This window comes from Canis aureus, chromosome 29 (assembly GCF_053574225.1).
Source record: "Canis aureus isolate CA01 chromosome 29, VMU_Caureus_v.1.0, whole genome shotgun sequence".
In the NCBI taxonomy this organism is placed as follows: domain Eukaryota; kingdom Metazoa; phylum Chordata; class Mammalia; order Carnivora; family Canidae; genus Canis; species Canis aureus.
This window is the reverse complement of record NC_135639.1, coordinates 35444020-35683715: the sequence shown is the minus strand read 5'-3', so window position 1 is coordinate 35683715 and position 239696 is coordinate 35444020. Positions and strand designations below refer to the sequence as shown.

The 239696-nt window shown below is 40.3% G+C and overlaps 1 protein-coding gene, 1 long non-coding RNA gene and 1 pseudogene across 7 annotated transcripts; 2 read left to right on the top strand and 1 right to left on the bottom strand.

Annotated features, from left to right (window-relative positions):
• The first annotated feature begins 18498 nt into the window (after positions 1 to 18498).
• LOC144301412 (uncharacterized) lies at positions 18499 to 72789 on the top strand. Its single transcript, XR_013368236.1, has 6 exons — positions 18499 to 18619; positions 26137 to 26254; positions 29625 to 30566; positions 54963 to 55143; positions 67456 to 67543; positions 72100 to 72789. It is a non-coding gene; the product is annotated as an uncharacterized LOC144301412 (long non-coding RNA).
• LOC144301410 (ADP-ribose pyrophosphatase, mitochondrial pseudogene) lies at positions 68685 to 72533 on the bottom strand (annotated as a pseudogene). The gene is made up of 4 exons (XR_013368234.1): positions 72398 to 72533; positions 72232 to 72306; positions 71452 to 71481; positions 68685 to 71082 (listed from the first exon to the last, which is right to left on the bottom strand). The product of XR_013368234.1 is annotated as an ADP-ribose pyrophosphatase, mitochondrial pseudogene (transcript).
• Positions 72790 to 78381: 5592 nt separating the features above from the next.
• PCGF5 (polycomb group ring finger 5) lies at positions 78382 to 199703 on the top strand. 5 transcript variants are annotated; one of them, XR_013368235.1, is made up of 12 exons: positions 129579 to 129784; positions 130377 to 130638; positions 131856 to 132149; positions 150256 to 150352; positions 159196 to 159251; positions 159365 to 159424; positions 162022 to 162170; positions 177130 to 177228; positions 179857 to 179946; positions 180086 to 180155; positions 187996 to 188055; positions 193984 to 199703. XR_013368235.1 is itself a non-coding variant. In XM_077878423.1 (11 exons), exons 3-11 carry the CDS (start codon positions 132038 to 132040, stop codon positions 194029 to 194031), a joined length of 771 nt encoding a protein of 256 aa, XP_077734549.1. In that variant the 5' UTR covers positions 129582 to 129784; positions 130377 to 130638; positions 131856 to 132037; the 3' UTR covers positions 194032 to 199703. The 5 variants fall into 5 exon arrangements, 4 of the variants coding, with proteins under 4 accessions (XP_077734551.1, XP_077734552.1, XP_077734549.1 ...); XM_077878423.1 differs by lacking the exon at positions 180086 to 180155 and having other exon boundaries at positions 129582 to 129784; XM_077878425.1 differs by lacking the exons at positions 129579 to 129784; positions 130377 to 130638; positions 180086 to 180155 and adding an exon at positions 78382 to 78498.
• Positions 199704 to 239696: the final 39993 nt, after the last annotated feature.

Sequence of the window (239696 nt, the reverse complement as noted above, 5' to 3'; positions counted from 1 at the left end):
ACACATTCCTGACCTCAGAGAGCCTACACTCTAGCAAGGAATGAGATGTGATTAAACAAGCAATGGTTAGGGGGTTTTTGTAAGTACAGTTTTTAATTTTTTAATTAATTTATTTATTTGAGAGAGAAAGAGAGAGCACAAGCAGGGGGAGGGGCAGAGAGAGAAGGAGAGAGAATCTCTTCCATGCTGAGAGCAGAGCCCAACATGGGGCTCAATCTCAGGACCCCAAGATCATGACCTGATTTGGATGCTCAATTGACTGAACCACCTAGGCTCCCCAGTACTGTTTTAAATATAGGGCAAAGATAAGAGGTATGCTGCAGAGTCTTCCAATCAAAGAAGACCTACTGAGGAAGTGACACTTAAACTGAGGATGGAAGGAGGCAGATGACAAGAGGGGGGAAGGGTATTTTAGCAAGGATTAAGAGTATGTTGGAAACCTGGTAAAGGCAACAAAGAATACTCAATAAATTAAAGGAAGTTCAGCATGACAGGAGAATAGTGCTGGAGGGGAGACATGGTGAGAGATAGTGACAGAGGAGGGACCGGGTCTGGATCTTGGAAGCCAGAGTAAGAACTCTGAACTGCATTTAAGAGTAAAAGAGACCCCTACAATAGCACTATCCAATGAACTTTTGGGGGATGGAGGATATGGTCTATATCTGCCTTGTTCAGCATGGTAGCCACCAGCCTCATGTGGCTATTGAGCGCATAAAATGTGGCTTATTCAACAAAGGCACTGAATTTTCTGCTTTAGTGAACTTAAATAAGATACTCATATTGGAGAGCTCAGCCCTACAGTGTTATAGTCACAGGACCCTTACGTTTATGCCCGTTTGTTGACATATGTATATACCCACACAACATAAATGGTTTTGTGCTTGCACATGCTTATACACCCTCATACCTCAAGAATATGCCTACAGATATAACCTATTTTTATAGAAGGATATGAACAATGAAAATTGAACTGGAAAAGGGCAGTATAGGGAAATTTGACACAGGAAGAATGGGTGCAAAAAGGATACGGGTGGCTTGTAACACAAAGTGATACTTTTAAACCAAAAACAGGAAGAAAAAAAAGAGAAGACAATCCACAGGAAAAAAAGAAAAGAATGGTTCAGGAAAGCTTTGTTTCCTTCGATCTTTTCATATTTCAGTAAAAGACTTTCACATATGACACCTATCCTTCGAAGGCACACTGGAATTGTAACGATCACCTTGATGACTGGGAAGAACTCCAAAAGACATAGACAGAAAGGGGGAAGGAAGCCCTCTATAATCAGGATGGCCTAATTGTCTGACTGACATTCAACCACTAAGAATATTTTAGGCTTTTTGGTTTGCACAACTATTTATTTCAAAGTTATTAAAATCGTATGAGATGGAATAGACTTAGACCTAGCTATCATAATTATTAGTCTCCTTTTAAATCTTTTAAGATTTACCATCTCATGAACTAGCACAATGACTTTTTCCTTGTTGGAAAGGTAACTATATTCTACACACATGAACTAAACAATGACTCCTCCATCCAGTAAACAGTATAATTGTTACCAGCTAGGAATATTATGATTGGCTTTCCAATGCTCATTTTACCCAGTAAGTCCCTTGATGGATACTCTTTACCCATCCTGGCTTAGCAGATCCCTTAATATGCTGCACTCTTGATTGCCTCAGAGTCTTGGCATATGCTGCTCCCTCTACATGAAACACTCTTCCCAACCTCTTGCCAAGTTAGCCCATGACCGTCCTTCAGGTCTCAATTTATACATCACTTCCTGAGGAGTGTAGTCTCCAACCCACTCCACCTAATCCAGATTAGATCAGTCCTTCCTGTTTTACATTTCCATACCTCCTGTTCTTCTTTTTCATAGCACTTTTCAGAGTTATAATATTTTAATAACTTGCATAATTATCACTTAACTTTATCTTGTCCTCTGGATTGTTGACTCCATGAGGTCAGATATTGCAATCTTCCTTGTGAATCATTTATCGTGTCTACAGGACTTAGTACAAGTCCTGGCAAATAGTAGGTGCTCAATTAATATTAATTAAATGCTCCATAAGTGAATGAATGTATTTAATTTTGTTTTCCCTTTAGGTTTGTTCATCTAATCCCTTCCTTCCATCTTGCTATATCATAAACTACGCTAGAGTTCTATACAACGGAAAACAACTCAAAAGAAACCCTAAGCCCTGTCCATAGTTGATTAACCCTGGTATTCCTTATACAGTTCCCCCTTAAGAACTGATAGAGCATCTGATGGTAAATCATTAAGTCACAGCAGCTATAAGCATGTTCAGGCCCAGCATGAACTTGGTCTGACATCCAACCAGTCTCCTGGCTGTCACAGAAATGCCTCCATCCATTTCAGAAATGTGCTTACTATAGAAATACGATGCTCAGTTTGTTATATTTATGAGATACTGAATTTCCAGGATGCCTTCAATCAATAGAAAATAGACATTATATTCTTACCTGAAGGCAATAGCGATGTGACTGGCTATGAATCTGGGAGTGAGGGAAATAAGATGGCTCTCAGAAAATTATTTTAATAGAGATGTGCTAACTTATCTTAGGGAGAATGACTTTCAGAACAATGAGGCTTGATTGTAATGAGAATTACAGAAAATTTTAAAATATTCGTTGGTCAGAAGGGGATTAATCAGTGATGGAGATGTAGAAAGGAAGCAGTACCAGTGAAGAACATCACAGACAACAGATCATGAGGAGCTATGGTCACCTTGGCAGAACCTTTTCTCCCTTGAGAGGCTTGAGCAGGATATCGGTGTCTATCATGATTTAATATCCTTTTCATCTAACTCCTTGTCTTGACTCTGCTCACCAAACTATCTTTGATTATAATTTGGTTTCTTATGTCTGTCTACCAGAGGCAGTATGTTAATCTTGCCGATATGCCCATCTCTTCGGGACTAACAGTTCTGTTTCTCATCAGAAAGACATGCATTGGCACCTGGGTCTTGGGAACTTGGCTAACCTCAGTCCTCTCCTAAGAGGTATACCTTTCCCCCCATCCCCAGGTGCTGTCTAGAATCAGGTGACAAGGTGTGTCCAGTTGAAGCCAGCCCTAGACCGGAGCACCCACCACAAAGGCTGCCCTGGCAAGTTCCCCGAGGTGTCACCTGCCCTCCCCCTCTCCTGGCAAAATCCCAACCTGCTGTACACTGTTTCTGTCCAAATTTAAAGTAGAGACCCGGCAAAGTAACTTGTTTGTTGAAAGCAGCCACACCCTCCTAGAGATCCTTTTGGAGATTCCCATTAAGAGACATAAAATTCAAGTCATATCATGGGGATGAACACTCCTGCCTTAGGAAAGATAGGGGCAGCTGGTAGAAAGGCCAAGAGATGGAGAGGAGAAGGAGAAGAAGGAACTAATGTCCTCATCATAGCAACTGAAGAGACAAAACATACTGTGTCCGAGGGGTGACTGGAAACCCAGTAAAATATAACCTAGTTAAAGAAATATCAATAAAAGAACCAAAAATCACAAAAGTAACTACATTGTCCAAGATAAACACATGGATGAGGAAAACAGAAGTGCCAGAGAACCAAATTCACTTCTACCATAGCAGGGGGTCAATGGATAATACAAAGAGAAGCATGTTATTTAGAGATCAAGGGGTAACTCACAGAAAACGTAGCTTAAAAAGTTCTAAGTGGTTATTTTTGGAAATCTGACTTGAGTAAAACGGGTTGTGGCAAAGGAGGTTATTTTTTTATAAGTCTATTATTATTATTATTATTATTATTATTATTATTATTATTTGATTTTGATCATGTGCAATTTGACTCATTCATTCATTCATTCATTCAGTAAATATTTATTAAGTGCCAACCATGTGCAAGGCAGAATCGAGGCCCTGGAGATATTAGCACTGAACATCATACACAAAAATCCTGCCCTCAAATCATACCAAATATATGGTATGTCACATGATGTTTGTGCAGTTGAAAAAAATTAAAGTCTTTTTTTAAAATAAAGGTCTTTTATATCAAATGAGAGATCTGAATGCACACTTGAAATGAGTTGAGGGAGGGAGCAATGTGGATTCCTGAAGGAAGACTGTTCCAGGCAAAGGGGACAGCCAGTGCAAAGGTCCTGAGGTGGGAGTGCCTAATGAGTTGGAGGAAGAGCAAAAGGCCAATTCAGGTATGGAGGGAATGAGAAAACACAATCAGAAAAGGTAGCAGTGTTGGGATAGGGGGTGGGGGACATCCCGGTATAAGGCTTTGTAGCTATACTCAGATTTTGACTTTTACTCTGAGTAGGGTGGGAAGCCCACTGAAGATATTCTAGCAGAAGAGAAACAACATCTAACAAGTTTTTAAAAACCTGACATTTTTAATAGTAGCATTTTTTGAGATTGTCAGGGGGAAGGACCATAAGAAGAGAAAACAGTCGATAAAAATTGTTTAAGTCACAAAGAAAGATAGTAGAAAAAATAGAATTCTAATTTATCATTAAATAAAAGGATATGTTTTCTTGTTTTAACATGTAAATATCTGTAGGTTAAATATCTTTCCTTACACAATGGAAGAATTTCCTGTTTCCCCTTGGAGGTTCTTTTAATATGCTTGTTCTCAATGAGAGTCCATCTGTCAGCCAACGCTGCTGGGTTTCCAGAATTTGAAGACCAGGGCAGCTCCCTCAGCCATCCTTGTCTCCCCACTTCTCCTCCTTTAATGTATTTCTGTCTCTGTCGTTCACATATCAGTGGTTCCCGGACCTGGCTGATCATTAGAATCACATGGAAGAGCTTTTCACAAATATAGACATCTAGGGCCCTCCTCCCCTCAAACCAAAATATTCTGAATATTTTGGCTTGAGATGGGATCTAAGCAATGATGGCAGGAGGGCAGCGCACTCTTGATCCCTCAAGGGCAGGGTGGCGGAGCAGTACACCCAGGTGTAGGCAGTAAGTGGATGCATTGTCTTTTAGAGAATTTAAAGAATGGTAATAGAACCAACTAAAAGTCTGCATTTCGTTGTCACCATGTGCTAAGAGTTCTAAACATTGTCGGAGATCAAATATTTCTCCAAAATCTAGTTTCTTTGTCTGATTGGTTGGTTTTGGTTTGGAGGTTTTCTTGTTTTTGTTTTTGTTTTGTTTTGTTTTGTTTTGTTTTTGGTCTAAGTTCTAAGCACTTGGTCTTTGAATAATATATACTCTAGCCACAAATTGTACATTTTTATTACTAATCTTTATTGAACATCATATTCTGCATGGAATTAATTTACAGAACTCGCAGTTATTCAGCCAATCTACAGCGGTCTCACCTACACATGTTCATTTCCAGGGAAAGTTTTTTAAAGATTTCACTTATTTATTTGAGAGAGAAAGAGAGAGAGCACGTGCACAAGTGAGGTGGGGAGGCTGAGGCAGAGGGAGAAGCAGGCTCCTCGCTGAGCAGAGAAGCCCACTCGGGACTCAATCCCAGGACCCTGGGATCATGACCTGAGCCAAAGGCAGATCCTTAACTGACTGAGCCATCCAGGCATTCCCCAGGGATAGGGACTTCAACTTTTTAACAGTTGAAGTCAGAGGCTTGCTTGGGCTTCAATTTGTGTCTTTTACACCTGTAGTGGTACATTTTCCTGCATTCCAAATAAATCAGAGTAACTGATGGTAATAGTCTTAGTCAAGATGAAGAAACAGAACTTGTGTTACCTCAAATTTGCCATTCTATGTAACCACCTGGAATTTTTGTGTTCCAAATTTAAGATGGTGAAATAGTGTAAATTATGAAGTACAACATATATTTTAGAATGGGTAAATTCCGTAATTGAACAGTCATATAATATTTTTTCTTTTTTTTTTTTGAGTAGGCTCCATGCCCAGTGTGGGGCTTAAACTCAGACCTTAAGATCATGCTCTACCAACTGGCCAGCTAGGAACTCCTTGTGTAATATTTTTTTAAGATTTTATTTATTTATTCATGAGAGACAGAGAGAGAGAGAGAGAGAGAGAGAGGCAGAGGGAGAAGCAGGATCCATGCAGGGAGCCCGATGTGGGACTCAATCCCAGGCACCCCAGGATCATGCCCTGGGCCGAAGGCAGGCGCTAAACTGCTGAGCCACCCAGGGATTCCATCCTTGTGTAATATTTTTAAATTGAAAATTCTTCTTTTAGGGGCACCTGGGTGGCTCAGTGTTTGGGCATCTATCTACCTTTGGCTCAGGTCATAATACTGGGGTACTGGGGTCCTGGGATCAATTCCCACATCAGGCTCCCTGTGGGAGCCTGCCTATGTCTCCCTCTGCTTCTGTCTCTGCCTCTCTCTTCAATAATAAATTTGTGTGAATTTATTATTACTCATGAATAAATAAATAAAATCTTAAAAAATTTTCTTTTAAATTGTTAACTATAAAATAAAAATGAGTGAAGAAAATATTATATAATACATACACCATTGTTTTATTATATATATATTACATACAATGTATATCATATAGGTATTATATATAACATGACTTCTATATCTTATACAATTATTTACTGCTGGCTATTGCATAATTACTATTAAAATAGTTTGTCACAATTTGGAGAAAGTTGTTAGTCTGCTCCAGCAGTCAAGGTCCTTCACTGGATCTAGAGGTCTATGCTTTAAACATTCTCCAGGTAATTTTTTACATGCAGCCAGACACAGGGTCAGTCTCTGTAGCATATTCACCACTTGCTCTAATTCTATTTCTTTTTCTTCCTTCCCTCCACCAGCTCTACTCCTGCTTTCCACATTAGGTCTATCAAGGTTCCTGAGGAAGTGAAGGGGGTGCTAATTAAAACCTTTGTCACCTTTAGGCAGTGATGTGTTGGCAAATACTTAATAACCAACCCTTGGAGGGATTTATAGCATTTATGGATTTCTATAGTGCAAAACACTTCCAACCCCAACATAATGTCAACCTGCTTGAGAAGTTCCTGCAAATGTAACAGTGAGCTCTTACAAGCTTGTACAAGTCAGCTGCAGCACACTGCTCCTCCCAAGGGCTCCTGAGACATTCTTCTAGAAGAATAATGGAATCCCATGGAAGAGTTCACTCATTTTTAGAAAATATTTATTTACTTATTTGAGGGAGAGAGAGTGAGTGCGAGGGGCAGAAGGAGAGAGAGAATATCAAGCAGACTCCTGTCTGAGCCTGGAGCCCAGTGTGGGGCTCAGTCTCATGACCCATGAGATCATGACCTGAGCCAAGATCATGAGTCTGGTGCCTTAACCAACTGAGCCACTTAGGCACCCCTAGTTCACTCATTTTTTTAGAAACTAAAGTTCCGTTTTCTGGATCATTCCTTAAGTTTATAAATTCATTGTTAAAATTTAGACTACTCTTAACATTCACTTTCCCACCATGGGTCAGGAATAACAAACTTTCATGTTCTTTATCCACTTTATGAAACACACACCAGCCTCATATTCAGAAGTGTTTTTGGATGATAATGTGTCTTTATAGCAAAGTATGTGCAAATACACAACTACAAACTCTTCCTTATCCCCTTAAGTTTGTTGGTAGAATGTACCTGAGAGAAATCATGCTGCTTTCTCTGCCTCCAGCCCACCTGTTCCTCCATATAACTCATCTTAAGTTTTCCTTCATTCTTTCCTGTCAAAAGGAGGTGCTAAGGGCAGCCCCAGTGGCTCAGCGGTTTAGCGCCGCCTTCAGCCCACGGTGTGATCCTGGAGACCCGGGATCTAGTCCCACGTCGGGCTCCCTGCATGAAGCCTGCTTCTCCCTCTGCCTGTGTCTCTGCCTCTCTCTGTGTGCCTCTCATGAATAAATAAATAAAAATATTTAAAAAAAAAAAAAAAAGGAGGTGCTAAGAGATAAGGCAGCTTCCTGTCCTAACTTTGAACTGTGAGTCATGGCCAAACAGACCTGGGTGTAAGTTCTACTTCTTACCACTTACACCGGGTAAGACCATTTACGGTTTCTGAGCCTCAGCAATAGTCACTACCTCATACGGTTGGTGTGAGATTTAAGTGAGATAATACTAGCTGAGTGTGTTGCCTGGGCTGGCAAATAGCCTCAGCAAGTTCTGTTATTATTATAATTACCTTGGTAAGTACAAATGTGATCATTCTCCTAGACTTTCCAGTTACCATGGAAATGAATAGCTGAGGTGCTGATGTTCACTTAGATACATATTCAACTGGACCAAAAACAGTTGAAGGACCCTTCACATTGCTCAGTCCTTGCATTTATAATCACTCACAGAGCATTGCTTAGAAGCAATTCTAGTATGTAATTTCTTTGTATTCTTTTGTATAAACAAACTCTCAATACTTAATTCCTTTCTACTACTTAACTGTTCACTTGTTGTGCTTTGTTTTCTTAACTATTTTGTGAAAATGTAAGAGTCGTGTCTTATTATTCATCAGTGAGCTCCTTCAAAGCACTTAGCAGAGTGCCTGGTATGAAGTGGATGTTCGGTAAATATCTGATTGACTACATTGTTTATAGAAAAGGTTCGCATTGTGTTTTTGTTTGTTTGGTGTGGTGCTGGAGATCTATAATATTTTCTTATTCCTAATTCCCAGAGATTAAGGACTGTGGACAAAGCAAAGCACCTCTTTCCCCTTAACAAGAGAAGTGTACATTATTTTTATTAGTATAAAGTATATATGTATATAAATATATTCAGTTATAAAAATGATGTAAGGAATATAGCTTTATCTTCAGAATGATAATGCATTAAAGATCTTCAGATCCTTTGCATTTCTCTGTACATCTGTTAGAAACTCAGTAAGGTACTTTGGGAGCTGATCCAGGCTATGTCCATGACTGGGGTGCCCAGGTGTTCAACACCTGCTTGCCTCAAGACAGATCTTGGCATTCTGTCCTTATAGTGGACCCAGGGGCAGAAAGTCTCAAGAAGTTTGGGGACCTAGATACCACCTCTGTGGCTATTACTAAACATAAGAGACAACACTTTCTGACTTGTAGTTGTTGGAAGCGAAGGATAAGGAGAGTCATGGATGGAACCGAGTGTTTGGCTTAAACCATGGGAAGGATGCTGTTTACCGAGTTGGAAAACTATGGCAAAGAAACAGGTTTCAGAGGGAAGAAAATATCCTGTTTTGGAATCATCAAATTTGGGATACTTATAAGTCACCTATGTGCAGATTGAAGGAGGAAATTAGACCTAAAAGACTAGAGTCCTAGAGAGTAGTCTGGGCTGATTACATATGTCAGGGGCCCTCATGAACACACAGATGGCCTTTGAAAACAGGAGTGGGTGAATTTACCTGGAAGGAAAAATGAGAAACTCTGATTTATAAAAGGCAGAGAAGAGTGAAAGCCTGAAAAGAAGCAGACATGAACTGACAGAGAAGGAGGAGGAAGACCAAGAAAAAGTAGAATCACAGAAGCCAAAGAAGGAACATTTGAAGATGTGTCAGGTTGGCCCCCTCAGCAAGCAGACTCTGGGACAAAAATCAGCATCAGAGGAATCTCTCTGGGTTTAACACCCATGGAAAAGAAGGGAAGGAGACAAGAGTGAGTAGAAAGAGAAGTTGAACTACGATGCAGGACCAAAGGCACCTTGGCTCCTCCCACAAATTTCTCTGGAGCTAGCATGACTGTTCAGAGTCTAGCTGAGGTAGCCATGCCTTTATTCTCCTTGACATCAGTTGTATTGGATGGGAGCCACTTAAGAAGTGTGATCTTGGTCCAGGGGCTCTTTGCAGCTGAGGGCCTCCCTTAACTGGCTAGAGGCTCTGTCGTATCACTCCTGGCAGCTGGGGCAACAAGTCCTTCTCTGAAGGTGGCTCTGGGTCATACATCACAGCATCCACCTAGATAGCAAGTCATCAGCAATGCCGAAGATTCAAGTAACTCAAGGGTGTGGAGATGTACGTTGCACTTGATGATGTTAGTTTGGTGACATCATGGGTTAGACTTTGATTTTCTAAGTGTTGGAGAATTACTGAAAGTGGAATGATTCAGGAAGATATGTACACAACTCTTGTATTTGAAGGGGTGCTCAGCAATGAGGTAGAGGCTAGGAAATAGAATGTGGGATAAGTGAAGGATTTTTGTGTTGTTGTTTGTTATACTATAGAAGAGCTTCTTCCCTACCACCCAGTGGCTTTCCCATCCTTGGGTTCCATGAGACCTTCCCATATCCTTAAAAAAAATTACCCTTTAAATGCTTAGGCTATGTGAAGGTGATTTTTTACCACTTGCAACCAAAATATCTCTATCAGACAGGATTTTATCAGAGAGGTACTACCATGAGTGCTATAGGGTAAGGGATTTATTATAGTATTTAGACTTTATATAATGGTAAGATGTGTTGGAGAATTTTATATAAGGCTATTGCCTCTCTGATGTTGGGTCAGAGCTGTCAGCAGAGCTGGCAAGGAGGAAGGAAGAAAGGGAGGGAGGGCATAAGGGAAGGAGAGAGAAAAGAACAACAGGAAATGAGGAGAGCAAGGACAATCTAGAACCCCTGAAATGTAACCCATGAGGACAAACTACCTCAGCTTTGATAACCTGAGTGACTATGAGAAAAGCCAATACCCTTTGTCATGGAGCTGCACACACACATGGCCTGAACCTCAGAGAAGCTAAAGGAGAAAATCCAGCAGTAAGTGGAGGAGCTAGAAGCCTGGATGCTGCCCCATACCGACAAGGGGAGCAGAAGTCCAGTGGCAACATGAAGGAGCTGCCAATGTACCCAGTGTAGAAATGGCTAAAGTTTCATTTGTCTTCAAAATCTCATCCAAATTTCTCTTGTGGCCAACTCTAATCTCAAATCATATGGAGAAGTAATTTGACTTCTCTAAATATACACAATAAAAAGACACAACAGAGCCTCAGATAACTCAAGGGTTATGATTTCCTTACAGAATTACTGTAAAGGTTTGGAGATACTACATATGTGTAAATCTCACAGAATGACAGGTGTCTAACTGGTCCTCAATAATGAGAAGGGAATGATAATGTTGTTAATGATACTAAAAAGATAACTTGTTAAAATGTTAATTTATGGATTCTTTTCTTCATATTTTTCCTTATATTTTAAGCAGATAGTCCTAATTGTCCCTAAAATATATCTTCTTAGTACTAGGATGGCCCCTCAATACTATTTTTCTTTTGCAGCCACAGGTAGTCTTAGGAATTCATTCAATAAGTGGATTGAGAACTTCTAGATCATCTCCTAAAAGACAAGTTATAGGTCCTGGGCTTCCTCTTTTTCCCTTTTCAGTGGGCTTGGTCACACACCTGGAGTTCAGCTAGCTCTGGTCATGCAGATAAGGACAACATCCTGGGAAACCAGTGGAAGGAGTAGATAAAAGGAGCCTAGAGCCCTACAAGACTACACGAGGAGATAAGCCCGTGGAAGAGATAAGCTGCCTTGACTTCTCACCTCCATGCTGCCATTCAAGTCACCATCATACCTTTGTGTCTTTTATCATAATAACTGAGTCCATACCCTAACTAAAACACATTTTCTAGCATTTGAAGACCTAAAGCGAAATTGCTTGAAGTCTCTACCACTTTTAAGTAGCTAAACTCATTGAATAGATGTTTCCAGGAGATGAAGAAAGACTGAGGGGCTTGAGAACAAGGTGAAAGAATGCTCTTTTCCAGAAAAGAAAACTGGGGTCTTCAGGATCCATGAACAGTGGGAAGCCTCAGCCCACTCTCTGGTAGAGTCCCAGGAAGTAGCAAGTATGAGGGGGAATGACTGCATGCTGCCCCAGGGAGACTGGACCCTGGTTCACTGGCTCTGGATCTCATCATAGAATATCATGATTGGGGCAACAGAGTTGCAGATGTCAAGAACCATTTGGACTGGGACAAAGAAGGTCTTAGCAGTAACCAGTCAATTAGCAAAGGGGTCATGCTAATGCTCTGCCATCAGAAGACCCGAGGACACATTACCCAATGGCAATCCAGGTGGAACCTAAGGAAAAACTAAGATGTATTTCCCATTAACTTGACAGGATGAGGACTCTGAGATAGATACAATATTATTTTAAAAGAAAATACAGAAATGTGGATGTTTGTGGATATGGATTCAATTTGATACATCATAATTTTTTTTCATAATTTTTTATTGTTATCCAAGAGTCACACCAGATTTTGTGTTTATCCCAGAGTAACCCCTGCCTTGCTTCAGGGACTAGCTAAGGTTGATTTTCAGAGTGACAAAGACTCGGGGAGGCAGGGCAGGAGACACTGTCATGGTCTCAGGGACTGTGGCTCTAGAGCTAAGTAGTCTTTTCCTTAGTTCTTATGCCTCTGAAGTCTACCAGGTTACCCTTCTCTTGGTTACCCAAGTGCTGAGCTTGATGCAAACAAATAGAGAAAGAGTGGTTACTCAGAGTGTCCTCCATCTCAAGCTCCTCCTTGGAGCAGTAAGGTCCAGGGTATCAGCATTACCAGACATGTAGGGGTGGTCAGGGCCTTCCTTAGAATTACAGAAGTGCCATAGCCAGTAAAGACTCTAGAGACCCTACAGCATGCCTTTCCCATTATCCAGATGAGCAACCAGGGCCTACAGGGAAGCCACTTGCCCACATGTACACAGCTAATTAGAGGCAGAGATAAGACAGAGACCAAGGCTCTTGATTCTCAGAGTAGTCCTTAGTTTTTACACATAGAAAGAACCTAAGGAGAATTTTTCCATTGATATTATTGGGGCAATAGAAAGGAGAATTAAATACACATATTCCCTTTCCATAATCCTGCCAAGGAGCTGTACACTTTCAGTATTCATTTCAACCCTTGAAGTCTTAAGCCCGTAAGCTCTTATGTTGACATCATCAGGAGCAGAACTCCACAAGAATGTAGGAAGGGATGTGGAAGCTAAAAGATGCTGAAGGATGGACTTCCAGAGAACTCACAGGGAAGCAGACTTCCAGGATATCTCTCTCTCTCTCTCTCTCTCTCTCTCTCTCTCTCTCTCTCTCTCCCTTTTGTAGGCATACAAACCATCCCCAGCTAAGGAAGGCGCAAGAAGGACTAGAAGTGCCAAGCACCAGACCAGCCTGGAGGGAAGAGATCCCTCTCAAGGTAAAATACTGAAATTTCCTAGTGGTCATTGCCACCTGAAAACCACTGAGATGCTTTGCAAGTTACAAAGGGCTAACAAATTGTGGAGAGTCTCACCAAAAGGGCCTGAGATTTTATAGCCCCAAGGCAGGTGTAACAAACAGCTGGAGAAGACAAATAAAGCTGCTTCTTGGCAGCCAGGTGCACTGGTCCCAAGAAGCAGGGTGGCCAGCCCAGCTGTCTGTTCTTAAACCTCTCCCTCTCTCCCTTTCTGCCTTTCTCCCTTCTTCTCTTTCTGTCTTCCTTCCTTTCCCATTACCATTCAATAACTAATCCAAAAACATGTATTTGCATTCCTTCTATGTTCCAGGAACCCTGCTTAGATGCTATGGTTACAAAGACAACCTTTAGTCTCTGCCCTAGAGGACATTGGACATTTTTATAGATTATTCATTCATTTATTCATTCACTCAACACACATTTATGAGCTGCTGGGTTAGGAAAAATACAGCCCCCTGGGCCTGGAGCTTACACTGTTATATGCCCTACACAATTAGCAACTCTTTCCTACCAAGCATGTAGAGAAAATACATAGTTCTTCTAAAGATTGATTCTAGAATCATCTACCTTTCCCTTTCTTTATCCCTTTCTCAATTCTTTTATGTGTGTGTCCACTAATTTTTCTTCCCAAAAAGGGAAATAGCTTGTGCCTGAAATTCTAAACTCCCTGATTTCAGAAAAGGCCTGGGAGAGTATAAATAAGCATATGAATATTTAGCAAAAATGACTGCTATGTGAAGCTCGAAGCACTGTTGTCATAATGCAGAGCCTGCTTTAATCGCAGCCACAGGGAAAGCATTTGTTGCTGTCTTATCACACAGGAATGATTTTCCCATTGGCAATGGCAGCCTGCCAGCTGGCTGTGGAGCCAGTGCCTTCTTGGTCCTTTGGGTCACAATATCAGTTGGCATGCTCCACCACCGCCAGGCGCTGACATTTCTATTTTTGCAGGAGGTGCCAGGTCAGGAAGCAAAACTGCAGAATCACAGACTAATTCTTATTTACATTGAACATGAATCTCATTTTGGCTCAGAAGTGTATGAATTTCCAGCCGTTATAGCTGAATACATCAGAGATGGCTTGGAGCTTTGCTGATTGAAGTCGGCTGATAGTCTTTGGATCTTATCATTCCCTTTAAATTCCCAAGGTGGGTGGTAGAGTGTCTCTATAAATCTACAGTAACTTGCCATTTCTAAATAAAGCAGCAGCTCTGCTGAGACACCACTTTCATCCAAGCCCAGCTCAGAATGAGTACAACAAAGCAATGGCTTGTGTAGAGAAATTGAGTCTTCTGAAAGAGGGGTTTGGAACCATCCTCAGTTGTCTTCCCCAAAGAATGCTGCCAAAGGCTCCTTCACACCTTTACCTGAGACAATTCATAGCCATGTAAACTCCATGAGAACTGTGTCTTGGAAATATTTTAGCATTAAATTGGAACTCCTGACTCTAGCCAAGACAGAGTAACAGAGATAAGATTTATTTTCCCACATAAAACAAAAACTGGACAAAAATATATAAAGTAAGTCTTTAAGACACTGAACATCAGACAGTAAAGGATTCCTGAGAGCCAGGAAACAAACAAGGTAAGTACTATGATTGTGTCAGCTTATTCATTTGAGAGATTTCACAGGTTGAAATTCAGGAGTAAGGAAAACACAGGTAAAGTGCAATAGACTCCCTGAGTTGAAGGATGGGGCTGAGAATCTGCGAAACCAGGGCGGCAAGGGTTTGCATGATAGAATCCTGGGAAAGAGAAAGAAGCTTGCAGAGAGTACTCTGAAAATCTGAAGAGAGTATCCTCTGAGTATTCAGCTGACTAATAATCAGTGCATGCATGTGAAGAAACTACATGAGGCTAAGGAAAGAAACACCCCAACAATCACGTACACATACGCATAATACCTGTTCCCACAAGCCAGATTGGAAAACTTATGATTCATGAAGCACTGGGTAAAGTACACAAAAGATTCTTAATTCTGTAGTGGCTAAAAAATTAGCCCTTGACTGAGCATTGCTCCAGTCTTGCACAATAAGTCTTAAAAGCAAGCCAAAAAGATGGAAATACATCTAATTGAATCCCAGGGACCAATTATTTCTTAACTGGATCCTAGGAAGAAAAAAAAAAGTTTAGGAGTATTTATAGGGATACAAAAATATCCAGCACCCAACAAAATAAGTTTCAGAGTGTCTGGTATCCAATAAAAAAAATAACCAACCATGAAAAGAAGCAGAAAAATATAACTCGTAATGAGGAGAATAAACAATCAATTAAAATCAACCTAGAGCTCACACAGGTGTTAGAATGAGTATACAAGGACATCAAAACAGCTATTATAACTACATTCCATATGTTTGAAGTTAACTAGAGACATAGAAGATTTTTTTAAAAGGACTCCAATTTCTAGAGATGAAAAGTGCAACGTGAGAGATAAAAAAATACTTTGGATGTGATTAATGGCAGATCAGACATTGCAAAAGAAAAGATTAGTGAATTTGAAGATGAAACATAGAAACTATTCAGAATGAAGCACAGGGCAAAAAAAAAAAGATAATTTTAAAAATGAACAGAGCATCAATGAACTATAGACCAATTCAAATAGGATGATATAAGTGTAACTGAAGTCCGGAGAGGGACAGAAAAAAATTTGAAGAAATGATAACCAAAATCTTCCAAATTTGATAAAAATCATAAGCCCACAAATCTAAGAAGGTCAACAAGAAATTTTCTCTTCCTTCCTTTCTTTCTTTCTTTCTTTCTTTCTTTCTTTCTTTCTTTCTTTCTTTCTTTCTTTCTTTCTTTCTTTTTATAGAAAATTTTTTTAATAATAAATTTATTTTTTATTGGTGTTCAATTTGCCAACATACAGAATAACACCCAGTGCTCATCCCGTGAAGTGCCCCCCTCAGTGCCTGCCACCCAGTCACCCCCATCCCCCGCTCTCCTCCCCTTCCACCACCTCTAGTTCGTTTCCCAGAGTTAGGAGTCTTCCATGTTCTGTCTCCCTCTTTTAAAGTACATCACGGATCACTGTAATCAAATTGCTCAGAATCAGTGGTGCAGAGACAATCTGTAGAACAAAGAGAAGAATAACATCAGGTTTCTCTTCAGAAACAATGTGCATGAGAAGACAAGGAAGTGACAGATTTAACATATCAAAAAAATATCTTTTTTTTATATATATTTTTTAATTTTTATTTATTTATGATAGTCACAGAGAGAGGAGGAGAGGCAGAGACACAGGCAGAGGGAGAAGCAGGCTCCATGCACCGGGAGCCCGACGTGGGAATCGATCCTGGGTCTCCAGGATCGCGCCCTAGGCCAAAGGCAGGCGCCAAACCGCTGTGCCACCCAGGGATCCCTATCTTTTAAATTAGAATTCTATACCCAGAAAACATATCTTTCATAAACAAACGTAAAATGAAACCTTTTCCAGAAATAGAAAAGCTGAAAGAAAAAGCACACCCACGCTACAAGAAAACTTGGGAAAAATTATACCAGAGGGAAATATCCATGTACAAAAAAGAGAGCTTCAGGAATGGGTAACCACATGGGTCAACAAATAAGGTTTTTTTTTTTATTATTTAAATCTCTTTTAATGGATAATTAAACAAAAAGCATAACAATATAGTATGGGGTTTATAATGTGTGTGTGTACACATGTAAAATGTATGACAATTGTATCATAAAATCTAGGAAAGGGGAAATGAAAGTATATTGTCGTAAGGTTCTTATAGAGGAGTGAGTTATGGAAACCAATACAGACTGAGCTCCTACAGAATGTGCTAAACTACATGAACTCATAGAACCATCACCACGATCTTGTGAGAGGGGCTCAAGACACCATTTCCATACATGTGTATGTATGTGTGTTCACATGTGTGTGTATATCTATCATTTAAACTAAGATGCGATTCACATGTTTAATAAAAAATTAAAATAATAAAGCAAGTTGGAAGACTTACACTACCAAACAATAAGACACATTAAGGTAAAGTAATCAAAAGAGTATGGCACTAACACAAAGATAAATAAACCAAAGAAAACACAATCACACAATATAAGATTCTATTTGAGCTCTGAAAACAGAAAGCATACTGCCATTGTTCTTCCTACCACATATAATATAAAGCAATATGAAGGACCTAATTTCTAATATATCAGTCCTATCAACAATTGTAAATGGGTTAAAATCATCCATTAAAAGGTAAGAATATATTCGATTTTGCAACATACTGCAAATATTCAAAGGGATTATTCAATATTTGCAATATATTCAGAGCTATGGAGATAAGCAGTGGTGATGATGGCACACTCCACCCTCCTGACCTATGTACTTCCCAGAGGCACCTCCTAACACCATCGTATCATAGGATTTCAACCTATGAAATGGGGCAGGTGGGGAGATACAAACATTCAGACCAGAGTACAATTTTTTTTTTAAGTAGGCTCCACACCCCATGTGGAGCCCAATGTGGGGCTTGGACTCATGACCCTGAGATCAAGAACTGAGCTGAGATCAAGAGTCAGACACTTAACCAACTGAGCCACCCAGGTACAAATTTAAGGACAAATCTAGAGTTGAGCAGCAAATTCAAGCCAACTCCCTACAACCCTCATAGGCTACCCAAGGACACCATTTGGCTTGAGCCTAGGTCTATTTAACACCCCAACCTGGGTTCTTATTACTCCATCCCCTCTCCCAGCCACTGGGTCCACTGGATGTATCACAAATACCTGCTACATGTCCTAATGTTACTCCTTGGTGGACATCACCACTTGATCATATTACTTTTTATGTTGAGCCCATACAGCTTAACTCTGCTTTAAGAGAGAGTGCAGAGATTTCAAAAGGTAGCAATATTCACAGTGCCAGCCAAAGGTGGATCTAGGTCTGGTTTCACCTGGGGTGGTATTGACCGTGAAGCCAGGGGTCTTCATTTACCCCTCTCCTGAATGTTCCATTTGTACTCACAATGCCAGTGCTCTCTGAGTGACACCCTTCTAAGTTCACTGCTTTTTCAGTGATGATGGAAAATAGCCAGTGACATGTTTTCATTTTATTTTTTTCCATCCCAGAAAAGCCCCTAAACTCTCCTGTCTATAGAACCCCTACCCACACACTAGGTTTCACTGCTTATAGGTATTTGTCCTGACCCAAGGTCAGCCTGGATTTATATTTGAAGTTTCCTAAAATGTAGAGAAGAGGAAGAGGAAGGAAAAGGATATTATTGTTGTTGAATGCCTATCCATGGAGAACAGCAGAAGGACCCTTTTTGGCTTTGCCAGAATTAGCATCACTAGATAAAATGGGAGATTTATATCTTGCCGGTTGCCAGGAGAGCATGCCAGCTAATTTTAGCCCACTGTGTAAATATAACCAGCACTGGTATGCAGTGGCCTTTAACATGCACAAGGGTCAGTGATGTCCTGCAGCAGCCAGAGACCAGCCTGCAAAGCTCCAGCACCAACTGAACTTCCTGGGCCCAAGGACCCTGCTCCTCCTGGTGTGTGTATGGCGTGGGGGGGAGAACAGGTACTGATTTTCCCCTCAGAAACAAGCTCAGAGATCCTGACCCCCACACCAAGCATGGCCCCCTATACCTCTCCAGGCAGAAAATGGCCCAGCAAAGGTTGTTTTTAATAAGGTGGTGTCTTTAACAAGTTAATAGTTAAATGAGTTAATACATGTAGAACCTTTAAGAGTTCCTGGAAGATGATTAGGGCTTAGTAAGTGTTAACTCTTCTTTCATTGTTGCTGGATGAATTGAAATCACAGCTTCACATTTACTAGTTGGATGACCTGAGGCAGGATCACCTAGCCTTGACTTTCTCATCTGCAAAGGGGCACAAGGAAAAGCCCTACCTGATAGGGTTGCTGTTGGGATTAAATGAGTTGAAACACAGCAAGATCATGGCTTCTGCATGGTGCCCAAGTGTATCTGGGGTGTGGTGGCCTCTGTTGTCATTTCTGCAAGATCTCAAGAATCTTTCCATCAGCAGTCACGCTGACAAACCTCTCAGCTTAGATGTTTCCAGAAGCAGTTTCAGGGTAGTTAAAGAAATGTAAGAGGGCTGTATTATGTGTTCATTGAGGCTACTTTTTTTCTGTATGGCTCCTGAAATTAAGACAATGACAAAGACAAAAAGAGTTCTAAAATATGTAAAAATGCATAAAACAATCCTAGGACCAGGTTCAGGGTTCAAGGAAAAACATTTCTAGGTTGTTTTTTGTTTTTGCTTTTTTTTGGTTTTGTTTGTTTTGTTTTTTTTGTTTGTTTGTTTTTTGTTTTTTTTGTTTGTTTTTTTGGTTTTTTTTTGCTTTTCTTTTCTTCTTCTTTATCTTGTTTCTGGGTGGGTTTGGTTTGGTTTGGTTTTGTCTAGAAGTCAAAAGAATGAGGACGGAGTTATTGGCGGAGGGGACCAGCCAGGCGCTGTCCTGCTCCAGGGGTAGGGCTGGCACATGGTGAGTGAGTGAGGGAAGTGAGAACAGCAGGTTACTCGCCTGTGGATCCTGTGAACCCAAACCTGAAGAACGCGCTGACAGGGCTCATATAAATGGATGGATGACCACCCGAGTTTTCCTCATTTGTTTAGGTGTACATCACATTTCTTTTTAGCAACCAGCTAATCCTGCTAGCTATGTTTCTGCTCTGCCTAATATTAGTTTGCATTTCCTGAGCCAGCCAAGCAATTGGTATCAGATAGTGACTGGGGAGGAAGTTGGCTCAGAGTTTTAAAACTGGCAACAGAACAACTGCCGAGCAAATCATCCTGTATTTAAATGTAGAATACTGCCAGGTTGTTTCCTTTTTATGGAGAAGCATTTCTTTTAGGTAAACCGCGTCTTGTATTAAAAAAATTATATTCCCAGGAGCATACCCTCATTTGTAGTTTCTTCTGGGGGCAAAGATCTCATTGTACTGATAGAATTCCTATGTATGGTTTTTGGCAAACTCCTTTCACTGCGCCTCCCTCCTTCCCTCCCAGGGACTCCCAGGCGTGCTGCGGTCACACTGTGCTCCTGTGTAATAACGGGCTCTGGCAAACAGGCACACAGTTCTCCTCTCTACCTGGAACTCCAGTATCAAGGGACTTAGCTTTATGACTCTGATGGAAATAAGCACAGAAATCAGACAGACTGTTTAAAATCCTACTCTATGATTAGCAAGCTGTGTGACCTGAGGCAAGTTACTTCATCTCTCCGAACCTCTAAGTAGGAACATGGTCCTTGCTTTACATGCCAGCTTTTAGCTTAATAGATGTTAAGCCTCACAACACCTCTGTGAGGTGGGTATTATTATTAGTCATACTTTACAGATGAGCATACCAAAGCCAGTAAGTAATTCAAAAGTCAGGCCTGGTTGCTTACTAAAAGCTTCCATAATGCTGTCTGTGAACACAACCCAGGGCATGATGGATTGCCATCCCTGAGAGGACACAGATGCATGGAAATTTGGTTCCACACTCCAAACACATGGCACCAGTACTCACCACTAGTGGGAGGGAGAAGGGGGGAGAAGAGGGTTGCCTCCCTGCATCTGTCCTCTGACCTATCTCCCTCCCTAACCCCTACTCTGTGTTGATGACAGTTTTTCTGAACTGTAGGTGATTTAGCTGACTAATGTATTCCTTGTAAAGTAGCAAATTTTTCATTTTATTTCTTCTGTGAGCAAGCCTTGCTGCTCACCCCCCACCCCCGGACTTGCACACACAGACACACGGACACATGCACTACTTCTCCCCACTCAGCTCCACCTCCCCGCACGCACACTCAGCCATGGCCATGGGGTGGATGAGAGAGCTTTCTTTGCAGTGATGCTAAATGGAGGTTTCTGAGGGCCCAGAGCCTGACACCTTGGGTTAGGCCCATCTGCAGTAGGAAGTTAAAAGCCCAACACAAGAAGAAGCAGAGATCAGCGGAAATGAAAGATGCACAGGAGGCAATCCAGGTCAAGTCAACTGATGGCCCCTCCTATGTAAAAGGCCGCCAAGTCCCTGCGCCTGAGATCTCTGGTGTCTCCACACCATGCTCTCCTGAAGATTGCTTGTTTACTCCTTTTTCAGTTCTCTGAGCTTCCCATTGTCCCTCTCTACCAGCTACCTGTGCCAGTCTGGGAAAGCAAATTTGGGTTGAGTATTTGCACCCAAAGGATTCTATTTTCGTATACTCAAGTCTTAACATCAGAAAGTTGGGGGAAAAGGGAATCCTAGATGTAAATACGCTTTTCATTTCTCTAAGGACGACTCTACACTCATTCATTTGATGAACTTTTATCAAATGCCAGCTACATGCCAGGCATGGTGCTGAGTGAGAGCTGGCAATCCAAGGATGACAACATGGTTCCTGCCCTTATAGAACTTTTGGGCTAGAAGCATGAAAATGCATTCAATGTCACTAGTGCTTTGACAAGGGTCGCAGGAAATTCTAGGTGCAGGAAGGGAAAAAAAAACAATTCTTCTGGGAATGTTTAGGAAAGGCTTCAGAGACATGGTAACCTTTCTCTGGGGTTTGAAAAACAGTTGGTTTAGGCTTTTTCTATTCAAGTGTGGTCCAGGGACCAGCAGCATCAGCATCTAGAAATACAGAATCTGTGGCCATGCTCCAGACCTAATGAATCAGTGTCCAATTTTTTTTAAAGATTTTATTCATTTATTCATGATAGACATAGAGAGAGAGAGAGAGAGAGAGGCAGAGACATAGGCAGAGGGAGAAGCAGGCTCCATGCCGGGAGCCCAACGCGGGACTCGATCCCAGGACTCCAGGATCGTGCCCTGGGCCAAAGGCAGGCACCAAACCGCTAAGCCACCAGGGATCCCTCAGTGTCCAAATTTTAACACAATCCCCAAGTGACTGATGCCACAAGAAAGTCTGAGCAGTGCTGATAAAGGTAATGGATAGGTAGCAGAAGAGTAATTTCAGGCAGAGGGACCAGTTTGAACAGAGGCTGCCAGATATGGAAGAGCTTAATGTGTTCACAGGACTGTAAGCAACAGTAGAGAGTATGAGGGATGATATGGCATGAATGAAGGCAGGTCCAGACCACAGAGGGCCTTGCGGTCCACACACAGAGGGCTGGACTTTACCCTATCATCTGTGGGGAGTCAATAAAGTATGTAAAGTAAGAGTGTGACATCATTTTACTACACACTTAAAAATGAAGTAAGAGGGGGCACCTGAGTGGCTCAGTTGGTTAAGCATCTGCCTTCAGCTCACGTCATGATCTTGGGGTCCTTGGGGTCCACGTCGGGCTCCCTGCTCAGTGGCGAGTCTGTCTCTCCCTCTTCCTCTCCCTCTGTGATGTCTCTTACTCTCCCTTTCTCTCCCAAGTAAATAAGTAAAATATTTTTTAAAAAATAGAGTAAGAGACCTTGCTGGCACACGGGTAATAGATGAAGTTTGGACATGATCCCAAAAGGAGGGGAGCCACTGAGAGATTTCAGGAAAGAGAATAACATGACTTGATTGATTTGATGCAATGCAATCTATTTGAAGTCTGAGAGCTAAATGCCTGACAGGTGGAAGATAGATTGGAGAGAGGGTGACACCAAAGGCAGGGTGGCCAACTGGCATGCTCTTATCCTGGTAAGATATGATGATCTAAACTCGAGGTAGCAGTAAGGATAGAGAGGAAGAGATGGCTGTGACAGAGGAAAGGAGGTGGAATCTGCAGAACTTACTCAGTGGCTGGAAACTGCCTGCTGGAGTTGGGTGGCTCGAGGATTCCTGGCTTATATGACAGGAGAGAGATGGTGGGAGTCAGCACCAGAACAATGCTAAGTTTTGTCGCGGTCTGTTGAGTTGGGGCCCTGTGTGGGACATATACATGAAGAGAAACAGCACAACCCATTAAATTAAGCACAAAATACCTACCTTCATGTATGAGGTCTCTCTTGAAATTCCTCAATTAGAATCATCTTTACTTACTTAGAAAGCATTTAATTAATTCCATAAATAATTAGCTCTGCATAAAATTCAGTGGCTGTGAACTCAGACTCTACAGTGTAAAGCCAGTCTTCCTTCCACCTGTTACCTGTGCATACTGCCCACACAGCATGGGAAGTCATCAAAGGGTCAGCTGAACTCAGGATGTGATTCTGGGACAGACAAGAGGACTTCTTTCTGTGCTTCTTCAATACTCCCAGATCCCTGAAGTCTTAAGTACAATTTAATTTAGCAAATAATAATTGAGCATCTCCCATTAGCCAAGCACTGTGAGGCACTAGAGATACAACAATAAGCAAGAGACAATTTTCACACCCTCACTGGGCTTACTTCTAGCACAGGACACAACAGTTAAACTGAAAATAAATGTGTCATATGCAGAAATCTGCTCTGTTCTCCCTTCAAGAAAGGACTTGCTGCCCAGCTATTGGGAGTATGGTTAGCTGACAGCCTCCAGCACTTCGCACTTTCAGGTCCTCCTCAGCCTTCAAGCTAAGGTCACATTATTCTCAGGGTGGCTCCCAGACAATGGCTGAGTGAAGCAGTGGTAGCTGAGAGTGTGCACTTCCTGGGGTGACCCCAGCTAGAGTTGCCAGATTTAGCAAAGAAGAGCACAGGATACCCAGTTAAATTCGTATTTCAGATAAATAGTGGATTTTTTTTTAGATAAGAATTCCCCAAATATTGATGGGATATACTAAAAAAAAAAAAAAATTCTTCACTGATCAGAGATATAAATTTAACTGAACATCTGGTTACCTACTCCCCAGCCAAGGACAGAGCAAGACCATCGTGCAAAGTTCTTCCCATTTTCATTTAAACTCAGACTGCATTCATAGGTGTCTTTGCTCCAAAACTCTTGCTGGGCTAGTGGAGCTTTACCCTGGTCTGATGTCTTTCTCTACACAATCATGATTTTTCTTTTGACAGGTATTACTACCCAATAAGTATTTTGCATTTCTAGCCTATTTCAGCATTTACTTCCCAGAGAACTTACCTTGCAACAGTTGGTACGAAGAATGATCTGAGAAAGCCAGTGGTAAGATAAAGGTTTAGGGACTGAATCACTCCCACCCAGCTGATTATGAGGACCCCTCTATTCCCAGTGGTTGGTGGTTTGAAGGTAGCCTCTGGCATGAGATGGCAGTCCAGCTATTAAAAGTTTCACCCATGATGAGCTGGGAGGGCATGTAGACAGAGGAGAGCACCCTGATTCACGCATTTGAAATGCACTTCAAGGCTTGTAAGTATAAAGATAATGGAATTGAATGGTTATCACTAAGTTGCGTTGATACCCAATATGAGGATAGTGAAAAGTTGAGAATAGTTAGCAACTGAAACTAAGTAAGAAGGGAGTTCCTGCAAAGGAGCCCTTTTACTTGGGTGAGCAGGAATGCTGAAAGCGAAGTCCAAGATTTAATAGCTACTGAACTTCAAAGGCCATTCAATGCTCAATCAAGGCAGGGCTGTTATCCCAAAGTCGGGCCCTGGTTGGCAAAACCTGAGATCATGACATGACACATGGGATGTTCCCTAGACTCCTCTGAACCTTCAGGGGTGACTCGTTTCAATTAGTCAAGAGCTAGCACATTGCTTGTGCAGGAAAATGATACAGAGAGCTTTCCCCCAAAAGGCAACAGGTGGCTTCCCTCTTCCTCTCCTGGACATTGGGCCTACCATCAGGGTTAAGTCACAGCTCAACCCAGCCAGGGATAGGCTAGGCCTGTTAAGGGAAGAAAGCAATCGTAACCCCAAAGACACTGGAACATGAGATTAGGTGCTTGATCAGGGAGGCTGGAACATAAGTCTGAATGAAGGAGAGTATTTAGAATTGGGTCACTCTCTTGAGATACAAGAAACACTCCAAGAAGCAATACAAACTTGCTCTGGGGGTGGATTCTAGATGCCTGAAGAAAGTGATGGCCCATGCTGAAAGGCTGGAATGCCTGAGTGCCATGGCAGACATAGGGGAAGAAATTAAAAGGCTCAGGGAAGTGGACTTGCAGGAATGAGTGTATTATGTGAGGTCAGAAGGCCAATCAGAAGACACACCATTTACCAGGGGCCCTGAGAATGTGTTGGCAAGAAGGACGTGACCAGCATCACTAAGTGGTTCAGTGGTGGCACTCCTCTGGGGCTGACAATAGGAGAGTGTCACTGAACTTGGCTCACTGATAGCAGTGGGGATGTTGGGCGCCTCCAAAGTAATTAAGGCCAGGTGGTGGTAGTTAACCACCAGAAGCCAGGTGGTTGTAATTATCATCACAACTGACAAGAACAGAGTGGCAGCCTAGAGGGCCTAACCTATAGAGAGAGCATCGTGGAGATTGTGACTGGAACTCAGCATTCCAAGGAACAAAATAGATAGGCAACCAACAGAGTGCCTGTTAAATATACATAACCAAAAGGAGGAAAAATGAATAAGCAGAAGGCTGAGGGCCATTTCACCAATACAAAGTTACGATAACCTTGCCAAGTTGCCATACCTGAGCCAGTTTTCAGGTTTAAAGCCTGTTGGCTCACAAGTGGCTAACCCTCTAGGAAGAAGGACTCTACAATACTAAGGCAAGTATGCACTGTAACGATACCTAAGTTCTTCCCCCAAAGTCTTATTGCCATTTACTTGATTGACTATGCATTGGAGAAAGAGAAATAGGCCTTCCAAAAACTGTTAGACTCAGGATCCGAATTGTCATTGATGCCTAAAGACTGAAACACCATCACAGGCCCCTCCCTGTTTGCAATGGGAAAACATGAATATAAGGCAATAAAGGGACTTCTAACCAAAATATGGCTTAGAGTGAGTCCACTGGTCCATGGATCCACATAGTGGTCACTTTCCCTGTTCCCAGATGTATCATTAGGATTATTATACTTGACAGTTGATGTAATTCCTATGTCAGGTCCTTGGTCTCTGGGTAAGCATTATCATGAAGGAGAAGGTAAAGAGGAAGTCTCAGGAGAAGGTAAAGAGGAAGTCTCAGAAATTTCTAGTTATGATAAGTAAATAAAAATGGTATCATACCCTGAAGGGTATAGTGGAGATTAAAGATCTCAGGATGCAGCAGGGATGGTGGTCTGTATCACATCTCCATTTAATTCCCCAGTCTGGCCCCTACAGAAGCCGAATGAATTCTAGACAATGACTATAGACTACTACAAGTGCAACCAATGGGAGCCCTGATTGTATCTGCTATACCAGATGTAGTACCATTGCTGGAGCAGGTAAGTATGGCCCCAGGTATGTGGTATGTAACCACTGACTTGGAAAATGCATGCTTTTCATTCTGAGTTTAAAAAGGCCATTAGAAACAGTTCACATTCAAATGGAATGGACAACACTATACACTTACAGTTTTGCTCCACTCTCCTCCTTTCATAATAATACAGCCCAAAGGGATCTAGACCATCTGGATTATATGCAGAATATCACATTGATATTGATATATCAATATCCCATTGACCCATTAAACTGATGATATGTGGGCAGCCTGGGTGGCTCAGCGGTTTAGCACCGCCTTCAGCCCAGGGCCTGATCCTGGAGACCCTGGATCAAGTCCCACGTCAGGCTCTCTGCATGGAGCCTGCTTCTCCCTCTGCCTGTGTCTCTGCTTCTCTCTCTCTCTCTCTCTCTCTGTGTGTGTGTGTGTCTCATGAATAAATAAATAAAATCTTTAAAAAAAAATAAACTGATGACATGTTAAGGAAGAGGTGACCACCACATTGGAAGTCTTGGTAAGACAGAAGTGCTTCAGAGTGACAGATAAATCCTGGTCGTTTTAGGAACTTGACACTTCAGTGAAGCTTTTAGGGATCCTGGTTTCAGACTGTGGTAGACATTCTCTCCAAAGCAAAAGATAAATTTCTGTGTCTTGCATCCCTACTAAAAACAAGAAAGCACAATGCCTGGGAGATTTCTTCAGCGTCTGGGGGCAACATACTCCACACCTAGAAATACTGCTCCAGCCCATAGAATGGGCCATCATTGAGTAGAGCCTGGAACGGAGAAGGGCTCTGCAGCAGGTCCAGGCTACCTTTGGGTCCAAGCACAGGTTAGTTGCACAAACAAGTTTAAACAGGTATCCCAGAACTCATGCCACCCATTATAGTTGAGTAGATGCTCCTACCTCAGCTTATAACTATGGCTATGTAGGTGATCCCATAAGACCAGCTGAAGGAGGAAGGAAAAGCTTGACCTTTGTGGATGAGTTGGCTCAGTATGCAGGTACAAACGTGGATACAAACCAAAAATGGATAGCAACGGAACTACAACCTCACTCAGCAGTAGCCTTGAATGACAATGGAAAGAGAGCTGCAAGCAGGGCACCTGGTCATCTGCTCTTGAAAGAGAATGGACCTGAGGTTAGAAGACATATAGACTCATGGGCAGTGCTGGGTAGGCTACCTAGACTAGGAAAGATGGCCGCTGGAGGCAAGGAGAATTCAAGATGGATCTTGAAAGAAGGGACAATGAGTACCAGGTGTAGCCTGAGAACGAGTTGCGGCAATGACTTCCCTCTTTTAAGTTTCCTCTTGGGAAGAGAGGCCCACCAGAACCTTGCAAAGGTGCCCCTTGCAGGGCATAAGAGCATAAGAGGTGGGTCGTGGCAGATTTGCACATGTGCCGTTCAGACGTCCCCTTCAAGAGAGGACTCATTGTGTGGCTGTGAGGACTATGGTTAGTGGGCTGCTCTCAGCTGTTAGCTCCTTTAGAGTCTACCTCAGCTTTCCAGTCAAGGCCAATCTTTTCTCAAGGCAGCCCCTAGCTGAGAACTGAGCAAATGCTGTAGCCATTTCCATGCAACATAGAACTCCTCTACTGGGTATTCTTCACCCCAGAGATCCCTGATGGCTGGCAGGGACTTTGTGAGATCTGTATCATGATCTGAAAGCCCTTCCTATCGAAACCTGCTTGCTCTCTGCAGTCCATGTATGTCCCCCCAAAAATATATGTTCCTATTCTGATTCCTGGAGTCTGTGAAAATTATTTGGAAAAAAAAGAGTCTTTGCTAATGTGAATAAATTAAGGAATTTTAAGACAAAGAGGAAGCCATTCTGGATGATCCAGATGGACCTGTGAGGGAGCAAAATTCACCACCCCAAAATGTATTTCTTTGGCATGTGAATTATTTTAGGCTGGGTATTTTTAAGAAAGAGCAGGCTCAAAAGGAACTTTTGACCTTCCCCCTAACTGCCTGAAAGAAGGTAGATAGAGGACCTGCTCTAGAAAGGGAGCTGTCACCATAGACAACTGCATATGAACTAGGTGTGGTAGATAGGGAGGGATTTGGCAAAGCAGTGTTTGTTAAAATTCCTTCCTATGTCCTATTGTTGCTGTATGGCCCAGCAAACATTTGTTTACCAAACATTTCCTCTTTTTCATCTTGCTGTGAATGTCTTCCTTTCCTTTGAAGTCCCAGGCCCTACCCCCTTCTCCTTAGCTCTGGATGGCATATATGCCTTAAATGCCTGACTGCCTTTGGGGCTTATCGTCTCACGTACATAATTAAATTAAAATTTTTCCTGTTCATTGTCTCACACCAATTTTTTACTCCAGCCAAATGAAACTCGAAGGGTATAGAAAAATTCATCTTCCCCAATAGACCCTAAATGTAATCACAGGTATCCTTATAAGAGTGAGACTCCGAGGAGAGAGACCAAGGCCATGTGAACCTGAAGGCAGAGATTGGATTAAGGCAGCTGCAAGCCAAGGATGTCTAGGGGGTTCCTAGAAGCTAGAAGATGACAGAAACAGATTCTCCCCTAGAGCCTTCAGAGGAATACCACCCTGCTGACACCTTATTTGTGAATTTCTGGCCTCTCAAACTGTGAGAGAATAAATTTCTGTTGTTTTAAGCCACCAAGTTTGTGGTATTTGCTATGGTAGCCACAGGAAATTCAAACACTCCCCTTTTCTGTCCATGGGTGTCCCTCCCCCAGCCTTTTCCATGCCTAACTACAGTGCTGCATCTGCTTCCTGGAGAACTCAACCTGCAACAGCATGATATGATACAATTAAACTATAGGATTAGTGCACAGGGAGAGTACTTAGCCTAGTCCTGGGCAGTGGGAAGGGATGTGAAGAGCAAGGGCTTTAGGGAGGATGTGACATCTCAAGTGGCTTGCAGGATGGGTAGAAGGCAGCCAAATAAAGATACGCTAGAGAGAGTATAACATACTCAAAGTGTTAAAAAAAATATTCAGTTTGAGGGAAAGGCCTAGTTGTGTGAGGTAAGGGCAGTGAGGCAAGCAGAGGCCAGACCTAACTGGTTGAGAGTGCTTTTAGGTCTTTGTACTTAATTCTAAAAGGATTTTAAAAGACAGTGCCATGGTCAGCATTTCATTAATAAAGATTAATTCCTTTGGCTTAAAAGAATTGCCAGAATACAACTATTCCTGAGAAAGACACCACAACAAAACCTTCTCATGTATTGATGCCTTTGTGTGAACAGTTGTACCAATCCTATCCTAAGCTCGTTTCCACTGGGGTCATTCTGATGGCCTCAGGCAGCCCTCTCTTCAAAGTCTGATAAGAACAGCCTTTTTCTTTTTTCTTTTTTTCTTTTTACGATCTTTCCTCAATCTTGATATAAAGTGCTTTGCAAACGGAGTTTCAAGTCCCACCTTCCATCCAACCACACGGATGACGTTAGTCCCTTGTAAATAAATATGCTAGAGCTTTGGCCACGACCTGCAGGACAAGAAAGATTTTCTGCCCAGATAGAAGTCAGAAGTGATGCAGAAAACGGCACAACCATCTGCAGTCTTGGAATCCTCCCCAGGGACTGCCAGCCCTGGGACTGACGGCCCAGGACGGTTATCTCACAAGAACAGCTGTGGGATGTGACCAGCCCCCTTGGGGGAGAGACAGCACCCACTCCTGGAAGGCCCAGCCTACACAGGAAATTGTTATCTTACCTCCCTTGGGGAACAAAAAGGAAGCTTTGTTTGATGCAGACATCAAAAACGAGTGGCCTTAGGGCCACATCTGTGTATATCCTCTGGTCCTCCATGCTGCCGCTACTGGTTTGTAATCGAACGAACATTCAAATATCAGATGAGTTCAGGTAACAGCCCAGACTTCTGGGCTCTCTGGTCAAAAAGGATCCAGGCTCCAATTCACCTTCATCCCTGTAGCAGCCAGAATCCAGATGGGTGGTCAGCGGTCACCACCTCCGCAAGGGACAAGCCTGCTTCTGTCTACATTATGCCACATCCTCCAGATTTTCTCCTCAACCAGAAGCCAGGGGTTTGGTTCTTCTAACACGAGTAGAAGAAATATTTACCTATAGCCATAGTCCCACCAAGAACAGGAAAATGAATGCTACATGGGGAGAGCCAGAACTTCCAGACAAGTGGGAAAGACTATACAGTATTTTTCCTCTGACGCCAGCCAGTCTCGGCCATTTAATTTATATGTCCTGGTTTAAATGGGTTTTTTTTAAATTGAAGTTTAGTTGGCATACAATATTATATTAGTTTCAGGTGTACCACATCGTGATTCCACAATTCTGTACATCGCTCAAAGCTCACCGTGGTAAGTGTTCTTCCTATACTGTGGACTCTATGCCCTTTGCTGTACTTTTCATCCCTGTGACTTCCTTATTTCCTAACTGCAAGTTTGCGTCTCGTAATCCGCTTCACCTGTTGGCCCCGCACCCCCGCACGACTCCCAGTTTGTTCTCCGCAATCCCGTTTGGTTGGTTAGATTGGTTTTGGGGCCTCGGCCCTCCGCTCGCGTCCAGACCCTGCTCGGCCGCCGCCTCTCCTCTGGGCTCGGAGCTGAGCCTCCAGGCCTTGCTTCCCTCCGGGGCTGAGCTGCTCTGCAGAGCGTGATCGCGCCACGGATACCGCCAGGAAGACAGTTCTGGGGAACCTGGGGACCCCCAAGCTTCTGGGAAGAAGCCACAGGCAGAAATGCTGGGGGAACTAAGGGAGAACTTGGCCGAAAGGCTCTGGCTGAAAAGGAGATTGCTTTGTTTCAGTTCTAGCGGGTCCTCCGCCTGCCCCGACACGCCCGGGACGCCCGGGACGCCCAGCCTCGCGCCAGACGGACGCGGGACTCCTCTGTCCTGTTGCTGGCCACTGGGAGTGACCGTCCATCCTGGGAGGAGCTCCACTCTGACGACTCCCGGGGGTCACCGTGTGGCTCCTCTCGCCTCTCGCAGCAGCCAGCCGGCCGCACGGCCTGGGGGGGCGGGAGCTGATTCGGGGCAGAGCGGCCTGCGGCCCCAGTGGGGGCGGGCGGGGTGTGGCGGGGAGCGCATCTCCCCAGCGAGGAGGACTATTCTATCATTGACGTGGTTCGGAATTGCCAGCACGATTTGGTATTTGCTAATTGGGTGGGCAGCAATGCTTTTTATGCGGCTTAAATCCTCTACAGAGAGGCCACCCTCTTACTGCCTGGATCCGGGCGCTCGCCCCGCTGCAGTCCCCGCGCCCCCGCCCCCTTTGCCTTGAAGCCGCGAGGCCAGCCTGGAGCCCCGGAGCACACCCCACACCCCCGGAGCACACCCCCACACCTCCGTGACTTCTGTCCTCGCTCACTGAATCCTCCCAACAGCCCTGACGGCCCTTGCAATCATGCTCATTTTGTGGATGTGGAACTGAGGCTTAGGGCGGGGAGGCGACTCTCCCAAAGTCACAATAAGGAAGTAGTGAATAGTGAAAGGGAATAGAGGGAAGGGAGAAGAAATGAGTGGGAAATACCAGAAAGGGAGACAGAACATGAAGACTCCTAACTCTGGGAAACGAACTAGGGGTGGTGGAAGGGGAGGAGGGCGGGGGGTGGGGGTGACTGGGTGGCGGGCACTTGGGGGGGCACTTGACGGGATGAGCACTGGGTGTTATTCTGTATGTTGGTAAATTGAACACCAATAAAAATAAATTTATTATAAAAAAATAAAAAATAAACAAAAAAAAATAAAAAAAGGAAGTAGTGAAGGACAGATGAACCGGGTTCACAGGCCCTGGGTTCCTCGTGCTGTACGCGCCTGCCGCGCCGCGCTGGTCTCCGGCCGGGCTCCTGACCTCGCTTGCTCCTGGCCGGGTGGCCACAGTTTTCTGTTTCAGCCTTGGCTCATCCATCGGCAGAATAGTGGGGCACCTCTTCCCCGACTCAGACCTCTATTTTCCTTCTCAACAAGTCAAGAATTCTGCCTCTTTCCATTCAGCCACTAGATTTCCCCAGGAAGATCCTCCACCTAATCCAACCTGGCTAGGAGGAGGCCCTGATATCTTGAGGGGGTTAGCCCCTCCTGGAGGACTAGGACTTGAGCAACATGGAAATGCACAAGCGTGTATGCGGGTGTGAGTGTGCGGTATACATGTGGAGGTCTGGGGCTGTGAGTGGCACGGAAATGCATCCTACGGAGACAGAGGATGTAGGTAGAGAGGCAGGGAGAGACCTAGGAGTAACAGACCTGACTGGCTGCCCTTGCCCACTTTATGAACATTTCTTCCACATAGATTCCTGCCTGGAAGACCATTCCCTGAGTTAGTCTCTGCTTTTCCTGCCTGATGCTATTCAGGAATAGTTCCTTTGTTTTGCTGCTTGAATATTGTTGTGCTCCATCCTGCAATGCATTGTCCCCCATTAGCAGGATACAGAGGCACTCCTCCTCCATTCTTCACTTGGTCCTCTCTCCCTTGTCCCATACCCACGACCTTGGGACAACAGGCCTGGGCACCTGCGACTCGGTGCGGGGAGGATGGCTCCTTGGGCACCAGGAGTACCAGTGTTCTAATGTGAAAGAATGACCTGGGATAAAGGTATAATTTAAATGAACGATGCCATTTAAGTACTACAAAATGATTTTAGAAATGGATTTTAATTTCATAAGTAATGCATATTCATTGAAGAAGAATTAGAAAATCTATTTATGCAAAAAGATAAAATCTCACCACACATACAGGGAACCGTTGATAATCTCTGATCGCATATTCTCCAAGGCTTTTCTCATTAATATGATTATGTATGTTACATATGTGGTTTTATAACAAGCATAGCACATACATAGTTTTGGGGCACCTGGGTGGCTCTGTTGGTTAAGTGCCTGCCTTTGGCTTAATTCGTGATCCCAGGTGCCTGGGATCAAGTCCCATGTTAGGCTCCCGGCTCAGCAGGGACTCTGTTTCTCCTTCTCACTCTCCCTCTGTGTTCTCTCTCTCTGTCTCAAATAAATAAAATCTTTTTTTTTTTAAAAAAAAGAAGTACATAGTTTTATAACCTGCTTTTCTAAGGAACTGTTTATTATGACTTTAGTATAGTTCAATCATTTTCCAGAAATACAGGTTTCCCTATTATACTCTTTAAGCTTTTGTAATCTATTGCATCATTTACCAAACAAGTAACCATCAGGAGCAACAATTAATTTTTTAAATTTATGTTTCTGTCCTAAGAGTGGCCTATTACATGCTGGGTGCTATAAATGCACCATTTTATGTAATCCCTACATTAAATTGATTTCATCACTCTCATATAGCTAAGGACGCCTGGGTGTAGAGAGGTTAATTTACCCTCTCAAGATCACACAGCTGGAAACTGGGAGGTTCCACTCTCGTCTCTGACATCAAAATCAAGCTCTCTCCAAATTACCAACCTATCAGTGAACCACGACTTGACTTAGTCCCAGTAGAAGAACATGTAGCAATACCGGTCCTATGATGTAGCTGGAAAAGCAAGTACCCACCATTCCCATGGGGCCCATCCCCAGCATCTGATGTGAATGTCTGTGATGGAGGCCCACGTGGAGGGCCAACTTCAGTCTTTGCTGATAAGCCTTCTCTGTAGTATACTGGGGAAACTGAGGCAGATGAGCAGGCTTATTAAGAGGCAGAATCAGCTTTGCCCTGTTGTTATAGAAAAAAGTAGGGAGATGCTGTCATTGATTGGGGCTCCACTGACTAAAGTTGACTAGCAACTACAGCAGCCCTAAGAGAGGCTCCAGGGAGTCCTCGGTGAGCACCCTCTAGCTCTATTAATTCCAACTTCTCCTTTGGAAACGGATCCCTTCTATTTCTTGTAAAACTTCACAAGAAAACAGGTGAATTTCCCAGTGGTTGCCCCGGGATGTGGTCTGACCACATTCTGAAAGAGCAGGACAGTTCCTCCATATTAAGAATCCTTTCTCTTCAATGAATGAAACCCAAGAATGTATGAGCCCACTTGCAGGTTTTGGTGTTTCTGTCATAAAGGTTAGAAGATTAGCACTCCATAACATTACCATCTCCTTGCAGGGGGAGTCATGACTTGCTAGAATGACAGTCATTCGTTTCCTTCAATGCTACAGTCAACTCTAAACTATTTTAACATCTTTGAAGAGAATTAATTAGCTCTTCTGTTGATACTTCTAAAGCACTTTAATGTAGGTCTGGTTTTAACTCAGCCTTTAAAAGAATTTCCATGGCAGCCATTTAACAGATAACAGGCTTTTCAGGAAATGCCCAATGCTTTGTAGCATTTGAAAGGAATCATGTTTGATGGACAGTTATGCAATTAAGAAATATAATTACTCATTGATAAAATGTACTGTTGGTGAAAAATCCTTTTAAAAAAATGAAAGGTAGTCTTATAATTGATTTTTTTTTCTTAGTCAGAAATCATGCCGGGGCCAGTTTTTTTAATTATAAGGAAACTTTAAAGTATAGGGCAGTACTGAGTGCCAGGAAAATCACAAATTATTTAAAATCTCCTGAGTGAAACTCATGATTTCTCCTGATGGCAAATTCCTATGTCCAGCAGACATTTTCATTCCAAATCTTCTAGTTTATCCTTAAATCAGATGTATTAAAAGCCACTCGGTATCTTCTGTACACCAGGGTAATTTGGCGATCATTAATTTTAAATCTTCAAATCCAATTCCATATGACAGGTAGTATAGTAAAGCAGCAAAATACTCTCTACTTTCCAGTTGATAAAATTAAAGTTTGGGAAGAATTGACTGATCTGGGTAAAACTCACACAACTGTAAGAGCCAGAACTAGAATCTGAACCCGGGTCTTCAGCCTACACTCAAGCTGCTCTTGCTGTGCTAATGGGCAGCTGTGAGAATGTAACCCGCTGCAGTCATACACACACCTGCCTCTTCTCTTATCCTTGTCTCTACAATGAGAGAATTGCTCATTTCAGGCCTCATTTCAGGAAACTGGGCCTGCAGTATGTATTACTCAATAATGATATTAAAAGCAAGATTACTGAGGCACCACTGTGCCTTATTTGATCGGAATGAATAATATATGGATGTCTGTATTTTTAAAGCTTCCCAAGCCATCTACCAGTAGGAAAGAAGAGTTGAAAAACACACTTAAAATCTATGAAGCCAATTCCATTGGCCTCTCCTCACAGATCTCATTTTCTGCAAACCATCTTCACTTTGCCTTTGCTGCCTTGGGACTCATCCCTCATAATTAACATGGAGTAGCCCCGTAAGACATCACCAACTCCAGGATAGGACTGTGGCCTGTTTCCTTCCTGCCAAATCTCTTCAATGTCTTCTCACTCATTCAATATTTAGGTAAAAAAAAAAATCTAATGACTTTTTCTAAGGCTAAGAGAGGTCTGTAGGTATAGCTATGGAGGCAAAACACATCAGTGTAACTGAAAGAATGTGAGACATCAACAGGCCTTTCCTTAAATCCTTGTGACTTGATTTTGGCTAAGCAATTCCCTCTCTCAGAATGTATAAAATAGGGCTAATCATAGATACCTCTTGGAGCTGTTGGGAGACCATGAATGGGCATCAGGTAAAAATTGGACCTTCTTTCCACCCTGCCCAGTCAGTGTCACACTCAGAGGAAACAGAAATCATCTCCAAAATACCTTGAAAAGCAATGTATATTCTAATAGAGGTCTCTTTAAAGATGACAAACAGGCCAACAAAGGGCACTGCATGTCTGACTCAGCCATGGACTTGAAACCAGACTGTCTGCATGTAAATCCTGGCTCCCTCATTTCCTGATTGTGTGTCTTTGGACAAGGTTTTTTTTAGTTCATGTCTATGCCTCAGTCTGTTCGTCTGTGAAATGAAGGTAATAATACTATTTACCTCACAGGACTAGAAACTTATGAGAAGTAGAACCACTGAGATAAAACAAGTCTTTTCGAGGCTAATTGTCTTGCTTCTTAGAAACCTATCTCCAGGCACCTGTCTATGGCTCAGGTCATGATCCCAGGGTCCTGGGATCAAGCCCTACATCGGGTTCCCTGCTCAATGGGGAAGAGTCTGCTTCTCCCTCTGCCTTTGCAGCTCCCTCTGTTTGTGCTATCTCTCTGCATGTCAAATAAATAAGTAAATAAAATACTAAAAAAAAAAAAAAAAGAAAGGAAAGGAAAGAAAAGAAAATAGAAACCTATCTTGATTGTAGGTAGGCTAGACAGCTTATGGAATTGAGATGCAGGGCCTGTGTCTGTCTCCTTCCTCCTTCCTCCCAACCTGATCACTGCCCTTGCCTCTGTCCTAACATCCAATTTCAGTGGTCTTGAAATTTGAGGGCTTATCCTCTCATATGGCCAGGGTCTAGGGTCTCAGGATTAAATGCATTACTAGATGTAAGGAACAGTGCCTGATGGGGCATCTAGGGGGCTCAGTTTACTTAAGCAACTGACTCTTGGTTTTGGCTCAAGTCACAGTCTCAGGGGCATGAGATTGAGCCCTGTATCAGGCTCTGTGCTCAGCGTGGAGTCTGCTTGTCCCTCTCCCCTCCTCCCCCTCTGTCATCTCCTTGCTCATACTTGCATTCTCTCTCTCTCTCTCTCTCTCTCACACACACACACACACACACACACACACACATATAAAATTTTTTTTAAAAAGAAAAAAAAAAAAACAGTGCCTGGGACATAGTCTAGAAAGTGCCATGGTAATTATCCTTAAAACTCTTGACCCAAGTAAGTCTCCAAAATCCCACATCAGGTGACAGCTGCCCCAGTCCTTCATCTCTTTCCTTCCCTAAACCTCCTGCCATCTCATCTGCCTCTCAAACATCACATTCCCTGATCCCCATTGGCTCAAGCTTCTTCACAGGTAATGTGGTGTACCCCTTCCTCTACTTCCTTCATTTCTTCAACCAGCATCCCCAACCTGTATTTCATAGACATCGTCAAGGGCCTGGGGAGGCAGAAGGTTGTAAGATATTTTTGTCTCACACACACACAATATTATATATTTATGATGCCTGACACCAAGTGGGCACTCCATAAGTATGAGCTTCCTTCTCACTTTAATATCAATTACAGAACAGCAAGGGCAAAACGACTCATTTCAGATGTTTCCGGGAAGTCTGATACCACCAATTTCTTCACATTCTCAGTGTTAATATACCTACCTGATGATTTTGGTTCTGAAAACCAGAAACACAAACCTGTACAGGCTCAGGGCACCTGTCATCAGAGGAGTCAGAGTTGTGCTGTTGAGAGTGGCAGCCCCTAACTGCAAGAGCCCATTTCAATTTAAATAATTAAAATCAAATAAAGTTAAAAATTCAGTTCCTCAGGCACATTAGCCATATTTCAAATGCCCACTGCCAGATATGACTAGTGGCTACTGCATTGGAACCTTTCTGACACAGCCGCAGGTTCTGCTGGATGGCATTGATCTCTAGAGGGACAAGCAGAACATAACCTGGGTCCTCAGAGAACTTCATTTCAGGCTTCTAAACCTTTAGCCCTCAGCAGAGAAAAAGCTGAGCCCTCAAAGGTCAAGACCATTGCGACTGGATATCAGGGTAGAGGCGAGGGCCAGTGCTCAGGACAGTGGAAAGGAGAAAGAAGACAGGCTTGCATCCAAGTTCTACAAGCTCTTAGTCTGCTTAAGGTCAAGATAGATTTCCAAGAAACAAGGCAATGTGCCTGGAAAAGATCCCTTCTCCTCAACCAGCCTACCTCTTGAGACTGAACTTGGGACAGGAACTCTGAAATTATTTCTTGCCTTTTAAAGTAAAGCAGAAACAGGGAGCAATTACATTTCAAAGAGGAAAATGTCTGAAATAAGTTATCAGCAAGGTTAATGCAAAAATAAGTTTTCTGTCCTGAATTATCCCGATTATTGCTTTGATTCTCATGCAGAAGAAGTCTGAGAATTTGTTGCCCACACTGGCTTGTGCTTTCTTCCTGCTGTGTAGTGAGAATCACTGGAGATGGGAATGGCAGTCGGCAAGGAAGCTGTGCTGGCAAAGGTGGGTCTGGCAGGTGGCGGAGGATGCTAAAGGGGATCTTGGTTATCAAGAGGTTTGCAAGGTTCTTTAGAAGTTTGCAAGGCTGCTGAGACTGATTCTCAAAGGCATTCTGCCTTTCTGGGGCCCCCTGCCTCTGGGCCTTTCTTTACCACTGTCTCTGGAAGGTTTCCATATACAGACCTGACCAAATGGAATTTCTAACTTTTTTCCAAGGTATTTTTAAAATATTTTATTTATTTATTTGAGAGAGAGTGAGAGGAGAGAGCATGAGCTGGGGGAAAGGCAGAGGGAGGAGAGGGAGAGGCAAACTACCTGCTAAGCAGGGAGTCCGATGCAGGGCTCAATCCCAGGACCCTGAGATCATGACCTGAGCCGAAGGCAGATGCTTAACCACCTGAGCCACCCAGGTGCCCTTCACAAGATGTTTTTAATCCAAGACTTCTACTCAGGGAGGATCAGAGCCCATACTCAATGGGTACTGGTGAAGCATCAGGGTACCTCTAGGTCGGGATAGCACCTGTCCAAAGCAGTCATGTGTCTGAGGAAGGATGAGGAGGGGATTTACTGCCCACGACCTCTGAGCAGAGCTGTGAGTGTACAGAGCAAGACAGCAGCCTCATTGCCAGCAGCTTAGGGAGACTTCTGAAGTCCCCGCCTCAGTTTCCCTCCTTTTTCTGACACTTTTCCTACTGCCCCACAGCACCAACACACAGAGACACATCCTGACACTTATATAATATGCAAGGCCTTCTTTGGAAAAAAGGATTGAAAAACTGTGAAACACAAATTAGGAAGAAGAGCAAAAAATTATTTAGACTTCAAATTCCTAGAATTGTAGAAGTTCAAGGCCCTTCCTCTGGGATCTCTTCAGGCAATTTACCAGAAATGCTTACATAGAAATGCTTTCTAATGGCAGTCTGGCTTTTCCTCTCTACCTAGAACATTCTATAATGCCTGCAATAATCGGCACTCACAGGAGCCAGACAGGTGAGGGTTTGTGAAGTTCAAGCTTGATTAGCCTCACAGTAAATCCCCTCTGAGTATAGTTCAGAGGATTGTGGATGGTGCTGTAGGTGAGCCCAAGTATTGTAGTGCTCCGTTTTTTCTTTTACAAATGAGCAAATGACCCCAGAAAAGTAAAGTAGTTTCCCCACTCGCCTATCGCTTTCAACATTAGGAATAAGAACCAAGTCTCCTGCTCTCTAGGCTGTGTTCTGGCCCCAAAACCACTTTGTTTGATAAGAGGTGGCATCGTGAAATGCGCAGAGCCTGATCTTAGAGTCAGAAGATTTGAGTTACAAATCCCCGACCTACATCTCCCTAGCAGGGACACCCTGGGCAAATCACAGCTTCTCTCTGAACCTTCGTTTCTTTGTCTCTTGGGCCCATTGTTTGCAATAAGTGAAATGATATATTGCATGTCTATAAAACGTGCTTGTGCTTAATAAACATTGATTGCCTTATCATTGCTAGTGCCCTTTCTTGGACTATGCCTTTCTACTGGAGGGTGTGTGTTTACAGCAAGAGAATGTGAACTTAAATGATATACTGAAATGTCTTAAATTGTTTTTTGCACATCTAAATGGAAAGGAACCACATACAGCGTTATATCATTTTTGCAATTCAAACAACCCAGGTGTTGGGTTCCCCAGTAAAAACTGGCTATAAAATTGGCTCTAACCATCTAGGAAAATAAAGTACAGTAGTAATTTACAATTAATACTTTCTCCATTCTGCTCCTGCTATCTTCATGGCTAGTTTAATGTGCTTAAAAATATGAATTCCAACCAATATTTAAAATACGGGGTATTGATTCTATTTCCTATTTTACCTCATGACAAAAGAGATTTCATGCTGTCATATACACATTCAAGCAGAAAGCCATTTTGCTTTTTCCATTTGTTTTCATTACTTTTTTTCTATATTTGTTCTTTGACACTGTTTGTATTGAAGCCAGGGTTTGCCTTCTTTTCACTTTATCTCTCCATGGCAACAGATAGATTGCAATGCCACACACAAAAATGCAGAATTACAACCTCCCTGCCAGATCAAGCAGAAAGAACTGTATACAGTGTAACCAGTAATGGAAACTCGGGATAGTTAATGAATAAGCCAAATCTTTCTTTTTCAGATAGAATATAAATCACAATTCCTTTTTATATCTTCTCTCTTCTCCCTAGGAAAGATCCCTAGTAGGCCCTCAATAAATATGTGTAGAATGAATGACTGATTGGCTATCCCTAATTCTTTTTTCCAAGCATTCACCAGTCACCTGACTAATGATGTATTTGAAAAATCACAACTGTAACTATTATAATTTATTGAATGCTTCAAATCTACTGCGCTGTAGAGAATACTTTACATACATGAGTTCGTTACAGCATCTTCAAAGCTCCATGAAGTGGTCATTATCACCTCTGGTTTGCAGATGAAGAACCAGAGGCTCAGAGAGGTTAAATGCCACTTTCACAGCTAGAAAGTGGAGGAACTGAGATTGGCTCCTTTTAAGTCTATCCAATGCTAGAGCTCGGGTGCTTAGCCTCTCTCCTGGAGTGTGCACCCAGAATTTTGCTGGGAGATCAATGTCATTTCAACAGATCTATTTCTTCCATGAGCTACTGCTCCCACTACTATTTTAGAGGGGGTATACTTACTCATCTCTAATGTGTTCCTTGTGCTTTCTCAGAGATTTCTGACGGTGGCTGTATATTACAATTCCAATTTCCTTCAGTGTCTGGGATTTGTTCGATACAAACACCTGAACTCATCTGAAAATAGATACATGCCCTCATTCTTTATAATATTTGCCACAGTCCTTTTCCATATTCTTTGCCTAAGATCATTCTCTTTGATGATTCATCCTGCAGAGGAGCCATACCTGCTCTTCTTCAGGATTTACTCCAAAGTCCTGTTGGTTTTTTTTCTCTGCCACCTCATTCAGACCTGCTCTCTCTTTTCCAGTTCTGCAGCCTCTATCAGGTCAAGACATATGCACAACACCCCTAAATCACTGCAGCAGTCTCCTGCACATTCTCCTTTACCATCTCTATCCCACACAATTCTCCAGCTAAAGCATTTGGGGTTCTTCTGTTTAGGAATTGACTGCAGCTTTATGCCTCTTCAGGACAGGTTCAAATCCCTTTGCTGTTCTTGAACCAGCCCATTTTCTCATTCTTCCAAAGATCAGACCCAGCAAATCTGTAGGTCTCTACCATGGGGTTTACTGATTTCTGTCTCTAAATTTCCTCTGCACCTCTCTTCCGACTGCAATTTCCTCTCTGCTCCTTTCTGTCCAAACTTATCCTTTCCTTCCATGATTAGAGACCTAGCTTCTCTCTACGTCTACCAGTAACTAGCTTGGGATTGTGGACAAGCCTCTTATAGTTCTTTTCAGGCAGTTAACCAGAAATGCTTACTTAGAAATGCTCCCCAAAAGATTGGCTGTCCTGGGCTTCATGGTGCCCTCCTCAATTAAGGCTTCCCTTTGGCTCAGTGTCCAGGAAGTTTTATGTCTTAGAGCAAGGCACTCAAGTAAAATTGTAGGCGAACAAGGACCATGTCATCCTTTTGCAAGGTGGAAAAATGAGCCACTTCTCAGGCAGGTCAAATTTAATTTAAAAAAAGATCAAGTTTAAATATAATAATGCAGAAGTTATGGATCTGAAAATAGATTCTCTTCAAATATCTATATGTAAGCACCCCTTGAAAAATCTTCCCATTCCCCTAGAAATACAAGTGCTCCAGATTGAAGATCACTTCGACTAGAGCATACTTGAGGTTTTCCTAATGATGAAGTTCCTTATGATTTGCATCTAAGCTTCTCTCTGGGCATCCTGTGAAGTGTAGATTCTGGAACCAAATGATCGGTGTTCAGATCTTTATACTCTATCACTTACTACCTGTGTGAGTAACATTACTCATCCATTCTTTGGCTAAATAGAAATAATAGTAGTATCTCTCTCACAGAGACGTTGTGAAGAACAAATGAGTTAGTGCAAGGAAAGCACTTAGAACAGTGTCTGGCATGTATATTAAATATTTAATAAATATTAACTACTGCTATACTTAGAGAGATGCCATAGCAAGAATTTGAGAAGTCGGTCTTATCTGTATGGTTAAGGAGGAGGTATCTGCACACAGGTGGTAATGTAAATTGCATGCAATGATGCTTCTAAGGAAATTCTTTTGTTCAACAAATGCCTATTGATCACCCACTAATTCTGGGCTACTGGTCCCTTGCCCTGCCAGAGCTAACAGCTTGGAAGGGAAAGTTAAGTCAATGCATGCTATCATGCAGTTAAGGGGCAAAATTATTGGTCGCCCATGCTTGCTACAGGAAGTCAGAAAAGAAGAGAGAAGTTGGGGTAGAGCCCTAAGGAACTGACTATGCTCTCAATGAGGATTTGATCTGAACAAATGTGGAGGAGGCTGAGCATTTTACCCATGCCCAGAGCATCACCGGAAGGAGAAGAGTTAGCACAGGAGGCTAGGTTGGTGAGAGAGAGAGTAAAGGCTCTCAGTCAGCCAACACTGAATCTTAATGAGAAAGAGATAATAATCCCAAGCCAACAAGATGGCAATTGATAGCAATGAATGCAAAGTCCTGTGTTCATGCCCCCAAATGTCAGCTGCACAAGTCGAGGAGTAAAGTAATCCTAAACTGATGGTAGTTCATGTGAAAAAAATCAAAAAGAGGGAAATTAGAGGAGATGAGGGAAATGACTGATTGAAAGCTTAATACGGGTAGGAATTGTTCAGCCTGGGCTGAAATTCCTACCCCAGCCTAGGAGGCTAGGAGGCTATGACAAGATCAGGGAGATTATTGTTCAATGTGAGGTTTTCTGTTGCCCTTGAAGTGATTTTTGAAGAGACTATTAGGAGGTTGACATTAGTTTTAAAATAATACAATACAACCATGAGAGACTCTTAACTCTGGGAAACGAACAAAGAGCTGCAGGAGGGGAGATGGGTGGGGGATGCAGTTAACTGGGTGACAGGCATTAAGGAGGGCACGTGATGTGAAGAGCTCTGGGTGTTATACACAACTTGATGGATTATTGAACACTACATCTGAAACTAATGATGTACTATATATTGGCTAATTGAATTTAAATAAAAATAATAACACAATACTTTAAGATATGTATTTTAAAAATCTAGTTTGTAAGCTTTTAAGCTAACTTACAACACCTGCCATTCAATTCTAGTAAATACTATCATTTTTAAAAGGACTTTGAATAATACTTGACCCTAATTATAAACTTAAAGATCTTGAAACATTTAAGCTGTTTATAAATTTAATATACTCTGTGATGTTTTAAAAAAATCTCTTTAGTGTCTCACTTAATGGAAGACAAAACCTCCCAAGTACTTAAGTAATTATTATAAAAATAAATTGTATTTATAAATATGACTCAAATTCTCTTAAATATATTGGTAATATATATACACTTAGTAAGATTTGTGCTTAAAATCATAGTCTACATCACATCCTCAGTTGCACATTTTAAATTGAAGTAATAAGGTTGCCCCTCAAAACAATGCTAAATATTTCAAATGTAAATACTAAATATATGTCAATTTTTATGTAAAAATATTAATATCTTGGGTTTTAATTTCTTAAAACATGTTACAAAATTTTAAATCTTTCCAAAGTTGGAATGGATTTAACCCTTAAAGTTAACTATTGTACTATACTGCACAATTTGGAGGGTGACCTTCTAATGTAGTATGGGGAATGGCCTTTTCTGCATGAGATGACAAAATGACCAGAGATTTCAGTGAGGTGTTATCTACATTTTCTTCTTTGGAAAGCTTGATGGAATGCTTTGAAACCAATTAACAATTAATTTTTATGGAGATACTCTATAACTTCAAATGGTCCATGGGGTAGAAGAAAGGGAAGAAGAGAGAACAGGAAACCTACTTTCTTGGATTCAAGTTTTATACATTACCTAGTTTTTATTCTTGTCATGGATCTTGCAATTCCTACCCAAACTGACCATTGGACTGGATTTTGCATTTCTTTAGTTCTCAAGGGAAGTGTTTTGTTTTGTTTTGTTTTCCTTTAACTCTAAAAGCTCTTGTACTTGATGGAACAGTCCAATTTTTTTCACGTATTTGTGACTGATTTAGGATCACAAACAACTCTTGCAATCGGTAATAAGATACACAATAAGATTCTGAATATCTCTCCAGGTTTTGCCTTAATTTTTATCCCAAGCTACAAGGCCAGGCTGATAGCCCAAATCTGCCAAAATTGGTGCAGGGCAGACTGTGTCAGATGTCCTCTGTCCAATGCTGCTCCAGGTGATTTTAAAAATCATGACAGCACAATGAACGCCTACCAAGGGCAGCCATCTGGACTGCAAGGTACTGGAAACCAACATTCACAAAGAAGGAAAGGGTAGAAGGGAGACATGATGACTATCTGCAAAGGTGTGAACAACTATCCCATGGAAGAAGTAGTAGACTTCCTTTATTTGACTCCTGACTTCACTGGATAGATGTAACAGAGTAGCAAAGTCAGTTCAGCATAAGGAAGAATTTTCTAACAATGGAGTTTCTTCCAAGGGAAGAGATTACCTTGGGAGATAGTTACCCCCACTTACTGAAAGTATCCAAGTGAACCCGGGTATCCATCTGTCAAAGATGTACTAGAAGAGATTCTAATGATAGTCAAGAGGTTGACTTAAATGATTCATAAACTCTCTTCCACCTTTCAGAATCTCTGATCACAAAAAAACAGAGTTCACAAAGCTTGATAGCTCATAAAAGGCATCTAAATAGTGTCAAAAACGTATTGATGTCATTATATTGCCCCACTTATGGCCGCATGGGCACGTCAAACCTCCTGATGCTGAAAGCCTTCCATTTTCCTGGGACGGAAAGCCTTTTGAGTTTTACAGAGATTAGAAATGAGATGGTGGTGGAGAGAGGAGGGATGGGCGGGGGGGGGGGGGGGGGAGTTGCTGCAACAGCTGGAAGAAATTAGAGCCACAATAGAAATCAAAACAGTACCTCTCTGCAGTTTGGGAGGGGAAAATGGTGGAAAAGAGCTTTACCTCAAGTTAAAGCCCTTGAAGACATAGCACATACGTATACATATATGCTTGAGTGTTTGAATGCATGTGTGCGTAGAACAGGCAAAAGGAATTTGACCTGAGGATAAGTTAACTAGTTGCAGTTAATCAGGTATAGGACTAAATAAAGCATTTAGCCACTTCATTATTAATCATTATATTTTCCTAATAATATTAGCTAACATTTCTTGAATACCTGCTCAGTGACAGGGGCTATACCAGACATTTCCCGTGTTCTTTTCTGTTCTATATGAGGTACAGGATCGGCATGATAAAGTGATCGGAGAAGACAGGAAAGCCCAAAGAGCATTGCAGGGAGATGTCCATTGACCACTCTTCAGATCACACATTCAAACTTTCAGATTCACTGGCCAGATACCTGGCTTTGAAACTCAGCTCTGCCATTTTACCAAGTATGAGAAACTTAACTTTGTAAAAACTTCAACTTTCCTAGATGTGAATTGAGGATAAATGGCATACCCACTATTTCATAGTGTTAAGGACAAGGCAATAGGTCCAAAATGGAGTCACTTACGTAAGCCCCATGTCACCAAGTCAAGATTTAACTCCATTACAGTTTCAGCCCTCCCAGAAATGGAATCTTAAACCAGTCAGTCAGGAATTACCTAATTAGTACAGGTTAAGTCTACCTGCCTGAGAGACCCCTGGTATCCCATGAAGGAAAGTAACCTTACAATAACCAACCTCCTTTTTTGCCTAGTATAAAGATCTTGTTCCTGCTCCCTCATGCCTATAAAAGTCTTTCATTTTGCACAGCAATTCAGAGCTCCTTTCTATCTGCTAGATTGGATGCTGCCAGATTCAAATTGATTTTTGCTCAAATAAACTCTTAAAAATTTTAAATATGGCTCAGTTTATCTTTTAACAATATGAAGAGTTGTCAAAATTAAATGAGGAAATGCATGTCAAGTGATTTCTATAGTACTTGGCACACAATAAGTATTCAAGAAATGGAAACTATTCTTCTCTCACTGGGGTGGGGCACATTTTTTCTCTAATGGGCCACACAGCAAATATTTTAGGTTTTGGGGCCATATGGTTTCTGTCACAACTATTGACTGCCCAGTGGCTTTATTTATGGATGCTGAAATTTGAATGGAATAAAACTTTCACATATCATACAATATTCCTCTTCTTTTATCTTTTCAACTTAAAAGATTACAAAAAACATTTTTTGCCCATGGCCTGTGGGCCATAGTTTATGATACCCACTCCAGCAATCAGAAAGCTCCTGCCTCTATTCCACTGTAGCCACGAGCAAGGCTGCTCAGGTCTCAGACCATGTCACCAGAAGAATACTCTTCCCTCTTGAACATATAATTTCTTCTCGTTGGCTACAAAATGAAAAATATCCTGAGGAAGTGCCCCCACTGTGCTAAATATTGCAAAGGAAGCAGGCTGTCCTTTGGTGCCTCCATCTCCAGCAGAGAGGCAAAGAGTAAACTCATGGAAAGCTGAGGGCCTCTGCCTCCTTACTCTCCCAACATAGCCATCAAACCCTGTCTGCCTCCCAACTAGGGTGTCTTCATATTCCATTTCTTCCTACTGCCACAGATTCCCTTCCCAATCTAGATTCCATGTCAACTACTTAAAACTGACCTTTCATGTAACTGGGACTCCATGAATGTTTTTATTAAGTATACACAGATCAATATGAGGAAACACACAATGTGATGAAGCCCCCTTTGTGGGCTTTCATGACTACCTTTTTTCCAAAACTATGTTAATCTAAGACCTCTCAAATTAATATTTCTGTCCTACTGTTGCAATTTGAAAAGGGATATGCCAGGAAGGCTTTTTACAAGGCATGGAGATGCGCACACACCTTTCCTGGAGAGTAACTTGGCAACATCTATCAAGATATTTAATGTTGCCAATGCTTTTGACTAGGTAATTGACCTTCTAGGAATGTGCCCTGAGGAAATAATAATAGTCATACACAAAAATTGATGAACAAGATATTCATTAACAGCCTGTGTCCCTCAGACCAAATTCTTGGGAAAGACTAATTACTTGCCATAGTTGGACCTCTGGTTCCCCACTCCCCCACCCCTATGCTCTGCCCTCCTGAAGGTGTCTACCTCTGGTCTAATCAGCTATGATGAAAAGGTTTGAGAGGAGAGCAGGATCATTTGATAATCAGGGCTATCCCTTCCAGGGATTGTGGATGGGAAGACAACACTTGTCATATAATATTTAAAAGACAGGAAAATAGTCACAATGTAATGGCAAGTGAAAAGAACAGAATATAAACTGTACATATGATAGATCTTAATTTTTAAAATATAAAATTATTTGAAAAGAAATAGATACTTACAAAAATGAATTATTTAGGAACCAAGCTATATATGTACATATAATCAAAACCTATTCGTGAAGAAACTCTTCAAGCTCTTTCTCTACTCCACAAATATTTGATAGGTGCACCCTATGCCATGCTACACCCATCAATTCTACAGCCTGATTCATTGGTGCATATCTCCAACAGTTCAGGTGACAGTCAGGATTTCTTCCTTTATTTCCCAAAGGCCATGAAGAAAAGTGGTAGCAATGTAATTTTAGACACAGGCCTACAAGTAGAAATTGCAAGTATAACAAATACTATAATTCCTTCAATTATTTCCTAATTAACCTGTAGATATGTAACACAAACACACATATACACTTTAGCACATGGACATTAAAAAAAAAAAAAAAAACACCAGAAGGACGTACACCAAAATGCAAATGGTCATTTATCTTTCAGTGATAGGATTACCACTGTGGTTTGTTTCCTTCTTTACATCTTTCTGTATTTTGTAGATTTTCTGCAATAAAAGTGTCTTTCTTTTATAGCAATAAACGGTAAACATTTTTTTTTTAAGATTCAAAGGAATTATTGAAGGGTAGCAGAATATGTCACACCAAAATGTGACGGAAGGAGTTCAGGACCCACCATCCCAAAATATGCCGCTCTGGCACATTGACTATTTTGAGCTATAGGCACTTGAAAGACAGCAATGGTGGGGAGAGACTTTCTCTGAACTCCCCTTATCTGCCTGAAGACCATTCTCCAAAAGCAATTCCATTGTCATAGGTCCCCACCTCTAGTTTCATCAACCAAGGAAGACTGACTCTTATCACAGGAGAGAAGACTAGAAGTAGATACCACCCAGACAAACTTTATCCCAAACTATCATACTGTTCTATTCTTCTAAGGACCTATTCATCTCTCCTAAGTATCAGTTGCTCTCTCCTAAGAAGCCTACATGGCCCTTCCCCTTTCCCTATTAGAGGGTATTTAAATCTAAATTCTAAGCCACTTCAGGGAGTAAATTATTCTTGTCTAAAAATCTTCCATGTATACATAAGGTAAACATGTTGACAAACTTCTCTGCCTCTTGTTAATCTCTCTTTTATTATAGGAGCCTCAGCTAAGAACTCAGAAGGGTAGAAGGAAAATGATTTTTCTTCCACTATGGTGGATTTTTCCTCCACCATGGTGGAGGAAAATGTTTCTTTTATAAAGAAACAAATAATGACCATGCCAGATACCATTCCTGAGCACATCCTTCTCTCCCCAACCCCAGTCTTCTCTCTGTTCTTCTGTGTGGGAGGTAGAGCCTCACTGCAGGAGGTAGATAAAGCCATGTTGATTAGCCTAGAAATGGTCTCTGTGCTGATATCTTCCATATGCTTCTACAGATCCACCTCTTCTTTCCTCTGCTCTGTGCTCTGATAGACTAATCTGTATGGGTCTAATCACCAGGCTCCTTTGTCCTCTGGAATCAGTTGGATTTGGCAAACCTCAAGGCAGGGCATTTGCCGGCAGGGAAAATGAGGATCCTCAGCGGGGTCTGCCAAAAGCCACAGCTCCCCAGCAGCTACCAGGCTACCTACCCTCTCTGTTACTCCTCTTTCTGTATGTCCTGGTGATTGGTTTATCCCCTTTTCTCTTCAGGCTTGGTAGTGACAAGTCTCCCAACTGTTAATGCCCCAGAGCCCTGCACCCTTTCTATCACATTCCCTACAAGGTTAAAACCAATCTTTTGTCATCACATTGAAAAACAAACCAAGTGTTCAACTAAAATCCTGGTGGGAACTTTTGATCAGGATTTGACACACTTGCTATTCCACAGTCTGAAGATCTGCCTTGACTTGGACCCTTTCAGAGCATTTCACTCAGGAAAGCACCTGTCTACAATTTTATTCATTTTCTTTCTTTTTTTTTTTTCTAAGATCTTATTTATTTGAGAGAGAACAAGCAAGCATGAGCTGGGGAAGGAGCCAAATGGAGAGGTAGAAGCCAACTCCCCACTGAGCAGGGAACCCAACATGGAGCTCCATCCCGGAACTCCAATATCATGACCTGAACCTCAGGCAAAATGCTTAATCAATTGAGCCACCCAAGTGCCCCTTTATTCAGTTTCTCCTTTGTGTTTGGCACTAGGAGCATTAAACTGTCTCCTCCGAACCTTCCCAGTTGAACTTCAGGGGTACCTTAGACCGATCTGACATTCTTTTCCTCAATCTGTAGAAGTTCGTCAACTCTTTATGAACCTAAAATATTTTAGAGAGCAATATGGGGATTGCCATCTTGGTGGAGAACATAACATAGGCACTGTGGAGTATGTAGATTATGTAGAGTATTAAAAGGGAATTTTCTAGCTAGTTATAATAATACGTGCATAGTGAGAAAGTTAAATAGTAAAATTTAGAAACAGCTCAAGAAGGTCCTCAAGGCAGGAATTATGCCCTCATTGCTAGGGCTGTCTCTACACAGAACGTGGCACGTAGTGATAGTTACACAAATGTTACATAAAAGCACAAGGAAGCCTCCCAAAGTGCCCCCACAGTCAACCCATGATGGTTCCACCACCTTCCTGGGTCTCCCTTGCCAACTTCAGCCCCATCCCATCACTTCCTCTCACCTGCTTTGGCTTCTTGTTTTCTCACCTGTCTTAATATGTTTGGCTGACTATCATAGATACCATAGCCTTGGTAGCTTAAAAAGTACACTTGTTATTTTTTTGCGTTCTGGAGGCTGAGCAGTCCGAGATCAAGGCACCAGCAGATTCAGTGTCTGGTGAGAGCCTGCTTTCTAGTTCGTAGGTGTCCACCTCTTCACTATGTTCTCACATGGCAGAACAAAGCTCTGTCAAGGGATCTTGATCTGGGATATATTTTATAAGGGCATTCATCCCTCGTGAGGACTACACTCGCATGACCTACTTACCTTCCCAAAGCCACATGTCCAAATAGTATCACATTGGGGATTAGGTGTCCAAATATGAGTTTGTGGAAGTCACAATCATTCAATCTATAGCACCACACATGCCACTTTGCATAAACCACACAATTTAAATCTTCCAGTTTTCCCTAAACCACAGAAAAGAGTATCACCTCAGGCAGCTTCTTAAGTACAGCACTGCAAACACCCTAGAGGCCAGGAACACCAAGGCAAACAATGGCAACAAACAAAGACTCCATAAATTACCCTGCCACACCAATGGGGGAAAAAGGTCCTTCTATCCTGTTGGACTGAGATCCCACTGGTGGGCGCCCTGAGGGGGTGGGGTAAGGGGCAGCTCTTGAGTATAGGCCAGTGAGATCTAGCTCAGGGCTAGGACTAGATTCACCCAAGACTGGAGGATTTGGACCATTGGTACCCCTCTCTTAGCTTTGGATTGTGTGTTTCCTTGGGGCACTTTTGATATTATTATCTTCTATTTCCATTCAGGTGTTGATTCTCATTCCCCTTGTTGCAGTTAGATTCCCTGCCACACCACCAGTGGTGCTCTAGTTCTTACAAGAGCAGGGACCTGGACATACACATCTTTCTATGACCCACGGAACTCTACAGGTGCTTGATAAATACCCATCCAATTAAATCATGACTTTAAACTTTTAAACAAGCCCTCTCCTTATTTTTCCCAAAGTAAGATGCTAATTAATTCGTCTTTCTTCTCTGATAGGTTATCCCAACCCTGAATATTTAGTTACTAATCTCCAAGTAATCTTCCTTATGTGCAAAGAAAGGTATTTCGGCTACCAAAGAGTCATGTTTTTAGAGGAGCAGATATTTCACTTTTTATGAAGTACTTTGTATATAATTTCCAATACTAGGCAGATGAAACAGAGCATTTTCTCTGCCATCTAAAGTGAGACGATGTATTCAGAGATTAGCTTTTAAGAATGTGGTTCTCAAATGTGGTACACAAACACTGGTGTCCCTGAGACCCTCTCAGAGGTTCAGCAAAGTAAAAAGTAATTCCATAAGACCGAGAAATTGTTTGCCTTTGTTACTGCTGTGCTGGATTAGCACTGATGGTGCAGAGGTGGCTGTAGTCTCCTTAGCTCTAGTGCTCGTTGTATTCTTCACTACCACACACTGGCAGTTAAAAAAAAAAATAGTGAAAAAGGGTAATTTCACTTAAGAATGTCCTGTATGACATGGTAAAAATTATTAACTTTATTAAGTTTTGACCCTTGGGAACATATGTTTTTAATATCCTGTGGGACAAAATGAAAACTACGTAAATAACTTCTGCCTTATAAATATGAAGGTTGTCTTGAGGAAAAACACTCATGCAATTGAATTATGAGCTATGCTCACTTTCTTCATGGAACATGTTACTTAAAAGAATGCCTCACAGAAAACAGCCATAGTTTTTGACAGATATTTTCTCTGAAATGAAGGAAGTGAGCCCATCTTCAAAGAAATAAAACTGACAGTATTTGTTGCCAAAGGTAAAGTTTGGGTTGTTTTTTTTTTAAATTACAATTTCAGGAAATTTGTATCACTCACTGTGAACTGTACAGCTTCTCTCAATGCCTAGAGACTTTGATGAGTTCCATGGTGATATTAACAATAGCATTATTTTATATTGTAGAACAAAATATCAACATTTGGAAGATCTACAGGATTCAGCCAATCAATAATTTCTGAATGAATAATTCACTATGTTATACAAATTATGCATGAGTTTAAATTTAAAAAAATCAAAGTGCAAGCTAAATCAGTGGATTTTAGTATAACAGAGCATGAAAAGATAATATGGTTTCAGATTCCACAATGCAACTAACCTCTAAGAAACCACCACTGGGTGAGTTTTAGTGTAGTATCAAAGAAGAATATCCACAATTACCTTAAAAAGGCTATGAAAATATATTCATTTTCCAACTAGTTATTTGTGTGAGGCCAGAATTTCTTCATCTACTTCAATTAAGACAGTATTACAAGAGCTTGAATGCAAAAGCAAATAATCATCCACTCTTTTCTCCTAAATCATACATTAAAGAGATTTGCAAAAATACAAACATAAATCCATTCTCCTTTTTTAAGAAAATATATATAATTGTATATTTATTTTTTAATTGAAGTTTGATTTGCCAACATATAGTATAACACCAAATGCTCATCCCATCAAGTGCCCTCCTCAGTGCTCATCACCCAGTTACTCTATCTCCCTGCCTGCCTCCCCTTCCACTTAATTCCATTCTCCTCACTAATTGTTTAATTTGGAAAATATAGTTAAAACTGTTTTATTTATATTGACATGCAATGGGCTTATTGTAATTTTAAAATGAACTAAATAAATAGCTTTTTGGAACTCTCAATAATTTTTAATTTTTTGGTCTTGGGACCCAAAGGTTTGAGAACTCAACCTATAGGTGTTCTTCTTTGATCATAACTTACTAGCATAACTAACACGGAGTTATATCTTTAAAATATAAACTGGGTTATTTTTTTTATCCATGTGTTTTATCTGACCCTTGCTTACACTGAGGCTCCTGGTTGGTGTTTATGGTGTCATTTCTGAAGCTCACATGGCATGACTGAAGAACATCCTGCATTTCCCTCTTCAGAGGAACGTAGTGCTATTTGAAAATTGGAAAGTTTTGCCTTTCCAGCTCATTCTAAAGATGTTGAGTAGGAGTACCCTTCTAGCTTTGTATGTTTTCTGTGTCAAAGACAACTATCTGCTCTTGACTAAATGCTGCCCTCAGTTTCACAAGATTGCAACAATAGGACTGCCCGTGGAGTGGGGCTGATAATAGCCAACATCAACCATATCCATATGTTTCCTTCTCTCTAGATGTATGTAAGCCCTGGAGGATTCTGGGGGCATTTTTCAGGCATGATTTCTCTTTATAGAACAATTTCCCCAAATAGTTTATGCTTGATTCAGTATTCCTTGATCTTGTAGCTTGAGTGAATTGTTCTGTAGAGTCCTAGCCATTCAGAGAGGGTTCATATTAAAATGGCATTCTCTAGTCTACATGATCCTTGAATTGCTGCCTAATTTCTGATAGGAATTTGAGCTGACAGAAGTCACGTGCTTTCCTGTTTCTGTCATTTGTGGAATGTTTCCCTTCTCCCATGAAACCCTTTTACCACCAGTGATTTCATTTATTGCTCTAGTGAACAGCATATGATTTTTCCTCCATCTAATTTGCAAAATTGGCGACATGCATTTCTCAAGAAGGTATTTTTAGAGTCTTTGTATTATTTTTTTTAATGAACTACAGGTATTTATTTCAATGTAACAATTTGGTTTTATTGCCCTTTTAAAATTAAGCATCTTGATGGATTTTTGTTTCTTACTTTTCCTCTCCCTCTAGATTCTGAATTCAATCGTGTTGTCACTGTTATGTCCAAAGTTCACCCACAGCTACTTTCTGTAGCTATTCCTGACCAGCACTCAGGACAAAATATAATACATTTCTTTCCTTGTGGATTTAAAGGCTAACTTTTTAAAGAAATCATTTGTATTGTCTAAGACTCTTTATTTCTATATCTGTCCCCAGTTCAAAAAGAACTGCTACAATTTGTATAAATCCTTCTTGGGGGTAAGTCTCTGGCTATTGTCATTTGGCCTAATTTTGTAGCTTCCCTACTTATTACAAAATCTCAACTCTAGCTCATCATTCAATTCAATAAACATGGTTCAAGCACACAATAAAGTAAGTGCTTTGGGCATACAAATATGAAAGACAATATAAGATACTAGACACACTGTGGTTTCTAAACTCCCCAGAATCCAGTCTAATGGGGAGACAGAGGCTGATAGGAGTAACTCCAATCAGTACCAACAAAGTGCTTTGGGAGGGCAGCCTGAACTCCAACTACCATAGGGGCATTAATGATGGCAACTATGCCTTAAGGTTTTTCATCACCCTCATTGTGTAGCCCCTGTATCCCTGAGCTACACCAATCTTGGCATCTATGAGGCTTAGGTAATAAGTGAAAGGGCATTTGTACCCACTCACCTCAAGAGGTCATATCTGACACCCTGTACTTCCCAGTGTATGCCTTTCTGGTGGGCTCTTCAACTGTGATCATTCTGCACTGCTTCTTCTAACATGTGCCTGAAATCTCACTCCGCCCCAACGCTGTGGCCATGCCTTCCAGTGCCTTTGGTGCTGGATGCTATTGCCCTTATCACCATTACTGAAGAAGTTCTAGAAGCTGGGACAATATTTTTACCCAGTCTTTGAGGTCTCAGAATGGTTGATTATAGTTATATTTAAGCTCTTATGAGGGCCTCTTTTGCTTAGTCCCCTCAGGAGAGGGATTTCATGAAAACTCTGCAAAGTGGGGATGGAGGTGGGAGACAAGACTTCAGAGTGACACCATCCGTGTACTCATACATATATTTTTTTTCTCTTCACAGTAAATGCTTCACTTTCCTGGAGGAATACTGATCATAGAGGTTGAGAAGCTCTTTATTTCCTCTCTGTTGATCCAGGTATCCTAAAATCTGATTGTCACCTTCAAAGGCCCTTCACCATTTATCCCAGGAATAGAGTCCCCCATGGAAATGGGGGTCTTGATGGACTGCCAGCATTTCTGAGGTAAGTATTCAGATTAGTCCCTTCCACTCCCATCAACCCTCAATTCTCTTGCTAGTGCTTTTCTACCAAGACTTTTTAATTATCAAAGTAATACATATTCTTTTTCAAAAATTAAAATTGTATACAAAATATATATAAAGTAAAAAAGATCCCTATTGTACCTTCTCACTAATCTTACCTCTCAGAGATAATTATCATTTCAAGTTGGTGTCTTTTCTTTTTTCTTTTTTTTTTTTTGTCTTTTCTGTTTTCATGCACACATACTCTTTATTGTTCACATATAGATTTTTAACAGAATAGTATTATACTATGCATATTATTTTAAAACTGAATTTTTTTACCAATAATAATATATCACTATCTTACCACATCAATTCATATAATTCTATTCTTTCATGGTATTCCGTAATATGAATATATCATAATTTATATCCATGTTTCCATTGTTTTGTTTTTTCAAATTCCACAACTAACACCTTGTATGACCAATTATGTATATACACATTTTTTACAAATAATGCCAAAATAACATGATTTTAAAATTCTTACCAATCATGCTGCTCCTCACAGAGATGCTTCACCCTCTTCTATATGATATGTCAACCCTGTCCTTCATCAAGAATTTTTTTGTAGCATGGTGATTCTCTGTCCCTTTGTTTGCCAAAATCTTGACTACTTGCCCAACTCTTAGCATAATGCCTAGCATATAATAAGTACCCTATGGGGATCCCTGGGTGGTTCAGCGGTTTGGCGCCTGCCTTTGGCCCAGAGTGCGATCCTGAAGTCCCGGGATCGAGTCCCACGTCAGGCTCCCGGCATGGAGCCTGCTTCTCCTCCTCCTGTGTCTCTGCCTCTCTATGTCTATCATTAATAAATAAATAAATCTTAAAAAAAAATAAGTACCCTATAAGCACTGGGGAGGAAGGAAGGAAGGAAAAAGGGAAAAAAGGACAAATGCTAAGCACTATAGAACATTTATTGTTTATTAGCTGATACCTGTATATCTTTAATATGACTTTTCTGGCACTCTCCATGGCAGTAGCTGCTTGCAGAGGTCTTAGTTTCATTTATTTGCCAGGCTATAGGTGATGGAAAGTGATTGTAAGAAATTTTTGGTCCTTGTCCTTGAAAGTCCTAAAACCATTTCAGAATTTGGGAAGATTCAAGATGTGGTAGATTATTTGTTAAAAGGACCACCACAGGGGATCCCTGGGTGGCTCAGAGGTTTAGCGCCTGCCTTTGCCCCAGGGCGCAATCCTGGAGTCCCGGGATCAAGTCCCGCGTTGGTCTCCCAGCACGGAGCCTGCTTCTCCCTCCTCCTGTGTCTCTGCCTCTCTCTCTCTCTCTCTCTGTCTATCATAAATAAATAAATAAATCTTTAAAAAAAAAAAAAAAAGGACCACCATAATTCTCATCCTTTGTGTTATCCTCTCAGGTGTCTTTAGACTTGGCCATGTAACTTGTTTGGGCCAATGCAACAATAGTAAATGTGACACAGAGACTTGGAAAGTATTGGCATATTTGGGCTTATTTTTTCTTGTGCCTCTTGGGAACCCTGAAACTACCATGTGAAAAACTTACAATTTGAGCCAGCCTTTTAGAGGGTTCAAGACCATACGAAGCCAGGACAAACCTTCTCGACCAAGGCTTCCTAAATCAACCATTCTGCCAAGCACTAGACATGTCTGTTGCTATCTCAGATCATTCAGGCCCAGCCAAGCTGCCACTTGATTGACCTGATCAAAAAAAGTCACCCATAGCTGACATAGAATCATATAAAATAATAAATGTTTGTGTTTTAAGCAACTAAGTTTTGAAGTGGTTTTTGTTTTTTTTTTTATTTGATGCAGCAAAAGCTAATTGATACACAAGAATTTACCAGAAAATGACAGTACAAGAAACAATCATTTGGGTAATATTACACCTTACCAAAATGCAAAACCCTACATAAAACATTAGCAAATTATGTACCATTTGTAAACAGGGTATCATGAACAACTTGAATTATCTCAAGAATATATGGGATTTGCCACTTAAATCATCCCATCAACAGAATAAAGGGAAAATGTTTCTAATTGTCTTAATAGATGCAGAGAAAATGCTCAATGAAATTCAACGATCATTTCTTTTTAAAAATATTTTATTTATTTATTCATGAGAGACACAGAGAGAAAGGCAGAGACACAGACAGAGGGAGAAGCAGGCTCCCCGTGGGGACCCTGATGAGGGACTCGATCCGAGGACCTTGGGATCATGCTCTGAGCCAAAGGCAGATGCTTAACCGCTGAGCCACCCAGGCATCCTTCAAAAGTAATTTCTTTTTTTTTTTTTAGATTTTATTTATTTATTCATGAGAGAGAGAGAGAGAGAGAGAGAGGCAGAGACACAGGCAGAGAGAGAAGCAGGTTCCGTGCAGGGAGCCCGACGTGGGACTCGATCCCAGGTCTCAAGGATCACACCCTGGGCTAAAGGCGGTGTTAAACCGCTGAGCCACCCGGGCTGCCCCCAAAAGTAATTTCTTTTTTTTTTTTTTTTCCAAAAGTAATTTCTAATAAAACTTTTTGCAATTCCTCAATTTCTCTTTCTTCAGCCTTCTTGTTAATACATAGAAATGCAACTAACTTCTGTGCATTGATTTTATATCCTGCAATTTTGCTGAATTCGTGTATGAGTTCTAGCCATTTTGGGGTGGATCTTTTGGGTTTTCTACATAGAGTAACATGTCGCCTGTGAAGAATGAAAGTTTGACTTCTTTGCTGATTTGGACACTGTATATTTCTTTTTTGTTGTCTGATTGCTGAGGCTAGGACTTCTAGTACTATACTGAACAACAGTGGTGAGAGTGGATATCCCTGTTGTGTTCTCAACCCTAGAGGAAAAGTTCTCAGTTTTTCCCCACTGAGGATGACACTCATTGTGGGTTTTCTGTATATGGCGTTTATGATATTGAAGTATGTTCCTTTTATCCCTATATTGCAGAGAGTTTTTATCACGAAAGGATGCTGCATTTTGTCAAATGCTTTTTCTGCATCTATTGAGAGGATTGTATGATGCTGAACTCTAGGAAACAAACTGAGGGTTGCTGGAGGGGAGATGGTTGAGGGGAAGGGATAACTGGGTGATGGACATTAAGGAGGACATTTGATGTGATGAGCACTGGATGTTATATGCAACTGGTGGATCACTAAATTCTACCTCTGAACCTAATGAAAAAAACTTACTAGCAAATAGGAACACAAAGAAACTTTAACTTTATAATGATTATCTTCTTAAAAACACATCTAAGGGGCACTTGGGTGGCTTAATTTTAAGTGTCCAACTCTTGATTTTGGCTCAGGTTATGATCTCAGGGTCGTGAAACTGAGCCCTGTGTCAGGCTCCACACTAAGCATGGAGTCTGTTTAAGATTATCTCTCCTTCTCCCTCTGTGCTCTACCTCCTCTCTCACACCCACTCTTTCTCTCCCTCAAAAAAAAAACAAAAAACAAAAAACTAATATCATAGTTAATGATAAAATGTAGAATTTTCCTTTTAAAATGAGGAACAAGATTAGGATTGTCTGCTATCACTGCTTCTATTCAATAGCACTCTGGAAGTCCTAGTCAGTGCAATAAAATAAGACGCAAGAAAATTAGAAAGAAATCAAATTTTCATTCACAAAAAATATGATTCTGTAATAGAGAAAATCCAAGAGAATCTAAATATATTACAAGTTTAAGAGATTTAAGCATACTGGCAGGATACAAAACAATATACAGAAATCAATAGGACTTTCCTGCAGAACAGTGGTAACCAATTGGAAAATGAAATTTCAAAAATAAAAACAAAAAAAAAAATGGTCAAAGCCCAATCTACCTCTATCTGCTTACTCATCTTGGTTGTATTTCCATGTGATATGGATGACTAGCCACAGATTTCTTTTTTTTTTTAAAGATTTATTTATTTATTTATGATAGACAGAGAGAGAGAGAGAGAGAGAAAGAGAGGCAGAGACACAGGAGGAGAGAGAGAAGCCTAGCCACAGATTTCTAAGTTGCATGAAGGCTCAGGTTATTGCGTTTCTTCTGACCAATTGGCTATGGATTGAAGATTCCAACAATCCTCTCTTGGGGTTCAGTTCATTGCCCAAGCGACCCACAGAACGCAGGAAAAACACTTATGTTTACCAGTTTATTAAAGGATATGATAAAGGATACAGATGAACAGCCAGATGAAGAGATACATAGGAGAAATCTGGGAATGAATTGAGCACAGGAGCTTCTGTCTCCATGGAGTTAAGGCACATCACCCTCCTGGTGCATATATATTCACCCACCTGGAAGCTCCACAAACCCCATACTATTGGGATCTTATGGAGGCTTCCTCTCTCGTAGGCACAATCAATTATTAACTCCATTTCCAGCCCATCTCTCCTGTCTGGAAGATGAGGGGGTGGAACTGATAATTCCAAGCTTCTAATCATGGTTCTGTCTTTCTGGTGAACAGCTCCCATCCAGGACCCCACTCAGAGTCACTTCATTAGAATAAAAGATGCTCCTAGTGCTCTTTTCACTTAAGAAATTACACAGGTTTTAGGAGTTCTGTGCGAAAAACTGGGCAGAGGTCAATATATATATTCTATTATTATATACCATGATTAACCAAGGAATAAGCTACTGGCTTCAGGGCTAAAAAAGAAAGTGAAAGAATTTTCAATGAGTTTGTTTTGGTAGGTTACTAACCAGATCAGGCTAAGCTAATGAAACAATGCCTCTCCATGCTAAAAATTATACAGTGATATTTTAGAATCTAAGACAAAGTTAAAATCACCAAGAGTTTACAGAACTTATAAGATTCCCCCTACACCATGCCAACACAATCTAACAGCATCCCAAAGTGAGAAGCCATAAAAGAATTTTCATTAAATTGCAAGTAACTGCAATGTCTTTTTTCCCAAAAGTAATCTGAAAAATTCAAAAGGCCCTGTTGCTCTGGAAATGAAATAATAATGAAATAATACTCATCTGATAAAACAACTACTTCTGGTGAGAAATATAAGTTATGAATTTGCATTACATTCAATACTTGACAATTTTTCTAAAATATCCTAAACAACCACACAGATTTTTCTATTTCAAATTAATATTCATTACCTTCAAAACACAGAGGAGGGGTATAGTGGCATAGATGATTTGATAAGTAAATAATATAATTTACCAAAGTGTTCTGTCATGGTCCACGATTTACCTATCCACAAGTAAATGCAAATTCCTTCAGCATGCCTATGTAATTTGTCACATCCAATTGAAATTGTAGACTCCTGCATGGCTTCTGTCTTATTTTTCCTCCATGCCAGACAAGTTTTGATGATTCTGCCTTTATGATACTTTTCTAATTCTTCTACCTGGTTGATCCTAGGTCTAACATAAGGGGAATAGAAATAGAAAACATATCAACCTATAGAGTTCTCAGATTGATTAGCCAAGCAGTAATGAAAAAGAGAGAGTAACACATAAAGTATTTACAATGAATGTGCCAATAAATAAGTTGCCTCATTTAATCCTTAAAATAACTTGGAGAGGTTATTGGAGAGGTAGGTATTATTATCCCCATTTGCTTATGAGCAAACTGAGGCTCAGAGAGTTTGAATATACTGAACAAGTTCATTCAGCTACTGAACTGCAGGATTCAGATTTAATTCAGATTTAATTTGTCTGAGTGAACACACCCCAGTGGCTTGGGTAGTGAGTCTATGATAAATGAATCATTTGGACACACATAATTAGAAAGTGAATTTTCCTGGCTTTAACTAATAAGAAATGTAAGAAAACTAACTTCCATGAATGTGTAATTCTACTTTCAGAGTTTATTATATATATGATTTTATACCTCCAATTTTGGTTAAGCTGAACTAATAAACCATAGATAAAATAAATTTTGCCTGACCCCCTCCCAAAGTAATAAAACTCACCACTTTATGGATAAACATATTCTCTTAATTTAGCTTCAATGTATATTAGTAGTTTAAGTCGAGATTTTATATTATTTCAAAAATATATCTAATTTAAGATATCTCATTTTGGATCAAATTATCTGATACACAATGCAATGGATTACCCATAAAGCCATAATTGCTAAATAATGTTTCTTTCATTAAATTTTTTTTTAGTCTCAAATGCTTAGCTATATTAAAACTTACTTTATTCTATTCAAGTGATATTGTATTCTATGTTAGATTTAATAATGCTAATCTTATTTATTTTTAGATCATGAGATTTAAAATATGTCATTATAACAAGTTAACAATTCAGTTGTGTATAAAGAGAAATAGAATAGATGAAGTTAGAGAAATAGGCAGAGGTCAGTTCATATAGGGTCTTTTAGGTCAGACAAAGAGTTTGGACTTTATTTACATTCAGTAGGAAGCTATTAACAGATTTTAGGCAAGAGAATAACATGATATAATTTATATTTTAAGAAAAGCACTATGACTATTGTATGAGGAGTATATCTTAAAAAGGGGCAGAGTGGAATCCAGAAGGCCAGTTGAGACATGTGGTCAAACCGTGTTTGAGGGAAAGACACTGATAACTGAATGGTGGGGAAATAGTGGGAATAGACACCAGGGTCATGGTATCTTATTGGTGGATTGGGTTGGGAGTGGGCTGGATAGAGAGTAAAGAGCCAAGGGTATCTCCCAGGTTTGAAGACTGAGCTGTGGATGGCAGCATTATCTGAAATGGAGGATAAGAGAGAAGTAGGGTGTGTTCCCTTGTTGCAAGGTTTCCATGTGTGTTTGTTTGAGGATGATGTCTCTTCAGAACTTCACCCTACTTTACTGTTCACATACCTTTTGTAATTTTCCAATTGTGGCAGATAGACTCCACAGTAGTCCCCTTGATCCCAACTTCGTTGTGGCCATGCTTTGTATCACTCCTTCCCCTTGAGTATTGATGGGACCTGTGACTTGCTTCTCACCAATGGAATACAGCAAATGCAACAGAATGTACATAAAAACATATGTGTGACAACATTATGTAATACTGTTGCCATTTTTCTAGGAAACTCTCCTTGTTAGCTTTAGAGAAGCAAGCTATCATGCTGTGGGCTGGCCAAGAGGGGAGCTAAGTGGCAAGCTACTGAGGGCAGCACCTGGTTAATGGCCAGCAACATACCGAGTCCCTTAGTGCAACAATCTGGAGCAAATAGAATACTTCCAACAACTACATGAGCTTGGAAGCAGGTCCTTTCCTAGTCAGGCCCCAGATGAGGCAGCAGCCCCAGTTGATACCTTGATTGTGGTCTTTTGATACCCTAAAACAGCTAAGCAGTGCTCAGATTCCTGGTCCACAGAAACCATGACATAATAAAATGTGTGTTGTCTTAAGCCCTATATTTGAGGTAATACTGTTAAGTAGAAATAGATAACTAATAAATCAATCTTCTTCAACTATTTTTTGAAAGAAATTATAATCATAACAGGATTCAGGTTTCTCCCATAGAAAAATCCTTATTACTGTTTTGGAAAAGTTGCTTTTGATAAATGTATAATATTTATAAATGTGTAAGTCCATATATTCTCTCCAATAGCATACATAAAAGGGTTGCACATATCTGTCAATTTAACACTTATAGAATTCATAAGCTACGAGGAAATTTGGAGAAGTGAAGCAACTTACCCAAGTTCCTACAGCTAGTTAGTGACAAATCTGGGAGCAAAACTTGCCACATTGAAATGTGATTTTTAGCATTCACAGATCATGCAACCAGGAGGAAAGTCTTGACAATCTTCCATTTTTTAAAGTGTATACTATCAAAATCTTTCAAGAATTCTCCAAAGACAAAAATTTTCTCACCTAGAAAGTATACTGCCATATGTAAATTTAGCCTTAAAAAAAAAAACTCAGAGCTGAAGAAAATGGCTTTTATTTGTATTTGACTCCCTATTTCACTCTAGAGTATTTCATGATAAATGCTGTTTAGCTTTTATATTTTTATCCAGGATCCTATTAATACATATGAGCCATAGTAGGTGCTAAAAAATAAAGACAGCCCAGACTCTGCTCTAGCAAAGCTGCTGGTTTGAAGTGGCATAGATAGATCTGTCTTGGCCTCCTAAAAGATTGTCTTAGAGTGTTTTATTTGATCCCAACAAGAAAGCATTAATGATGATGCATGCACAGTCCCTGGCACAGAGCAAATGTACCTGTTGTTATTAGACAGAAAAGAAATGGGAGGTGCAATGGGACAGTGTGCTCCAAACCTTTAGCAGATGATGAAGCAAATCTCCCCACCCTATTACTTTGTAATTCCCCATAATTTTACTTTCAATAGTTTGTCATCTTATTTGATAACAACCCTGATAGAGAGAAAAGAGAAATGCATGCTGAGAGCAACTGGAATGATTCATCAGAGTGAACAATTGCCCAACCATTGCCATGTGTAGAAAGGGGCTGAAAGTTGCACCAGTATAAACAAATACTTTTGGACTTCTGCCAGAGGACCAGGACATGGCAATGGGTAAACCGCCAGGTTGAGCTGACAAAACCTGGCCTCTCTTCTTTTGGTATCTATTTATTGAGCACCTACTGTCCATCAGACACTGTGCTAGATACTGGGAATATAAAAAAATGAATAAAGCACAATGTTGGGCTTCAATAAAAATAAATTGTAATATAGTTCTGCAATAGAACAATATATACAAGGCCACACAGAGGAACAAATGATTAACTCTAGCATGGGAGTCAGAGAAAGCATTTCAGAGAAGGTACTGGGTTTCCATACAGGGTGGCAAAAATGTCCTAAAAGTGATTGCATGGTGATGCTTGAACAACCTCACGAATATAGTAAGAACCATTGAATTGTATACTTTAAATGGGTGAACTATATGGTGAATTACATCTCAATAAAACTGATAGGTGGAAAAAACCATGCCAGATATAAGATCATTGAGTGCTCAAATAGCCTCAATTTTTCACATGTCTCTATGTCCATGCCCTCTGACATGTGACTTTCTACTTCCTCTCATTAAAGAGGTAGATTCATTTCCCCACACATCAAATCTGGGTTGACCATATGACTTGCCTTTCCTTTTTTAAAAAAAAAAATATTTAATTTATTAATTAATGAGAGACAGGGGCGGAGGAGTGCAGAGACACAGGCAGAGGGAGAAGCAGGCTCCATGCAGGGAGCCTGACATGGGACTTGATCCCGGGTCTCCAGGATCAGGCCCTGGGCTGAAGGTGGCGCTAAACTGCTGAGCCACCCAGGCTGCCCTGACTTGCCTTTCCTAAGAGAATGTAGGGAAATGGTTCAGGGTCAGTTGTGAGCCTGAGACTCAAGAACCCTTCCATCTTTCCATTTGACCTTTGCTCCTCTGCCATTGCCATAAAAACATACCTGGATTAGCCTGATAGAAGATGAGAGACACCTGGTGAACAGAAGAGTCTCTTTAATCATCCTATTTGAGGTCATCCTAGATTAGCCAAAAGCCAGCCAATTCCCAGACATGAATCCCAGTCATGACTAGAAAAAAAACTCCCTATCAAATCCAGCCCTGTCAACCTTCAAACTCATAAAATATGTGGGTTTCTTTGTTTTGTTTTAAGCTACAATATTTCAGGATTGTTTGCCAAATTTTCTTGGTAGAAAGAGGTAACTGATAGAGTGGTAAACATTCAAGTGTCATCTCATGAACTTCAAGAAAGAGGATAAGGAATATAGTGAATGAAATTCAGAGCTTCTTGGACATCTTCTCTTACAGAGAAGGAGAGGGAGGATTAGAATACATACATTCAATTGTATGTGTATGTGTGTGTGTGCATGTATGTGCACAAAAATATAAAAATGCTGGTTAAAAGTAGTACAAAGTGGTTGGAAATTCCACAGTGACACTTTAAAATATACCATGTACTGGGATACCTGGCTGGCTCAGTCAGGATAGCATGCAACTTTTGATCTCAGGGTCATGAGTCCAAGCCCCATGTTGAACGTGGAGCCTACTTTTTAAAAAAGTATGAGTAAAAAAGTATTTTATGAATAAAATATAGCATATACTATTTAGTATCTAGTAGTGATTACATTGCAAAATACATTTTAGTTTTTTCAGTATAAAAATTCAGCCAAACAATATCACATCTGTGGTATTTGAGCCAAAAATGTATAACCTTGACCTATTCCTAGAAAAAAATGTTAGAATAACCCAAATTGTGGGACATTCTATTCTAGTGAAACAACTGGCCAGCACCTTGAAAAGTGTCAAAGCCCTGAGAGACCAAAAAAAAAAGGAATTTTCCCAGATTTGGAGGGAATAAAGGAGACACGGCAATTAAATGAAATATGGAATCCTTGGATCTTAGAACAGAAAAAGGACATTAGTGGGATGATTAGCAAATTTTGAACAAGACCTGTAGATTAGTTGATAATAAAAAATATTAAATCAAATGTTAACTTTCAGGTTTCAATAATTGTATTATGTAAATAAGTTCTCAACATTTGTAGAAGCTTGGTGAAGGATTATACAAGAACTCTGTGTACTATCTTAGCAATATTTTTGTAAGTCTAAAATTATTTCAAGATAAACTGTTTTTTAAATCAGAAAGTTAGACCAAGGATAATGTGATCACATTTACACACAATTTTTTTTTTTTAAAGACAAGAGTATATAGAAAACTGTTAGCAACAAATGATTTGTGGACATGCCAGACACTATTCTAGATACTGGTGGTATAGCAGTCAATAAGACAAAAAAAAATCCCTAGACTCACTTGGAAGTAGACAGATACATACAAGATAATTTCAGCTGGTACTATACTATGTAGAAAATAAAACAAGGTGAGAGGGTGAATACAGGTTGGGTAGGCTACTTTATTTATTTTTATTTTTTATTTATTTATTTTTTTTGGGGGGTAGGCTACTTTAGATTAGGTGCCCAGGATAACTCTCTCTGAGGAAGTATTACTTGAATGAGACCTGACTAACCTAAGGGGCTCACTTTGTGAAGATATATGGAAGGGACATTCCAGGCTGGGAAAAGCAAAGCAAAGGCTCTGAGGCAAAGCAAATAGGAAGTTTGACAGGAAGAGAATGGCTAGACAAGCCCAGGGTGGAATGTGACTGGGTCAGATGGTCAGACTGGACTGTATCCAGCACAGGCACGCCTGGGTAAGGAGTTTGTGCTTTAGTTCATGTACAAAAAGAATTTACTGGATGGTTTTAAGAGAGATGGAACATGGTATGACTTACATTCTTTAAAATGCCATTTCAGGGACGCCTGGGCGGCTCAGTGGTTGAGTGTCTGCCTTTGTCTCAGGGTGTGATCCCAGAGTCCTAGGATCGAATCCCATATTGGGCTTCCTGCATGGAGCCTGCTTCTCCCTCTGCCTATGTCTCTGCCTCTCTCTCTTTCCCTCTGTGTCTCTCATGAATAAATAAAATCTTTAAAAAACATAAAATAAAATGCCATTTCATTTTTTTGTGTGGAAATTGACCTGCGAGAGGACAAGAGTAGAAGGAGGAAGGCCTGTCTGTGAGTACTGTGATTATGATAGGTCTAGAGAAGGAGGGATGGTGGTTTGACAGGGTGGTCAGTGAAGGTGGAAAGCAGGGAATGATTTGGGATATATATTTTGTTGGAGGTGGAGCAAAATTTTGCAGATGGATTGGCTGTGGGAAGTGAAGGAAAGCAAGGAATCTGGGATAATTCTTTGTTTTCTTGTCGAATTATATAGATTTTGGTGCCAGTTAACAGGGGAGATTAAACAGTTTTCTTGGGAGAAAAAAAATCAAGAGTATTGGGGAAAAAATCAAGAATTCTGTTCTAGCTATATTAAATTTGAGACATCGGACCGTCATTATTTCAGAGGTTTTGGCAATAATTAGTGTGTGCGTATGTGTGTGTGTGAGAGAGAGAGTATAAGTGTATTTTCTTTTAGGAGCTTACATTTTGAAAAAAAAAAATGAAGTAGGTTGAGAGACATTCAAAATATGCTTGGCCAACCAGGTCCCTCAATTATTCAAATAGACAGGAAGCATATCTCACCTGGAAAAGTTACTGGAATGAGATTAACGTATAGGACAAATGGCTCCATCCTAAAAGCAAGCAGTTAGAGAATTCACAAAGAAAGGCAATGTATTAAATTTGTTCCTATCATGAACCATGCGGGGCATCCATGTGTGAGCCTTCTATAATCACCATCACCCGTGTAAATACAGTATCTTTCACGAGAAAAACAATAGAGAACATGCACATGTCCTTCAGGTCAAGAAAAAGGAACTCTTACCAAATGTGCATGTGGGAGGAGCCATAATAGTAATTTATTTTCTTTTTTAAAGGAACACTGCACAGGGGAAGCTGGGGACCACAGGAGTGTAGCTACACGAGGGACTACAGTACAGCGGTCAAGGAGGCAAGGTCAAGGAGGTAAGGCACAGCACCTCCCAGGCTATGCTCCAGTCCCACCAACATTTACTGGTTGTACAAATTGGTTCAAGTTCTGTAACCTTCCCCTGCCTCAGTGATGTTATCTGTAAATCTGGGTTAAAGGCACATAGTAGACCCTGTAATGCCCACACCCTCCCCTTTCCCAGACTCCCCTAGGAGTGTTACCAGAGGATGGCCTTTGGCTGTCAGACCTCTTTGGGGATTGCCTTGGTTGAGGAAATTGTCTCTCCCAAGTTCATACCTCCTTCCAGGGCAGCCCACATCCAGTGACTAGTCAACAAGAGGTTTAAGGGCCTGAACTCCCACTTCAGAACAGCTGGAAGGGTCTTCCAGCTCCAGAGCTCCATGCGGAGTTGGCTGATGCCTTTGGTGGGCTTTGATTTCAATGCCTCACTCTACCCAATCTGGCTTCCTTCTCCTCCCTCCCGCAGGAATTGTCCCAAGATCTGTCCCTAAGAAACACCCTGCAGTGCTGATCTCTCCCCCTTAGACACTGCTCCCCAGGGAGCCCAATCTGTGACATAAGAGAACCCTCCTCAGAGAGTGACCCCTATGAATAAATAAGTCATGGGGCACCTGGGTGGCTCAGTGATTGAGTGTCTTCTGTTGGCTCGGGTTGTGATCCCAGAGTCCTGGGACTGAGTCTTGCATCAGGCTCCCCACAGGGGGCCTACTTCTCCCTCTGCCTATGTCTCTGCCTCTCTCTGTGTGTCTTTCATGAATAAATAAAATCTTTTAAAAAATAAAGGAATAAATAAATCACTGTACAGAAAACACTTCAAAGAGTGTGTGTATTTAGTAAGTGGATAGAACCATTACCTATTGTTACTGAGGTGTTTTCTTACGAAGTTATCAATGCCTGCAATGGTCTTCTCCCCCTTAGCCATAGAAGGCTCATTGCAATGGCTTGAGTTTATTTCCCATACATTGTATTATATATCAATAAAGTTAACTGGCTTGTCTTGGGTGACAAGAAAGTAAAGAAATGTATTTCTGGCCTATTTTATGCTACTAGAATCCCTTATTCTTGATTGTCAGGAGAGCATCTCTGTGTTTGCAATTTGATTATAAAAACCTTCTCTGTTTATATACATATTTTTTAATTGAGTAAAGACAGATATGAACTGTATTTTATTTTATTTTTTTTGAACTGTATTTTAATTAGGCTGGGATTACATATATGTCCTGACAAAGACTTCTTCATGACAGGAATTCACATTTATCGAGTCTTCTTAGATGAGAGGAAACACATATCCTCAGCTTAGTCCATCCTGTTCAGGAATAGTTCTGATAACCAGAGGCATGGATATTAAGCTCATTTTGTTACTGCATTTTAATTTTCTGGCTCATTCATAAGTACTTGATCCTTAAGAATAAAATAGAGGTGAAACTTTTCCCTTAAAACTAAAGATCCTAAAAACAAGAATAACCAAAGAGCTTTCATTCTAGACAGCAATGAATACAAGGCCACATAAAGTTCAATTTGAAAAACAAACGTGACCCCAAAAAATCAAGTTATACTTTAGATTAGACCACACTCTAACACATCAGTAGAAAAAAAAACCGAGCCTCAAATATAAGCCAGCTGAAAAGTAAAGGCTATGGCTGGTAAGAAGTTATCTTTGTATCACCTACAATTCTTCAAAGAGCATTAGTTGTATAATGCAGCTAAAAGCCACGTATACAACATATACAACAGCCGACTATATTCCTCTCCCAACTAGAAAACCAAAAAGTTTGTGATCCTGATCTCCTATATTTGTCTAATATTATTCCCTGACACAAAGTCTTCATACTAGGAACAGTTTTGTAAATAATCACCAAAAGAAGTTCCCTCCCTGTCCTGTTCAGTGGGAATTCTGGACTATTTGTTTTGTATCCACCCATGTCCACTTGAAGGCCTTAGGCTTTCATGAGACTCCAAGTCACTATTCATGGCAGTTGGAGTCTATGCCCTCCCCCCAGTGGGCACCTCGTTTCTCAGCCACAAGTTGAATAAATTGGGAATGGCTGGCATAAAGCTTGAGTTGATCACTGATGTCCACCCATTTCACTTTCTTGGCATCATCACCAGTTTCCAGAGGAAGATGATCCATGATCTCACCTGTGTCATTGTGATAGTTCACAGCCCTGTCTCCATCCATGCATTATCTGTGTTTTGGGGATCATCCATGTAGCCTTTATAGACGACAAAGCGTTCCCGACTGAATAGTTTGTGCAGCTGTTTCTCCAACTCCTGTGTTTCTGCTCTGGGTTTCTATAAGGAGTTCATGGCTTCCTCACCAAATTCTCTCTTCACTGTGGTACTAATTTTCTCTCCTGGCTCCACCATTCCACCTGCGATGGCCAATTCTCCACAGTCTTTCCTTTTTATGGCCACAAATTGTAAGACGTTTCTCTCAGAAACAGGACGGATCACTCTACTTCCGTTATCCTTTATCTACCTGGTGAGGATGGGATCTGCAGCATGATTGGGACCCCACCGCCCAAAAAGCCCTCTGCCCACCAGCCCTGTCCAACCTGCAGGGTTTCTAGGTCTGCCATTTTCAACCTCATACAAACCATTCTAGCTCCTTCTTTCAACATGCCCATCCTCCTCATTGAATTTGGGAGAGAAGTTCTTTTCTCCCACCAGAGGGTCTGCCCACATGGGCCCAACCAAGACACAACTGGCAGTGTACTCCACAGGCTTGTACTCTGGCCACTCAAGCAGCCAGCGTACTTTCTTGTTGGGACCCGGCTTCACTCCACTTTAGAGCCAGGGTATGGAGATGCAGTGCCATTTGAATGGGACTTGATGAAGCTTGGAGGAAACCCACATGAGGAAGACAGGCTCCAACCAGCCGAGATGTTGGGGCAGCTGCTGGGCCAGGGGGCAACAGAGGCCCCAGTCTTGGAAAGAGACATCGTTACTAACCCTTTTGCCAGGTGGTGTCCAGCCATCTGCTATTGGGCGGCCGGCAGAGATGTTGGTGGCACTCAGGAGTGCCTGATGCTCATGAAGCCAACCATGCAGCAGAGCCATGGGGTAGGAGTTGGGGAGGTAGGCACCCCACCCTTTGCCCCTCCAGGCCAAGTGTGCCTTTTCATTTTACACTGAAAGATTTTGACATCTAGAAGGGCTTCCAAATGCAGAGTGCTGGGGTTGAGACCATTGTCCAAACACCTCCAACAAAATTAGCACACAACCACCGAGGTACTAGCCACTATGGGTAGATTTAGTTCCTTAGGTCCAGAGCCACAGTCTGTTTGGGAAAGGGCAAAATGAATGGCAGGGGGGACAGGTGGGACACAAAGTGCAGTGCCTTGTTTGGGATGATCAAAAGCCTGGTGAGTGTGACCTCCAAGGAGAAAGAGAACTCACTTGTTGCACAGAGCATGGTCCTTGTAGGAAATCCATGATGCAGGAGGTGTGGGAGATGATTCATATCTTGGGTCCACCATCTACTAGCTGAATGGCTTGGGTAAGTTGCTTAATCTTTCTCTTCAAAGGAGTATCTGCTACAGCATGCCAGGTGCTGTGTCAAGCACAGAAGATTCGATTGAGATCTGGACCCGTGGCCTCTGCTCTTAAAGGATTTCAGTCGGGAAGGCAGCACATACATTAAAAAGTAGGACTAACACTGGAAGAGCAGAGCCCTGGAATCCTTAAGAGTTGAACATAATCTGGTTCAATTCTTGCTTCCCCTCCTTCACTGGGACTATCTTGGGCAAAGTGACTTAAGCTCACTTCAGTTTCCTCATGTGTAAAATGCAAGTAATAATATCTATCTCATAGGGCTGTGCTGACAATTAAGTGGGATGTTACATGTTACATGTAAAGCTGTTAGCACAATATCTGGCCCACTGTACACACTCAGCAATGCTACTTGTTATTACTTACTTACCATTATCTTTTTGCCGCTGCACCTTGAAAACTGTGTAGAAAAGAACAGGACAGTTGAAATAATTATGAGAATTGAGAGACTCAGATATGAGGTCAGAGTTAACCTATGATTTCTCTGTGTAGAAAAATTCAGGCTGAAAAATAACAGTATCTAGATCCTAAAGTGATAGAGAGAAGGGGCACTGGCTAAGTCATGTCTAAGAAAACAAATCCTAGGGAAGGGTATCTTAACATTTGAAATAAATAGTTTTAGAACAAATGGAGTACTATATACTATAATTGAAACCCAAAGGATAGTTAACATTTTCTAAAGGTTGTTCCATGTTAAAGCAGTCCCCTAAATTATTTTGATGGTCAAACATGTTTGGGAAATTCTACATATTTCACCAATTTCCCTTAGAAACCAAGGATTTACATTACTGTTTTAAAGATGCTGTGAGTTCCAGTAAAAAACAAACTGATCAACCCTAAACTATTTAATTCTGTTTTATTTAGTATTTTTCAGATTACCTGACCAGAGAATGCTTTGTTTATGCAATAGTTGGCATTATTTTAGGAACACACCTCCTCAAGTTTAGAAAAGTTTCAAAATGTGTGTGTGTGTCCTGGGGGATAGATCTCTAACCATTTGAAGTTATTACCCTCACAGTGAAAGGCAACCACTGAAAACTCACCCATCACCCTCATAAAGAACCCTAAGTTCAATGAGCTACATTTCCAGAAGGCTTGAAACCCAGAAATAGCCAGAACTATAAAGAACAAAAAGTGGAAAAGAACTGACAGCCTGGAAACGTGAGACCTGGTCGTCGTCGTCGTCGTCGTCATCATCATCATCATCGAGAATTTGCCAAGTGCACTGTACAAAGAACCACCAGAAAAGAAAGATGATTATTAAGGGACACAGTCCCAGGTCTTTAAGTCATGTTTTTTTTTTTTTTAAGTCATACATTTTTTTTCAACTGTGGAATTATTCTTCTTCTGGGCCCCCTGGAAATGCAGTGGGAAAACCACTGATATGAAAAGGTAAACATGTTGGAAGAAGACACTTGTAAATTCCTTCTTATTTCCAGGCATCATAATGTAACTCACAAGAAACAAATGAAGCAGGAGTCTTGGGCTTGGTTCTAGCTTTCCCCCACCATAGGCTGACAGTCGGCTTCTCAGGGTCTTGGTTTCTCACTATAAAAGGAATTGTTTGGCCTCTGTTATCTGCTAAAGTCCTTCCAGCTTTAACATTTTATGATTCTAGGATCTTTGAAAATTTCATTATTGGAAGGCCAAGGTTGATTTTTGCTATGAATCAAAAAAACAAAAACAAAAACCAGCCAAAAAACAACCAGATATTCCAATATAAATGACCAGATGCCCAGGGGACAACAGACACTTGAGGAAAGAAAGCAAGGGAGCAGGGAAGGCCTGGTATGTCAAGTACAGTACAGAAATACAGTGAGCCGAAGAAGACTTCATGGCATACCTACCTGAAAAGGGACATTAAAACCAGTAATGAGGGATGCCTCGGTGGCTCAGCGGTTGAGTGTCTGCCTTTCGCTCAGGTCATGATCCCCGGGGTCCAGGTTGGAGTCCCACATCGGGCTCCCTGCAGGGAGCCTGCTTCTCCCTCTGCCTGTGTCTCGGGCTCACTCTCTGTGTCTCTCATCAATAAATAAATAAATCTTTAAAAAAAAAAAAACAGTAACGAGAGGTTTTGTTTGCTTTTTACCATCATCAAAGAGAAGACATTTAAATCAGACCATTTGATGATCATGGTGCAAAAGGTGCCCTAAGGGAAGAAATGAAGTATTATAGCTGAGACCAAAAGAATTATTTGTGGGGAAGCCACTGGGGAGATTCTCCTTTCTAAATTGTCGTCCAAGACAGAAAAACAAACAGAGCTAGACACAGAGAATATTCTGGGCCATCTAGGAGAAAACCCTGAAGGAACTGTATGTACAATCAGAGAACAAATCTTTGGTCTGTCACTATGAACTATTCTTGGGCCAGAGCTTGCTGGCATGATCCCATTTTATCAAGAACATCATGGAGGGCAGAACGGGCATGGAGAGGACCAGGCTGATTTCAGGACCCCAGCAGTGCAATAACCCCTAACTATCCTTCCAGCCTCTCTTTGGGAAGCAGAAACAAGTGGTACCCAGAAAATTGGATTACCATGAGCTATCCATCTCTTCCTAAAGTGATGCTAAAGTTCAAGTTCCGAAAGAAATCTGGAAGGAAAGCAGAGAAGAGCTTTTCCCTTCTCTTTAAGATGATGATACTGATAAATGACCATAAGAAAATAACTACCATTTACTAAACACTTTCTGTGTACCAGTCTGTGGCACACTGGTCATTGGTCTGGCTTTGAAATAAAAGAGAAAAATGGGACAGTGACTAACTTTTTTTTTTTTAAGATTATAGAGAACTGTGCCTTTTAAGAAATGGTTTAGGTAGTATAACTAATCCAACCATATATAAAATAGGGGCCATTTACAATTTCACCTAAGGAATCTGAAGTAAAATATCTAACAATGAAAGTCAAGTAGCCTTTATTTATAGGAGAGGTGAGTTGCAGTTCATGTGGTGTGATCGAAGGTGTTAGGGAAGTCCAGCTGCTCAAAATATGTCTTCCTGACCCTCTTAAAATACTGCCTGGATTTACACCATCAAAATAATCCCTTTTCAATGTGGTTTGTATTGTAAAATGCACATTTACTTCACATTCAGCTGTTGTCATGCTTCCTAGTGAATAGTGGAGCAGGCTGACAACTAGCTAAGGACATCAAGTGAGGAGACAAAGATTTGAAGGAGGAAGGGGAGGGATCCTGTCGGTAAGGGTGGCATTGCTCTAGTCAGTTCCACAGCATGTGGGCGCCTGATAGGTCCCAGATCCTGAGCTAGATCCAAGAGATTAGAAGGTAAGTAAATATGGTTCATTGCCTCAAGAAGCTTATAGTCCAGAGAGAGAAACTACACAAAGATTATGGGGCTGGGAGAGTTCTGGAAAGGGGAGCCAGAGACTCAGAGAGGAAAGGTAGAGGGACAAAGATTTTCTCCCATCACAATGTATTGAAGGACTGGACACTCGTTAAAGGCAGGCTTTTTCTTGGTCCATCGAAATTGAAGCTGGTAGGTTTCATACTCTGGAGGCTGCAGGATGACAAATCATTTAAACCCCTTTAACTCAACGACTTTTTTTTTTTTTTTTTGTCCTTTGAAATTGAAATTCAGAAAATTTGACTCTATCAGAACTTGTAAACTATACTGCTAATTGTGAAGTGGATGCCCCTTGCTAATTTTTCCTGCCCCCCCCCTTCTGCCAGAACTCCACAGTGTGCAGTACTGATTGATTGTACGGTGGGGTTGCTGAGGCTGGTGTCCGAGCAGGCCGCAAGGAGTGCAGAGGAAAGGCAGCCGGGAGGTGAACAGAGAATTTATTTAAACAGCAGACCAGAGGAGAACCATGTTTGCAGACAGCATTCGACGAGCACCCTAAGACATAGTTTCTAGGAATGGACAGAACTCCCATTACCTCTTAAAAGGTTTGGACAAGTTCTTACTCTGGTATCTGCTAGCCGAATAGCCATGGGAAATCCTAATGATAGTCACCTCTATTTATTGAAGACAGACTACATGCCAGGCACCATGCTGTGCGTTTTACCCGGAAAAACATTTAATTCTCACCACAACCCACTGGGGTGGATTCTGTCATTTTCCTTCATTACAGATGAGGAATCTTAAACACAGATAAGTTCAAGGTCATATAACCTAACATTTGTCAAAGCAGGCATTTGAACACATGTGGTCATATTCTAATGTCCACATTTAGCTACTGTCACACTCCAGTAACCTATGCCTGTTAGGCCTCAGGTCATTCACTTCAAAATGGACATGACTTGCCTTCTTTCTGACTTTAAAACCTTATGACTCTAATTATATGAATTATACCCATACTTATTATTCTTCAGGTTAATCTGTGTTTCTGAGTAGTCTATCTTAGAGAATTGAAATCTAAAGGCAAACATCTGAAATCCGGTCTTAGATCCTAGCTGTACCTTTTGGGTTCAGTCAAATTGGACCATATTACTGACTGTTTCACCAAGAAGGCCCTTCCTCAATCTCCATTTATCGAATTCTACCCATCCTTCACAAGCCAGCTGAAATGCCGAGTTAGAATTCAGATCTATTAGACTGTTGGAGGTGGAGATTTGGGAGAAATAGTTGAGCTAGTTGCAAGGAAAAGATGTAGAATAGGAAAAAGAAAGGGTGGAGAGAGACACTTAGGGAAGTGGAAAGTTAAGAGCAGAGATGTTGGTGACCTGCACCAGCAAAGCCTTCCCTCTTATGGGCAATAGTGAAGCCACCAAAGTTATATTTGCTGGTGCCCAGCTAGTAGACGAGGTGAAGGTGAAATGACATACCATATGTGAAATATCTAGCACAGTGTCTGGAGGGGGAGTGCACGATAGTTCCGAATTCCATGGCCTCCCATAGGAACCTGCTCATCTCCATGCTGAAGACAGTTGCCATACTTCCCAGGAAGAAGTAGGACAAGGAGAGGTAAGCAGAGACTCCACGGAGAAAAGAGAAGTCAGGAGGGAGTATATTAGAACACAAAGAGAAAATATGAGAGCTAGAGAATAAGAGAGAAAAAGGAAATATAAGGGAATGTTGGTAGAGAAGTGGACAAAAAGAGAAATGGAAGCAAAAGCATGAAAAGAGAACAGAAGGAAGAAGAGAGTTCTGGGGCCGGAAGAAAGTTTGTTCTGCCCTTGCAGAATCCTGTGCAGAGGAAGAGTGCCAGAGGTTAGGAGGTGTCAGCGGCTTGCCACTGTGCTCCCTGATCTACCTCATTTCCCTACTCTGATCTGTCCTGTAGGGGCTCTGACCCCTGCCTGCTCTGTCATCTTGTCCACTGGCTTCTGCTTTCTACCACTGGGTGGCCCTGGAGGGTGGGAGGAAAAAACTAGGGGATTTCTTCACTTTGGGAGGCACCTCCAGCAGTAGTTATAACTTCCTTCATGGTTCTAGCTCCCAATGGGCAAGACCTTCATGGTTCTGGCAGCCTCTTGCCTTTGTCCCTCCAGCCCTAGGGGAGGAGATGCATCTAGCAGTTTAATCTCAGGATTGCCTCACCTTCCCTTGGTTGCACTTCCAGTTCTTTCAACACCTTTGTAACTAATTCGCTGCATTAAATCATCACTATTGAGTTGCCTGGGAAAGAAAACTTTCATTTGGATTTACCCTGAGTTCAAAGGCAGCTTTCCCAAAGGGACTAGAAGCAGTGGATCTAAAACCATCCCAAGAGTCAGGAAGGGTTTAGGTTTACTTCCCCACTGTTTGATTGGAGAGTGACTAATCCATTCTGTCAGAGTTGAGGGACTCTTAGCCTAGGAATTATCTGTAAAATGACTAGGTTCATGGCCATTAAAGTCTATTCTTTCATGATATTCTTCCATTAATCACCTTGGATCTTGGCTTAAGGAACATCTCAGTTTTATTCCCCCAAGGGTTATCAAGTGCCCATTATGAGTATGGATCGCACACATAGCTAGGTGTGGCGGGGGGGAAAACACAGAGGCACGGGGGAAATGGAGGGCATTCTTAGTTTTTAGAAGTATTTGCTTTTTGCAAGATGAGGTTTACAGACTATCAGGAGACCTCTTGATAGAGTCTCTCTTGAGTTTTTCCAGTAGCAGCAGAGCTGCAGACACTCCATGACAATTTTATTCTTACAGTGTTCATCTCTCCCATCCCCAGGGCCCTGTTAAAACCGGGATCCTGTTCTTAAGGAATCCACAGACTAGTGGGGGCACAGAGGAGGCACATGACTGACCCTGAAGCCAGAGGGATGCCAACCATAGGGGGTGGATTCTGCACAGGGTTTGGGGAGACTGCACAGAGACAGGAGGAGATGCTAGACAAGCTGAGCCTAGGAGGGTCTGACAAGCTGAGGGACCTAGTGGGTTTTCTGGGGTTTTGGCAGAGAACAGAGCTGGCTCAAAATCAGTCTCAAAAGAACAGAAGCATCTACGCTATAGTCTGTAGGCAAGGGTTTTGGGGATGAGGGTTGGGCAGTGGAGGGAGGGGACGGGGCTGACAGGCGGAGGCCTAGCTGTGGAAGGCTCTGACACTAAGGAATTGGGGCTCGAGGCCATGGGGAGTCATCCGGGATCTCGGGCATCATGGGGCAAGGTCACTCCTGGGATGGCAACTTTGAACGCTGCGTGAGGACAGAAAACAATCGGAGAAGCTGGAAGCCGGGAAGAGACCGAGCTCCCAGGCATAGCTCACAGAGGAAGGTTGGGCTCGGCCGTCGCCGAAGGGGCACGTCTGAGCTCCGGCTTTCTATGCAGTCAAGGGCAAGGTACCTCCGTCTGTTGGGGTGGGGGTGGGGGTGGGCGTGGGGGTGGGGAGGGACGTGCCCCTTCTACGGCTGAACGGTACGAAGTCTGCAGCCTCAGAAGTTTCGAATTTCTCCTTGCCAAGGTCGGGCCCCTACAGGTGGGCGACCGCGAGCTCTGGGCCCACGCGCGGCTCCACGGCCGGCCCCGGCGGCCGCCGCGGCTCGTCCCCTCCAGGCCCGGGCGCCGCCGCGAGCCGGGCCGAGCCGGGCCGGGCCGGGCCGGGCGCTCCCGGGCCGCGCGGCGGCTGCTCGAGGAGGCCCGGCGGGCGGCGGCGGCGAGAGGCTGTGCCCCAGTTTGCGTCCAATCAGGGAGTGCGGGCTGTGCCCCGAGCCGGGCAGCAATGCGTAAACAAACCCACGGCAACTCCTCCGCCCCCTCGGCGCGCTCGCCCCGCGCCCGCCGCCGCCGCCGCTGCCGCCGCGCCCGCCGCGCCCGCCGCCGCCGCCGCCGCTCGGCTCTCCGCGCGCCCGCCCCCGCCCCCCGCCCCCCGCCGGGCCGCCCCGGCCCCCCGCCCGCGCCGCTCGCGGCCCCGCTGCCCCGCCCCGCCCCCGCCGGCGCGGCTTCCCTCACCTACCGCCCCACGCGCGCGCGCTCGCGCACCACGCGCCCCGCGCGGCCCGCCCGGATCGTGGCCTCCCGAGAGCAAGGTAAGGGCGACGCGCGGGGCGCGGGCGGCTTCCCCGGGCGGCTTCCCCGCGCGGCTTCCCCGCTCGGCGCGGCGCGGCGCGGCCCGGGGAAGTTTCTGGCGTCGCCGCTTTCCGCTGGGCCGGGGGTGGGGGCGGGGGCGGGGGCTCGCCCGGCGGGCGGGGGGGCCGCGCGGGGCCCGGGGGTCGCCCGTGGCCGGGGCTGGCGTCGGCGCGAGCAGGCGGGCTGCGCGGGGGGCGGGGGGCGGGCGGCGGGCGGCGCGCGGAGAGGGGCCGGCGGCGCGCGGGGAGGGCCCCGAGGAACTTTCTCCTCCCCGAGGGGCTCCTTCCAGCCCCGGCCGCGGCCCCGCCTCGGGAGCAGCCGGCGCCCGGGCTGGAGGGAGACCGTGAGATGGGTTTGAAGGAGCTGACGCAGTTTGTGACGCTCGCGGCTTCCTGACGGGGACCGGCAGGAGCAGCGCCTCCTGCGAGCAGGGACGAGCCGGGGCGGCGCTGGCCCTTCCCCCGCCCCGGAGCCGCGCGCCCGGGCGCCTAGTTCGGGGGCGGCGGGCTCGGGGCCGGGAGACGGGCCCGCAGCGCGCGTTGCTTCCGCCTGGATGAGCTCGGGTTATTATATAAGATGTCACGGAGAGGGAAGGGGCGAGCGGGAGGCGCGTCGGCGAGGGCGCGTCGGCCCCGGGCGGGTGCGGGCGGAGGCGGGAGGCTGGGCGGGCGGGACCCACCTGTGCGCCCTCCGCGCCCCCTGCGGCCGCCTGCGGGGGGGCCGGGGGGGGCCCGGGCGGGGGACGTGTCCGCCTCGCTCCTCCCGGCCCCGGAACACTCGGGCGGGCCGCGGCCGCGACGTGCCGTTTCCTCTCCGCCGCCCGGCCTGGCTTCAGGCATCCGTACTTCGAAACATTTGTTTAATATTAAGGAAGCTGCGTGTGCGGCCGCCCTCGTACGCCCGGAACGCGTGGCCCTGAGCCCCAGGGCGGTGAATGAATCATCGCCCGCGGACCGGGCGCCGATGATGCATGCGGGGTACACTCGCGCGCGTACTCGCCGTGTGCCTCCGACCCGGGACAGCGGCCCTTCTGCAGCGATGACGCCTGGAGGGGCCGGGGAGAGTCCGTGCAAAGGAGCGGCCGCTCGTTTTCTCCCCCTTGCACAATTTTGGGGAACTTTAGGGTGTCAGGTTCCCCCACATTTCCCGAAGCTTGTCTCTCGTTTTGGGAAGGATTGCACGATTCCACCTGGCTGCATTAATGAGTCGGTGGAAGAGCGCTGATTCGCTGCGAGGCCGGGTCCTGTCTCATTGAGAATTTGGATAGTGTCAACTGAGGTATGGGGTTCTGAAGGAGTCAGAAGTAGTTGCCTTTAAGTAGTTGCCTGCGCTCAAGTACCGCTAAAGTAATTAGCAAGAACTTTAAAAGTTAGTACATCTTAAAAGAAAAACAAGTGGTTCCTAAGTAGGAGTCCTAGTTAAAGATTTAGAGGTGTGTGTGTGTGTGTGTGTGTGTGTGTGTGTGTGTGTTAAGCCAAATCCAGAAAGGAACTTAGTTTGCCGTTGATACAGAACTTTTAACCACTGTCACCACCCTTAAAGACCAACTTGACTCATTCCCACCTCTCACTACATTCGTGGGATTAAGAATAAAATTTTCTTATCTTGCAGGACTCAAGTCGAACGGCACCTACTCAGCAAAGTTCCTCTTGATCACCTTAAATAGCTTTTCATCCTTCACCCCAGGAACCACACCCAATTGTATTTTATTTCCCCCATAGCACTTGATCACTATCTGAAATGTTTTTACTTTTGTCTTTAAGCCCTGTCTGTTTGGACTAGAATGTAGCCTCCACTGTGGCAGGGATTTTTGCCTGTTTTGCTCACTGCTGTAACTCTACCACCTAGAACAGTACCTGGAATATATTAGGCACTCAGTATTTGTTGACTAGTGAATGAATAAATTCTTTTTCCCGATTTCTTGGTAGGTCTGTCTTTGACAGTTGAAAGTCAGTGCCTTTTGTGAGCAAGGCACTAGAATGGTGCAGTTTTTTCTTCCAGTTTTAATTGATTCATTTCCTCCTCTGTGCTGTTTAACTGACAGCACAAGCTGGGTTTGAGTATCACATCCTAAGATGCTGAGTGTGAAGAAAGATAAGGCTTATAGAACCTTGTCAAAAGAAAATGTATTACTGTATAAGACTGTGGGTGATTAAAAATACCACCTGTGCTAATTGAAAAAGAAATGCAAGATATTGAAATGGAATCAACAAAGTCAAGTTCCCACAGTGTATTTTCACTCATCTTTGAAATACTGATAGTTCTCTATTCCTCCTTCCCCACTGTTTTCACCAACCTCAACTTTGGCTGAGGCTTGGGAAAGTCTTTAGTAAGTAGCACTTAATATGAAGTATTAATTTAGCTAAGTGAATACAAGAGGCCTTACCTCTGCTTTGTTCTTATGAATGTCAGTAACTCCACAAAAGAGTGGATAGAAAGAATTACTTAAAATCATATTTTAAACATCTTAAATGTACTGTAAAGAATTAAAGCTATAATCAGTCAGTGATATAATGGAAGATTTCAAATATAGTGATGAATGCTACCTCCTTAGAGGATAAACTTTAGTATCCTTTTTATTATTATAAATAATAAACTTTGGAAAGTTACTAGTCAGCTTTACTCTTGTAGCAATGTTTTTACAACTCAGTACTTCCAAAGTTAAAGAATGGGCATCCAGCAGTGCCCTTTCCCTACAGTAGTTGCAGTCATTTTCAAAAGCATAATCTGATTTCAAGAGTAAGCTCAGCCATCATGGAAAGTTAAAGCTAAAAGGGACCTTGAAACTACTTAACACAATTCATTCCTTTGTACCAGTCTCCTCCTTTGAGGAGACTGAGACACAGTGCGATGATGACTCGTCAAGGCTGCAGACAGAGCATGCTGAGATTAGGACTAAGCATTTTGATTCTTGTTGGAAGTCCCTAAATTAGCCAGAGCTCCCATAAGTGGGGGAGATGTGATTCCTGTCAGCCCACTGCCTGCCTCCTGCATGTGAACTCTTAGGTTAAAACTTTGTCTTACTCAACTTTGTGCCCTCCCATGTACCTTGGACATCTAGGAGCTCAACAAATACTTGCTGACGGTGGTTGGGCAAATGTGTTTTAAGTTGAGGAATATACTTAAGAATTGAAAAAGAAAAAAAAAAAAAGAATTGAAAAAGCAGAAAAACGTATCTCATTTCTAGATTAAAGAAGTTTTTGACAAGTGTCAGAATGTTGGCCTTAATCAACCTTAGAACGTTCTTAGGAATGAACCTTAGAACGTTCTTAGGAATGAAGCTACTGTTTCATTTTCACCACTTCAGTTTCAAACAAAATGGTTGTGAACCATACAACTGTGTGTGCTCACTTAGTTCAGATAAGTATTCACTGGAAAAACAGTAGGAGACAGGAGTCAAAACATCTGGTAGGTCTTGCCTCTGCCACAGTGTCCAATAAGAAAAGCCTAGACTGGACAACCAAATAGAATTGGGGCTAAGCTCAGCTCTGCCCCCTAACAATCGGGTCCTCTGTAGCAAGTGCCTTCACTTTTTTTTTTTTTTAAGCATTCTCTCATCTCTAAGGTAGGGGTAGTAGAACCTACCTTTGAGGATTGTCCAGGGGCTGGGTAACATTTGTCAAGTGTCAGGTGGTGTACGCTAGGCCCATAATAAATGGTAATAGCTACAATTATGACTTCTGATTTATGTGACCTTGGGAACAGCTTCGTCTCTCAAAGCTTTGGTTTTCTCAACTGGAGCATTGCTAGTTGGGATAGGACAAGGGAGGGTGGAGGAAGCGGGGAGGTTGGGAAGAATTAAATGATCCCTAAGAGCTGATCGATCTCTCTACATCTCCATAGTATGAGGAATCAATAAAGAATGCACAATCCTCCTGCAGTATTTACCTAAGTAAAATGAATCATATATATCCTTGAACTAACAGCAGAAATGGTTCATTTCGAGGCCTTCCTAACAATTTGGCATAATTAACTTTGATGATATTAAGTACAATTTCATTCTTTTATATGATGGATACCAATTAACTTGAATATTTCAGCCTCTCATTCAGCTTACTATATATGAAGCAGTATAAGGAGTCTACACGTTCCTCAGACATGGCACCCTTTCTTTAAGAGACTTGAGATTTATGTAAGGAGCCTAGAACTGGTAACGAAATGCTGTATTACATGGAAGAATTGTGAGAGAGGCACAAAGAAAATGCTTTGTAATTTCAAAAAAGGAAAAACTTAATTAAGAATTAAGACATCTTGAGCAAGGCCTTAAACAATTAGTAGGACTTCAGCTGGAGGAGATGTGGGAACCAGCCTCTATACTAAGACTTGAATGAAAGGATATATGAGCATATCCAGGAATAGAGAGGAATGTAGTTAAACTGGAGGACGAAGAACCTGGGGGCGGGATAGTGGGGCAGACTGCTGCAGGGCAAGGTTAGGACCGTGCTGTGATGGTGTTAATGCTGGGCTAAGAAGCTTATTTAGTAGGCAGTAGATCACCATCAAAGGTATTCTAAGGTTTGTGTGTTGGGGGGATGTGATTAAAGCTATGCTTTAAGATTAATCTGAGTCAGAGGAGCCATGGGTAGACCCAGTTAGGAAGCTATTAAGATACTCTCCAGAAGAGAAGCAATGTAAATTAGGGTGGGAGCAGGTCCCTTGGGTGTGACACCATAGAAGTAAATGCAACAGAATTGTTGACTAATTAGATGAGGAAGTTGAGGGAGAAGTCAAAGATGGAAGCTGAGTGACTTTGGATGGCAATGGCAGGAATTGAAATGGTCGAGAAGAATCACCTGTAAAGGCACTTGCTGGTAGTGTGAGGTCAGTAAGTGTTTGTCTCATTAATGGAAGCCATGACAGGTTTTGATTTATTTGTGTGCCTGTGGACCATCCAGATAGATGGGAGCCATTGCTAATAGAGGAAGATTGGGGCATCCTTATGAAGGGATTAAGTTGTGAGAAAGGTTCAAGATGTGGGTGAGAAGAATAAAGGGCTAGGGCAGGGCCTTGGAAAACCAATATTTGTGGGCTTGGAGGGAAACAGAAAGAGGCTGTCAGGATGCTGAGAAGAAAGAAAACAGGAGGACAAGGAAAAGGCTGGGTAAGGAAAGGCGAGAGAGGAGAATTAGTGGAGGTGGATAGGGTGGAAGACTGGGAAGAGATCTTCAGACTTCTCTGGAGAACCATTGTCAGCAGCCTTTGAGAATGGGGTTGGGCAGCGGAGACAAGTCAGAGACAAATCAGCCAGGTGCCTGAGGGGTGCCTGAATGGGAAGGAAGTGGAGTGAGCATAAACCATGATTGCTCTGTGAAAAGCTGAGAGGCTAATGACTAAAAACAAAAGCATGAGAGAGGCCTGAGAGTGTAGTGGGTGTTCATGGAGAGGGAGTGGGGAGGTAACTACCGAGGCAGCCCTTCGGCAGGCAAGTAGGAGGAGTAGGAACAAGAGAGAGTGGCCGTATGTCCTAATGGCCCAGAATAGTCTCTGGTTCACACCTGTGACCCCAGTTTATTTATGGGATAATGTCTGGGCAGATATTACAAATATCTGGAAAAATAATCCCTACTTTTATTCTAAAAGAAGGTCACTTTTTTGAATAATAAATTACTTGATCACTCAGGTCATGGCACAGGTAAAGTTACTCATGGAAAAACAGGTATGACATGGAGGCAAAAAGACACAGGTTTAGAAAGAGAAGTTGGTTGCTGGGAGGTGAGGTGGCTGCATCTGAAGTGGATCCATTCCCTTCTGTTGGGAAACAAGAGCAACAACAGAGGAGGCCAGCTGATTTGCTGAAAGTAAGTTGGGGATGAGGGGTAAAGTTGGGGAAGGGGAACATATCAGAAGGGGAAGAGTTTGGAGTCACTGCACATCTGAGTGCCACAGGGAGCCAGAGGTGGCCAGGCCTAACAAGTGGTAGAAGGAATCTTCCCCATCTTCCTGACTCTGCAGCAATGCTCAGAAAATTGGAAGTGGGGGTGATGTATCACTGGCACTGCTGGTTCCATCTGGGTCCTTTATGGAGTAGGGAGGCAAATGAGACTAGTGCCGATGGGCTGGGAGAGGAGGCAGCAGACAGGAGGGTGGAATGTGTAGCGGTTGGTTCAGCGGCGACAGTGGAAAAGGAGAAATAGGAGAGGATGTGCAGGGGCTAGTAGCAAAGGGCACAGAGAACTTACCGGGTTGTTTATCATTATGGAGAGGTCAGTCATGAGTGACCATGAAAACTCAGAATGTCACTGAGCTTGAAAATGGTGCGGTGTCACAGCTATGAGGCAGAAGGTCATTGATCTTCAGAAACTATGAGGACACAGTATACATTGTTATATATTAATTGCATATATATATTAAAGTCTGTTTTTTAAATTCTAGAATACATTTATTAAAGCCTTTCTGTACTTCAGAGTTGGAAAGTACCTTAAAAAATAGGGAAGTTGGCAGCCCCAGTGGTGCAGCGGTTTAGCACCGCCTGCAGCCCAGGGCGTGATCCTGGAGACCCTGGATCGAGTCCCGCGTCAGGCTCTCTGCATGGAGCCTGCTTCTGCCTCTGCCTGTGTCTCTCTGCCCCCCCCCCCCCGCCGCATCTCTATGAATAAATAAATAAAATCTTTTAAAAAATAGGGAAGTTATTCCTTCATTTAAAAAATGAGGAAGCTTAAGTTTTTTAAAGACTTTCCAGAAAGATTGTGACTTGCCTCATATCACAGACATGTGTGGCAGAGCCAGCTCCAGAAAGGACCAGAATCATGAATCTAAGTTTAGTATTGCCCTCTAGAGCAGAAGAAGTAATTAAAGTATCCACTGAACAAAATCTTAGAAAGCTTCCACTTGGCTTGCCTACTTACTGCAGCTAGAACACCAGTGTTTGTGGGCACAGAAACCCACTGAGGAGAGCTGTGGGTGATCGAGTCCATGTCCTCTGACTTCTAATGCAGCTGGTGGCATCTTTGAGGAGGACCCATGACAGGCAGCTGCTCTTCCCTGTGAATTAAAAAAACAGATAAATGTCAACAGATAGACAAAATATTAGCTTAATTATTGATGAAGACTACATTGGAAGACAGAGCTTGCTACGAAGTTCAAAATGGTCTTGCGCACTTCCACCCTCATGTAGATTTTGGAACATGCAAGATGGAAGGTTTGAGGCTGCAGGGCAGAAATACCCAGATCTCTGGCTTCCATTGCCCAGCTAGAGAAAAAGAGAAGGCAAGATCTCTTACACTTGGTGTCTTTCACTGAAAAACTCCATTTGCAAACTGAGATTAACCAAGTTGTCCCACCACTATAGGGAAGAATATGGTGTAGGGCAAGAAGTCTGGAATGGACAGAGAATGTACCTCCTGTGGAAACCCTGTGAGTGGGAAAGCGGTGTTCTTCCCTTTGAACATAAGGTTATTGACCACTCCTAGGTTTCTTGTTTGCATTTGAGTTAAAGTAACTTCTGAGGCAGCAGGTGCATTTTTACACTAACTAGAAGTAAGCCAAATGACTAAGAATGGTCCTTCATTAGTCAGTTTCACAGCTGTATGTAGTGGATCTCTGCTTCCTCCCTGGGGATCTCAGGAAACTCACAGACATCACAGCAGAGACCATCAGCTTTGATAACTTGTTTTTATAATTCAGAACTTTGGAAAAATGGAAAGTTCTCTCTCCTTAAAAAATGTTTAAGGAACCCTTAATTGGACATATGGCTCTTGGAATTAGTGCTGATTCCATCACTATTAGTAACCTTCCTAATTACCTATTAAATTCCTCAGTTTCCTTATCTGAAAATGTCTATCGAAATTGGGTGAGACCCTGGTTTAGGCACTGAGGGTAAATCATGATGACTTTTATCCCTTTATCCATGTCAGCCTGTGTAATAATTTTAGACAAGATTATAGCACTGTGTTTCATGACAAATGAAGTTTCTAACTTTCTATCCACTTCTCTTTTAACTGTTAAAACAGTAATTTTTATTATAAAATATAACACATATAACTTTTGAAATCCAAAATGTGCAGTTCAATGAATTGTTAAAAAGTGAACATCCATGTAACTACTGACCAGCTTGAGAAGTAGAACAATGTAATTTTCCCCCCATGGGAATCTTTTTTGTATATGCTTGGTTTTCTTTTCAGGGAAGTCATGAGTAATAGCAGGAGGCAGTTATAACTCTTGAAAGGTCCAAAATATGTGTTCCTTTTGAGCAGAATTTGATAAAAAATGTAATTTAGTATTTTATTCTGTAGGTCTTTCTTACCTCTGTAACTATGAATTTTAATGTTTAGAACAAGTCTCCTGAGTTTTCAGCCTTAAAGATCAAAGTCTTCAGGTTAAGAGTCTTCAGATTTGTGTCTTTTGGATGGGAGTGAAAAGATTGTGATTATTTGGATGTGAGAAAAGTCCTCATGCTTAAATATATTTTTAACTTTCCAATCATTCCTCCTTTGCTGCCTATCTTTAGAAGCAAAACAGCTAAGATTCCAGTATTGGTGATGACTGTGTGCAGTAGTCAAAGGGTCGTCTTGGAAAACACTTTACCATTACTGAGGCAAATACCTTTCAGTTCAGGCCATTGTAGGCTAGATTGAAGTAGCAAGAAGGAGTCAGTGAAAACAGGTTTATTGCATGAAACATCTGTATTTTCTTTGTTTAATCATAGTCTAGTATTCTGAATTCTTCTGTCTTTTAAGGCTAAATTAAAGAGTCAGTAAATAAAAAGTCTTTGTGGTACACAGAAAAGGATTCTCTTGGACTAGACTTTTTATGATGAGAAAGAGAAAATGATGATAAACATTAAAATAACCAGAAAAGTGGGGATCCCTGGGTGGCTCAGCGGTTTAGTGCCCGCCTTCAGCCCAGGGTGTGATCCTGGAGTTCCTGGGATCAAGTCCCACGTCGGAGCCTGCTTCTCCCTCGGCCTGTGTCCCTGCCTCTCTCTCTCTTTCTGTCTCTCATGAACAAATAAAATCTTTAAAATATAAATAAAATAAAATAACCAGAAAAGTATCTTAGCTGATCTGGTGTATCTATAAAAACAGAAAATCTATTAGTGTTTGAAAAAAAATTGATTAAGAAGGCTCATCTTTTGGGGCAGTTTCTGTGGTGGTCAGATTTTGCTGTGGGGACTTAGCATTTGGTAGGCTGAATGTGTGTTTACATCAGCCCCTGCCCAAACCCCCTGTAATGGAGTGGATGTGAGAAGAGGTAGTAGCAGATGGGAGACATCAATATGTTTATTGAGGATGCAGAGCAAACAGATCTGTGCCAGTGGACTCAGAAAGTTGGGACATAAGTGCCTCAGGGAAGTTAGGAATAGATGCTGGGAAGAAACGCCAGTTTCTCTCCCAGAATCCCGGGAAGGCTCTGGAATGAGAGGCTCTCGTGCAGGGCTGAAGATCAGGGGGGTTTGTGAAAGGGACTAGCCCCTGAGTTCACTCTCTCCATCCCATACAGTAAGATGAAGCCCTTGCTGGAGATGGGACATTTCTTTCTGGAGAAGTCGAAGTAAATTAGCATTTCTGGATTTAGAGCTACCATGCACAAAAAAAAAAAAAAAAAGGTAAAGGTGAAATGCTCAGTGAAAACAGGAATTTAATGAAACTCTGCATACTAAACAGTGAAACCCTGAGCTCTTTCCTCCACCCAGTCCTAGGAGAGTGAGGTAATTACCCACCCAGACAAGAGAGTGAAGGACTCTTCTCTGTGTATGAAGAGTGCTGAGCGCCAGAGGAAACACCTATGAATGCTGACATTTGAGGGCCCACACTGAAAAAACTGACTGACTACCCATTCTTCATAAAGTGAATCCACCAGGCCCTCTTCCCTCTTCCTCAACTCCATGAGGATGCAGCTTGCAAATCAGCTTTTTAGTACCATATTCTTGAATGCAGATAGACTCTTTCTAGTATGATGGAATGTAAGACTAATATGATGGAATGCCTCCTGGACTGATCCTCTGATGGTGTTTCTTCTTCCATCTTTTTGCTCATATTTCTGCTTTATCTTCTCCTTCCAATGATTTTTTGGGCCACCTTACTTTTAATTTGTAATATCTATTTCTTATTCTCTAATGATTATTTTTATAGGCTCATTCTTATTTTATGAATTACAGGTGGGCTTAGGAATATGAAATTTAATATCAGAAGAGATAGAAGTTTTAAAAGCAGTTTGCCTTTAGGAAATGGGTGTGGGGATGGCAATGAGGCAAGCCGGGCTGCTGCCGTATTTTCATGTTAAACATGGTAGTGTTCTATGTATTTTATTTATTTTTAAAAATTTATTTATTTATTTATTCATGACAGAGACAGAGACACAGGCAGAGGGAACTGCAGGCTCCATGCAGGGAGCCCCATGCGGGACTTGATCCCGGGTCTCCAGGATCACACTGAGCCACCCAGGGATCCCTGTGTTCTATGTATTTTAAAGTAATCTGTATGAGTTAGGTTGACCGATATAAAATTAGTAAGAAAAAAGTAGGCAGTGCTATTATGTGGATTAGGGAATGATTTATATGTTGCTAGAACTTTAAAAAATATACCTTAAAAGTTAAGAAGTGATGTTTTGATGTTAGACTCCTCCCTCACAACTGAGATTCCAACCCTCTCTCTGTCTCAGAATCATTTGAGGGAGCTTTTTAAAAATTCAGATGACTCCCTCTGTCCCAAGATTCTTACTTACTTGGCTTTGTGTGGGTCCCTGGCAATCAGTAATTTTTAAAAGAATCCCATCAGCCTCTGATGCATGGCTCAGGCTAACTCCTAGCTAAATAGCTTGAACACCTTTGCTGCTTTTATTATTATTATTATTATTATTATTATTATTATTATTATTATTTATTTTAAAGATTTTGTTTATTCATGAGAGACACAGAAAGAGAGGCAGAGACCTAGGCGGAGGGAGAAGCAGGCTCCCTGAGGGGAGCCTGATGCAGGACTTGATCCCAGGATGCTGGGATCATGACCTGAGCCAAAGGCAGATACTTAACCATTGAGCCACCCAGGTGCCCCACTTTGCTGCTTCTTAAATGTCTCTTGTATTCTTCCCATTCTCTTTCTATTTCTCTGCTTCTCTGTCTCTGCTTCTGCTGCAAATCAAATCTTTGCTCTCTCTCAGTTCTGAACTGATACACTCTATTTTAGGTTAGAAGAGTAGGAGAAAAGAAAGGGAGACATGGGAGAGGTCATTTGGATGACCATGAATAATGAGGGTGGCTACAGAGGGAGCCAATATTTGTTTCCTTTTGTTTTATAGAAACTACTTAAATTGATGACCTTATCTTGAATTGCCTCTGGAATAATTTTGGAGCTCCACTTCAAGTAAATTTGAACTTAATGTCATTTGGTTATTTCTTTACCTTCAGTGTTGCCTCTTGGGACTAAATCTGCTGCACCCTCAGGTTGTCCTCAAGTTCTTCCACCTCCCTTGGGTTCTGTCCCTGCCTCTCCCAGCTGTAGTCTATCAGATGTTCACCAATAGCAGCATTTCCATTTTGTATCTGGGATCACCAGCAATTTTCATGGCTTTCTAGTTTTCTTTGAGGGAACTCTTGGGTGGTTATCAAGCAAGAGATGAAGGAATGTAAAAATTATGTCATTTCCCAAGGGTGGGGGTCTTGTTGCATTGAACCTTTGACTACAGAGAATTTGTACATCTAAAAGAAGTGGCGTTGTTTGGAGAATAGAAACATTTTAGACTCCAAGGGAAAAATTCTTTAAAAAAAAATCTGACAAACTTTAGGTTTATAAAAATATTAGTAATTACGGAGAGTTATGGTTTCCTTTGTACCTTTCCTCAGTCTCATTCCCTGCCTCCATAGATTCAACTGCTTATGAATCAGGTGTGTCAGTGACTTGCTTATAGTCATTTCACATCAAGATAATGTCCTACTCCATATAGCAATAGGACTTACCTCTAGCATTCTGTCCAGTGTAGGGAGCTGTTTTGACTGGTGTCTGAGGGATTACTTCACATTCAGTACATTTATACAGCAAAGCCAAAGTATGATCTATAAGGTGAGGGATTGGTTCATCTCCTCAGTAAGTCTTATTTGGAGTTTGCCCACTTGATGCAAGACTCTCCTAGGTCAATGCTTTTCACAGTTTACTGTGCACACAAATCACTGTGGATGGCATTAACTGCAGATTTCAATTCAGTCGATCTCAAGTGGGACCCGAGATTTGGCATTTCTAATAAGCTCCCAGGAGATGCAGCTGGCCTGCAGACCACACTTAAAGAAGCAAGGATCTAGCTAGTGGTTCTCAGCCTTTATTGCTTATTAGAATCATCTGGGTGCTTCTTGAACCTATCCTTTGTGATTCTGATTTATCTGGTCTAAGGTGAGGCCCTGACATGATATATACAAGTGTGCAAGTGTGTGTTTGTTTTAACTCCCGAAGTGACACTAATGTGCAAATAAAGTTGAGAACTCTATTAGAATTAGAAGTTCTGCCCACATTTGTTGTGACTCATAGGTAAAGATTTTCAGGAGTGGACTTTGTAGCAATCTGGGAAACACCTGATATAGCCTTTATGATGTGGATACACTTGCTTTACAGATGTGGTCCATGGAGAAGAGACTCCTCTTGGATTGCTAGGTTCCTAAAGATGAAGTGGAGGTGGCTATCAGTGGGGGACATATCTAGGGGGAAAAAAAGTGGCCTTTTCATTAAAATTGTCACCTGATACAGAATGAGATTTGAAGTGATGAACAAATACAAAGTTGGTGTCTCTTCATTCAGGGGATTCTATTTTCTACATCCTTTCAGTAAGAGATTATGGGAAAAGTATGTTATAAACTTTGATGCTTTATGTTTTCTCCAGAGAAGTCTATAAATTTGCTTCTTACTATTTCTATGTATATGTTTGTCTATAAATATATGTACTTGCAAAGTTTCTGCAGAACCAGAATTCTGGTATGTATTTATATTTTTCCTTTGCCAATTATTTAGAAAAGTTTAGAGTATTTTATATGCATTTACTTTTGGGTCTTGTCCTAAAAATTTCAGTGACAGCATTCTGATGAAGGGACTGCTGTTCTCAGGAACTTCCAATGCTAATGGCAGATTGATGATTCAATTTGCTCAAAAGTCATAGGCCTTAACCCAGTTCAAATGTTAATTGTTTTATTATTATCACAAGGATGACCCTAGAAGCAAATAATACAGTTTTATGTATATTAAAATTATGTATATTAAAATTTCTTGGAAAAAATAAGCTTTAAAAAATAAGCTTTAAAAAATAAGCTTTAAAATCAGTGGACTGAAGTTAAATATAATTATGCTGCTATGACATTGGAATCCTCCACCTCCCCACCTGATTCAGTCATAAAATAGGCCTTCGATTTTATTTCCTTAACATTATCTTGTCTGCTTTGTGACCACTGACTTCAGTCAGATTCTCATTACTTCTCATTCATCTTAATTTCCTCCCTGGACCTCACTCCTTCCAGTCCTGCCCCTTCCAGTTCCTCTGCCCGAGTCGTCTCTTATGGAGGTGAATCAATGGTTCTCCCTTGTATGAGGAGAAAATCCACATCTCCCGAGTGTCAGGTAGAGCCCCCAACCTGGCCCTCCCCTTTCTCCACCCTCATCACCTGTCACTTCTCTGGATGGCAGTATATTCATTCCTTAGCTGAGCTTGAGGATTGGGGAGGAAGTATTGGAAGCTTGAAGAGAAAGGGAAAGGCATGAATGAGTGGTTTAAGAGAAGGGGACAGGAGATGGCCTGAGGGTTAGGTGTGACTGCTGGCAGGGGACATGGATGTAGAGTGAGGCCAGTTAGCACGACTGCAGAATTACAGATGCAGCGGAGGTGGAGCTTCTCATTCTGCCAGGTTCTTGACTAAGCCACTCCACTTCTTGTCTTGACCTTTGTGTGTGCTGGGTCCTCCATCTACAACACTTCTTTTCTCTTCTTTGCCCAGAAAAGTCTTTCTCCTCCTTTGAGAAACCCCAATTGATACCTATCTCCTTTTTCCAGATATTCTGCCTTCATTCCTGTGGTATTTGATCATCTTCATCCATTCTGCCCCCGTTCTTCCAATAACCAGCCGCTGGTACTGCACTTACCACACCATCTGTTCACACCTGGGCCTGCTAGATTGTGAACTCAGTAAGGGCAGGAGCATGATCTTTTGATATTCCAGTTCACAATACAGAGCCTGGGGCATAGTAGACACATATAATAAATGCCATATACACTAACACAAGCTTTCTCTGTGAAGTGTTCAGAACCTGCTCCTACTGGATTGCAGGTCATTTTATTTTATTTTATTTTATTTTATTTTATTTTTTAATTTTTAATTTTTTTAATTTTTATTTATTTATGATAGTCACAGAGAGAGAAAGAGAGAGAGAAAGAGGCAGAGACATAGGTAGAGGGAGAAGCAGGCTCCATGCACCGGGAGCCCGATGTGGGATTCAATCCCAGGTCTCCAGGATCGCGCCCGGGGCCAAAGGCAGGCGCCAAACCGCTGCACCACCCAGGGATCCCCTGCAGGTCATTTTAAAAATGAATTCCATAGTAGTATATGACATAAAAAATTTTATTTTTTTGATTTTGAATTGATCTACCTCTACTAAATATCCAAGTTAATAATTGTCCAAATATACACATATATGTACATGTGTGTATATATGTGTGTATACATACATATCCACATAAAAATAGAGGAAAGTTAGAGACCAAAGAGTATGAATAAATAGTAAATAAGACTTCATAGAGGTCTGCACAGTACACCTGGCTCATCTGTTCTCTTTCAGATGGGCCCCCTTGGCTAGTAGGGAATAGATTATAACCCTAAGAAACATATGAGTATTGAACAGATCTGTATTTTCAAGTTGTGTTGAAGTTATGAGTAGAAACATGTAGTTTTGAAAAGGTCTTTCAAATCATGTAGAAACATGGAGATGTTAACTGCCAAAACAATTTCATATAGTTTGCAAATTAATAAAACCCCGAGAGAAATTGAGGGGTACCCTCTTCCTGAGGTAATGGTTTCACATTTTTTCCCCATGAGTACACAGGATGGGGGTGGGGGCTTGAGTTCTGTTGTTGTGATGTGTCATTAAAGGGTTGTGTAGTCAGATGATCTTCCCCACCTCTCTAAGCTTCAGTTTCTCTGTGGATAAAATATGAGATTTGGTCTAAATTATTACCAAGGTCATTTTGAATCATCTGTGATTCTTTAAAGTTATGAAACATGGCCTGTAACCATGGTGAGGAAAGTTGATTGGTGATTCCAAAAATAGATTTATTTTCTCCTTCTGCATATTGATGCTCTCTCATTCAATAAGTCACTCCATACATTGCCGTAATAAACCAATTTCTTGATTTTTCTTCTTAATGCCGAATGCTCGAAAGTGAATGAAACGTTGTCTGAAGAAATATCAAACAAGGTCTTGTCTCTTGTTTCAAATATAGATCTGAATTATCATGCTCTTTTGTATTCCTGTTGTAGGTATTCAGAAAGCAGAAGGTGGTGATTTGGTAAATTAGAAACTATTTTGCACGAGTTCCTGCTGTCTTTTGTGTTTGTGTGAGACCCCCATTCAAAATAATGCCTTGCATTCTCCCCTTAAAATATACTTTCCTTCATTTTTACTTGTTCTACTGGCAACAAATCCATATCTGTAAAATACTTAGAGGCTTCTTCCAAGATCCTTAGATAACAGTTATTTTTATCCATTAACATATAGATAATCTCATCAGATATCATTACTTTTTCTCCCTTAGGTCCTTTGATTTCTTGATGTGTTGCATGAGAAGCCCGTCCTCAGTGCAGTGATGTCCAAAGGGAATCACTCTGAGGTTGCAAGGTCTGTGGCCATGCCATGCCCCTCAAGGACTGTCCCCACTCTGCAGCTCTCAACCTGAATTGAGATCTCTTGACCTAGTTGGGCCAAATACAAGGCTGGTAGGCAGAATCTCCCTGTCTGTGAGCATCTGTGCTGGATCCAGCTCTTTGAAGCAGAGAATCAGCTCATTAAATTAACCTTTTAAATGCCTAGAGAGTTAACAGTCAAATTTTCTCTCTGTTCTGTAATAATATATATCCAAAGTATCATATCACTGACCCAGCTCTGTGTGATTAGATGAGTCACTTACCCTCTCTGAGCCTCAGTTTCCTCCTCTGTAATGTTTGGATTTGGTTTCTAAAATGTCTTTTTTTTTTTTTCCTTTATGGCTTTGCTATCTCTCTAGCCCTAGACTGAGTGATGGCAATCAGTCACCTTAAACCCCAGCACACCTTAGTTCTTTCCAAGGTGCTTCCTCAAACCAATAATGTTCATTTTTCTACCCACAAGCCTTTGTAGAGGTTTTTAAAAAGCATCTATGAAGATTGTAGTCCATTTATTTGGACATTATTTGTACAAACTTTTGTACAGTTTGAGACCAGGTGACTTCAACAACTCCATTGTTTTGCTTGTGTACCTGGATAATGGCATAAAAATAAGGCACGCTTATTTTTGTAAAATAACTGACTTTTTATTTTTCAGCAAGCATTGCTGTGAGAACTGAGCTGGTTAGTGAGAACTGAGCTGGTTAGATACTGTTGACCTCAGCTATGAGGCAATATTAAGAAAGTTATTTGATATTTACCTATATTCCTCATTATCAATCAAGAATCTTTGTTCTGATTAGTGTATTAAAACCATTGAAACTAAAAAACAATCTGTGGAAGTGTGGTTAGAGAATATTTCACCTATCGATAGGATAAGTTTATTTATTTATTCAAAAAAATAGTCACTGAGTACCAGGTAGTCTTTGGATTATCAGGGAACAAAACAAACATCCTTGACCTAATGGAGTTTATTTTCTAGCAAGGAAGAAAAAAATAATAAACATGATAAATATTTGTTATATAGTTTGTTATAAAGTGATAAAAGCTATGGAAAATAGAAAAAGTTCAGCAGGAAAAGGACAATGAAAGGTGGGTGGGGAGAGTATAGATACCATGGTCAGGAAAGGAGGTTGTGGAGGGCAGAATGGCCCTCAAAGACATCATGCCTTAATTCCTAGAATCTGTAGATGGGTTAAGTTACATGGCAAAAAGGACTTTCAACCTTTAATTAAAGTTACAGACCTTAAAATATGAAGACCATCCTGGACTATCTTGGGTGACCCAATCTAATCAGAGAGCCCTTGAAGGTAGAGTAATGCTTGGAATCAGAGAGATGTGGCTGAGGTTGAAATGTGAGAGAGACTCAGCCCACAGCACTGGAGGGTGGAAGCATGGAAAGCATGAGGAGGAAGGAAGGAGCCTCCAGGAGCAAAGAGTAACCTCCAACTGATAGTGAGGGAACGGGACCTAGGTACTACAGTTCCAAGAGACTGAATCTGGCCCTGGCCGATAACCTGGATAAGCCCAAAAGCAGGTTTCTCCTCAGAGACTTCATAAAGTAGTGCAGCCCTGCTGACACCTTGATTTTGGCCTTTTGAGACTGTGCAGTGGACCCAGCTGAGCCACGCTGTACCAGAACTTCTGAGCTACAGAACTATGAGATAATAGATGTTGTTTTAAGCCACTGAATCTGTAGTAATGGCTCACAGTAGCAATAGAAAACTAATACAGGGAACAAGGAAGTTAGCCAGACTGATAATTGGGAAGAGAATCTTCCAGGCAGAGAGAACAATAAGAGCCAAGTTCTAAGGCTCTTAGAACTTGAGAGGTCTGCTTGGGGTGGTAGAGATGGAGCAGGTGGCGAGTGTGGCTGGAATGAAGAGAATAAGGAGGTGAGCAGTAGGAGATGAGGTCAGAAAGGCAACTGTGGCAGAGGGTGGAGACCATAAAGGGTTTTGGCTGTAATTCCAAATGAGCTCAGAGTCATTGCACCATTTTGATCAAAAAAGTGATATAATTTGATTTAATTGTTAAGAAGATCTTGCTGGCTACTCTGACAGTAGGCTGGAGGGGAGAAGCCAGGAGACCAGTTAGGAAGTGATAGTAGAAATCCTGACACAAGATGGTGGTGGCTTAGACCAGTGGTAGCAGAGATGATGAGAAGTGGTCAGATTCTAGATCTATTTTAAAGACAAAGTCTATTTCTTTGTGACTTATATGTGAGATATGAGAGAGAGAGAGAGAGAGAGAGTAGTGAAAGATGATTCTGTAATCTGGGACCTGAATAATAGGAAAGATGAAGGTGCTGTCAGCTGAGATGTGGAAAGCTGTGGGTGGAGGGAAGAATTAAAGTTCACTTTGAACATTCCATCAGTAGGTTGCCTTTTAGACATCCAATTGAAGATGCATAGTTTGCTAACAGAGTAATGACTTCCAAAGATGTCCACATCCTAACCCTCAGAACTTATGAATATATCACCTTAGTGTAGCAAGAGGGACTTTGCAAATGTGTTTAACTCAAGGACCTACATGAATCCTCCTACCATTTTCTGTGGTGGTAGGAGGGAGATGTGGCTCTGGAAGAATGGTCAGAGGAATAAGGAATGTTGCTGGCTTTGAAGATGTTGGAAGGGGACCACTGGCTGAGGAATATGTAGATGGCCTCTAGAAGCTGAAGATAGAAGAGAAATGCCTTCTTTTCTAGAGCCTCAGGGTAAAAAAAAAAAAAAACAAACCACACAGCCCTGCCAGCATCTTGACTTTAGCCCAGTCAGGCCCATACCTGACCTACAGACTATAAGATAATAAATTTATGTTGTCTTAAGTCATTAAATTCGTGGTACTTCGTTACACCAGCCATCGAAAACAAACAGGGTAAGCCGTTAGATATAAGTCTGGAGGTGTTGAAAGCATAGAGATGGCACTTAACACTGTGAGACTGAATGAGATCACCGATAGAATGAATAGAGACAGAGAAGAGGACAAAGCCCCAAACAGTTGGCACTCAGCTCAAGAGGTCAGGGAGAAAAAAAGGAGTAGCAAAGCACACCAAGAATGACCAACCAAAGAGGTAAGGGCCAAATGAAGAGAGGGAAGTGTCCTGGAAAGCAAGTGAAGAAAACATATCAAAGAGGAAGGAGTGGTTGCTTATGACAAATGTCGCTGATAGGTTAGTGAGATTAAGAATGTGGCAATGCTCACAAAAAGTTTAGTTGCAAAAGAGAGGAGCCCAGAAGGATGATCTTGAGGGCACAGGTTGGCCGCCTCCTTCAGTAGGAGAATGAGTTCTTTATGGTGCCTGGACAGAAGGCAGAGAGTACAGGGTGGGTAAATGTGGCCACAGGGTGTGTGGCTCCCATTGTCTCAAAGGAATGGGAAGCAGATGAGAATGAGGATGGGGAAGGTGGTTTGGGTGACTTAAGAGACCAGGGACACGGAGCAGGGTCACCTGGCAGCATTAAAAGCCTGTTAGAAGTTTACGGTCATGAATTTTTTTTTTATTTTTTTTTTATTTATTTATGATAGTCACAGAGAGAGAGAGAGAGAGAGAGGCAGAGACTCAGGCAGAGGGAGAAGCAGGCTCCATGCACCGGGAGCCCGATGTGGGATTCGATCCCGGGTCTCCAGGATCGCGCCCTGGGCCAAAGGCAGGCGCCAAACCGCTGCGCCACCCAGGGATCCCATGAATTTAAGGGAGTAAATGCCACCACACACATTTGAGAAAAATGCCTCCTAATAACTATATACCTTCTCCCTCCAAAGTAAAAGAAAAAAAGCCAAATACTAAGGAAAATTTCAAGTGGAATTATACAAGAAAGCCCAGTATTTCATTTTTCTTATCATTTCTATCCCTACCTAGATTCCTAGAAGATAGCTGGCCTTACAAGATTATTAATATTCCTAAATCGTTGAATATGTCATATTTTTCTAAATCAAATTTAAATGCTATCCTACCCCTGAATATCAGAGTGTGGACAAATTTATAGACAATTCATTTATTTTGAGGGGGAATCCCAAAGAACAGGATTTGGACCTGGGAAGAGTTAAGAGGGGAAGAAGGAAACCCAATTTAAGGTTCATTCAGCCACTTGATCACCACTGTTGACAGCTGGGATGTGATCTCACAGGGGACTGATTGTCCAAGAACGTGCCTTAGAATTATCCAGTGGTAAGACAGAGTGAAGGAGAGGTAATTTACTTCCATGCACTTGATCCTGTTCCCTACCAGTCAGGTGTCACCCCCAGGGTGTGAAGTCCATCTCAGGACTGTGCTTATGTAGAATGCTCAGCAGGTTCCTAGGGATGAGACAAGGATACAGCTAAGGTTCCATGAGGGTGGCTTGACAGTAGTATCCTCAGGACCATGTGACTAAAGTCTATACTCATTGGATGTGTGGCTTTCATCACTCATCTTCTTGGTCACTTTTTTCCATGCTGCGTGGCTTATCTTGCCCAGTGAAGCCACCTCCTAGATGAGCAGCTGCTGAGGCTTTGGGATTCACTGGTGGGCAAGATGCAGGCCCTGCCTTCAAGTCTCATGGTCCATTCAGGAGCTTCCAGGTTCTTCTTACCCTGTGCATGAGGAGGAGCCCTGCTTGAATCCTTTTTAAACAGAAGAATCAGATGATACGGTTCCTGTATTAGAAGTGGACGAGGGAGTTGATAGGCAGTGTTCTGGTTATGTAATGCTGAGTGACAAGCCACTCAAAAACTTAACAGTTTAAAACAACAACAACCATCTATCTCCCACACAGTTTCTTTGTGTCAGCAACTTACAATCTGGTTAGTGGTGTGGCCTCTCTTCATTTCACTTGGCATCAGGAGGACAAGTTCAAGGGCTGGGGGCTGGGATCATCACGTATGTGGTGCCTGGTCTGGGACACCTGGTCTCCTTGAACATGTTCTTCACTCTGTGAGACCTCTCCATGTGGTCTCTCCAGCACAGAGGCATCAATGGAGCCAGATTTGTTAATGGCCCAAGGCACACATCCTGAAAGAGAAAGAACCAGTGGAAAGCTATATCACCTTTTATGACCTAGTCTTGCAAGTCACATAGGATCACTTCTGCCTTAGTCACAGGCCTGCCTGTAAAGGATCATAGACCTACCTCCCACTTGAAGAGTGCCACACTGTAAATAGAACATGTGGAGTGGGACATACATGTTGGTGCCACATCTTGGGAAAATAAAGTCTCACGGGCGGTATTACCATCACGACGACTGCTGACATTTATTGAGAGCTTAACCAAAGTCTAGGCATCATGCTAACTGCTGGAGGTATCCTATTATTTAACTCCTGGCAGGTGTGATTTGTAAGGTAGTCCCCTTTTTACAATCAAACAGTGAGACCCAGCAAGGTTAAGTGACTAGTGTAAGCTCACAAAGAATTTTAGATTTAGTGATAAAAGGACAAATAGTTGTAAGGAGTATATTGTAGGATCTTACTTCCAGAGGGGAAACTTGCACCATTGATCCCTTGACTGACTCCTTCAGCAGTTCGGCACCACTCCTGTTCCCTCCTCCTCCTTCCCCACGTATCAGCCTGTTTTCATTTTTTTCACTAAATTTCAGTGATGTTTCCCCACACCTTTTTTCCCACTGTACATGCAAATCATTTTAGTTACATTTTTGAGTCAGTGGATTGATCCAGAAATACAAGTATTATCAAAAGGCACACAAACTGATTAAAAAACAACAATAACTTTCTGGGTCATAAATTATTGGTATGTTGAAAACCTCTACATATCAAAAGAATACATCATCTTAAACCAGTGAATCTCAAACATTTTTGTATCCTGCAGGTTGGGAACTAATATGGCTTGGAAATACTGTCTCCCCTGCCCCTCACCTCTTCTTCCCTCCTGCCTTGAGAATGGCTGGCCTGTAGCACCCAGAAAGCCAAGAGTTCTGAAATCTTACTCATTTAAAACCTCATCATTGAGCACCTCACAAACACTACCACTCAATGTGTATTTAATGAATGAATTCCATAAATATAAAACTTTCCAAATTACTGATGCTTCTGTCATCTTCTCCTGTATCTAGACATCCAGTTTTTAGAAATTAGAAACATACTTGGTTTTAAGGCCTTGCCTTGGTGCCTAAAAGAGCTAATAATTTATTGTTTTGGCCTTACATGACTGATTTAAATATACATCTTCCAAGGAAGCAGAAGAATTATTCTTTATTGCCTAGATTCATATTGCCATTTAGAAAAGAGTTCTTCAGGGGCACCTGGGTGGCTCAGTCAGTTAAGTGTCTGACTTTTGATTTTGGCTCAGGTCCTAATCTGAGGATTGTGGGATCAAGCCCTGAGTTGGGCTCCATGCTCAGCAGGGAGTCTGCTTGAGATTCTCTCTCTTTCTCTTCCTCTGCCCCTCTCTGTGCTTGCATGCTCTCTCTCTCTTTCTCTCTCTCTCTCTCAAATAAATAAATCTTAAAAAAAATAAAAGAATTCTTCAGGTTCTTCTCAAGATGATCCATTCATTCAATATATGTTGATTATTAAGTGCATGACACTGGGTGAGGCCATGGGTGGGTGAGTCTATGGTAGTTAATCAAAGAGACAAAACTTGTCTGGCCTCATGGAGTTCACATTCTAGTGGGTTGAGACAGTCAAGAAATATATAATTTGTCAGATAGTGAGAAGTCCTATGGAGAAAAATCAATCCAGAGAAGGGAATAGAAGTATCAGCAAGCATATCACTGTATCTCGTTATGTTTCCATGGTTCCCATCTTCCCCAATTAGGAGGCCTTACAGTGGCACAGAAGGCCCTGTGTGGTGTGGCCTCTATTCTCTCTAACTTCAGCACCTGGTCTGTTCTCAGTCACCCTGGACTCCTTGCTGCTATTTGGACATCAGTATCATTCCTCTGGTTGGCCTTTCCATGTCCTGTGCATGTCATGTGCATGAGTGTTCATCACCACTCTTCCTTCAGAGAACCAGAAGACTAACTCCTCATCTCTTTTTGGTCTTTGCTCAGATGTCACCTTTCCTTGTTTGAAACTTTACTCACCCTCCTGACCCACCCCTTGCGATCCTTACTCTCAAGAAGGTCAAAGCCCAGCAGAGAGCAGGTGACTGGATGCCACCAGTTTGGCAACACGGTAGGCAGAACAACATGATGGGCTTCTCCAGAGGCAGTTGTGCCTGTGGTTGGGGAGACCTCTCTGACTTTTGGTGTTGTTGGGAGAATTCTCAGTAATGGCCCTGCCTACAGTCAGTACTGTGGGACTCTCCCTGGCCTCTTCAGGAGCAGTGATCCAACACTGAGCCTAATTAATAGGAATTCCCAGCATGGCACTTGTTTTTGTCATACCACAGCATAATACCTCTTATGGATTAGACATCTCTTGAGATAGAGGGCCCTCTTTTGGATTCTCCCCTGTGATTTTTGATGGGGTGTGTTTGCTTTGTTTGACCTGCTTCTGCTCCTTGGCAAGGCCATTCTTGTTTTGCTGCTCTCTTATCACCCACTGTGACTGCCACATCTGAGTCCTCAGCTTCCAGTTTGAGTGACTCTGCTGACCTTTTATATATTTCTTGGTTTTGTCCAGAAACCGAAACTGCATCTCATACATGGCTGGCTTATGTCTGCCTCATTTTATTTTATTTTTTTTTAAATAGCTTTTTTACCACTTCCTGATCTTACAGCTTGAACAAGAATATCCCTGCTTCCATGGGCCAAGTTCAAGAGTCTATGACTTTTGTGGCATAATAAACACCTTTTAAAACGGGATCATCACAGGTTGGGTTTTCTGGGAAGCCAACTCCAAGGTGTAGTTTAGCATTCAGCATGTTTATTGGGGGATGGGAAGGAAACAAGGGGAAGAAGGAGAAGTGGAACTGTGGTACAAGCCCTGGGATGACCTCAGTCAGCCCCAGAGGTGTCGCTGGAGCTAGCATGGCTCTTCAGAGTTATCTTGACTTGAGTTCAGATGGCCAGGCCTTTACCCTCCAGCATCCCTAGGTCATTGCACATTGGGCTACCTTAGGAAACTATGTGACCTTGAGCAGAGAGGACCTTTGCGGCAAAGGTCATCTCTGTGGAGGCCAACAGCAGCCCCAGCAAATGTGACAAGAGGACCTCCCTGAAGGTGGGTCTAGGTGGTGCCTCTCCACTTCTTCCATGTTAGCACAGATGTAGCAACAGCTCCCAGTGCTTTTGGTAAGAAGTCACTTCTGCTATTACTTTTAGTTCGTAAATAAAATTTGCTTGAATTCACTGAAAGCATAGGCCCTTTGAGCCTGAAGAGGCCACAGAGATCTTCTCTCCAGCCCTCTTATTTAATGGATGGAGAAATGGAATAATAAAGCATAGGGAAATCTCAATTTGGTTCCCCCAGAAACACACCCTAAGACAAGGATTTGAAGAGTATGTGGCTCCTATGATAGGTTCTCCCCCAGAAATATCAGCAAAGAAGGGGGCAAGTGGGACAGGAAAGAGAAGGAAGCCAACAAAGGTGCATTTGCAAAAGAAGTACTTCCGTGGGTACCTGGTGATCAGTCCCTTGGGCGGGGGTGGATCTCAGGAAGACAGTGCACACACATTAAAGTAACACCATCCAAAGGGAGGGCAAAGAAGCTGGGATATTTGTCCAGCAGCTTGCCCCATCCATCCTTGACTGAGGGCAATTTCTGGGATGCACTAGCTTCCCTGCATCCCCAGCTCACTCAGTGATTGGGCCCAGCCTGTCCCCAGAGCCAGAATAAATGCCACAGGGGCTCACAGAAAGCCGCCTGCCCCATGGAGAGGAGAGCTTTGAGGATATAAGAGGGAGTAGGAGGCAGAGAGCTGGGATATAGTCCCTCTTTTTGAGAAACAGTCTGATTGGTGGGCCAGGCACACATACATGCCAGAAAGAACACAGAAGTTCATTCGCATTTGTAGCAGTTAGAGATGCTGCTATAAAGGGCTACCTCAGAAGGAAAGATGTCTTTTGTTTTGTTTTTCGTTTTTAATGGCAAGTCTCAGTCAAAATTTTAAACATGGAATGATGCGGACTAAGAGGCAAGGTACGGCAAGGTACGTACTGGTGATTGGTCGGGAGCCTTTGGAGTGGGCCGTCTAGTTTTTCATCCTGCTCCCATCACTCGTTGGTCATTGGATGGTGGGCATATTAAGCCTCAGTTTCCTCCTCTATAAAATGAGGACAGTAATAGAACCTAATTCATAGGATTGTTGAGAGCACTCATGAAGTAAATGATGTGAAATGGGAGGAGTTTGATAAACGTTAGCAGCAGTCATGATTATTGTTGACAGAGGAGAATGGTAAGGTGAGGTCAAGTGGGAACATTTTTAGGGCATGAGATTCAAGAAGCAAGAAGAGGAATGCTGTGAAGTACAACCTCTGGGAAGCTAGGGGAAGCATTGGGGAAAGGCTTTATAAAGTTGCAAAAGGCTGCCCACTCAGACCTAGTTCTCATGGGAGCCTGGGTCCCATCAGAATGAAAGTTTTTGGGGAAACCCAATATGTAAAAAATATAAACATAGCTACTCTTTTGAAGGTGGAGTGGGGAAGGAGGGTCCTGTCTTCTCCCCTCCTCCCTCAACCATCCACAATCCCTGAGGGAATTCTGAGAAACCCCAAAGTTGTGAGAACAAAAACAATTTCTGAAGAAGGATTTTTAAAAAGCTACCGTAATACTTCATTTGTTCTGTATTAAGTTAGTTTTCCAGAAAAACATTTTTTTTAGAAACTCATCTTGGTTGAAATTTTAAGTGTGTTACTTTTTTTGCCTTCTTAACAAGGCTGAATGAAAACCTTTTAATCTGTTCTTGATGATTTTTGATTATAGTAATGAACATTTAGTTATGGTTCTGTGCTTTAATGTGGTGATTTCCAACCTCAGAGGTTCTGAAGAGTCAGGACTGTTTACTTACTTATACTATGCTTTTTAAATTGTTACAGGAAGCAGCATGGCTTCAAGGGAGGGTCTTGGAATTGGGAGCCAGACTATCCAGGTTTGTCCTTCAGCCTTGCATCTCATTAGTATAATGACTTTGGGCAACTACTTAACTTCTCTTTGCCTCTGTTTCTTCTTCTACAAATTGGGAACAGTCAGCCTATTTGCCCCATAGGATTGTTGTGAGAAATAGGTGAGTTTTTGTACTCTCATTGCTTAGCATAGTGCCTGCATATAAAAAGTGCCACGTAAGTCCTCTTGTGATGATGATGATGATGACAATATGACAATACCTGTTTTTCTAATTCTTCCATTGCTTCTCTGTTGTAGTTGAGTGGTTAAGCCTTTGGGCTGTCAAGCTAAATAAGCTGGATTTGACTACCACCACCACTGTGATTTGGGGAAAGTTCACTAATTCTCTGTGATTCAGTTTATTCATCTGAGAAGTGGAACTAGTAATACAAACTAGTTCACAGGATTGATGTGAAGAGAAAATAGGATAAAATTTGTAAAGCCTTCAGCATGGTATCTGGAACATTGTGTTATAGCCATCATTATTATTAATTATTAAGGTTCTGGATGAGGGATACTATAACAGTAATACAATATAGAGCCGGCCACCAGCCACCAGTGTACGCCTTGGTACTCAGCATTTTAAGAGCTTTATTAGGTCTATAGAGTATGCCACTATCAAGACTCACTCATGCAGGAGGGTTTTGTACAGCCAAGGTTTTTTTGCAGTCAGCAGTTAAGAAAAATTAGCCAGTGCTTGAGAATAAGGCATGTCCTTGCAATGTTATGGTGGAGCATTATCAGACATACCCAGCCAAGGACCACGTTATTCTCTAGGGAAAGAACCTTTATTTAACTTACTATTTGCTATTGATTGAGACACAGATTTTATAAATTAGATGTTTTTTTTTTTTTTTTTTTTTAAAGATTTTATTTATTCATTCATGATAGTCACACAGAGAGAGAGAGAGGCAGAGACACAGGCAGAGGGAGAAGCAGGCTCCATGCAGGGAGCCCGACGTGGGATTCGATCCCGGGTCTCCAGGATCGCGCCCCGGGCCAAAGGCAAGCGCCAAACCGCTGCGCCACCCAGGGATCCCTATAAATTAGATGTTAATTGTAGATAACTTGCAAATTATTTCTGTCTGATGGGGAAGATACCCCCCCAAAGTTTAGAGTTTTATGGACCTATAGGACATTAACCAGTTCTATATTTAAACTAACAGTCTACTTTTTTAAGCTTATTTTATTCTTTCACTGACTATATATACTTCAGTCTTTCCTGTACTCAGTGAACCAGATGTATCATTCTGCTAGTTTTCTCATTAATGATTTAAATAAATATTTGATATGTACTCAATTTTTATCTGTATAAGAGGCACATTTTTAACTTCTTAAAAACTATATCCCAACAATCTATTAATGGAAATTTCCTTTCTTATCCTTTTCTACTTTCCCTAACATAGTTGTTTACTTTTCATTGTGATTTCAAAATTGAAATATATTTTATAGATTGGTTATTTATTTATTTATTTAGGCATTCTGTGAAGAACAGAAGCAAGTATAGGTAGTTAAAAAATTTAAACCTTGGGATGCCTGGGTGGCTCAGTGTTTGAGCATCTGCTTTTAGCTCAGGGCATGATCCTGGAGATCCGAGTCCCTCCCCACAAGGAGCCCACTTCTCCCTATGCCTATGTCTCTGCCTCTCTCTGTGTGTCTCCCATGAATAAATGAATAAAAATCTTTAAAAAAAATTTTTTTAACCTGAGTCTTTTAAGCTAGGTTTAATTGTGAACCTAATGATTTCAGTAAGACCCACATTTCTGAAATGTGTATAAGCTAATATAACACTTTTACACGGTTTTCATGTGATTGTATAACTCATTGCTATTTGTTGTAGTTGATTGAGTTTGTGAAGCATGACATCAAAAATTGTAAAAATGTTCCAGTTTATGTAACCAGAACTACAAGTGAGATAGTGATACAATTTAAAGAATGTTTTACCTGCTTTTATAAAGAAATGTTTTAGAATTATGAGTATAATATTTAATTTGTATACATTTCTGCCCATTCTTTACTCATCATACAATATTCTGACAAATCTTGTGATAGGGAAGAGAGGTATTTATTAGAGACATCTTAAGACAAGATCCCAGCATTGGATCATAAATTTAACTTGTGACCTTTAAGGTTGCTTGGATTGTTAAAGTTATGTGATCCTAAGATTTTCATGAAAGACTTCTTATGTGAGTCTCTCTTTCTTTTGTTAGAAGTTTGCTTTCAACTGTCTTAGATACCTTAACTAATATTTACCTGATAGATAATTTGTTTCATACTTAATTCTCTTGGAATGGAAGTTCCACAAGGACAGGTCTGCTTAATTCACCATGTGTTCAGGCAGTACAGTAGGCCCACCCCATATTTCTGGGGTGAGTGAGTGACTACATGCTTGCCTTCACTCTGTTATAAAACAAGGAGCATATTAGCACTTGATCACAGACAGATGATTTAGAATGTCGAATGTGGCTAGAGATTTAGTTCAGGGCTTTCCCCAGTGGTAAGAGGAGACACAGCATATCCCTCAAGTTCTCTTGTTTTCTTCTCTCTCAAACTCATTCTCTGCAGTGTTGGTTGTTGTTGTTAAATTAGCTAGTTTGGAAATTACCATGATGGGGAATAAATGGATGGGAAATGGTAGAGTCATTTCTATCCAGACAAACCTTTGGTTCTCAAAAGTCTTGGAAGATGATAAACATGAGAGCCCCCAAAATGCTGGGAGGGATAGCTCAGAGAATAAAAGCAGTTAGCTGTGTATAACAGAAGATCCTCTGCTCCCAATTCATGTTGCTGTGTCCTCTTTCCTCTTTCTCTAATTCCTTCCCCACTTTAACTGTCTCAGTGTCTTGTTCTGAAAATGAGTACTTTTGCTTATTGACTTAGTGCCATGTAGGCCACCAAGTTTAAGAAACATAATACACTGTCTATATCTGGGCACAGTGTTAAAAGTTTCCTAAGTGTTCAGGTTTTAGCTTCTTTCTCACAAAATGCCAAAAATGAAGATTTTTTTAAAAATTCAAAGCATGTATTCAGTGTAGTTAAATTGAATATAGATATACACATATATAATTGAATATATTGTGTATTAAATTTGTAATTTTTATATAAACAACTCCTTAAAATTTTGTGAGCAAATCAAACTATATGTAATATAGGTTTAGTATCCTCACCCTTCCAACCCAGTGAGATTAGATCTGTAAATATACTCATTTTTAAAGCATCTAATTTATTTCTCTCACTAGAGTCACTAAATTGGACAAAATCTTCATCTCCTTGATTTTCTGTGTCATCCATTTTTTGAGCACAGTTGCTCCCAGTTTGAAAGGATATTATTGAATTAATTTTCTATTTTCTGAATTTCCAAATTACATAAAGCGTATATCTGCCACCCCTCCCTGAATCAGCCCTCACCAACAGGGTGTGAGTAAAAACATACCTGTAGTTCCAGATAGCTATATTACAAGTGACACTATTATATCCAAAGTTAATTTATAAACTGATTGTCATGAACCAAACTCAAGGTACATTTTTTTCCTCTAAAAAGTTTCTTATAAATATTATAAATGATGGATTTCACATTTCCTAACTGATGTGTGGTTGGTCACCCATCTAACCATCCCTCCATCCATCAAGTGCCTGTCAAGTCCCTAGTATGTGCCAAGCAGCTTGCACCGCATCAGACCACATCTGAATAGTTTATGATATATTTACAGTTAATAGAGATAAAAGGTATAATATTAATATTTTGGCAACCCTCATACCAAGCTTAACACGAAATTGGCCTTTTAATCTTTTACCTATAAAATAGTTCCACAGATATTTATAGAAGAACTTTTATATAGCAGACTTTGGGCTTGTCACTAGGAATAAAAGGGATAAAAGAGTGAATAGGGTGATCTTGGTCTTCAAGTAGCTTAACAGCAGAACTTTAAAAACAAACAAAACAACAGGCTTGGTTAAAGGAAAATGGAGAGGTAGGTACAGTTTTCTGAGGCATTTCCTGGACATGTTCAAAGACTTTTTTATGCTAACGGCACTAGTGTGTTATTGTGCTCCAGTCTCCTTCAAAACTGCACATCCAGGAAGAGTTGATGACTTCTGTGAAAACCAGCTCTGGAGATTATAAATATAACTCATAAGCTTCTCAGCTATGATAGGGCTCATATTTTCTTTTAACCTCTCAACCCAAAGAGAACATATAGGAGACCTTTGAGGGTTAACAGAGAGTGGAAGGGAGAAAGGAATTAGAGATTATTTCCTTGAATGCAGAAAAAAGTCACACAAGATGGAGAGGGGAGGCTTGCATGGAGCTTCATACACTGAGCAAAGCAAACTCCTAAGCTTTCCCACCGTGGTCCCTTCCTTAGGGTACCGTATAGATGGCTGTCCAGAGTGCATGAGACATTTATTGGACGGATGGGAAAGGTGAGAGATAGCAATCAGTTTATCAGACTAAACAAGAAAGCCTCGATACTGGCCTGTGAGGGATACTGACCTCTGATCTCATCTTTTACAGTCTCCTTACCAGCATTGTGATTGTGCCTCCATGACTCTGCACACACTGTGCTCTCTGCCTGGATGCTCTTACCCAAGTTACTCACACAGGTTAGCCTCTCACATCACTCAGGTCTCTGCTCACTGTCACCTTCTCTGACCACCCTGGGTTTTTTTTTTTTAATTGAAGTTCGATTTGCCAACATATAGCATAACACCCAGTGTTCATCCCGTCCAGTGCCCTCCTTATTATCCATTAACCCAGTTACCCCAACCCCCCACCCACCTCCCCTTCCACAACTCTTCTTTGTTTCCTAGAGTTAGGAGTCTCTCATGGTTTGTCTCCTTCTCTAATTTTTCCCACTCAGTTCTCCTCCTTTCACATATAATCCTTTAAAAAAATTATTGGAGTTCAATTTGCCAACATATAGCATAACACCCAGTGCTCATCCCGGCAAGTGCCCCCCTCAGTGCCCATCACCCAGTCACCCCAACCCCCACCCACTTCCCCTTCCACTACCCATTGTTCATTTCCCAGAGTTAGGTGTCTCTCATGTTTTGTCACCCTCACTGATATTTTCACTCATTTTCTCTCCTTTCCCTTTATTCCCTTTCACTAATTTTTATATTCCCCAAATGAATGAGACCATATAATGTTTGTCCTTCTCTGATTGACTTATTTCACTCAGCATAATACCCTCCAGGTCCCTCCACATCAAAGCAAATGGTGGGTATTTGTCCTTTCTAATGGCTGAGTAATATCCCATTGTATACATAAACCACATCTTCTTTATCCAGTCATCTTTTGTTGGACACCAAGGCTCGTTCCACAGTTTGGCTATTGTGGACATTGCTGCTATAAACATTGGGGTGCAGGTGTCCCCGCGTTTCACTGCATCTGTATCTTTGGGGTAAATCCCCAGCAGTGCAATTGCTGGGTCGTAGGGCAGGTCTATTTTTAACTCTTTGAGGAACCTCCACACAGTTTTCCAGAGTGGCTGCACCAGTTCACATTCCCACCAACAGTGCAAGAGGGTTCCCTTTTCTCCGCATCCTCTCCAACATTTGTGGTTTCCTGCCTTGTTAATTTTCCCCATTCTCACTGGTGTGAGGTGGTATCTCATTGTGGTTTTGATGTGTATTTCCCTGATGGCCAGTGATGTGGAGCATTTTCTCATGTGCTTGTTGGCCATGTCTAGGTCTTCCTCTCTGAAATTTCTGTTCATGTCTTTTGCCCATTTCATGATTGGATTGTTTGTTTCTTTGCTCTTGAGTTTAATAAGTTCTTTATAAATCTTGGATACTAGCCCTTTATCTGATACATCATTTGCAAATATCTTCTCCCATTCTGTAAATTGTCTTTTAGTTTTGTTGACTGTTTCTTTTGCTGTGCAGAAGCTTCTTATCTTGAAGAAGTCCCAGTGATTCATTTTTGTTTTTGTTTCTCTTGCCTTCATGGATGTATCTTGTAAGAAGTTGCTGTGGCCAAGTTCAAAAAGGGTGTTGCCTGTGTTCTCCTCTAGGATTTTGATGGAATCTTGTCTCATATTTAGATCTTTCATCCATTTTGAGTTTATCTTTGTGTGTGGTATAAGAGAATGGTCTAGTTTCATTCTTCTGCATGTGGATGTCCAGTTTTCCCAGCACCATTTTTTGAAGAGACTGTCTTTTTTCCAGTGGATAGTCTTTCCTGCTGTGTCGAACATTAGTTGACCATAAAGTTGAGGGTCCACTTCTGGATTCTCTATTCTGTTCCATTGATATATATATGTCTGTTTTTGTGCCAGTACCACACTGTCTTGATGACCACGGCTTTGTAGTACCACCTGAAATCTGGCATTGTGATGCCCCATCTATGGTTTTCTTTTTTAATATTCCCCTGGCTATTTGGGGTCTTTTCTGATTCCACAAAAATCTTAAAATGATTTGTTCCAACTTTCTGTTCCCTGTATTTTGTTCCCTGTATTTCTGTTCCCTGGTATTTTGATAGGGATTGCATTAAATGTGTAAATTGCCCTGGGTAACATTGACATTTTCACAATATTAATTGTTCCAATCCATGAGCATGGAATATTTTTCCATCTCTTTGTGTCTTCCTCAATTTCTTTCAGAAGTGTTCTATAGCTTTTAGGGTATAGATCCTTTACCTCTTTGGTTAGGTTTATTCCTAGGTATCTTATGCTTTTGGGTGCAATTGTAAATGGGATTGACTCCTTAATTTCTCTTTCTTCAGTCTCATTGTTAGTATATAGAAATGCCACTGATTTCTGGGCCTTGATTTTGTATCCTGCCACACTGCCGAACTGCTGTATGAGTTATAGCAATCTTGGGGTGGAGTCTTTTGGATTTTCTATGTAGAGTATCATGTCATCTGCAAAGAGAGAGAGTTTGTCTTCTTCTTTGCCAATTTGAATGCCTTTTATTTCTTTTTGTGGTCTGACTGCTGAAGCTGGGACTTCTAGTACTAAGTTGAATAGCAGTGGTGAGAGTGGACATCCCTGTCGTGTTCCTGATCTTAGGGGAAAGGCTCCCAGTGTTTCCCCATTGAGAATGATATTTGCTGTGGGCTTTTTGTAGATGACTTTTAAGATGCTGAGGATGTTCCCTCTATCCCTACACTCTCAAGAGACCATACCTATTCTACTAAAGCTGTTCAGAAATACAGAAAAAGATGGAGTACTTCCAAACTCATTCTATGAAGCCAGCATCACCTTAATTCCAAAACCAGACAAAGACCCTACCAAAAAGGAGAATTATAGACCAATATCCCTGGTGAACACAGATTCAAAAATTCTCAACAAGATACTAGCCAATAGGATCCAACAAATACATTAAGAAGATTATTCACCATGACCAAGTGAGATTTATCCCCAGGATGCAAGGCTGGTTCAACACTCATAAAGCAATCAGTGTGATTGATCACATCATCAAGAGAAAAAAACAAGAACCATATGATCCTCTCAATAGATGCAGAGAAAGCATTTGACAAAATACAGCATCCATTCCTGGCCCATATAATCCCTTTCACTATTTCTTACATTGCACATATGAGTGAAACAATATGCTGATGGTCTTTCTCTCTGATTGACTTACTTCACTCAGCATAATACGCTCCAGTTCCATCCACATTCAAGCAAATGTTAGGTTTGCTAATATTACTCCGCCATCATCCCTTCTGATGGCTGAGTAATATTCCATTGTATATTTAGATCACATCTTCTTTATCCATTCATCTGTCGAAGGACATTGAGGCTCCTTCCACAGTTTGGCTATTGTGGACATTGCTGCTATAAACATTGGGATGCAGTGACCATCCTGTTTTAAACAGTACTCCGACAGTCCATCTCAGCTTTATTTTTCTTCATAGCACTTCATTATTACCTGTCATTACTTGTTAATTGTCTCCTTATACTCAGATGTGTGCTCCAGAACGGGGTCTTTGTCTGCTTCACTTTTCTATTTTTTGTGACAAAGGCCATGGCACATTGTGGAAGAATTATGGGGTCTTTTTTTAAAGTATGGGCTGTTAGCCCAAAAAAGTGCTTTTTCCTAAAAATCTTTTTTTTTTTTTTAAGATTATTTATTTGAGGGATCCCTGGGTGGCGCAGCAGTTTAGCGCCTGCCTTTGGCCCAGGCGCAATCCTGGAGACCCGGGATCGAATCCCACGTTGGGCTCCCGGTGCATGGAGCCTGCTTCTACCTCTGCCTGTGTCTCTGCCTCTCTCTCTCTCTCTCTGTGATGACTATCATAAATAAATAAAAATTAAAAAAAAAAGAATTTAAAAGATTATTTATTTGAGAGAGAGAGAGAGAGAAAGAGATCATGAGCAGGTGGGAAGGGTAGAGGGAGAAGCCAACTCACCTCTGAACAGGAAGCCTAATGTGGGACTTGATCCCAGAATTCTGGGATCATGACAGGAGCCAAAGGCAGGCATTTAACCAACTGAGCCACCCAGGAGCCTCCTAGAAATCATTTAAAGAGGATTTTTTTTTTCAGTCTGCCATTTCATTTCATTATATTCAGTTTCAAGACCACTTTGGGTGGGGAAACGGTGCAGTTAATGATGGTATTCCATATTCTTCTACTAGGAGGTTAGTGGTATGGGGACCATTTGTGATTGCATTATTTTCCTTTCAGTGGTTTTTTTTTTCCTATCTCTTTCTATTTTGACAAATTTGAAATCTACCAAAAAGTTGCTACAGTAGTTCAGTGAACATCCATATACTTTTCACTTAGATTTAGCATTTGTTAACATTTTGCCATATTTTCTTATCTCTACATACATAATTACAGTTCTCTCAGAACTACTTAGTATTTAAGAAAAAGTTGCAAAAAAATAAAAAAGAAAAAGTTGCAGATATGACCTTTCACCTCTAAATGCTTCAGTTTGTATCACCTAAAAAGGAGATACAGTTACCATATTCAGGACTGTAACATTGATATAGTAGTATTATCTAGAATGTGTAGACCTGTCTCAATGATGTCCTTTATTATACATATATACATATACATATACATATACATATAACAGGAAAGAAGTTTTAATCCAGGAAACAGTACCAAATCACAGATTACATTTAGTTATGGAGCTTCTTTAACCTTTCTCAGTTTTCTTGTCTTTCATGACTTTAACATTTTTAAAAAGTACAGCCATTTGTTTTGTAAAATGTCCCTCAATGTGGGCTTATTTTATATTTCCTGATAATTAGAATCAGATTATGCATTTTTGGCAGAAGTACTATGCAGGTGATAGTGTATCCTCCTGAGTGTATTACCTCAGCAGGTACATGATGTTAGGTGGTCCCATTACTAATGATATTAAATTTGATCACGTTTGGGTAATGTCTAACAGATTTCTCCACTGTAAAGATACTTTTTTCCCTTTGTAATTCAGAAGTAATCTGCAGAGAGATACTGCAAAACTACGTAAATATCCTACTCCTAAACAAACTTTCACCTAATGGTCTTAGGATCTCTGGAGATTCTTAACTGAATCCATTACAGTAGTGGTGGTTGCAAAATGGTCATTTTCTGGCTCTTTTGTTCCTTATATATTTATAAATTGTAAATCCCATTGTATATTCCATTGTAAAGAAGGGCTTCCACTTTACCTACTTGTTTATTTCCTTATTACAAATATGGATTCATGGATTCTTTCCTTGATTCAATGTGTTGTAATCTATTACTATCATTCATTTTAATGTTCAGATTGTCCTAGAATTGGCCTAACCACACTGATCCCTAGCATCTGGGGAGAGAAATACCTAATCCCAAGAGTAAGAAACATTTTTAGTAAATTCACAGCACTTCTGAAATTGTAATTGCATACAAATTCCTTGGGGCCCCAGATTCTGCATTCCTTACAAGCTCCCTGGTGATGCTGATGCTGATGGTCTGTGGATGGCAGGTAAAGTAGCAAAGGTGTAGGAGTCTGTAGGCTGATCTGGAAGACTTCAAAACATCTTGTTCTACCTGTATTAGTATGAAAATTCACCTTGTTAACATGGAAGAGACTGATCATTTAAAGAGTGTATGAGCTCTGGTAGGCATGGCGAGTGAAGAGCTACACAATAGCTACTTGATTCCCAGACATCATGATGATGTGGAACACTGTATTCCCCTCATTCATGCTTACTTTTGCATTTCTCTAGAAATCCTGACCTTCGGGAAGCTGTCTTCAGCTCCAATAACTGGGATCAGGGGAAATAGTGACAACCTCAGTGGAGGATTTCTGGCACTTTCTGGCAGAAATCTGTTAGACCTAACTTTACTGATACCAAAGGAGTTAGGCAGTTTGAGCTCTTCTCAAAAAATAAATGTTCATTTATTTATTTATTTTTGCTCCACAGAAGTTATGAGTTTCCTGTTATTGGCAGATTTCAGTGGCTTTTGGTCAAATAGTTTCCTTTTCCCCTTAAAGTCAGTTTTAGACAGATTGTTGTTGGCACTGTGGCCATCTGCAGTTTACGAGCACTACATACATAAAAATTCCAAATGTACATGGAATTTAATATTGCTTAGTCATCTTGTCTAATCTGTTTACATTTTTATCAGTAATCCTTTTTTTTCCCCCCTTGGCATAATTTCATTTACTCATCTGCCATCTGACTTTTCTGTTTCCCCTTACTTCAGCCTATTAAGAATGGATGGGATCTTCCCTATAGAAGTAGAAAGCTGTATAGCTGAGGGAATCCCTGTATGGAGTAGAGGGAGTATCAGAAATCAGAGGACATCTAGTATGATGGACTGAGTGTTTGTGCTACTAATTAGCATTGGGAAATAAGTGAGTGTGGAACCCATGGGCATGTACCAGCGCATTTAACAGAATCCAGAGGGTTTCTAAAATGAATGTTTTGTTTCTGTTTGTTGGGATGTTTGTTTTTAATCTCTACCATTTGTATCTTCTGCTGTTTCTGGCATTTGAATAGATAGCTGATAATAGTATTAGACTAAAGTAAAGCTTGGGCAATTTTGACGTATGAATGATTCACAAGTTCATATGTCCCAATCAGTGCTCTCTTTTAGCTCCAACTTCCCTGTGAAGGGATGCCACGCACTCTCAACTTTGTTGCAAAGAATCTGTATGCTCCTAGAGCCTCCATCTCTAACAGAAAATGCTATAGCCCTTGTGATCTCTTTCTTTGTCATGGCACATAATAATATGTTCATTGAATTAGGTGGGGTTAGAAGGGATTTTATTTCCCCGTGTTACAGAGGGGGATTAATATCGCCACACTATGATAGTATTACATACATCTGAAAGCTAACCTGGAAATCTAGTAAGATACATAAACAAGTAAATACCTTTTATGTTTTCTTTGTTAGAGGATGCAACCTTAAGATTTCTTATATCAAACTGTGTAATTGGTTTAGCATGGTAATAGATGATTGTCCCTCAGAGGTTCAGGGGTTGCTATAGAAGCTCAGGAACTGTGCTCTGTGCAGGCCACTACTAGGGTATGCAGGGGCTTGGTCATGGCTGGATGCCAAGGCCTGGTGGAAAGCAGAAAGGCTGCTTCAGTGCCTCAAGTGCTAGACACCTGGTACCAGTTAGACCACACCTGCTTTCTGCTGTTTGGCCTCTCCTTTTCTCTCTCCTGTGAGTTACTCTTTTAAAAAACATCCCTGAAAATCAGAAATGTTTCAGATTCTGACTCAGATCTTTTTAACCTCTCACAACTGTGTGAACTCTGGTGATGGTAGTAAAGTAAGAGGAAAGTTTCATCTATTCTCTCATTCAAATGTAGAAGAACATCTTATTCTAACATTGAAAAATTATCAGATAGGTGAGCTGCCTCACACACATACAAGAAAACTCAGCAGGACTTACGGCGGCATCCTTCACAGTATGCAAAAGAGTGTTATACCTAACGTGTAGGTACTGGAGGTGCTTGTTAAATGATCCAAAGCTAAAAAGCAACTGAGTGCCTTTTATTTTCATTTCCCAACTTACCAGCTTTTCCAAAACATCATTTTAATTCCAACACACTTGGATCCCTCATTATATTTCCAGTGCTGTATTTGAACAGTGCTCAAATGTCTGTCCCTGGCTGTTGATGCACACGTATATGCATAGCCTGACTTGCTGTATCCAAACAAGGGAATGCCTACTTACGTGATGTGATTAGCTGGAGGAATTGGTTGTTAGGTTGAAGAATACCCTGGAAGTTATATGTGCCTTTAATTTTACCCAAAAAGTCTTGAGATGATTTCTTAGAGTGTTACTTTATGACAGTGAGCTGCATTAATTTTACTTACTATATTTTGCTAGAGAGGTTATTATAAATTCAGCCAACATTTACTAAGCATCTGCTAGGTTCACAGACCTGTGCTGGGCCCTATCTGTCCCCACCTTCAGGTTGTCCACCATCTTACCTGATAGACTACATAAACACAAAACATAAATACTAATAATACTAAACTAGCTAAATACCAGATACATGGGTCTCCAGCAGTTTTCAGAAAAGAGAGACTCCAGTGAGGTGGAAGAGTTGGAAGAAGGAACAATTTGGAAAAATTTATAATTAAAATTGGCCTTAATGGTTGGGAAAAAGGAGGAGAAAGAGGGAGAGCATTTCATTTAGTGGTGAGCAACATAACCAAAGTTAGAGGTTGGCATTCACATCGCTTTTGTGGGTCAGTGAGAGCTTGGTCCAGTTGTGGTATAGGGGTTCTATGTTGAAAGAGTGGAGATTAGGTGGTAAGATTTGCCTGGTACTAAATCCCAGAGGCATTATGCTGCCACAGAGTAAAGTGGTCTGGAAGGTGGTTGAGCAGCACCAGGACAGTCTTGGAGCTGCTCTGTTGGGTTCCACTCCTGCCTCCATCCTTCCTGAGCTTTGTGATTCTCATTATGTCATAAACCCAGTGCCACTGTTTCCACATTTGTAAAATGAGGACATTGAATTTATTTATCTCACAGGGTTGCTGTTTTGAGTATAAGAAATAATAACTACACAAACTGCTTGGCATCATTCTGGATACTTGGTAAGCCTCGTTGCATCATTAGTTATTAGCAAGGGAGATAAAGAGTGGCAGCTATGCCTTAGAAAGCTTTGATTCAGATAAGCTGATTGAAGCTTGAGGAGGCTTTGCAGAGTTGCCTTTTGCCTGGATGGAGTTGAAGACAAAATTTTAGAAGTATTGCCACAATTTCCAGCCTCTACAGGAAGGCACACGAAAGGGTACAGGGAGAGGTGTTGCAAAAAGCCATTCTGTTTCCACTACATCTACATTTCACAGAATTTAGAAATAATCATGCTTGATAGTCATCAGAAATGATTTGGTAAGAGTAATTGCCAGTGTTCCTTAATAGCCACAGAGAACTCAATGCTGGTCAGTTGGAGGAAGTGAATTGTTTGAGCCAGAAGGAACTGGAAGTTTATTTACTTGCTCTTTTTTTAGTTAATATTTTATATTGTGTATGCAGAGGCTGCTATGTTGACAAGGATAAGATAGATAATTGAATCTGAATAAATGAAAATGAAAAATAACTCTAAATATCCCCTACAAGAATTACAGTACCTAACTTCAATAATTCGAGTGTGCTAATTCTGTTTGTTGTACTTACACTTTGGGTGGACAAGAAATTGGAAAGCAGTACTGTCTATAAAAACAGGAATCTGTTTCATACTTTTTCTTGAAGTTTTTTTTTTCTTTGAGCTATAGGATTTTTAGCTAGAAGTAAGTTTAATTCATCTAGTAGGAAGTTTGAATTTTTAATAAGCTTGTCTTTATAAAAATATGAATAAGCTGCACTTCAGTCCTGTCTTCATGGTGGAAAGTTGTATGAAAAAAATTTATAGCATGAGCATTATGCTTTGTGAAGAAACCGCATCCTCAAAGGATAACAATACAAAATATGTACATTATTGTTTATCATAGTTTTACTTCCTGAGTGCTACCTGTTTATATTTTGACTCTGAATATTTCAGATATTTCCATATCTGGTATGGAGTATTCTTATGTGCAATTTAAAAATGGTTTCAAGGGTCAAAGCTTATAAATGCTACAAGTTCTGGTATAGCTCTCCAGGTATAATGCCATGCATGTACTGATATCAACAGTCGTTAATTAGTGCCTTATAAAACATAAAAGAGATAATCAACTAAAAACAGTGTGACTGTATGTTTAAAGAAGCACATCTCTCTAGTCCTTCATCTGTGAAGTTTTTAATATATACTATGCATATGTGTGTATATATGTATATGTAAGTATGTATCAAGTAATCTCTGTAACTCTTTATGTGTAGCACAGAGTAGTCCTATGCCAGGTATTGTAAGTATTAACCTGTATCAGATTCCTTTGAAGGGAGCCAAAAGAATGTCTAGAATTAAGTACAATATAAATTGATTTTAAAATAAGCATATTCCGGCTTCTATACTTGAAAATTACATTAATAAAAATGGGAATTCACTACCCCTCCCTTTCTGTGTAGTTCAGTCAACTTCTCTCTGGATTCCTTCTCTTCCTAGTCTTCTTCAGACCCCAATGTCATTGTCATCCTGACTTTTCTCTTAGCTCCTTTTTTCTACCCACTGTATCCACAATCCTTTATCCTTTTGGCCAGTCCATTTATCTATTTCTGCTGCTTTTCTACCAGCATGGCTCTCTGCAGATCATTACCACTAGAAACATTATCCAATTCAGCTGGGTTCTCAGTATTGCTGGAGGTTGTTTTTGTTTTGGGTTTGTTTTTTTTGCTTTTGTTTTTGTTTTTGTTTTTGCCAGGGTCGGGGGGTATTTTTATTATTCTTATGTATGTGCCTGGACAAATTCCCTCCCATCTCCCATAGCCATGATCCTAAATTTGATCAGTTTCCACAAATTCTTTAATCAAGAGGTAGTTGAGCTGTGGTTCTCTCTCCTGGCAGAAACCTCCCTGGAGGGAATTTCCATTCCTCTACCACATGTAGTTCTGATGCTGCTTCCCCACTCTCTGCCTGTATCATCATATGGCCCTCTTTGCTGTGCATCATGGTATTCCCGGCTGTCTCCTGTTCTTATAAGGACACTAGTCCTTTGGATTCAGTGCCCAATTACTCTGGTATGACCTCATTGTAACTTCATTCTGTCTTTCAAGAATTTATTTCCCGAATAAAGTCACACTCACAGGTTTCAGGGGTTAGGATTTCAACATGTGTTTTTGAGAGACCTAGTTCAACCTATCACAGGCATTTAGAATAGAATGTGTGTGTGTAATATGTAGCATGTAATACTTTACATGTGTGTTGAGGGTTTGTGTTTAATGTGGCATATTAAAGTTCATTAAAGTAATGAAGTTAATGAACCAAGTACAGAAGTGTGAAACATCCACATGATTGTTGAATATGGGTATTATATCACACATGTCACCTTTTAAAAGTTTTAAAAGTTAAATTCGGGATCCCTGGGTGGCGCAGCGGTTTAGCACCTGCCTTTGGCCCAGGGCGCGATCCTGGAGACCCGGGATCGAATCCCACGTCGGGCTCCCGGTGCATGGAGCCTGCTTCTCCCTCTGCCTGTGTCTCTGCCTCTCTCTCTCTCTGTGACTATCATAAATAAATAAAAATTAAAAAAAAAAAAGTTAAATTCAATTTACTTGGTTTTATTAATGACTAGTTTATTGTTGAGTACTTCTCATGTAACTTACATAGCATAAAGCCTTCATGTAAGAATTCATGCCTATGCTTATAAATTCAGTTTCTAATTACAGAAATTCCTTTTCCAGAGAAATGAGTACTACACTTGAAACTTCAGACCTCATTGGTAAAAAATGATTAAAGAATAAATTGTTCAGGAAATACTATAAAGGAAATGGTGATCTACTAATTTATAACTATCAAGTTCCAATTAACTTCCTTGTCAGTATTTTTGATAAGCATCATCCTTCTAAAATTTTTAGGGGGTGAAGTACCCTTGTAAGTTGTTCAAATCAAGAACAACAATTCTTAACAAACCTTATCTTTTGAAAGCACAACTGGGTCCATGTAATTACCTCTCTTCTTTGGATTTTTCTACAGTGTTCTTAATTTAGTAAATTAAAATGCCAGTATTCAAATGATCTAATATCAAAGCCTCTTTTTTATAATTTAGGAGTATAGTAGTGAATGGACCTAAGTTATGATGACTTAAGTGAAGTTTACCCCCTGAAGCCCTATGTTTTCTCTTAGATCAGCACTCTAGAATCCCAGGTAGAATGGAGAAATACTTCCTCTTTAAATGTTACTGGGACTGTATGGTGTCTTGAAGTCAGAGGTGAAAGACAAAATATGCTCTTTAGAAAATAGGAAAGAATATTTTTATTAGAAATTCCTTTTCTCTTTGTTGGTAGACTTTCTCCATTATGACATAGGAGAAAGATCAGATTGTGGCAACCCTTTACAAAAAATAAAATATAGTTTCTGACTCTGAGCTATTTGATAACAGTGATGGTGGTGGTGATGGTGATGGTGATGGTGATGATAACCACCACCACTTTTTGGTAGTTAAGCCATTGTGTTCTACTCTTGCCTGGAAAATAGAAATCACAAAGTTAAGGTGTTACACTAAAACAAGATGTTTTGGGAATTGTGGATGTTTTCAACCCTGGGACACAGGTAAGCTTTTAATTGCTATCATCTATACATGTTCACAGAGATATCTATCCTCTAGATAAGGAATTGGCAAACAAAACCCCAAGGGCCGAATCTGGTTTGCTACCTGTTTTTGGCAGATTTAGCTTATTGGACGGAGTGGAGTTACAACAAAAACCATATGGTCCACAAAGCCTAAAATATTTACCATCTAACCCATTACAGATAGAATTTGCCAACCCCTATTCTAGGTAGTGCTTCCAAATTGCACAACCATATAATTGAACTTTAAGGGTCATTTGAGATGTGTATTCCAAGTCTAAAGCAATTTCATAGATGGGCAGACCAAGGCTCATGAAGTGCTTTGCCAGCGATTGTAACTTGTTTGCTGTAATTTTCTTTTCCTTTTTAAAAAAAGGATGATTTTTTTCTCATAACATTTTTTATAATGGCAAAATATACATAACATAAATGTTACCATTTCAACCATGTAAGCGTACAGTTCAGTGGCATTAAATACATTCCTATTGCTGTACAACCATCTCCACCATCCATCTCCAGAACTTTTTCACCATCCCAAACTGAAACTCTGTGCCCATTAACCTAACTCTCCACTCCCCCTCCCTCTAGTCCCTGGCAACCATCATTGTACTTTCTACCTCTATGAGTTTGACTGCTCTAGATATTTCAGATGAGTAGAATCATACAATAGTTGTTCTTTTGTAACTGGCTGATCCAACTTTTTTTAATTGAAGGAAATATTCTTTACAGAAACAAGAAAATTCTAGCCTTTTCCCTGACTTATTTAAGCACCTGACTTGACCCAAAGTAAGCTGATCAACTTTACTTAATGCCCTCAGCTCTTAAAATGGCACATTTTAATATCTTTCTGTAAGGAATTCAATACAGTGTCGTGGTATTAGTTATGGTAAAAAATAAAGATCTTAAAATTTACAGTGGAATAGTCACAAATATTAGTTTTGCAGTTCAGGTATTTGCTTCCAGCATTTTGGCATAAGGGAATATAAATGAATACTCAGAAAGTAATTTTGTGGGCATTGGAATCAGAGTCAAAGATGAAGGATGATAATTCAGGTCTCATGAGCCATGGATGGGCAGGATCAGAGGTGACTAGCTCAAGGTTTGCCAAATTCAGTGTGTCCTTATCCTAGATAATGCTGCCTATGCACAGCTCATATCTTGCCTTTTGCTCATCATTGTCTTTCTGTTTACATAAAGTTACTCCAGATGAGGTAAAATATAATTGATTATGAGTTAGTATACTAACTTTCACATTTCAGTTCTGCCTCCCTAAGACTATACCCAGATCACTCAATTGAAATGATGAGTGTTCGTAAAACTCTTTAGACTCTTGTGTACATCCTATTTCTTGATTTCATCTTGAGTGATATAAATTGTAATTTTCATATTTTACTCATTTCCCACTTAAAGAGTAACCTTATTTTAAGATTCTTATAGGGCAAGGAAGGGCAACAGGCAGAAAAATTAGGTGACTAAGTGTTGCCTCCACATACATCCTCAAAGCAAGTAGATCATACTAAGGCATTTATTCTAAGTATTTGTCATCAGGCCTTAAATTAAATCTTCTGTTTTGTTGTTCATAAAATTAATTCAGTGTTTATTTGCTTACTGTGTACTAAGTGCATTGCTTGAATTACCTCCTACAATCCCCTTAAAGACTTCTGAAATATGTACTTTTATTATATCCATTTAAGTGATGAGGAAACTAAGACACAGAATTTTGCCCTATGACATAGCCAATAAGAGACTGTACCAGAATTTGAATGCTGGCGATCTTGACTACAAAGTCAGATTTCATTTATTTGCTTGTTCATCTGTCCATTCATTCATTCCAACAAATATTTAATGAGAGCCTGTTATGTTTTAGGATTGATTCAAGGAATACAGCAGTAATTATAAAAACCGTGTCCTCATGGAGCTTATGCTATTAACCACTTTTCTGTGAACCATCTTGTATTCTCCTTCATCATCTAGTCTGCGATACTGAGATGCTAGTGCTTTTTTTCAGCTTCTCATCAAGAAGCTATTAGGTTTTGGTAAGTGGTAGGAGCTTTTCCTGTCAGCTCGGATAACCCCTTTCAACAGACAGAAATGAAGAAACCATTGAAGACAAACATCATTTCTTTCTTCTTGAACTATCAGACAGGTTATCATAGCTTTTGAAACTTCTGTGTGGTTTATCACCCTGAAGGTCAGGAATTAAGAGTATTTACCTTGTAGCTAATGCTGCCCTGCTTTAATGTAGGCCAGTGTTCTCTTAGTTTTCCCGAACACCTAAACACAGAGTTATCAGTATCTTAGTCATTAAGCCTGAATAGTTGAAGACCATATGAACACACTAATTTGCCTTTTGTTTTCAGGAGTGTGTTTGGTTTTGTTTTTGATCCAAGACAGGATTGTGAAGTACAAGAGAGAAGGTTTCTCTGGAGATTTGCTTTCCTCCTCCTTCAGTTAGGCTTTCCTTCCTCCTGCTGGTTTCTTCACCTCCCAGCCAGCAAACTTACAGTTAATACACTGCTACAGTGGTTAAGTCGTAACTAAAGCCTCCCATCCTTCCCTGCCCTTCCTCCCTTCCTTTGGACTAAGAAGTCTACTAATCTTGGTGAGCTTGGAACCCATAGCTCAAGAGATGGCTCATGAGGACTTGACTGTGACCCCCGCCTGGAGATTTTGCATTTTAATGGGAAATGTTTAGTCTCTGTTACCCCTTCATTTGAGGGGAGTAAATAAAGATTTCACACAAACACTTCTACAATGTTGAATTAACCAAATTATTAAACATTTGGCAGAGGAGGATTAGTTTTCTTGTGTCTTTGAATTGCTTAGTGTGTAATATTTAGGTTTCCACATCTTGTTAAAATTGGGTATGATGAATATTGAGTTCAGAGGAAGGAATACTTTGTGACCATTGATTGCGTGCCTTACTTTATGCTGTGTCCTAGATCCATTGCCTTGCCTGCAGTGTCTCATTCATCCTATGAACTATCTCAACAACAGGACCTCTGCTGGGTGGTACAGGATTACCAAGTACTATTCAATTGCTGGTGGTCCACAAGATTGTTACTTACACCTTATATTTTTACAATCCTTTACAGTTTATAACTTAAACGTTTTTGACTTATCATCTCATTTAATCTTCTATATGCTCATTGTAATACCATGTAAATATATAAAGAAACAACCAGTGATTAAGATAACATTAACCGCAGTTTTCCTAGGAAGAAAATGAAGCCAAAGGAAGTTAAGTGACCTGCCCCCAGGTTCTATTGCTCAGTCCATTGTCCCTTCCTCTAAACCACAGCTACCTGTAAAATGAGGATGTTTTCAAATCATGTGCCTAGTCTCCTCTGGTATTTGAATATTTATGGCACTCAATTTTTATATTGCATTTGCTCCATTTGAATTTCATATCTTTTGGTAGGGTTTTTTTTCCCCTAACTTTTCCATAATCACTCCTAACTTAGAAACATCTACATTCAGATTTAATGGAATATACTTAGTTTCTGCATGTCAGTTATTTGTCCATTTATGATCCTGAAAGATTTAATATGACCTCCCAAAATAACAGTTGTGGTTTTGTCATGATGTTTTAAAATATCCATAGCCCTGATGATCAGAGTAAAAGCAGTTTTTTCTTAACAGTCTGTACCTATTTTAGTTACATTCTCTGTTCTTCCAGTATAAATGGAACTTGCTCCAGCCAACTGTTGAAATTGCAGTAAAGAAAATACAGCTAGTTTTTTCTGCCTCTAAAAAGAGAGAAAAAAAGTTTTGTTAGTCTCTCTCCTTAGCATAATGTATTTCAGGCACTTTAAAGTATTTATTTAGCTAGTTGCACAGTCTTTCATAGACTAATCTTGTCCCTATACCTAATGCTATTTATCTGTACTCACTTTTAGTATATTGACTTCATTTCTCTTTTTTTTCCCCTGGCTTTCTCATTTATTTTTCATATCCGTAGCTTTTGGCATTTTTCTTGCTGTCTTATATTACTGGCAGAGTCTTAAGCATGTAGGGCTAATTTCTTGACCACCAGTAGCACTCCTTTTTTCAGCTGGAGTTTTTGTCATTTAACACTTTATTAATAAATTTGATGTATTGCTCCATCATTGTTTCTTGTAGATAAGTCTCTATTCCCTGTTGTGATTTTAATTAGTAGTCCTGGATGACAGGGATTATGCCTAACATAACTTTGGAAAGATCCCTCCTAGAAGATACCAGAGAAAGAATACACAGAGTATGTCTTAGAGTGCATGCAAATACTTAGCATTTCAGTCAGTATTTATTTGACTGCTTACCATTTTACCATCCGTTCTGCTAGTGAAGCAGTCAAGCAGTAGTAGATCACCTGGGTTTACACAGTAGGAGGAGGTTCAACCAAAATAATCAGTTAATCCAAGTCTGTGATGGGACTTGAGAGAATAAATTGAATTGTTATGTATATATGTGATATATGTTTATCAGGAAAGCTCTTCAGCAACTTCAAGGTGTCTAGGAAGGTCACCTTTGAGATCATCTGATACCTAAAGGATAAACAAGGTTTGACCAAATTTAGCAAAGGTGGGGAAGGGTGAAGGAATTGGGACAGGATGCTCATTTGAAAGGAAGAGGATCCATCTCTCTATCTAGAGGGCAAAAATGTTTTTTAGGGCTGCAGCATAGAGTTCAAGGGAGAGGTTGTAGAAGTGATCTGGATCTGAGATGGGCTTATTAGGTGTTTGGGCTTTAGCCTAAGAACAGGAGTTTTTTTGGTTTTGTTTTGTTTTTTGGGGGGGGGTTTAAAAAAGATTTTATTTTTTTAATTCTTTAAAAAAAAAGATTTTATTTATTCATGAGAAATAGAAAGAGAGGAGGCAGAGACACAGGCAGAGGGAGAATCAGGCTCCTCGCAGGGAGCCCAATGTGGAACTCAATCCCAGGACTCTGGAATCATGCCCTGAGCCAAAGGCAGACATTCACCCAGGCGTCCCAGAACAGGAGTTTTTTTAAGGTGGGAAGCAACCTGATCCAGTTTGTAGTTAAGAGACTCCTCTGGCTATGCTGTGGGGAATGGTTTGACAGACAGGAGCTGTATCTAAGAGTTCACTGAAGTAATGGAGGGTAGAGATGATAGTAATCTCAACCAGGGTAGGTTAAGTGGAAGGATTCAAGAGACATTTAGTAGAGAGAGTCCTTGAGAATTATTGATTGCAGGGGAGGGGTGCATTAAGAGAAAAAGAGACATGGCTGAGGGTGATTGGAACTCCTTCAGTTCTGTTCTCACTCCATCACTGATTTTAAGTAGTCATACATTTTGATCTGTGATATCCATGGCTATAAAAATAAATACATTTGGGCCCAGGGGGACTTTAGATTTTAATATTTTCTAAAATCTCTGTAGGAAGACTTTTAGATTACAGAGGGTAGTTTTATGTTACAAATATTCTATATAAAAAGATTAAATAGCATACTTAGGTATATAAAATAATTTAATTATTTTAATTTAATTTAATTATTATTAAATTAATAATGTAATTTAATGAAAAAGCCATCTTACTTAATATCCCAGGGGAAATACAAAGTTCTAACCCTATTTTTAAACATCATGCTATTAAACATCAGTTCATTGATAGTATATTTATTAGCCAAGGACAGAATGTGAACTTTTCAGTACAGAATTACAGAATTACAGAATTACTTACCTATCCATTACCCAGCCTTAACTGAAATATTTTAGACATAAAATATAAAGTAATGAAAATGTTTGTTAGGTATTCAGATAGCTCCAAGTAGTTGCAAGGGTTATCAAGAGCCATTTGTAGTTCCCTGGAAGTCTGGATCAATGATCAAATGAAACAAGTTACTGCTTTGGGATATTATGTACTTTTTTTTTTTTTTTTTTTTTTTATGATAGTCACAGAGAGAGAGAGAGGCAGAGACAGAAGCAGGCTCCATGCACCGGGAGCCCAATGTGGGATTCGATCCCGGGTCTCCAGGATGGCGCCCTGGGCCAAAGGCAGGCGCTAAACCGCTGCACCACCCAGGGATCCCCTATTATGTACTTTGATAGGAATTTACCAGTTGGAGTTCCCTCCTAAATACCACATAGGCAAGTATTTCCCTCTCTCCCTTCATCCATTGTAGTCTCCCTTTGTTCCTTGTTTAAGTTAGTTTCTTACCAAAACTCCTTTAAAATCTTGGACTTATGAAGTTTCCTTGAGAAGTAGTATTCATGATATGGAACTGGTACCTTTGTTTTGGTCTTGGCTTTATCAAAAGCAGATCTGTGATTATGAACTTGTCACTTCTCAGGATCTTGGTTTCTACATTTGTAAAATGAGAAGGCTGAAGTAGATTTGTGATTAAGGGGAATCCGAGCGATGATTCTTTTATCTGCCTTTTCCCCCCCTAGTCTTGTGTATCCAGTTGCTTCCAGGCCTTTGTTTATTTGAGGGTCCCACTGGTACTTAAGATTTGTTATCAGAGCCACCCCTCTCATATGGAGGCCTTTATGGTTTGTTCCAGCCCCACTATCAGAACCAAAGGACTTAAGAGGTAGGTTACTGGAAAGCATTCCCATGGGAAAAAGGGCAGCACAGCCCTTGAAAGTCGTATGTTTAGATGCTCGGTACCTATACATGTCAGGAAACTTGTCCCTTTATAGCATTCCCTTATGCCATTTCTTTTGTTATTTTTTTTAACCAGACAAATGTTTGAGTTTTATTTTTTTTTTTTGTATGTGCTTTTTTTTTTTCTTGGAATGGAAAAGGTAGGGTGGTTGCTGAAGAAGGAAAATGAGAAACTACTGAACATTTTACTACAAAATATGCTACCTCCAGGGACACAAGGCAAAGATTTCCTTACAAAGGTTGTAATTCTCTCTCCCACTCTCAAGTCCACCATTTGCAGTTTTGGTTATAGCAGTGCCACCTCTATACCTATCTTCAGGCACTGCTCTAGCATATTCATCACCCCTCCTTCCATTGTTAACATATAAGCCTTCCCAATATCCATCCTCAAGCGCATTTCCTCAGGGAATGCTGATTAACCCCACTTACCCGTTAATCACCACTCACATGTAAGCTCCCCCAGACCTTTGTTAAGTGTTATTCTTTAAAAATATATTTAAAGTAGATTCAGATAAAGTGGGAAAATACCAATATATAAAAGTATATACAGTAGAATCTTCCATTACATGTTACACATACACCTGAACCAGGGTGACTTTTCTCATTTTGATCTGTTTTGTCTCCAAGATAAAAGATCTGAATGTATCCTTCCATCTGTGAAGTCCTTTGACCAAACTTGTTTTCTGTGCTCATTTGTGATTGCTTGATTTATTGAAGTTGATCCTAGCTTAGAAATTGGCATGTGTGCTTTTGCAAAATGATTCTTATAAGGACTATAAAAACGTGGTCATTGAAAGCTGTTTGAGAAAATGTATTGCTCTTGCTGTGATATTAACAGTGGTATTTTTTAAATGTTATGTCCAGTCTACATAAGTTTAATTATAAATTGGATATTTTTTGAAAGCTGTCTTCCTCTACTTCTTTGATGTATTCAAATTTGTAATAGATCTTTGAACACCAGTTGGTGTGGGGTTGTTGGTTTGCCACTAGAACCATCTCTACAATCTACCCTCTGATAATGACAGTGACTCCTATGAATAGGAAATAAAAGAAATACTTTGCATTAATCCCTCACCGCACCCTCCGTACCGTCAATTCCCTAGCCCCCACTGCTCTCACTTCGACAGAAGCAAAGACGATGTAATTACAACACTTTTTCCTCTAATACATAAATTGAAACCATCCTTTACTGATTCCCTTTGGGATGTTTGTTTTAACTTTTGTTTTACTGGTGGAGACCACACTGATTTTGATTTGCCTGCCACCCTAGGATTGATTACTTGATTGCAGTCTTCTAAGAAGCAAAGAACCAGGTCCAATGTAATGTTTAGCAAAATAGTGGTTGTAGTAGGGATTTGTAAGTTTTTGGAATGCAGGAGAATAGGATTGAATGAGGTTAAGGAATCTTTAATGCGTGCTTTTGAATAAATCTTTTCAGTGAATGGTCTCTTGTGGATCTCAAAGCCACTAGGAAGAGAACTGGGGTATTTGTTTTGAACCTTGCAAATAGTAGTCACTCTTTACCTTTCTACTAATACCCCCACCCCCAGCACGCTCCAGCTTGCTCACATGTGTCCGCGATCCCCACCCCACAGTAGCAAGTTCATTAGTGGCTTTTACATAAGATGCAAATCAAGAAATGTCTCCGTCCTCGCTGCGGCGCAGGTGGGACTGGCTTGAGGAAGACGCAGCCTAGTAGACCGTTTCGCAGGGTGACTCATTATCAACGCTGACCGCTGCTTTTAGACACACCAGGGAAAATGTACCAGGCACCGTTAGGATGCAAACAACCGGGAGGGGTGGTGGTGAGGACGAGAACCGAGATAAAATTTGGCCAAGGCTACGTGTCGCTCCGAAGCCACAACAGCAGGGCGGGCGGGGAGGCCGGGCACCTGCGAGGAGCGCGGGCAGGTGGGCGCGGCCTGCGGGCAGGTGGGCGTGGCCTGCGGGCGTGGCGGGGGCGTGGCCGGGCGTGGCGGGGGCGTGGCCGGCCGGGGGCGCCGGCGGTTGGAAGGGGGTGGAGTTGCCCTTGGAGGCGGCACCGGCCCTGGGCCCCGAGGCCCGCCGCGCCCTATCGGGCCCGAGCCGAGTGGCCCAGCGGAGCGGCGCGCTCCCGCCTGCAGGGGGAGGGCGGACGGGGCGCGGGGACCGGCCAGGCCGCGGCGGGCGCTGTTTCTCTTTCACTTTCCTTCCCTCCGAGGCCGGCGCGCTGGCGGGCGAGGAGCGGCGGCGGCGGCGGCCGCGGGGTAGGTACCGGGCGGGCTTGAGAGGCGGCCGAGGAGCCCCCGCGCCCCGCGCCCCGCGCCCCGCGCCCCGCGCCCCGGCTGTGCCCGCGGCGGGAGCGGCGCCCCCAGGCACCTGCCGCGGCCGGCCTCGCCTGGAGCGCCGAGAGCCCCTCGGGGCCGGGCCGGGCCGGGCCGGGCCGGGCCGGGCCGGGCGGGGCGGGGCGGGCCGGGGGCGGCTGGGGGTCGGGAGGGTGTCCGGGGGCTTGGGAGCCGCGTCCCGCCCTGGCGCGCGGGGAGGGCTGCGGGCTGCCTGGCTCGGCCCCGGCCCCGGCCCCGGCCCCGGCCCCGGCCCCGGCCCCGGGAGAGGCGGCGCGTGTGCCCCCGGCGCAGCCCCGGCCTGGCCCTGCGGGAGCGCTCGGGCGCGTCCTCCCGGCCCGGGCCGCGCACCTGCCGGAGCGGCGGGCGGACGTGTGCCTGGACCCACCCCCACCGGGGACGCGGGGAGTTGGGTCCGCCGGGTCCCCGCAGCCGCTCGCCTCCTTCAGCCGGGCTGACAGGACTGCGGCTCGCTCCCCTCTCGCCCCCGCGGTCGCAGCCTGCGTTTCCTCTCCAGGGGACTTTCTCTGAACTCTGGAGCTTCGTGGCAAACCTGTGGAGAAGGCAGGGCCGCTAGTCCCGAGGTGGAGGAGAAGCCTAGACCCAGGCACCGCCGCCTGCGGAAGGTCGTCCAGGCCGAGGACCCGAAGCCCAGACCCTCGGCTCTCCAGGCTCCCTTTGTGTTGCCCCCTCGTGCCACGCAAAGCCCGTTCCGTGCGCGTCCTTCAGGGCGAGTGTCCATGGGATGATGGCTCCGCCTCTCCGGCTGCTTTATACCTGTGAGTTAGCAGCTGAGACAGGAGAAAAGTTGCTGTTGATAGGGCTGACTTGGGAAGTCGGTGCCGCCTTTCATGCTGTATTTTCTCAGAACACATTTGTTTGCAAGAGACCTTTTTAGACTTTTTTTTCTTTAGCAACCCCATGTACCAGCCAACAATGGTAAACATTTCTGGAAATAAGTGAATGACATTTAGCTTTTACCGTGTGCTAGCCTTATGTGTATGGTCTCATTTAATCCTTGTCACTCTAGGGAGCTGGCACTCTTATTTTTATTTTATAGTTTAAAAAAACAGATTGAGAGGTGATAAGTAACATTGCCCAGGTTACACACTTACTAAATGTGATCGGTTTCTGTCAAAGACTGTCTAATAGAGGACATGAAGAATGAATGTAACTATAAGTCAAAGGGAAATGTAACAGAAGAGAGGGCACACTGAGGATAACTGTGGAGAAGCGTTTCAAAGGATATAGGTAGGATTTAGAAAAGAGGAAGGGTTTGTTGGACAGCCGGTGTACAGAGGCTGCAGAATGGACTGTGAAAGACTGATGATCCTTTAAGTTTGCCTAAAGAAAAGTGTTGGAAAAGTATGCTAAGGTCAGCCTGCGGAAGGTCTTATATGGAAAGCCAAGGAGTTTAAATGTCTGTTTATAAAGAGGAGACACTGTCCATCTTTGAGAAGAAGACCCAAATGTGATAGAATAAAATAACGCTGCTAGAATGTAAGATGGAGCGCAGGTGGAGAAGATAACAGTCCAGTAGGATCGCTGTGGATGCAATGGGAAAGGACGTCAACTTGATTTCATTGACTGGATAAGGGACACAAAATGGAAATAGGAAGTATATTGGTAGAGAAGATAGTGACTTCAGCGTTGAATCTTTTAACTTGTATTGGCAAGAACTCCTAAGTAGAGCAGGCGAGCAGATAGCTAAGATGCATTACTGAAGAGGTAAAGATACCAGAACTAGAGTTTGTCACTTTAGGTCTCATTTGTATGGAGGTGATAGTTAAGGCTCCAGGATTGGATGAATTTGTCATTATCCTGAATTAAGTCAAAGCAGGTTTACAAATTAATTTGACAGTGAGAGACATGTTCTATTTACCCATCCACCCAATTTGGAGTAACACTTGCTGCTGTTATGTTATTAATACAGTATTAGGAATTTGACACTTTTTTTTTTTTCCCTCTCATCTTTTTAAAACTATTGTGGAAACAGATATGGGAAAGCAGAACCACCGAAAGTAGTGATGACCAGCGACCTCATGATAAATCTGGATGTTAGTTCTCATGCCTCAAGACATCCAGTTGGGAACTCCACACCGGCTCCTGGGCTCAGACTTCATCCACTTACTACCCCTCTTTGCCTGAACTACTAAAGCCAGTCCTAGCTAACCACGAATGGCTACCCAAAGGAAACACTTGGTGAAAGATTTCAATCCTCACATCACCTGCTACATCTGTAAAGGGTACCTGATCAAGCCAACCACAGTGACGGAATGCCTCCATACCTGTAAGTATTCTTTTAAAACTACTGCATTTGGGCTTTATATCTAGATTTTAGCTTTCAAAATGGTAAGTAACTCCAAGAATCATCCTAACTTTGAATTTATTTTCAGGATTGAATTTGTCATTGGGATACCAGTGGCATGAAGTTTTTCCTCTGTTATTATGTAATAGTTGACTTTTATCTAATTTTGATGTTTTAAAACATATTATTGATTATAGTTTTTTTAAATGAACTATTTTAGGTTTTTTATTTTAAAAAGTTACATTGAAGGAATTAATCTGCTCGCAGGTTTTGTTGGAGTATACATTCTTTCATTCATTGGCTTTTTTAGACCACTTTATTGAGGTATGGTTGACATACAAAAAGCTGTAGATATTCAAAGTATACAACTTGATGAGTTTAGAAGTAAGTATAGACCCATGAAACCACCATCACGTCTATGCCATAAACGTATTACCTCCAGAAGTCTTCTTGACTATTATTAATAGTATTATTGTGATATGAACACTTAACATAAAATCTACCCTCTTAGGAAATTTTAAGCATGCAACACTGTAATATTAACTATAGGCACTATGCTGTGCAGTAGATCTCTAGGACTTACTTACCTGTTTAGCTGAAATTTTGTATCCTTTGGCCAAAAAGCCCACAGTTTGTGCATCACCTGGGAACTTTTGTTAGGTGTACATTATCAGGCCCCCACTCCAGAACTCCTGAATCAGAAACTCTGGGAGTGGGCCCAACAATCCATGGTCGTCAGCAAGCCTTCTAGGTGATTCTGAAGCATGATGGAGTTTGAAAATCTCTGTTCTAATATGATCATATCTGTGGAACTCCTATCAAGTTTCTTTCTCACCTTGCCTATCAGTAGAAGGTTCATTTTTATAGTCACTTATGCCAGAGTTCCACATACTTTTTGTGTTTCTGCCTGTATGAAATTATTTGCCTATTTCAATGAAAGTAATTCCATAAGTTCTAGATTAATGCCTATTATGTGCACTAAATAGATATTTTATATACTTGATTACAATTAGCTTTACTATAACCGTGAAATAGTTTGGAGTAGTTATTGGGAGAGAGAGAGTATAGAGATTATCTTCATTTTGTGGGGGTGGAAACCATGAGTTAAGAAACTTGCCCAGTAGTGGTGAACCTATATTCCAACTCCAAAGCTCATGCTCTTTTTAAGATAACATGGTGCTTTTTTTCTTTTTTTAATCCTCCCCTTTCTCTGTTCTCCTGCTACTGAACTGACATAATATTATATCAGGAGTCTTAAAGAGGGGGGCAGAATAGAGAATTACCTGGAAATGGCTAAAATGGCAAATTTTATGATATATATTATACCCAATAAAAAAAAAGAATCACCTAGAAAACTGTTTAAACATACATATGCTCAGAATTCCACTTAGACAGATTTGGTAGATCATTTGTGGTGAGGTCCATGCATGTGTGTTTTGGAAAACCTTTCCAAAGTGATGATATATATTACCTTTGGATGGCCTCTGCTATCCAATTAGCAATTCGCTATGAACTATCTTGAAATACTAACTTACTGCTGCTCTGTATCATTACTTAACTTGAACAATTACCAGTTAAAAATCATTGAACAAATATTTTTTGAATACCTACCGTGTGCCAGGTACCATCTATTCCAGACAGAACAGATACAATAATGAACAAGATAGTAAAAAAAAAAAAAAAAAAAATCTGTGCTCTTGAGAAGTTGAACATTCTAGTGGGTGAAACTAATAAACATGTGCCATGTTAAGTAGTGATCAGTGATATGAAGCGAACAAAGAAGGGTTGTAGATGGGAGAGATGGAGTTATTTTACATAGAATGTCAGGGTGGGGATCCCTGGGTGGCACAGCGGTTTAGCGCCTGCCTTTGGCCCAGGGCGCGATCCTGGCAGACCCGGGATCGAATCCCACGTCGGGCTCCCGGTGCATGGAGCCTGCTTCTCCTTCTGCCTATGTCTCTGCCTCTCTCTTTGTGTGTGACTATCATAAATAAATAAAAATTAAAAAAAAAAAAAGAATGTCAGGGTGTTAAACTCTTTGATATGATTACATTTGAACACAAACTGAAGGAACTGAGCTCTGGATATATGGGAAGAACATTCTAGGGAAAAGAAAGTATTACGCCTTGAGACAGAATGCGCTTAGAAAGTTTATGGAACAGCTGTCACTGCAGGTCAGCTGAAAGATTATAGAGTCTTCAACCAGAGTAATTAGGTGTGAAATGGAGATGGGGAAGAGTGATTGGATTATGGATGTATTTTGGAAAAAGGGCCAATGGATGTGGCTACTCTAGGGCAAGGACTTTGTCTTATACTTCCATGTTTTCTGCTACAACAAAGATGATACCTGGACATGGTCCACAGTCTGTTTTATTTTGCTTCTTGTAACATTTGTGCACTATTTTTTTCCCTTTTAAAAAAAAAAGTTGTTTTTTTTTTGTTTTTTGTTTTTTGTTTTTTGTTTTTTTTTTTGAGAGAGAGAAAAAGAGAGCACAAGCGAGCAGAGGGAGAGAGAGAAATAGACTCGCTACTGAGCATAGAGCTTAATGCAGGGCTCAATCCCAGGACCCCAGGATCATGCCCTGAGCCAAAGGCAGATGCTTAACCTACTAAACCACCAGGCACCTCTGTGCATTATTTTCATATTTGGATTTCTCCAGCAAAAACTGCCAACTCTGGAAGATAAGAAGAAAGCCCAAATTCTCCAATATCTGCCTTTCTAACATATTTTATGTTTTTCTGAAAGAAAATTTTCTCTGGGACATAATGAAATCTCAATTTATATGGCACTGTTTTGGAAGAAAAACAAAGGATTCCAGAAGTATAAATTGTGTCAGGATATAAGCAAGGGCTGTGTTTATGTTTGCAACAGCAGTTTAAAGTCTAAAAGGGTAAGTGACAGTTTAACTGCACAAGTCATTCTAGCCTGAAAAACTGCTTTGCTGTATCAAGCCCTTTACTAAAAGAGAATGAATGTACGTGGCAGAAGTGGAATTAAAAGGCAGTGATAAACCATAAATGTGACTTTTATCATCAGCAGGAAACAGAATAGTGGAGTAAATGATGAAGGAGTCAGGTACTCAACCTGGTGTCTCTGGAGATCCAAGGATCCTGTAGTACTCACCTTCCACTTCCTGGTCCTTGGATTTCTGAGTATTGTTTTGTTTGTGTTTATATTGGGGCTTGTAGCCAAAAACTATCCCATTTGCAAAGTATCCTATTATTTGTAATGATAAAATTAACAGTACTGCAAAGCAGTATTCCTCTATCATTGTTTGGGTCTTCGATCTTACACAGTTTTCTTATGTATAATGTGGGTCAGATATAGTGATACCATGATATGAGATAGTATGAAATAAAAAAGTCAGCCAAATGGGATAGGAGGAAAGTGAGAAATGCTAAATGACATTGTAGTATATATACCATAGTATTTTAGGCAAATAAAAAGAATATCTTACTAAAATAACTTTGTACAAAGACTGTGATTTTGTGAGTCTTTATTGTAAGTAAAGAATAGGTGAAACATAGTTCTTGTTATAAAAATTTATAATAAAATATAAAGGTTTTAGTGTCTCTGTTCAAATTTGAAATATATAAATGAATATATAAATGGAACATTATTATTGTTGAGCAAAACCGGACATGGAATCTACACTTGTGGACTTTCTGGTCAAATGAAGAAAGAGTAATCAAGTTAAAAAATATATGAAATAAATGTGGATGTCAATAAGTACCATGAAACTAATGAACAGAATGATAAAATAGCAGGTATGGGTCAAGATATTGCAGCAGAATGCCATACAAGAGAAGAAACTGGAGGTTTTCTTTTCTTTTTTTTTTTAATTCCTAAGCCATAGGCCTTGGCCTTCTCACACAAGAACATGAGTGTGCTTGGGCCTGGCTATGGTAGAGTTGCGGAGGGAGGGAAGGAGGGATCATGAGTGGTTCTCCCTACTTTGTAGGGATAAATGAAGTTAGTTTACTCTTCTTTCAAAATACTCTGCAAATGCATTTCACCTTTCTTTCTCCTCAAATCAGATAGGTTGATGCTCTCTCATTCTTCAGTTGAGAAATTCTAGAGCTAACACTGCCTGGCTTCCCTATCAATGTAGAGAGAAGGGCCAACAGGACCAGCAGGATGACTGATTACAGTAGCCCTTGATGTCGCTAGTACTATAGCTGTGTGGAAGAAAGAGAAAGGGGCAAGCTGGCAGAAGGATAGGAGAGGCAGAGATGGCAGGGCAGGCTGAGTCCCAGGCTCCTGGGAAGGAGTTGCAAAAAATAAAAAAGCTTATAAAAGCCCCATCTTTAGGTGGGCTCATACCTCACCTACTGACACCACTTATCTTCAGCAGGCCAAGGGCACTTGATAAAAATAAAATATTAAAATGAAGTAGAAAAGTAAAACAAATGAATTTGAGCTTTACATGGTCACTTTGTGATAGATGAACCAAATCCACATTAACCATTGTTACAGGTCTGAGATTATTTTTTTCTTTTTTTTTTTTTTAATAATAAATTTATTTATTTATTTATTTATTTTTGGTGTTCAGTTTGCCAACATACAGAATAAACACCAAGTGCTCATCCCGTCAAGTGCCCCCCTCGGTCTGAGATTATTTTAACTCAAACCAAAAACCTAAGGAAATAAACATGTCCACCCAAATAATTACTGAATTACTTAGGATAATTAGTTGTCAGGTACTTTGTTAGCCACTAGGGTAAAGTGGTAAAAAAGATAAATTTGGAACTTTAACTCGATCAAGCAAAACTTTTCATAAGCTAAGAAGAAATTTCTGCATGTGTATTTGGGCCTTTTTCTTTTCTGTGTGAAGTCATCTACTCTGGGACTTCAACTGCATGTGCTGATGTCTCCCAAATCTTTATTTCTGGCATAGACCTTTCTTCTCAGTTTCAGAATCCTACTGGATGTGCACTTGAATGTCCTAAAGCCACCTGGGGCTCAGCATGTCTAAAAATGAATGAATGGGATGCCATCACTCAGTTATCCCAGAAGGAAATAAGCTCCACACTTGACTCTGTTTATCTTCCCTAACACAAAATAGGGACCAAGTCCTGTCTGGTGTGTCTTTAATATCTCTTAAATCTGTACCTTAACTTCTGCCCCGCTGTGACTGTTCTGTTCAGGCTCTCATTACTTCTCACCAGTCACTGCAGCCCACTTCTAACCTGTGTCAAAGTGTGATCATTTAAAACAGCTATTTTCATCACTCACTCTTCAACCAACCCAGAATTTCCTAGAGATCTCTTAGTGCCCTCAGGATAAATTAAAGCTACTTAGCTATACCCACCCCTTCCTCCCTCACCACCTACTGCACACACATATGCATACTTGGTTCAGCTGTATGCTCTGCTTAGAATGTACTTTTGCTTGTAAGCCCACCTAGCCATTACCCATCCTTTAAAACTCTTCTCCAAGATATGCCACCCACCTGTGACTGCAGGCAGATTTGGGTTACATGTATCCTTGGTACCTGGTATTTGAATGCTTTATAAATGATTAAATGAATAAATAAACGGCCAATTTGTTGATTATTGTTCTTCCTTTTATAGATTCACGTGCAGTAATAGGTAGCTTGAAAGGCATGTAGGCAATGTCGGTTAGGAATTACATATTTTAAGAAACTATGTTCTACAATATAGGTGGAAGCCATGTGGGTCTTAGAGAGGGAGAGATGCTGGGTTGGGGACCAGAGATCGTCAGTTATAGATTCAAGGATGCTCTGCCTCTTGCACTTAGATCCTCAGAAACTTTTTAAGGTTGCTTAGAGTGTATTTGCTTGTTGTTGACTTAAAATGAAAGACTTTTCACTTTTCCTAAAAACAAAGGAGCTTTGTTCCAGCAGGTAACATGGAAGAATACAGTGCATTGGTTCTTAACTCTTTTGTGGTTAGAGGGCCCCCCCTTAAGAGTTTAATGACTCTTTCCTCAGGAAAAGAAAGAGGGTGATAGACATAGAAATCTGTGGTACCGGAAAGAAAGGCTTTCTTCTCTGTGCCCTTTCAGAGATCGTAGCTGTAATCCCTTCACTAAGAATGAATTCTTTAGAAAAACATTACTGTACTTAGTTTTTAACTTCTACGAAGAAGATTGATAATTTAGTTGATGCGACAGTTAAGGGACTTGGTGATTTTACATGATAATTTTTATTTATTTATTTATTTATTTATTTATTTATTTATTTATTTATTTATTTAATATTTACATGATAATTTTACATGATAATAAGTAAAAATGAAGGAGCAACTTAGAAGATGATAAAATTTAACCATTGATTGATTCAGAACAAGTATTATAACTGCAGAAGTTTAAGGTACAGAGATCTCTTGATACGTTGTTATTCAATTTTTAAAAACCTTAGGCTACATACACTTGGCTATTCAAATTGCAGTCTCCAGACTAGCAGCATCCACCAGCAGCAACATCATCTGAGAACTTGTTACAAGTGCACATTCTTGGGTCTTATCATAGACCTGTTGAATCAAAATTTCCAGGGCAAAGGCCAGAAATTCTTATAATAAGAAGGTTCTCAGGTGATTCTGTGGTGTACAAGTTTGAAAAGCACAGCTCATGACCAGATGTTTATAATACTAGCATATTTCAACTAGGCAGTTTATAATCAGACAGTAATTAAATCATACCTTAATTAAAATAAATGCTAATAAAAGGTTAATAGCTGTTATTTATTGAATGTTTGTTGTATTTGTGGTCATAAGCTTTACATTTATCATCTTATTTAATCTTCCCAAGAACCCTTCTAGTAATGACTGGCACAATGTAGGTGCTAATAAACAGCAGATGTTTATTAGCACCTACATTGTGCCAGTCATTACTCTAGCCAGTGGAAACATGGCAGTAAACAAGACAGGCATAGCCTATGCCCTCCTAGAACTTATATTCTAATAGGAGAGACAGGCAATAAGCAAGTAAATGCTATAAGAAAAATAAAACAGAGGAAGGTCTTTCTTGAGAGTTGCCATTTGAACAGAAACCAAGATAATAGGAAAGAGCTGTGAGAAGGTCTGAGGGAAGAGCATTTCAGATTTTTTCCAATATTTTTCACAGAGACAGGACTCAGAAAGGTTAAGTAACAAAGCTAAAAATCCTGGAACTGGGCTCTAAATTCTGGACATCTGACTCTGGCATATTTTCATAATATATTATGACATTTTCCTAATTTTATTTTTTCTTCTTTCTGCTTCACTTTGTTTTCTGAAATTTCTTCAAGCAAACAGATAAATTCAAATATATATATTTTTAAAAATATTTTTATATATTTATGTATAACAACAAAGTTTTATTTAAAATTTATATAAATTTTATAATTTATAAATTTTGTTATATAATTGTCATAATTTATCATTTACTATTTTTATTGTAATTAATATATATTTAGAATTTATAAATTACCTTTTTTTTTTAAAGATTTTATTTATTTATTCATGAGAGACCAGAGAGGCAGAGACATAGACAGAGGGAGAAGCAGGCTCCATGCAGGGAGCCCAATGAGAGACTTCATCCCAGAACTCCAGAATCATGCCCTGAGCCAAAGGCAGGCATTTAACTGCTGAGCCACCCAGGCATCCCTTTATTTTAAATTTATATATATATTAATATACTTTATAATACATATATATATCCTCTTCTAGCTATGTTTGCATGACAATATACTTGTCATTACTTACCCAGTCATGATCTGAACTTACTAAATGTGAATAAATAGCCATTATAATGGAGAAAAGATATAAATTGAATTTTCCAACAACTTATTCTTAATAAAATTCAGTTTTTAGGGTCAAGACTTGTTTTTAGACTAAAAATCAAAGGCCTAATTAGAAATTATATTTAAAGTTTCAATAGGTTGCAAATACAGTGTTTTAGCATTGTATTAGAAGTGAGGTCATTTGTATACTGATGTTACAGGTTTCAAACTATTCTGGCAGAAACTAGTCATTTATTCATGAAAATGATTATAGCATTCATTTTGATGATTCTTTTTAAATAAGAATAGTTATAGATCTTAAACATTCTAGGTATCATCTATTATTAGCAATAATGCTAAAGAAAAATTATATTAAACTTGTGATTCTTTTAGCTTTTGAAATTGCATTAGATAGTAAAGAGTGTTTAAACAGATGAACAAAGCATTGTTGTGGACACTAAAGGGCAAAACTAGAGGATAAGAAATTTAAAAATGAAATTGTCTTATATTGGCTTCTGAGAATATATCATTTGGAACTGATACCACTTATGGATTAAGAAAAAATATGTACCCCAAAATACGTAATTATTCAGAGTTAGAAATCATGGTTAGTATATAAGTATGTTTAAGAGTGTAGCACAGAGGCACCTAGTGACTCAGTTAAGCATCCAACTCTTGATTTTGGTTCAGGTCATGATCTCAGGATTGTGAGATCGAGCCACACATTGGGCCCCATGCTGAGTGTGGAACCTACTTAAGATTCTCCCTCTCCCTCTCCCTCTCCCTCTGCCCCACCCCTACCCCCACTAGCATTCTCTTTCTATACCTATATAAGTAGAGTTTGTTAAAAATAAATAAATAAATAAGCCTAGCACAATAGTTGAATGTAAACATTGTGAATAAGTACAGTTCAAACATGTAGAAAAGACAGAAGATAACTTTTGTTTGGATACTGTGAAGACTTTTTATAACTACTGATACTTTATAACATACTGGTTTTTACCAGACTACTATATAGTGTCAGAATTTAAAACCCAGTGGACAAAGCTGTGTTCTCTCAGAATGCTCAACCACTAACATTTGTTCACTCAGTTAACAGAAAATTATCATTGTAATTTAAAAAACTAAAACAGATTTTAATTTGTGTTGAATTAACTTTTTTTAATTGTCAAAAAAATTACTAGTAAACTCAAAATCTCTTCCCTTACTTACGTTGAAAATGTATGCTGATTTCCGATTTGATTATATTAGGACATGGTAGGCCCTAAAATCCTGCCTCCATCTATGATTCCTAACCCTTGTGTCCTCATTTATTCCATAAATATTTACTGAGTACCACCTCCTCCAAGTACTATACTGGGCTCCTGGGACACATGAGGCAGCATAGTGGGCAATAGATAAATCATGGTGTATAGTGGAAGGTGATAAAAGCTATAGAAAAAAAAGTCAAGCTGGGTAAAGGGAATTGACAGTCAGTGAGATGTTAAAATCTAAGCCTGTGTTCATGTCTATATCTTATTAAGTGACATTTGAACAGGCTTAAGGAGGTGAAGGAGTTAGCTAATCACATATCCAAGGGAAAAATATTTCAGGTAGAGAAATAGCAAGAGCAAAGGCTCTGAGGCAGGCATGTGCCTGTCATGTTGAGAAATGGTCAGGAGGCCAGTGCAGCTGGAGAGCAATGAGTAAAGAAGAGTTGGGAAAGGTGATGGGGTGGATGTGGGTCACAGGCACAATGCACAGTTCTTATAAGGCCATGTTAAGGGTTTTAGTTTTTACTCTGAGAGAAATGAAGACCCATTTCAGCAGAGTTTTGAGTAGGGGAATGACATGATCTTACTTATATTTAAAAAAAAGCATCTTTCAAACTACTATTGAAAGTGGACCTGAGCTGTTAGGAATGACTGCAGTAAGCCAAGCAGGAGATGGTAATGGTTTACATCAATGTGGTGTTGGTGGTAGTGGTGGTAGTGGTAAAAGTGGTCAGATTCTGGTTATATTTTGAAGAGACAGCTGTATTTGCTAATGAACTACAGGTGGATCATACAAGAGAAAAGAGTCAAGAGTATCTTCCAAGATTTTTGGCCTCAGAAATTGGAAGGATAAAGATATCATCAAATCATATAGGAAAAACAAGGTGGAAGATGAGGTGGTTATTTTTTGGAAATTGAATGTAAGCTATGATACATCCAAACAGAGATGCCTAGTTGGAAAGTGTACATATGAGTCTGGAGTTTATCAGTGTGTAGTTTGTCAACAATGGAAGCACCAAGGGAATGAGTGTAGATAGAGAAGATGAAGAACTGACCTTGGGACTTTAAGAAGGAGAGGAGGAGGCATGAGTCAGGAGGACAACTGTGTATCATGTCAAGGAGGAGGAGGAGTCAAATCAGGTGTGAGTAAGATGGGACTGAGACTAGACCTCTAGGTTTAGCTATGTATGTGGAGGTCACAGATAATCTCATGGAGCAGTTTCAGTGGAGTGATCAGGAGCGAAAGTGTGGATAGGTGTGAATGGATGGAAATTTCTTAATTTCCTGTTTTTGTTTTTTTTTTAAAGATTTATTTATTCATGATAGACATAGCAAGAGAGAGAGAGAGGCAGAGACACAGGCAGAGGGAGAAGCAGGCTCCATGCCGGGAGCCCGACGTGGGACTCAATCCCGGGACTCGAGGATCGCGCCCTGGGCCAAAGGCAGGCACTAAACCACTGAGCCACCCAGGGATCCCCAATTTCCTGGTTTTGATAATTGTACTATGATTATATAAGTAACCTTATTGAAGGTAAAGATTGAAAAATTGGGAAGAGAGCTGTTGGGGAATGAGTATAAGTACCTCTGAAATGTAGTGATAGCTCACAAGGGAAGTAGGGTCAACAGAAGGTTTTTGTTTTGTTTTGTTTTCATTTTTGTTTTTTAAGATGGAAAAATAATGTTTTAATCTTGATAGGAATCTCAGCAAAAGACTAACATAGGTGAAAGAGGAGAAGCACTGGAGCAGTGTTCTTGGGTCATTGGGAGATGATATAATGCACAGGCAGAGATCGGCTTTAGATAGGCACATGAATGTTTTGGAGATAGGCAAGAGCACAAAGTATAGATGGTAGTAAGGAAATAGACATGGTAGTATGAATTCTCTTTGTTTCAGTTTTTTTCTTTTTTTCTTTTTGCTTTCAGTAAAAAAGTGAGGTCATCAGTGGAAAGTGAGGTTGGGGAGGAAATGTTTGGGGATTTGAGGAGAGGTGAAAGTATGAAGTATTAGCAAAGAGCATAATGGACTTGGGACATTGAGTGTGACTGCCTGGCAGATGCAAGACCCACTGACATTCATGATCAAGAATTTAAGGTGAGAGACCAATCCGCGTGGTACTTGTGTTTCTCCCAGTGTTCTGTTGTAATCCTGTGGAAGCAGAGTGTGTAGAGAGTGGGATTTGGCTGGAGTATAATAGTTTGAATGAGCCAATAGTTTAAATATGCTGAAAGAAGAGAGAAACAAAAGAGGTGAAATAGAAAACAGCACAGCTATTCAAGAACATGTGTGAGGAAGTGATTATTTTGATCACAAAATATCTGTTGATAAGGAGAGGAATAAGGGTGACCCTGCACTGACTGAGCTACCAGACTCTACCTTAACCTTGGAGTCATACTCAATTCCTTAAACCTGTCTGTATTTAAGTAGGGCAGCCTTTCTAGCCTTTTTATACCTTTTGGTCTCCTGGCCTACATGGTGTAAGATCCCCCTACCATGCTTAAATCTCAAGATTCAATTCCAACCCTGTTCGAAAAACCCTGATTTGCTGCCTGTTCCTCTGTCCTGTAGAGACAATACTAAAGCATTCTACTCCGTAGAAAGGAACGCTGTGTTCTCCATGAAATTGCAACTCATATAAGCCTTTGAAAGAAATATGTCGTGTATACATAAGAGAAAGATGTCCGTTAGTTCTTTATGTAAGAAAAACCAGAAGATAGTGTCTCATGAAAGCAAATTACAGCTACTCTGGAAAACTTTTTAAGATGTCAGTTTCACACATAGGAATATGTAATAAAAGCAGGAAACTGATGCCTCTTCTTTTTGCAGATGACCACAGTTTGCTTACATACTGTTAGATAATAAATGTTCCAAAGGCAAACTATCAAGTGAGTGCTATCAAGACAGGCATATAAAGATAGTGATGTGCTTAAGGGAAGAAGAAAAAGCATGCTTCTATGTTAACAGATAAAACTAACACATTCAGATTTTAACAAAGGAAGTCAGCATTTGATCACTTTCAATAAATAGGGCTTTACTAATGAATGACTCTACCAAGGACACGAAAGAAAAGAATATTATTGTTTTATTATCAGTGATAGCAGAATTAGTACCCATGAAGAGAAATTTGTGTAGATTACTTTGGGTCATCAAAACTGGGAAGCTAGCTCTATGATACATAAGAGACTGGGGCAGACCATACATCCAAGACAGCAACAACAAATGGTCTTTGTACCTGTTATGAAGAACCCCCTACACCAAGAATTTGAAAATAAAGGTGTCTGGGTTACTCAGTTGGTTTAGCATTCAACTCTTGATTTTGGCTCAGGTCATGATCTCTGGGTCATGTCGTCAAGCCCCACTTTCTGGGTTCCACCATGGGCATGGAGCCTGCTTATGAATATCTCTTCCCTCTCCCCTGCCTCTCTCTTTCTTTCTATTTCCCTCCCCCCTTCCCTTTTTTTCTCTTTCCCTCTTTTTTTCTCTCTCCCTCCCCAAAATAAAATAAGAAGGTAGGATAGATAGCCCTTGAATAGTTAAAATAAGAAATCAATAGATGATCATGCTTCAGAGCAGGTATGTGTAGAACATAAAGTGATCAGAAGAGACAATACGGTAAAGCCTAGACCCATGGGACTGTGTTGGAATTATATTAAACATATAAAGTTAAGGAAGCATGTATAATGGAGAAATGTCAGTCAATCTTGGACCCTCCTCCCCAGAAAAAGAAATACCACACATGTAGAGATAGGCAGTTTCCATTTGGGTGAAGCAGTGTGTCATAAATATCATACTTGAATTTACAAGACGATCTCTAGGGTGAACATGGCTGCACACGGCTGCAGAGGCCTAATACCAATACATGATATACGTTTCAAATTCCATTAGCAAGATCATCTGTTATTTAAGGTGGACACATGAAACTAACCATAGTCTGATGCCATTCAATATTCAGTTACTCCAATTCTCATCATCATTTTATGCCCATCCAGTGATCTAATAATATATAGTGATAGCTCACATATACTGAATATTTACAAATTCTCCAACACTCATTTGCATATGTTACATATACTATCTCATTTAATCTTCACAGGAAGCCTATGAGATAGGAACCTTTGCTATCTCCATTGTACATAGAAACACAAAGTAAGTAATTTGCCTAATGAGAGAACTGGGATCCAGATCCAGGCAATCCACTTTGGGATCCCTGGGTGGCGCAGCGGTTTGGCGCCTGCCTTTGGCCCGGGGCGTGATCCTGGAGACCCGGGATCGAATCCCACGTCAGGCTCCCTGCATGGAGCCTGCTTCTCCCTCTACCTGTGTCTCTGCCTCTCTGTCTCTCTCTGTGTGACTATCATGAATAAATAAATAAAATCTTTAAAAAAAAAAAAAAAAAGATTATTTTTTTCTGGAACAACTTTTCTGTACTACCTGGTTTCTCATGTAAATTTGCATTATAGGGAAAGAGTACATTAATCCCATATTCTTTTGATTATGTTTTATCCTGTGGCAGTGATTTCCTAATGGTGAATAATAAAGTGACTTCTGATGGAATCCTTGGTTGGGATTTCCCAGTTCTTTTTTGGCTGCCTTGGTGAGAGAGCTTTGCAAAGTTAGAGTCCTGGTGCTAATCTCCCAGAGATTCAGATTTAATTGGTCTCAGATGTGGTCCACAAATTTGTTTAAAAAAAAAATCTCACTGGTGATTGCAGTGATTTGAGAACTACTGCTTTTTTATAAAACATATATTTTTATTGAAGAATAATTGACATACAATATTGTATTAGCTTCAGGTTATACAACATAGTGTTTGATATTTATATACATTACAAAATGGCCACCACAATAAGCCCAGTTACCATCTGTCACCATATAAAGTTGTTACAATAATATTGACTATACTCCTGCCATGTCTTATTTATTTTATAACTGGAAGATTACACTTCTTAATCCCCTTCACCTAGTTCATCCATCCCCCTCCTCCTTCCCCTCTGGCAACTATCAGTTTGTTCTACAACTATGAATCTGTTTCTGTTTTATTTATTCCTTTTTCTTTTTAGATTCTACATATAAGTGAAGTCTTATGGTATTTGTTTTTCTCTTATTTCACATAACCCTGTAGGTCCATCAGTGTTGTTGTAAAGGGCAAGACTTCATTCTTTTTTGTGGCTGAGTAATGTTCTATTTTGTGTGAGACCCACTGCTTTAGATGACACAGTGACTCTTTGTATTAATTTGTGCAACAACCTAGTTCAAATATAAGAAGTGGTCAAAGGAAAGAAGATTTTGCTTGGTAAGCTTTAGGCAGAAGCTTAAATGCTGTTTACGATGGGCTAAATATAAGCATCAATTAAAAATACGAAATCTTAATGCCAGGGACCAAGTGTTATCAATGTTAAGATGTGTTGCATAGTGGTATGGATTTTAGGTCTGGAGCTGCATAGCCTGAGGATGGATATTGCATCTGCTACACAGTTGGCCAGCTGTGGGCAGCCTGCTTAGGCTCTCTACTACTGGATTTCTCATTTGCCAAAGGGGGTAGTAGAAGTTCATCCTATAATCCACACAAAGACTTGAGCCCAGAGCCTGATATATGGTTAGGGCTCAGTAAATGTTAGCACTTGTTGCTATTTAAGTGTTTTTCCAACGAGGGATATCTTTGGTGAGCCTAACTCCCTTTTTGACCAGGTATTTCTTGTGGCTACAGCATTTGTCTGTTGGGTAGCTGGTGAGAGTGAAAATGCTAGTTGGTCTCCATACATAGCCTTAACCACAGTCGGGGACTTTTTCCAACATCTTTCTTGGCCATTTGAGTTAACCTGTAGAGCAGTTTCTGTACCAAGAAAGCTTGCTATTAAACCTTTAAGATATTTTCAAAATTTATTTTCCAGTTAGTATAAATAATTATAAACTAAGAATCAAAAGTCAGTTTTATAATGATGGGTTTTTTAAGTGTCTAAGGGAAAAGAAAATCCTCCTTTTACTCTTTTCAGTTTCACTGAAATTCTAGCCTGGGTTTTCTCAGGCTCCAATTCATTTTAGGTTGCATTTTACTTACTTAATAGCTTTTAAGAGTATGTGGGAAATGTATTTTTCTAGAGTTTTTTTTTTTTTTTGAAAGGAATAAATAAGCTGCTTAAACGGATTATTTTGTGCAAAATATTTAGCTTAAAAGGATATCTGATTCTATAAACAGACATTTTTAAGGTTCCCAAATTAAGATGTAGGGCATTCTTTTTCTATGTATTATAGGCCTATAGAAATAAAATTAGAAGAAAATGTATCACTTATGCATGCATTAGTTAAGAAAATAGACCTTTGATTCAAACCCCAGCTTTTCCCACTTACTCCATGATTTTTGGCAAATTACTAAAGTTATTCTCAGTTTCTTCAGCTGTAAGAGACCTAATATTACCTAATAGGTTTGTAATGAGGATTCAATTGTTAAATGGCATTGAATTAAATAAATGTTGAAGCATGTAGTGTGGTGCCTGATACAGCTGGTATTTTTACATAACATTCTTTTCCTTTGTAAAGTTCAAAAATCTTTAAAATTTGAAATAAAATTTGTGATTCAAGTCTCTGTGCTGCCATTCATCAGAGTAGGCAGGTAACCTAGCCTGTGAAAACCTCTTCTTCATATTCAGGAGTAGAATAAAGTAGCATATCTCAGATGTTGTTGTGAAAAACAAATTCATCTCCTGATGGGGCTTTCTGGATCCCTCTAAAACAGCACTCATTCAGTAGAAATAAAATATGAGCCACTGGTGTAGTTTTAAATTATCCAGCAGCCACATTTTAAAACAAGAAACAAATGAAATGAATTTTGATATATTTTAGTGAATTCAGAATATCTAACATAACATTTCAACATGTGATTTAGTGCTCAGTCACATGTGGCTAGGTGGCTGCCATATTGGACAGTCCAGATCTAGATACAGATTAATATTCTCCATCAGCATCCTTGGACACTGGTGCTGCCTTCACCTTAAGCAGTGAACACAGCCTTATTCTTGAAACTGTATGCATGCCTGGGTGAATAAGCCTTACATTTCGTCCTTTAGCTGCCTAGATCAGTATCTTAGCCTCTGGAAAGACAGGCTTCTACCCTTAGCCTTTTGGCTGACCTAGAGGACTTGCTCTGGGCATGTCACGTGCCTTTATTTGGGCCAAGGCTGATAGACAGCCAGGAATTCCTGAACGCTTGGAGTATGATAAACCTTTTGAACCACAAAGATCAGAGCTCCAGGGTCAGATCAGAGATTCAGGATAGGATCAGGCTTTGTAATACTCTTCATTCTTGCCTCTTATCTGTCCTTTTTTGGCCTTCTTTCCCAAATTTCAGAGACTTATCTAGTGTCCCTGAGAAAAAAGCAAATACCAACAATCTTTTAAAAGAATTTAGTTTCTCTGTTCTCCACTTCAGTGTAGCTTACCAAGAAAGTCCTCCCTTCCCAAACAGTGACTTTTGAAAAGTCATTTAGAACCTTTTTGGGCCAAGAGATTTGGAAGACAGATGAAGTATTCATATCTAAGCCCTTTTATGTTTTTAAGGTTTTCTGATACCATCTTTTGTCCAAATTTAGAGAGAATTTTGGTGAAGGGGTACTGTCCTTAAAGCTGTATGTAATGGTAAAAAGGTAGAAAAATGGGATTCAGGTGTATTTATCAAAAAAAAAAAACAAATCTGCTCATACGTCCTACCCTGACCACTCTAAAACTGCCAATGCTTTAACACTCTATCTACCTTTTTTTTGTGTGCGTGAATATCATGTGTTACTAAAATTCTTTGTTTGCCTTTCCAAATAGAAGTTCCATAAAAGTATGGACTTTGTTTGCCTTTACATCTGCAGCTCCTAGTACAGTGCATGGCATTCAGTGTCTTTTGAATCAGTGCATAAGTGAAAGGAAATACCAAGATACTATTCTGTATATGTACTAAAGACTTTAAAATCAGGTACCGAGTAGAATTCTTTCTTGACCATTGTTAACTCTGACCAGTGTATATGTTATGCTTGAATTTTCAGACCTAATCTCAGTGGGAGAAATCTAGTTTTTACTTTTGATCAATTGTTTAGATAAACTTTTTTACTTCTTTTGGAGAGTGTGGGGCATAGGAGGGGAAAAGGAAGTAGTTTGTAGGGGAGTTACAGGAGCTGATCCTAACAGGTAGCAGGTGAAAATTTCAGATTATACAGAGTATAATAAAATAGAGGGGGGGGGGATTGGCATAGGAAATTAGATAAAAAATTCTTTATAGTTCAGGTGTTGTAAAAATGTTTAAGGTTTTTGGGCAAGACATTTGACATAGGAGATAATAAAAACCTAGGGAAAAGGTGAGAGAGATTCACAGCCAGAAAGATTCCCCTACTGGGGGAAATGTAGGCTATATGGGCTAGTGGCCAAGATCCACAAATTATATTTCTGTTATCTTTGTTTGGAATGTTTATTTAAAATCTTACCCTTGTCAGTTTCTCAGTGGTTCTTCCACTTTACCTCTCATGCCTTTGTAGGAGCTTGATGCTACTACCCATACTTTGTGCTCCGTGGAATTATGGTATTTGTGAGCACAGACTGATCATGCTCTGCAAAAGCCAGAAGTTTCATTGTAACTCCTCATTTGTCCCAGGAGCACCTTGCCAAAAAAAGTAATCCAAACATGTTGAACACTCTCAAGTTTTATTAGGAACTATTTGTGTCGCGTTCAAAAGAAGTCATTGCAGGCTTACTAAGTTTATACCTTTCTTTGTGCTTCTTTAAATAAGAACTGTTGTTTTATATAAATGCACAAAAAAACAACAACAACAACAACAAAAAATAAATGCACCAGCTTTTTCCTTAGTAATATGAACAAATTATTTGGTTTGTGAATATATTTAAGAAAGCAATTAGCGGAGTAACATATACTTTTTATATCATTGACTTTAAGCTTTGTTTCAGTTGGGTCTTTTTTTTTTTTTTTTTTTTTACACTGTTAGAATTTTAAAGTTTTATAAAGTTTGGTTAAAGAATACTATTCTACCTATAATAGGCAATTCTTAAGGACTGTTTTTAATTACATTTAGTTGAAATTCACATGATGCATTTTAATCTAACATCTTCTTTCTTCTTAGTCTGTAAGACTTGTATTGTACAGCACTTTGAAGATAGCAATGACTGTCCAAGGTGTGGCATCCAAGTCCATGAGACAAATCCATTAGAAATGTTGAGGTAAGTAAATGTATTTTATAGTTCATCTAACTTAAATTATGTGAACTCTTAATATGTTTTATTATGCATCAAAATATTTGTTAGCACCTTGACTCAGTTAATACAGGTTTTGTGAAGTTTTTGTTTTCACTTTAAAGCATTTAAAGCATTCTATTATTAATAGAAATTTAAAAATAAGTCTGTAGATGTTAAACATTAAATATTTAAGAAATTTATTTCCAAATTTAAAATTATAGTTTTATCTCAAAGCTACTTTAGTTGCAATTATTTTAGGTATTTTAACATTTGACACGTAACTGTGCTTTCATGGAACAACATAGCACTAGAAGGAGAGGACAGGCCTAACAGTAAGGGAGGCTGACCTTGGTACTATTAATTTTTTACTTATATCAAAAGAGTATATAAACATTTATGTAAAACTTAAAGAATTTTTTTTAAATAACTACCATTCACTTAAGAAGTGTAATTCTGTACTTTTAAAGTTAGAAGTAGTAAGATAAAGGGTTAGTTTCCAAGATCTATAAAGAACTTATTAAACTCAACACCAAAGAAACAAACAATCCAATCATGAAATGGACAAAAGACATGAACAGAAATCTCACAGAGGAAGACATAGACATGGCCAACAAGCACATGAGAAAATGCTCTGTATCACTTGACATCAGGGAAATACAAATCAAAACCACAATGAGATACCACCTCACACCAGTGAGAATGGGGGAAATTAACAAGGCAGGAAACCACAAATGTTGGAGAGGATGTGGAGAAAGGGGAACCCTCTTGCACTGTTGGTGGGAATGTGAACTGGTGCAGCCACTCTGGAAAACTGTGTGGAGGTTCCTCAAAGAGTTAAAAATAGTCCTGCCCTATGACCCAGCAATTGCACTGCTGGGGATTTACCCCAAAGATGCAGATGCAATGAAACGCTGGGACACCTGCACCCCGATGTTTATAGCAGCAATGTCCACAATAACCAAACTGTGGAAGGAGCCTCGGTGTCCATCGAAAGATGAGTGGATAAAGAAGGTGGGGTTTATGTATACAATGGAATATTCCTCAGCCATTAGAAACAACAAATACCCACCATTTGCTTCAACGTGGATGGAACTGGAGGGTATTATACTGAGTGAAATAAGTCAATCAGAGAAGGACAAACATTATATGTTCTCATTCATTTGGGAAATATAAAAAATAGTGAAAGGGAATAAAGGGGAAAGGAGAAAAATGAGTGGGAAATATCAGAAAGGGAGACAGAACATGAGAGACTCCTAACTCTGGGAAACGAACTAGGGTTGGTGGAAGGGGAGGTGGGCAGGAAGTGGGGGTGACTGGGTGATAGGCACTGAGTGGGGCACTTGATAGGATGAGCACTGGGTGTTATTCTATATGTTGGCAAATTGAACACCAATAAAAAATAAATTTATAAGAAAATAAAAAATAAAAAAAATAAAGTTAGAAGTAGTCTGTCAGCTCCTAATCTAAACCCTTTTTCTCCAGATTAGGAAACTGAAATCTATAGAAGTGAGTGACACAGCTTTGCTTAGAACTTTAACATGCACATGTCATTTTGCAGCTACAAGCCAGATGTCCTTACCAGTAAACTCATTTTCTTCCTACTTTTCCTATCATAGCTCCACCACTGATCAACTGTGTGGTCTTAGGGAAGTACATATCTAAAAACAACTAGATAGTCTCTAGATAGCCTCTATGTAACCCTCATAATCTGTGTAATATTTGCCATCATTCTATAAATCTGGATTTGCAAGTCTTACATTTCAGACATTTTTTTTTTTAATTTTAGTGCCTGTCATTGTAGTAATTTTTCTGTAGGTAAATGTCAAGCCCAGTGATTTTCAAAGTGTGGTCCCCGAACCATTAGTATCTTGCTAGAAATGACAATTCTTGACCCCACCTCAGATCTGCTGATTGAGGAACATGAGAGTGGAGCCCATCTTAGTCAGCAAGCTTTCCAGGTGTTTCTGACATAAGCTAACATTTGAGAACCACTGTTCTACTATAGTCTATCGCCCTGGGCAGGACTTCTCCTAGTTGGATTTATATCAGTGCTTCTCAACCACTGGTGATTTTGTGCCCACCCCGCCCCACCGTGTACTTTTAGCAACATCTGGAGACATTTTTGATTGTCAGGTCTGGGTGGGTGTTGATGGCATCTAGTAGGATAGATGGCTGGACACCACTGAGCTAGATATGCTGGACACCACTGAGCATCCTGTGATTCACAGGAAGCCTCCTCCCACACCAGAGAGCCAGCCCCAAATGTCAATAGTATGGAGGTCAAGAAACTCTGATTTAAGTCACTCAGAGAACAATGTGAACTCTTCCTCTAAAATTTTTTTCTAATGCTTTCATCAAAAACCATACCAAACAGTTAATAATTATTACCTACTCCATTTTAAAGTGCTATGTTGGAAGAAAAATTCTTGGTTTTGGCTGTTAGATACCTGAAGGGATCCAATGACCATTTAATCAAATGTCCTCCCTTGGCTAAAGTATGACATCGACATTTTTTTTAAACTTTTTGTTTGAAAATAATTTAAAACTCACAAAAAAATCCCAAAATACAAGAAACACTTGATTCTCTTTACCCAAATTAGTTTATTGTTAACATTTTATCTCATTTGCTTTATCATATGCATGCATACCTGCTCTCTGTTTTTTTCTGAACCATTACAGAGTAAGTCACATACTTAATGGCTCCTTACCCCCAACTACTTTAGTGTGTATTTCCTACAACTAGAGATATTATCTTACATAACTAGAGTGTGATCACATTGGTACAATATTTAAACTGTCCTCCATATTCCAGTGTTGTCAGTTTATCTAATGATATCCTTTTTTTTCCTCCTATCCCACTAAAGTTATTCTACAAAAGAATAACTTTTAAAGACAAACAGAGATAAGAACAAGAACTTCAATATTCTTGGTACCTGGAAATAACTCCTGGAATACAATGGGTTCTCAGTAAATTCTTGTTGAAAGGAAAAGAAGTGATGGGAGCAAAAATGGGAATTGGAAACTATACGGTTGGTAGTGATAGCTGAGCAGCCGCAGGAGACCAGGTTTGCTGGGAGATGGCAGGCAGAAAACCTTCACCAAAGGGTCCTGCAGCAGGGTTTCACTTACTAGTCCAAATTAGGTCACATGCAAACCCTAGGTAAAGGGGTAGTATGGGGTCTAGGGGTGCCTTAGCAAATTTTGATTTTTGCCTAAAGCTGGACATATTGCCAGAACATAATCATATTTTGTTAGCAAAAAACAAGGGGAGTCAAGGTTTCTTCAGTAGATAATACTGTGTTGCTATACAGGTATCAACAGAATTTCCTTCTACATACTTTCTCAGGAGGCTACTGGAGAATTCCTAGAGCATAAACCAAGGAGGAAGGGAATCTAACATGGGAGAGAGATGGAGGATGGCAGCTGTGTAGTAGGCCCAGAAAACAGCCTGTGTCATGCTGTTCAGTCTGATAGCCATTAGCCACGGTGGCTGTTAAATACTTGTGATGTTGCTGCTAGTACACCAGAGGAGTGGAATTTTAAATTTAATTTAAATGAAAATGTGAAACAGTATTTAATTTAATTTAAATGAAAACCTGAAACCTTTTCATTAAATAGAATCTTAAGTAAATTAAAATTACTAAACAAATGCATTGTTAAATATTTTAATGCATAAACTAGATATTAGAATTTTATACAAAACATGTAAAACACTTTTGTTAATGTGCCCACTAGAAAATTTAAAATTACATATTTGACTCACATTATATTTCTACTGGACATTGCTGATACAGATGATAGAAGGAGGATGGAAAACTCTATGAGGAAGCATTCATTCATTCAAATATTTACTGAATGTCTGCTTTATTCAAGGCATCATACCAGGTGCTTTAGTGGGCAAAATAGATTAGGTAAGACTTTTGCCCTTATAGGGTTCATATTTTTGTGGGGAGAGATAGACAACAAACTGTAAAATAAGTTACTCATGTGGTATATTAGAACAAAGGGGAGAAAGGAGAAGATGCTGGTGAGGAGGCTCAGGAGTGTGAAGGGAGGGACAGATTGCAATTTTAAATGAAATGGTGAGGATAGGCCTCATGAGAAGGTGAACTTTGAGCAAAAAATTAATGGCCATTAGGGGGTTAGCCATCTATAATCTAGGGAAAGTTTTCCAGTTCCAGATAAAGGGAGCAGCCAGTGCAAAGGAACTAAGTCAGGAGTACACCTGAAACTTGTTTGAGGAACAGCAAGGAGACCAATGTGGCCAGACAACAGTGAAGAAGGGAGAGAATATGGGAGGTGAGGGCAGAGAGGTAATGGGAGGCATGTAGGCCACTGTAAAAAAAAAAAAAAAAAAAATTGAGTAAAATGGGAAACCACAGCAAGGTTTTGGTTAGAGGATAGACCTGACCTGGCTTAAAAGGATCATTCTGATGACCATGTTGAGAATACACTGTACATTGCAAGGTAAAGGTAGAAGCAGGGAGACCAGTTAAGGTAATTGTGGTGATCCAGATAAGAGATGGTTATATCCTAGATACAGCTTAAAGGAAGATCCAGCAGGATTTGCTGGTAGATTGGATATACAGTATGAGAGAATAAGTAGACCCTGACCTGAGATTCCTGACTGAGCAACCAGAATAACGGAGTTGTCATTAACTGAGACAGGGAAGACTAAGGATAGAGCAGCGTTGGGGGAGGAGTAGTTGGGAGTTTGGTTTTGGACATGTTGAGTCTGTTAGTCATTTCAGAGAAGAGAACATTGGCAGATGGTTATACAAGTCTATGGTTCAAGGAAGAGGTCTGGCTAGAGATAAATATTTGGTAGTGTTCAGCATATAGAAGCTATTTAAACTGTGAGACAGGATGAGCACTTGAAAAAGAAGAGAAGAGGACCAAGGATCAAGCCTTGGAGCATTCCCATGTTGAGAGATCAGAGAGGCAAAGGAAGCTGAAAAGGTTCAGTGAAGTAGAAGGAAAATCCAGGAGTGTGGCTTGGAAGCCAAGTGAAGAATGTGTATCAAAAGACAGTGATCGACTGTGTCAGATATTGTTCCTGGAAGTCAAGTAAGGTAAAGACAAAACTGATGCTTGGGTTTAACATGGAGGTCATCAGCCTTGACAAGAGTACTTCCAGTAGAGCCAAGAGGCAAAAACCTAACTGGATTGTTTGAAGAAGGAAGGGGAGAAAGAGTAATTAGAAATAGTGAGTATAGACAAGTCTTTCAAAGTTTTGCCACAAATGGGAGCAAAGAAACAGGATAGTAGCTGGTAGGGGAAATAGGGTCAAAAGGTTTCTGTTTCATTTGATACAGGACCAAAGAAATGGCATGTTTGAAGGGAATGGTCCAATAGAGAGCAGAAAGTTAATAATGTAGGAGAGTGGAGTGGAGGGGGGGATTGGTGAAACAATGTCTTTGGGTAGATGAGAGGGAATGGAATCTTATAGAATGAGAGAGGAGATTGGCTTTATATAGACTGACATCATCTGTAGCAATGAACAGGAGGGCGGAGTATATGTAAGTGCATGCACTGTACATATGGTGGTCAGAGTCTGTGGAAGTTTTTCATTGAGGAGAAAATGTTTATAAGCCAAGAGTAAGGATTGGAAGAGGGGATGTAGTGATTTGAGGAGAGAAGAAATTGTGTCATTTAGGAAAGTGAGAATAAATTGACTGGGGAAGTATAGTAGGATTCTTAGCAACTTTAAAGGCACATGGGGGTTGTAGTTAGGAATTTGTAAGGCTGTGGTTGTGTTCTTCCTAGCTGTGGATGCAGGTGTGGTTAATGGAGAACCACACCTGCATCTAATTGGATTTAGCCAGTGTTGTGGTTGTACCAAAAAATTTTGAGCAAATGAGAGAGGGACAAACAAGGGAATCAAAGGTGTGGTTTTAATGACAGACCTTGGTGTCAGTCAGTCCTAAACTGGATAGGAGGACAGAGGACTTTAATTTGGTGAGGGATGTCTCAGAGAAACAGAAATGAAACTTGTCAACTCCTGATCTGCTTGAGAACAGAACAAATTCTTTCAAGGAATTTGGAAATAGGTATATAGAAAATGAAGAAAAGAAAGCAACTACTAACTCTAAAGAAAGAAAAAAGTTGAATGCACGGATGTCTACTAATGTCTGTAAATATTTATATAATTATAACCATGTAAACACTGGTTATTAAGCCAAAATAATGTAATAAAAGTATATCAGAAAGATATGGTAATAAGAGTATATCCGAAAGATGAGAATAGTGTATGTTGGGAAGAAACGGGCCTGGCAAGATGAAATCAGAGAACCAAATCTTTATTTTCCATAAAAGGAAGTCAGAAGAATGTAGACAGCAGAAAAAGTGTGGCTACCAGAAAGAAACAGGTTGGATTTGAAACCCCTCTGGGGTTGTAAGAATCAGGAATGGGGAGGGTGGGGCGTGAAAATTTTGTATTTGAACATGAGTTTTATGGGGAAGTTGGATCTGTAAATTGTGTGTGTGTGTGTGTGTGTATACATACACACACACATTACGTATATGTGTGTATGTATATATTACTCTGAAAGAATATTAAGAAAAATATTTCTCTTAAGTACTACTAGTATTAAATCTGGGGAAAACTTTGTGAATGAGTTAGTATTTGAATGAAGTCTTAAAGAGTAAGATAATATTGGTTAGATTGGAGAGCAAGAAAAGAGTATATGAGTCAGGATGAAGAGAATGAGGAAGAAAAACAGATCGGAAAATGACAAGGCATTCTTAGGGACAATTGAATAAGGCAGTTAGCTAGAGAAGAGAGACAGTAGCACCAGTTATAGTTTTAGGTTGGACTTAGGTTATATAAACACTCAAAGCCAGGTAGTGGGAAGAAATTAGTTCTTGAGCAGGCAGATAATGAACAAATTAGTGCTTAAGGAAGATTCACTATGAGCATGTCAACTTAAAGGGAAGTAGCTGTGCTGTCCTGTAAGTGTGGCAATTGATGGAGTAGAAGCATGAAAGGTATGGGAAGACTAGGTGGGAGAAACATGGAGAAGGCATAATCAGTGGGGTTTGATGAGTAAATGTGTGAATTGAAGTGGGGGAAGGCTCAGGTAATTCTTTCATTTTGATTTTATTTGGGAGAGATACGGTATTTCTAAATTTAATTTTTAAAATGAAAGACATGGAGAAAGGTATTCAGTGTTTTGTTGAAGGATAGATGAGACAGTCTTGACAGTGATGAGCCAAAGGAAGTGCTTGAGATCTTCAGCATCAGTTAGAAATACAGAATTGAGCTCAGCAGAGAAGTGTAATGTATATGTATGTGTGTGTACATATGTATACACACGCACATATGATCTGCCTGTATGTTTTCAAGCCACAAAAGTAGATGCGATCATCAAGGCAGGCAGCCTGTAGAAGAGATCAAGAAAGTGCAGAGTTCATAACAATGGAGAATACTCAATTTTTGAGGTAGTTGGAAAATTAAAAATACTTAGGGATAAAGAAAAGTAGACAGGAAAAAGGAAAAACCAGGAAGGGGAATTTTCAAGGAGCAGTGTTAGGGCAACACTGTCAAACTGCTGTAAAGCAATATAGAAGAAAAAATGATTTTTAAAAATAATCTACGATTTTTAAACTATAATTCTAAGGCAATTTATTTTTTTTTTCTAAGGCAAGAATTTAAATCTATTCAGTGTGGAAGTTCTGATGATTTCAGGAATACAGTAGAGTAAAAGAAGCAAAACCCAGAGTGTGTGGCAGAAATAATGTCAATCATGCTTTCAGACTTTTCTAGTTGGAAGAAGAGGTTGAGAAACTGCTAACAGCTTGAAAAGACATAGGTTCAAAAAAAAAAAAAAAAAAAAGAAAAGACATAGGTTCAGCAAAAGTTTTGGGGTTTTTTAGAGTGAGAACATTGTACATGTTTGTATTCTAGAAGAATAATGCTGCTGAGCAGGGCAAGGGGGATTGAGAGAGCAGAGGGGCTGTGGAAACAGGAGACCAAAGGAACAGCCACGAAAAGCAGCATTTCACTCCTCCATAGCAGGAAAAGGAAATGGGAAAAATGGCAAAGTAAATATTTACACATTTCTTATCTAGGAAGATAGAATGACTTAAAAGGTCTAAATTGCTTAGAAGGAATGAACATTATTTCCTTTACAGGAAAGAGCCAGAGTGGTGGTAGAGAGTTTGAGAGCAGGTGTATCAGCTATTGCTGCATAACAAACCAGTCCTAAATTTCATGTTTAAAACAGTAATAAAAGCATTTTATTCCTCACAGTTCTGTGTGGTTCACAGATCTAGGTGGTGGTTCTTCTGGTCTTGGCTGGACTCACTCAGGAGACTACAGTGAATGAATGAGTCTAAGATGGCCTCAGCAGGGCAACTTGGCACTTCTACATGGTGTCCCATCATCCAGACTTGCTGTGTGGTGGCAGGATTCTAAGAGAGTGCACAGAAGCTTGGAAGGCCTCTTACGGCTTTATCTCAGAGCTAAGCATGGTGTCACTTGTGCCATTTTCTGTTGTCCTAATAAGCATGTTTCAAGGCTAGCTCATAGATATTCTTGAAGGGAGGAAATAGATGCCATCCTTTACTTGAGGGAGGAATTTCAAAGTCCTACTTAGGGAATAGAGATGTAGAGAGAGCTGGGGACTGGGACCATTTTTGTAATACTGCAGGAAAGGCTAGAAATGGGTGCACTCTGCATGCAGAGAAGTTTGATATCGTGGATATGCTGAAATTGTCTATGTCCTGTATTTTGTAATACATGCAAGATACAGATCTCTTAACCATTTAAATATTGGATTTTGATATCTTCATTATTAGTATATTCTCTTTTTTCCCCCCTTTGGAAGGTTGGATAATACATTAGAGGAAATTATATTTAAGCTGGTCCCTGGACTACGAGAACGTAAGTTGCTTTTCGGCTTCTTGCAGATTTTTGTGTTCTATGAAGTCAACATTTCTACTAAAGATTTTATGATTGTTTCTATTATTTTATACTTCTTTTTTCTTTTAAATTAGAGGAACTTGAGCGTGAATCTGAATTTTGGAAGAAAAATAAGCCTCAAGAAAATGGACAAGGTGACTTTCTTACGTCTATATCTGATACTCTCTTAAAGTGGTTACTTTTTGTAGATTTGGTGAATTAATATCACGTTAAGCTCAGATTTCTTTTGTATAAAATTCATGTAGCCCTTTGTTTACATTATGATCCTTTTGTATAAAATCATGTGATTTTATATACATCTGTGTAAATCTGGAGTCACACCAATTGAAAGCAATTGGAAATAGAAAAAATTAGAATTGGGAAAGAAAAAAAAGAGAAAACTGACTACTCATTATAACAATATTTGCTGGAGAGCTAAAGGAAATTGAAGTAAGAAATAGCCAGGGTCTGCAGCTAAACCCTGAGGGGGTTTTCTATTTATTTTATTTTGTATGTTTGCCTTATTGGAGAAGGAACCAAGATGTAGCTGAGTGCCAGATCAGGAGATCTGTCTATGCTATGATAATCTGGAATTATATTTTTATATGTGGAACTCAGACTATACAAATTTATATGTCCTGGGAAATGAAAAATATTTCTAGATTCTTAGGGGAATTTTCTCCATCACTTAAACTGAGTGTCCATATTTCTCTTCTGGGTCCCAGGAGACTCCACCATCAGTAATTTTTAATAGTCTCAGCAAAGTGGCAAACATTACTGGGCAGAGAAAAGGCTTTTAGTATGTATAATTCACACAATAGAAAAAAAAAGTACAACATATCTGAAATAATAAAGAAGAATATGCTTTTCCTGTTACTTAATATGAGATTTATTTCGGGATAGCCTAAATACCATTGAAATCTTTTAAGGATGTATACATGTTTTTATAGGCTCATTGTGAGCTCAGTCTTCACCCTTAAGATCATAGGATTATCAGTTATAAATCAAGATGCTGTCTCTTTTCATCTGTAAACTGAGGATGATAGTTTTAACTAGTTCAATTTAACAGTTCAAGACTGGCTTCTAATAGCAGGGGAAGTTTGAGAATAGTTTTCAATTATTGGAATAAGGTAGTTAGGGATTATCTTTTTATCTATAACAACAAACAAAATGGGCAAAGAAGCCAAGCCTAACAAAAAAATGATTTCACTAAAGACTCGTTTTACCCAAGTGTAAGTTGCAATTTAGACAGTAGTGCTATAATTTTATGTATAGATAATATAAAGTTTACTGTATGTTCCGATTTTTGACTGTCTTTTCAAGAGAACAGGAAACCAAGAAATTGTCAGTAGAAAATATATAGTAGGTTTAGTCCATGACTCTGTGTATCGTATAGATGGACTCATGAAGGACTATAGCCTACTTTGTGTGTATCTCTCTTTAACCATATTTCTCCCTTTTTAAAGTATTTTATAATGTTTAGTTTGGGTAGAGAATTTGAATCTTCTTGGTGCTGGGAGTTTGGTTCATATAAGGTAGCTCCTGTCTATGTGGATTCTATATAAATATATAGAAGAAAGAAAGCAGGGACCCCTGGGTGGCTCAGTGGTTGCGTGTCTGCCTTTGGCTCAGGTCATGATCCTGGGGACCTGCGATCAAGTCCCGCATCAGGTTCCTGCAGGATCCTGCTTCTCCCTCTGCCTATGTCTCTGTGTCTCTTATGAATAAATAAATAAAATCTTTAAAAAAAAAAAAAAAGAACGCACAAGAAAGAGAACCCACCTGCCCTCTATAATACAACTGTAATGCTTTTATTAGGCATTAAAGAGGAGCTAACCTGTCATTCCTTTTTTCTGGGATTTTCTGTACCATAATGCTTGACTGGCTAGTTCTTTCAAGTTTCAGCTTAGAGATATTCTATCTGAAAATCTTCCCTGAATCTCTGCTTCACCCAGAGTTTGGATACCTCTCTTATATGTGCCCACATAGTCTATTTTTACCTCTTCCATCAGAGTCCTTATTATACTTCCCATCGGTCTGTTTTCTTTACTTGCCTGTATCTCCCTCCTCCTGTATCCTGACCACTGTGAGGATGAGGGTGATAACCCTCTAGTTTCAGTATTCCCTCAAGTGTATCACAATGCATATCAAACACAGAGTTAAAGGGACTCCATAAATAAATGAATCAGCACATGGAGTTGTATTATACATAGGCTGCAGGTATTTTGTAGGTTAAATACAAAATGGATTTTAATGGATTTAACATGTTACATAGCTACATACAGGTTTAAAAAGCTAATTCTCATATTTCACTAGTTGATTTTGTGAATATATAATAATTTGAAATTTTGAGAACTCAGTATTTGATACTTTAAAAAGAGTACTTGGTTTCCAATTTGAATATATATAGAATTTGGAATATTTTTATATCCTCTCTACTTTCTAAGTGGTCTAATCACTAATTGCAATCATTTTTGTGGCCAGATATAGCTAGTCCTGAATCATTCATTTGGCCAGTGAGCCTAGAAATTTTAGGTTATGTTAGTAAGTCACTGATGGCTTTTTAAAAATATTTCTATTATTGAGTTGGTTGGAACATTTTAAAGATACTAAAATTTTCATTTATTCTTCATCAAACCAAAAATGTTTAAAATTCTTAACTTGATGATTTGCTCGATGATTAATATACTGTTGCTTAACCTTAAAATCAACTTTGAGTTACATCTAACTTAGTTCCGTTTAAATTATACAGATGATACTTCAAAAGTTGACAAACCTAAAGTAGATGAAGAAGGTGATGAAAATCAAGATGATAAGGACTATCACAGAAGTGACCCACAAATTGCTATATGTCTAGATTGTTTACGAAATAATGGACAATCAGGGGACAATGTAGTAAAGGTGAGTGGACAAGCACAGTTATATTTTTTATAATCACTTTATAGTAAATCTTTGATAATTGTTGATGAATTTTAGCTAGTGTTGGCTTTCAAAATTTTTATTAACATAATCAAGTAGAATGCTATTCTCTGACAGCCCTGTAGCTACAAATGACACCAGTTACTGACGCCTGATTTCCAGCCCCCACAACTGAACAGTCCTGGGCCAATGCCACCACCTAGTGGCTAATTCCAAGAATCACCCCATCCATTTTTCTGTCACCTTTTATACCTTTGTTGGGAATTCATATACATTGTTTCTCCCAGTTTATGTGTGGTAACCAGTTCAGTTCATTACATCACATGATGGGCAGTGTCTCCAACTGTTTCATTCCTCCTCTCCTCATTTTTATTTTTCTATTTTTATTTGCAACTCAAAAAACTGTTCATGTCATGGCTAATACAGTTTATAAATAATATAACTGGTTTTGAAGTAAAATTAGGTGTCCTAAAGTACCTCTAACTTTAAAAGTCTTGAAGTCTCCCAGATATTTCCTGTAGAATCGCCCCTTCTAATCCTGTTTCCCTTTGTATGTACTTGCTATTTCAACCTTATTGTGAACAATCTATATAATAGTTTAAAACACCTTGTTCACTTTAATTTATCCTCTTTGGTCTTTAAATGGTGTTATTTAAATAATGTTTTCTGCCCTTTTTACTGCAAGCAGCTTCCCTTTTCATTATGAATGTTTACAACTTTAGCTCTTAAATGAAATTTTTGTCAATGATTGAAAATACTGTTTTTCCTCTCTGTATTCCATGTTTTATATAAATACCCATACTCAGTGTCTCTTATTTTCTTTTACTTCCCTTGTAAAATATGTGAGTGGGTTGAATTTTTCACTAATATATTTAATGATATTTTCCTACTAGGAAATTGAGAACAAATAATTTTTCAACTCAGATTAAGTTTTCCTAGCATCTTACAACAAAGAATATAAAGGAGTATAGTGATTCAGTGAAGAGATAAGTAATAAGAAAGAATTTACTCACTCAAGGAACTTTAAGCAGGATTTTTCCATGAAACAGTTATGAAAAAAAGTAATTTAGTTAAGAGGTGGTTAGACAAGGCATGTATATAAACTGCAGCAGTCTTTAGAGACATGGCCATGGGACCTATTTGTCTTTCCAGGCTTCTCTTGTTTTTTTTTTTTTTTTTTTTTTTTTTTTTTTTTATGCTCTTTCCTTTTTGTAAGTCTTTTTTCAGGGTCTTTAAAAATCTTAATCTCTTATTGCCAGTCATTTCTGTAATCCTCTTTTTAATAGATTGTTCTTAATGGAGATTGTGATCATCCTTTAGCTCTCTGATACATGAGTTACTATCTTATAAATTGTATGTTGTATCTTGAAAATTCAGTCAGTAGAAAAGCTGAATATCTTTTCATAAATAAATATGAAGTCTCCTTCCTGTAGAATTTCTAGTATTAAAGCTATGATTCTGAAAAATTACTGCTTCCTTGATATTCTCTTGACCTTTCTGATGCTTCACCATCCCAGTTGACCTTTTATCCATTTACTCTTTCCTTTATAAACTTTTCTTCATCCTTGTGCCTTCTATTCATAAAACAATTTTCATAGCTTATAGACTTCTGCTTTGCTACCCTGATTCTTACCTTTTTTCTCTGGCCATTTCTGTGCTGTCTCTCCTTCTTACTGGCTTCTACTTGATATATGTGAATATCTCATAATACCTAGTCTTCCACTCAATTATTCTCTCTCTGGATTTATCTAGGAGGTCACTTCTATTTTCTGTGACTTAAACTCTGCAAAGAACTTTTTTTTTTTTTTTTTTTAGTGTTTTTCTTTTTTCTTTTTTCTTTTTTTTTTTTTTGTATTTTTTTTATTGGAGTTCAATTTGCCAACATATAGTATAACACCCAGTGCTCATCCCATCAAGTGCCCCACTCAGTGACTGTCACCCAGTCACCCCATCCCCCCCGCCCACCTCCCCTTTCCCCTACCCCTTGTTCGTTTCCCAGAGTTAGGAGTCTATCATATTTTGTCACCCTCTCTGATTTTTTCCACTCATTTTCTCTCCTTTCCCCTATGATCCCTTTCACTAATTTTTATATTCCCCATATGAGTGAAACCATATGATGATTGTCTGCAAAGAACTTTTAAGTCCCCATTTCCAACCCTGCCATCACGCCCAAGTTGAAGAAACCTACTTTTTAAAGATCTTAGTTGGAAGTTTTAGTAACACCTGAAACTTAACATATTTAAAGACAAATTCATTATACTTTTACCTAACTGTACTCCAAACTTGCTATTTTGTGGTTATCACTACAATCTTTGTACCAATCGTACAAGTTCAAAACCTTGGAGTCATCTTTGACCTTTTACTGTTTTTCTCCAACTAGCCGTAAGTCCTGAAAACTTCCCCTCAGTCTAGTGCTGCTCACCTTGTATAGATTTTTCTGAGCAGTCTCTTTATTATCCAAGGCTGAGGCTACAGCCTGAATGTATGGGCCGGAGTCATGGCCAACATCAGGGACAGATAGTAAATATTTCAGGCCCTATGAAACTCCCAACAAAGGTATAAAAAGAGAGATGAAATATGGTCTCTGTTGCAACTACTCCATTTACTCATTATAGTGCTAATGCAGCCTTAGATAGTAGTGAATGAACTGGCTTGTGTTTCAATAAAACTTTACTTACAAAAATAGGTAATTCTGTCTTGAGGGCTGTGGCCATAGTTTGCCACCTTCTGGCCTATAGAATCAAATCTTATGTTAGCATTCAGGGCCTTCCACTAACTAGCCCTATCATGATAAGTTTATCTCCCATTATACCCATTGTTCTTGCCTCTTCTCACCCACCATTTTGCTATGTATCTGTCAAAACTCAAGCAGAGACCTCTATTCTTTGTGATGCTTTTTCAAACCTAGTGAATCCCTTCTCTGAAATTCTGTAGGATTTGCATTTATACCTCAAGTGGTTATTAAGTCAGCATTATTGTATTTCTGAAGGTAGCAGGTACTGATACTGTCTTTTATCTTTGGGGGATATGTCTTATCCTTGAAACTAGATTGCAGACCTCTTCAAGGCAATGAAACCATGTCTGTGTTTCATTACAGCCTTTTCAGGCATCTCAATTCTCTGCAGTAGGGTGTGATTCTCAAATGTGGCGTAGTTGCATGTACAGTTTATACAGTGTACTTACTACTTTTGTAATTCCAAAAATCAAAATCAGGAGAGGAAGGCAGTGAAAATAGTACCATAAAGCCCTTCAAAAGTTCACTCCTCCATAAAAGCAATGAAAAAAAACTACAAAAAAAAAAAAAAAAACACCTCTTAGAATCAACTTTTTCAGAAATTTGGTAATTAATCAAAGACCTGCAGGGATCCCTGGGTAGCGCAGCGGTTTAGTGCCTGCCTTTGGCCCAGGGCACGATCCTGGAGACCCGGGATCGAATCCCACGTCGGGCTCCCGGTGCATGGGGCCTGCTTCTCCCTCTGCCTGTGTCTCTGCCTCTCTCTCTCTCTCTCTCTCTCTGTGACTATCATAAATAAATAAAAATTAAAAAAAAAAGATCTGCAGAAACCCATAGAGCATTTGATCAAGAAAATGGTGTGAACGGTGAGGTTTGTGGCATTTTAACTTGCCTTAGTCCAATCTCCCACTCTCCAGCTCTGGAGTAACCTTGAAAAAGAACAGCCAACTTTCCCACTATAGCCTTTCAGGCACCGAAGGGCATAACAGGTGGAACTATTTCAAAGCCTAATTGGCCAAATAATTATTTTTATTTGACCTGTCTGGTAGTCTTTGGAACACCTCACTTATGAGCTGGCTGTATTAGACCTGACATGGAGATTGACCAGTAGAAAAAGATTCTGTCAGCTGGGAAGGGCAGAACATTTTTCAGAACCAATTACAAATATTTGAACTCCATGGCTGTCTGAGGTATAGATAATATTTCGGGCAAACAGTAGAAACAGTAGACAACCAAAAAGCTTAAAAGGAAAAGCTGGTGAAAAAGATGTCTGTAGATATCAAAGTCTGTAGGGGCTTTGAAAAGCTCTAACATATTGCTGGGAATCTCCAATTCCAAGCATATACATAGGACTGTGTACATGCTCAGGAAAGACCTAAGTACGCCTTAAACTCTCACCTCTTGCTGACCTTGAGGCTCTGCATAAGCAGGATATGAGATTAAGGCAGAGTTGTCAATAACCTGTTTGAGTGAGTGTTGGAGATGTGCCCCAAAATACATTGTCTCTTAGCAAAGACTGGGAGATTTATTGGTTCCAAATGTACAAGGAAATCTCTGTTCAGTCACTTGCCAACCAGTGGGTGGAAACTTCAGTGGCCACATATTGTAAAGAATGCAGGCTTCATAGAATTAGTTTAGAAAAGTCACTAAACAAAGAAAAACAACAAGATACAGCCACAGTAACAAGCCCTAAGAGGCATGTGGGAACCTGATTTCCATTGCTGCCATATTCTATTATTTTAAATGTCAAGTTTCAACAAAAAAAATTATGAGAAAAATAGAATTAAAGTATAGCTCATAAACAGGAAAAATAGTCAATTAAAACTATCCCTGAAGAAGTCTAGACATTGGACCTATACAGATTTTAAATCATCCATTTTAAATGTGTGCAGAGAACTAAAAGAAACCATATGTAAACTTTTAAATGAAAGTATAAGAACAGAAGAGAGATGAAGGCCATACAGGATCCTGAGCTCACCATGTCCCACAGAACACACCAAAGCAGCAACTACATATGTTGCAACTAACTCTAAAAATGACCTCAAGACTGGCAGAACAGATCTTCCACAGCTTGTCATAGAAAAGGCAGCTACATCAAAAAGGGTGAAAAGAGGAGCGCTTGGGTGGCTCAGCCGGCTAAGCGTCTGCCTTCAGCTCAAGTCACAATCCTGGAGTCCTGTGATCCATCCCCACACTGGGCTCCCTGCTCAGTGGAGAGTCTTCTTCTCCCTCTGTTGTTCCTCCTGCCTATGCTCTATCTCTCACTTGCTCTCTCTCAAGTAAATAAACAAAATCTTTAAAAAAAAAAAAAAAAAAGGTAAAAGGAGTGAAGATGTAGTTGGAAAGCATAGTAACCACAAACAGGAGGGACATCAAAGGCACAGAGGAGCAAGGAGATCAGACCCCATACCAGTCACTTCCAGTCCTGGGGACCCGTACTGGGAAAATGAGTTCCTATTATGTCTGGTTTTGAAAACCAGTGTTGCTTAACTCTAGGAGAGCTGAATGGTGATAGGAAACCCAAGTACCTACCCTCAGAGAGCCAGCACACTAACTTGGCCTGAAACACAGCAGCAACAATTTGAAAAGCACTTGAGGTATATGTGAAGGATAATATCAACTAATCTTAGAACCTGTACCAGTGGGGCAGGGATCTGCAGATTTCTCCAGAAACAAAACTGTTTGCAGATGCTATTTTTCTTGCCCTCCCCCAGCCTAGGTAGCTGGATGCTTGCAGGAACCAGTTCTGACACTCTCCATCTACCTTGCTAACACCACATAACCCACACTCCTGGATTCCCCTGCATATTTACCCCACTGAACACATTCAGTTCTGCAGATATCCCTCCTAAGTAGCTCCTGCTCTGCCATGCCCAATAGGCAGTCCTAGCCAGACCTGACACCATTCCAAAGTGACTCCTGTCCTAGGGAGGAGAACATTTAATCCCACACACCAGCACACCCTTAGTTCCTGCATCCAGGCCTTTTAGCTAGCTACACAGGGCAAGCCCTGCCCTTCAATGTGTCTGCAGCTGTTGCAGAGGTTAATTACAGACAGCTAGACTGAGTACCAGCCCCACTCATCAATGAGCCCATGGCAGGTGCACCCAAGCCTCTCAGGAAGGAGGCAAGCCCAGCCCATCATTGCATCCACACCTTCCTAGCAGCTAAGCAAGAATGCTAGGCTGTGTGCCAGCCCCTGCCCACAAGCAAGCCATGGCAGCTTCAGCCAGACCTCTTAACAGCATGGGGAACAAACCCTGCCCAGTGTGCCCACAGCAGGTGAAGCAGGTCATTGTGGCCAACCTGGCTGAAGGCCAGGTTCACTCACCAGCATGTCCACAGCAATCACAGCTCAACCACAATAGGAAGGTACAGGCAGCCCACACAGGGGACACACCTGGAGCACCTTGTTCTGGTGACCAGAGGTATTTCACTATAGGACCTCTTCTACATAAGGCCAGTTATTTCAAAACGAGGAGATATAGCTGACTTACTTAGTATATAGAAAGAGAGAGACAAAATGAGACAGGAATATGTCCCAAATGAAAGAAAAAGACAAAATTACAGAAGAGCTAAATGAAATGGAAGTAAGCAATATGCCTAATAAAGAGTTCAAAGTAATGGTCATAAAGATATTCACCATACTTAGGGTGCCTGGGTGGTTCAGTTGGTTAAGCATCTGCCTTTGGCTCACGTCATGATCTCAGGGTCCAATGTTGGGCTTCCTACTCAATGAGGAATCTGCTTCTCCCTCTCCCTGTGCCCACCCCCCTGCTCATGCTCTCTCTCTCTCAAATAAATAAAAATATTTTTTAAAAAAGATACACACCAGACATAAGAGTCAAAGAACTCACTGAGAACTTTTCAACAAAGAGATAGATAAAAAAAGAACTAGTCAGAACTGAAGTGTATAATAACTGAAATGAAGAATATACTAGAGAGAATCAACAGATTAGTGGATCAAGAAGGGATTAGCATACTGGAAGACGGGGTAATGGAAAGCAATGAAGCTGAACCACAAAAAAAATAGTAATAAATAAAAATTAAGGTGAAGTGAATTTAAAACATCATCAAGCATAAAAACATTCACATTATAGAGATTCCAGAAGCAAAAGAGAGAAGGGCACAGAAAACTTATTTACAGAAATAATAGCTGAAAACTTTCCCAGTCTGGAAGGAAATAGACATCCAGGTCCAGGAATCACAGAGAGTTCCTCATGAGGTGAACCCAAGGAAGTTCATGATAATAAAATACCAAAAAGTAATGACGAAGAGAGAATCTTAAAAGCAGTGAAGAAACAGAGTTACATATAAGGGAAATCCCTTTAAGAATATCAGCTGATGGGACGCCTGGGTGGCTTAGCAGTTGAGTGTCTGCCTTTGGTTTAGGGTGCGGTCCTGGGTCCAGGGATCAAGTCCCGCATCGGGCTCCCTGCAAGGAGCCTACTTCTTCCTCTGCCTATGTCTCTGCCTCTTTCTCTGTGTCTCTCATGAATAAATAAAATCTTAAAAAAAAAAAAAAAAAAAAGAATATCAGGTGATTTTTCAGCAGAAATATTGCAGGCCAGAAGTGCTGAAAGGAAAAAACGTATAACTTACAAACAAGGATAATTTACTGTTCAAAAGTGAGAGATATATAAGAGATTTCCAGATAAAAAAGCTAAAAGAGTTCATCACTATACTAGCCTTATAAGAAATACTAATGGGGGATCCCTGGGTGGCGCAGCAGTTTGGCGCCTGCCTTTGGCCCAGGGCGCGATCCTGGAGACCCGGGATCGAATCCCACATCGGGCTCCCGGTGCATGGAGCCTGCTTCTCCCTCTGCCTGTGTCTCTGCCTCTCTCTCTCTCTGTGTGTGTGTGACTATCATAAAAAAAAAAAAAAAAGAAATACTAATGGAAACTCTAAGTGAAAAGAAGAGACTGTAAGTAGAAATAAAATTATGAAAGGAAAAAAATTTCACAGGTAAAAATAAACATGTAGTAAAGATATTAGAACACTTATAAAGCCAGTATGGAGGTTAAAACACAAAGTAGTAAAATCAGTTATATCCCCAAATATTAGTCATGGGGATACCCAAAATAAAAAGATATAAAATACATAAAACATTGAGGAGGGAGTAAAAATTTAATTCTTCTAGAATGTGTTTAAATTTAAATTTAAGAGATCATGAAATTAATACAGACTGCTGTTATAGACATAGGATGCTATATATGAGTCCAGTGGTAAGCACAAATCAAAAACCTATAATATACAAAAAAATAAGAAAAGAATCCAAGCTTAACACTAAAGAGAGCCATCAAACCACAAGGAAGAGGAAGAAAGGAACAGAGAAGAACTAAAACAACCAGAAAACAATTAACAAAATGGCAATACATAGATACATACCTATCAATGATTGCTTTAAATGTAAGTGGAATAAATGCTTCAATCAAAAGATTTAGGGTAACCAATGGGTAAAAAATAAAAAATAAATAAAAGAATAAAAAATAAGTTAAAAAGGCCATCTACATGATACCTACAAGAGACTCACTCTAGTCCTAAAGACACATATAGACTGAAAGTAAAGGGGTAGAAAGATTTTCCATGCAAATGGAAGCAAGGAAAAAAATAGCACAGGGTAGTAATACTTATATCAGACAAAATAGACTTTAAAACAAAGACTGTAGCAAGAGACAAAGAAGGGCACTACATAATGATAAAGGGATCTAGCCAACAAAAGTATTTAACAATTGATTGTAAATATATGTGCATCCAAAATCAGAGAACCTAAATACATAAAGTAAATATTAACAGACATAAAGGGAGAAATTAACAATAATACAATAATAGTTGAACACTTTAACACTGCTCTTAACATTGACAGATCATCCAGACAGAAAATCAACGAGGGCAGCCCAGGTGGCTCAGCGGTTTAGTGCCACCTTCAGCCCGGGGCGTGATCTTGGAGACACGAGATTGAGTCCCGCGTCAGGCCCCCACCATGGAGCCTGCTTCTCCCTCTACCTGTGTCTCTGCCTATCTCTCTCTCTCTCTCTCTCTCTCTCTCTCATGAATAAATAAATAAAATCTTGAAAAAAAATCAACAAGGAAACAATGGCTCTGAATGACACATTAGGCCAGATATATAGAGAGCTTAACAGATTTAAGTCTGGAAAGTCTGGACTTAACAAATATATATAGAATATCTCATCCCAAAACAATACACATTCTGTTCAAGTGTACATAGAACATTGTTTAGGATAGACTACATATTAGGCCACAAAACAAGTCTCAATAAATTTAAGAAGACCAATCATAAAAAGCGTCTATACCAATCATAATGGTATGAAACTAGAGATCAGTTACAAGAAAAATACTGAAAAAAACAACATAAACACATGGAGGCTAAACAACATATTACCAAACAACCAATGGGTCAGTGAAGAAATCAAAGGAAATCAAAAAATACATGAAGACAGATAAAAATGGAAATACAACCATCCAAAGTCTTTGGAATGTAGCAAAAGCTGTTCTAGGAGGGAAGTTCAGTGGCACCTGGGTGGCTCAGTTGGTTAAGCATCTGACTCTTGATTTCAGCTCAGTTCATGATCTCCAGGTTGTGAGACTGTGCCCTGTGTCAGGCTCAGCACTGGCCATAGAATCTGCTTGAGATTATTTCTTCCTCTCCCTCTGGTCTCCACCCCCCCCTGCTTGCACACACATTCTTTTTTTTTTTTTTTTTTTTTTTTTTAAGATTTTATTTATGAGAGACACAGAGAGAGAAGCAGAGACATAGGCAGAGGGAGAAGCGGGCTCCCTGAAAGGAGCCTGATGTGGAACTCAATCCTGGATCCAGGGATCATGTCCTGAGCCAAAGGCAGACGCTCAACCACTGAGCCACTCAGCTGTCCCGCACACACACACTCTCAAAATTAAATGAGAAAAATCTATGGCAATACAGGATTATCTTAAGAAATAAGAAAAAAATCTCTAACCTATACTTAAAGGAACTAGGAAAAAAAGTCTAAAGTTAGCAAAAGGAAGAAAATGATAAAGATTAGAGTAGAAGTAAATGGTAACTAAAAAAAAAAAAAAAGAAAAAACATCAATGAAACCAAGAGCTAGTGGGCACTTGGGTGGCTCAGTTAGTTAAGTGTCCAACTGTTGGCTTCAGCTTAGGTCATGGTCTTGGGATCAAGTGGTTGAGGCCCTCATCAGGCTCTGTACCCTGTGCAGCCTGGTTCATATTCTCTCTCCCTTTTCCTCCACCTTTCCCCCTCCGCCTTTCTCCCCACTCACACACATGCAGTCTCTAAAATTAATAATTAAAATATTTTCAAAGAACCAGTTCTTGGGGATCCCCAGGTGGCTCAGGGTTTGGCTCCTGCCTTTGGCCCAGTGCGTGATCCTGGAGTCCCAGGATCAAGTCCCACATCGGGCTCCTTGCATGGAGCCTGCTTCTCCCTCTGCCTGTGTCTCTGCCTGCCCCCTTCTCTCTCTCTCTCTCTCTCTCTCTCTCTGTGTGTGTGTGTGTGTGTGTGTGTGTCTCTCTCATGAATAAATAAATCTTTAAAAAAAAAAAAAGAAGAACCAGTTCTTTTTTTAAGATCAGCAAAATTGATAAACCTTTAGCTAAATTCAAAAAGAAAAAAAAAGACTCAAATAATACCAGAAATGAAAGAAGAGAAATTGGGATAGACTAGAAGAAATTAATACATTTCTAGAAGCATACAATCTTCCAAAACTGAATCAGGAAAAAATAGAAAATTTGAACAGACTGGTTTCTAGTAACAAAATTGAATCAGTAATCAAAAACTCTCAACAAACAAAAGTCTAGGATCTCATTGCTTCAGAGGTGAATTCTACAAAACATTTAAAGAAGAGTTAATACCTATTCTTCTCAACTATTAGAAAAGACAGAAGCAGAAGGAAATCTTCAAAATTCATTCTACAAGGCCAGCATTACTGAAACCAGAAAGACACTACAAAAAAAAAAAAAAAAAAAAAAAACTATAGGCAAACAACCCTGATGAACAAAGATGCAAAATTCCTCAATAAAATATTAGCAAGCTCAATTCAAAGATACAAGAATTATATACAAGGTAAAAGAATCATTTACCCCAATCAAGTGGAATTTATTCCAGGGATGAAAGGGTGAGTCAGTATTGGCAAATCAGTATGTTACATCACATTAACAAGAGGAACGACAAAAACCATGCAATTTTCTCAACAGATTTAGAAAAAACATTTGATAAAATACAACATCTGTTCATGATAAAAACTCTAAACAAAGTAGGTTTAGAGGGAACATACTTCAAAATAAAAAGGGCCATATATGAAAGACCCACAGCTAACATACTCAGTGGTGAAAAACAGCTTTTCCTTTGAGAACAGGACCAAGACAAAAATGTCCATTCTTGCTGCTTTTATTCAACATAGTACTGGAAGTCTTAGCTGAGCAGATAAAAAGAAATTCTCAAACAAAAAGAAAAATCATCTAACTTGGTAAAAAGTAGTTAATCTCATTATTTGCAGATGATATGATACCACATTTTGAATACCCTAACGACTACCAAAAAACAACTGATACATGAAGTCAGTAAAGTTGCAGGATATAAAATTAAGGAAATCTGTTACACTAATAACAAAGTAGTAGAAAGAGAAATTAGGCATACAATTTCATTTATAACTACACCAAAAATAATACATCTTCTAGTATGTGTAAAGAGGGGGAAGACCTGTACTCTGAAAACGAGAAGAAATTATGGAAGAAATTGAAGATGACACAAATGTAAAGATATGCTCATGGATTGGGGGAATTAATATTGCTAAAATGTCCATACTTCTCAAAGCAGTCTGCAGATTAAATGCAATTCCTATCAAAATACAAATAACATTTTTCATAAAACTGGAACAAATAATCCTAAATTTTGTATGAAACCACAAGAGATTTGAATATTCAAAGCAGTTTTGAGAATAACAAAGCTGGAAGCACCACAATCCCTGATTTCAGGATCTACTACAAAGCTATAGTAATCAAAACAGTAAGATACTGGCACAAAAATGGACATGTAAATCAGTGGAATAGAGTGGGAAGTCCAGAAATAAACCCTTAATTATATGATCAATTAACCCATAACAAAGAGGCAAGAATATACAATCAGGATAAGACAGTCTTTTCAATAAGTGGTGCTGAGAAAACTGTACAGCTACATGCAAAAGAAAGAAACTGGACTAATTTATTACATCATACACAAAAATAAACTCAAAATGGTTTAAAGACTTAAATGTAGATCTGAAACCATAAAATTCCTTTAAAAGAAAAAATAGGCAGTAATCTCTTGGATACCCCCTTGCAACATATTTATGGATATGTCTCCTTGAACAAGGGAAATAAAATGCAAAAATAAAATATTGGGGCTACACCAAAATTAAAAGCTTTGGCACAGCAAAGGAAGCTACCAGCAAACAAAAAGGCAACCTACTGAATAAGAGAAGGTATTTGCAAATGATCTATCTGATAAGGGGTTATATAAACTATAAACTAGAATCAAATACTAATACATGCTACAACATGAATAAACCTTGAAAACATGCCAAGTGAAAAGCCAGACACAAAGGCCGCATACTGTATGCTTATTCTCTCTCTCCCTCTCTCTCTCAAATAAATAAAATCTTTAAAAAAAAAATAAACAAAAACCTCAACCATTATCATAAGAACTAAAGTTAGTTGAATTATATCCTACAAATAGAAGACTGCGTAACCAACGATATTGACCGCTAGCTGATTTCAGATATAGTCTCTTAACTCCTCTAAAAGAAAGGGATAGATGCCTGGGTGCCTCAGCGGTTGAGCGTCTGCCTTTGGCTCAGGGTGTGATCCCGGAGTCCTGGGATCAGGTCTCACATCGGGCTCCCTGCATGGAGCCCTCTGCCTGTGTCTCTGCCTCTCTCTCTCTCATGAGTAAATAAAATCTTTTTTCAAAAAAAATTAAAAAAGGAATAAAGCGTGAAAATGCCTCCAGAAAGGAGCCTTTTTTGAACTCTTCCTCTCCTGGCCTGAGTTTGAGGCCAGGAGAGGTTAGAAAACGAGGGCATTGTGCCATGAAAAGGAAAGGTAACCTTCTGGTAACACAAAATAAGTCTTTATTCCATATAATATTTCTTCAGATATATGGGGTAGCCTGAAATGTTGATCCCACCAGAGCAGCTGGCACGGCCTGGGCTGTGTAGCCATTGTCCCAGGCAGCAGTTTCCCCTTAACACCCTGTGTATAGTACATCTGTTTCTATATTCTGTGTGTGTGTTATGAAATGAAATGGCAGGAAAGAAGCGCTGCTCTTCTGGTCATCTAAGTTTCTCCCCACCATCCTTGTCATCTCTGCTGAGCACTCTTAATTGTCATTGTCTCTCTTAAAACGTGTTGATTACTTTTCAGAGATCTGTATAGCAATTTCAGGATATACCTAGCTAGGAAATAGCAAGGTTTCTTTGGTATAATTGTAAACTGTTTCTATAGAAAGAAAATGCATAATTATTATATTGTCATTTTTCTGAGTACTTACAAATCAAGTAATTCAGGCCAGAATTTCATTAGAGATTAATGTCAAACTTTATTAAATCATAAATTCCAGAAACGGACTTTTGCCTAGTTTTAAAATCTTCCCTTAACTCTACTGACACTTCTATCCTTATTAACAATTTCTGAAAAGTTATGGGTAGTGATGCCATGGTCATTTCTATAGATTCTTGTAACACCTGAGATTTCTTTGCAGAGGGGGATACATTTAGAGGGTCTTCCAGTACTCCATATTATACTCTAACTTAAATATAGAAAATGTGCTAAGAATTCTCTATAAACTGTTTGGAACAAGAAAATAGACAAGAAACCTTGGGGTAGTTGAAATGATGAAAATAGACAACAGGGAAGATCTATGTTCGTATTTATCCCTTTGTTTCCATGCTGTCTAGAATATCAGGCTTCCCATTTGAAATGGCTAGAGTATGTTTGGATTTAGATGTAACTTCTGACTTCTTTCAATGGATACTTTATCATCTGAATAGTGACCAACTATCATTTGTAAATGTGTTTCTGCTGGTCTTTGCTAGGAAATATATTTTCCCAGGAATACATTTACTAATAGATACTACCTGGATAGCTCTATTTTTTTTTTTTTTTTTTTAGAGAGAGAGAATGCGTGTGTTTGTGGGGAGGGCTGGAGAGGGAGACTCTTAAGCAGACTCTGCACCCAGCATGGAGCCCAAGGTGGAGCTTGATTTTATAACCCTGAGATCATGACCTGATCCAAAATCAAGAGTCCAACACTAACTGACTAAGCCACCCAGGTTCCCTACAAATGGCTCTACTTTTGACTTGGTTAATTTAAGAACAATTCTGCTTGCTGACCTAATATCATGTACATTAGAAGTAGAAGTAATACTTTATATCTTCAAAAGATTGAATTGCTGGTTTTTGTTTTACTATTGATAACTTTTAAGGTTTGGAAATGTAATTTTGTTTCAGAAATTAGTTCATGTTTATCATGTCTACAAACCTCATTCTGACTAATTTTCAGTTTGAGCATTCATTTGGATTGGTTTTTATATTTTAGTGATATTCATGCTTAATTAGTACTGCTAATAAAATGAGAAAAATCAAGGCACACAGAACATTGTTCTTCCAGTAAAATACTGCCACAGCACATCAGACCCTGACTGGGGCATGTTTCTCCCCAACCAGAGTCCATTACACCTGACTATTATTTGTAGGGGATCTTGTAGCCTAACTGGCCTCTGTTGAACCCTGGGGGTCCTTAGAGCCCCATTTGAAATCACTGCTCTTTTAAAAGATATTTTCAAGTTCTGAGACTTTTTTAAAAATATTCCTAATACTTTTAGAAGTAATATTATATATTTTATATGCTTTTTGTGACCTTAATTTTTTATTAAACTCATAATGTGTTGTTAACCAAATTGTCTAAAGGTATGCAGATTATCGATTTCCTAGGATTTTCCTAGTATACATGATAATACATTCTTCAAGAACATCATGTAAGTATCCAAGAATTGGGAACAGTTTTTACTCACTAGTACTAAAGGACCATAATTTGAAATGTTTTTAGAATATATTTTGAAAATATTTAAAATGATAGTGGAAGTAACACCTCTGGTTTCACTAAAATAAGGTAGAATGTTTTAATTAGTAATCTGTATTTCCTTTAGGGTTTAATGAAGAAATTCATTCGATGTTCTACACGTGTAACTGTGGGAACTATTAAAAAATTTTTAAGTTTAAAACTAAAACTTCCAAGTTCTTATGAGGTAAGTTAATAATCTCATCTTGATCATTTTGATAATTCTGATCTGAAGTAAAATTCTAACAAAAGAAGTAAATATTAACTGAGAATACATTAAATTTTTGTGGAAACTTAGGTTATTTTCATGTTAAACATTTAATTCTGAGAATATAGTATTCTCTGTATATAATCTATAATTTTTAATTTAACATCTGACTAAAACACGATACTAAAAGCATTTAGTGGTTTACAATTAGAAGAGATACTTAAATAAGTTATGTGTTCCCAAAATAAATACCACAGCTAACTGGATTTTTTTATTTTTTTTTTTACTGCCAACATGCTTTTAGCATTTTTGTTTTTGTTTTTTAGCAAGACCTTTGAGATCCATTTTTACTAGGTCCTTATAGACTTCTTTTTCAGAATGTAAAACATTGTCTTTTTATGTAAAAGGATTTTGTAAATAATGTTCCTTTAATTCTGTGCTATGCAAAAATGATACTGTTTAGCAGTAGGTAAAACCAACATAATGGCATCCGCATAAATGCAATTTACCAGTTTCCTTACAGGAGAGGTAAATTGCCCTCATGTTGATCACAGCACAGCTTGTAAGGTGTTCAATGTTTAGTGATCCTAGGAGTATAGATATAACGTAAAGAGGAGATTTGGCTACTATTTCTCACCTGCTCAAATGGCAGTCTTAACAACTTATATTAATTTCTCTTCTTCCCCTTTGGGTTTTGATAGTAGCTTCTGAAGAAACGAAAAAACCGAGACTAATTTCCTGTATAAACCAAGATATCAAAGGCAACATTAGTTCTTCATTATGTACACTAATCTTAATATGAGCAGTTTATCATAGGAGAAATAAAATAGGATTTGAACACAGGCATTGACAAATCTTAAGTCTGTATTTTGAGGAAGCCTCTGATCCTAAATTTATTTAAAAACTTCTCTCAGACAATTAATTAACCTATGAATTAAAAATTCTTACTGTGGTTTGTTCCTACAAATATCAGAACATTTCCAGAGACATCAACTTTTACCGTAGGGAAAAAATTATAGAAGTTAATCAAAACCATATGGACTTGGTAAAATAAAAGATAACAACTTAGGTAACAGTGAAAATAGAAAATGAAATTGTTTTTATGATTTGGTTTTTGTACTTAATTCTCTTCTTAAAAATTACCACATGCAGTTTTATTTCCTTACTTTTAAGTGTGACCCATTGAGTTATTTTCTAGTTTCCAAGGAACTTGTTAGAGCTTCGAGGATCTTTTCTTTATACAGTCTCACTGCTGGCACATATTATATCTCTCCATAGAAAACAACAGGGATAGGACTTTTCCTATGATTTTTAGGAAAATTCACTGGTCCTCCCCTTATTTTGCTGTCTAACGCATAAGGTGATATTTTAATGAAATATCTAACAGCTGAAGCTTTTGCAACAGCATTGCTAATTGGGCAAGATAGTTTTTTTAAATGACAACAGAAGCACTATACCTAATTAGGTGTTGCATCCTAAATCTCTTTGCTTATGAATTTATTTTGCATGCAAGATAAAAAAATAAAATTATCTACTTTGTCCTTTTAAAAATGTCTAAAAAAACATTTTGAGGTCCATGGAAGTCAAAATAAGTCATCAAAAAGCATCAGTTTAATTTAGCTAAAAATTCGTCTAATGCAATTGGAACACTACTCATTTTAGACTTAAAGTTCAAAACTCTCTAGTCTGTCTAACCAGACACAGAATTATTTAAAACCCATTCTTCTTCCCCTTCTCACACTTTAAACTCTATCATAGTTTGCCTTTAATAGCTAGAGAATTGAAATGTTTTATTTATAGGGACCTATGATAAACATTTAACTATGTTTTATTGAATTGATAAATCACCACAGTTCCTGGGGCCTTCTTAATTAAGTATTTTGGAGGGTTGTTTGGTTCCTGCAACTTTAAAGCAAAAGTGAGCTTTGGAAAGCACAGCCTTTTTTGAAGTTTGATGAAAGGTGAGAAGAGGATCTTGTAAGTATTATGTAAATTACCAACTGAGCAAAACAGGCCAGAAAGCCCTAGAAGATACAGGCTTGTGGCATGGTCCTAATTGTTCTATCAACTTAGCTGCAGGCAGTTACCAGAAATTCTCAAATGCCTTGAAGTCCCCATAAATTTTCTATTCACATTCATTCGTTTATCTTCTTTGAATACAAAATAACAAGAGGAAAGCAAGTCCTCTAATCTTGAGAAGGTGAAAGCATTCTGAGAAGTGAATCCATAAGCCAAAGGTGCTGTGAGATCTCACAGTTCCTTCTCATTCTGTAAGAGGCAATCACAGAAATATGTCTAAACCTTTAAGGTTGCAGAGACATGGAGTGAGAAAGCTTACACTGCGTTCTAAAATTATATGTATAGACTTGAGTGACAGGTATGTGGGACAAGACCAGTACTGCTTTATGTTACTTATATCTGAATTGTTAATAGTTATGAGATGGATCAAGTGCTTTAAATAAAAATATTCAGTGTTCTTTTTGAATAATGGTTAATACTTCTATTTTGTTATACCTATTTGAATCTTTTTTGAAATTTGGGGGGAAAGTATAAGAAGCTAATAAATTAAAAATTATGTTAATGGATCTGTAACTATTCTTTTTAAAGTTGGATGTGCTGTGCAATGGTGAAATTATGGGGAAGGATCACACTATGGAATTCATCTACATGACAAGATGGCGACTAAGAGGCGAAAACGTAATTTGCTTTTATATTTATCTACGTGTATAGTTATATGCCATTTTGTTACTCATATTTAACAGTATTACTTAGAAACAAACAAACAAAACTAGCTTGGGAAAGAGAAGAAACTGATTCCTTTTACTGTTTATCCCAGCTGTTCCATGATAATTGGTCCCAAGTACAAGACCAAGATCTGTGTTAAATGTGGTTTTGTTATATTTAAGGTGAGTTAAAAACCCATCTAAATATGTTCAGAACTCTACTAACCTCAAGACAGAGAAGATGGCACTTATATTTTTTTTAAACCCCTATAAAATACAGGAACTTCTAACTACATGGAATCAAGTGAGGAGACTTAAGTTTTGCCCTGATTAGTACGTTTAATGGTTGATACTACTTTTTGATTATGGCAGAGGGGACAGATAGGGTAGAATGTAGGTAAATTTTTTTTCAGGTACCTCCTTTATATGAAAGTGTAAAATTGGACCAAAGGGTAAGTGAGTTTGCAGTGGTTTTCTGACATCAGAATTAGATTGTGGCTTAGGCCCTAGATAATATGGGAGAAATGATGTAAAAGGAGAAAACCTGAGAAAATCCAAAAAACCCATATGGTATTTTGTACCATATGTCTGCTTAGGGTTAATGAGAAGGTTCAAGCATATCTTTTCAGAGTTATGTATAACATTGATAGTAAGGAAATCTGAGGGACTAGGGTTTATAAAGCTGAGTGAGGAATGTAGTAGTAATGCTACCAGAAATTCTCTTTATAATCTGATTACATGAATACACATTGAGATTGACTAGAAGGTTGTACTAGGTGACTTCCAAGGTCCTGTCGGACATTAAGATTCTATGGTGTTTATGGTACAATATGTCATACTTCTAAACTATGTGTATTTTAATCTCTCTAATAAGCTAGGTCTTACTACATTTTCTTATGAAAATATAAACTATAAAGACAAAATTAAGAAATGTAATCTCAAAGACAGGTAATACAGAATCTGAATATAATGACAGTTGCCATGTTACGGTGCTTCAAAAACATATTTCTATGGAATGTGAACATCTGTGGAATGGTTATAAAACCTCAAAACATTTTTATTGTGTTGTATTCAATGGACAGGAAAATTAGCTATGTTTTTCAGAAATGTCTTGATAGAACAACAAATGAAGCACCTAACTTCTAAAGTCAGATTTTTTTTTTCCTGAGTCCCACTTGCGTAAAGCCTTCCTTATGAGGCTGAATTCTCATGACCAGGAAGAAAAAATTATGTTGTAGTACCAGTTACCTGCTAGTCATGTGCCCTGGAAGAACATATTAGATCTCTCTAAGCCTCATTTTTTAAAAAACAAATCTAATTATCTTTGTATTTGGTAAACTACTATCTGCCTTTTTAGGACATTATTTATAGTTTTTTGAAATGGTTCTACATTACCCACACTGAATCCTTCAACCAAAATGTTTCAGGTACCAGGTGCAGATCAGAGTACAGAGGTAGTCCGTTCTCCCTTGTTCAGCCCACTTGGGGCCTTGATACTGTGATATTACATATAATATCATAATGATATTCTTTTAGCTTTCTTTGATAAGTCATTGGCATTTTAATATGTGTTAATGATTTTCAAGTGCTAGGACTAAGATTGCTGTAAGAAACCTAGTTTGTTTGTTGAAGAGATGTAAAAAGTCATCTATTGCAAGACCTCTGCTAGCACTCGCTTGTCCTTCACACAATCCCTTCTTAGAGGTCACCCACACTGCCAGTTATTTTAAAGTCAAAGCATGAAAGAGCTAATTTGTAGAAACTGTTGTTGACTATCCGTTAAGTCAGTCTTTACTTCATTCTGTTTCTGGTTACACATCTGATAGTTTAAATTCCTGTTGTTTAAGGCATATTTTTTTTATTTTTTATTTTTATTTATGATAGTCACAGAGAGAGAGAGAGAGAGAGGCAGAGACATAGGCAGAGGGAGAAGCAGGCTCCATGCACTGGGAGCCCGACGTGGGATTCGATCCCGGGTCTCCAGGATCGCGCCCTGGGCCAAAGGCAGGCGCTAAACCACTGCGCCACCCAGGGATCCCTGTTTAAGGCATATTTTAATAAAAGTTGGTTGGGAGAATGGTTCAGTACCTTACGATTTTTCATTAGGTAAAAACTAAATCAATAGAAAAATGATCACATTTTATATTTAGTACAATGGTAAGTAATATATTAGTCCATTTAATTTTTTCAGCATGACAAACCTGTTTTTCTATTTGTTCTCCTCCAAAACCATTTCCAGCTTCAGTCTTTACAATCTCAGTAGTCCCAAGATTTAGAGTTGCAGTTTTCCAGTTTCCAAGGCCAAAATCCCTAATCAGTCCAGATTAGTTTCTTTTTCTTTCATCTATTCTTAGCATATTCTACGACCTCTCGTATCAGAATACCATGATCAGAATCCAGTTATCTCTTACCATTTCCACTTCTACCACTCTGGGCCCAACTACTGTCACCATTCTCCAGAACTTCTATAAAAATCTCCTACCTAGGCTCCATGCTTCCACTCTTGCCTCTACCTGGGGCTCCCCTGTTGTCCTTGCCCAGAACAGCAGCCAAAGCAATCCTCCTGAGACAAGTTAGAACATGTTACTTCTCTGCTTTGAACTCCCCAGTGACATCTCCTATCATGTAGATAAGAACCATGGTCCTTCCAGGAACCTATAGATACAGACCCCCATAATTTTTCCCAGACACTTCTGTGATCTTACTCTTTACTCTTCTTTGGCTCACCACATTCTGGCCCCACTCACTTCTGTTTCCTCTAACACACTGGGCTTTCCCCTGCCTCCCTAAGTCACCACCAGAATCCTTTTCTTCACCCTCTTCCCTCAAAGAATTTTGCTTCTATGTCACCTTCTCAGTGAGGCCTCCAGCTTTTTTTTTCTTTTTTTATTTTTTATTTATGATAGTCACACACACACACACAGAGAGAGAGAGAGAGAGGCAGAGACACAGGCAGAGGGAGAAGCAGGCTCCATGCACTGGGAGCCCGACGTGGGATTCGATCCCGGGTCTCCAGGATCGTGCCCTGGGCCAAAGGCAGGCGCCAAACCGCTGCGCCACCCAGGGATCCCGCCTCCAGCTTTTCTTAACAACACAACCCCCACTCCCAATATGGCATTCTCCCAATCTGTTTTCATGTTTGATTGTTTTCTGTGGTATTTTTTTCATATCACCTGGCATACAATGCCACTTATTTATGTTTATTGTTTGTCCCCCAATTAAAATGTAGTCTGAGGACAGGGATTATTATTTGTTTACTCCTGAGTCTCTAGTACCTAGGGCAGTACCTAGTACAAATACGCAATAAATATTTGTTCACAGAGTAAACCAAATGAAAAATTTCTTTTATAAGATCAAAACTATGCAAGATATATCTTAAAGATCATGTCATTTATTTAAATCTCCATTTCCCATTTGTTTTTGGTTAAATTTTAAATTTTTGCTCATGTTCCAACTAATTATGAATTATTATAATAGTAATTGGTGAATTCTGATACCTAGAGTGAATGGACAAATTAGCAACAGTCATTTCTTGATCAAGCCCCTAATAGTGTACTTGTTGCAATTCCATCCCTCCCCACCTCTACTCTCCACTGCCGGCAGGATGCCAGGATGTCTGAAAAGCTCACATTACTCTGCCTTACTGCTATTGCTACCTGGCTGTGCCTTGGGCTGGGGTCAGCTGATTTCCTAAACTCATGACCACCTTGTGGTTCTTTTACTTGCTTCTAGTACGTTTTTTACATTAAACATTTTGATTTACCTATGATTGATTTGTTTACTTACATACACATGCCTACAACAAGACTAAGAGTCTAACTTATTCTAAGATTTTTTTTGCCAAAAATATTATTCAATAAGCCATACTTTATCTCAGTGTTTTGTCACCATTATTTATGCATATGTATCTATACACATGTGTACACACACAGATATGTACATGCATGTTCCTGGACATCGTTTTGATCTTCTCAGCAGATCTTATCTCCACATCATGTTATTCATTATGTATAGTTTTTATAAAAATTCAGTCACTTACCACTCACAATTTAAAGCCCCTCATAGTTGTCCATTTTATTTGGAATAAGTTTGAATAAATTTCAACTAATTTACAAGGCAGATAGGCCTTCTAGATTGCTTTAGGATATATATTAATAGGGGATCCCTGGGTGGCGCAGCGGTTTAGCGCCTGCCTTTGGCCCAGGGCGCGATCCTGGAAACCCGGGATTGAATCCCACGTTGGGCTCCCGGTGCATGGAGCCTGCTTCTCCCTCTGCCTGTGTCTCTGCCTCTCTCTCTCTCTCTCTATCATAAATAAAAATTTTTTAAAAAGGATATATATTAATATATTTTTTAAGATTTTATTTATTCATGAGAGACAGAGAGAGAGAGGCAGAGACATAGGCAGAGGGAGAAGCAGGCTCCATGCAGGAAGCCCGATGTGGGACTCGATCCCTGGAATCTGGGATCACGCCCTGAACCAAAGGCAGATGCTCAACCGCTGAGCCACCCAGGTGTCCCTAAATTAATATTTGTTAAGGCTAAGGTCATTATTCTTTTTAAAATTGTGTTGGCTAGTTTTACCTGTTTATTTTTTCAGATGAACTTGAGAATGGGATTGTGATTGGCATTGGAATAAATTTTTAGATTGATCTGTCTGGAATTGGAATCTTTGCAGTTTTTTTCATCTCTTCAGTGTGCAGGAGTGTCCTCTTTGTATGTTCTGCACTCTCCTACGTCTCTGAGTAAACCCTGTGGCTCTCTTCCCTCTTCACTCTGGATGCTGCCTCTGTACCCTGGTCTTCTGCCTCAGGCGAGGCCACTCTATATTCTGATCACCTTACCTTGTCCAATGTTTAGACTCCTAGGAGGGATCTTGGAGAAGTCAGTTTTGCCTGTTTCTCAAGAGCAGCAGCACATCTCCCTGTGCCACACAGCATCTGTGCTACTTTTCTTTATCCTGGGGCGCAGTTCCACTTCAGGCTCAGCCTGTTTTCTGTAGTCCTTGCAATTTCTGGATTCTTGTCTTCACTGTGATGCATTTTTTGAAAGGTTTTTATCTTTAGGAACCAAACCTCTGGTTAAACTTAGCTAACTCTCAGAGATTTTTCAGTTTGTAACAATATTGCCACCTGAAGATGTTATACTAGAAAGATGTTGTATCCTTTGCTTATTAATGGGAGAAAATGTACCTTAAAACCAGTGCTTCTCAAACTTTAATGTCAGTAGAAATCACCTGGGGATCTTGGTAAAATACAGATTCTGACTCAGTAGGTATGGGGGTGGGGCCTAAGACTCTGCATTTCTAACATACTCCCAGGGAATGCCAGTGCATCTAATCTTTGGACCATCTTTTGAGTAATAGGATTTTAGGAAATGTGATCCATGACCACTGGCTTACCCTGTGGCTTCCATATCTGTTAGTTGAGGGTGTAGAATTACAGAATTAGATCTCAGTGTGGAAGGTGTTTAGTTATCTAGACTAATCACAATACATGATCCTGTTTATATCCATGCAGTGTTCATCACATTTTTGAAGCATAAATAGAATGATTTGTACTGTTGTGCAACTTCCTTTTTTTCATTTGATGGTATGTCATGGTGAATAAACAAACTTGATATGTAGCTGCAGCATAATTTGATTCACACACTCCTTTGTGGAAATTTAGATTTTTTTCAAGTTTAACATTATAAATAATGCTATATTCTAATATAAAATACATCCTTTTGCACATGTGCAAGCATATTCATTGGCTAGATTCCAGATGTGGATTTACAGCAGAGTAACATGTTTTAAATATTGATAGACATTGACAAATTACCCTCTTAAAATATTTTAGCAGTGTCTAATTCTACCAGTAACATGAGAGTGCCCATTTTCTGACATCCTCACCAACCCTGCATATTATCAATTTTTTGTTTCTTCTGTGAAATTTATTTTCCTGTCTGTTGCCTTGCTGTTGTTTTTCCATTGTGATGTTTGTCTTTTTCTCACTAACTTCTAGGAGCTCTTTATGTATTCTGGGTATGAATCTTTGGTTATATATGTTATAGCTATTTACCCCCAGTTGTGTTCTGCTTCCTAGTTTTTTGAGTTTAATTTTTTACTTACTCGTTTGAGAGAGAGCATGCACAAGCAGGGGGATGGGCAGAGGGAAAGGGAAAGACAGACTTCCCACTGAGCAGGGAACCTGAAGCAGGGCCTGATCCCAGGACTCTAGGATGGTGACATGAGCACAAGACAGATGCTTAACTGATTGAGCCATCCAGGTGCCCCTCTGCTTCCTAGTTTTTACTTTATCCTTAAAATTTGAGTAATAATACTTGTCTTGAAATTTTTAATAAGAATGAAATATTATATAATAAAGAACCTAGCAGAATACCTGACATAGTAAATGTTAGTAAGTTTATGAATAACTTATATATATTATATCTTGTTATTATAATTCTCTAACTTCCTCTTATTTCTGGGAGCTTACTGTTAATATTTTTCCATTTGGCCCAAGCTTTCATCATGAGCTCATGCTCTTTCTGTTCATCTTTTTTCGGGGTAGGTTGAGTACTAACTCTCAGTACAGCCCACCCCTCTTTCCCAGATACCCCTTCTAACAAACCCCTGCTGGGACATACCTGAAATTACTGTATCACATTTGTCTTACTTTGCTTTAATCTGCATTATTAAGTAATTTTGGGCAAAGCAAACATCCTTCTTGACTGATACCAAAGAGATTAATAGGAAAAAATAATAATCACTTAGTGAAATAGCTTCTTTCACCTTAACTCTTCACTCTTAAATGCTTTTTGGGACTTGGCATTGTTTAGGACTTGCATAGTCTGCTAGACCAGAGCATGGGACTCTTCAGAGAGAAAAGGGAAGGTTGCTAAAGGTAGCAGTGCTGGGCATGTCCTATAGCATGTGATGAGCCCTGTACAGAAAGGCAAAGACTCCCTTCTGGAAAAAATTGCTAGTCTTTTGGGGAAATGGAAATTTTCTAAAATTTTACTGAAAAAGGCTATATTTGTTTTAATCATTGCTTCCTTTAATGTTCTTTCAGAGTATACCTTTTAAAAAACTACTTGCTCTTGGATGTTAGATTTATCCTGGTTAATTTACACCTATTTTCTATGTATTTTTTGCCATTTTGAAGAAACCTACAATGTTGAATTCATATATACATAATTTTAAAGTATATACTTCATTGTTTATAATCATATTACAATTAAAATAATGTTCATATTTAATAAGTATTTAGCCCAGCATTGAAAAATCAAAATTTGGGAATAATTTTCTTTAATCTGAACAGTTAAACTGCCAAAAATTAGTGGGTTTACAACTGAATCTACTCAATATTTTTAAATTTGTTCATTCATTGATTTACTCATGAAACATTTTTGAGAAGCTGCTATGTGCCATTTCTGGGCCTTAGTTATTAAGGTTATACATATGAATAAGATACAGACTCAAGGAGTTCACATTATCATGCTATTAAAAATAGATGTGGAAACTGAAAATTTAACCTGAGCAATATAAAAAACTTAATCTAAAACAGAAAATGGACCCATTACAGCTTGGAGCAAGCTGCTTAACCCTTTCAGAACTCTGAGGTCCGTAAACAGTATCACTTTCATGGATAGTAAAAGGGAGAGTTCAGCGAGATTAATCACAGTAAAGGGTGGAAGAAAGAGGGTACCCCTCTCCTGGATTGAAGAGATGAGAGTTTTCCCAAGAATTATTATCTGAAGAGGAGATGGAAAGGTTAGCCACCATTTTGATTAATATTTACAGAATATTAACAAAACTGATATTTAGATACTAAAGTTGTTTCAGGCTACATTTTACCAGTCACAAGTTAATAAAATCTTTGAAAAACAACAACAACAACAACAAATCAACAACCATAGTTTGGAGAGTGTTTACTTAAAATTATGTTGACTCATGTTTGACGTTAAGATAGTTTAATCAGTTTTAAATATGTATCCAGTTGTGGATGCCTCTTATCTGATGAGTTCATCTCCTCCGCAGTTTCGGTGTCTGAACTGCTCAGCTTCGCAAGTCTGCTCTCAGGATGGCCCTTTGTATCAGGTAAGAGGCACTCACGACTGTACATATTACTACCCTCATGATGCCTGCCAAGATGGTGACTGCTTTCATTCCAAACTCAAGTTTAAGTCATGTAACTTTGCAGAACTAATACTTGAACTACAAAACTTCATTTTTCAATTTATGTCCCCAAAGTTTCCCATTATTTGAGCTCTCTTGCATTTACCTATTTCATTTCACTGAATTATAAATGTTAAGGCCATTTATGAGTCAGAAATTTTTAATGATTACTAGTTTCAGCCCTTGAGAAATCTGCTCTATTTTGGATATCTGCTCCCTACTTAACACTTCTTTGTATAAATTTGTGTGTGTGTGTGTGTGTGTGTTTTAAATCAGTCACCCACAAGTGAAAGATAAAATACCAGATTAGAGTAAGCTCAATGACAGCAACAACCCAGTGGCACCCTGAGTCTGCTTACTAGACCCCGCCCTGTCCTTTACTTGGGTCGCTCTTTGAATACAGAAACAGTAGTGGACTACATTTTAATTGGGATGATAAATTGTAGTGATGCTTCTGCCTTTAACTATAACTCATACATACATGGTTTTTTGCTTTCACTCTTGGCACTGATGTCTGTTTCCTTAGAAATAAAGATGTTCATAAACTCTGATCTAAAGTATTAGAGAACTGGAGTAAGACCAGGTTTTTAAAAATCCTCACAAATTCCCTTTTCTTTCTTCAACACTTCATAATGGATTATGGTTTTTTCAGAGTTGAACTTAAAATTAATAAGGATGTACCTTTAGCCAAAATTCAGCTAGAAATTTTCAAGGAAAAAGCTACCACTTTTTTATTTCAAGAAAATATTATGTACATAGCTTTATACTATTTTTTAATTTTTAAATTTAAAATGTTTTTAGACTCCATGAAATGAAAAACTTTCTAGGAAACTACCAGTGGACTAAATTTATCCATGAAGAAAGAAAATTTAAATGACTAAGTCATGAAAGAAAATATTAAAGAAATATTTTCTCAAAAAATTATTTTTCTCAGAGGATACATAAATTATTTTATGGTAATGCTGTCTCAAATTTTCAAGCAATAGATTTTCCCATTCTAAATTGTTTTAAATTATTGAAAAAGGTGGAATTCTTCCAAGCTTATTTTACAAAAGTAACATAATCATGATACCAAAAACTGATAGAGAACCCCCAACTAGAAAACAAGTTTCAAACTCATTTTTTATACAAAGATGATGAATAATATACCAAAATCATATACTAAAAGAATAAACCAAGACCAAATAATATTTTTATCAGAAATACAAGAATGGCTTAATATTGGGGGGACGGAAATAATATATATAGTAGAAACATTCTATACACACACACACACAGATATTTCAAAACCATTAGTAGATACTGAAAAGGCATTTGATAAAATTCATTATTAAGTCCCAATTTTCCCTACCAACTTCTTGTGAAAATTTTCCAAAAAACAAGTAAATTGAAATAGTACAAAGGAATATCCTTTACTTTTACTTAGAATTTTACCAATTAACATTCTGCTACATTTTCTCCCCCTTTGTTCCTTCTCTTCCCTTCTCCTCATCTTATTAATCTCTTTATAATTCTGTCTGTTGTTTCTTTGTGAAACCGTTTGAAAGTAAATTGCAAGTATCATGACAGTTGACCACTAATTATTTCAACATATATTTCCTAAGATCAAAGACTTCCTCATAAATAACCAAAATACCACTTCACACACAAGAAATTTAAATAGTATGTAAAATATTATAAAGATGTCACTTCTCCCCATAATTAGATTATGGAGTTTGATATAGGTTTCAAGCACACTTTTAGCAGATTCTTACTGAACTGAACAGAATCAGTCATTCTAAAGTTCACCAGGAAGTATAAACCAGTGTTTTTTTTTTTTTAAACCAGAATTTCTGATCAGTCTCATTTGTCAGTAATCAAGCAGGGAGGTTGGGGGGTGGGGGTTGCTGACACGCACACTGCCACATGCTAAAATGTATCTTAAAGCTGAAGTAGTTAAAATAGGGACTGACTTAAAGCATAGACACAGAAATAAAAAGAACAGCACAGGAACAGACTCTCTAGTACATATGAATCTATAAAGAGTATTTCAAGTCAGTGGAGGAAAGAAAAGATTCACTTAGCAAATACCGATTGAGCACTTAACTGTGCACTGGTCACTTTTTTAGGCCCTGGGGAGACAGAAGTAAAAATAAGCAAAATTCTTCTTCCTCATAGAACTTATGCTGTAATGATGGTTAACAGATGAAAAATAAATGAGCAAAATTTGTAGTGTGAGAAGAAAAAGTAGATAAATAGAATATTTTAGATAAGATAGCTAAGGGAAGACTTATTTGAGGTGGTGATTCTAGATCAAAAGGAAGTGAGAGAAGTAGACATGCGTATATCTGGGATAGATGCCTTGGGCGAAGGGAATACAGTGGAAAGATCCAGAGGAGCGGTCTGTCTAGTTGCTTGAGGGTTGCAAGGAGGCCAGTGAGGCTGGACCAGAAACAGGAGTTGGTGGGTGGTGGCAGGGGTAATCAGTGAAGTTGGAATATAGATGTTGGGGGTAGGGTAGTAGGTTTTGTTTTCAATAAATTCTACTGCAACTTTTGGTGGTGGTGATGAAGATTCAATCCATACCTCACATTATAGGAGATTTTCGTGGCTTAAAGTGGTAAATATTCAAATTGATAGGAAGAAATATAAGACTGAATAATCTCTACATGGGGATGGCCTTTCTCATTGTATGTGTAAAAGGAAAGAAAGACAAACCAAGTTGACTGTTAATGTTGAAAAGTACATGGCAAAAATACCACAACTAAGGAAATATTTGCAATATAGGACAGAAATAAAGAATTCATACAAATCTGTAAGACAAAATTCACCTTTCCTTAGAAAAATGAACAAAAGACATGCTAAGAGTCACGAAAGAGGGAAACAAAACTGGCTCATCAGCATACAAAAATGGTTAATTTCTTTAGAATAAATAAAATACTATTTTATGCTTACTAAATTGCCATATTAGGAGGGAAGAAATTATAGTATTCATGATTCCTGAGGCCACTAAAGAAGTATATTCATAGTTCTTTTGGAAATGTAAAGATAGAATAACTTTCTTGAAGCCCAGGGTGACATTTATTGAAAAGGCTTTAAAAATGTATATGCTGTTTGAACTAGCAGTTCCACTTCTAAGAATCAGCCCTGATCATTGGATCAAGATTAATTTAAAATCCCAAAAACAAAACAAAAGGAATAAACTAAAACATAGGACAAAAGATTTATTGATAACTTAGGATGATTTTCCATAAAAGCATTATATTCATCCTTTTAAATAGGATAGAAATAAGTCATGGAATTTTTTTTTAAAGATTTTATTTATTTATTCATGATAGTCACACAGAGAGAGAGCAAGAGAGAGAGGCAGAGACATAGGCAGAGGGAGAAGCAGGCTCCATGCAGGGAGCTCGACGTGGGATTCGATCCCGGGTCTCCAGGATCGCGCCCTGGGCCAAAGGCAGGCGCTAAACCGCTGCGCCACCCAGGGATCCCAGTCATGGAATTTTTTAATGAAAATTAAAATTTTACATGGACAAAATTATTTTCTAAATATGTGTAGCATGATTACAGTCTTGGAAAAAAATACGTACATAGACAAAAAGACTAGAAGGATATATACTAAAATAATTATGGTAGTTCTCTTTGGATGGTGGTTATTTGAATGATTTTGCTCTTGGTGCCTTTCTATATTTTCAAAATCTATTGTGAAACCATGTTACTTTTACAATAAAAAATTTTAAAAGCAGTACATCAATGAAGATCAATGTTACCATTTTCTAAAGTTATCACATTTGAAATATATACTGTAGAAGTATCTTTTTTATTTTAGTACATGATGAGAATGAGGACTAGCAACTCTACATCAAGTAGATCTGTTGAGGGCAATCACTGAACACTAGCAGGGTGATGTGCCACATTTCATGATAGTACGTGCAGCACCATTTTACTTCAGAAAGCAAATTGAAATACAAATAGAACTTAAAAGTATACCTTTCAGTTCCCAGAATTGTAAAACTTTTCAGTAAACTTCATGTGTCGTCATAGAACAAACACAAATGGTCACTTGGAGAAAACCAAACCATTTTCAGCCAAAACCAGAGAATCCTGACCACTGATACTAAGCCATTTTACTTCACTCTCTACCTTCGTCCCAGTAGAATTGGTGATGGATTCTTCTATATATTATGGATTCTAGACCAAGTGACTTATTTGCCAAAAGTATGCAGATTCAACAGAATCCAAAATAGAAAGTAAAGCTAGGAGAGTGTTGTGACAGTGGGCAAGCTGCCACTTGGGCCAGGGATAATGAATGGGAAGTAGGAAAGTTAGGTAGGATGTCTGGGCAGCAATCTACAGCTAGCTGAGCTTCAGAAGACCCAGGGAGTGGCAGCCCGGGTGGTTCAGCGGTTTAGCGCCACCTTCAACCCAGAGCCTGATCCTGGAGACCGGGGATCCAGCGAGTCCCACATCAGGCTCCCTGCATGGAGCCTGCTTCTCCCTCTGCCTGTGTCTCTGCCCCCCCCCCACCCCCGCCGCGTCTCTCATGAACAAATAAAATCTTTGAGAAAAAAAAAAAGACAACCCAGGGATTTTTTTTTTTAATAAAATGCAGATTCCTGTGCCCCACGACCAGATACTCTGATTCAGAAGTAACAAAATTTAAACCAAAATAGATTTAGACCATGGAAATCTTGAGAGACCGTGACTTTTACTCCAGCCCTCAGAACTGGTGGTGGCATCACCTCAAGTCCTCAACTGGGAAGGGCAAGACCTAGAAATTATTTCCACCCTCCAGTCCCATCCTAAGCTGAATGGAAAAAGACTCCAAAGACAAGTCTTCTCACTATACAGCCTAGCTATGTATGATCAGTATAGAACCTCAGTCCGTCTCCCTCATCTATATGAAAGAGTTCACAATTTCCTGTCCTGGATTTTTACATTCACCTACATCAAGATGAAGAGCTGTCAGTGACAGTTTCCGCACTTTCCTGGTTTTGTAAAAGGAGCTCCTCAAAATTTCATTTAATCTGCAGCCTTCAGAAAAGCAAAACCATTGGTTCTCCAGACCTTTCTGACTCTGTGATGTTTAGGTTCTTAAGGATACGGTCAAACTATAGGGGAAAACAGCTAAGGAAGTGGTGGGGTGGCCTGTGCTTCTCATCAGCAGGAAGCACTTCCCTCTCCAGTGTGCTGTTGTAAGGATCCCTTTGCAATAGTCAAGCAATGAAGGACCATCGGAACCTTTCAATCCTGTAAGAGTCCACAGTGAACATATAACAGTATCAATGGACTGTTGAAAGGAGGTTCCACGTAGCATCTACTTGTTTTTCAGTTTTAAAGGACCATTAGAGTGTAAATGTTAAAAAGAAAAAGGTGTCAAGCTTAACTTAAAATTGTGATTTGTGAAAACTACCCCAGTTTCATAGATTCACAGCAAGACGTCTCTGTTAACTTGTGACTCAATGGCTGTCAAACGGCAGCTCTGGATAGAGTCCAGCCCCCACTCCCCCCAAGTTTCATGACTGATTGAATGAATCCCTTTATGCAGAGTCAGAGTCTTCAGGCCTCCCCTGGCCCTGCCCCTCCCTACGTGTTACAGTAGTAAGAGTCACACACCCAGCTAGTGTGACATCAGTGAGACTTTGAACTTGACTTTGTTACATATTACGGAAAACTTGACTGATTCTGAAAAAAATAGCAATTTAAAATTAATTTTAATGGTAACTATCTCTATTTAATTGTCATAATCACTAGTACCAGGAAGTAAGTATTGTAAGTTATAACCCTGCATTCTTAATATCTCATATGTAATCTTTATTGTTTTCATATAAACACAGTCTTATTCATCATCATGTTTTTATTTTATAGTCCTACCCCATGGTATTGCAGTATCGACCAAGAATCGATTTCGGTTAGACCAAGGGGCCTTGATCCCACTGAGATGAATCCTGCACTTTGTTTACTCATCAACAGATCGCACAGTGAACGGTGTGTGGACGAGAGGGACACAACCAGATTTTCAGCATGCAAATAAGGCCATTGTCTGTCTCTAAGTTGTCAGTTGCATTTATGTTGTTTCTATTAAGAGTGAACCAAGTGCCATTCTGCTACTGAACCACCCGCATAAGGTATCTGTGCTGTCTCACCATGTACCATACAAGCCAGGGTTGAAATCAGCTAGGTGTGCAGCCACGATTCAGCCTCTTGCATATCTTGCTTGCTTGTCCTGAGACTGTTCTGATGTTTGATTACACTAGTACTATGACTCAATCTGTGTGGTGTTGCAGTTTTCACATACTTAATATTTTATTAATTTTTGTTTAAAATAGAGTACTGTACAAGAAATAATTATTGTATCTTGAAGTTATTTTGTATGGGAAAGTATTTAGAAGAGTGGTTTGTGAGCCACTGTCCTGTTCTCAGTAAGCTTTTTGTGTGCAAAATAGTTCACTCTTGAGTGTTCAAGTCTTTGGGGAAGAATTCCAATTATTCTTATCATTAGAGCACATTATAGCTGTAGACATTTTAAGTCCTCCAGCGGTGTAGTCTACCAGTTGCACAGGAGGGCACATTAGCCCTCCAGGTTGAACATGTGTGTGACTCCGTGGAGACCTGAAGTTCGATTCATACCCATTCGAGACATTAACAGCTGGTCACATTTACTCTAACAAAATGGATGCATCAGTAAGGTCGACCTTTCATAATGCCTTATGAAAGCAGGTGCTGCTTCATGAAACGTCACTGTGTAGCCCTTTTTGTATATGCATCCTTATATTGTGGCTCCCATTTAACAAGTAGCGTCTCTCTTTTTAAGTTGGCCTTAGGTGAGTGTCATTGTGGCATGCAGAGGGTTATGATGATTTTAAATATTAGGATTTTTAGAGAAGATAACATTAGCCATTTTATGGATTTCAGAAGTCTCAAGGCAATTATTAATTAAAACTGTTAGTTACCTGTCACATTTCCAAACCATATGCATAAAATAGAATAAATGCAGTGTAGTAGGTAATATGCTAACCAAAATTAATGGTTTGAGGATATTTCATTTTAGATCCTGTAGTAATCAGGGGGAAACGGGATTGTTTTATACATAAATTCATTAAGGTCAGAGCTGTGATAATGTCCTTGATTTTGCAGTTTTGTTAAGTCTTCCATTCATTTTGAGATTAGTCTGCAAGTCAAAGAAAGTCCTGTTACCTTAAATTACATGAAGAATTTTATTTTAAACCTTTTAAAATTTACAGTTTTCTTCAGAAAACTTCTTTGGAAATTAAGTTTTATTACTTGCTTCAAAATAAACAAGTTAACCTCTGAAACTTAGGAAAAATCTTGAAAGTTAGGAAAACTCTGTTTTAGAAATCTGACACGAGCACAATCTGTGTGGTACACACATAGTTTTTATAACTGTATACATTGTAGATGTGCTACATTTTCCAGTAAAATGTATCACAGATAATGCCTTCTGAATATCAAAATGCTTCTTAGAAATAACATTGTTTAACTCTAAAAAACATAAAATACAGCTAAATCTTGATGCATTTCACAACATCTAAAAGTCTGAAACTTCCTAATTACCTTTTCCATGTGTCTTTGTTTCAAGTTAGAAAGTCAGTATTAAAGTCTTCTACTGTTTTTGTTTTGACGTCTGTGAAAAAGGTTATGGCAATGCTTTCTGAATTTCATTTTGTTAGATTGTGTTTGTGCCTGGAAGGACTCAAAAGTAGAATTTAAAAGGCAGATTTTTGTTGACACTTTAAAAACGGTTAGAACAGATCATTATATTCAACCAAAAACAATTTACTCTCCAGATGCAGAAATTATTTTGCTGTTATGAAACCCAATTCCCTGACATCCCTAAGAAATTTTAAAATTATGAATCTGTCACATCTAGGTCAGTGATTAAAATAGTGCTTTACATGTGGAAGTTAATTAACTCAAAATTAATTGAGTGTGCATTTTTAAAAACCACAAATGAGACCTGCGTGTTTTTGGGTCCCCAGCCAAAACTTACAGCCTTAAATGAGTTTTGTATACCTGATCTCTTTAAATTTGGCCTGTTGCTGCCTCCACTCCTTTAATTTCACTATTTTCCAAGGAAATATATAGGAAGCAATTATGGGATTGAGAATAGTTTTATATAAAATTCCTTTATTCAATGTTAACACGCTAACATTTTTATTGAAATGCAATGGAATATGTGCCAAAACATGTGAAAGATAACTTTATATAAAGAAGGGCATCAGTTACCAGTTAAGTTAGGGAAAGGTGCACATTTTATGATGGTCCCAAGTAATACAGTGTTACTATTAAGAACCATAGACTTCTTCAACAAACCTCTTTTGGTATATTCAACTATAATTTTCTAAGTATGGGACTACTTTCATGTCAAGCAATACACTAATTATCCCCTAAGCCAGATTATGGAATTTGCAAGAAACCAGATGCAGAAAAAAATATACAGGCAACTTTTGTGGTCCATTTTATAAACTTAGGGTGCTAATAAATCTCTTTATATAAACAACCTATAGAAATAATCATCTGAATCTGCAAAATTGGAGAATCAAACTAAAATTTTTTTAATCTGTTGTTCAAAAGAACTTTAACTTCCATAAAAGATTTTATAATCTGCTTTCTCTGCCTTAGATATCAGAGACATCAGAGGGTCAAGGAACCTCAGATATAAAGGACTATGGTCCATAGATACCACTTTAGCTGGAGTGAACAGACCCATTAATAGAAAAATCAGAATACGGCCCTTTCTCTAGATTAACCAAAACACTGTTAAGTATAAGAAAATAAACTAAAAGGCTCATTGATGAGGTAATATAAGGTCATTCAGTCTGGGGTACAGGTACCTTGGGTAATGTCTTTTAATTACTTTCCTAAAAGTGTATTTCTTTAGTCTCTTTATTCATTGGAAATATGTCCCATACAAATATGCCACATTTTATAAATGTAATTAGTTTGCTCTACTACATTATATACTCTAATCTAAATTTAAGCAACTCTATAAGGGGGAAAAGTGTGTTATATAATATTGTGAACTGTTTAGCTTTATTGAAATATTTAAGAGAAAGTGCCTCATTGCTAAAGTGCATTTCTGTTTAGATTTACTGCATAAATTTTGAGTTATCTGTTCCTGTCTCTTATGAATGGTTTTGTATCTAGGCACTCATAAGTTTGAGTAATCTCTTTTTGAAAGATTTTCATAAGAAATAGAGATCACCAAAGACCTTCTGCTGTTCATTAATAACCATGGTAAGACAGAGAATTTTAACAGTTTGGAGGTTGGAATCTTTTAGGTTGCAATTTAATTTTATATAGTTAGGCAATAACCTTGAGTAACTGCTAAAATATCACCAAAGAAAGATTTGAAGCTGATTTTTGTGATGAGATCAATCAAATGGAGGTTTTTCTTGCAATAATCAGAACACACTTCCTTTCAAATATGTCCCTTGTTTTCCCAGCACCACTTGATAGGTCTTAGGAAATCCTCAAAGATGAGAAAGAGATAAACACCACAATTGGCTTTCCCTTGGATGCAAGTGGAAGAAATGGATCCTCTGAAAAGAAAACTGAAATGGAGATTTTAATTCGAATTTGAGAAGCTCTTTAATTCATTTCATGCAGCCCATATAAACTAAAATTATGCTTATTTAGTTCCTGGATTCTTAATAACATGAGAAATTTTATTAAAGGCAGACTTTGGTAGAAATGCTGACCATGCTTACATGTATAGAAAATAGTACATTCTATTGGATTTACATAAGTAAATGCTTTTTTTTTTCTTTTTTTGGTATTCAAAAGCAAATTTTTCATAAAGGCTTTTTTTTTTCCCCTAAAAAGTAACTCTTTGGCCTATTTCTCAGTGATTACTTTGTAATTAGAATTTAGCCATATAGCCAAACTTTGACAAAATGGGTCCCAGATCAAGAGTGTATACATCAAGTTAAACATTGCCCTCCCACCCTTCTCCTTGGGAGCTTACCCTGTCACCATCTTGAAGGTAAGGCTCACATGATGCAGTCCTTCTGGTAGCTGGGTAAGCTTCTCGGATGCTCTCTGCTACATACTCTGGTTTATCATAAGGAATCGTCCAGCAGGCTAAGCTTTATACCAAGATGTTAGTTATAGGAATTACAAAAATGAATGAGTTTGCCATAACTTTAATGTTTGGGACTAGAAACAAAAACATGAAAATGTTAGTAATACTTTTAAGATATAGATATATATCCCTGCAATAAGGAACATAACATGTATGCCACATCTGGTCTATGAAAAACTGAAAAATATTAAAGAAGAGCTCAGAAACCCCTTTGAAAGCACAAAATAACCAACCAGTTTTGGATTTACTTGATATACCTAGTTCTACATGTAGTATTTCAGTGGAAAAAACATCAGGTTGAAAGTTCATTAAAATGTACTTAAATATACATTATAAGATTTTCATGGTTTTCTTTTTCTCAAAGCAAAGGCATTTTCCCAATAATTTAAAATGATTCTCTTCCTTGTGTAGTCTTCACAAGTAGTGTGTTTACTATCCTCACTGTATTTGCAAATAGAATTAAAATGCTTGAGTACTTCCTTTTCAGAAAGTTATGAAATTAAACAAATATATTTTAAATGCTCATTCAAATATGTATACCCATTATGCCCCTTTTTCTAGGATTCAATACTGAGACATTGATCTGAAATGCCTTTATCTTTAAATATAGAATCAAGTGAAACAGAGATGTTAAAATACTGGGTCTAGTTTGCTTCCATCTTTTAGAGCTTCGTGGCGTAAGAAACTAACCTAGAACAAATGAAGATTAGATATTCCTGGGCAATGTAGAGCTAGTAAACAGATTATCCCTAGACTTCACCTCAGGCCACTGGAGCAGAAGTTCTACACACTAGAAATGTAATGGGATCAGCCTAACATTTTGGGGGTTCGGTTTTCTTTTGCTGTATTTTTTAGAATGGGGATGGGGGCCTAAGTGTCCTTACGAAGCTGCGGCCCATGACAAGAGCTTGTGGGAGGGCGCCAGCCTTCCGCTGCGCTCCTGCACCTGGCAGCGCAACAGCAAAGCACCAGTTTTTAATCGAGCAGCCCTCACATTAAATAAAACCATCATAGAATCTATTGTACAGTTATGTTGCTAATTTTCCTTTGAAATATAAAATATTTTAAGCTTTTTTTGTCAAAAGTGGTAACATCTTAATACAAATAAAAACCTTTTTGTGGTTGTAAGATTTAGCTTATAAATCATTCAAATTGAAGTGAAAGATTACCAGGTCATTGTTAATGACTTAGTCTATTAAGAATATATGTATTTTTGTAAAGGAAAAGCACTTGTAGATATTTAATCAGTACAAGATATATGTCTGTTTTGCAGAAAATAAAATGCTGCTTAGAGATTCTCTTTAAATATTTTTTATTTTTGTGCTCAAATGTATTTTCTGTTGATCAATGGAATGTTCTGTATAAAAGCTGTATGGTTGTACCGTTGGGCTAGATTCTTTTGTTTTTTAAAATCTGGACTTAGCCAAGTATATTTGACCATGTTAAAAATAGTATCTTTGTTATTAAAATTTTGATTGCATAATTTATTGTTGTCTGTCATCCTCAATATTAGTTGTAGGTCGCAGCCTCAATTTCTACTGTAGCAAATTTTATTAAAATTTGTTGAATATTTGAGATCATAGCTACTCTCTCAAGACTCTTGAGCTGCTTAGTTTTAAGACAGTAGGCTGCCCCTCAAGGAATACTTGAGGTCTGCACACACACATATGCTTTAGAACAATTTCTTATTTTGTTAGCTTAATCAAATCTAAATAACCCTTTGAAAGTAACTGAGTATCAAAAAAAGGCCCAAGTGAATTAAAAGCCAGACTGCTTTCTTTGGCCAGTTAGAGAACAGTTCTGTGTTATTACCCCTGTGTGTTCTTGCCCCAGGAGTTCAAACTAGGCTAACGTCAGGGCTTGGAGTCGGGGTGTGACAGTGATTCAGCTCTCTCCCCCATTGTCCCGTTGGCACCGGAGCTCTGTCTGATATTAGCTAGAAGTGGAGGTGGCTCGAAACCCCAGGCCATGGAAGGAGAGGTGGAAGGTAGCAGCCTCTGGGCATGGTTTGCCTCTCTTCCTTTTAGCCTCACCCTGTTCAAGGCCATTGCAAGATGGGAAAAAACACAGAGGACCGTGCATGGGAAGTGCACAGAAAGGCAGCACACATTACTTTTGTCACGTGTCATTGGCCAGGACTCAGGCACATGGCCTCCCCTACCTGCTGCGCCAGTCTCAGAGAAACCTGGAGGACAGTAGAGTCAACCCCATGCTCCGAAGACAAGAAAGAATGGGTTTGTGACCTCATCAGTTTCTGTCAAACCTCCACTCAAGAAAGGGGGTCACAGTCCCCCAGTTCTGACAAGTGTCTTGTCAACACAGGGTCTTCACTGATCTTCTCACTGGTGTAGAACTGAGGTGTGGAGGAGTCCTGCGCTCCCTCAAGGCCTGAAAAGATGGGGCCAGCCTCCACTTTCTGTGTGGCCAGGGGGTTTTGCAGGCAGTATTTTGCTGGAAGCCACATAGAAGTCCACTGACTGACTGAACCCCTGCCATGGATTTGGGTTGCCAGCATTGCCACCATAACAGTCCAGCGGAGTATCGTGTCCAGAAAAGAGAAAAACTGGCAACAAACCATCACCACCAGTTCCTGCCACCACCAGTTCCTGCAGACCAAAGCCTTGCTCCTTTCACACAGCCCAGTTCAGATCCCAGCAACTCAAGCAGGCTTATCCAGACTCTTCCTCTTCTGGAACACTTAGTACTTCTATCAAAAGCACAGGAACTGATGTTTGTCCTCCCATTAGATCCTGAGCTCTGGGAGGGGTGTTGACAGTCATCCTTGCATATCCTCACCCTCACACAACACATCTGCATCTTCACTGGTACCCATCAAACACCAGGGAAAGAATCCGGATTCCAGGAAGCGGAGGCAGTGCTGGCAGTAGTGGCCAGGTGTCGCTCCCCGTCATATAAGGACACGGGCCATACTGGATTAGGCCCTGCTCTCAGTACTTTATCTAACTTAATCACCCCTTTAATTAAGACCTTATCTCAAAGATCATCACCGTCTAAGGTACTGGGAAGTTAGGGCGTCAACATAAACCTGGGAAGACAGTATTCAGCCCATAACAGGCATGGGGTGCCCCATATAGTGCAGTTCATTCTGTTGTGTAACTTCTGACAGTTTACTTAACCGGCTGAGTCTGTTTCCTCATGGTAAAGCAGAACAGTGACAACCGACTCCATGGGCTCGTGGGGGAATGAGATGGCCCAGAAAGTGCTCAGCAGTGCCAGAGGAAACAAAGGGACAGCCCGTTGTTTCTTCTCATCTGCTCGTCTACAGATCAACCCAGTGTTACAGCAGTGTTCTCCCTCACTTGCTGGGAGCTAAATGCCTTCAAATAACTCAAACCTTGCTGACTGAGAGCTGTTCCAATCACGGTGGCTCCCAAAACTTGTTCCCACTGAACGTGCTAATATATAAAGGACCCAGAACAGGGTCTCGCACACTTTACAGATGTCCTTCCTCCCATTTAATTAGCAGAACAAACCTATTTTAGCCTAATTTTGATGCTGTAAAAGGGAGTCTAAATAACTCACAATCACCAGAATGTATTTGGGTCTCCAACATAGGCCTTTCTTTGTTCAAGGGTGACTCTGCTCTCAGAAGCATCGGCTCTTGGGGTCTGAAAGTGGAGGCATCCAGACAAGATTGTGCTCAGGCCCTCAGGCTCCTCGCCTAGGGGGTAAACACTTGCTGGCCAGAGCGTGCCTGAGACAACACAGCAGGCAGGTCACCCCTATGGTCAACACACTACTTTGAGCACCCACCGTATTTTGAGCAGGCACTGTGCCAGGCTCAGAGAATGTAGGTGGCAAGCCAGAGTGCCACCCCTAACACTGATGGAGCTTCCAGTACAGGCAAGAGAGAGAAGCTGAACACAAGAAATACATAACAAACACAGTGGTAAATAATCTTAAGAATGGGAGGTCCAGACCTTTCTGAGAAAATGATGCTTAAGCCAAGACCGAAAGCTAAGCCAGGGCGAGCCAGGTAGAGAACGGGTTGAAGCATGTTCCCGAGGGCAAGAAGGAGCATGGAGAGCTCCCTGCAGCCCAGCTGCCTGCCCGAAGCCGTGTGGCCAGCGAGGGGTGACAAAACAGCAACAGGAGGGTTCTGAAAAGCAGGCGGCAGAGGTCAGGGCCCAGAGGTACTTTCTGGCCCTATCTAGAAACTTGCATTTTACTCTGAGCACAACAGGAGGATTTTTTTTAAGACAGATAGATAGACAAACAGACAGACAGTTATTTTAGACAGAGAGAGAGAGGCAGAGACACAGGCAGAGAAAGAAGCAGGCTCCATGCAGGGAGCCGGACGCAAAGACTTGATCCCCGGGACTCCAGGATCACGCCCTGGGCCAAAGGCAGGCGCTAAACCACTGGGCCACCCAGGGATCCCCAACAGGAGGGTTTTAAACGGGGGATTAACACCTTTTTTATATTTTAAAATTGTCACCCTGGGAGCTTTGCAGAGACTAGGTTGTTAAGGGCATGGGGCCTAGAACAGAAAGGGGAGCGGGCTCAAAGCCTAGAGCAGGAGTGCAGCTCAGGGCGACAGAAGGCACCAGCGGCCACTGGCCGTGCTGCTCCAAGTGAACTCCGGTGGTTTCCCTACACACACCCGCCCTCCTCCAGCCCCAGCGAAGGGAGCAGCAGTGGAGCAGAGCACAGTGGCCGCCGAGCTCCCACTGTCCTGCAGGAACACTGGGGTGGGGGACAGGGAGGCAGGGCAGGGCGACTTCCTCTATGGAGGGAAGGGGAGAAAGGATCGTGAAAAGCCTCCAGCCTTGTCCAGGGCCCTCACCAGAGCTCCTACAGGACCCGCCCCCTGCCCAGCACCCAGCCTTCCCAGTGCCGCCCCCTGCCCTCGACCCTCTCGGCCCTGCCCCCAGCACCCGCCCGCCCGGACACCATCCCCAGGAGCTGCCCATCCTCCCCTCCCAGGGAAGGAAGAAGTAGAAGAGAGGCAAGAGGAGGAGTCTGCTCATAACCAGGGTGGGCATGCAAAGCCTGCGTGCCCTGCCTTCCCCCCACCCCAGCCTTACACAACCCTGTCCTGCCACAGGTGTCCAGAACAATGCAAGGACACACAGCCCGATGCCAGCTCAGCTTCCACTGATCAACTGAAGGAGGGGTAAACACCTCATATCCTCCCAGGGGTCAACGAGACCTTGATGCAAATGTGACATTCAACTAGCAGAACTCCCAAGATGTAATTAAAACACCTACTTATTTGTGTTGCTCACAGTCCCCTTCCACTGAATGAAAACATCAGCAGTCCCCAGAATGTTCTCAGTGCATTTGAAATCCAGAACACCATCTCAATTCAGAAATCAGAATGGCCACTTAAGTATATTCATCAGCGCTTCAACATTCATTGCAAGATTTACACTCCTACCCTGCTCCTCACTGGGCCCGGTAAAGGGTCACCTTCCTTCCAGAAATAGAAGGTGGTCCGTCTCCCTCCTTTCCTTCCTTCTTGGGTTTGGGTCCCCCATCTGGGAGTGGGAAACTCAGCACAGCAGAGCAGGTTTAAGCCGGCTCCAAGCAAGCTGGACCTGACATTTAAAGCTCCCCATCCTGGCGATCTTTCTGGGTTCTTTGCAGGATCCCTCATATCCTTCAGCCACCACTCACTTTGCCACAGGCCATGCCTTGATTTCAGTGGGCTGCTCCCGGTGACCCTCACCTTCCACGCTGGCTGGTTCTTTCCTTCCACAAGAGGTGGTCTTGTGCAGGATCCCTTGTTCGTGGCTCCTCACTGATATTCCTAGTGCAGGTCCCTCAGAGGGTCCCGAGCAGGCATGCAGCATCGACCCACTGTCAAAGTGGAGTTTGTGTTTCTTATCAGCCTGGCAGTAGCTCGCTCTCTCGTTCCTGTCCTGATGCCTTAGGCCTGAGAGAGACATGGCCTCTGGCCCTTGGATTCCTCTGAGTGTGTCAACTCAAGGCAACATGTCCTCATGGCCACAGTAGCACAGAGTGAGCCTTCCAAGGGTGCTATGGACACCCCACCCTCACTAGACCTGGATGGAAGGGGCAGCACCCTCCACATCTCCACCTTGAATGAGGTTCACAGCCCAGCTCACTCCCCGGAAAAACCTCTGCATAAATCCTTCCTCCTTAACTCCTATAGCATGGGAAGGATGGCCCACCAGGTAACAGAAACCTTGAGTAGTTTATGATCACTGGTTATGAGCAGACTCCTCCTTTTGCCTCTCTTCTACTTCATGCCTTTCATGTCCCAAGGAACAAGAGGCCGTCCAGGCTCCCAAGAGAACACAGATCTCTTCATGGTCACCGTGTCTACAGGCAAGGTGACACACAGCCCATCAGTCATGACACAGCTCCTGATGGCACCAACAGAGGAAAAAAGCTCCTACCTGCACCCCACCTTGCATTGCATGGCTCAGCACAGACTGAGGGATCAGCCCTGATACCAGCCTAGGCCAGACTCTCCAATAACTGTCCCCCACCCCCACCCTGAGAGCAGAGGGCATGCCTAAGGGAAGAAAGAGCAAAGTCTTGTCTGAACCACCAGAGTCCAGGAGCAGAACGCCTCACACAGGGACCAGGATGGAATAAGCAAGGGCTGCAAGAGTTTGCATATAATGCAGAGGGTTCTGCTCCCTGATGGTGGAGTTGGTGCCAGCTGTTCTGGGCTGCTCAGTACAATCTACTGGCATCAACCTGCCTTTATTTCTTAACTCTTCATGTAGAAGCAGTTGGGTGAAAAGTTGAGAGTCTAAGGTGTTCTAGAAATTTTTCCCACCGCGCTGACCAAGAAGTGAGGTGGAAACAACCCAAGGACAGTATCTCCTTCTGATTCTTAAAAATGTGCTCACTGAAGAGGATCTCAGAGCTGCCACTGGGGGGTTTCCATCTGAGGCAGCCCCAAACCCTGGGGTTGAGTGGGCTGGTGACAAGGAAATAAGCAGGGATCCTGGAGGAGAACCAAGGGGACTTCATTCCCACTTCCACACTTACTAGCTGTGTGCTGGGCACACTTCCCCTCTCTGGCCTCTGCTACTTTACCCTGTGCCTCCCTTCCTGTAACGCTAATCTCAACAATATGACCTGTGTAGCATCTGTCTTCCTAGCCAGGCTGCAAGCGCCCTGAGCAGTCAAGTCAGTCTGTGTAGCTCGGCTGTGGCCCAGCCCCCAGCATAGGTGAACAATAGCGGTGACTCTCCTACACTATGAACTTACAGATCCTGGGTTGTTTGGGGTGTTTTGTTTTTTTTTTTTTTTTAATATTTTAAGATTTTATTTTAAGTAATCTCTATACTCAAAGTGGGCCTCACACTCACAACCCCAAGATCAAGAGTGCTTTCCTGACTGGGCCAGCCACATGCCCCTCCAAATGCTATTCTTAATGGAAAACCGGTTGCACTACCATAAGGCCCCCTAGGCTGGGGCAAGAGGGGGTCAGCCCTGCACCTGCCTTTTAGTTGGCCCCACACATCACAAGCTCCACAATGTGTTTTTCCCCCACTTTTGGTCTTTTAGGAAACTGTATTGTAAGTTCAATAACCAATTAAGTGAACAAGAATTAGGGGAAAGGAATAGGTCATCTAGTTGGGTCCCTTTGGGCCACAAGATGTTGCCATTGAGGGGGAAGAGAAGGGTCATGGTCTTTGTCCTGAGAACTATAGAACAGGGAGCTGTTTGGTTAAGGTCACATGTCCCAGATCGCTCCCAAGTAAATATCCAGACAGCTGCACCCTCTCTCTCACCTCTGCTTGGGTCAAATAATTTTGGGAGGCCCTGGCTTCCTGGGGATCCTGACAAATCCACCCTGGGTTCAGGTAGGTTCCAGTGGGCGTTGATGATGTAGGAGCCTGGGCCAATACCCCGATCCTGTCCCCCCTGCCCCAGGGGGCACATGAAACCACTCTAGCTCATAGCAGGACTGCCCTGGGGGAACTATGCCTCTTCTATCCTCTGGGGATCAGTCTGCTGAATCCTGAGAACAGAGGTTTGAGTGGTAAGGCTTTATAAAGAACTAAAATCTTTAAGGCTCATGCTATGTGGCCTCCATCTGTATTCTTGGTTCAGACCTTGCAAATCAAGGGGTGTGTCTGCGTGGCTGCTCAATGCTCACGGTTACTTAGCCCTGAGCCATCATTCCTTCTGTGCTACGACTAGGTCCTTCAAAGATTTCAATGTCCAGTGAAGTCAACAGATATACAGGGAAGTCGATTATGATGCTGTGTGCCCAGAGCAATGGTAGAGATGCATGCAGGCTATTTGGGGAGCACAGAGAAAAGGGTCTCCTATAGGAAGGAAGCAGATTATTCTAGACTTCACTGCCTCCCACCGCTATAGATTGAGGACAAATTAGACTGCCAGTCTGGAATCCGAGTGCCTCCTGGAGAAGCTAGAAGAATCCAATAACCAAAAATCAAATACGAGTAGTAACAGTAGCAGTAGAAAATGTCATGTGATTCTGAAGTGCTGACTGTGCCCGGCACTGGGCTGGGCCCTTACACGCAGCATCTCGGAATCCTCACTATAACTTTCCGAGGTTTGGTTATGGTCCTCATGAAGAAACTGTGGCTCAGCTCAGAGAAGTTAAGTACTTTGCCTAAAATCACAAAGCTGGTGATGGAGCTGGGATTTGAAAACCCATCCGTCAGATTCCGGAGACTATGCCTTTAACCATGGTGGTTTCCAATAAGCAACAATCGTGCACGTTCTGTGTGCTGGCTCACTTGAAGAAAAATGACTAAGGCGTGGGGGTGAGTGGAGGCTGCTTTGGCGGGGGGAAGGGGTGGGGGAGGTATAGGCAATTAGGACTGCTCCACCTGGATGGTGAAGAAAGACAAGGGCACTCAGGGAATCTAGGAAAGAGTGGAAAGCTAAAATGAGGGGCTCTTCAACACATTCGTCTGTCTCACACAGGACATAGCACCTAGGCACACAGGAAAGGCCAAACATTTTTGGGGTGTCTAGATGATCTGTCCCCTTAGCAGAATTCAATGATGGTGACCATTGCTCCCTTCTTGGAAAAATTCTTTTTCTGGCTTTCACTTTACAACTTTCCGATTTTTATTCCTCCTCTCGGCCAGCAAGAAAAGGACTAGGTAGAGGCAAGTGCAATGTCTGGGTTGCAATTTTTAAGAAGGTGCTTACTCCCAGGGTTCTACGAATGCCTCCCTCTTCTACTAGATCTTTAATTATGGACAGTCCCCCAGACTAGGCCTGGCTTCTCTCCTCAACCTAACTAACTTCCCTGGTAATCTCACCCAGGCCCACGCTTCAATGACCACATCTACTCCAAGGACCTGCAGATTGATCTTTGCAAAGCCCATCATTCCTCTGAGCGCCTGAGCTAAATATCCAACAGCCTACCCAGAAGCCCCTCTTGGTTGTTTCAAGGATACCTCAAACTAAACAGTTTCAAAGCAGAATTTAAAGTCCACTCTCCCCAAACTATCTTTTCCAGGACTCCCAGACTCAGTGAATATCTCTACCATCTTTCCAGTCCCCCATACCTGAAACCTTGGGATCATCCTTGACACAATTGTCTTCCATCAAATCCACTCAGCCCAGGAGGTCTACTGTGCTACGACTAAGTCCTTCAAAGATTTGACCCCAATCTTAAGATCTCTCCACATGGCTGGCACCACAGTCCAATCTGCCATGTTCTCCACTGGATAGCTGTAAAAGCCTTGTTTTTGGTTCCCTGTCTGCATTCTCGTCAACATCCCCCCCACCCCCGCCTTATGCCCATTCTGTGTTTTCACAACACCATTTTCAAATTGTAAATCTGGTTATGTTTCCTCATGCTCTACCCCTATCCCTCTTTTGCTGAGAACCTTTTAAAGGCTTCCCATTGCTCTCAGGATACATCAAAAGTCTTAACATGGTCCCTGGGGACCTTCATGTTCTGGGCTCTGCCTATCTTCCCAGCCTCATCATGTCTCATGCTTGCTCATTTATGATTCTTTGCCCAATTCTGATGTGCATGCATGGGTGGGAAAGGGGTTCCCCACATCAACAAATTCTCTAACACTAGCTAGCTGTCCTACAGTTCAACTCATTTTTGACATCTCTACCTGGAGATAGTGTCAGATCCCACAAGTTAAGAGTTCAGTCCTATTAGACTGCACCCTCACCTCAGTTGCCAATCACAAGTTCAGATTGTCACCTGTGCTTCTGACAGACTGGCCATAGATTGGAGGTTTCAACAACCCCCTCCTTGGGTTCAATTAATTTGCTTGAGTGACTCACGGAACTCAGAGAAACATTTTGCTTATGAAATCATCAGTTCATTATAAAAAGAATGAACTCAGGAACAGCCAGATAGAAGAGATACATAGGACAGAGTATGGGAAAGGGCACAGAGCTTCCATGTGCTGAGGTCTACCCAAATCTCTACCTGTTCACCAATCTGGATGCTTTCTGAACCCCACCCTTTTAGGGTTTTATGGAGGCTTCATTACATAGGCACAATTGATTAATCATTGGCCAGTGGTGATCAACTCAACCACCAGCCCCTTTCTCAGGGAGGGGGTGGAGGGTGGGACTGAAAATTCCATCCCTCCAACCACATGATTTGTTGCCCTGGCAACCAGCCCCCATCTTAAGGTACTTTCCAAAAGTCACCTTGTCAACATAAACTCAGATGTGGTTTGAAAGGATAAGGAATATTAAGACACCTTTATCATTCCTGTCATTTAGGAAATTCTAAGAGTTTTAAGGGCTCTGTGTCAAAAACAGGGATGAAGACCAAATATATAAATTGTGCTATTACAGTCATGATCTACGAGTTTCATCCAGACACCTGCTTTCTCATGCCCCTTAGCCTTACTAGTTTCTCCCCATTACTGAGGCCTTGTCTCCCTCCCCCCACTTAAGTAACTCCAAATTACCCGTCGTCACTCAGCTTAGTCAGCATTACCTAATGAACCAACTCAACTCAACTCGGGAGACCTGTCTTCAGGGACATCTTTCCTGACTTCCATGACTGGTCTCTTCCATTAGAGATCTGGTAGGTATCAGATATCTTATGTAACAGTGGCAACTTTACGTTGGTGGGATGAGATTAATAACTATCTCCCATGCTAGCCTGTTGAGTTTGATGTTGTCTGTTGGATTCACTGTGGAATCTCCAGGGCCCACCTCAGTGCCTGACACATAGCAGGCACTCCAGGAATATTTACTGAATGACTGAATGAATAAATTCAATGTAATGTATGATAGAATTCAATACACATCTGATGCTTTGAATTTGGCAATGTTTATTGGGCTTCCATAAAACATGTAAAACTGACCCTTGAACACCACAGGGGATAGGGGCACTAATACCCCACACAGTAAAAAAATCTGTATCTTTCGACTCCCCAAAACTTAACTACTAATTTAACTACTAACTGTTCCAGTGTATTGTTGAATGGAAACCTTACCCATAGTATAGATGATGGACATGTTTTGTATGTTATATGTATTATATACTACATTCTTACAATAATGTGCTAGAGAAAAGAAGATACTATTAAGAAAATCATAAGGAGGTACTACTGGTGATGGATGGTAACTGCATTTGTGGTGGACATAGCGTAATGTGTAAACTTGTTGAATCACTATGTCATACATACCCCTATAACTAGTATAACCTTGTGTATTAACAATACTCAATTTTTTCAATGCTCACTTAAAAAAAAAGCATTACAGGGATGCATTCACAAAAATGAAATGTACATGTTATTTTGCATAAGTAAAACTTCATATTTTCATTTTGAAATACACAGACATGTGATGAAATATGTACTCTTGTAGAACTAGAATAAAAAACACATTTCAGGTAATAACTACTTGCAAGCAAAGTTGGGGTGCATAGTTTTCAATCATTTCAGTAATATTTTATTTTGTGTAAATGTTCTGAAGAAAACATGGAAGATTTATCAGACTTGATAAAACTGGATGATAGCTAAACAAATGTTAGGTTTATTATACACATGAATTCTCTATAATATTAAAATATTTTATAATGTCAAAAAGAAAATCATAAGGAAAATATGGTACTGTTTAAAAAAATCTGCATATAAAGAGGACCTCTGCAGTTCAAACCCATATTGGTTTGATTAACAGTTGACCAAGGATCAACTATAGTCTGAGTGAGGGCAAATAGCCATCTGATACCACAGTTGACTCCAGAACACCATGTGTACAAGTCACTTATACACAGATTTTTTTCAATAAACGTACTGGAAAAATTTTTTGGATGCTCATAACAATTTGAAAGCACTTACAGACAAATAATAATAAGCTTAGAAACATCCAAAAAAATAGGAAAAAGGTATTATTGTAAGAAAAAGCACACAATACACATTACATTCAAAATGTGTGTTCAGGGATCCCTGGGTGGCGCAGCGGTTTGGCACCTGCCTTTGGCCCAGGGCACGATCCTGGAGACGCAGGATCGAATCCCACATCAGGCTCCCGATGCATGGAGCCTGCTTTTCTCTCTGCCTGTGTCTCTGCCTCTCTCTCTCTCTGTGACTATCATAAATAAATAAAAATTTTAAAAAAATTTAAAAAAAAATGTGTGTTCATTGACTGTTTATGTGATCTATAAGGCTTTGGGTCAACAATATGCTATTAGTAGTTATGCTTGGGGGGAGTTGAAAGTTATACATGGGTTTTTGACTGTATGAGATTGGTGCCCCTAACCCTCATGTTGCTCAAGGGTCAACTATAATTTCAAGGTGCTCAGATCAGATAACTTGGTCCAACTGTGGAATTTATGAGGAACTCATGAGAGGCTGCCAAGGAGATTAGAAAATTATGTTCTGTGGTTAATCATACTGTCATCTTGTTCTGTTTACATTCTTCACTAAGAGATGCTTTTCCGGATATTCTGTTTTTATGAATATCCTTCACCCATCCTTCCCTTTCTCTCTCCTATCTGACTTTCAAATGACTTCACTATCAGAAAAGTCAATCTAATATGCATGCCCTTTGATCCAGAAATCCTGGCTGAAGGATCCTAGCTGAAGGAATACTATTACCATTGCAAATGATGTAATACAAAAGAACATTCACCGTGGCATTTTTTTGTGATGAGGTGGTGGTGGATAGAAACAATATAAATACCCACCAGTAGAGGAATGGATTAGTAAATCCCTACTGCGGCATTATAAAGAATGTAGTAGGTTCTATGAGGAGAGTTGCATGTAAATATCTTGATAAGGAGGGAAAGAATTAGAGCACCATGATCCCTCACCCACAATAAATATAAGAGTAGGTGTATGTCTAAGCTTGGGATAAATCTGGAAGGATACACATTAAATTACAACAGTGGTTATGTGTCAGGAAGGCATTGGAGGAACGTTGGAAGGAGATCTCATTTCCTTCTTTCTACTCCCCTGCCTTATCTGAATTTCTGACAAAAGCATGCTGTATTTCTAACTTTAAAACCCCAGTAATAGAACAGCAAAGAAACAAACAATCCAATCATGAAATGGGCAAAAGACATGAACAGAAATCTCACAGAGGAAGACATAGACATGGCCAACAAGCGCATGAGAAAAAGCTCCACATCACTGGCCATCAGGGAAATACAAATCAAAACCACAATGAGATACCACCTCACACCAGTGAGAATGGGGAACATTAACAAGGCAGGAAACCACAAATGTTGGAGAGGATGCGGAGAAAAGGGAACCCTCCTGCACTGTTGGTGGGAATGTGAACTGGTGCAGCCACTCTGGAAAACTGTGTGGAGGTTCCTCAAAGAGTTAAAAATAGACCCAGCAATTGCACTGCTGGGGGTTTACCCCAAAGATACAGATGCAGTGAAACACTGGTACACCTGCACCCCGATGTTTCTAGCAGCAATGTCCACAATAGCCAAACTGTGGAAGGAGCCTCGGTGTCCATCGAAAGATGAATGGATAAAGAAGATGTGGTCTATGTATACAATGGAATATTCCTCAGCCATTAGAAATGACAAATACCCACCATTTGCTTCGACGTGAAGGGACCTGGAGGGTATTATGCGGAGTGAAGTAAGTCAATCGGAGAAGGACAAACATTATATGGTCTCATTCATTTGGGGAATATAAAAAACAGTGAAAGTGAATAAAGAGGAAAGGAAAAAAATGAGTGGGAAATATCAGAAAGGGAGACAGAACATGACAGACTCCTAACTCTGGGAAACGAGAGTGGAAGGGGAGGTGGGCGGAGGGTGGGGGTGACTGGGTGATGGGCCCTGAGGTGGGCACTTGACGGGATGAGCACTGGGTGTTATTCTATATGTTGGCAAATTGAACACCAATAAAAAATAAATTTATATAAAACAACAACAACAACAACAACAGTAATAGGGCAGCCTCAGTGGCCCAGTGGTTTAGCGCCGCCTTCCGCCCGGGGTGTGATCCTGGAGTCCCGGGATTGAGTCCCACATCGGGCTCCCTGCATGGAGCCTGCTTCTTCCTCTGCCTGTGTCTCTGCCTCTCTGTCTCTCATGAATACACAAAATCTTAAACACACACACACACACACACACACACACAAAACCCAATAATACAAATAACATATTTACTTGTTTATTATCTGCCTCTTCTTGCTAATAAGTAAACTACATGTGATCAGGGATTTGGTCCATCTTTTCTCACCACAGTACACACCCCCATGTCTAGAACAGTACCTGACACATGGTAAGTGCTCAACGCCTATTTTTTATGAAAGACAAATCTATTTTTTAAAAAAGAAAATTGTAGTTTAACAATAGCTGCCTTCCACATATCCTCCTGCTGTGTGTCCTTATCTGTAAAAGCAATCGTGTCCTGAGGAAACTGAAATTCTCTGCATCCCTCTGATAAGCCCTGCACTGAGGTTGGCCTCTTCCTCACACAGGAGTTGAAAACCCACAATGTCCCCTGAGTTACAAGTGTGGAAAACCCTGACACACTCAAGGTTCTCAAGCGAGGACACTTCAAGTAACAAAGAATGAGTATTTTTTTTTTTTTTTTTTATTTATGATAGTCACACAGAGAGAGAGAGAGAGAGAGAGGCAGAGGCAGAAGCAGGCTCCATGCACTGGGAGCCCGACGTGGGATTCAATCCCGGGTCTCCAGGATCGCGCCCTGGGCCAAAGGCAGGCGCCAAACCGCTGCACCACCCAGGGATCCCAAGAATGAGTACTTTTAAGAGAAACTTTGATATTGGAACAAAGTTGATCCATTAAAAAAAATAGGAGCTAGGAAAGAACACACCCTGTGACAAAGAAGATTGTGCTGTCATGTTGCATGCTCAGTCATTGCAAGATTACAGCTGCTAAACCACCACATAGTTTAAGCTAGCTAGAAGAGTTGAAACAAACCACAGAAGTAGAACAGATTACAGTTTAGGAAGAGATCTGCAAAAATATGCACTGAACATCATTCTGTGGTTACAGTTTCTTTTTAACTTTCCTTTGGCTTTACTGCAGAACACACACACAGCAGTGCAAAGGAGATGCATGATCTCAAGGACACATGGCTGTCTCCCCTTTTCTTCATGGAGGTACTCCTAAAGTCTGTGGGCCACAGCATAGAGAAATTGGTCAGGTCAAACTACCCAAAACTTAGGGGATCTACCTTTTGGGCAAGCAGGGAGGGGAAAGTTGGGATATATTTGCCCCTATCACTGGACCTACTAGTTTTGGGTCTTGTACACCAGATTTATATGACCCATGACTTCTGTGTTTTTGATTTTTCCTTCCTGCATCAAAGGCTACTGGAGAGGTCAGTACAGTACACAGTCTGACTGTGGCCAAGCAGAGAGATACTCAATGAATTCTTAACGGGAGAATGCAGGCACACTTGATCCTCACTTAAGAAGAGCTACAGAAAAATGTAATTTCCTAATTTAATTTCTAGGAGCTAATGGAAATAAAATGCTAATGCCTTTTAGGAATTTCCATCTCAGTCTCTGATTATTTTCGCCAGTGATCTTTATTTATAAGAGAGAAATCTGTTGTCTTTCCCTGCAACCGCAGCATAATGCAATCTCATCCCATATGGGTGAAAGTTAAATGTTCTCTAAAAACTAAGTTCATAAGAGTAAGTCCCAGGAGTAGAAAAGGATGTGAATGAAGTTTATTGGAAGAGAGATATTTACAGAAAAATTAAATGAGGTGATTTGAGGTGGGGAGAGAGCAAGAGAGGAACTTTGCCTTTTAGCTCCATTCTGTTCTGTATTGTTTGAATTTGTGGCAAGGTCAGGAAATAAATAGCAATTATGAAGGAATAAAAAGTAAATGCATATAGGATAAAATGTACAGTTTCCTCCAAGTGTGATAGCTACCACTGCCCCATATGACACTTGGAGTTTTTTCCAAGGTGTCACTTCTCTGACCCATCAGCACCAACCACCATATGTGGCCTCCCCCACAAGGGATCCATAACACTCAACTCAAAGTGTGACCACAGCTCAAGTGTGATCTCTCCCAGCAGACCGGGCAATTTACAGTGCACATTTGTACTGACCAGAGAGCAAAACTCTAAGCCACAGGCAAGAAACTATAGGAAATGAATTGTAGACTATGGAAAAATTATTGAGATGGGTGTAGGGGATGATATTTATTCAACTTCAAACAAAATGCTGTTTTGATAAGAAAATATGTGTGATTAAGGACATAGGCGTGGTGGTCAGAGAGATCTGGGTACAAATGTTTCTCTGCCGTTTGCTTTGGGCTAAGACTCAGTTTTCTTATCTACCAATTAGGTATAATGAAAAGACAGTGTATTTCTGAGGAATACATGCAAGTGCTCAGTAAAAGGTAGCCCTTAACCCAAAGCCATCGACAGGTCCAATGCAATCCGTAGCAAAATTCCAATGGCATTTTTTCACAGACTTGGAACAATTCTAAAATGGTATGGCCACCACACACACAAAAAAAACAAAAACAAAAAAACAAAAAAAACTAAATAACCAAAGAATTTTGAGAAGGAGAACCAAAGTGGGAGGCATTATGCTCTCTGATTTCAAACTATATTACAAAGCTGTAGTAATCAAAACAGTATGGTTTTAGCATAAAAACAGACACATGGGTCAATGGAACAGAGAGCTCAGAAATAAACCCATGCATATATGGTCAATTAATAATGACAAAGAAAAAACAGTGAATATGCAATTAGGATTTATAATTGTATATTTTTGAAGCAAGAATATACAATGGGGAAAGGATAATCTCTTCAACCTAAGTATTCATCAATAGATGAATGGATAAAGAAAATGGTGTACATACATAAATATGTATATACATAAATATACATATTTATGTATATATATAAACCCTATACCAGCTTTTTGTCTTGTTTATTTTACAGAATGCTGCAATACAGGACTCTTCAAACTTGTTTGATATAAAATACATTTTCCTTTGTTTAAGCATTTATTTTTAAACACTAACAAGCTTTTTGGACATCTATTCAAAGTCAGGAAGTCAGGTTTGGGGTTTTTTGGTTTTTTTTGTTTTTTTGGTTTTTTTTTTTTTTTGTAAGTCTATTACATTTTAATAGTTTCTGGAGACAATCTAGGTTAAGCAAGAGCAAAGTGCCATTGTTTGCCTTTAATGGGGGGAGGAGGTATTCTCTACACATTTTCTTTTTTAACTTTGCACTTTCTTTATATAATAGTTTGCATTTTGGTTATTTGCTACCCTGGATACTTTCAGGAAGAATGAATTAAATATTCAGGGTGAGTGAGTTAGGTATAAGATCTGAAGTTTTCAGCTGTGAAAACAGGAAAAATATATAACATTTTAACTTGACTGTGGAAAATGACGGTTGCATGTTTCTAATTTGTATGTGTTTCCATTTTTGTGATAAGATGCTTTAATAAATCTCTTAAATATCTATATACATAAAATGGAATATTATTCAGCTATAAGAAAGAAGGAAATCTTGCCATTTGTCAACAATATGGATGGATCTCGAGAGCATTATGCTAAGTGAAATAAGTCATAGAAAGCCAAATACTGTATGAGCTCTCTTATATATGAAACCTAAATTAATTAATTAAAATAAATAAGCTGAGCTCATAGATACAGAGAACAGATTGGTGGTGCCAGAGTCAGGGATTGGGGGTGGGGAGTAAAATGGGTGAAGGTACTCAAAAAGTATAAGCTTCTGGTTATAAAATAAAGAAGTCCTGGGGATGTAATATATAGCATGGTAACCATAGATAAGAATATTGTATTATATATCTGAGAGTTGCTATGACAGTAAATCTTAATATTTCTCATCATAAGGAAAAAAAATGTGTAAGTACACCTGGTGAATGATGTTAACCAGACTTATTGTGGTCACTTCACATATATACAAATACTGAATTATGCTATGCACCTGCAACTAATATTACATGTCAATTATTTCTCAACAAAAAGGTAGTCATTACTTTTTAGCTTTATGAGAGGCATATGCTATTTAGAGTCAAAGAAAAGTATGCAAAATGTACATACATAAAATTTGTTTCTTTGGCAAAAATTCTGGATTGTATTTACGTTGTCTAAGGAATTTTACTACGAGTGATTCAAAAACGGAATCAGCACTAGGCCAGCGTTAAATGTAACCCAGGGTATGCACACCTTCCCAGCTGTTGGTGAGAGGGTGAGGGTCCCCTCAAATGCCCATAACTTGTAGGAGTTGTTTTTTCTGTCCTCTCTCAGAGCTCTTCTGTTTCTCCTGACTACCGGGGGGTGGGGGTGGGGGGCCGCTGCCATGGAATCCTGGGAGTACGGTGACTAATAGTCCCAGTGTTCCCAGGACTGTCCCAGTTTTAGCACTTAAGCCCCCGCAACAAGGAAACCCTCCATCCTGTGTACCAGGATGGGTGTTCCCTCCACCCGGAGGCTGCACAGTGGCACCCGCATCAGGCCCTGTGGGATGATTTCTTTGCACTCAATTTCACCTCAAGCCAGTACCATTTTTCCCCCTTAGTAATCTCACTAACACTTCTGTGAGTCTTGTCAGATGTGATTAGAGTTCAATGTGGGCAACATAAATGGAGTGAAGAAAGGGAGATGGATTTTTTTTCTCCCTGAAATAACTGGTTACCTGTTGAGATGATTTAAGGGATTAAAGGGGGAGTGCATGGCTCTAGATGCACATACATGTGAAAGAGAGAGGAGAGAGTGTGTTTGTGACACACTCGAGAAGAGACAGAAGAGTCAGGGCCTCTGATCCTGGAAGGGGAGGGAAGGCCTCTGTGGTTGCCAAGCCGGGTCACACAATCCCTCATGCTGGCCTCGAGGGGGTGCCACCCACCTACAAGAGTTGGGTTGCCTTGGGGGCAAGTTGGGAGGAAGCCCCCGACCTTGAAGGTGAAGAATGAGAGGATGCACCCCACCAGCTTTAAGAGCGGGGTGTACGGGATCCCTGGGTGGCGCAGCGGTTCGGCGCCTGCCTTTGGCCCAGGGCGCGATCCTGGAGACTCGGAATCGAATCCCACGTCGGGCTCCCGGTGCATGGAGCCTGCTTCACCCTCTGCCTGTGTCTCTGCCTCTCTCTCTCTCTCTCTCTCTGTGTGTGACTATCATAAATAAATAAAAATTAAAAAAAAAATTAAAAAAAAAAGAGCGGGGTGTACAAGAATGGGGTGTTTACAGGGCAGAGAAGTGCCTACTTTCCTTCTCATTAACCCTCACGGACATAAGCACATCCACCTCATAAGAGTCTAGTTCTTTCCAACTTTAATTTGTTGGCTTCCTTCACTTTGGAGAGAATGAGAAACCTCACCCCAACCATCTCAGGAATTTGTACCCTCAAAAGAAAGGAAGCCTGTTACAGCAAGTAGTGGAGAGGCCAGACCTCCCACCCTCCCACATGGTGTCCCTGCCACCCAGCTGTTTTTACAGGGAACCGTGGCAGGGAGGCGGGGGAGCCTCTGGGTCACCAGCCTGAATGAATAGGGAGCTGATTGCTGATTGCCACTCCACACTGATGTATATTTATTCCATTTGAAATGTTCTGAGAAAAAAACTGTTACTTAAAAGGAGAAATTTGTGTGAGCACATTGAACATTACAGAGAGATTCCAAAACCACCAGGGCTTCAGCCTTCTCGCTATGCAAGGATATACCACAGAGCCCAATGCGGGGCTTAAACTCCCGACCCTGAGATCAAGACCCGAGCTGAGATCAAGAGTCAGACGCCAAATGCCCAACCGACTGAGTGCCCTGGGTGCCCCAAGGATGTGCCACTGAAAGCAGAATGGGTTTCTAGCAACCCCAGGTAATCTAGGAACACCTGTGAGAAAGACCTGCTATCATTTCCTATCTTAAACCCATCAGTGAAAATTGTTTAAAAATAAAAAAGCAAAAAGGCCAAAAATGGAGTCTCTCCTGCTAGGTCCCATGGCACCAAACCGAGGCACCTCAATTACGGTTTCCCAGAAATGGAATCGTAAACCAGTCCATCAGGAATTGCCTGATCACCACTAGTTCGGAAACCTGCCTGAATCCTGCCATTTCCTGAAGGAAAGCAGCCTTGCAATAGACAACCTGCCTTTTTTGCCTGGTATAACCACCTTGTTCCAGCTCATTTCTGCCCACGAAAGTCTTTCACGTTGTACAGCTCCTCAGAGCTCCTTTCTGTTTGCCAGGTTGGATGCTGTTCGAATCACATCCATATGTTCAAATAAACTCTTAAAATGTTTAATATGCCTCAACACGTCTTTTAATAGAATCAAAAAAGTATAAAACGTGGCCCAGTGCTAGTTCTGGTGTCGCCCTTTGTGTGACCTCTAGGCAAGCCGCATGAAAGATGGACCTCAGTTTCCTCATCTTTAAAATGATGGAGCTGGGCTGGATGGTACCCAAGAGTCCCCCAAGTTGACACTTCATGCATGTGATCTTATTTACCACAGAAGTAGTACCAGTTCTCAAACTTTTTGCTCTTAGGACTCCATCACAACTCTTAAAAGTATTGAGAACTTCAAGGAGCTTTTTGTTTATATAGTCTATATCAACATTTATCATATTAGAAATTAAAATTGAGAAAAAGATTTTAAAGATTTTGAGAGAGAGAGAGAGAGAAAGAGCACAAGCAGGGGGAGGGGCAGAAGGAAAGGGAAAAGCAGACTCCCCACTGAGCAGGGAGTCTGACCTGGGGCTCACTCTCAGGATTCTGGGATCATGACCTGAGCTGAAGGTAAGAGCTTAATCGACTGAGCCACTAGGTGCCCCAAAATTGAGAAAATTTTAGAACAGGAATATAAAACTAAGTTCTCATCACCCATCATATATTCTCTGGAAGTTCCTCTGTAAGAATGAAAGTGAAATGTAATAACTTGTTAGTGTTATGGTGAAAGTTTTGATCTCGTTTGTCCCCCATAAGGGTCTCAGAGACCCCAGGGGTCCCCAGATCACACTACTCTGAGCCCTGCTGAGGTAGTGGAAGCCCCAGGAGCCAGAACTTGCCTTTGAATCTTGGTTTTGCTACTTGCTAGATATGTGACCTTGGACATGTTACTTAACCACTTTGGGCTTCAATTTCCTGTAAAACTGTAATAATAAGAGTACCTAGTTCACAGGCCTTTAGAAGGGTTAAGTAAAACAATGCAGGAAACGTACCTCAACACACGTAAGTGCGCCATAGATGTTTGAGAGAATTTCCATCAAAGAAGTACATTTGGAAATTTAAAAAGAAAAAAAAAAAAACTTACCATTAACGAAGTGGCTACGTTTTCAGGCCAGAACACCAGGCTTAGGCAGGGCCTGGAGGCCGAGCCCGGGTCTCGTGGCGCTGGAGCCGAGTCTGCATTCACCGAGGCCAGGGGAGGGCCTAGGACCCGCCAGGGCTCTGTCCTCACTGGTGTCCAGCGGTAACTGTGGCTCACACAGGCCCTTCCCAGTTACGCCCAAGCGTCTTCACTGGCGGCATCCTCCACAGCTGCATGTGCCCAGCACATATTAAGAAACTACCTAATAGAACAATCTCCTTACCTTCAACACCTGAGCCCCCACAGCAACACGGGGGCGTCTTTCACTGTCTGGCAGTCAGCACTCATCACGGCTGACAAATGCACGTGGAAGGATTTCAGTTTATACTCCCGGGATGCAAGGTTCTCTCCAGGCCCTATCCCTGCCCCTTCAATGTTCCATTTGTCTTCACCGATGCAATGCACGCATAACCCCAGATGCACAGTAGAATCAGCTGGAGGGCAGAAAAACAGCCTGGGACCCACTTCCCGAGATTCTGATTAGTCTCTGCCGGGGCTCCCGGGTGATTCTCATGTAGAGACAGGCCTGAGAACCACTGCTCTAATAGCCTTGTGGTTCTCGAAGTGTGGTCCCGGGCCAGCTACATCAGCATCACCTGGACACTTGTGAGAAATACAGATTCTCAGACTCCGCCCCCCACCCAGACCTACCAAGGTGAGCCCAGCAACCTGTGTTTTACCAAGCCCTCTAGGTGATTCTAACGCACGCCCAAATTTAAGACCCAGCGTTCTTGCTTGCCACATCTCCACGACTTCCATGCCCACCATTACCCCTGTCAACTAGACAAGCCCTCGAAAGGAAAGTTTCAGGGTCCTGTCTTCCAACACGTGATACCCACGTGGCCTGGGGTAGCAGAGCTCGGATGACACTGTTGGCATTTGTGCGCCGTCCTTCTGCAGCACTGCCGGGCTCCTATATGAGAGAAGGATCCAGAGGTCACTAAGGGTCGTACACACACATTCAGTTCAGCAAATAATAATTGTACAGATATTTATTGAGGCATCAGGCTATTGCTGAGGGCATTAGAAAGATGGGGAAATCTCAGCCCCTGCCCTAAAGAGCACATCATCCAACGGACACAAGGCCACATACTAACAGAAAGGCAGAGTACCAGTGCCTTCAGGGAGACACAGAGTTAACAGCAGCGCTAAGATCATGTGGTAGCTGATACCAATCAAGGGCCCTCTATGTGCCAGTCAAGTGCAGAGAGCCCCATGTGTAAATCCTCCCAAAACCCTGCTTAATCCTCACAATGACCTGAGATGATGTAGGTTCTAGAATTACTCTTATTTTATAGATAAGGAAACAGGCTGACAAAGAGTGAATGCATCCCTAGGTGACAGTTAGCAAGTGGGGAACCAAGACTTAAACCCAGTATGTCCCCTAATCCTAGTAACCGTGTCCCTACATGCACTATTGGTAACAGGCAAAAGGTGTAAAAGAGGCTTGGTGAACATTTCCCAGCCAATTCTGAAAAGAGAAACTTTACTTAAATAGGGTTTGATTAAATTGGTTGAGATGATGACAGGATTCAAGCAGTTTCTGGTTAAACGGAGAAAACTGGGTGTTGAATTTTCATCCCCTGATCACCTGCAGAGTGCTTGGCGCATAGACGATGCTTCAGAAATGCTATTAAAGAATCCTCAGCCATTCCATTATGCACAGGAATCAGGCTTCAGACCTGCTCGAGAGGCTCTCATCCTGAGGAATACCGAAGAACAAGGGTCTCTCTGCTGGCAGGACATCCAAAAAGAAAACACAACCACATCTAGCCTATGCCTGCCTCCTCAGCAAGTTTGCTAAAAAGAATGGGAAATATTCGCAAATATGAAACATTATTTGAATGTTGAATAATGAATCCTAATTCTTAGTAGTTCTTTATAGAAATTCCCGTTTTGTTGTGGAATTAATAAGGCTAAGAGTAATAGTGAAGGTCTATAGGACTCTATAGCCCAGCACTCACCATACTTGTTTTGCTCGGGGAGCCTGCTTCTCCCTCTGCCTGTGTCGCTGCCTCTCTCTCTCTCTCTCTCTCTCTCTCTCTCTCATAAATAAATAAGTAAAATCTTAAAAAAAAAAAGAGTTGACACCCCACCCAAAGCAGGCTACTAGCTCCCTTTTGTTTGGGAAGTTTTGGACTCCATGCCAACAGTCTCCCTCTGGTGACTGAAGTTGGAAGGTACACCACCCAGAGTTGGATGTTTTTTCCAGCCACATGGAATTATCTGGTCTGCAAGGAAAGAGAAGAAAGCTGACAACATCCAGCCAGAGCAGCAGAGACGAGGAAGTGTCCTCATGCTCTTTGAGAACCTGGCTTGGGTCATTGCTGAGACCCATCTGCATCCCTGCTCTTTCCCAGGCTTGGTGTTTCAACATTTCCTTAGATTTTTGTCACTCAGTCAAATCCCCTTTGAAACACAGCTAAGTGGAATTCTCTCACTTGTAATAACAGCCCTGACCAAAACAGGTGTTTGAACAGCTTTAGAGTGAATAAAATGAATACAAAAGAGAAATCAAGCAGTAGCTCTACTCATTTTTCACTGCCTCATGTTTTTCTTAATCTAAACATATGGATTTCAGTAGACATCCTCTAAGGGTGAGTTTTGTAATTTTTTTAGCAAAGCTTTGATTGCATTATAACACACACACACACACACACACACACAGAAACTCCAAAGTACTGTGCAATCATGCCTTCCCACAAAATACATACACCCATGGAACCAACGGCCTGATCGGGCATCAGATCATTTCCAGCAACCCAGAAGGCTTCCTTGCACCCCCCGGCCCAGTACGTCCCCACGTCAAGGTAGCCAGGCACCATCCTGATTTCCCACATCAAGATTCCTATTGTCAGGGCAGCCTGGGTGGCTCAGCGGTTTAGTGCTGCCTCCAGCCCAGGGTGTGATCCTGGAGACCTGGGATCGAGTCCCACGTCAGGCTCCCTGCATGGAGCGTGCTTCTCCCTCTGCCTGTGTCTCTGCCTCCCTCTCTCTGTGTATCTTTAAAAAACTAGGATTTTATTTTATGAATAAATAAATAAAATCTTAAAAAAAAAAACAAAGAAGATTCCTGTTGTTGGCTTTGGTACTCTAAGGGATTACACAGTACGTTCTCTTTTGTGTCTGGCTTCTTTCTCACTTATAAGACATATCCACGTTGCTGAAAGTGGTTGTGGTTCATTCCCTCTGCTGAGTAGTATCCCCTGCTTCGAATTTTAAATCTGATTTTTACTTACATCAAGTAGGCTGGAAATCAGTAGTGGGAGCCTAGCAGAAGTAGCTGTTTGTTCTCCCGACGATATATGGATTGTGATGGTGAAAGATCTAATTCAGGCAAGCTGCCTGGAACTTTGCAGCGGAGAGAAATTGCTCTTAGGAAATTGGAAGTTTTATTGAGATTATTATCCTGCTCAGCTCAAGGGAGGACGCAGCCTGCTTCCTTCTTATGGAGGAGGCAAAACCAACAAATGACCTGCTTCTATCCTCCTTGTTTGGAAAAGAGCTTCTGAAAAAAAAACATGGCACAGATCTCCTCAGAAGGGATCCTTCCAAAAACCTAATCAGACCCCGTATTGTTTATTTCAGAAATGGCGTTCTGTGACTCTAAAGACAAATAACCCTTCACTGCAATTTGTATGATAATTTCTGGAAGATAACACTATTCTTCCCATTTCTACCAAGCAAGGAACCAGTAATTTACCTACAGGGCTCTTCTGTCAGACTTTCCCCCACCAGCCCTGAGACACAGATTCTGAATAGAATTGCCATCCATCCTATAGTTTTTCTTCTTTATGCTCCATGGGAATTAGAATGCAAATAATTATAAGCCCTAATTCAGCTGGTTTTAAAAATAAAAAAAATTATTATTTTTCATCACAAGAAATATGGAGTTATATGCAGAAATAACTCCCAGAAGCTGTGTTCTCTCTCTCTCTCTCTCTCTCTCTCTCTCTCTCTTTTTCCTCTCCCCCTCTTTGTCTCTGAAGAAAACTTCCTCAGAAACATGCTACTCCTCATCAGTCAGAATTAAATTCAGACCCATTGGTAAAACCAACCAATGGCAGAGGGCAGAGGGAAAAGGATTATTACATTTAGTGTATAACAATAGTGTTGTGCCTAATTGCCTGAGTCACTTTCAAGCCAAACAATGGCCCTGCTGGCAAGAAAGAAAAGGAGAAAAATCACTGGTCTGACACCTACCCCACTATTGTCTTCCACGGTCCATGTCTTTGGCTTTCCAACATCCATCCATATCCCATGTTCAACACATTATTCAAAACATGTATCCTACCACAAAATGTGAAGAGTCCCTCCATGAGTAAAAATAATCTAAAGTCTCATCAAGAAAAAAAAAAAACAAGATAAATCCAATAAAAACTGTCACCACTGGTCACCACACATATTATTTCCTGCAGGACAGAAATAGCAAGTACAATTCCCATGACCAAGCCAATCCAGCCATCCCTGCTCCTGCTCTCTTGGAGGACCTCTCCTGCCTCTCCTGTCTCCTGGCCTCCTTGCCTCTGAGATGACCATTGAAGAAACTGTCCACCTGAAGCCTGCTGGATTTAGCTGCCCACTTCCTCCAGGTACAAGCCCTTAGGACCGCCTTAGGGCTTGAATGTCCCAGACTTCTGTCAGCCAAGTCTGGAATTCATTTCTGGTCGATTCCAGGGATCATTACTGGTCAACAATCTTGTCTGAATCAGGTCTCTGTGTCTCACAATCCCTGTCTCCTCACAATGCTTCTCTATACTCTCCCACCTCAAGCCAGAACTTGCATGGCCTCCAATTTGAGACAATTGATACAGTAGCCCTGTGTGGGGATGGGAGACTCGAGGGACTCCCAGCCTTCTCAAGCTCACCCAAGACACATTGTGCCTCTTTTCTTAGGAAGATGTGACAAGAGCTATTAAAGGGAGGTGTGGAGAATCACATTTGCTTTTGTCTCAACCTTTGCAGTCTTACCTTCTGCTACATTTCTTTCTTCCCTACCTCTTTTGGGAGGGAGAGGGAATCAATTTTGAACAAAATTGGGATTTCTAGCCTTGAAATATCTGAATTATGGGACTTGAAGTCAATTTAGATTGTAGATTACAAACAGAAAGAGTGTATTAGAAAACTCTCTTTTCTTCCCTTTCTGCATTCAAGCAAGCCTCTTTTCATCTAAATTTGTCCCCAAGACTTCCCTTTCTGGAAGGTTGCAAGAAATAAGCAGCACATACCAGTATCCCCAGTTTTCCTACCATTCCCTCTAATCCTACAGTCTGTGCCGGGAGATGATCAGGGGCCTGAGGCCCTGTGGTCTGACTGCTGAAGCTGGGACTTCTAGTACTATGTTGAATAGCAATGGTGACAGTGGACATGCCTGTCCTGTTCCTGATCTTAGGGGAAAGGCTCTCAGTTTTTCCCCACTGAGAATGATATTTGCTGTGGGCTACTCATAGATGCTGAGGAATGTTCCCTCTATGCCTACACTCTGAAGAGTTTTGATCAGGAATGGATGCTGTATTTTGTCAAATGCTTTCTCTGCATCAATTGAGAGGTTCATATGGTTCTTGGTTTTTTTTTTTTTCTCTTGTTGATGTGATCTACCACGTTGATTGTTTTACGAGTGTTGAACCAAACTTGCATCCCGTGGATAAATCCCACTTGGTCATGGTGAGTAATCTTCTTAATGTATTGTTGGATCCTATTAGCTAGTATCTTACTGAGAATTTTTGCATCCGTGTTCATCAGGGATATTGGCCTATAATTCTCCTTTTTGGTGGGGTCTATATCTGGTTTTGGAATTAAGGTGATGCTGGCCTCATAAAACAAGTTTGGAAGTATTCCATCCCTTTCCATCCTTTAGAACAGCTTTAGTAGAATAGGTATTGTTTCTTCTTTAAACATTTGATAGAATTCCCCTGGGAAGCCATCTGGCCCTGGACTTTTGTGTCTTGGGAGATTTTGGATGACTGCTTCAATTTCCTCCCTGGTTATTGGCCTGTTCAGGTTTTCTATTTCTTCCTTTTCCAGTTTTGGTAGTTTGTGGTTTTCCAGAAATGCATCCATTTCTTCTAGACTGCCTAATTTATTGGCCTATAGCTGCTCAAAATATGCTCTTAAAATCGTATGTATTTCCTTGGAATTGGTTGTGATCTCTCCTCTTTCATTCACAATTTTATTAATTTGAGTCTTTTCTCTTTTCTTTTTAATAAGGCTGCCTAGGGGTCTTATTAATTCTTTCAAAGAACCAACACATGGTTTTGTTGATCTGTTCTGTAGTTCTTCTGGTCTCTATTTCATTGAGTTCCGCTCAAATCATTATTATCTCTCTTCTTCTGCTTGGTGTAAGTTTTATTTGCTGTTCTTTCTCCAGTTCCTTTAGGTGCAAGATTAGCTTGTGTATTTGAGTTTTTTTCTAATTTTTTTGAGGGATGCTTGTATTGCAATGTATTTCCCTCTTAGGACTGCTTTTGCTGTATCCCAAAGACTTTGAACAGTTGTATCTTCATTTTAATTAGTTTCCATGAATCTTTTTTTAACTCTTCTCTAATTTCCTGGTTGACCCATTCATCTTTTAGTAAGATGCTCTTTAACCTCCATGTGTTTGAGTTTCTTCCAAATTTCTTCTTGTTCTTGAGTTCTAGTTTCAAAGCATTGTGGTCTGAAAATATTCAGGGGACAATACCAATTTTTTGGTATCAGTTGAGACCTGTTTTGTGACCTAGTATATGGTCTATTCTGTAGAAAGTTCCATGTGCACTTGAGAAGAATGTGTATTCAATTGTGTTTGGATGCAAAGTTCTGTATATATCTGTGAAATCCATCTGGCCAGGTGAGTTGAGGACCCCTACTCCTCCACTATCTTGCCCCACCTTATAACATAGTCTGAATACACATTTTAAAAACAAGGTAAGGGACAGCCCAGGTGGCTCAGGGGTTTAGTGCTGCCTTTGGCCTAAGGTGTGATCCTGAAGACCCAGGATTGAGTCCCATGTCAGGCTCACTGCATGGAGCCTGCTTTCTCCTTCTGCCTGTGTCTCTGCCTCTCTCTGCCTCTCTCTCTCTCTCTCTCTCTCTCTGTATCTATGAATAAATAAATAAAATCTTTAAAAAATAAAAAATAAATTAAAAAAATAAAAAATAAAAACAAGGTAAGTCACAGGGTCCCTGGGTGGCTCAGTCAGTTAGGTGTGTGCCTTTAGCTCAGGTCATGATCCCAGGGTCCTGGGATGGAGTCCTACATCCTGTCCAGCTCCCTGCTCAGTGGGGAGCCCATTTCTACCTCTCTCTCTGCTATTCCCCCTGCTTGTGTTCTCTCTGTGTCAAATAAATATGTAAATAAAATCTTTAAAAAAATAAAACAGGGTGAGTCATAGCAAACAATGTAAAATACACATCTGAAAATAGACTAAGATACACTTCTTACAACAAGAGAGAGGAATTGTTATTTTGATCAGAAGAACAAAGGAGAATACAACTTTGAGGGCTCCTTTGTTCACTGAGATTTTTCTCTTTTAGAAAATATGACATGAAGTCTAATTTAGCTTTTGTTTTAAGAAAGATGCTTGTCTTCATCAGTGTTCCACTGATGGCCAGCTGATTTTCCTCCATGACCCCTAGAAGAGAGATTGGGGCTGGTGCACCATGGTGCTTTCTGCTCTCTACACTCTCATCAAAGTCAGCATCTAAGCTGGCCACAAGCTACTCATACATGGAACTCACACTGAATCCCAGGAGACTTGAAAAGTCTCAGTGGTTCCAGCATTAGCACCAGCATCCTAGGACTTACCACATGGGTCTAAAAATGGTGTCCTCACCATGCGCAGGTTTGACAATTTTTGACATTTAAACTAAGCCAAATTCCCTCAATACTCCCACCTGGTTTTGAGTTGAATATTAATCATTTCTAGTACTTTTCCCAAGTTCAGATCTGACACATTTGACCAAAAGAGAGCCACATTCCAAAAGCAAGGTTGCTACAGTATACTATGTTCACCAATTTATCCTTTATGGTTAGCATGTTCCTGGGACATGGCAGGGGTTCAGCAATACTTACTACATCAACGAATACATGAAAAGAGACATGCCCATTTAGATGTTTTGCTGGTCACATTGAGTTGTTTGCAATTTATTAACAATGCAAAGAGGAGCCAGACATGGCAAAGTCAGATTTTTGTATATTTGAAATATTTTATAGCTTCATTAGACTTTGAGTCTCATGTTTCTTGTCGAATATTGTCTATTGACATCCATTCCCTCCCAGATAGACCAGAGGCAGAGAGCAGAAAGTAAAAAATTCCAGAATGAATCTCTTCCTACAGGTGGGTATGAGGTCCAGGCCTGAGGAGCCCCAGTGATTGGGTCCCACTGAGACTCCTTAAACCCTTCCTCTACTTCCTTCTTCCCTCAATCTCAAAAATAACTGCTGCCTCCCAATTCCCACTACATCATTCTCATCACTGGAATAGCCTTTATCATTGCAAGTTGCATACACAGAACTGAAAATGTGTGGCTCTAGTTCTCACTCTGCCACAAGGGGCATTCCTGGAGGGTGGCACCCATTTGTAGTTCCAGCTCCTAGTATAATACTAAGCACATAATACACATTTGTCACGTGAAAGAATAAGTAGATAAATAGCAGAGATATATTTTTTCCTCTCTGTGAACTGAGAATTTAAAGGTAAAAAAAAAGAAAACCTGCATAAAATGTCTTGTGTCGGACAAAGGGAAATGTAAGCAAAAATTCAGGACGTAATTAGCTGGAAAATCAATGGAAGGGAGGAGTAGTCGAATTCCCTTGGAGCTGTTATTCCAGAGAATGTGGGTAGCATATGAAAATCTCTTGACACTCTTCTTATCAAAGTGTGGGGGTCTGTGTTCCTTCCCCTTGAACTTGAGCCCATCTTAGTGACTCAGTTATAAGGAGTAGGTTGCAGTGGAAGTGATGGAGCAGACCCTCTGCGGCTAGGCCAGAAAAGGCAATGAAGCTTCCTCCTAGTTCTCTTACGATACTCACCCTGGAGAAGCCTGTCCCTGCCACCCCGCAGAAGTCTGACTGCTTGGGACCACCATGCTGGAGAAGCCACGTGGGGGCCTGTGGTCAGCCCAGCTGAGTTCCCAGTCAATAGCCTGGGAACTTTAGGAGTTGTCAGCTGTGTGTGTGTGCACACGCACACGTGCATGTGCGTGTGTGTGTGTGTGTGCGTGACCTCATTGTAGCCTTGGGATGGCCGTAGCCCTTGTAGACATCTGAGAGCAACCACTTGAGAGGGCCCATAAAGAACTGCTGTACCATTTCTAAATCTGACTCACAAAATCATAAGCAAAATAATATGGTTGTTTTAAACCACCAAATTTGGGGATGATTTGTTACACATTGAAGATTACTACTGGAGAAAACTCCTGAATTTTCCCCCTATTCCTGAAGGGGGAGCTGAGCCCTCTGTGGATGTTCAGACCAAAGACAGACCAGTGTACCATTTATCAGTGACTGTCTGAGTCTGTAAACAAAAACAACATCAAAGCTGGCAAATGTAGATTCCATTAAAATATAAATTAAAATCACAAAGTGTTTCTGAAATGGAAGCATCCTCCATTAAGAAATGCAAAACCTGTCTAAGATGAGAGTCATAAGAATAATTTTTAGAGGCTGCTGCAAAGTGATGTTTCTTAGCTACTGAACAAAGACTTGGTTACTAGAAAGGCTCAGAAATTATACTCCTCTGAAAGGAAATGAAGGGAAAAATTACTCACGGAAATATGTCATGATTGAAGCCAGCTCTGCCCCCATGGAGGGCCCGGTGCTGACTTCATCCCCCACAACATTCCAGAGCTGAATCTCTGATGATTAGTCCAAATTTATTGATACTCCTTCCCGCCAAGGCAGCAGTAGGGAACCTTGGCCCAGGTTTGCAGGATTCACACAATAGACCTTTCACTTGCACAAAAACAAAGAATTACCCATATGACCCATTGTTTCCTCCCTTTATTCCTCTTCCCATCCTTGTGTGGCAGACGAGGACGTTTCTTCTGGGGCTGTACCCTTCTCTGTCTGGTCAGTCCTTCGGTGCACCCCACATCTGGGAAGGATTAAACCCCTCTGGCCTGAAGGGCAGCTTACAGATAGCTCATGATCCTCACAGCCTGGCCGTCCAGGACCAGAGTGGCCCAAGGCGCAGAGCCTGAGGCAGGGGTTTGGTTCCCAGGATGCTCCTGCGCAGCAGGCAGCTCCCTGTGGTTGTCCCTGGTCCTAAGAACTGAAAACATTCACCTGCTCCCAGCTGGAGCACCCTCCTTTTAAGGATCCCTTAGCCATCCAGAGATGCAGTCATCTGCCCACTGCTCAGAAAAGCCACCTTGGACAACGCAGGGATTATCACCAGGAGGAACAGAGGGTAGGAGACTGAGGTGAGTCTCTGAGCACCCCCCACAGGACTGCTGGAGTGTCCCCACCTTTCTGTTTGATGTATTTGGCTCAAAATGTTTCATTTTTAGAAAAAATAATGTGCTGCACTTGAAAATTATTTGGAAACCATTACAGAATAATAGAAAGATGGTGAGCTTTGGAATCAGAGGGCTATGGGTTTATTTTTTTATTTTTATTTTTTAAATATTTTATTTATTTATTCATGAGAGACACACACACAGAGAGAGATGCAGAGACACAGGCAGAGGGAGAAGCAAGCTCCATGCAAGGAGCCCGACATGGGACTCGATCCCAGGTTTCCAGGATCACACCTTGGGCCGCAGGCGGTGCTAAACCACTGTGCCCCCAGGGCTGCCCCAGGCTATGGGTTTAAATCCCAGTTCCATCCCTTACTGATACTCACTGAATATCTCTGACTTCAATTCTGTAAATTCGGGATAACAAATTCACAGGTATAGTGAGGATGGGATGAGAGGATGCAATCAGAGAGCCTGGCATATGATAGTTGCTCAATAAATGATGAAGGTTGGGAGTTTTAAAGGATCAGTAAGTAACTCTATTCATTTTTCTGTCTACTTTGTGAGTCCATTGAGAAAAGACTTGAGAATCAGACAGATAAAGGCCAAAGGAGCAAGCTGTTCAGAGAGTGAGGTTTAGTTCTGTGGCAAAAGAGGGCTTTCTAAACTGCATCCCAGAATTAAACTTACTTATTCTATCTTTGGTAGAGCTGGAAATCTGCAGACATCTGGGGAAAGGAGAGCTCCCTTGTATAATTTACAAGATAGAGGATCTCTACAGAAAGGCAGATCCCAAATAAGTAGGAGAATGGGGCTAAGTTACACATACTAGGTTACTTCTCTCAAACTCACTAACAAATAATCACCCAGGGCCATCATGTACACTGCATATGTTGTTCACTGCACAACTGTAGACAATAGCATTTATTATGTATTTTGATGTGCTTTCTAACCATAAATCCAAAAGCTTCCACAGGTCACAGCCTCACTGATTTCTCAAGATTTTGTAAGCTAGCTAGTGAAGAGCAAAGTATCCACTGGAAAAGTATCCAAAGAGATAAATCATCAGATTTAATCTTGGTCATCCCATCCCTTAATAAATAGTTTTGTGCAAAATGAAGGATGGATTAATCCCATTGTAGTCAAAATGGACAACACTGTTCATTGCCTGAAAAACATGAATCTAAGACCTGTGGGTTGCCATTGGTTTCTTCATCTGGTATGATTCCCCTAGGATGTGACAGACTTCACACACCTGCTGGGCCATATGTCACAAGCCCTGTTATGTATTTGTTGTCTGGGCAACCTTTGGAGTAATTTTCCAGGGGTACTTGTTAGCTGTTGTTAGTGATATTCGTTGGTACATTTAACTTCTGTGGTCATAGAAAGACTTGCTCTCTGCCCCCTGACTCAGAGTATTATTTCTATTAACCCACAGGGTGTATCTTGCCTGGAATTTATGCAGATTTTTTTTTAAAAAAGGCTTCTTAACTCCTCAGCCTCTTTTAACAAGAAGGCAAATGTTGGGAGAGTACCAGCAGCTCACCCTAATGTCACAGGGTTTAATGTGTATCTACCCTAGTGAGATGAAAATTTCAACTCAGTGTGAAGATAAGCATTTCCCTGTATCTCTCTGAATGCGCTCAGTTTAACTAGCATTAACACTCATCCTGAGTTGCCAGAAATACTTGGAAGGGAGACAAAGGTTGTTTAGTTTATTTTGGTCTTACTCCCTTCCAACCCTTCTTCCTAGCTCTCTGCTGGAAATATTTTGCCATATTTGATTACAAGAAATGGAGAAGGGTCTTATTTGTGGGATACAAGTGGAAAGACATTACTGCAATTTATTTGGCAAAACAGTCGTATAAGAATTGCGAAAAATGGAAGTTTAAAAGACTTGGTGATAGTTCTCTGTAATTATGGAATTTCTCCGAACAAGAAGCCAATGAAAACAATAGCTCCCATCTGCTGAGCTTCTAATGCATTGTGTGCCTCAGAGCGTGCTGTTTCACCCCAATATTCCTCTGGCCCTCACCACACCTTTATGAAATTAGTTCTAATCTCCATTTTATAGAGGAGACAGAGATTTAAAAAACTCATCACAAGAGTTGCTAAGTTCCAGAGATGTACTTGGACGCAGGCAGCCTGACTCCTGAGGTTGTGCAGAATAGATGGAAAGTATTGTTGCTCTCAAAAAGGTTCAGGTAAATATAACTAGTGTTGATTTTTCTATAGAAAAGCCATTCAGCTGGAGTTGAGGTGTTTAGCCAGCAACAGAATTCTATGAAAAATTTTCTTCCTTATCACTAGAAGCAAAAGGTCTCCTTGATTTGTGGAATAAACCTGATTGGAAAGGTGTGTCCAGATAAGGAGCCCTGTGAAAGAAAATTGTCTCTGGGGCATACAATGGATTATGGACAACGGCAAAAATCACTTTTGTGTTAATGTGCTGAAAATGGCCCATTCCTGAGCTTCTTCCCCAGTTCTTAGCTAGGAAGATATTCTATACAATCAGGGTTGAGGTAAACCTCTGATTTCAATTAATGCAAAATACTGGGGCACCTGGATGGCTCAGTTGGTTAAGTATCTGCCTTTGGCTCAGGTCATGATCTCAGGGTCCTGGGATCAAGCCCCACATTGGGCTCCCTGCTCAGTGGGGAGTCCGTTTCTCCCTCTGCCCCTCTCCTTATGCTGGTGCTCTGTCACTCTCTTTCCCTCAAATAAATAAATAAAATTTTTTAAAAAAATGCAAAATAGGGGATCCCTGGGTGGCTCAGCGGTTTAGTGCCTGCCTTTGGCCGGGGATGTGATCCTGGGGTCCCAGGATCGAGTCACATGTCAGGCTCCCTGCATGGAGCCTGCTTCTCACTCTGCCTGTGTTTCTGCCTCTCTCTCTCTCTCTCTCTCCCTCTCTCTCTCTCTGTATCTCTCTCATGAATAAATTTAAATAAAATCTTTAAAAAAATAAAAAAATAAAAATCCAAAATACCGGGGTGCCTGGGTGGCTCAGTCAGCTAAGTGTCTGACTCTCCATCTCAGCTCAGGTCCTGATCTCAGGGTCTTGAGTTCAAACCCCACACTGGGCTCCACACTAGGTGAGCCTACTTAAAATTAACAAAACAAAAGAAAAAATGCAGAAATACCTGAGGGACATGGAGACAACTCAATTCCTATAGTCTTGACACACATATGAATGAGGCGGCTGAGAATAAGAATAGGATAAAACCTGGGGTAAAGTTTTGTGAAAATAAAACAAAACTAACACGAATCATCTTAAAAGTTCAAGACAAAATTTCAGAAGTTTCAAGACAAAAATCTCTTACTGCATTTTTATTAGGGCTATTTACCTTTTAAAGGAACTGGGATGCTGTGGTAGGGAAACTTACTGAAATCTTTTTAAATTGCATTGTACTGGTTTTCCAGTTATGTTTTAAAGTCAACTATATATATATATATATATATATATATATATATATATATATATATAAATCAAGCAAGGTTTGGAACTCTGATTATCCAAGTGTTCAATTGCTCAGCCCCTTTTAGTTCTCTGGATACAAAGCTTTCTAAATAAGCCTCAAGTGTTTGAAAGTTGCCTATTACTTCATCACAAACAATCTTCCCATGTGAGGTTGCTGGGCATGGGAGACTGGCATTGGCAACAATGTAGGAAATATTGTATGAGAAACTCAAACCCATGGCTCTGCCTCACGTCCCACTGAAATAGAAAACAATCCTAGAGCCAAAAGGAACTCAGGAAGAATTCTCTCTGTTTGACTCAACTAGAATCAAGCTTGGACAATCCAAGGACTTCCTAAGGAGTTAATTCTATATATTATGCATCAATGCCAGTCATCACCATTATCATTCAAAACTCAGTAAACTGTTGAGCACAAAGCTAGGGAGTGGGCGTGTAAAGATAAACACATTTGGTTCCTACAATAAGGAGATCATAGTAAAATTGAGGAGACAGGCCACATCCATATCAAGATAGATCACCATTCAAACCAGCATTTGACAGTTGATACATAATAGTTGGGGAGGAGTACACTTCAGTATGCAGATGTAAGGTGAGTGAAATCCTGGGGGTTAGGGAGGCAGCTAGATCTGTAAAAGGAAGTAAGGATTCTAAGAAAGGTTTAAGAAAAAAGCTTTCTGGATCCCTGGGTGGCTCAGCGGTTTAGGTCTGCCTTTGGCCCAGGGCGTGATCCTGGAGTCCTGGGATTCATCGGGCTCCCAGCGTGGAGCCTGCTTCTCCCTCTGCCTGTGTCTCTAGCCTCTGTGTGTGTGTGTGTGTGTGTGTGTGTGTGTGTGTCTCATGAATAATAAAAAAAAAATCTTAAAAAAAAAAGCTTTCAAAGTTTAGATGATCCAACTCAAATCTGGTTAAAACATGAATGTAGTTTTACTTAATAAACTCAAGAATTCATTAATGAGAATTTATTGAGATGTATACTAGTGACTTGTGCACTTTTCTGCATATGCTATACTTCAAAACAAACTTTAATTTAAAAAAAAATAAAAATGCAAAATAACAGGGTAAAGTCTTGTCATTAAAGACTTTAACTTTAATTTAAAAAAATTTAAAGTAATGCTTACCTGTAAGATAATCAAGGAGCACAGAAAATTTTTAAATAGAAAGTGAAAGCTTCCCAGGTAATCCTCTCCGTCTCTCTCCCTCCCTTCCTTCCTCTAGTCACATTGTTTCTCCCCTTCCCCACAGCTGGAAAGTCATCTGCCCTCAGGCCACACTGTTCAATCAGTGGCTCTCTTAACTCCACCATAGCTTTTAGCTGACAACTGAAACATGCTCTGAGACCTCTCCTACAATGTGAACTGGGAAGGCTTTTCTGTTCCTTGAAGTACCAGAACTTGTATTGATTGTGAGTAGGATTGCAAGATTTAGCAAGAATAAACAAAACTCTGAATTCTCAGTTGTATTTGAATTATAGATAAATAACTAATGAAATATTAGTATAATTGTATCCCATTTGATATTTGGGTCATACTTATACTAAAATGTTATTTGCGTTTATGGGAAAGTCAATTCTACTGGGAATCCTGTATTTCAGCTGAAAACTCTATATTTGGGACACATGGATCCACAACCACCCATTTAGACATTAGACTTTGTTCTCTACACCCAACATACATAGAAAGAGAAACAATATTTATAAGATCCTATAACTTTGCCAACATTTATTTTGTTTTTATTTGCTTTATTTGATGTACTATTTGTTTTTATTTTAAAATCTATACATTTATGGATTTTTAAAAATTTTAAACACTACAAAAGACAGGAACGGTAGGGTAAGAACATCCAAAACTTTGCTCTTTCATAAAAGAAACAAGAACACTGGCAAAAATTGTCACAATCAACATTTTCAAAACTTCAGAAATTAACCAAAGACTGGCAACAACACAAAAAGTGTTCTTTCAAAATAAACGGCTGCATCTCAGTAACAACAGTAAGATTTGTGATGTTTTATCTTGTCCTATTCCCATTCTCCTCTGCAAAACTCTTAGAAGTCTTGAAGAGAAAGAGCTGCTTCAAACACAGTGAAAAACAGCAGCTTGGCAACTCCTGGAGGAGTTAGAATGGGTTTGGCTCCCCAAAAACACCTTTCTTAGAGAATTGTCATTATTTGATCTGTCTGGTAGTTCCCCAGAAATACTCAATTGCAAGGCTTGTCTTTATTTGACATTTTATTTTACTCAGACCTCTCTCATTTCAAATATCCTTTTTCCTAAGAGTGTTTGTTGAAAAAAAAATCCATCACAGTTCTTTAACAACACAGTTGCCAGAGAAAATAATAATAGTTGGAGCTAAGAAGAAGCTGATCAAAAAAGTTAAAGGGAAAAGATGGGGAATGAGATGTCCATTGGGGCCTTTGAAAACTCTTACACATTCTTAGAAATCAAGAAAGCCATGCACATGGGTAAAGTTGTGTTTAAACCAATGCTATGTATATGCCCAGGAAAAACATAAGAAGACCCCACCCTAAGCTTGCATCACTAGCTGATCTTGAGGCTCTTGGTAAGCAGGAAGTAAAGACTAAGGAAGAGTTATAAATTACTTGCCTGAACATTAAAATTATTCTTCAAAACGCACACAGACCCCACTGGCAAAAATTGGGAGACTTATTTCCAGACACTTAAAGAAATTTCTGATTAAGAAATTAATCAGAAATTGGGAGAGAATAAGTCTCCCAATAAGCTAACCAAGGGAAGATATCACTGGCTAAAGATGACAAAGAATACAGACTTTACAAGATTTATTCAGGAAAGTTACTATACAAGCAAACAACTACAACAACAAACCCTAGGGAAGGATAAAATGTGATCTCAGGTGTTGCCATATTATATTATTTTAAATGTCCAGTTTTAAGCAGCAAACTTATCAGGCATGCAAAGAAATAAGAAAGTTTGGACCATACACAGAGGGAAAAAAATGCATTCAACACAAAGTGTTGCTAAATAAGCTTAGATATTGGAACCTGTAGACAAAATATCTAAATCAGCTATTAAAAATATGTCCAAAAAAGTAAATGAAATTATGTTTGAAGAGCTAAAGGAAAGCATGAGAAGGATGTCTTACTAAATATCAATAGAAATAGATAACACTAATTAAAGATACAGAAATTATTAAAAAGAAACACATAGATATCCTGGCATTGAAAAGTACAATAAGGGGATCCCTGGGTGGCGCAGCGGTTTGGCGCCTGCCTTTGGCCCAGGGCGCGATCCTGGAGACCCGGGATCGAATCCCACGTCGGGCTCCCGGTGCACGGAGCCTGCTTCTCCCTCTGCCTGTGTCTCTGAGCCTCTCTCTCTCTCTCTGTGACTATCATGAATAAATAAATAAAATCTTTAAAAAAAAAAAAAAAAGAAAAGTACAATAAGGGATCCCTGGGTGGTGCAGCGGTTTGGTGCCTGCCTTTGGCCCAGGGCACAATCCTGGAGACCCGGGATTGAATCCCACGTCGGGCTCCTGGTGCATGGAGCCTGCTTCTCCCTCTGCCTATGTCTCTGCCTCTCTCTCTCTCTCTCTCTCTCTGTGTGTGACTATCATAAATAAATAAAAATTTTAAAAAAAGAAAAGTACAATAACTGAAATGAAAAATTGGTTAGACAGGCTTAACAAATTTGAGCTGTTATGATAAAAAATCAGCAACCTTGAAAATAGGATTATTCAGATGATACAGTCTGAGGAACATAAAGAAAAGAATAAAAGAAACACACACACACACACACACGAGTCTCAGAGATCTATGTGACAGCATCAGGCATAACATCAAATATTTAATAAAGTGTCAGAAGGAGAGAAGAGAAATAAAGGGACTGGAATAATATTTGAAACATTTCCTAAATTCAATGGAAAAATATTAATCCATATATCTAAGAAGCTAAACTTATTACAAGTAGGATAAACTCACAGAGATCTATATATAGACATATTATAATCAAACTGTCAAAAGACAAGAAAATATTAAAGGCAGCAAGAGGGAAGTGACTCAATTTATACAGGAGATCCTCAATAATATTAGAAACTAATTTCTCATCAGAAACCATGGAGGTCAGAGGCAGTCACATGATATTTTCAAGGTGCTGAAAAAGACTGTCAACAAAGAATTCTATACCCAACAAGATGATCCTCTAAAAATGAAGGAGAATATAAAATGAGTCACCTCCTTCAGAAAACAGTTTGGCAGTTCCTCAAAAAGTTTGACATGGAGTTATCACATGACCCAGCAATTCCATCCCTAGATATGCTCAAGAGAATTAGAAATATATGTCCACACAAAACTTGTGCACAGATGTTCATAGCAGCATTATTTATGATAGATAAGGAAAGGAAACAACTCAAACATCCATCTACTGATGAATACATAAATAAATTGTGGTATATACACATACACATAATAAAGGAATATTATTCACCTACAAAAGGAAATGAAATATTGATAATACTACAATGTGGATGAACTTGAAAACATTACACTAAGTGAAAGAAGCCAGACACGAAAACCCACATACTTTATAATTCTATTTATATAAAATGTCTATAATATAAAATTTCTTACAGACAAAAAGTAGATCAGTTGTTGCCAGGGTTGGGGATATGAGGGAGTATGGAGTGAGTGCTAATGGTATGCCCTTCTTGGGGTGATGAAAACTTTCTGAAATTAACATTAAATAGGTATAATGGCTTCACAACCCTGCAGGTATACTAAAACCAACTGAATTGTACACTGTAAATGTGTGAAGTTTATGGTATGTGAAATATATCTCAAAAAAAAGAAAGAAGAAAGAAAATTTAAAATTTTTAAAAAGGAAGAAGAAAGAAGAAATATACCTATAAAAAATGTTTCAAGTAGAAACAAATACACCATGACTACCACTCTTTCCAGTACCTAGTACTAGCCATTATTTTCTTTTACATTCCTATGGAAATGTTTTGTGTATGGGTAAATATATACATCTGAAATTTGCCCAAAAAGGAACACGCTATGCACAATGTTGTAATGAGTTGTTTTTTTGTTTGTTTGTTTGTTTTTCACAATTTATCTTGGATATTCCCCCCCTTTTAATACAGGGAGGATTGTCCTTGTTTTTAAAAAATTGCCATAAAGCATTCTACTCTGTGGATGTGCCATAATTCATTTAATGATTGAAGGACATTTGAGTTGCTTTTATTTTTTTCCACTGAAAAACCCTGCAGCAAATGTCCTAGAGAAATCTTTGTGCATGTATGGTGGTATATGGCTAAATTCCTAGCAGTGGAATTGTGCACATTTTAAAGTACAACAAAGAGACAGAGGGTAGTGGAAAGAAATGGACTTGGTCATCAACTGGACCTTGATTTCTGGTCCTGCCACTTATTAAATGTATGCTCTTAGCCAAACTATTCAGCATTTCTGAGCCTCATTTTCCTCGTGTGTAAACTGAATTATGTTTAAGAAACACCTCCCCAGTTTTAAAGTTTTCCTCCTACTTGGGGGAGCTCAAGTGACAATGTGTTTCTGGCCTTTCTCTAACTCTTTAATCACTCCATCTCAGGGGAGGTGAAGTGACTGACCCATCTGAGTAAACTTGGTAAAAAATAAATGGCTCGGATTCTCCATTTTCCTTCTTGGGAGTGAACTCTTCTCTGCAGTAAGTCTTTTTTGGACAGCTTCCATGTTGGGAAGTCTGCATTGGTTCAGCATCCAATTTACTAGATGGGTTCAGTAAAGGAGGCATTTGTGCCTCCTACTAATCTAAAATCATCTGATTTAGTCTTTTACAAAAAAAGTGATGTTTGTCTTCTACCTTCTTTTTTT

What these genes read in the sequence shown, in the direction of transcription:
- PCGF5 (XM_077878425.1), top strand. Translation starts at nt 132,038, where the DNA reads ATGGCTACCCAAAGGAAACACTTGGTGAAAGATTTCAATCCTCACATC. An exon ending in GGTCCCTGGACTACGAGAAC is followed by an intron (nt 159,252 to 159,364) that starts GTAAGTTGCTTT and finishes CTTTTAAATTAG; the next exon opens with AGGAACTTGAGCGTGAATCT. An exon ending in AGGATGGCCCTTTGTATCAG is followed by an intron (nt 188,056 to 193,983) that starts GTAAGAGGCACT and finishes TTTATTTTATAG; the next exon opens with TCCTACCCCATGGTATTGCA.